Here is a 223,594-nt window from a genome sequence, read left to right on the forward strand (position 1 = left end):
AGGTGGGTGCTTCCTTCCTCTCAATCAGTATGGCTGTCATTACTATATTCTTAGGCTGTTCTAACAGTCTTTGGCACATGTGTGCACACAGGAAAGAATTTTTTTAAAAATTATTTAATAGGTAGTTCCAGAATAATCTTGAGATTTTATGTCATAGAATAATGGAAAAGTTCAGGTTTGGAATTCTGAGGTCATAGAGTTACATTACTACTAACTTTTCTACTCCAGGCAAATCATGCCCAGTTCTCTTAAATTCTCCTTGTATGCTAAGTGTACCATCTCCTTGGCCACATACATTAGTGGCCCTCTATTGGACTCTGACTAGACTGTTGCTATCTCTGGGCAGCCTGAAACTGCACATACTACTTGAGATTGTCCATGAGAGCAGAAGAGAAGGGAATAGCCGTTTCCCTGGGTACCACTATTGCTAACGCAGTCCACTAGGTGCTTAGCCTTTATCACTGCAAGAGTGCTTTTTTGGCTCATAATAGCCTATCTCTGAGATTTGGTATCATCAGGACTTGTGCACATTTCTTAGGACAAAACATATTCATGTGAGGATCCTGTATGGTGTGATTCCCGACGAGAGTAAATACATGTCCCTCATCCTACTTGCAGAATCCTTCAACTCAACCATGTCTGAAGCTGTAGTTACTACACTCTTCTTTATTATGCCAATGTAATTTTAAGAGAAAACAATTATTCAAGGTACAAGCATTTAATTAATTATTGTGAAGGCTTATCAAAAGATACTGCAGTTTTCCCACTGTATTAGGTATTAACATCAGAACTAGACTTCTTTAAAATAAATGCTTGTTCAGAAATTATGGCAGGGACATAGGAAGCAATGAGGGAAAATTTCTGGCCAATGTTACAGGTTTAGATTAAGCTACAACACTTCCATTTGGTTGCCAAAACCATATGCATTTGTTGTGAAAACTAAGTAAAAGTGATGGTATGCTGTATCCCATGGGCCTTACAAAGCTTAGCGAGTGCATACACATTATCTCATTTACTGTGGGTTATTTGCACCAGAGATATTAATTTTTTTTCTCCCATCTATTATTTTATTGAAACCAGATGGTTTAAAATATTGTGTACTGAGAATAGAATGGAACAGCAGCTTCCAGGAATTTGAAGGCCTTTGTGTAGCAAGAACCAAATATATAATTAAATGGCAACTTAGAGAAGTTTAAAGGCCAGACCTGCCTTACATAACTAACTAACTTATGTAAATTTAGATAACTGAGTAGACTGCAGACACTTTCACCATGAATACAGAATTGTGTTCTATCAATGTAACGTTCCTCAAACTGATCCAAACCAGGCATCTTCCATCTTTGGGTCTCAACATTTGTAAAATTTATCAATGTTCACTGTCGTATTCTCTCAGATGAAAAAAATCAGGCCATACAAATTGAACTGGAGTTTTCCATTTCCTTTATATTCTTTTTGAGATGGCACTCTAGAGCAGACTGTAGTATTAAGGCACCATATGGCTTCACAAATGGACACAAGGCCACAACAATGTTTGTTGCTTCAGTCCCCATTTTCTGACAATTCCTTTTATTTGGCTTTACTGGGCATTGAGTGGATATTTTCACAGAGCTGTCAATTTTAACCCCTGGCTCTCATTTGTAAATGTTTGTCATCATCCTCATATAAGTAAATGCACAATTTTTAAGAGTGACTTAGCAATATACTGAATGAGAAAAATACTGTTTGCTTAGACGAGGATTTTTTTAAAAATCCTTAAAATACTCAAATATCAAGTCTAGAAGCACGTCTCCTAACGTTAGTCCTCTCTGAGCCAAAACTTAAATATTCTAAACCTTCTATCATCTGCAATAGTCTCCAATATTGCCAGCTTTACTTAGTAATAGTCGCATCGTTTGCAGTACACACAATACTATGTTAACAGCATTAATAAGAATTGTTAGTATACCAGGTTACTACTGAGTTACAAGTTTTGGAAAACTATGCAGAAAGACTGATTTGAACCTGCCCCTGTAAAATGTGTGAAATAGTACAACTCTTCCAATGTTTTTTCTAGGCAAATGTGCACAGGGTTTTATTTATTTATGTATTTAAAGAAATAGTTAATATAAATAGCTGCAAAATACCCATTGCCAAAGGTGCATAAGGTTTCTTAGGGGAAAAAAAAATAAGTTAAAACATGTCTGAACTTTCTTCATCACAAATATTCAAGTAAGGTAAGAAAGTAAAGTAAGAAGTAAGGGAAGAAAGCAAGCGGTTTACCCACACTGGCATGCTCTTAAATTAAAAACATTCCATAAGCAGCAGTGTCATAGTGCTTGTCAAAAACCAACTCCACGTTGTCTGTGGGTTCCTTCTCTGCAGTTTCCTTCTTGTTACTCCTTGTTGCTCCAATTGCTTAATATCTTGTTTGCTTAAAGAGTGCGTTGTGCAATACCCTTCTGTTGCCAGAAACATATGGAACTGTTTCTTGATGTTCCAGTTGATATGTGAAATTTTATGATACAGCAGTTATCACAAACCCAGCCTTCAGTCCAGGGTTAATGGTCAAGTTAGTAAATATTTCTACTACCAGTAGAAATGAGTGTATCTAGGATGCATTTACTTCATGTGCTCTTTAATGGTTTCATTGGGAGACGGTAACTGTTCCATGAGGGATATGTTCCATGTGAGACTCTGGGATATCTGGACTACATCATGGAGTCCTGCTGTTCCAAGAAGCCAGGGTTCAGGGCTGTGCTCACTAGTGAGACCAGCACTGATGCACACAAATAGATACGGCGAGTCAAGGCCAAAGAGAGAGTCTAGCAACCCTAGATGCAAATTCAAAAGCCATGTCAAAGTGGATGATTTATACTATCATCATAAAGATTAGCCTAATCTGCTATTACTCTGGGGCATTAGGAACAAAACCCTCCAGCAGCTCTGCCTATTTCGCCTGTCACAGCAGTTGGCTCCAGACTTCCCCCAAGAAATCGGAAGATGACTCTTAACATCAGGGATCCTAACTGCTTTTTCACACATGAAATATTACAAAATGTTCCAGTAAGTTCACATACTGCACGGTTCTTGCACGAGGCAGTTGTATGCAGCACAGCTTCCTACACCCTTTTTAAAAACTCCCTTTCCCTTTTGCCTTTCCCAAACTACTATATATTAAGCAAGACTGCAAGCAGAGTGCCCCTGCTAGTAGGAGTGAAGCCAGCACTTGGAAACAGTTACAATATGGGACAGGGTGGTTATGTGGAAAGAGCTGCAAGACACCCTCAACTTCCACAGACCAACTGGAGCAGTTCATCATTGCTCATGTCATTTCTAAAATGCACAGAAAGGGGAAACACATAAAATGCTGAGAAACCTATTAGGAGCATCTGGGGGAAACAGGTTGTTCAACTGCTTCTGAACACTTTTTTTTTCAGAATCCCCCGCCCCGAACTGAAACCTGGGCAAGGGCTGAGCTGGCAAAAGCAGTACTAGAGTGCCCTCCTCTGGCACCACCCAAGACAACTTGTAGAGTTTGAAGGGGAAGATCAGGGGGCTGAAAGGAGGGGGAGGACAGGCAAAAGCTTAGTATTTGAACAGATGCAGAGAAAAATCGAGTGCCCAGATCAGGTGTATTTCTTGATCCTTCATTGTGCTTGTATGACAGGGCATGAAGAGGAGTGATTCTTGAGTATGTCCTCACTGGTCTTATTTTAGGTAAGCATGGGGAGCATGTCTTTGTCTCCTTTAGTGTCTCTTCTATGTGAAATTCCATTTGGATCTCAGTTTGTCACATAGTCCTTAAGAAAAAAATAATTACAACAAGTTTCCTTCTATTATCAAACAGAAAATAGTGAATGATAATGAATGTCTATAAATAATCTATTGAAAGCAGAGAAAGGCTGCCCAGGTAAATGGTTGAGTCACTTTTCCTACAGGTGTTTAAAAGACATGTAGATGTGTTGCTTAGAGACATGGTTTAGTGGTAGACTTAGCAGTGCTATGTTAATGGTTGGACTGGTGATCTTCAAGGTCTTTTTCAACATAAATGATTCTAGGACTCTGATTCCATTATTTGAACTTGTCCAAAACCAGATGTGTGCATCCTGTTGAGGGCACAGCTTCCAGAAGCATCTGAGATATCCCAGAACAATCATAACTGTGCAGGTAAACAGAATCACAGAATATCTTGAGTTGGAAAGGACCCAAAAGGATGATCAAGTCCAACTCCCTCCTCCTCACAGTGGGAAGAAGCTAATGGCTAAGCCTAAGCAGGGTTATGAGAGACCTTTTCTAGTGGTTGTTGAACATATAAAGAGCGAGGTCCAGGTTCCTGAATCTTCAAAGCACAGACAGAGTCATTGTGCTTGTCCTCTTAGGATAACAGGGACTGGCAACAGCATCTCAATTGTAATAATCAGACTGGAATCACTTCATTAGAGAGAAGGTGGAACAGATGTAGCACTGTATATGGACAACAATTAGCAAAAGGCTTGTGGATGACCATGATAATAATTGGAGGTGGAGCTATAAAAAATATTGCTGTATAGTAAAGATGGAGGCGCATCCTGAACAATCAAAGTGATGCACTTTCCCACATCCAAAAATAATTGGGACAATGCCTTTATTGAATAAAGAAAGAAAAAGTAGATTTTTGTATTTGAAAAGCTGCATATTTGCCAGCCAATCTTTTGATACTGAAAGTTCAAAATGCTATTTTTAGCAGTATGCAGGAAGCAGATTAGGCAGGTCAAGCAGCACACAGAAAGGCACGAAGAAAACGCCTCCCTGTGAAGTAAGAAACAGATTTACAACTGAACACGACGACAGGCAGATGGTAGGTGGGGGCAGGCAGAGGGCATTGTTCGTGCAGATGAACAACTTGCAGAAGGAAACCAGGAAAACCGCTGCAGGTGGCAGGGAGGGGGTGAAGCTGCTGCCACAGAGTGCTGCAGATGCTGGCTTCAGCTTTCCGATCAGTCCTGGGAGGTCAGAGGGGCCTAAAGCATCTGGCCTCGGATTGACCACTGCCCACCACCAGCAGGACAGCCCCTGCGTGGGCACTGCCAGCACGGTCAGAGCTGCCCTGGCCGCCCTCCTAAGCCCTAGAGCAAGGGGGCTGCTTCTCATCCTTCGCAGGGCCGCGCGGGAAGCGGTTGCTCGAAGGATGGGGAGGGGGGGCAGGAGGTTGGAGGGTGGCGGGGTGGCGCGTTTGGGTGGCTCGCGTGCGCCCGGCAGGTGAGCCGCACCGGGCACTACCCAGAGGTCTGGAGCCGGCCACTGCTGGGGAGCGGCCGCTGCCCGCGGCCCCCAGCACCCCATCTCCGCGCGGTCCCTGCCCGCGGCCTCGGGGGCAGCCGCCAGCGGCGCCGGGACGGGCCCATCACTGAGCAGGCGGCTCCTGTAGGCGGGGAGGGAGCCGCAGCGGCTGTCAGCTGGGCGATGACGCAGGAGCCCGGCGGCAGCGCCAGCCCTCGGGAGACAGAACTACAACGTGACAGCGCCTCACCGCCACCCATCGCCCTCACCCCTCCCAGCGGCCGGGTCAGGCCGCGGCCAATCAGAAAGGAGCTTTATACCGGAGTCGAAGTGACCTCACTCCCCGAGACGGAGCCAGGAAGCCAGCCAGCCTTGGTCTCGCGGCCAATCCCGCCACGCCTTGCAAGCAGCCAATCGGGGCGGCGGTGTCGCTTGTTGTTGCCCTGTGAGGCGGCTGCGCTGTGGGCGTTGGGTGCCGGCCGCAGCCGCAGGAGGGATCCGGGGAGGTTCCAGGCCCTGGTGCCCGCTCGCCTCTCGCTGCCCCCACCGGCCCTGCAGCCCCCGCGGAGGGCGGGGAGATGCAGCCCCCGGGCCCTCAGCAGCCGCCGCTCTATGTGCCCGGCAACGGGGACTTCACCTTCGTCTCCTCGGCAGACGCCGAAGGTGAGCGCGGGGCTGCGGTTGGGGCCGCTCTCGCTGTCCCGAGAGAAGGGCTCAGCCAGGCCCCGGGAGAGCGGGCGGCGCCGTGCCGCTGAGGCGAAAGGCGCCTTCCTCGCCCTCCTCCTCCCCCCCGCCCCCGAGGTTGGCGGCGTGGCTGGAGGCGGAGCGGGGGTGGCTGAGGCGGCCTCTGCCCTCGGGGCGCCGCTCCGGGGCTCCGCTGTGGCAGGGTGCCGGGAGGCGGCCGTAGCTGCCGCGTTACCCTTGCGGCGGGAGCTGCAGCGTGGCAGAGCCGTCCGCCGTGGTCCGCTGCTCGGGTTCTCCGGGAGCCGTGGCCGAGGTTGCGCTTGGCGGCCTCTGAGCCGATCTAGTCACAGCCTGTGACTAGAGCTGTCATAGGCCCCTTCCCCGGGTTACTGGAAGCGCGGTCCGGTGCCTGTTGAAGGTTGTGTTGCGTGTTCACATTCGCTGTAGCGCCGTGTCAAGGTCTCTGTGTCACGTCTCATGTCAGCGCAGTGATGGGGGCGGGGTGGGGAGAAGCCCTGTGTGTAGTTTAGGGTGGCCTACTGCCGAACTGCTGCACAAGTTGCTGTGATGTACCGGCATGCTGTGAAGATCTGCCTTCAGACTGCAAGAGGCAACATCATGCTAACCTGTGTTGATGAAGAATGACCTTTTGGGCTCTACCTGTTTAAACAAGCAGCACTTGATGTGTGTATTCAGCCACTGTTGGAATTGTGGAGGGGGTAGGGAATCGTGTCAATCCTGACTCATGTGCCCCACCCTGCAAAAGAATTATTGACGTGAAAAAACTGCTGTAGAACACCTGTTCTTTAGTGAACTTCCCAGTCCTTCTGACAAGGAATGCCAGTCAACAAATAGTCTCAGCATAGGTGTTCTGTTGTTCTTGTTCGTTTGTTCTGTTTTTCTTCAGCTTAGCCTGAAAAAAGATCCATGTATATTGGTGAATGGAAACTTTCTGGATTAAAGTATGTGTTGAGCAATGCCAAACCCAGTCCAATTCAGCTGCTCTTCCAGCAGGATGTGTTGAATGGACTCATATCTGTATTTCTTATAAACATGAGCAAGGTGTCATGTTTTGTCTGCAGTGCTGCATGGAACTACCCTAAGAAACAAAAACATAAGCAAAATTAAGCAGCTTCATATCTCTAAATTAAAATACTGCACATTTCATTGTAATTTCTATTTGTTAGTCAAATCTTGGGCCATGTGAAAAATAAAGTATGAGCTGTTTTTTATTTTCACATCTTATTTCCGTGAGAGGTAGGAACTGTTTGTGGGAAGGAGCACAGGAGAGGTGTTCCCTATTAAGTGGACAGATGCAGTATAAAGAATAGTCTGTTTGGAGGTTGGAGTTTTTGCCTCTTGTGCTGCTTTTTCAAAATTGAGAGCAAAGTCTGTCTTGAGAGCTGTTTTTCCACAGTGCCTGGTTACAATAACGAGTGTCACGTACCTCAGTTTGGCTTCTGCGGTGTTCTGCCTGAGCCAGGAGCAGGAGAGCACCCTGACTCAGTAGTGAGCATCAGAACCATCAGTTCCTGACAGATTCTTGTGTAGAAGTTTCCCTGCCTCAGGCTGCGTTGTCAGCTGTCACCATGAAAGGAGAAATAAAGGGCTGGTTGGACTGTTGTTGTATTTGTTTGTTGTGACAGCCCTGTCTGCACACAAAGGGTAGCAAGAACCTCTCCTTGCAAAGCAGGGTGTATTGTGGCATAAACAAATGTTTTCAATGACAAAAGGGTCCCAGTGACTATTAATAGAGAACTTGGAGGCTTTCTGTACCTCCATGCCAAGGAGGTATTAAGAATACCTTTTTCTCTTTTTCCTGCCTCTGTAAACAGCAGAAGGCAGCTTTGCCTCTGTTTGGGGAGAACAGTGTATGTGTGCAAAGAGAAATTCCTTCTTTAAGTTACAGGGATCTTAAGAAGGATCCTGTGCAGATGGTGTTCCAAGAGTCAAAGCAATGGATCACTAACTGTCATGATTATGAAACAGTTGAGAAGCATTTATGGAGAAAATTTAAGCTTGAATGGCCTAGCAAGCTAATGTGGGAAGGCGAGTTCTGTGAAATTAATTGTGATACTGAGCAGTCACTGAACACTTCAGATGCTGTGAGTGAAGACTATGTGAGATTCTGTCACTATGAATTTTGTTTCTATAAGCCAACATTGCATTTTGATAGAAGGTGTCACAAATGTAATCTACAAATATGGCCTTTCATGCTATAACACTGTTATCAACACAATTTTAGCTTCCATCTGGAAGCTAAAAGTCAGTAGCTTGAAACATAAACCACCATTGTTACTATTGCATTAAAAGCAGAAGTACCCTTTTAGATTATGTATCTGTTAAAGCATAGTTTTATTCAGTAACTTTGAATAGTTCATGGTGATGACCTGCACCTGTAGCTTTGTATGCCTGTTGTTTATCTTCCAGTACTTTGGAAATCAAATGGCTTTTGGCAAGACATAAAAAGGAGTATCTTTCTCTCTCTTTTTGTCTAAGATCTTAGCGGCTCCATAGCAACTCCAGATGTTAAGCTAAATCTTGGAGGAGAATTCATCAAAGAATCTACTGCCACTACATTCCTAAGACAGAGAGGGTATGGCTGGCTTCTGGAAGTGGAAGATGATGACCCAGAAGATAACAAGCCACTCCTGTATGTCATAATTATTTTTTGGGTATCTATCTTTATTAGCCGTGTAGGAAAATCAAACAACTTGTAGCCTCCTAAATTGTCCCACAGACTTTTGCTGTGACTAGAAATCTGTTTGATAAATTGCTTGACCAAAGAGAGTTTTCTGATGTGGGAATAAAAACATTATGTTTGTCATTAAGGGTTTTATTTTTAGTGTAAAAGGGAGACTTCTTATTGGCTGTGGGGGAGGAAGGAAGAAGTAAAATCCAGTTGTATCGGTCTTTATAAGCATAAGGCTTTTGCTCTTGTAATGGTTACAAAAATTAGACTGCATTTTTTCTGTCTTTTGTGCTGATGTTGCAAGTTCCTTAATGCTGTCAAGGAATGAGAGGCTAAGACAATCCTGTGGAAAGATTTGTGTTAAGTAAATCTAAATCAATCCTGTCAATTACTCTGAAGTAAATGCATAGTGAATTACAGTAGGGATGCTAGAAGCAAGGTAGCACCAACTACATAATCTTATATGGTATCTTATGTTACAAAGCTAGATTTAAAAGGTGTTAGCATTGAAAGAAACCTGAAAACCTCTGTATCCCTTGTTCCATTTGCAGAAATGTGGTTGGCTGCAGGAAGCCTGTATCTTTAAGGTTACTATGCTGTGAGTCAGGCAGCCTGGATTTTAGTCCTTGTTCTGCACCTAAGCAACTTCACTCTCACTGTTGCTATTCTCCTGTGTGAATTAAAGATAACGATGCTTTAAAGAAAAAAGTAGGGAGTGAGCAGAGGAGTACTCTGGAGAACTCAGTGGGTGCGCTGGGAGAGAACACATGCCTGGAGAGCTTAATCGTGGAACTGCTACTTGAAAAGTACTTTAATTTCAAGTGTGCCAAATTCCTTGAGTGAATAAGTTTGTTCTGTAAACCCCTAACTTTGGGTTAAGAAAACAGAATGGTGCTGAGGTGACAACATAGGAGTTCCCTCTTTTGTGTAACTTCTTACACAACAAAAACCAAGTGTGTGATTCAAAGACAGCTTGTTGGTGTCAGCTGTTGATTGCTAGAGGTGAGGGGAACGTGCCAGGGAAATGTTCAATTTATGGCAGACAGGATGAGTAGACTCATCCTAACAGAAATGACCTTAATCTGCATAAAAGCTGCCCTATGAAAGTCCATTCTGATTATTCACAGAACATGTGCCATAATGAAGCCTTGTAACCCAAATCCTACTATGGATTTAAAGACCAGCAGCGAGCTAAAGGGAGTTCACCAATGTGCTACTGTGCAAGCATTTTGTTCAATAGTGTGATCTTGTTCCCTCTCATTGGGCAGCCTTACTTCAGACACTTGTTTCCTGTTACAGCTGCTATCACTTCTTAGGTGAGGTAGCTGTCAGCTGCATGTGAAAGACACTTTATTCATGTGAGAAACTGCCAGAAGGCCTAGGCAATGACAAGGAATTATTTCCAGACAGGAAATCCTTGTGCTACACAGTCTTCAGGCGAAAATAGAAGAATGCTACATCCTGTTTAGATAAATGCAGGGAAACTGATGCTTCTAGTCTGCTCCTTAGTTTCAAACATGTGTTAACAGCTTTCGTTAGTCACAGGTTAGTAATACCAGTTCTGAAATAGCTGCGGTAATAGCAATCCTGGGATTGCCTTGAGAGACAAATTGAGGAGTATTGAATAATTTTTATTTTAAAGAGGAATTGTGGTGAATCATGTCTTTATGTTTATTTCTTCCTTCAGCTTCTCTGAGGAAAAAGCCATACATAAGTAAAGCCCTGTAAAACAATTTTCATAAGCAGACTTAGGATATGATTCTACCTCTTTCTCCTCTGTGCTCTTAAATACTGTCTTTTGGAAGCCTCTTGAAACGTTTCAGAGCTCCTCAATCATGACTGCCTAAGGAAAACAGTAGCTTACAGTTCTGTCTCAAGGCTCCACGTGTAAACGTAGAGGTAGAATTGCCCATTACCTGAAGAGTCTGCTTCCTTCCCTTCATGCTCAGACAACCAGGGCAAGATGTAGCAGTTAAGAACCTCCTATGCAGACATGGCTTCTGGTCAGTTTGTAGCTGCTTACAGATAGCTTGTAGCAGGGAGTGGAGAAGGCAATTTGAGAATTGCAAGATCTGTTGGTAGAACTTACTGCTAGTTTAATTGGCTTTTATTTATTTTTACCCATATTGGAACAAACCCAGTCATTAAACAATTGGCAAAAATTGGTCTGTGGAAAGCTGTGCTTGTTGAAGCAAGGGAAACACCATTTTGTTTTACAAAATTGCTTTTACCTGGTGAATTTTGATTGGTTTGGGATGAGTGAATATATTTTTGCTTGTAGAATTTGAACGACAATTTTTCCTTAAGTGTGCTCACGGCAACCTGCTCAGCGTAGGAATAGACATCCTACTTCTGTGTATGTTGCTGACTTTAAGTAGTTACAGTTGTGTGAATGTGTCACGTGTTCCTGCATGTCAGAAAACAGACCTACTGTGTTAACGTGGACCATTAGGGTACACTGTGTATGTTTGCTATTCTGGGTCATGTAAATAAATACATCTAATGGTGTGGCACCTGATGAAGGTACAGTGTCACTTTCTTATGGACAAACTGTTCCTTTGCTAGTCATGGCTTCAGGCGGCCTCATGGGACAGGAAACTTGCTCTATAAAGCTACCATTTGCCCCTGAACTTATTTTTTAATTCTCTGTTTGATTACTGTGGTGTGTAGTAACACTCCCTTGCTTTACAATTCCAGGGAGGAACTCGACATTGACCTGAAGGATATTTACTACAAAATTCGATGCGTGTTGATGCCTATGCCATCTCTTGGGTTTAACAGGCAGGTAGTGAGAGACAATCCAGACTTCTGGGGTCCTCTGGCAGTTGTCCTCTTCTTCTCAATGATTTCATTATATGGACAGTTTAAGGTAGGTATAAACCTTCTACGTAAAAAGAAATTGAAACTAAATCTGGGGACACCATTGCTGAGCAGTTTGCATTCTTACATAGGTAAAGGTCTTTTCTTCACATGCTAACACAGGGCATTTCAAATGCCATTTCTCAAGTTAATACATAGAAAGACAGTGGTAAAAAACGTGCTAACTAGCCCACAAATAAGTTAATCATGATGAAGTGTCAGGTTTGGTTTCATATGGTAAACCCAAGGAAAGATGTGGTTTCTAGAGGAAACAGATTGATACTAAAGGGTTTATAGTGATATTAGTGAATCTTCCCAGCATAATTGTGACCTCTTGTTAATTTGCTTTTTATTACTGAAAAAACATTACCGAAGAACATTTGTTTCAACACAATGAATTTTAATTTCCTGACAAATAAAGCTGCTTGTTTAATTCATACTATGTCACTGCTGTTATCTGGTGTATTTAATCTTCATTAGTGCCTTTTGCTATTTTGTCCCCTCTCTGCTCAGTTGCAATCAAATAACTTTCCTCTGGTCAATAGACTTTTTCCATAATTCCTTCTGAACTCCAGGGTGAATAACTATTCAAAAGCATTGTGCAGACTTAATTGGCTTCCATAAGCACCGTTGGGTTTTTTTCCTTTGCATTCAGGTTGAATTAGAGAAGTGATGTCATTTATAGTCACAATTTGAATGTGAGCCTAGGTGATCCTGCTTTGGAAATCTTTGTGTGTGCTTGTATGCATTTTAAATACAACGTAGTATGTGGTGTAACAGAATGTGCTTAGGCAAGGACTTCTGTGAGCGGTCAGATAAAATCGTTCCCTTTGCAACCTCTGGCTTCCATGTGGTGTCCTGATACCAGCTAAGAGTTCGCTCTCAGTATCTTGTTTCAAGCGGACTGCTTAGCTGTCTCCTGGGCAAAGCATGAGGGATAACTTCCTTCTGCAGTTTGTGTACCTGCTGTACACCGTCAGTCTAATGTTTCTCAGGAACAGTGGATTCCCCGTACAGGTATAAGGGTGTTGTGTATGTGTGAGGAGGGGAAGCTGGCATGACTGACAGCAGCTAGACCAGACGAACTGAGTGATGCACTGCAGGCTGGAGAGATGAGCATTCCTGCTCCCAGACTTCAATAATCTGTTTCTCTTCTAGACAGTGGAAGAAAGGAGAAGTAAAAGAAGGCCATGGGCTATTTTCACAAATAGCATAAAACCATTATATTTATTTTTTTGAAGTAGTTCTGTGATTTTTTTTTTTTTTCTAGTTTTTAAATTTGAAGAAAAACCATCCCCTATTTGATTCTTCCATGAATCTGATGTCCTCTTCAGTGTAAGAGGACACCAACGAGAGAAGCGTGAAAAGCCAGTTACAGACTTTGTCCCAGGAGTCTGGGGCTATTCCTTAAACTGTAACAGTCATCAGGTTCTACTAAGAGTTGAAGTCCTGTGTCATCTTGTGAGCATTCCTGGTTTGAATAAAGAATTAAGTGGTGCCTTTATGGGTCAAAGAAGTAGAATTCCAGCTCCTTGTAATGCTTGGGCTGACTTTTTAAAAATTCTCTGCACCCACCTTTTGTGGTATGCCAGATATGAAGACACTTAGCTAGGGTGGCCTTAGCTTCAGTTTTGACTAAACCTTTCCTACTCTGATACACCGTTGAGACACTTTCAGAACACGTTCCACGTGTGTTCCATGTTCACTGAACTTGCCATTAACGTGATGCTGTGTTCTCAGATTGCATTGTGGTACTATTCAGCATGCAGTTTTGTGTAATAAAATCCTTAACCACAACAAAAGTGATTAATAGAAATGACTTTTCCTTTCTCACAATGAAAGTCATTAATATAAATTAATTGTTCTTTATCTCTTAAGGTTGTTTCTTGGATTATAACTATTTGGATATTTGGATCCTTGACGATTTTTTTACTGGCCAGGGTTCTTGGAGGAGAAGTAAGTACCTGTATGCAAAAAGGACATAGAGGGAGGTAATAGAAAGTGTCTTGGCTATGCTTTCTATGGGTTTTCTTGTGGTTGGCTTTGGACCTTGTAGCCACCCAAGAATAGATGCAGTTGGTAATGGCTATATTTCAGGTTCTTGGCCTCTAAAAGAAAATCTAAAATAGAGAGATGGTCAGCTAATCTGGTGATGATGGCGTGCTGGATGTGATAAACAATTAGTTTTGTGATAAACAAAAACTACACGTGCATGTGATCCAGAACTGAAGACAAATGCTTTCAATTTTTCAGTCATGAAATGAGCTAAATGGGATCCTTGCACCTCCTTTGTGCTGCTCTTGCACTGCCCTTTAATTATTTTTTTAAGCAGTTCTATAATGTCCTTGTGTCCAAGGACACATTGTCCAAGAACCTATCAGTGTTTGTTTTCATCCTTGACCTGATGCAGTTCAAAGCCATTAAAGGATGAAAGTCAGTGTATGTTCTTCAACTGCAAAGCCAATTGAAATTCTGGCCTACATGCCTCCCTCCAGCTGCTTGTAGCAGCAAGGCTGGAAAAGCTGTTTGAGCTGTTTACAAATGGAGTCACTAAGTGATTCCGGTGTAAACAGCAGAAAAGGACTTACAGGGAGGCCCAGAGGCAGCTACAGCAGAACATTCAGGAGGGTAGAAACTTCTCAAAATGGCTCTGCAGCATAAAATGCATTAAACCGTGTCATGAAGAACTAAATGTTCAGTCATACTTGATTTTTATTCTTCACTGTGCATCTTGCATTAATGATGATCTAGCGTTGCAGACTTCCTACATTGTTTAAATTTTTTTTTTTAGATTTTCCTTTTTAACTGCTAGAGCCTTTTTTTTTCCTTTCAAAACAGTATTGACACAAGCTTTTATAAATCTGATTGCATCAGGTTTTTTCATGCTAGCATTATCCATGTTCCTCCTATCTGCCTGTTCTGTGGCTCAGAATGTATAAACTGGGGAGAAAATACAGGTCTGTACAGTTCACTGTGAAGGATCAACAGCCAGAAGATTAACATCCTTGCAAGATGGTCACTTCTTGCCATTGTTGTTCCTGTTAAATCCAAGAAGCCTGGCTGGATCCAGGAATACTTCAATCCATAGTAGGGAAAATTAGACATTTTAATCCCCACGGAGCTAAAAACAGTTGTGGAAGTAATTTGAAATAAGATAGCCTTAATAAATTTAAACTGGAAATGAGAAGATTTCTGTGCCTTGTTCTAGCTCTTCCACTGATGCTAAAATCTTGACTGTACTTTATGAAATTATTTATGTACAATGGGTATGAATAAGTTAATGCAGAAAACTGTCTCTTGCTGCTTGTGACAGCCGGGACTACAGCAGGTGACTGGCAGGTCTGTTGTAGTTCTGTGCTTCCATGTATCACTTGTACACTTGTGGAGAGTGGCAGTTGAGAACCATTTAACGTGAAAATATGATGGGTTGGTGGGATTTTGTATTTAAACCTGTGTAAATACTTCCTTTGGAAGTGGTAAAATTGTCGTTTACAGTGCTGGGGTTTTTAAAAAAAAAAAAATCACCAAAATACCCCCACAAATGTCAAACCCAACATATATCTTACAGAACTGGGCAATTAATGACAAAGTTTGAGGGGTAGCACACAAAACCAATTTTCATGCTAGCAAGCTTCCTTTATGAAATTTCACGAGTACCTAACACATTATTATTTCTATTGATACTGTAGTAACAAGATCAAACTGTGTTTGGTGACAGAAAGATTGACTATTATAAAGGTTCTTCTTATATGCTTGAAAATTTCAGGTTGCTTATGGCCAAGTTCTTGGTGTGATAGGATATTCCTTACTTCCCCTCATTGTCATAGCACCTGTACTTTTGGTGGTCGGATCATTTGAAGTTGTTTCTACCCTAATAAAAGTAAGTTCAGTATCATCTATAAAGAACTGTGTACGGTTATTTTTAAGTCATTTTACTAACACTTCAAGTATTAAGTTCAGGACAACATAATGATGTGCCAAAATACACATAACTTAAGACATGAGCTCTGTCATCCTTTGCACAGTAAACATGACTGCTAAGCAAATTCTGTTTTAAATGTTTGACTACTTGGAGACTGACATTGCTGTTGCTATAACACCACCTGTTGTTAACAGGTTAGCTCCTGCTTAAGTATTTTGCTGTGCTGTAATAGTTGCATTAAAATAAATAGGATTATCATTTGGAGAGGAGGGTGCATGATCAAACTTCAGAATGAAGAATCTGAAAATAAGCTGTTCTATCCCTTCCCCCGTCATCCAGTTTATTTTTAGTTACTGCAGCATGAATATGACATTAGTCATTGTTCTGAGACCTTCCAATAGTTGTAGCAGTAGAGAGCTCTCACTACCCTTTGCAGTGAAGGTAAGTATTGTTCTGATTTTGCAGATGGGGAATGTAAGGTACAAAGCAAGAGTACCTTGCCTGATGCCACCTATGGTTGGCAGTGTTCCCTGGTAGACCCCAGAACTACACAACGCTCTCAAACGCTTCCATTCCAGTTCTGAAAACCCTTTTAGGTAGTCTTTGAAGTTACTGCTGAACTTTTAGAAAGGTTGACTGAGAAGAATCTAGCTAAGCTGTATGCCTTTTGAGTTCTTGTTCAGTTGGTTTGATTCAGCTTGCTGCTGGTAGACAGTACAGTTGAAGTACTAAATAACAAAACTGTGGGGAGAACCTGTGGTTACTGCCAAGTGATACAGTCAGAAAGCAAATCGCTGACTTGCCAGATAACTGATACATAACTTGGATACATGTTAATGAAACCTCTGCTACTTGATTACTACTAACTGCCTTAGATTATTTTCAGGACAGGGTTCCTACCTTTGCATCGTTATAGTAAAAATGCAGGCAATTGTGGCCAATCCTGCTGCTTAGGGCATGAGAGCTCTGTGCTTGGGGAAGTATTTCCTGGTCCTGAAGTTGGGGAGCTTACAGTGAAGTAGTGAGATTCCAGTCAGTTCTTCTCAGTTGTAATCAGCAATTAAACTACTCAAGCAAGGCACCTTGATTTTTTTAATTGTTGCAATCATCCTAATATATCTTGGAGAATTCAGTCATGATTTGATTGTCCATCTGTGGGGCTTTGGTGTTTTGTTTGGTTTATGATGGCAGCTGAACAGGCCACATAATCCTTTGAGGGACCTGAGCTGCTCTGACAGGAGTGTGGAACAAGTTCTTTGCTGGGATCCTGTTATGTCTGCCCTCTTGGGTCTTGTGTTTCGCAGGTTACAGTGGTTGTGTGTGTCACTTGGTCATGCTGCTGGAGGATAATGATGTCTAATTACTTTTTGCTATAACTTTGTTAGGGGGTTGAGTCAAGTTTGCTGACCACAATGCGCTTTTAATTTGTTGGGTTTTTTAAAAAACCCAGTATGTATGCTAACTTTGTATATAACATAGCAGTTATGGTTAGAGGTAATGTTACTTTCTACCAGTCTTTAAAACTGGTTCTTTCTTAACTTAGTAAGCAATACAGTCTTTGGTAGAGATTGTATTTTGGCAGGCTCGTACTGCACTTGAAAGGAACAGGGGATGTGAGGTTTAGATACCTTGAGGTGAGGGCACCATAATTAAACAAAAGCTTATGGGTCAGATGAACCCTGAAATAAAAACATGGCAATTTAACCCTCTGTTTAAATAGTGTAGGAGGAAGAGCCGAGCATAGTGTCCTGGCTTCAGAGCCAAAGCTGGGACATACAGTAACTCTTGCAGTGGTTGGGGACAGCCGGGTAGAAAGTGAAGTTTCACATTACCAGTGTATGTAACCTTACAGCTTGCTTTATGGTGTCAGTGTGTCTTACATTAGAGAGAGCATACTGTAGATCCGTAGCTGCTCACTGTAGTCAGAATGTCTCAGCCAAAAATAGCGTGCCTATTTGTTAACGACGTCTCTAACCGTAACTGAAGACGCAGAGTGTATTCATTGTGCGTGCGCGGGCTTCTTTCCCCTCAAAACTCCTATTTTGGGGCATTCTTGATATTGAGAGAAGAACTGATTTTTATCTTGCTATTTGGAGAGGTTTTCTTGTCATGACAGCTAAGACTATTTATCTTCCTTTTCAGTTGTTTGGAGTCTTTTGGGCTGCATACAGTGCTGCATCCTTACTAGTTGGAGAAGAATTCAAGACCAAGAAACCCCTTCTAATTTATCCAATCTTTTTATTATACATTTATTTTCTGTCCTTGTACACTGGGGTGTGATCTAGTGCAAGATGTGGCCAGAAACCATATTTTATTCATTTGCAGACTGGTAACACGTAAGATTAAGGAAGCTGGAGATAATCCAAGTGACTGTTTTGTATCCAGTTGTCAAGATGTTTTAAGATTGAAGAGCATATTTGTGTATATTATTTAATGAAGCAATTGTAGCTATATAGATTTGTATCAAAGTTCTAGGTTTGTTTAAGACTCTTCAGATTTTAATGAACAAAATAAAAGAACCTTGTGTTTTACAAGAAGGCATAGCAAAACCACAACTCAGTACCTGTGCCAAAAGCACTAGGACCAGATTACTACATTTGAGGAGAAAAATGAGAAGTTAACTGTAACAATCTCAAAGTGCAATTTTTCTTTTGGGCTTAAACACAGCTGGCTTTTTTGGCACAGCAAATTCTGTAGATAATATATATTTATGAAACAGTCCTGATTGTTCACAGCATAGTCTGTATAATCAAGACATGAAGATACTACTTTTAATTTAGTGCCTCAATTACTTTGATTTGGCTCTTGAGTTTTTATAAATTCCAATTTGTTTTCCAAACATGTATATACTGTGTATTTTGTATCTATGGCTTGTGTGTAGCGTAAGTACTCCTTGGTTAAGGATTGTATATTGGGTTTTTAAAAATTGAAGATAGAATTATTTTAAGTCTTCATTTACTATCTCTGACCAAAGGAGCAAGATATTTACTGCGTGACATAATTAAAATGCATATTTAGAGATTCAAATTATTTTACTGAAAAGTATAAATTTACAGAGAAATGGGCTAACACCTTTCTCAACTGTAGTGCTGGCTTAATGTTGGAGAAGAAAAGATGATCTATCAAATTTGTGTGATCCTTAAACAATGTTATTTTATGATGACAAAATAAAAAATAATGCTTCCCTAACTATGTTTTACAACATCTTGCTCTGTCTTGCTTTTAATAGCATGGTATTTAAGAGGCATAAGAGGCATCCTTCCCATCCCCCCCCAGTACTATTAATCCCTTGTAAAGTGTAATAGAAAAGATTTGTAAGGCCAGAATCTCCCTCCATTAAATAAGGCAGAATTACAGCCTTAGTAACAATTACAGTCTTGCTAATTTTGACTATCCAAGGATTATGTAATAACGTGATGACATGTTAAATATTTCCTGTGTACTGTGTTGATTGCTTATGTAATGGTCCTTATGGTAATGTTTCTTCACAAGGGACGTCCACTGAAATTCACATTGCACGGTACTTAGGCATTTGCAGTCTTCAGTATTTTGTATTGCCAAATACATCTTCATTTTCTTTAATTTTTTTTTTTCTATTGGAGGAAAAAACCCCATTGCCCATGGTTTGTTTGGGATTTTTGTTTTGTTTTGATTTTAATGCAGCAATTAAAATTTCATCAGTGCTGACAAGGTAATAGCAAGGGCTGTCTTTCATACCTGATGGACATACTTCCTTATCAGAGTCGTAGTTTTTCAGCTTTTTAGACTTTGTAACTTGCTGCTTGGGTAACTTATTTTTAGCACTCACTAATGATGCAAAATACATATTTAAATTCCAATTCTCCCACAAAAGTTTAGCCTATTCAGTCAGCTTTTTTGGCTGATGCTACTGTTGGTTTTACACACAATTAAAATTGATGTTTGACATAAATTATACTACTCTAGCTTGTAATACATTAAAGGAGAAAAACTGGTAGAGTGATGACTTCTCACCTAATTTTTGACACAGAGTTCTTGTGGAATTACTGCAGAGTCACACTAAACCAATTCCACCAGCACCTTAGTGTGTATCTGCAAGTAATAAAATTAAAAGAAAGCAAGTTACAGTGTATTAAAAAAAGCAAGCACGGTAGCTTTGGAGTCTTTCATGACAATCTGGTCTGTCTTCTTTTTTCATTACTTGCATTTCTTCTTTTAACAGGAATATCCAACTAGTATTAGATGACTCAACTCAGGCCCCATGAATTCATGTTTAACTCACCACAGACATGAAGGCAAGGACAGTTAGCTTACTAGGCTGTCAGAGAGCTTTAAGCTTCGTTCTTCTTTGGATAGCTGTTCACTAGGTGTCCAAAATGGATCCTGTGCATCTGAAAGGACTATGAATATCCAAAGTATGCAAGAATGTTTTCTTTAATCTCTAACTATCTTAATTTCTTCTATACTAATGTTCTGTGAAACTTACAGTTGCAGTTTTAACTGTTGGCACATGTGTAATATGCAATGTAGATATGCACTTACCATGGTACATATTTTGTACACAGTTGCAGATTTGCACCTTTTAATCTTAGAATCTCTAGGGTCACCTTTTGCATATGATGTGCAAGAAATGTGTACAAACAGCTCTCAAATGGTTCTGATGGTTTGTAATAACTTTGCATTCAACAAACTCATATTTTTAGATGAGCTGTATGTGTAAATACAAGATGTATTTTATAAAAATTTTGAATTAAACTTGTTTACAGAATGTATGAAGCTCATTTATATTTACTGAAATAAGATACATCTATACTGCTATATACATCATCAATCTTAAGCTTTGCAGCTACTGTTTTTGTGGTAGTAAATATATATACTTCTTCAGTCAAAAATGGAAACTTGGAGCACATCCATCTAGGAAAACATTCCCTTTCCAAGATGCAACACCTCACTTCCAGGTAGAGGCACGCTCTTTGGATGGTTGTCTGTATGGAGCAGCTAGACATGTACACGTGAACATCTTTCTCCTTTTATCCATCAGACATGCTCTGTTGCATATCAGTAAAATTATACCTGCTGGAAAAGTGTGTGAAATCAATTGCTTCCATGTGAAGGCAACACACAGCTTGAGACTGGTGTTTCGTAATTACCCTTATTGCTGTTCAATGTTTTGCTGTTACTCGTGAAGCAAGCTTGAAAACTGCTTATCTTGCTCTCAGGGCAATTTTGATTACCCTGGCTGCCAATTTTTTATTTTTTTTTTTTAAACATCATTTTCCTGCTATACCAGCCTGTGCTAATTCAGGTCCCTTAATAAAAATAGTTTTCTGTAGGAAACAATACTGGATTTGAAACTTATTCAAGACCACTGACTGCTTAAAAAGGTTTCTCAACTGTCAGACGTGGCACTTGACGGCAGCGCCTGCGGGCGCGGCTGGCTGTACGGGCTGCGCGGCCATTCCGGTGCGTGAAAAGGGGAAACTCTCGGTAAAAGGTTTTGTTTTCCTTACGGCATTTTTTGCAGCAGGCTCAACAAAACGCTGCCATGGGCACAGTGACTCCATCCCTACTTCTTCAGGGCACAACGCCCCCCCCCCCCATCATTCTGGAGTTAACGTGTCCATCTACTCCCGGAGAGACCCGCGGCCCCGCGACAATCCCACCCCGAGGAGGCAGGAGCCCCCCACGGACGCGCTTCTCATGGGCCGAGATTGCCCCGAGAGGCAGCTGTAGCGCACCAGGGCTTCACCTCGTCGCTGGGCCCTGGAGCTGGGGGCGACTGGAACGTGGGCTCTCTAACGTCGCTCCTCCGGTACAGAGCGGAAACCGGCCCCGGAGCCAGGCTACGAAAAACACCCCCCCGCTCCGGTGTCCCCCGAGGCGGGATGCGGCACACGCGGCCCCCCGCTTAGGGCCCAGTGTTCGTCCGGATCGCAACGACACCGAAGCGGCGAGGGCCCGGGAAAGACGACGGCCAGCCGGGAGCGCGGGCGGAAGGGAGGTTACCCCGGCTCCTCACCAGAGAGCAGCAGTAACCTGCCCCCGCCGGCCGGGGCCCGGCACCGCCGCTCCCCCGACAGGGACAAGGCCGCGCAGGCCACCTCCATCGCACTGCCGGCCTCGCTCCTCGCCGCCAGCCGGGCACGGGGGCCCGCAGGGAGGGAGAGCGGGCGGGAAGAGGGGCGGCGGGCCGGGGCTGAGGAGAGCCTCGCAGCCACCCCGGCCCATCCTCAGCCCCGCGCAACCTCCCGGCACCCCCGCCACGCATGCGCACGACGGCCACCACACAGACGAGCACCCTTCGCGCGGCGGCGGCGGGCGGAAGAAGGAAGCGCTCGGCAAGGCCCCGCCCCTTTTCGCTCTCCTCCCCCGCCCCTTCCCGCCCGGCCGCTAGCTTCCCCTCCCCTCCCCCCCCCCCACCCCCCCCCGCCCCGCGGTGCCAGGCCGGCGGTCGGTTCCGCATCCGGCGTGGTTGTGTCACTTCCTGCTCACGCTGGCGCTCTCCCTTTCCCCCTCTCCCCGGACCCGGATGGTGACTGGCGGCGGCGGCGGCGGCTCTAGGGACTGTCAGTGAGCGGCTCCCCCCGGGCCTCTTGTCCTGAGGGCGGCGGCGGCAGCGGCCGGGAAGATGGCTGCGGCGGCCTCCTGCTCTTCGGCGGCGCCGCCGGCGCCGGCTGGGCCCGGGCCGGTGTCGACCGGGCCGGGCTCCTGCGAGTGGCTGCTGCTGCGGGACGGCTGTCTGCGCTGCGACGCCGACGGTCTCTGCAGCCTGTGCTACCACCCGGCGCTCAACGCCATCCTGGCCGTGACCGCTCGCGGCGCCATCAAAGTCATCGACGGCACCTCGGGGGCCACGCTGCAAGCGTCGGCACTCAACGGTGAGCGGCAGGGCTCCCGCGGCCTGTCGGGCCCCGCGGGCCGTGGCAGTCCCTGGGGCGGCTGCGGGGCACGATCGCGGCGCTGCGGAGCCGTGGGGGAGGCGGGCCGGAGGCTCGCCTGGAAACAGGTGTCGCGGCGGGCGAGGGGTTTGCGCCTGGGGAGGCTCGGGGGGGGGGGTGGGGCAGAGGCCCGCTCGGTTCAGGCCCTCGGTGCCGGGGGCTTCCCCGCCTCCTTTTCACCCCTTCTTGTTTTTTAAGGCGGAACGGTTCGTGCTCATGGGGGCAGAAGATACTCGTGTAGGCAGCAGCGAGGCGTTTTTCTTTTGGAGAATGTTATTGGCGTGGCCACTAAGGGATTAAATGGGCACGGGAGGCTGTGATGTAGAGAGGTGCATTTTTGTGACTTTTTTTTTCAGGTGTTCTCGTGGGTGACATAATGTTGAACCTTCCAAAGATGAGAAGCAGCACGTTGTGCAGGACAGGCATAGTTCTGGTTCTTGAATATGCGACACTGTAGTAATTTATTTATTGAGCCTCCGTCTGGGTTTGTTGAGAAGGCTTATTTCTTAAAAGTGTCTTTTGTCTTATAGCTCTGATTTATTTAAGGTCAGAATCTGTCGTAAAGTTATCTGATGGTACATTTTTACGTATATTTGTGTAGTTCTTCATGCTGCTGGGTATCTTGACTGTCTCTGGTGCTGGTAACACTACGCCTGCTATTATGTTAAGGAGGCGCGATCATTCGGGGAGGCTAAGGCTGCACCATCTCCATAACTATGAAGCAGCTCTCTTTGTTGCCCGTTAGTGTTTTTACACCGTTAACAAACCAGCTCTGTGGAAAAAGATCCTTCTGCCATTAACAGCTTTTGTTCCTCGCTAATTAACGGTTCTTAAACTGTGGTGCTTGTCAGAATATTGGCGGGGAACTTCAGGGTTATTTGGTATGTTGTGAGACCAGCCCTAATGCTTCTTGCTACTTCTGTGTTTCCCATGTTCGGGTTGTCCTCACAGTGGTGTGTTGCTAATAAGGTCTAGCTTTGCTGAGTGGTGGTAGTGAGAGGTTGGTGTTTGCCACCTGGACGTGGTACGGTAACGCCAGGAACTGTACAGACATGTCATAGTCTAGCGAATATGTACACTTTCACCTTGAAAACCAGCAGCAGTATTGCAATGTCAGACCCAACAGAACAGGATAAAAATCCATAAAAATCCGTGTTTTCCTGTCATATGTTGAAGTTGGTACATTGTAAAGCATAAAAGTTGAGTGTTTGGGGCCATGATAAAAAAAAAACCCAAACAACAACAAATGTGGACCTACTAAGCAGGTGTCAACTGCTTTTGTTTTGATCCCTTGTATTGAAAATGAAATGGTGTTTCCTGCTTTGTTCAGGATTCAGATCACAGCTGCTTCTGTAATTCCTTTTCTTCTATCATGCTATCTCCTAAAGGGCTTTTTTTTTTTTTTTCTTTAAATAGCTTAATTTTTTACTTTTAAAGCCAGAATTTGAGAATTGCTTTTAAGCTGTGGATGGAGGGGGCATGAATACAGGACTTAATTTGTAATTGACTGTTTTCATAGGAAATGATTAATTCTCATGAACAGAAAAAAAGTGAACTGTAAATCAAAGCCTAAGCTGTTGTTTTACACTTTTCTGTGATAGAATCCTTGCAAGGGCTTTAATTTAGTATTCAAAATGCTAATGACAATTTTCCCCTAAATAGTAGCTATTTAAAAGTAAGGTAATGCTTTGCTTCTGTTATGTATATTATCATGTATACTTACTTCCTTTAGTGCCAGTCTTCTCTGTGACAGTATGACTGTAAAAGATGGATTCTACTCCTCCTCACATGAAACAACAGAATTGCTTGTGACCTACACAGATTTTATCTGTGCAGTATAGCTGATGCTTGGGTTGCTGGGGGAAAAAACCCAACCAAACCCTTAGTTTAGTTTGAAGAAACAAAATGAATGTCCTTATAGATTCAGACCAGCATGCCTGTCCGAAATCTGGTTCCTCTCAGCAGTTGGTGTCTGTTGGGGCTGTCAGCAACTGTGTTCACTCTTGTTTTCTTCCTTTTCAACCCCTCTTTGGGAAAAGGAGGTTAAGGGAATTTGGCTGTTCTCTGACATCTGCCCACTCTCAGAAGTGTGAGCTCTTTCACTGTAGGACAGTAGTAGTTGGACACTCAGACTCTGCAGACCAACCCTGTCCCTGTTCCTTACCCCGCCATAAATGACAGGTCAAAGGATATTGTTGCTTCAGGGACTTCTGCCGCTATGACTAAAAATAGAGTCCCTAGGAATTAAAACTGCTTCTCATGCTTGGGAGACGGCTTGTCCTCCTTGGTAATTTGGGCTGCAGGTCCTTTGCCCTGCCAAAAGATTTATGTTGGACAGAAATGCTGTTGCTCATTACCCAAGGAAAAACAAAACATAGCAGGCCCTTTTTCTAGATAGAAACAGTGTAAGAAAAAGGATCCTCCATCAAGGGAGGGGAGGGAGAAAAGGAAACACCACCAAGCCTCAGTGTTGCTTTTGTTTGCAGTCGAAGCAGCAATACAATCAGCTTTGAGCTCATTCTCAGTGAAAAGAATGAACCTGTGGAATACTGAGCCTGGGAGAGCAGTGGAGGATGCCTTGATCAGAATATAAATACAGATTTTCCTCTTTGGTGTGTGAAAGAGCAAGACAAAGGATTCCCAGCCAAAAGACAGTTCAGTTATAGATCAGATCCAACCACTGGGATGTGATCTCTGGTCTGCATACTTCAGTTTCTTACGTGAACATCACTGGTCTGATGCATGTGATGATCCAGGGATTGTTCTGAGCACAAACTGTAGGAATCCAGTGAGGATTATGATGATGGTGATGATGTTTATAGCACATTGAATCTTCATCAGCTTTGTATCTTGAAAGTATATGGTAATGTTTAATCTGTTTCCTGTAGGAGCACCGTAGGCCTCTTCAAGAGGGCCACATAATCATTTGCAACAGCGCATAGGGTGGTAGTGAGTAAGAGTGCCGTTGGTAAGGGGAAAATCATGTGATTCTTTAACATTAATCTTTGCCTCACCTGGTTGTGGGGTTGTCCTTTCCGTTCTACCAAGGCTGTTGCATGTACACTGTGCATTTCAGAGAGCACAAGGTCAGTTGTGTGGCTGCTGGCTATTAGGCGTTTCTGTGTCGGCTAGCAGTGGTTAGGCAGGACTATCAAGTACTTTGTTTCCCCTTTTAGGCATTTAAATATTTGTGCGCTTTCGGTTTCGAGTTCAGCATTGGTAGCCAAAGTGCAGGAGTGATCAATCTCCAAATACAGCACCGAGGATGAGCCTTTTCCTCTGCCTCAAAAAACCCCAACAAAAACCCCCGAAGAATCAAAACAACCTTCCAGAATAATCTGAAGTGGCTCTCTCAGTGTTCATTGGAATGTTTGATTTATCAGTTCCTTCTATTTACAAATAAAGCAAGAGAACATCTTGAACTGGGATAGTGTTGTAATTCCCAGAGAAGCTTGGCCAGGGACACAATAAGAAGCTAAAGTGTACTGTCAGATGGACAATGACCATCTTGAATGTTTCTGTAGTTATTTTCTAGGTTAGTTTGACATAGCAATAGCCTCAGATCCTTGTTTGGTGAAATGCAGAGTGTTTCATAACTAAAGCATTCTAGCTGTTAAACACAATACAGGTTTTTGTTTGCAACATGGATAGTGGGATTGAGTGCACCCTCAGCAAGTTTGCTGACACCACCAAGCTGTGTGGTGCAGTTGACATGCTGGAGGGAAGGAATGTCATCCACAGGGACCTTGATAGGCTGGAGAGGTTGGCCCTCAAATTGTTAACCTTGAGAGGTGAAAAGTTCAAAAAAGCCAAGTGCAAGGTCCTGCATATAGGTTGGGGCAATTCCAAGCCAGCCTGGAGAAGGACTTAGGAGATGTTGGGGATAAGAAGCTCACCGTGAGCCAGTGGTGTTCACTCACAGCCCAGAAAGCCGGCTGTATTTTGGGCTGCATCTGACAAAGCATGATCAGCAGGATGAAGGAAGTGATTCTCCCCCTCAACTCCGTTCTTGTGATACCCCACCTGGAGTACTGCATCCAGATCTGGGGCCCCCAATGTAAGAAGGACATGGACCTGTTGGGGCGAGTCCAGAGGAGGACCACAAAGATAAGAGGGCTGCGGCACCTCTCCAGTGAAGACAGGCTGAGAGAGTTGGGCTTGTTCAGCCTGGGGAAGAGAAGGCTCCAGGGAGACCTTATAGCAGCCTTCCAGTATATAAAGAGGACCTAAAGGAAGGCTGGTGAGGGACTTACTACAAAGGCATTTATTGATAGGACAAGGGGTAATGGCCTTAAGCTGAAGGGGGTTAGATCTAGATGAGCTACTGGAAAGAAATTCCTCCCTGTGGGGGTGGTGAGACACTGGCACAGGGCGCCCAGAGAAGCTGCAGCTGCCGCCTACTTGGCAGTGTTCAAGGCCAGGTTGGATGGGGCTTTGGGCAGCCTGGGCTAGTGGAGGCTGTCCCTGCCTGTTACAGGGGGACTGGATCTTAATGATATTTAAGGTCCCTTCCAGCCCAAACCATTCTGTGATAAAGTACTGTAGAGGCCCGAACAGCAGCCAAAATACATATTCTGAATCCATGCAGGAAAGGATGTGTCCATTGTGCATACGTCTTGGTTCCTGTAGGGGAAACAGACTGCGTTATCACCAGAGGCCTGCAACCCTGTTCCTCCAACAGAAGAATTTAGAAGTAATTGGATCCCAGCCTGGGAGACTCACCTGTGCCAGCAAGTTCAACACCATTGTCTGTCTGTCATTTTCACTTTTGGGAAGTCCTGTTTGTCTGCAGCTGGGTCACTTTAAACTATGGAACTTTAGAAACCTATTTAGGGATATCCAGTTTGGTTTCTTTTTACTACTTTCCATGTGATGCAGGAGGCAAAACAAGAAAAAAAAAGATTATTTTTTGTGACTTGGAAGTCATAGGGGAGCGTAGACTTAGAGTCTGGTAGGAAACTGTTGGGATACGCGGCCATCAAGTTGTAGGCTTGAATTATTGAAGGCATCAGCAGCACTTTCAACAGTTTCAAGCTTGCTGTGGTAATACTCCTCAAGTTGTCTCCTTCATTCCTCAAAATTGGGGTAAGTTTCTTCATATTTAATTTGTTCAAATATGAGAAAAAATATTAATAACAAAGGCTGCCGCTAATAATAAATTTCTCCTTGTTTATTTTCCCATTGGATGGAGAGTATTGTCAGATATCTAGTGATCTGCTGTAGCCCACCTTGTGTTTGAGTATACTTGGATGACGTGTCAAAGAGATCATTCCATTTATTTGTGACCTTAGCATCATCCGTGAAGCAACTTAAGCACTTGAAAAAAATCTGAATGGGACAATTGTTAGATTAATATTCCGTGGTTTATAGCAGTAAAGATTCTAGACGCTCTGTGCTCTGTCTGCTAGCTTAATAGGGGTATGTCAGCTATCCCTTCTTACTTGTCAAGATGCCATTAATTGATATTTCCAGGCTCTGTGGAAGCACATCTGGATATCTTCTGCAAAAGCTAAAATAGAGTAAAAATATTGATCTCTTCTTCTCACATGCCTTTAAAGGGGTGTTTGCATTCCTATGTTTATTGCAGGGATCCAGAAGTAACAACAGACAGCAATGCAGGCATATGTTACGTTGCCAGGGAAGTTAGCACAATGTTTTTCATTTTATTGACAGAGCACTCATGTCTGGACTGATGGATTCATGGCTGTCATTGCAACAGTGCAACGTTAGCCCCATATTATTAAAGATTGCAGAGTGCTTTAATGTCAGATAATCAAAAATTTCCTAGCCCTCTGCAAGTGGACTTTGAAAAAGGCCTTCTGCAGGAAGATATATCTTGAAGTGCTTCTTACTGACCCAAAGAGGAAATACTGTGCTCTGCGTCAGGGATTTGAACTTTGACTTCCCGCCCTATTTCATCTCACAGGATGTTCAGGTATTTCTCAGTGGTAGGAAGAACGCTCGAGAAACTGCTCATTTCCAGCCTCAGTGCTGATTGTGCTCCAGCTTTCAGTATGCTTATGTGATGAACCCTTCGGCTCCGCTCCCAGTCATGTAGTATAGGCACTTTAATACATAAAAGGTAGAAGAAATTTAGCAGAAGTATGTTCTGGCAGAGAGAATTGATTAGTGGTTCTGAATGTTAGGAAAGAAAGCAGGTAAATCTCAAAGTAATGGAAGCATGGAGAAGGTTTTTGCTTTGGATTGCCCACCCTTGCGATCTGTAGAAGCCCTGACCTTTTTACTGCTCTGAACATCCTGGTGATCAGTGGTTTGGATCTAGTATACTCTCCTGTCCTGTAATTGGTCCTTTCTAGGAGCCCACCATGTTATGGCTCAGTAGAACCCCTTTCTGAGTCTTTAGTTACATTGCTTATAGCAGTGGTTTATGGTTGCTGTTGCATATTCATAACTTGAACTTAAGGGAAATACATCTAGGAATTGATAAGACAGAGCATTAGAAAAAAATCTGTCCAAAGACTAAAGATTCACCTTGTTGTTCTCAAGATTTTAATAATGATTAAGTCTGATTTTTTTTTTTTTTTGAATGGTGTTGATCTGTTATTTTAGGTTTTCTTTCCAAGTTACATTCAAATCAGGAAGCAAAGCAGTCCATCTTCACTGTTATGAGGATTCTCTAATTTTCTCTGAGCAGTATGATGTCTTTCAAAAAATGCTTCTTAGGCTGTTTTGGAGATGGAGAAGGTTACAACCATGTGGACTCTAGGGCAGATTTCCGGTCTCCAAGCCTGTCTGATCATGTTGTGAGAGAGCTTGTTGCATGCTGTCTGTTCCACTGGGATCAGTAGCCGCTCGACATTTTCTTAATTTTTAAATAAAAAATTCACACATGGATCGTTTCACTTTCCTGATGGTGCTTAAGTGATGCCACAGTATTGCTTTCTGCTGTTAGAAACTGTCCTTTAAATAGTTAATGCTCCCATAATTGCAATGACTGCTTGCAGTCACCAGATGGATGCTTATCACCAAGTGGATGATAGGCTTTTTCCCCTCACTTCTCCAGTTGTGCAGTGTGCATGGATACCAATACTTGCCCTTCTCCTGATTTGTGTGGAGTCAAATATTGGATTGTATATTGGCCCTTTGCTGCCTTGTCTTTGGGAAGACTGAAGATTTGTTAAGGACCCAGTGCCCACTGCTAGTAGGCAGGAAGTCTGGTATGTGCAAGACATTTATTTTGAAGCTTTGCATATATGTTAGGGGAAGGAGCATGCTACAGGTAAGGGTGATGCACAAGAAGTAGGGGAGAAAAACAGCTTTTGTTTCACAGACTAGATTAAAAGTGTGATATTATGGAAATAATTTCTGTCCTTTAAATGTAAGCACTGTTATGTTTACAGTTTTCTTAACGTATTTTCTAGGGCTATTCAGTCAGTATTTTATTGATGATTTTTTAGCGTGTAACTTAGGAGAAAATTTTTCTTACTGGTTGCAGTCTTGAAAATTAGTAGCATTAGTGAAAGCACGTATCCAGTCTCCAGTGCTGGTTAGTGAAGGCTTGCATAGCATACAGTTGTGGCAGTTCTTCTGTCCCCTGTACAGTTCGTGGAGGGAAAACAGTTCAACCCAGTGCACTTCCTTGACCTGGTTGAGTGTGAAGCAATCGGAATCTCATCTGAATGTTTGGCAGCTGGAGGAGAAGAGTTTGATGAACTCTGTTTACTGGGCAACAGACTCCACAAACTCTTATCAAAGGCTCCTTATGGGAGGGAAGAGCTGGGAGGGTGAGCGATGGGACTGTGAACTCTGAAGTGGCTGGATCACAATGGGGAAGGGGTTAGGAAAGTAGGAAATTGGGCAGTCAAGACTGGGAAGATAGGGAGTATTTTATTGGAGAGCAAGAAGACAATGTGATTGTTGTGGAGAAATACTGTGATAGACTTAGTTGACTTCTACAGGTTCTTAGATTCATGTCATGACATAAGTGATGGCACGCAGCACTGCTCAATATGGGTTTTTTTAATAGTGGATTTTTTCTGTTTGGTTTTCTATGGCTTTTGCAAGACAGAGTTAAGATGATCATCATTTTTCAACAAATAATCTTAGATTCCCTCTCCATTCAATTCATAGAAAGGGAAGTCCTTACTCTGAACTTTTTGAGTGATCTTTGCTTCCCATTGCCTATAGAAGGAGCCTGTCAAGACCAGACCCATACAGCTTAAGTTAGATTTTCTGAATGTCCTCTTTTATTGACAGAACTAAAGTTAAATTTATATAGTCATCATATTTGAATATTCCTGTGCCTGAGATGGGTGTCTTAAATGTACAAGGTCCTTCAATTTTATCAGCTTTTCCAAAGGATTTGGAAAGGCATCATAAAGAATAGTTTCACTCTTAGATCTAAGTTAAACATGAATGGATCTAGTCTGTTCTACTTCAGCTTTCTTATGTGCAAGCAGGTTACTAGGAAGATTTAGGAAGGCAGTTAGTTAATTTGAAATGCTCATAAGAATTTGGTGGAGCTAGAGCCTGATGATGACATCCTGGAGTTCTGCTAGGAATATGAAATACCAGCCAAACCCTGAGTTATCAGCAGTTACTAGAGAAGTTGTCAAGAACCCAACTGAGAATATGAGTCCATTTCTTCTATGTGTGCAATTTTGATACTTCCATCTCAAAATGTGTAACAGAACGAACTAGAAACTTAAGTTGTGGAATGGCTTATGTGAGACAGTATTCAGCCTGAAAAAGATGATGATGTTTGGGGTCATTGAGAATGGGGAGGTAAGAGAATGTGAGAGGTTTGCAGAATTCTATATGAATGAAAAAATCTAAGTTGGAAGTTAATTGTCTTCCCTAGTACAAGAGACTCAAAAGAAGTAACTGCAAGAAGTAGTAAAATAGGGAGCTTCTGGCTGCAGAACATTGTGGATGCTTGTGGAATTACAACAGCGTTGGACAAACTGATAGGATAACAACCTATCAAAGTTCGTAGGATTAGAAAAGAAATCACTTCTGGCTCAGAAGGTCCCTAAGCATGAATTAGCAGGGTCTGAACGTGATAGAGGAAAGTTCCATAGTATACATACCCTTCCTTAAATTCTTCACTAACCACTTGGTTTAGACAGCTGTCTTGGATAAAGTGTATTTCCTTAAAAGTGATGTCAAAAAGAGAAAAATAGAATCATAGAATGTGTTAGATTGGAAGGGACCTTTAAAGGTCATCTAGTCCAACCCTCCTGCAATAAGCAGGGACATCTTTACTGCACCAGGTCGCTCAGAGCCGTATCAAGCCTGATCTTTAATCAGGGATGGGGCCTCCATCACCTCTCTGGGAAACCTGTTTCAGTGATCTACCACACTCATAGGTAGTAACTGAGCAGTCTAACATGGCTGTTGAACTACTGTTGCAGTAATGGAAACTGTTGTTAGTTTTCCTTCTAAACCCTTTTTTTCCCCCCCCGTAGACTAAATGAACCCAGTTATCTTAGTTGTCTTTGTGTTGTGTGCTCCAGCCTGCTGTCTTAGTACCCCATCAGAGGACTGTCCCATATGTGCTAGTACCTCAGATAAAGGACTGAAGCCAGACATCGTATTCTGGATGTGAGCTCAAAATTGCAGTCTAGAGAAGACTAATCTTTACTGCCTGTGTGATCTTCTGTGCGGTAACAGTTTGTCTCTGAAAAGATGCATTGATGCCCATTGCTCACCCTGCCCATCAGGATCCCCAAGTTCTTGCTGCCAGTTTGCCACCTAGACAGTTGGTCCCCAGCTTCTGTTCATGTATGGGGTTATATTCCACACCATTTGTCTTTGTTAAACTTCAACTTGAGGTCTGTGTCAAGCCATTTCTGTGGCTTATTATGAGCCTTCCAAAAAGCAGCCCAGCCTTTTAGTGCATCAGTGGCTTCCGATTTGGTGTCATCCAGTCTTGCTAAAGGTGTGTTCTGTTCCATCATTCAAGCCCTTGCTGAAGAGAGTAAACCATACCAAGTTTTGCTGAATGCTGCTCATAACTGGCTGTGAGGTAGGTGTTGAATCATTACCTACCAACTTTGTGCATGAGTCTAGCCAGTTTTTCATCTTTATCTGCTTTTGTATCTTGTATCTGCTTTTGAGAGCTTGCTGCTTATCCCAGCTTGGTATTTTGGAAGCTTCTTAGAATATTTGGTCTTGGTGGATAAGCCAAACAGTCCTAGGAGTTTAAAAAGTGGCATAACTTGAGATGTTTTCTCCTGTTCCGGAGACTGCAGAGTACATAATGGGTGAACTCAGATGCTCTAGCCACTTCAGTGCCAAAAAGAGGAACTAGTGGTAAAATTTCAGCTGGCAAGGGTTCTTTGTTGTGAAATGCTGCAGTGGGAATTGCTCTTGAAGAACGGGAACTTCCTGTTACTGCCTGTTTCTTGTTCGGGGTGGCTGCTGTGTAATTGTCTGTCTGCAATTTGTAAAAGACAACCTTCCTGAAAATTTTGAATCACAGTTTCTCACTTTGAGAAAAAATTTGAAGAAGACACTCTTCTGTGTGAGGTGCACGCAGGGGAATTGCAGGGACGTATATTTTCCCCATTTACCCAGGTTTGCAGGAAGGACTGTAGAATACCTTGTGAAGTAGTTCATAGTTTTTCTAAGATAATGGTATAAAGCCTCGTTAGTAGTTGTGTTCAGTATGGCACACAAGGCAGCAGTAATGTTGGAGACTTGGAGATCTGAAACAACATGAAGAGCGTGGGCACAAAACGCTCGCCAGTGTCTTCCTGCTGATTCAGTCTCAGTTTAAGCCTGTAGAGTGGAAGAATACACCCTACTCCTGCAAAGCTAGTGAAATACCAACTGCCTTGATCTCAGTGGGGCTTTGTTTATGTTCTGAAACCTTTTAAGTGTTAATGTTCGCTTCTGTTAGTAGTTGCTTGATGTGACACATCTAGTTAATATTCATGTGGCAGTCTCCAGTATTTTCGCCCAGATAACATGTCCTCCTGCTCTAACACAGATTATTAAAATCAGCTGTCGTATAGTGAAAGTGATACTGAAATGATCCTGCCCTCTTTGTTGCTCAAAGGTAAACTGTAGATCACATGTCTTGTTCTTGATTAGCTAAATCTAATTTTGGCAAATAAGGGAGTTTGAAGGCACTTTGTGATGTTAAGCTGGGTATTTCTGCCACCTTTAGCATTCTTGCTGTTTGGAGAATGTTTTTTAGTTGTCTTTCCTGTTTCAGCTCTGAATGTGGTTTTACTTTATTCAGTCGCTTTGAACTGCTCTTCCAGGTGAAGTAGCAGGTGAAGGGGTCTGTGTATATAGTGAACTCTGAAAACGTTGCTTGTGTGTAGCTGGTTTAAGCCTGTCTGCATAATTCGTCTAAAATAGCAACGTGAACTTGTTTCCATCCAATAGATTCTTTTCTGTCTTTCCCCAAGTCTTAGGATGCTTGGTTTGGGAAAGGAGGGACCTATGGAGTGTCTTCATGGTGGCAGCAGGCTGCTTTGCTGAGATGATGTTCAGGGCAAGGAAGGGGCTGGGCCTGGAAGGTAAAACTGCACTGCTGAAATTTCCAGTGACGATGTAGGTGAGGAGGAGAAGAGGAGGAACAAGAAAGAACCTGTAACTGATAAATTCACTAGTGATGAGCAATCACCCTGGATTGTCTATGCCTTGACTGTCTTCTAGTTACTGTGTTCCCAGATGTTCATAACCACCATGCTTTTGTTTCATTTGGGAGCCACTGATGTAAAACAACTGGGAGTTGAATTTATCTCTCTCTCCTTTTTCTTACTTTTTTTAAACCAGATTTGCAGTGGTTTGCTTCTTTGTCCTGTGTGAAAATGTTATTTGCAACTGATCCATCGCTGTGATTTTATGTTGTATTAGTTCAAAATAGCTTCCCACAAATACAGCGAGTTAAGACAGCAAGTTAAACTTTAATGTAGTTTTGGGTGATTTTATTATTTGTAGTGTAAAACTTCCTCAATCTGGAAGTGTTCTGGTATGCTTGCCTTGGCAAACTTGTGTTACTTAGGTAGCATACAGTGAGATGTCATCCTTGCTAACTGAATTTTTCTGTTGGTTTTGAGATTGTGAGATGCAGCATTAGGAAAAGCACCTGCCTCACAGCAAATGAGGACAACTGACACTTTTTTTTTTTAATCCCAGGTACGCACAGAAAATGTGTGAGAAATGGCTAGGCAGTGTTTGGCAAGAATATTTTTTGTCTCTAGTGGAAAGGATAGTTTTGTTGTCTGCTAACCTGGCTTCTGGAAGGCAAATTTCACACCGCACATCAGCATGAGTGATAATATCTCCTGAATTTGAAGCTCTACACCCACACTTCATAATAGAAAGGGGAAAATTGTGATTTTATTTTTAATTCTCAGAGTAAACTGTAAGGACTTTTGCAGTTGTACCATTCCCTTCTCTTGAGTTTTTGGATTCTCTTGCCTTTAAATAGCATGGCGTTCAATCTAATGCTACAAAGTAAATAGGATAAATAGGGCTTTTGATCCTGAAACTTTATCCGTTTAGCTTTGCAGGGTTGCAGTGTTTTGAAACAAGTACCAAGATATTGTTTAGATATTTAGATTAAGTTGGAAATGCGAAGACTGGTATCAGTGCAGGTACTATGTGTGTTTTGCTGAGCTGATGGAATTTCTGTTTCTCACAAAATGTTGCTCTCTTTCTTACTCTAAAGACCTACTTGCATTTGTAGATCAGTTATGGGTGTTCCTTTAGATATTTGATTGGTCTTGGATCTTAGCATTGTGGAATTAGTGCAGTGATGCATGTTTCCCATACTCGTTTTATAGCTGCAGATAACAGTGTTAGTTCAGTGTAATTTAGAAACTGTTTGGGGTTTTTGCATGCTGTGGGGTTTTTTGCACGCTATGCATTGGGAGCTTCTTGTCAAGAAAATTACTGACTTTGTAATACGTTTTAGTGCCACTCCTGGCTTGCACTTTTCAAGGTGAATTAACTTTCTTCAGTGTTAGAAAATATCAGAGTTGTTACTATCAACATTAACGTACATCTCTTCATGAGGTGTCCATGCATATTCAGGTGACAGCCACTTTCTCTTAAGTTCGAAAGCATTGAGGCTAAAGCTGTGTATAGCAGAGAAATGGAGGCAAGCTTTTTCATTTTCCTACTTCTGGAAGGCTAATTCTCCTAATTAGTTTGGTTCACTTTATTGCCTGCAGGCAGAGGTGCACAATAGATTCTGCTCAGACTGTTAGGTATTCTCCAAACAAATTTGTTTTCTGTGATATTTTTTTTTTTTTGTAGGTCAGATTTTGATCACAGGAAATTGCTGGTCTCTGTTCTGTATAGTTTGAAACAAAGAAGGGGGAGGGAGAGTGTTCCTTTTCTCAAATCTTAATTTCTGCGATCTGATGTCTGTTTGCTTTTGAGTTTTCAGGTTGCTAGTTCTAAGGTTGTTACAGGTGACATACCATAATGTAGTGCTTCTAGCATGCTAGCAGCCTGCCAGGTTTCTTTATAGGAACTGACAAAAGACTTCACGAATTGTCTTGTTTTTAATCCCAAACTGATAAGCCAGAGATACTGGGAGAAACAATGATCTACTTGTGCCAAGACTGAAAAACAAAATTGATAAAAACTTCAACTGTTTCTCCTTCTACCACTCAAAATAAGGTGCAGGTGAAGGAAGTAGGGCTAAAATGAGAATAACTATAAGGTTTTGATGATTTGGCTTAAGTAGTTTATGTGAACTTTTGAACTGAGCTTTGTGAAGGTACAGCTCACTACTTAAATGCTGGTAAACTTAGCCAGGCAGGAGTTGTAGTGCCACTTGTAGGTTTTTCATTTGGCACATTGTAAAACATTGATCCTAAATTAGAAAGGACCTTTCTGCCAATGCATTGAGGATGATTAAACGATTTTAGATATTTCTTTTGGTGACTTCCTAGTTCTAAACCTCCTCTTTTAACGGTGTAGTATGACATATGTGAACTGTGCTGTAGTTTGTGACTAGTAGCAGAACTATGTTGAAATGTGTTTCCTGAGCTTAAAAAGTTAAACTCCTCTAAGCTTGCAAAATAGCTTGTCAGTGGTTCAGAGGTGATTCAGTGTATAAGCCAGTCAGTAGCAGAATGTGTTTCCCAAGGCGTTAGAATCACACTAAATATTGATTGAATCATTTCCTTCAAGTTCCATCAGCTCAGGCTAAGGGACCTTGTTTTGTTTTTACGTGCTTCGAGTAAAATACAACTTCTAGAGATAGTCTGGCCAAAGTCTTTTTGTCAGGGTTACCAATCAAAATTTTGTTAACCAGTGTTCTGAGAAGCACAGCAGTTAGGCAACATACTTGTGCTGTAGTTACCAACTTTTTGTTTTGTTTCTTAACAGAGCGGAAAGATTTTGTTGATTAGGTGTTTTATCTATCTCTTTAGTAGTCTTCATTTGCTTCTGAAAATTGTGACTGCTTTCTACAGAAGATATTAGCCATTTGGCTGAGACTCCTACAGGCTCCTGAACTCCTGGTGACAGGGTTTGAGCATCCTCCTGTGCTTGACAGGAAATAAGGGAAGTGCAAAAGAGTGTTCCTGGTGTTGGCACTGCCAGAAAAGGAGAGCTGCTCTTCCCATTTCCTCTGGGAAGGAGAAATACTGGGTTAAGGAAGGTGCCTGGTTGTGATCCATCACTGCAAACACCATGTGAATTTACTGAGGTTCCCAGTTTTGATACTTTTCAGTTTATTTACATAATAGATCCCAGTGCATTGCTGAAATACTTATAAAGATGTTAAAACTTGCATTTGTTATTTTAGTCGAAACTGTTATTTTTCTGTAGAATGACTTATTTCCTTGACTGCAGCTGTGTTGTCTGTACAAAGTCCAATGTATTGGCAAAAATACAGTTTGAAACTAGTTGATTTGCCATTCAGAGGACCCTTTTTGTTGAGTTAGGACAAACAACTTCACAACTTACAAGTGATACCAGGGCTCTTGAAGTGTTCGTACGTCCTATATTTTGAGAGTATATGAGTCATTGTTTCCAAAGTTTTGGTGAGAAGGGCAGCTGACAACTATTCTTAACCTGAGTTTTTGAGAGAGGATACCACAAATGCAATGTGGGCAGATTGATGTGCCCTATGTTTGGAAAAGTTTTAATTTCCATGTAACTGTATCAAAGCATGAACTTCTCTAACCTGTTACTGCTGTCGCGTGTGCAGCGCTGAGCAAAAATAAACTACCTTAGTGTCTCAATGAACATGTGTAGCCTTGGCACATGTTGTATGCTGTACTTAGGTTTCAGAAATTTGAGTATTGTTTTCCTTGATGAAATTGTGTTAATCAGCCGTCATGGTTGGTGAGCAATTTTGTCTCAATTTTCATGCTGATTTGCACAATTTAATTCTTATTACTGATTGTCAGCTAACAGCAAGTACATCAGGCATCTATGTTAGGCTTGAAAACATTAGTTTAGGTCTCCAGGGGGAGCAGGACTTGAATAATGGCTTCTATTGTAGGAATAAAGTGGCTGTAGTTGTTGATGGGTTGTATAGATTTTGGTTGTTTGGTTTTTAATGTAGGAAATATGAAAATTTGGTAAAAGTTCTAGCATTTTAGCTACTACTTTTTTGATCACCTCAAGAAGTAAAGATTGTGCTGAAGTCTTGCGTTACTTCCCCAAACAGATATTAAAAGTCTTCCTTTATAAAAGCTGTTTTCTAATCAGATCTTGGTTTTTTTGCGTTTCCCTTCATAGCTAAACCAGGTGGACGGGTGAAGTGTCAGTATATTTCTGCTGTGGATAAAGTGATCTTTGTGGATGATTATGCAGTAGGATGTAGAAAAGATCTCAATGGCATCTTGCTGTTAGACACAGCTCTGCAAACACCTGTTTCAAAACAAGATGACGTGGTTCAGCTTGAATTGCCAGTTACAGAGGTAAGATGTGGAGGGGAGTGTGTGTGTGGGGGGAAGTATTCAAAAATACTGAAACTAGACATTTGGCCATGAGTTTCTAGTGTGACATCTACAGCATGTAATGGAGAAGTTTTGTAGTTCTTAGCTGTTACAAAGAACTGCAAAGAGCTATTGCCTTATATCTCAAACAAGTAAGAGCTTGCCTCATCAGGAGCGTGGTGTTTCAGATGGCAGAGCTTTCTAGTGACCAGAAACAAGGACTCACTTCCAAAGCTTTGTCAGTGTTTAGGCATGGAATATATATGCATTTCTAGAAGTCAGTCTGGGCTGCTAGCAATCCTTGAATTTTTTGTTTTAGACTTTAAGAAGACAATTCAAATTGGCTAATATGGTGTGGCTATATGTGAAAAATCAATGCTGGAAGCTAAGTTTTCTAGCTAGGTCAGTGCTATGAAAGACTTTTTTTTTTTTTTTTTTTTTTTCTCTTTGCAAACATGGCTTCCCTGTTATGTTTGGACTGTTGCCTCTGTAATGTGATTCCTCCTGGTTCAAGACAATATAAATAAGCATTTAGTATCACTTCAAAGGAATCTGATGTATACATTTTTGCTTACTGTAGTGCATAGGATTCTGTTGCGTTGGTTTGCCTTGAGCTAGCATCGCATTCATTAGGTGAGGTAGCATGTCCATTCTTATTTTAAAATGTTGTCCAGTACCCGATGGCTAACAGTTGATTCTATTGTAAGGCACTTCCCAGCGGGCATGAAGTAATAGACTGGGAAGTAAATATGTACAATAGTTTTAATTAGAAGCAAGATTAATAGTTAATAGCATTGACCATTTGCCAGTTTTAATATTTAGAGTAGTGTTTACAGTCAAAAAACCAAAACTGGACTGCTAGATCCAGATTCTGAATCTTTAAAACACTCTGAAATAAAGATCACTTCCCACTCATCTGTGTGGGAAATAAATTAATATTGAATGGTGCTCCGCCAACAAAAACTTATCTGCAGCATTGAGTAAAAAAAATTATGTGCTCTTGGAGTATTGAATAATAGGGGCTTATTATGAATCAAGTGTGTGAGGTTTTTAACTGCTTGTCTTGAGTAGCAGTAACAGCAATAAAATGTGGCTTCATAAGGGTCTCTGAAGAGACCTTTTCAGGTTCCCCAGGTTTGCTGTAACTGGCATAATTTTTGTACTCTTTGTGGGTAACTGCACAATCATGGTATGTGTGGCTGAGAGTGAAGAGACTGACAGAAGTCAGCAGTTCTTAACTTTTGCTGTCACTGTTTTGCAGTCTCACATGGTTCAACACAACCTATAAGTTTATGTCAGTTTTAGCTAAAGATTCTTTGGTTTTAAAGAGTTTATGGACCCTTATTTTGAGGCTGAAAGAGAGCACTGCTCTGTAAAGGCTCTTCTTGTAGAAACAAAAAAAAAGGATAATCTAGTTCAGTAGGAACAGATTTGGGGACTTCACAACCAAATTAGTGAGGTGGGAGGAAAATACATGAGCTGTCTTCAGTTCTTACTTTTAATTTTAAAGAGGAGCTACCCAGACCTCAGAAAACAATAGTAAATACTAAGCAGCTATCATACAAATGCATCAGTCCACCCCTTCGCATCACAGGAAGGTCAAGAACCTTTATTTTTTGTTAATCGTTAGAACTTCTTAGAGAAGTTTTGCACTTAAATTCTGTAGTATTTTATTTGGTAGATCCAGTGGCGATGTGGTGCACCTTTATCTGTTCATGTCTGATCAGCGGCAGTGACAAGTTATGATTTAGCTCTGTAGCCCTATGCTGCTCTTGGTTCCCCATAGGACACTGCAAATGTATGAACTTCCACAGTCTTCTCTGTCGTTCTTCTGTCATCAGCAAGACTTGGGAAGTATGAGATACCACAAGAGTTGTATTTTTATTGAAATCTGAGAAAAGAGGTACAGCCTTAGCTAGGGAACTGATCTGCCTTATTTTTGACTGTCTTGCCTTGAACTTCCCAAGGACAGAACCATGTTTGGAGCTGTTTGTGGCTGTTTAAAGGACTGTCTGGCTGCTGGCCTTTGGAAATAATTCCCTATGTTTGTAACTTGAAAAATTTCATTTAATAATTTTCAGACATAAGCCTGTGTTGTGCTTAGCACATAGAGCATACCTTTAAATCTTATCTGTCAACATGAAGTTAGCAGATAGAATCATAGAATTGTTATGGTTGGAAAAGATCTTTAAGGTCATTGGGTGCAACCATTAAACTACCACTCACCTGGTCCACCACTAACCCACAGCTCTAAGCACCACATCTGCATGTTAAATACTTCCAGGGATGGTGACCCAACCACTTCCCTGCGCAGCCTGTTCTATTATTTGACAATCCTTTGGTGAGGAAATTTTCCCTAATGCCCATTATAAACCTCCACTGGCACAACTTGAGACCATTTCCTTTTGTCTTAGAGGGACAAGCTAGAAAACAGATGGGACTTGGAATAAAAAGAAAGTCTGTAAACGGATGTTTATATTGTTCTTTTCTAAAAATATTATTTCCGACTTTTAAGAATTTCTAGATTCTAAACTAGCCTGGTTTATTCTGCATCATATTTCAACTCCATTACATAATTCATTGTATATAATTTACCTCTAGTTTTGTTGCCACGTTGTTTTTCTTATTATCATCTACTTTTTTTTTCTTAAGATACAAAAGTACTCAGAAAAATGTCAAGACTTTGTTCTTGCTCTTACTTTCTCTCCCTAAAGCTGAGTGTATCCTTTTGAAGGGGAAGCATTGGGTAATAAATGTCTCCTTTATTCTTGGCTTTAATATATATTCTATTTTAATTATGTGACTGACTTATTCAACAGTTGTTAATAATGCCCTTGAGGGAACTTGGAATAATTACTGTCTCTGTTGCTGAAGTTTATCCATTAATTGGCCTACAAACTGAAATTTGGAACTGCTTACTCAACTCTTTTATGGGAATTATGCTGATACACAGTATGATAAAGGAAAATATGACATGTTGCATTTCCTGGAGAACTGAAACAGGTGTAGACTTTGTCTGTGGTTACTTCGGTGTGGATGCTAATTTTTCTTGCACATCTACATTTTAGGCTCAGCAGCTGTTATCTGCTTGCATAGAAAAAGTAGATGTTTCTAGCACAGAGGGATACGACTTATTCATCACACAACTGAAGGATGGTTTAAAAAATACCTCACATGAAACAGCAGCAAATCATAAAGTTGCAAAGGTAAGAATTTGTCCCTGCGCTCGCTAACATGGATTCCCAAGTCTGGGCTACTGTTATTGAAGCACCCAAAATGCTTGAGTTGGTGTGGTGGATTTTGTGTTCCTCAGTTTCTCTGAGTGAAGCTTCTCTCATTAAAAGACCTAACACAGTTAGTTTCTGGCTGATAAGCCCAACTAATAAACCTTACTGAGCTTAAAATCTGGTTAGTGACTTTCCTTCACTTATGTCTGTGTTTCTTTTTTATGTTTGTTCTTGTATTATTCCTTGAAATCAAGAGAGGGCACGAGTCATGCATTTGTTTTTGCTTTTGACACTTTTCTGATCTATTTGTTGTTAAAATTTTAAAATATAAACTGGACACTTTATTTTTTCTCAATTTAGTGGGCAACGGTTACGTTCCACCTTCCTCATCATGTTTTGAAGTCTGTCGCTAGTGCCATTGTAAATGAACTCAAGAAGATAAATCAAAATATTGCTGCCTTACCTGTAGCATCCTCTGTGATGGATAGGTTATCTTACCTCTTACCCAGCGCACGGCCAGAACTTGGTGTGGGACCTGGTCGATCTGTGGACAGGTATATTAAGACAAAATAGTGATGAATTTGACCTCGTACTTATATCAGAATATGCTTTTACGTGACTTCAGTTTATTTGCCAAAGGAATTAGTCCAGTCATGTACCTTCTTTCACTGACACATGCCACTGATGAATTGTTTAATGCATAATGTGCTGTTTTGTTTCGATTCTAAATTTAATTCACTTTGCTCTTTTCAGAATATTTTCAGAAAGGTAGCATTTGCAGCCTTAAATTATAGGTCTGTAGGTGGTATCGTAACACGTTAATGTGATATGTTCACCTAGGCTTTATTCTTCAGCATGTTTGATGATGGGTTTTATCTGAACAGTCAAGCGTGTATGACTAGTTACTTAAGTTACTGGCTTTACTCAATCTAGCTCGGAAACCTTACTGAAAGTGCAATGTTGAGATGTTCAGAAGCTGCATAGCTGTAAAAGCACGTGTGTGCTTCTCTTGAAAGCAAAGAGAGCACTCGTTTTTCTCCGAAGAGAGAGCGCACATACTATGCTGCATTATTAAATCTTCATACAAGAAGGAGCTTTGTGTTTTAAAAGTTTAGGAGGTTATCTTGGCAGAGTATATATCATGGAAGGGTTTGGGTTGGAAGGGACGTTAAAGATCACCTAGTTCCAATCCCCTGCCATGGGCAGGGACACCCTCCACTAGACCAATATGCTAATTCTGAACTCTCCAGTCACCTGCTGTGTGTTTGGAGTCAGAGAAAATTTTACCTTGGATTGTTGCTTCATCTCTTTCTGATCCAAGTAATAATGTGTGCACAAGTGAGTAACTCATTATTTTAACCTTCCTAAGCCAGGACTACACTATTCATAAATCTTTGATATCTAGAAATTAATTCCTCCTTGAAAGTTTCTACACAGATACTATTTTGCAATCATGTTATAATTTCGTACTGTTCAAGTAATTTAATAAAATTGATTTAATCTCTTACTTCCCCATCCCAAGTCTCCAGGTCTACCTGTACATTGCCATACTGAATTTTTGTTTTAAGCTGAGATCTGTCTCATGTCTGAACTTGATGTTATACCATATTATAAGCCCGTATGTGGGTGTTGCAAGAATAGTGTACCTCCTTGGTAGGAAATGTTTAATGTATTCATCCTTTTTTAAGATAGCAAAAAACTGAAACTGAGGGGCAGAAACAAGAAATGAGGCACTTATCCCTCTAGCAGCATTAGTTTTTGAGATAATACTTGAGAACAGATTTCTGTCAAGTGAATAGAAAAGCTGATTGTTGTTTCTTAAGTACTATTTTAGATGAGGGACATGCACTGAGTGAAGGTGGGAAAGCAGCTGCTTTTTTCTGGATGTTGAGTTGCAGACTAGTTCCTGTTTTGTGACTTAGATTATAGTTTTTCAGTATTATAGTATGCAGTGAGCGACAGATACTGGGGGGTTTGTACTGTGTATTCAGTCAAGCCTAAAACAGCACTTTGGAGTATTTCTAAGTATGCATATTTGTATCTGTTTAACTAGTACTGCCATTTTTGTAACAAAATGGCAACTCTACCAGTTGTATTGGACTAGATTCTGCATCTTCCCTAAATGCAGAGTAGCTCTGGATATCTGATACTTTTCTGCAGTTAGACCAAATGGGCTACCTGGAAGCTTACTATATTAATCTTGCTTTTAAGACCTGTAGGTGGTTGTATTGCTTTTGATCTTTTGTTGAGATTGTACTTTAGGGACTCAAACAAGAGAATTTTCTCCTTTTTCTGTTAAGTGTCAATGATAATTTTAAGTATGAGCTATAGAAAATGACCTGTGGTATTTCTAATGGTTACTAAAAATTGAAAATATTTCATAAATAGTTTGCTTTTTAATATTATTTTTTTTATGTGGCAGCTTTGGGTAATGTAGAATTTTTCACTGTTCTAGGTCTTTGATGTATAGTGAAGCTAACAGACGGGAGACATTTACTTCATGGCCTCACGTGGGTTATAGGTGGGCACAGCCGGATCCTATGGCTCAAGCTGGGTTCTATCACCAGGTAAAGGTTTAGCTGTTACAAGTGTTTGTTTCCTAGGTAAAGGTTTGGTGACCAGAGGAAAAAGATTGGGTTTTTTGTTTTGTTTTGAGTTTTGTTTGTGACGTTTGTAGTTTTTTCTTTCCTTTTTTTTTTTTTAATATGGCAGAAACGGTAAGGAAAAAGTTTGTTCTTTAGCTCTTTTTTTTTTTTTTTTTAAGTTTCAGGGTTTTTGCAGGCCTCCGTGCTGCTGCTTTTTTTTTTTTTTGAGCAGATCACAGAAAATAGTTCTGAACTTCAACATGTAAAAGACTTTAAGTATCAAATTGATCTGAATTAAACAACCATAAGAAAGATGACGTTTATTACATGCACTTTCTCCTTCTTAGATTGTTGAATAAATATCCTTACTTTTTATATTGTAAATAACCCCTCCCCAAGAAAAGCAGGTAGTTTAACATTGGAATTCTCTAAACATACTTTTCTAGTCAGACTTAAGTGGTATTGTAATGAGCTGCATTACAATTACCTAGATTACATTGCTAAATTATAAAGCTTAGTGAATAAATACAACCTTAACATTTTATTCCCCTCCTTTTGCTTATTTCCAGTTTTTGTTCTTTGAAATTATTTCTACTATAAAAAATGATTTATGGTATGGATGTAGGTAATGATGACTAGGCAGTGTATACCATTTGATATCACTATTGCCTGCCTCGCTTTGTCAGCTGCACAGCCTGCTAGGTGCAAGCAGATAAAGTTTTGGGAGGATTTCTTGAGCTTGTTAAGAAATGCAGGGGATTCACATATTAGAGTTGCACCTGTGTATTCCCAAGCCATATCTCAGGGACTTGAAATGTGGTCATGAAAATAATACATTTTAAGAGAATGGAAATTTCAGCTAGCAGCAATGGTTCTTTACAGAGGAGTGATATAGAATGGTTTATATTCTAGCATTTCTATAATAGGAAAGGTTTGCTTGACCTGTGTTTTTCCACCATGCAGATGTACAGCTACCCTGATCAGGTTCTAAATCTTTTAAACCTTGTAAACTTTTTTGAAAGAAAAAAGTCTTATCAGTGATGCTGAATTGTGTTCTATGTCTGTGTGGGTTTTTTGATCCAGTGGTTTGCACAGGTGGGAGTTCTGAATCATTTTTTATATATTAATATGGTGTATCCTTGTTTGTTGTGGTGGAGGGTTTTTTGGGTTTTTTATGTGAAATACTGCCACTTTATAGCATGTAACTTGTGGCCTTTTATGAGTTTGATGTTGTGCTTTGCTATACCACTAGAAGGAGAGGACTTGATCACTTAGTTTGTCATAGTACATGGCTATATGCATTTCAAGTGTTTCTTATTATTCTTATAGCCTGCTTCATCAGGAGATGACAGAGCCATGTGCTTTACCTGTAGTGTGTGTTTGGTGTGCTGGGAGCCCACAGATGAACCTTGGTAAGTTTAATGATGTTTGGAGTAGACTTAATTTTGTGCTGAAGAGGCTAGAAATCTTTGGAGGACAAAGATCAGCGTTACCCTGATGGGATTTCTGGAGAGTTTAGGTAGTGTCATGGACAGGAGTGGATTTCCAGAATTATTCTATGGGACAAATCACAAAATAATCCCCTATACTATGTCAGATTTATGAGGTTACTTTTAGTAATATCTCATAACTTTGGAATTCTAATGTATACTCTGTAAATTTGATCTCCACTTTTTTTCATGAGGACATGGTGGGCTACTGCCTAGAGAACAATTACCTTTTTAAGTGGGCTAATTATATTAAGAGCTCTCTGTGTAGATTCCTCCATTTGAATATGAATATCCGTTAAGTGATCAAAGGCTTTCATAGTGTCTGCTGTTGAGAAACAGCAGGGAAGGCTGTGTTAGTAACTCCACAACTCTCTTGTACGGTTGACTGCAACAGAGTTTGAACAGTTCAGTTTTCATCTTCACTTCAAGGGCTGAGTTTCTATATGATGTGTATGGCTTTTACAGTAAGAAATCAATGTTTACTGTCTTTTGTTTTTGATATGTAAAGGTCTGAACACGAGAGACATTCCCCAAACTGCCCATTTGTCAAGGGTGAGCACACTCAGAACGTACCTCTTTCTGTCACACTGGCAACAAGTCCAGCACAATTTCCCTGCACAGATGGCACTGACAGAATAGCCTGCTTTGGATCTGGAAGTTGCCCTCATTTTCTAGCTGCTGCAACAAAACGAGGAAAGATCTGTATATGGGATGTTTCCAAACTTATGAAGGTATGCAAGATAAGCAACTGGTTTTTATGAACTAGTTACTGATTAAGCATATCTCGATTTAAATCAAAGACCTCTTCTGCTTTTCTGTGTTCTTTCTCAGGTCCACTTAAAATTTGAGATCAATGCATATGATCCAGCTATTGTGCAGCAGCTTATGTTATCAGGAGAACAGAGCTCAGGGGTTGACTCAAGGAGACCAACACTAGCATGGCTAGAAGATTCATCTAGCTGCTCAGATATACCAAAATTAGAAGGAGACAGGTATGTCTATCTACAAAATTATAAGTAGGAAATGCTGCTAAATAGTAAATGCCATTTAGTTGAGTCATACTTTGTGGAACGCAACATTGTTGTGGTGTTTTTTAGTTGACGTAATTTTTTTTGATGTCTCTGCATCTGCACACAGGTCCACACTTAAAACAGTAATGTAAATTTCTTTATAGCCAGTTCCATTTAATTCCTGCTATTTCAGTTTCTGTACTCCACTAACAAAGAGATACCAAAGCTCAATGCTGCCTAATGCCGATATTCCAGAGGCAGAGAAAAAAAGATAAAGGAATATAAATTTTGGAACAGCTTTTAATTTCAGTTATGGATTGTGCTTTTCAGGTTGTGAAAGTAAAGGCTTTTTTCTGGTCACTTTTTTGTAATTTCTAGTTATGTCATCCTGAAAATAAATTATGTGGATGTGCTAGGAATTGCTTTCATTTTGTACCTTTAACGTGTGCACACAGTCTCTAAACAATTAGACAGGCCTGTTGCAACCTTTTAGATAAGCTAGAGGGTATGTCCATGGAAAGTCTCACATAAGAAACAACAGTAGTCTTTTCTTTATGATTCTTACAGTCTGTTACTGGAAATTCCCTTCTCATATTACCAAAACTCGAGCAAGAGAGTGAATAATTCTTGGAATACACAGCACAAAAGGTGTTTTGAGACTGTTGATAGTTTTTTGAATGTTTCTTCTGAAACTTAAGCATCATGGAAAGTAATAGTACTGCCACGTGCACAGGAAAATAAATCTTTGGGTTTAAGTTTGGTATGATTCCTGCGGTACTGCAGAGCAAATATGAAGCTTGCTCTTCTGAAGAGGATTTGTGGATACATGGGCAACATCAGTGTGGGCCCCAACAGCTGTCAGGTCTAGACTTTCATTGTAGCTTTAGCGTTTTAAACTCCTTGGATTTAAAGATTTAAGCCGATTTTGAGAGCTAGGTAAAGGATAGTACAATCATACTGCTCAGAGCTAAGCATCTTTCACTTCATTTAATCTATATGAAATTTACTATAGCTTTCCCACTCAAGGGGAAGTTGTATGTTAGTCAGAGTACTGAATTGTCACTGTCTCATTGTAAAGTGAAGGTTGATCAGGTTTGAGCCAAAAAAAAGACCTTTTCTTTCTGGGCATGAGGAGGAAGCACATGGTTTGTTGAAACTTGGTTATCCAACTTGATACTGTGAGTAGTTATACCTGAAGCTGTGAAATTGTTACTGTTGTTCTTGTGTGTACAGATCCTGTAATAGGAAATAGTTTTTTATACTGGAAAAGCCAGATGCATAAAATCTTTGTATATTCTTGGAACTACTGAGTGACCCATTTCTCTTAAAGAGGTATCTTGAGCAGAATCTGCTTTTATGAAAAAATGATTCATCTGGTAGTATTTTTAAGAGCAACACACTGTTCATACACCCTTTCTGTACTAGCCACAAAATTGCCTCTGTAGAATTAAAGACCAGTCTGGCAGCTCTACCTTTCAGAGACTTATTTTGAGGAACATTGAAGAAAGTTTCATCAGCTGTTAGAGGCTTTGTTCGGCTTTGTTTTTCTCTGAAAGATTCCCAAGAACTAGCTTTCATTTTAATTCCTTTGATGTCTGAATTTTTGGGAATACAGTTGTGGAATGAGGCAAGTGAAAAGCGGTTCTGCTGGTTCAATGACAGAGGAAAACCAAAATCTTTGTATTATTGATGTCTGTGACCGATTCATCAATAGAAGTACAACACTGGCTAAAAGGAATGCTAGGTTACAATGCATATTGTAGTTATACTACTTTTTTTAATTTAATTGAAAATAAGAATGCAGCTACAGTGTACGTGGTGTCATTCATGGGGTTTTTGTTTTGTTTTATTTGGGGTTTTTTTCAGTGATGACCTACTGGAGGATTCAGACAGTGAAGAGCATTCCAGATCAGAATCTGTGACAGGTGGGTTATAGGTGATATATATTGTGTGTAGTAGTTTAGAGGTCAGGTGGGAAATTGTTCTTCTCAGGGTTTTAAAAAAGCTCTGTCAAAACCAATGAAACCAAAGCCAATTCACTGTGTTATAAAACACAAAGGTTGCCCTTCAATCAATGCCAGTAATTAAGTCGCTATTTCTTGTGCTGGAGAGATTGTGTGTAGGAGAAAAGAAAACCCCTTCTTTTTAGGTTAATAAATGTCTCATTTGACAATGGGTATTGCCTGTCTTGCTGTCAGTAAAACACAAGCCAACTTACAAGAAGTTACTTAGAACAGGAACTAATTACAGCTGTACAAACCCCTTTTAATTTGGGGGATTGCCAGAGAGAGTTCCTGTATTTTGATTGTTTCCCTGTGGGTATGCACTTGGGTTGTGTTCTATGATGGCAAACCAAGTTGTTTCTGTTAGGTGCTCTGTTACATGGTGGGAAGTATTGAGTTTCAGAGTAAAACGATGCGTTTTTCAGCTAATATTGGAGAATGAATCTGCAGGATTGCTGAGTTTTTATAGTACTGGTTTGTCTAGGAAGGAAGGGGAGTAGTGTATGGCAGAACATGAGTTGATGAGTTGGATTTCAGTATGATGGTCTTGCCTAAGTAGACTAATTGCTAGAAGGATAAAGCTGTTTAATGAGAGACATGTTGCAAAGGCTAATGTCCTCTTCTCTTTGCTTTCACTGTTGTTAATAAAAGTAGGAGAACTGTTAATCTGCATGGAAGGATGTTTCTGGGCCTATTTTATTGTTTCTTGACTATCAGATCTTGAGCATAGGGTATGTTTTAGCATACTGAAACTGTAGAGAAGTGATTTTTTGCTTAATTATGAGGATAAGTTCATAATATATGCAATACAATTCCTTTTTCTTGAATGTTTATTCCATGTTTTTGTTTTAAAGGGCATACATCACAAAAAGAAACTATGGAAGTCAGCCTGGATATAACAGCGCTCAGCATTCTTCAGCAACCTGAAAAGCTTCAGTGGGAAATTGTTGCAAATGTTCTGGAAGACACGGTTAAAGATCTAGAAGAACTTGGGGCAAATCCGTGTTTGGCCAACTGTAAGAGTGAAAAGATGAAGGAAAAACATCTAGAACAACACAATATTCCCTTTCCTTGTTTATTAGCTGGAGGCCTGTTAACATACAAATCACCTGCTACCTCTCCTGTTAGCAGTAACTCTCAGAGGTCACTGGATGGCTTAAGTAGGACTCGAGGTGAGAGTGTCTCGGAACAGGGATCAACTGACAATGAATCCTGCACTAACTCAGAACTGAATTCCCCTCTGGTAAGGAGGACTTTACCTGTATTGCTGCTATACAGCATTAAGGAGTCTGATGAAAAAGCAGGAAAACTCTTTTCACAGATGAACAATATAATGAGTAAAAGTATACACGATGATGGTTTCACAGTTCCACAGATCATTGAAATGGAGCTGGACAGTCAGGAACAGCTGCTGTTACAGGACCCCCCTGTGACTTACATTCAGCAGTTTGCAGATGCTGCAGCCAACCTAACTTCTCCGGACTCGGACAAGTGGAGCTCTATGGTTCCCAAGCCTGGGACTCTGGTTCAGTGCCTGCGTCTGCCAAAGTTTGCGGAGGAGGAGAACCTGTGTGTAGATTCAATCACTCCTTGTGCAGATGGAGTACATTTGCTAGTAGGACTGCGGACTTGTCCCGTCGAATCTCTGAGTGCAATAAATCAAGTAGAGGCCTTGAATAATTTAAATAAATTAAACTCGGCACTATGTAACAGAAGGAAGGGGGAACTAGAATCAAGTCTTGCTGTAGTGAATGGCACGAGTATTGATGTAATCCAACATGAGTCACCAGCAGATGTACCAACTCCTTTAATAATTCAGCCTGAACAGAGAAGTGTTAGTGGTGGATACCTTGTGCTTTATAAGATGAATTATGCCACTAGAATAGTTACTCTAGAGGAGGAACCGGTAAAAATCCAGCATATCAAAGACCCCCAGGACACAATTACCTCAATGATTTTGCTCCCACCAGATATACTGGATAATCGAGAGGATGACTGTGAGGAGCCTGTAGAGGAAATACAATTAACTTCTAAAAATGGCAGTGGGAGAGAGAGAAGATCTGAGATCTCTACTCTTGGGCACCTGGTAATAACTACTCAGGGAGGATATGTAAAAATACTAGATCTTTCGAACTTTGAAATTCTGGCCAAAGTGGAGCCACCTAAAAAAGAGGGCACTGAGGAACCAGATATGTTTGTCTCTGTGATATACTGTTCGGGCACAGACAGATTATGTGCATGCACCAAAGGTAAGACTCTTTACAAAGTTGTTTTTTTTTTTAATGCTTCGTTTGACTATATTTGGATTATATTACAGGATGTTATGTTCTAAGTTTCAAAATAGCAATAGGCAAATTCTGTTGAATTTATGTACAGTTTAATTCTGTTCCAGAGAGCATGAACTCTAGTTAATTCCTCATCTTAAATGTAGATGTTTATCTCTAAAATGGAAGAAACTCTTGGGCATGTCCAATGAACTGGTAAATCTGTTCTTGTAGAGGTACAGATTTTCTTAAATCCAAAACAAATAAAATGAATTCTTATATGTAATTATTTCTGAGCTAGAGATCCACGTTTCAGGAACATGTCTACTGTCTGTAACAGGCAATATTCAAGAGGGTAGAGAAGCTTTTATAGCTTAGTCAAGTGATCAGTTGCATCCTCTTTCAGATAGGGCTGCCAGTTCTGCTTCAGTCCTTTGCAGTTGGGATTACATTTCCTTGAGCATGAGAGCCAGGCTATCCATCCAGGATTGTTAATTTTTTTCAAAATGAACACAAGATATTTTGGGGGAAGGGAGCATGTGGGAGAGGAGTGTGTCTAACTCAAGTTCAGACAACCAGTAGAAGTTCCTAAAGCACCACACACCTCCCCACTTCCTTGTGTCACATTGGGGCAGTGGAAACAGCTCTGGCTGTCATCTAGCTGAGTTCCTCCATGCACAAGTTCTGCACTTGAATGCAGCTCCGGTGGAAATGCATAGCCTCTCAGAAGTGAAGTTTCAAATAAACTCCAACCAATATCATGTTGAACTTTACTAGAAGAATTTAAATTGACACATTTCCTCCTTTTATAGTGATGTCATGATAATGACACAGTCCTGTGAGCAGATGTTAAGCTCAACTCAGATTTACCTGTTATTTCCAACAGATAAAGTCAATCTTACCGTAAAAATCTCCTGTCTGTTACAGGCCCTGTGTTTATCACTAGTTTCCCAAGAGTTTTAGCAGTGGAGATACTAGATTTGCTTTTTAAGTATGGATGAAAACATGTGTTACAACTAGTAATGTTTGCAGGTTCCTCATGAAAACATTCATATTTACTAAATTATTCTCTTTTGGTAACTGCTTTTGATAAATGTCTATTAAACTGTTTTAGCTTTATTTCATAATGCATGCTTTTTCCTGGTTAAAATGGAACTCTTAACTGAAAGGTTAGTTGCCTTTGGAAACTGTTAGTGTATCATATCAATGTCATAATGTTTTTACCTGTACATCACTGATCAAGCTGCAATCTCATTTAAAAACTCTGAACCTTGCTGTGATTGTTTGGGTTTGGTTTTTTTCCTGCTATAGAATTGTACTACTATTCCTTTTTATTCTTTTTCTTACATGAAACCTATTCTATCTTGTGTTTAAAGATAAATGATAAAAAAAATGATAATGATTAATGATAAATAAAGGGCTTGTTACTGTGCATGGTACTTTCCCATGCAGTGTTAGGGTGTATGGTAATGATATTCTTGTAGCATTTAGTATTATCTAAACCTGTTTTGAGACTCTTGAGTGTAAGACATGCAGGTCTGTTGACTTGAGAGCATGAATTCTGTGTGCGTAGGAGTGTTTGTCTCCTAACTAGCTAACCACCACCTCTCCTACTGACTGGGGTATACTTAGTTGTCTTCATAATAGGCAAACACAGCATTCTACTTTTTCAGTAAATATCTGTATTTTTTTCTCTCCAAGAGTGTTATCATATCCATCTAGTAATTTATAAATAGCTTTGATGAGACTTCTTTTGGTTTTGCTGCATCTAAAATGGCTATGATTTGGGCTTTTTTCTTCTGTGGTCCTATATGCCACAGGTATCCCTCTGCCCTCAAATTTCCCCCTTGGAATATAATACTTTGACAACTCTTCTTCCTCCCCTGCTCCCCCCCCTTTTTTTTTTCCCTTTTTTTTTTTTCTTTTAATCCATTGATTAATCTTACCTGTCATTTACGCTTGATTTTCTGCTCTGCAATCAAATTGGAATGGACTTCAGAATTCATTATTTTAATTGTTTAAATGCCTTTAGAAGCTTTCAATTTCTATTCCTTTTTTAACATTTTGGTCACTTCTGATATAACTTTTCTCACTTTTGTGAAATTAAGTCCAAAGCCACCATAAATATTTTGGGATCAGTGTCCACTGGAAGCCTGAATTTCAGGCTATCTATATCTGTGCCAAAATGTGAAGCGTTGTTAAGAATGACTTGATCTTAAATGTTCATAAATGTACAGCATAAAATTTAGGAATACTAAACAAAAAGCAAATTAAAAAGCTCCACTATTACTATAGCTTTTTTATCTTAGATTTCATTGTGCAATTTAATAACTTGATGTAGTGAACAGGTTTTGCTTAATTTGTCATATGATTCATAATTGTCCTTTAATCTTTCTGCTGTAATGGGTAAAATTGCTTGCTTATCTGCTAAGCAATTGAAGACAATTTCTTTTTTCTTAAATGCCTTTTTATCATTCTTCCAAAATGACTTTGACCATTTTTTTCCCCTCATATTTATATGCCATGTATAGGATGGTGCCTACAGCCTGACAGTGTAAAGATGTGTGTTGAAAGTAGAATAGCTATATTCACTGGTGTATTCAGTATTTGTTTCTTAAGCAAGTAATTTCTAGTGCAGTTTCTAGTAAGTGAAAATGTTAAATAGAAGACTTGGAACATCCATCCATGCACTGGAAAAGCTTGAATGTTGTTGGAAAGCTATTCAAGAGTATAAGCTGAGCAGTATATTCTTTCCTGTTTATCCCCTCGGTTAGTGGGAGTAGGCAAAGAGCTACTTTTAAGGTCTGAAAGTTTCAGGTCTGCAGAATAGACTTATTTTTTCCTGCTGCTCCTACATGTTGGCATCTTATTTTCATTGGTAGATCATGCAATTTTTCACATAGCTGCCTATGAGATATATCTGAAAACAAACCTTTGTGTGAATGGGCTTTTCAAGTTTTGAGTGTTTTTATGTAAAGATTTTTTCAGGCTTGGTTTGACGTTAGCTTCATGAGTTGGGAGTAATTATTCTTACCCAGTTCAAAATGTTATTTTCCTGTGTCAGCTTCAGGTGCTTCTCTGTTTCTTTAAGGAGTACCTGGAGTTACCAGCTTGAATTCAGCTTTTGTAGCATCCAAAATAAGTAAATTCTTTATTATAAATCTAGTCATTAGGCTGACAGGTACTGGTTTTGAACAGGGTGGCAGCTGTAGGGATGTCTTTTTATGGAATTTGAAGCCTATTCACTGGTGTTTAGGGGGGTCAGATTTAGCTTGGTTTGGACGCATAAGTTTCCAGAGTTACAGGTTTCACTGTTGTCTTTGTATCTCAGTTTTCATCTGAAGATATTTGATTTTTTAAATTGTAGTTCTACTGAAAATTACTCAAAAATACAGTCCACAGTAAACATTTTGCTTTTACTTTTGGGTTTGCTTTGGCTTATTTCCGTAGGTTAGCTGCTTAGCTGTGCTTGCCATTCAGGCAGTTTTGTGGAACTTTGCTTTAGAATATGGAATGAGGTGGAAAATGTGCATCTATGAGAAATGTTCCTTTTTTTATCTAACATGAAGGTGCAAATCTCTGCCTGTGTTTTGGTTTGGCAGTTTTGAAAATTGTATACTCTTGTGGTTCTGGGGAGTATTTTTTAAAAGATCATTAAGAGTTGTCAATTTCCACTCTTTCACTGCTACTGATGACTCCTGTCAAGTTACAAAAGTCAGTTGACTGAAACTCTTTGAAGAAGTATTACCAAGTAGGAAAGTGAAGTGGCATTTCAGACAAATGCTGCCAGAAGTGGAAATGATCGCGGTGGTGTGGTGAAGCAGGTACATCCCTGCCAGACTGATGGAGTAGGTGTTAAAATTGGCATGATCTGTTTGAGTGCTTGAGCTCTTTCTAATGAGTGCTCATCCGAAACTTGCAATCTAATACTTTTACAGATTTACCTTTTGAATGTCTGTGGTGAGTGAAGGTGTTAGAGTATATCATTTCCCTGTTGACTCCAGTTAAAAGTTGTAGTAATTGTCTTTGCATTACATCTAGCAGAAACTTTCTGAACATAAAGGCAATTTCATTTTTAAGAAGTGGTTCTTCAGTAGCTCCCTAAATATATTTACTTATATTTTCAGTTTTATTATTATTTGGAAGTAGTCCAGGGGAAAGTAGGGGAGAGAAAGAGGTTTTCCACTAGTTTTCATCATAAGAAAGAACTTGAATGGTTTTTTCATTCTAGCAGTTCTCTTTTCTGCCTAAATTGGTTCAGAGCCAACAGAGGAAAAGAACCAGCTCCACTTGAAGTTCACTAATCAGCCTCTTAGACATAGTGATTCCTAGATCACACTGCATCAGTTCTTTTGGATACTGTTTCTAAATGAGACTTAGAAAATGCAAGAGGGCCACAAACACTGAATGTAGCACAGCATGTACATTTGTCGCTCACTGATTGTTTTACACTTGCATTTATACGCACTTTTTTCTTTTGGTGTCTGTTTAGTGATTAATCTTTTCATGTTTTTTTCTATATACATAATTCTCCTAAACTGTTGCCTGCAGAGTTATATTATAACAAGTATTTTTTCTAGTCACTCTTCTGTGTTGGAGAATTTTTTTAAAACTGGAGTTTGGTATGTTGGAAGTGAGTTGTCCATACTGATCTTTCTTATTGTTGCAAGGCTGGAGAACTGGATGGCACTTGCATACATTTGAGAATTGATTCCCTGAATCTTCTACGTTTCAATGATGATAGAACTCAAGAGCAAAAAAATCTATGTTGTGTCCTGCTCTCTGTAGCTTTTTTCAGGTTTTGTTTGGATATCTTATTCGACTCTTCCGTTAGGCTTTGTCAGCCTTGCATACAGGTGTATTTGAAGCTCAGGAATCTAGTGTTTTCAGTTTTCTGCCTTCATAGGCAGTGGGGTCTAATGGGATTGGGGAGAGGTCAGGCTTTTTTCCACATCAGAATTAGTGTTGCTAAGAGATCATCTTCAAGTCAGGATTAGTTATACTTGCTCCTTCAGAAGTAAAGTACTCATCAGCCTGGTTTTCAAGATCTTCAACATGGACATTTAACAGCCTGCCCATGAAATTTCTTGTCCTACGTGCTGTCCTTGATTTTTTTTGTGTGTGTGTGTTTAGTCTGTATCATCTTTTACTGATGGGCAACATTGCAGTCCTTTATGAATATGGCAAAGACATTACTTCAAAAAAGGAGAGGAAGATAATTTATTTTGGTACTGTCCTCCTTCAACCATTTATTTTCTTAAGCTGAATATCTCCAATCCCATTAAACATTCCTCAGGGACTTTTAAAGGAGGAAAAAAAAAAACCTTTACTCCCAAAAGACCTGCTCATGGCAGCCCACATGTTTCTTGATGAGATACCCATCCTACAGATGTCTTTGAGTGGAACAGAAGAATTTCTTAGCTGCTCTGCAGTCTGTACATACCATGTGTGCATATACATAGTGGGATGTTTGCACTTCTGAGCAGGAAATTAAATCAGGTTTATCTTCAGACTCACAAGAGCCTCTTTTACAGAACTGCTGGCTAGCTGATTTTTCTTCATCCTGTTAATAGTGCATTTAATTATTTCTTGCTAGGCATAGTAACTTTCAGTTATCCCTATTCAACTGGATTCTATTTTTTTCAGAAGCTGGGATGGAATTTTACAGCTGAAATCTCCAGAAACAGTGTAAATACTGTTGGAGTGAGAATTTGGAGGAAGCTGTCTAGAGGACATTTTTCAAGCGCTCCAAACCTAGTATGTTTAGAGCTAACCCTTTCTCTGCAACCCAGTGGAGAGATGAGGAGGACTATAAATTGGTGGACAGTTTACTGTTGCATGGCTCTGCTTTCTTAATTCCTTTAATTACTCTGTATTTCACAGTTGTGTGACTATTCCAGACTTCTGCCAGAGAGCAGGATACATTCAGGATACTGAACACTTCACCAGATTGGCTTTGACCACAGTGGTCTAATCTCTGATATGTTCTCTACCTTGTGCCAATGCTACTTTCCTGGAACCAATAGCTCCTTTGCCAGAAGGAAGCGTGGGATTCATTTGGATGGATTTATTATTCTTACGTGCTGTTTGTATAACCCACTAGGTTCTTGAATCCAAACAAATTACAGATTTTTAAATACAATTCAGAATTAAGAGGTAGCACACTGAAAACATTACTAATTTATTTAGAGGAAGTATAGAGAGGCTGATTTCTGGTTATTCTCCTTTGTGATCACTGACTACGTCAGTGTCAACTTTCATATCTTCTTCATAGGGCAACAGAAGCATTTATCAGCTCTGTCAAAGTGGTGCAAGCAGAGAAGTCTTCAGATAAACTACAGTGTTTGCTACCTGGCTAGAATTAAAAAGCACCAGATCAGTCTCTGCTTCTGCCTAGTAGTAAATACCAACAGCCAGAAGGAACACTGTGCCAAAATGAAAACCCAACAGAACAACAACCCACAAACAAACAAAAAAAAAACCCAACACCCAGCATTGACGTTTGCACTTCTTTTTTTTTTTTCCCCTGGCACTTGACTGTAGGAACTACGATATATTTGAAACAAATAATGAAGCATGCATCATCAGAAGGTCATATTTGGATGTTCTAGGAGAACAAATGTCTCCTTTGTGATACAGAAGCAAAGCCACCAGCAGGGTTTTGGAAAGTGGGCATCAGCACTAAAAATTTTAGAGGCTAATACTGAGTAACTGAAATTCATTGTAAACCTAACAGGAGTTTTTTTTTTTTTTAAAACAAGTATGATCAAGTGAGATATCTCAAGTGTAGCACAGAATTTTTCTTGGAAAATGCTGAAGTCTTTCAGGAACACAGGGATTATGACTCTTTTCCTCTTGCAGTATGGATGGAATGGCAAGGGCATTTTTTGCTTCTGTTAATTAGCGAAAGAAACTCGGAAACTTGGATAGAGAGCCAAGGTTTTGTTTCTTTAAAACCAAACCCTATCCAACTCTGCAGAGTAAGTGAGGCCTTGTCATTAACTTTCCCTTAGAAAAACTCACCACTTTCTGAAGTTCTTCAGTGTTTCTTCTACAGTGAGCCAGAAAACTGTCAGATGGTGCAAATCAGTATGTTGAACTTCCCTTGTATAAGGGTGAACTTTATTCCCTGGACAGGAGATTATCTGGTTGTGATTGTTGAGATCATTCTGATCATTGATATTTGAGCAGTAAACAGAGCAGGAGACAAACTGAGGTTTGGCTTATTATCAAATGAAGCTGTCAAGGTCTGTGTTTTCTAATGTATCCCCTCATTCTCTTTGTTGGAGGAAAATTGCTCATTTGAGCTGTTTAATTTCAAGGAAACTCATTATTTCATTGAACACCTCTCCTGCAAAGACAGGCCGAGAGAGTTGGGTTTGTTCAGCCTGAAGAAGAGAAGCCTTTGTGGAAACATTATAGCAGCCTTCCAGTACCTAAAGGGGGCCTACCGGAAAGCCAGAGAGGGACTGTTTACAGAGGCATGGGATGATAGGGCAAGGGGTAATGGCCTTAAGCTGAAGGCATGTAGGTTTAGATTAGTTATTCGAAGAAATTCCTCCCTTTGAGGGTGGTAAGGCCTTGGCACAGGGTGCCCAGAGAAGCTGTGGCTGCCCCCTCCCTGGCAGTGTTCAAGTACTGGTTGAATGGGGCTTTGGGCAACATGAGATAATGGAAGGTGTCCCTGCCCATGGCAAGGGGCTTGGAACTAGGTTATGTTTAAGGTGCCTTCCAATCCAAACTGTTCTGTGATTCTATGATTAAAACCCCACTTTTTTTCCTGCTCTGCTCTTAGGATCTACTTGGATTGTGGTGTTCTGCACTGAGGGTGGTTTGGGGATAAGACAGGGATGGTTCTTACTGGATTTCAATGAGAGGCCCCACCAACAAATGGCTTAATGAAATAGTGGTTTTAATAAGGTAGAATAAAAAGAGAAATATAGGTAGTGAGAAAATTTCATGTTCCTTTAGATGCTGAGAGCCCTGCTCTCAAGCAGCATCACCCAGACCCCAGATGGATTTTTTCCCAGCAGACTCTGCAGAATGTTGTCCGTGGAGTGGTTCTTCCCTTTTGGTCAATTGAGTTATTATTTTCCTCTTTTTTTTCCCTTTCTTGTTAAATCAGCTATTTTATTAAGCCACTCATTGTTGGGTCTTACTGAGATGCAGAAAAAAACCTGTACCAGTGCTCCCTGTGCCTCTCACACTGTGCTGCCTGCCTCACTGTGCCTCTCTAACACTCTCCTTTTCGCTCCCCTCATCCCTGACAGTGCGGAACATGTACCTGCTGATTTTGCTTTTATCTTGGGGTTTTATTGCATATGTTATCTCAAGTTTGTTTCAGATTACATGGATAATTTGCATAATAGGATTTGTCATGATGTGAGATGCTTAAGGACAGTCTAGTCAATTTTCAGAAAAAAAAATATAGAAAGCCAACTGTAGGATTTTCCTTTCTATTTAAATCCTATTAAACCGTATTTTTGTAACTTCTGAAACTGTTAACAGTTGTTGCCCTTTCCTCTACCTTACATGAAATTGACTGTTCTTTCTTGGTGACTTCTCTGTGAAAGACAGAATTCATCTGTGTATATCTGTAGTGGTGAATAATGGGCAACTTCCTTGAACGATTTCAAGCTTCTATTGAAACACTGCATCCATTGAAAATTCTGATTTTTTTTTTTTGTTTTGACTGTTGGCCCGCTCAGTGTTTCAACTCCAGGTTTGATGAAGTAATGTGAAGAACCCCTTAGTTAAGAGAGTTCAGTGGGAGAGTGATTTTTTCAGTTCTCAAGTGCTGGGTTTTAAAAGGAAATTTTTGTGACCTGTTGAAATGAGGTAGTGTAGGCCTGCAGTTGACATGATGGAATACTTTCTGCTTAAAAGTATGATTGTGATTATGGAAAGTGTCGTATGATGATGACTGAGTTTCCATTGAGGTTTCCTAGTTAATTACTTTTTAAACCTCCTCCCCCCTAATATACTGTTTTCCCCCTTTGATGTTATTCACAACTGGAGTCATTATTTTTGTAGTTCTGTTTTTGATTTACCCTTAAGAAAATTATAGTAGTAAAGCAAAATGAGTATTCCTGTGTAGTCTTCACTGGTTTCAGGTTATTTATTATGCATAAAGACTGTCATCATTGCGTAGCCTGTCCTGTGAGTTGAGTTTAGCTATATGCCTGTCTAAACTTTCTTCTTGTGTTGTCTGTGATGGTCTCAGGTGGAGAACTTCATTTCCTTCAGATTGGAGGGACCTGCGATGACATAGATGAAGCCGATATACTTGTAGATGGATCCCTTTCCAAAAGTGTAGAACAGTCATCAGAAGGCACCAAGCCCTTATCTAACCCTTCTAGCCCAGGAATTACAGGTAAATCACTGGTGTTTAATGTTCTGTAAGTAAAAATGCTTTTGTAATTTGTGGAAGTTGCATATTAAGGAGATTGTGATTTAGTTAATAGCGTGCTGCTTTATAGCGTTCTGCTGCCTGGAGTTCTGTAGTTGCCATATGTCAGTCACTGTTTTTGTACAAGCAGAACACCTTAGCAGTTTCTGTTTTAAAAATAAACACAACACTTTTGTATAATGGATTGTTTTCCCAATGTCTACATGTTATTTTAAGTGTGGCAGACGGGGAAGACGAGGTAATTGTGCAGTCACTGAGCTTCTTTCATATTTAAGTAGGCCTGGGCTCTTTGGAATTAAAATCGTATGTTCATTATGTAAATTGCCGTAAAGTTTCATGCAGAAGCTGTACAGTTCTACTTTAATAAAGCTGTAGAAAACAGGTATTCAACAGGTATTGTTGCACACAGTGAAATCAGTGCTCGTTATAGTTCAAGCAGTGGAGTTGCAGTTGATAAATTAAGCTTAGGATGGGAACGTTTGGTTTTGTGTTTTTCATAGTTTGTCTGGGAGGAGCAGAGCTCAAATTCTGCTGTCATTTACATACTAGTTTTCTTCCTGGGAAGACTGTCAGCCCTTGGACAGCAAGAAATAATTGTTTCTAATTGTCCAAATACTGTTTTTACCTTAACCATCTTATTTAGGTCTTGTCTTTATTGTGGTGCTCACACACCAGTCTTGCCACCAGTGTGCTATCTTTTGTAGTATCCTGGCCCACTTAGGTAAAATAAGGAGTTGGGTGAGAGGGTTGTTCTTTTGCAGTCAGGTAGAAAGCAAAAAATGTGAGGGGCTCCTCCTGCTTGTAGGGGGGAACAGGTTATGATGCAGGTTATGGGAGCTCCTGCGTGGACCTCTCAATCTTTTCTCAGCCCTCAAAAAGATAATTTACAATAGATAACTTGCTAGTAAAATATAACAACAACTTTGATTTTGCTGGTTAAGCCTGTGGAAGATTTGAGTCACGCTGAGATTTTTTAGAGACAGTGTGTATGTGTGTGTGTGTGTATATATATATATATATACAAACGTATAGTTTGGCTTTGAGTTTTAAAGGGAATTGTGTATGAGGGCTGTAAATGTGCTATGGTTTTTTGTGTTGTTTTAACCTGCAGTTGTTGAGATTAGAGGCACAAAGCATGTAATTATTTTAGTTGGGTTGGTATTTGGAGGGTTTGGTCATGTGCGTTGGAACAGAAATAGGGATATACTGGGAGTAGATGAATATAAAATGCAAGAAAAAGTAACATAAAGCATGAAGATAAAGCAGTGATACATTGGAAATAAACCATTCAAGTAACCACAACTTTTTCAGAGAAATGATGTTAAATTTGTGGGGTGCTTTTTTGAGGTGGGTGCTTTTGCCTGTACCTACAGAGAACAAAAAAACCCCCCTAAAATCCGTGAGATGACTTAGTGGTAGCACACGGACCATTTTGGACCTTGATATCTTTGTTGTCAACAAGCTACTTGCTGTCTTTCTATCCAAACTCTTGCTTGCTGCCAGCTTTGTAACACTTCAAGTTGTGCCGTGTTTGTGTGACCCCTGATTTTACTCTTCAAGAAGTGTAAAATTATCTGTAAGCAGCAGTACAGCAGCTGCTGTAGTCTTCTCTGCTTTGAGAACTAAATTTCTCCTGCTCCTACTCTTTCTCACCAAAGGAGCCCTTCCTGAAGTTTGAAAGTCGCTGGGTAATAAACCATTGTACAGATGTGAGGGGAAGGAGTCTGTGGCCTTCTTCTGCACTTTCTTTCTTTTGCTAACAGCAAATAAAGCAAAAAAGAGACTATTGATATATTCCCTGTACAGTAGCTTAGCAGGAGATTGAAGTGATTTACAATCTGTTGGTAATTTTGACTATCGAATCAATGACTGTTCCTGTTTAAATTCTGCAAGTACTGTGATGGGCAGATTTGGTTGTATTTTTTTCTTGTTCTCCTTCCCCTCCAGCCTTCAGTGTAGGCTTGAATATGGATTCTTGAAAGAAGAAATGGAGTTACTTATGTGTACACATCAAAGTAGCTGTATCTTTAAATTGTCCACAAGCTGTAGGTCCTCCTTTAAATAGTCATGTAATTCAGAGTGTAGTGTCTGTGTGTGTGTCTATAGGGCTCTAATCCTTTCCAAAGAGTTGTTGAATAGACAGTAATGATCAGATAAATCGAGCATCAAACTGAGCCACTGAAAGCCGTGAGAGAAGCTTGTTAGTGACATGGAGCCAGTGCTGAAGTGAGGGGATTTGGGGGAGGAGCTAAAACCAAGTGGTAGTTGCAGACCTTAGTCTGAACTATCTCCATTAAGGATACTAAAGTCAGCAACACTGGACTGGGCCACAAAAATGAACAAAGGGATGGAGCATCTCTCCTATGAAGACAGGCTGAGAGAGTTGGGCTTGTTCAGCTTGGAGAAGAGAAGGCTCTGGGGTAGATCTTACAGTCCTTTCTACAGGCCTTCCAGTACCTGAAGGGTTCCTATAAGAAAGCTGGGGAAGAACTGTTCACAAGGACATGTAGCAATAGGACAAGGAATAATGGTTTTAAACTAGAAAAGAGTAGATTTAGGTTGGATATTGTGAAAAAAATTATTCAATATGAGGGTGGTGGATCACTGGAACAGGTTGCCCAGAGAGGTGGTGGAGGCCACATCCCTGGAGGTATTCAAGGTCAGGCTTGATGGGGCTCTGAGCAACCTGGTCTAGTGAAGATGTCCCTGCTTACTGCAGGGGGTTGGACTAGAAGACCTTTAAAGGTCCCTTCTAACCTAACACATTCTATGATTCTATGGATTCTTAGCATATAACATGTGAATGACTGCTATAACTGCAGACATTTTCTAAGTAATGAAACTGTTGCTGTGTGTGTGGATCATAGTCAGACGTTGCCCCCAACATTTCTAACACCTGTGTTGCTTCTCTTCTAGCTAAAGTACCAAGCAGCAGAAAAACCTTTTTTTTCTTCCACTTTTGTCTTAGCATGTTGTTCAGACAGTGTGGTGGTTTAGCCCTGGCTGGAGGTCGGACACCCACCAAAGTCAGTCTATTACTCCCCTTCTTAGTTGGACAGGGGAGAAAATATGTATCTCAGGAGTCAAAATAAGGACAGGGAGAGATAATCCTGTGATCGAATGACATGGGCAAAACAGACTCAACACAGAGTGAAGAAGAGAAAACTATATAGTTTATTACACTATACTACAAACGGGGGGTGGAAGGGACTGGGGAAATTGGGTTCTCGGTAGCACCTTCCCCCCACCCCTCCATTCTAAGCAGACTTCCCTTTAGCCATGATTTTGCTCCCTTCTTCCCCCCTCTCATAGCACAGGGGAGCAGGGACTGGGGGAAATGGGGTTCTCTGTTACTTCTTCATGAGCTGTTTTCCAGATCTTAAAACACTTCTAACCTCCCCCCTCCTCCCCCCCCGCTCCCTTCTTAGCAGACTTCACTCTAGTCATGATTTCACTCCCTTCTTCCCCCTGCTTGCAGCACAGGAGGGCAGGGACTGGGAGGTGGGGGCTTTGGTCAGTCCCTTACAAGTTGGTTTCCTTCTCGGCTGAGGCGGGGGGGGTGGGGCTGGGGGTGCATTTATTCCACACCCTCCCCCTGCTGCACCGTGGGGTCTCCCCCACAGGAGACAGTCCTCCACGAACTTCTCCAACATGAGTCCTTTCCCACAGGGCTTTTATCACAATGTCTCTCAGTCCCAGTCCTCCCCCAGCAAACCTGTTCTGATGCAAAACTCACTCTCGCTCATCTCTGTGTCTCTGATTCTCCTCATGGCTGCAAGTGCTGGCAGGGGCTTATCGCAATGTAGGGTCACAGCGTCTTCTCTATGTCTCCAGCTGCTCCATCCAGCGTGGAGCCCCTCCACAGGCTGCAGGTGGGGTCTCGGCCTTTCCCATGGATTTCTCCACGGGCTGCAGGGACATCTTTCCCTTCGGCACCTGGGCCGCCTCCTCCCCCGCCCTTTCCCGGCCTTGGTGTCTGCACAGCTCGTTACATCTTCTCACTCCCTTCTCCAGTGGCAAAATGCAGCTGCTGCCGGGTTGTTTTCTCCTTTATGTGATTCTCAGAGGCGCTTCACTATCTCACGGGCCGCGACTTTGGCCTTGAATTGCTCGTTGTTTATAGTTTAGGCTGGCAGAAAACTCTAACTGCTGCTTACGATAAACATCTCAGCACCCAGCTACACAAAACTCAACAGGCAGAGACATAACTCAGCAGAATCTGTTTGGGGAAATGAACTTCTTGGTGGATCTGAGTGAGCATGGAGTCTTCATCTATCTGGTTCACAGCTGATGGCCAGCAGCAGCAGTAGGGTGTTTATATGAAATGACTTTGGAGCTGTCTGAAACTGTAGCTAAAAGATGTTGTAGTCAGCATAGAAACCATCACAACAAGCATGTGCTTTTGTCCATATATCATTCACAGATACTGGGGGATTTGTTGCCTTGTTTGTTTGAATACATTTCTTAAATTTCATTTTCTAGCTTGCATTTATAACTAGGATGTATTTTAAACTGTATTGTTTTACAAGGATGTATGTTAACTGTACCAAGTTGTAAATCTTAGGTTAGGTTAAAATTATTGTTTCATTTTAAGAAATTCAGGGGTTTTTTTTGGTGCAGCAATCTAAAATAATGGTGGTGTTTTTTAGAAGCTAAGTGGAAAAGAATATTAAGTTTCCCTGACCAGTTTAAAACTTTTTATCAAGTTTGCTATTAGAACTTCACTTTCTCCTGAGTTGCTATTACAATATAACAAGAAAACATAACTGCAATTTTTTTTCAATTTTAGGGGTTGGTACTACATTACATGTGATTGCTCTGAATTTGTAATGGTTTCTGTTGGAGGGGGAAGGAGAACAAAGCAGAAACGATCCAGTTTATCTTTGAGTCGTACAGTTTGAGCTATGATCTCAGTTCTCATTGCAGTGTTATCTAGCTAATGAGGTTCACATGTATCAGTAAAAAAAAATGGCAGTGTTTGCTGTAGTATTGAAATTAAATTTGTAAAGCATTTCTAAGTTCCAATCACTTCAGCATTTTCCTTCCTCTTAGAGTGAAAAGTAGAAGTCACAGTTCTTGCAATGAGAGCGAATTTTTCTGCCTGACTCATGCTGATCTCATCTTGATCTCATCTTAAGCTTCTCTACTTTTGGGGAAGAACTGCGCATGCTTTTCTTCTCTCAGACTGGAGGATGTAATCTTGTTATTGCTCTGTTTTCAACCTGGCTTGTTCTGCAACATTGTCTCTAGGTTCAGACTTCATTGGGGGGATGATATTTATGTTCAAACAAGAAAGGGGCGTTACTTATGTGTAGATGTCAAAGAAAGAAAGAAAGAAAATTAAATTTCCCCCCCTGGGGTGGTGACAGTAGTAGGCAGGTAGCAAATACCTCCTTTTGAAAAATCGTCATTTCTTTACAAGTAAAAAGTTTTGCCCAAAATGCATTTTTAAGAGAAAATGCTCAAAACCTATGTAAATTGACATTGTGTGCATCTTTTTCCCTCATGTTTTCAAATTTTTATAATTCCTCCCCCCCCACCCTGAGGAAGCCTGATGAAGTTTAGAGTTCCTTTGTAATGTTTCTTTAGGTGGTTGTCTTCCTGGGATATGTAAATTTTCAGTACTACTTCAATTAATATCCTTGTTTCCTCAGGACAAGACTTGAACATGAAAACAAGACAAAATGCTTGTCTAGGCTCAATGTCTTTTAAGTCCATTACATAAAGTGTGTTTGTTTTCCCTTTACTTCACTTTTAAGATAAATTGGGAGCCTTCCAAACCATTCTAGTAATCCACCATAAAACAAGTCTGTATTGATAAGCAGGTGCCAGAGTAATGTTTTAAACAGTGATAAAGCTTACAATTGCATAGTGATTCCATATGCATATTTTCAGGAAATATACAACTTTTTTTTTTCTTTTTTTCAGTCAATAGAGGTATTAAAGTTTTAAACAGCTTTACATCATCAAAGCATACTTGGCTAATTACTTTTTCCTGATGCTTCTGGTTGAATTTCAGGCAGCATGCTCAGACCTCTCAGTGCTTAGAAAATGTATTCAAATGAGCTCTCTTCAAAGGATACTGGCTTCAAGGCTAGTGTTCTTTGGTTGCTTGTGTGTGTTTGGTTTGGGTTTTTTGTTGTCTTTTTTCTTGGGGGCTGTTGTTGATGGTATTTTGGTTTTATTGGTTTTGGGGGTTTTTTAGAAACTTGATATAACACATACTTAATTTAACCTGTAGCAGTTTTGGATATATTTCAAACTACTTGGAAAAAAATATCTATGTAGTATTGAACTGGCATTCTGTAATTATCCAGGAGTTGATCTTTTGGTGGACCAACCGTTTTCCCTTGAAACACTGACATCCCTGGTGGAACTGACTCGTTTCGAGACCTTGACGCCACGGTTTTCAGCCACTGTCCCTCCCTGTTGGGTAGAAGTCCAGCAAGAGCAGCAGCAGAGGCGGCATCCTCAGCATCTGCACCAGCAGCACCATGGGGATGCGGCTCAGCATACTCGAACTTGGAAGCTACAGACGGACAGGTAGGGTAACGGTGCACGAAGAATCGCGTGTGTGTGTTGCTGAGCTGGTTTGCAAAGCCAACAGAATCACAAATTTAATCCAATTTAATTATTTTTAAGTAGTGTGTGAATTTAAGAATGCTTAATTTCAAAGGCAACAACCCCTGTTTGATGGGTTCCATTATAGGTCTTTATGAGATTGTTGGAGTTGTATTAGTGGACTTTGAAATGAATTAAAACATCAGGCTTTGAATTGCTGTGTTTTTGTTTGCCAAATGTTGACATTTCATTATATAATTAGACAAGCACATTTGCCAGAATTACATATATTCTTGATTGTTTCTGTAAAAGTCTGATTCACCCTTCTTGTGCATACACACATACTGTGTTTTTAAATCTGAAAACACAAACTGCAAGTGCCAATATGGCTAAACCAAATTACATTGTAATTTATTTTAAAATCTGAAGGTAGAATCTGGTTGTGTCTCTGTTCATGTCATGTTAAATCTTTTATATACAAGACATTTACTTAAGCCAGTGTAGAGCCCTAGTAATGCTAAAATTTAGCCAATATTTTCACAGAAATGAATGACACCAAACATAGTTTTATTTTTTACATGTGGCATGAGGTCTTGAAATTCCTTTGGGATCTGAAAGACTATGACAGTGGTGTTACAATCCCCTTGAAGCTTTGCTTAAAACCTACCTGGAGTAGCTTTGCGATGCTCGTTCCAGAAAAATGGAAGAACAAAATACACATTTAAGTTGTGTGTTTTATTAAGGGATGGGAGTAACAAGGCACTAGGAGATCTTTTTGGGTCAGGCTGCCACACATCTGTAATGTGGAATCTGAATGTCTATACAGTGGAAACAGAGCCAAAGTATGCTAGGGGAGCTAGGGTTCATATGTGATGGGGGAAAAAGCTGTAAATAAGTGAAAGCTGGGGAGTGATAATGAACTATTCCAGGCGGGTCTGGAAGGTAATGATTGCAGCCGTTTCCAGGGCTGACCCCTAACATATGCCAAACTTCATTGAATTAAATGTTCATAAGCTGTGGTTAAAAACTTAAAACCAAACCAAACCAAACCAAAAAAAAAACCCAAACCCCAGAAAAAACAATGAAAGGCTTAAAAACCTTTATTTACATTGTGGGTGTATAACAAGTGGAAAATAACTTTCAAAATAACTTCCAGTTAAAAGTATTGATTATCCAGTGTGTTCAGCAGCAGTTGAAAAGTAAAAGGCTGTCAATATGAAGATATAAGGAAGCAAACAGTGAAAGTAATAGCTGTTAAATGATAGGTGGAACTTTGGTTTATGAATTTTGTTTCATTAGAGGACAAGAGTTATGCCTGCTGCAAAGTAGAACAGGAATGTAAAGAGGTAGAGTTAAATGTTTGGTTTAGTGCTGGGAATCTTTGACAGCTGCTAAATGACTCATGAAAATGATTAAATTACAGTCCCTTTGTTTTGTAGGGTAGAATGTATAATCTTAAAATTGAGAGCAAAGTTAGCTCTTAATTAAAAGTTATCTGGGAAGAAATCTTTTGATATCTGGATTATTTTGTTGGTCCTTAATATGAGATTGCTTTTTATTTCCTCTTTAAGTGTCTCATACTGATTCCTATCACGATGTGGAATTACAGGGTTAGATTGATGAGTAATGCAATTTGGTATGTTAATTCTTTTGTTTCTCAAATAGATAGAAGATAATCCTGTAAATATATTTTAGGGAATGGCATTATGTTACACTCACACTCTTTCAATCCTAATTTGTTATTTTAAAAAGACTGTGCAAAAAGAAAACAAAAAAGTGGAGTTTGATTTACCTTATGAATTATCTACATATCAGCATTTCCCTATTAATGGTAATTTAGCTGAAATGTTAAATTGGGTAAATAATTCTTTAAAAAATACAGGAATTCCTAAAGTGTGTTGCTACAACACCTGAGCTTCATGGATTTTCAAATTTATATAGGAAAATTTTAGATATTCATCTTAAGCAGACATATTTGGAAATATGTGAAAGAAGGAAGAGCTGGATACTGATGTACTTTCCAGTGTCTTAAACTCTGGAAATGGGACTGAAGCTCAATTTCAGTTGTAGTGAATGAAGTTCGTATGTGTGTTATGTAACATGCAGACTACAAAAGACTATTGCAGACAAACTGGTTTATTTTTCATTTCTGGTTTTATACCAGATCTTTAACTTAGACTGGATGAGCAGAATATTACTTAGCCTTTCAGAAGGCTTCCTCCTTTGACTGTCTCGTTCAGTCCATGCTTTGCATGACACCTGTAGGAACACTCAGACATAAACAAACCACCCACAAACCTCTCCCTGTTTTGCACTGTGTTCTCTGGGTCTCTTTGTATTCTCTGACCCAGAGGAAAGGGGGGTTTAAAAGCGATTTTAAATTTTTAGTGTTTTTCCCCTGGAGTTGTGGGGTAAATTTTCATTTTATTTACCTGAATTATTTGTAGATGTAGCTAAAAATTCTTCACTCTTGCTTCTTAAGTCATAACCACAAGGTCACCTCTCTTTCAGTTTTGTCCATCTTTCCTCACAGAATCTCAGCTTTTCTGTGTTGTTTGTTCTGGAAAGCTGGCATGCCATTTCATTATGAGTACTTAGAACCTACTAGAAGTGTATTATACTGTGGAGATAAAGCCTTCAGGAATATTACTGTAAAAAAAAATGCAGAATTAAATATATTAGTACAAATCCTTAATCTTGTTCAAACATTTTCTAAACCATAATCGATATGTAGCATATTACTTGATTTATAATTCCTTTTTAAACTTAGATGTTAGAAAAACACCTAAGCAGTATTTATAGAAGCAGTTATAAAATTAAATAATCACAGGCTATCAAAGTTACTAAATTTGTAAAAACTTTTTACTGATAAATTGATTTCTTAGAAGTTATTTTTAAAATGGGGCAATGTGTGATAAATTTATTTGAATTGCCCTTGGTTTGAACTATTTTTTTACTTGCTTGACCTTATTTTTGAACCTAGTGTATCAGACTATGGAACTGGTCGTTGAGTAGGGTACTTACTATCACTTTCAGTATAAACCAAAGTTGGCTTCAAAAGAAAAAAATATGACTCCTTAAAAGAAAGCTGCTCCCATTTTTCACAGTGCAGGCTTCTGAGTGTGCATCTGGTAAGAAGCACTTCTCATCCTGTATTAATCATCAAATGTAATTAAAACAATTATTTTGAGTCTCCTGGATATGGCTGTTGTACTGCTGGAAAGTGATGTTGTGTAGCACTTAGAGAAGGCCAACTGAAGAGATTACAAGGTAGTTACTGTTGGGCTTTCATACACCTCGCTGAATAAGTAGATCCTTTTGTAGTGGTTTCTTGGTGGTTTGGGGGGGGGAATTGGGGTTTGCTGGGGATTTTGGTGGGGTTTTCCCCCCTCATTCCTTTTTCTTTATAGAATTGAATAACTGGTACTTATATGGAAACATACTGTGATGCAGGCAATAAGGAATCTTTGCTGGTTTTATCTGAACATTGATTTATCCTCTGGTACTAGCTGGCTTTCAGTGTCAATTGGCTTTTCACGTCCTCATCATAAAGTGACTGTGGCTCACTGCAGCTTGAAAGACTTCTACTTCAGAAACTCTGGTGGATGTAAACTACTGCAAAATAAGTTTTTCTTCTTGTTACAGTGTGCACTGATTGATGAGACTGTACTGGGTAGTGCTGCCTACATGATCTGAATTTTCTCTTAACACCAGGCATTGTCGTCTTTATTTTTTCCTGACAGCAACAGCTGGGATGAGCATGTCTTTGAACTAGTTCTACCAAAAGCCTGCATGGTTGGACATGTGGACTTCAAATTTGTTTTGAATTCAAACATCACAAACATTCCCCAGATTCAAGTGACTTTGCTGAAAAATAAGGCTCCAGGCTTAGGGAAAGTCAATGGTAAGAGAGAACTTAAGCTTATCTTTCAGAATATTATTTCATTTCTCAAACTTGTTATTCTCTGTCATGTATATTAGAAGAATTGCCTGAAGTTGTGTAAATGCTCTGGTTTTACTTCATTCCATTTTATTTGATTTATCAGCATCAGGGTGTGTTTTCAGTTACTATGTTTGAATGTAAATTGGGGAAACAATCCAAAAGATTGACAGATGAAACAAATGGTGTTTGGTTCTTGATAAACTTTAAAAATACAGTAAATTATTCAAAGTCACAGAAGGAAATGATTTGCCAGTGCCTCTTGGATGGATAAGAGAAAATAGGTTTTTATTGATGACAGTAGATAAAACCTGGCTTCCTTGGCAATTCTGTCATCATCTGGCTCGTAAACTAAGCTACATGAAAGCTGCAGTATGATTTCACCTTTTGTTCCTTGCAGCTTTGACAGGGTAGACCAAAGTTATGAATGCTCTTGCCTTCCTGGGAAGACTCCTAGCTGGACTCTGCATCTAACTAGCTCTCAGGGAACCTGTGAGAGGGGTTAGCATAAGTTGAAAAGTCACTTCTTTGATGTGGAAGAGTTTGTGCCTCCATTGGGATATTCCTGTGGTGAGAGTGTTCATTGCATGTCCTGCTGCCCTGTCTGCTAGGGATGGAAGGTATTACGTGCAGTGCTTCCTTTTATTGAGGCATTAATAGGTTATCTTTATCTGGCCACTTCTTTTTAAAAGCTTCTAGGAACCTGGTATTTCAGAGAAGTCTTGCTGTTGGATATTATTAAATTGGCTGCTGGATTTGAAACCTGTTGGGGAGAACAGCAAGTCTGAATGAATATAAAAGCTTCTTTTTCTTTTGCTGTTTTCTTAAATGCAAAGTAAGAGCACCCCAATTAAACAAGGGTAACAGAGCTAGAATTTTTTAAAAGGAAACAGGCATACCAAGATCATTGACATGCTTTCAGGCAGCTGCTTGCTCTGTAGCATCCCCCAGTGTTTAACAAGAAAAAGAAAAGTGTGCTGGATATGTTCCTTAAGGTAATCCTATAAACTTGGAGTTATCCAAGAATAAAATAATCCAATGTGGTAATATTCTTAGAGAAAAGTATTTTTTTTTAGGATAAAAGATGGTGTAAGAGTTTTAGCAGAAGTGCTAGCTGTGACTATAGGACAGCATTCAACAGGTGTTCCTGCAGGCTTGTCCTTTCTTTAATTCTCAAAGTAAAACTATAATTGCAACATGGGCAGAATTTTGTTCTATCAGAGCAGAAAATGGCTGATAGTCCATGTTGCCCTTCTGAACAAAACCTGCTTTGTATTCAGCATGAATTTTGGAATTCAGTCCATTTGCTGATCTGAATGTCAGAATTAATCTGAAAATCTTCCACTGTGAAACAAAACAGTGGAAGAAAAGCTAAACTTCTTCTATTAATGTTTCAGATATAAATATTCCTAAGAAAACAGGTCCATGAGTTGGTGGGTTTTTTGAAGACTATGAAATAGATTGCCAGACCTTTCTGTTGATGCTTTGCAGTACAGCATACTGATCATAGGACATGACAAGAGCACTTCCAGAAAGTGACATTTCACTTCCTTACATGCAGCTTAGCAGAACTTGCTCTTCTCTCTTACGGATAGGCTGGAGGGCTTGGGTATGTGCAGGCAGTCTGGGGAGGACTAGGGTGGATGAAAGCACCTGTGGGGCAACCTTGACAGTCTTGTTTGGGTTGTTATTTTCTTTTGGATTCAGTAGGATTGATGATCTTCAACCAACCAACATCCTCTTAAGTGTTACTGTATTGCAGTTACTCACTACTCCATTTCAATTTCTTGGATTTTGGAAAATTACTTTCATGACATTTGCTTTTTCTGTGCACTGTTAAATGAAGTATGTAGGGCACTAATGAGTTAATTGTAAAGGAAGACAAATCTAAAAAAAACCCAATTTCTCTGTGTTGGTTATTAACCAAAGTGTTGCAGTCTCGGGGAGAAGTAATACTCAGGACTGTTTGGTGGCTCTTAAAAATGTATGCAATCTTCAGACTAAGACATCTTAACTTCCCCCACAACCCTGTTTCCCTCCTCTCCTATAAGTGGAGTAAGGAACTGAAATTTGAAGATAATGAGACCTTAGGAAGATATATACAGGGAAATTTGTTCATTTTTTTGTACAGCAGGAACCCTGTAACCAGTTAAAAATGTAGTAATAACAGGAAGGGCAAAGGCATCATTCTTCCAGTTTGGAACTAATGGTTTTGCTCTGGCAGTTAGTTCACTGTATATGCTTCTTGTTCATTTGCTTGCATGTTCTCTTCATCTATGATTCATGAGAACCATTTAATTGAAAAAAGAGCTGTACTTAAGTATTATCAAAATAATGTCTGATGTTCAGCAGGAGCAACCTAGTTATATTCAATTTAAATTACCAAACTTTCACTATTGGAATCTAATTACTTAGGACTAATCTGCAGTTGATTATTAGGAGAAAATAATTTGCACGTTGTTAAGGCAGGCCTGTTTGCAGGTCATTCAAAGAGAAATATTTTTTTAACTGCTTGCTGCAACCTCAATTGCAATCCTGCTATGAAAAACATGCCTCTTTGTATATTTGTGGTTCTTATATTAGAAATAGTGTTTTGGGCAGAAACCTGATAAATTTGTTATGAAAACGACTGCTTCTGTTCTCTGTGAGCCTCAAGCAATGCTTATGAATGCTAATATTTTTGTTTCCAGAAGCAGCAGTAGACAGACAGATCACATTTCCTTTATCTCCAGCTCATAATATTGAAGTGGAGAGAAATGGAAAACCAGGACTGGTTGAATTCAATGAAGAAATGCAGTATATGGATGTAGAGGAACCACAATGTGAGTTTTATTTTTCTTGTTGTATTTTAAAAAATGAGTTTGTGGGTTTTGTTTTTTTTAATGAATTTTCTCTAAAAAAAATTCTCAGCTGTTTAAAATAGACTTTAATTTCTCAGTCCTTTTCAATGTTGCTTCTCTCACTGGTCTGTTTCCTGGATGAGTTGAAAAAACACCCACCAAAAAACCCCCTACTGGCAGATTATGGTGCTTAAAAGCAGGTTAATGTTTATTTGAATTTAGAAATAAAGAAGTTTGATATGGCACCTTTCTAACATAAATTTTTACCCTGTTGCAACAGTATTTCACTTGGTCTCCTTAGCTAGATTTAGTACAGTGGGTTTTTTTTTTACATACCTGGCTTTTGTACAGAGTGTTGCTGTACACCAAGAAAAATTGTAAACATCTAGTAAAGATTTCATAAGTATTCTTGACTTTCAGCTGCATCAGACTTACTGTGCCTGTTTCTGTAACCTTTTTTGTTAACTGATACTCTTCCACAAAGCCTTAGAGACACTCTGAGAGGCAATCAGGCTGGATCTGAGTGAGGAGAGATACAGACTGACAATTGAGAGTTGGAGTGGATCACTTGCAGAACTGTGATTCTTTTTCTTGGTCCTTTCAACAGTCTTTACAGCTTTTCTTTCATGTGATCAGGCTTATCTAGAGCATGACTTTAAGGGTCCCTTCCAACCCAAACCATTCTGTGTTGCATAAGATGAGGTGAGGGATAAAAGAAAAAAAAGTCCTGCAAGGAAGTGCTTCATGCTGAGAAAAAAGTAGCAGATGAGTGAAAGATAATTTCAGTGTATCACAGAAGAAATAAATTTGTCTGAGGGTTTTGTTGCGTTGGTTTTTGTGGTGACTTTTTTGTTGGGGTTTGGGTTTGGGGTTTTTTTGTTTGGTTTGGGGGTTTTGGTTTTGGTTGTTTTTTTTTTTTTTGGTTGGTTGGTTTTGTTTTGTTTACAGCCAGTTCTGTCCTGTTTCAGAGAAGACCCAGTGAGATATGTGGGTCAGAATATATTGGTTCATCATTTTCAGTTGTGTATTTTGTGTGTCTGATGAGCTAGTCAATGTACATATTATTCATACAATATAACTGAAAATTCTTTTAAAACTTTCATTTACCTTTATTGATTTCACTGGAAAATGGCTACAAGTGAACCACAAGTAATTATTAGTTTTTTTGATGTAGAGTTTATGTGTATATATTTAGTGATCAGTTTGACATGCTGCATTTTTAACCCATGCCAATGACCAGATCTTGTGACAATTATGAGTAATTCAGTTCCATGCTACTCATGTTTTTTAAGGTCTTAGATTGTGTCCGTTTCTGGAGGAACATAAGGAAGATATACTTTGCGGTCCAGTATGGCTGGCTACTGGACTTGATTTATCAGGACATGCTGGAATGTTGACACTAACAAGTCCAAAGCTTGTTAAAGGTAAACCAATTTATTATATTACTCACATGAACTATGTGTGACTAAAGCACATCTCATACTTCTCTAGCCAGGCTTTGGTTTGTATTTATTGTCAGATTGACAAATTTGGCTGTATAACGCAATAGGGAGTTTACCCTTGCAAACTGAAGTGAAAGTACTGTAAATAATATAGATGAGCCCCACTTGGACGCAGTGCCTGTAAGGTTGAAATATGCTTACAACTCACCCTAGTAAACTATGCAGATTTCACACATCCCATTTTATCTTTTTTTTCCCTTTTAGGCATGGCTGGTGGCAAGTACCGATCCTTTTTAATTCATGTTAAAGCAGTGAATGACAGAGGAACAGAAGAAATCTGCAATGGTGGCATTAGACCAGTTGTTAGAATACCATCTCTAAAACCTCAGACTAACAAGGGCCATTCCCTTGCTTCACTGTTGGCAAAAGTTGCAGCAGGCAAGGTAATGAATAACCAAGACAGACATCTGTGTTAAAGTTGGAGTCAATGATTTATGCAATCTGAAAATTAAACAGGAGAATTAAGATTCATTAAACAATTTTTTTTTTTTAAGAGCTGACACTGTGTTAACACCTTCAAGAATCAAAGTTCAGCATGGCTAAGTTGTTTCTTCTGTGCAAATTTAGTGGAAAGGGTCTGTTCTGCCACTTTCCCCCTGAGCACTTGTTTCAGAAAATTCTGTTTCCAGGAGTGTTTCAGATACTCCTTGTCCTCTCACGAAGATACTTTTGTGTGTGTATTGTACTCTTGACCGTTGTAGTGTTAAGATTGGGTGATATGATGCACATCTTGTGGATGTCATTAGAATGGTTAGAACATCATTGTTAAATTTGATGTTCTGCACTTAAGCAATTAGTGACTAAAAATAGCCTAACACAGTGGTCAAACTGAGAGATTTTACTGAAATGCATGCATTTCACTGAAAATTTATACAAATGAAGAAGCCAAAGCCAATGTGATTTATGATTTTTTTTTTAAATCAGGAAAAGCCATCTAGCAAAATTGAAGCCACTAATTCTTCAAGAAAATCAGATAATCTGAGAGGCTGTGACTTACTTCAAGAAGTGTCTGTAACGATTCGAAGATTTAAAAAAACTTCCATTCCAAAGGAAAGGTTAGTGGGCATTTTTAATTCTAAAAAATATTAGCTTTAGTTACTCTTCTCATAAAACGTTTAGTTCTCAGAGAATAGCTCAGGTCAAACCACTGTTTCAAGTTGTCGTTTCATAAACATATTTTATGTGGAAAATCCTGGGAATTGTGAGTTCAAGTGCAGTGTGCTTTGCAGGTTGTGGTAGAATAACACCATGCATGAGATGGTCCATTGAGTCATTATTTGCCTGACTTGAAAAGGCAAATGTAAATAAGTTTTCTTGCTGAGTTAGATAAAGCACTCGGACAGATTTGTATTGTTTTTTGAAGGAAGCATCTTTCCATTTCCACGTGTTGTCTTGGTTCTTACAGCAGAGAGTATATTATTTTGTCAAAAAGTGGAGAATCAAATTTAACTAACTGTTAACCACAAAACTGTTTAAAGTCTGTTGTATGTACTGGTACTACAAACTTAAACACAAATAATAGAGTATTTAATATGTCTTACCAACTGTCACCCCACAATGGTGGCAGTGGATGTAATGGGCTTAAAGAGCCTCAAATAGATACATGTAAATGGTTGCCAAAGAATGTTGTAGATGATAAAAATTTGTTGAGGTTTAGAAGTTTTACACAAGTTAGTAGGGGAAAAAATACACTGAGGGTTACTAAATATACAGTTAGCTTTCTGTGAGCAGGAAATAGAAAGATGGGGAATCTGTGCATGGGTAGTGTCATATATTGTGTGCTAGTTTTACTTTTATCTAGACATCTTTTTTTCTTTTTCCTTTTTCTGCACCTAAGACAAGGTACAAATGTGGAAGGATATTTGAACACTTGTAGGGAGGATGGCCATATTGGATAATTCTCGTTTTTTATTTCCTTCTTAACCCCCCAGAGTGCAACGGTGTGCCATGTTACAGTTTTCAGAGTTCCATGAGAAGCTGCTCAGCACTCTTTGCAAGAAGACAGACGATGGTTTGACTACAGAACACGCTCAGAGTCTTGTACTAGACACACTTTGTTGGCTGGCTGGAGTGTATTCAAATGGACCTGGCAGGTAAGAGAGAAATTGTGCTTAAATTAGCATGCCTATTTCTCAGTATCTGCTCTCTTTAAAAAAAAGAAAAAAGAAAAAAGTTTTACATAAGTTTCTAAAATCTGCAACTTGTTTTTACAGCTCAAAGGAAGGAAATGACAGTTTGCTTTCTAAAACACGTAAATGTGTCCCTGATATAATCCGTGTCTGCTTCTTTGAGGCTGGGCGGAGCATAGCTCACAAATGTGCACGGTTTCTTGCACTATGCATCAGGTTAGTGCTAATTCATTACATATATTTATTTTTATATATTTCTATTTCATATATATATATATATATGGGGGGTTGCATGCAGTCTGAATTGTATATATGTGTGTATTGCTGTTTAAATGTTGAATTTGTAAAGCAGCAAATCTGTTGAGGAAAAATGTGTTAGGATATGACTGCAAAGAGCATCACTCCTTCAGTTTCACCTTCTGGAGATTATTACATTTTGTTCTTACTTCATGAACTGTTAAAGTGACTGTGTGTTTCTTTGTAGCAATGGCAGGTGTGACCCAAGTCAGCAGGGGTTTGGATCAGTTCTTCTAAAAGCTTTGCTTGACAATATGCCTCTTTTGCCTGCTGCTGCAACAGGTGGTATGTATACAACATTTGTTGTCATAAGCATACACAGTGCGTTTGTTGTTTGGCATGTTTTGTTAGACTCTCTTGTGAAATAAGAATTAGGTAAGTGTTCAGTTAGTACAAACTGCTGCTTGAAGCAGTCTGGTGAGATGGTATCCAAATATGAAGTACACATTTGTAGAGGATGGAATTTTAAGAAAATTACCTTGCTTAAAATGGAGTGCTAAGACATTCGCATGTTTGGGAGAGCTCAGATAAGTTTTTTGAGAATTTTCGAAGATGTTCAGCAGTCACAGATTCTGTTGGCATAAGCGAGAGTCAGAATTGTTTGTTACTTCTAGAAGTTAGGAGATTTATTCCAGGGAGCCTGGCTATCCAAATGGTGTCAGACTAGCAAGACACTTCTGTTACTGCTGCACAAAGGTGAAAATTTTAACTAAATTGAATTCCTTCCTCATCTATATTGCAGAGTAATGGCATCTTAGCACCTTGTTGAAGCCTTTTGGTGCCAGATAGAATGGGAAGATGACCTTAGCATTTATATTTGGTGTGACAAGACTTGCTTTGTGTTTTTCACAGTGTGACACTGAATTGTATTTAGCTTGGTATCACCAAGGGGTCCTGCAGGAAAATTAGTTTTCAGTCCAAAATGCTTGCTGTGCTACAACTCACATAGAAGCATTACTAAGCTGCTATTGAGGGAGTGGGATGTACAGGGGGAGTAGGAGGAAGATGAGATTTGTGTTTCTGTACAGAAACAGTGCACTGTGCTCCCAGAACAAACAGTGCCTCCAGCAAATACTGAATAAGGATACAGCAACCAGAAACAGGATAAGGGGAGAGGAAGAGTTGAATCTACAGTAAAGCTTAACTCTGAGGGGGTTGGAACCCCGAGTTTAGCACCTTAGCATATCAAAAGCATTTTGATTGTTGTGCTTAGTAGAAGAAGTTGGCAGAAGCAATGAAAGAAGTACATGCAGAACTGTCTCTTGGGACCCTTTTTTTTCTTCAATTGTTAATTAGTTGATAAGAGAATTTGAAGTACTAGTGGAAACTAATGATTACAGAATGATTGTAAATTGAAGTAGCTCAAAATGGCAGGGGAGAATGCTTCCTAGTCTGTATTCAGTAGCTGTTAGATACTTCATTTATCACTTCCATTGATAATGCTTCGAAGTAGCTTTCTGAGGGGAAAATGCACATCATGTTTCACCTGATTTTTTGTTTTGTTTTGTTTTGTTTTTAAATGCAGGATCTGTGTATTGGTATTTTGTATTGCTGAATTATGTAAAGGATGAAGATTTGGCAGGATGTAGTACAGCTTGTGCATCACTGCTAACTGCCGTGTCCCGACAGTTGCAGGATCGCCTGACACCTATGGAAGCATTACTTCAAACAAGGTACTAAGAAATGCAGTTGTTGTAAACTTATTAAAAACGAACTGTCTAATGCTGTCCACTGGTGTTCTGAAAAAAGTTGTCTGTTTAAAAAAAAAAAACAAGTATTTTGCCATATTTGCCTGAGCAAGGATTAATTTGATAATGTTCCAGCAAACAGTTTTGACTTGTGTGAAGTTGAAAGTGAATGTAGCTGATATCTTGCGATTTACAGTGCACTTTAAATCAGCAAATGTGTTTGTGCCTCTGCCATCCTTCAGTTAATATTTATGACTTTTAGTGTAAGGATTGACAAAGCATGTCCTCTTTTGAGTAGGGGTGGGAATCAAATACACTGAATACTTTCAGTTTGCATAATGCTGACAAAAAGTGGTATCTCTCTGTAAGCTGAACGTACGTTCAATGTGTTGCTACTAATGGTTAGATCCTAATTGTAGAGTCCTGGAGTAATATACTGGGAACGAGGCTCATACTATAAGCTATCTATTGATGTAATTTCAGACTATGTTGTTGCATCTTTTACATATTGAACTGATAGATCATTTAACTTTGGATTTACATGATATTGAAGGAAACTTCTGCTGGTTCAGTTTTGTAGCAGTTTCCAACACTGTATTAGGAAGATGGGAACATGCTGCTGTTAGACAGCTGTTTCAGTTGTCATTTGTGGCCAAGAGTTTTCTTCCAAGTCAAATAAGATCAAGCTAGAAGAGGTTTCATTCAGAATCTTTGAAAATTTAGTAAGCTAAGTTGAGGGGAGGTGTTTCTTTATTTTTTAAAGGACTGTAATCACAAAAACTTGTTTTCAGGTGTTACATTTAGATCCTTACATGAAAATTTCACTAGACATGAGACTGGCACCTTTCTGTAAGAAATGACTCATTTCTTCATAACGATTGTTTCCAAGTACTTCCTTTAAACAGCCTATCTGAAAATGGGAAGGTTTTTTCCCTTCCAGTGGCCCACTTTTGAGTTTTTGCATGTGAGAGATCACTTAGGGGTGAACAAATCTGTCTGCATCTCCAGAAAAGCTTTCTGAAGTGACACCTGTTCATGGCATCCTTCAAGCATTGGTTTTCTGAATGTTTCTAGATGGAGTTTTACCGATTTCTTCTTGGAACTAGGTTTGCCACAGTTAGGGTAAGAATAGCTACTGACTCATATTTCCAATCCCATAGTTTATTACTGTAGTGCTCTCCTTAGCAAGGACTATTTCTTGACTTAGTTCACTATTTAGATGGAATTTACTGGCCTTTATATATCTGCAGATCAAGAGAATATGGTTATTTCTCAGGGGCTTTTTAATGTAGAAGGTGGGTGTTAATGTGTGTGGGGGGATTAATGAAAAGAGAAATTAGTAGGCAGCCATTGCTTTACTCTTTTTCCCTTCCTTCTCAGAGTTGTATTTCGTTGTATGTGACTGTATTTGTGTTGCAGAGTTCCTGCTTTTGTGTGTTTGAGGTTTTTTTCATTCTTCTTTGTCATTGTTCCCAGGTACTATAGCCTAAGATTTGGTAATCAAATAAAAGCAAATGTCTACCTAAAGGATTTGCACATTCATGTTGTCTTCAGGCAGAGTAGTTCTCATTCTACTGTCATGTGCCACAGTAAAGCATGTAAAATTTGTAAGGGTAAGGCCAGGTGGGTGTGTTTACATGACTTGCAGTTTAGAGAACAAAAAAAAAAGGGATTTCAGGCCGTGTTCTAGGCTGTCCTACAACAAAGCAGATTGGTTTGACTCTATCAAATTTTACCAGCCTGTTCTTGAAAGCAACTGATTGAAGTAGTGGTATAATATTATTCTATATATTGTAAGCTATTGCATGGTTTAATTATTCTTATCATTAACACTTGAGCTGTCTCCCTCTGCCCACATCTAACCTGAAATCTCTCCTGCTGCAACTAAAGCCTTTAGTGTTTGTGTCTCCATCCACCCTGGTAATTAAAGAGCAGATTATTTAATTCTTAACAAATCTTAGATGTCTAGAGGATGTTTGCATCTTGATTGTGTTCTCCAGATCTACAGTGATTTTTACAGCATTTCCTTGTGCTGTTTCCTTTGGTCATCATCATCTTTGAATTGTGGAATAAAAAATTGTAAACATCTTTCCATTTGAGATCTCTGAGTGAGGCGTCCGATGAGGCTTTTCACGTGGCTTCTATTTGTTACTGCATAGATAAGAATAGGGTGTTGGGGTTTATTATGTGATGATACTGATTCATTCTTTGGTTTTCACTGATGCAACTTCTGTATCCTTTACTGAAAAGTGTTGCTAGTGCAACTGATCATTCCTGCTGCAGGATCAGAAAAAGGCACTATGCTTATTAAAACCTGGGTTGGACAGAGTATATTTAACTCTCTGCAGTACATTCAAATTATGATTCTATTGTACAAAGCTCTTGTAACCCCTTTTTAGTCTTTATTGCTTGCTTAATAAAACAAATTCTTAAATTAAGCAAGTAATCAGTGTTAATGTTGAACTGACCTAATTTGTTGAGTTCGTAAATGTAAGGTCTAAACCAGGTTCTGAAGGTACTGTACTGAATTTTGTGCATTTCTGTGTGTTTCAGTAATCACTTTACAGTGGCAAGTTGTCTTGCTTTGCTTATGAGAAAAGCCTGACTGCAGCAAACATGTCAGTCTAGCTGCACGTGCAGTAAGCACGGTGTCTGCGTAGCACACGCTGGTAGAGACCAACCTAGATTCATCTGTTTTGTGCTTAGTATAAAGTTGCTATCTTAAATTTGCTACCTTGTAGCTGTTTGTAAGTAACTTGGTTGGGGAATGTACATTAAGTTGCTTGATCTGTCATTCTCAGATTTTGTTCCCTCTTTTGTCCTTTTTTTTTTTCCCCTTCCCTTTTTGCCCTCCTCCTCCCCCCGATCAGTAGCAAGTGTTGCCTTTTTATATGATGCTATTTTCTGACTAGTCAGTGAGGTTAAAAGCATTGAACCCACCAATGCTGGAAGGATTTTAACATTCAGAGAAGTCTAGAAGCTCTTCTACCTTGTCACTATTCATGTAGACATTTATCCTTTTGTGACCCCTTGATCAAAAAAGACATTTAAACACTCCAGCCCTCTCAGCGTTACTGGCTGGGGGCTTTCCTTGCCTGCTAAAGAATGGAGAGTTGGCTCCAACAGATAGAAAAGGGAGAGGAGGAACTTACTCCTCCTGCCCCTGTGGTCATGGAAGTATTTCCTGTTTGTGCTGAGTCCTGCTGAAACACAGTGTTTACATTTTTCTTTATACCTACACAGATACATTCTTTCTACTTCTGCATAATGCTTGGCCTGATTTCCATTTTTTCTCATCAGTTGCTCCTAATAGCTATCAGCATGCACACACACACACACACACACACACAGAGACACAGACACAGACACACACACACACACACACACACAAAAGCAGCACTGACCTCCTTGTTACTCTGGATTTTCCTTTGGTTTATAGAACCTGAATTGATTTGGGACCACCTTGTTACCTGACTAAATACAAACAGTTGGGGTTCCCCCCCCCCCCCCCCGAAGTACTGCCAGAATACTAATAGTAATAAGTAGTAGTAATGAGATTTCCTTCTGCTGAGATATTTAAATTACTCATGAGTGCTGATCAGCATTTACATTTTTCTTCTTCCTTCAGCTGGAAGAACAAGCTAAGGTGGATTGTCTTTTCTTTTATGGACAGCAATACTGTGTCTTTTCTTGAGTTTGGATAAATGTCTGCTTTACAGTGTGAAGGCATGCATATTGCTGTGGCTAACTGTCGAAGACTTGTAGTTCTAGTTTCCATGTCTGAGTATGATTGTGTGTCATGTTTCCAAGAGAATACTACATCTTCAAGACTATTTATTAACAGAGTTACTTATTTAGCATTATAAAGTGTTTGAAAAGGTCACTTAAAAAACAACTTTAATGGAAAATAAGTAAATGGTAATTTCTAAAGTGTATCAATTGAATTAATAGTTTGGAATATAAAAAATCACTATGATAAAATACTTGGCCTTTTTCTGAAAGTAATTTTATATAAATTCTTCTTATTGAATAGTGTTGTTTTGTTCAACTTGCAGATATGGATTATATAGTTCACCTTTTGATCCAGTTCTGTTTGATTTGGAAATAAGTGGCTCTTCTTGTAAAAATGTGTACAACAGCAGCATTGGAGTACAGTCTGATGAAATTGATTTGTCTGATGTTCTGTCAGGTATGTATGGTTAACAGTAGTCTGTTGTGGAAGACTTGGGAATTCTCTTTCTTATACAGTTTACTTTAGTGAAGTTGTTGTTATATACTTTCCATCTGTTTTATAGCTTTACATAATGAAGTCGAAGATATTCTCTTGCTTTGTGAGATCTTACATTTCCTCTAGCACTTCGGGCAAGGAAAAAACCTCTTTCTGGAATCTATTCTTTTCTTATCCCATAGAAGATCTAAGGAAAGGTTAGAGATTAAACAGAAAGGCTGCTATCATTCCCTGGGTCAGAGTTATCTATGAAGGATCTGTCGCTTCTATTGAGCAGCTTCCTTGAGATATGTCATTATTCATTTAGACGCAAAGCCATCCTATAGGCAGAGAAACCTAAATGAAGCTTTCTGAAGTTGGGAAGCTACCATATGGCATTCTTCTACTTAAATATTACAGATTTAATCAGATTTTTTTTTTCTGTTTCAGAGGCATTAAAATACCTTAAAAGCATATTTGTATCTATCCTCTCAGGTTAGTTCATAAGGGAATCTTTAGGCCGTGGGATGTCCTAAGAATGAGACAGGATTTTACCTGTCAGGAAATTCTTTTCATAACAAGCATATTCATCAGCCATAGTGACTCCTTTCCTTTTCTTGTATGCTCTTGTCACCTCTTCCCCTCCCCCCCGCCATACAACACTGTCAGTTTGTTAGTATAGTGAATAGTAGTCTAGTTTTTATTATTGAGGTATGATATTAGTCAATCTGTTATTTTCTTTCTCTTCCTTTACAGTAACATCATTGTGCAAGCTAACTTTCTCACAGCTTAGAAAGTGTATTATATGCATACATAACATTTATTTCTGGAACTAAGAAGGGTACACCATGCTTCTGCTGTCATATTTGATAGTTTGACTTAAGTATGTTCAGATTTGGCAGCCTTATCCATTTTAAAAGTTCTTTCCATTTATATTATGGATGTGATAGTGTTACGTTTTGCTGTACAAATATTACTTGGGTTGTATTTTGTTGTCTCCATTGACTCTTTGTGACTTGGACTGTCGCTGTCAAGAAAATTTAGTGGAGAGACTTATTTCTCTTTCAGGAAATGGGAAAATAAGTAGTTGTGCAGCTGCTGAAGGTAGTTTTACTTCCCTTACTGGGCTCTTGGAAGTTGAACCTCTGCACTTTACCTGCGTTTCAACAAGTGATGGAACAAGAATAGAAAGGGACGATGCAAGTACGTTTACTGGTATATACAATTTTTCATCTTTTTCTACTTAGCATAGTTCCTCAATATGGTATTTTTTAATTGGACATAATGACCACTGTTTGACAAGCAGATTGCCTGTTGTTTTGGAAGTGTTTAGTGTATTAAAGAGTTAATAAAGAGTTAATAAATAATAAAGAGAAGTTAACTTCATAGAGCTTGGCAAACAAACTGGGATTCCAAATTTATTAATTTGAATCCATTTGTTTTATCAGAGAGTGTAGCATCTTTACCTTGCAGCCTTGTGTGGCAAAAGAATTAACAGAAAATACAGATGGATCTTCTGTAATGGACATGTTGCATGTATGATGAGTGTGGGTAGTCTATAAACCATAAACTTTGTAGTTCAGGATGATGTTACTCTGTTGCAGGAACTGGATGAAAGGAGATAGTTGTCCTGTTTCTACATTGCTCTTAACATGTTGTAAAGAATTATATTAAAGGTGTGTTTTATAATTTCTTTTCTTCATACATGTTTTTGTTTTGTTTTTGTTTGTTTGTTTCATGCCAGTGAGTACCTTTGGGGTTACCCCAGCAGTTGGTGGCCTCTCTTCTGGAACGGTTGGGGAAGCCTCGACAGCACTGAGTTCAGCAGCCCAGGTAGCTTTGCAGTCTCTCTCTCATGCAATGGCCTCAGCCGAGCAACAGCTCCAGGTGCTGCAAGAGAAACAGCAGCAGCTTTTGAAGCTTCAGCAACAGGTTGGAGGCTATTTGGCTATTTTTTAATGCTGTCTCTAAACTTCAAAAGCGGAGAAAGTAGTTGCAGAGCTAGTTGCCTCTTTTTGTTGGTTTGGTTTGGTTTTGTTTGTTTTTCTCCAGAGTTTGTTTGAGGAAGGAACAGCTGTGCACTGAGAATCACTCTTACTAGGCAAACTGCTGAGAGTGTCTCCCATGTTGCTTTGTTCTTTCAGATGTTTTGGTTTGTTGTTGGGTTTTTTTAATATATATTTTGAGGGTGGGTGCGAGTTTGTAATCTCAAAATTTTAAGTCTGAAATTGCAAAAGCCCACTGCAATGAAACGTGCAACTGCCAACACAGGAAAAGTACCAGTCATAAAGGCACTGTCAGTATGAAGCTTGACTGTGTTGACTCTACTTTGCTGTTCAGTTGTAGAGTTTTTATTATTTTTATTAGAAATTAATTCATTAATTGCTAGCAAGTGAGGTCAAATTGAATTAATTTCATTTTTCAGCTTACGGTTGGACATCTTACAAGCCTATGGTGAAAGTAGCTTGGAGTTATTAAATCTAGTTTTATAGTGAAAGCTGAACTTAAACTTCAGTGCTGCTAGTGTATTCACAAGCAGTATTGTCTGCTACATACACTGCTTTCATTTTGCTCACAGAAAGCAAAGCTGGAAGCAAAACTGCATCAAACAACAGCAGCAGCGGCGGCGGCAGCATCGGCAGTTGGGCCTGTCCACAACTCTGTGCCTTCTAATCCAGTAGCAGCCCCAGGGTTCTTCATCCATCCTTCAGATGTCATTCCACCCACACCAAAAACAACTCCTCTGTTCATGACTCCACCTTTGACTCCACCTAATGAAGCAGTTTCTGCTGTTATTAATGCAGAGCTTGCTCAGCTCTTCCCTGGTTCCGTCATTGATCCCCCAACGGTTAACCTGGCAGCACATAACAAAAATACAAGCAAGTCTAGAACGGTAATTATTTTTGTTTATTTTCTTATAGAAACAAGATGCTGAAACCCTTTATCAGGATCAAATTTGTACTCAAGTGCTAGTAAATATGTGTTTATGAGGTGTGAAAACTATGTCACTAAATGTAGACTTTATGAAAAAGAAGACTTCAGAAAGCAAGATAGAGTTGCTGTGGTACCTTAGATGGTTTCTTTTAATTGGAGCTAGCTTAACTGTGTAAGGAGTCATTCCTTTGAACTTAGTATTTAACACATTGTAATGGTGTGTGCTCAAATGTAAATGTAGTGAGGTGATGTCAAAATTGTACGTCTTTAAATCACTAGAGCTTTTCTTAGCTTTTTCTTAGAGTCTTTTTAAGGAACATCATCTTACAAATGCATAGGTTTTAATGATTTCATTTTATTGATGTTTTCCCACTCCTCAGAATCCACTTGGATCTGGTCTTGCTCTTGCAATATCTCACGCTTCACATTTTCTTCAACCTCCACCTCATCAGTCAATTATTATAGAGCGAATGCATTCAGGTAAAAGCAGAATTCCTACTTCTAATTTTGATAACATTTTCTAATAAGAAAATAAGTAGAATATTTTCTGGGGTGTTAAGTAAGTGGCTTAACTGAACTGTCACTTGCCTTTCCAAAGAAAAATGTTTCTTAGTTTGCATTTCTGCTTTTTTCTGGAAATTAATGTTTGGTGATGTTTATCAAATTGGAATATCCTGGGAGTTGGGGGAACAGAGCACCTGTTCTGAAATGAAGTATATAAAGCGTAACAACTTAAGTTGAAACCATAACTTTCAAAGCTCTAGTGGGAGTTTCTGAGATTGTGCAGCTGTTTTTAACCTCAAATATATACCTGTTGAACAATATATAAATCAGGTCTTTATTGTTTGAGAGCTAACATCTCTTCACTGGTTAGTACACACTGGTCTTTTAGGCAATCCTGTGTCTTTTCCCTAGGAGCAAGAAGATTTGTGACCTTAGATTTTGGAAGACCTATATTGCTGACAGATGTATTGATTCCCACTTGTGGGGATTTGGCTTCTTTGTCAATTGACATCTGGACTTTAGGAGAAGAAGTGGATGGAAGGCGACTGGTAGTGGCTACTGACATTAGCACACATTCACTTATCCTACATGACTTGTTGCCACCCCCAGTTTGCAGGTTTATGAAGGTAAAAGGAGATAGATTGCATACTATATGATTTAACTCTTGATATTTGTTGTTATGTGAACATTCTCTTAATTTCTCCTGAGACCATGCTTTAGTTGGCTATACATTTTTAAATTAATTTTGTGCTTTGATTCAGTTGTGTTACAGTATATGTTGCATTCTCTTTCAGATCACTGTTATCGGTCGATACGGTAGCACAAATGCCAGAGCAAAAATCCCACTGGGATTTTATTATGGCCATACCTATATCTTACCCTTTGAAAATGAGCTGAAACTAATGCATGATCCCCTCAGAGGAGAAGGTGAAGCTGCAAATCAGCCAGAAATTGACCAACATTTGGCAATGATGGTTGCATTGCAAGAAGACATACAGTGCAGGTTAGAAGACAAACAAATATGTATACTTAGTAATTAATTTTACTTAAAACATTGGGATACTTTGATGTTTAAGATTTGGTTATTTTCCTTCCTATGATATTCTTGATACTAAAGAAAACTCTGCCTTTATTGAAGAGTTATTATACCGAATATCTTTATAGCAATAACAGAGTACACCGTATTGTGGTGGGGTTTTTTCAGTACCAGTTTTAACAGTGCATTCAAAATAGACCAGAAGTTGTCTTCTGGCAGAGTGATTGTCACATGTACTGCTGTTTGTCTACTGACTTGTGTGTTGGAATGTTTCCCTTTAGGTACAATTTGGCCTGTCATCGGTTAGAAATCCTTCTGCAGAGTATTGACCTGCCACCCCTCAATAGTGCTAACAATGCCCAGTACTTTTTACGAAAGCCAGACAAGGCAGTAGAAGAAGATAGCAGAGTTTTTTCTGCTTACCAGGACTGCATTCAGCTACAGCTTCAACTCAACTTGGCTCACCATGCTGTTCAAAGGCTCAAAGTAGCTTTAGGTGCAAGCAGGAAAACATTGAAGGAGCAATCTGATCCAAAAGAGTTGATTCAGATGTCATCCACAGAACAATTACGCACCATCATTAGATATTTGCTGGATACATTGCTTAGTTTGCTTCATTCTTCCAATGGTTAGTATTTTTTAAGGTTTGAAATAATTTACAAGTGTTTCATGATCTGTACCTTCCCACTATAAAGCTTTTAAATTCTGCTCAGGTATGTTTTGTTATGCTTTTAGTAGCTGGTAACATGCAGTGTAAAGTTTCACCGGTGGCACCAAGCTGACATAACCACTTCTTGGTCCTGAAAAGGATAAGAGACGTTGTTGAGGTTCTTCTCCCTTTTCTGTAGACCTGGCTGCGTATTCCTTTGTTTCAGACAGTCATCTGATACTTCTGCAGGCTGATTCAGTTTGCTGAAGTAACAGAAGACTGCCCAGGCAGAATACTCATGTTATTTTCATAGGTGGAATCAGCTTGTGGAAGGATCTGTGAGCACTGAAGCCCATGTCACACTGGGGATGGATTAGGCATTTAGAAGTGGGGAAGGAAAGCAGAAATTGCTTCTCTGTGTGTGGGAAAATTTGTAAAACCAGTATCTCTACACAGTTTATGATTTTTAATAGCCAGTAAGGATTTTTAGTTCCTAAACTTGGCATTGAAATGAGTTTTGAGAGATTTGAATTTGGAAAGTCCGAGTGGGAGTGATTTGTGTGTTTGTTGGGTTTTGGTTTTTTGTTTTGTTTTTTTAAAAGGAAAACATTGTTCTGTTGACAGATGGGTGTGTTTGACTTGTACTGTGCCAGTTTGTTCTTAAGCATAATGATGGTTTGATTTTTTGCTTTGTATAGATTCGATGGGGTATTTGCACTGACATTCAGTTGATTTGGTTTTGGCTAAATGGCCTGGCCTACCTGCAGTTTACCATCTCTCAATGCTTTCTCTCCTTTCCCCCATGCTGTTTTTAGTCTAACAGTAATAGTTTTTAAAACTTCCTGAAAACTTTTCCCTCCTGTGTTTTCAATCCATTGTCTCCCTAAGCCTGTTCTCTTTTTTTATAAGGGCACTCAGTTCCTGTGGTTCTGCAAAGTACTTTTCATGCTCAAGCTTGTGAAGAATTATTTAAACACCTCTGTATCAGTGGAACCCCGAAGATACGTTTGCATACTGGCCTTCTGCTTGTTCAGCTCTGTGGAGGAGAAAGGTGGTGGGGTCAGTTTCTCTCAAATGTGCTACAGGAATTGTACAATTCAGAACAACTTCTCATATTCCCACAAGACAGGTAAGGTGTGAGTCTGTGTTGTTACATTACCTGTGCATCACTTCAGTAATTCCATCGCTCCTAACTTAACACTGGGATTGACAAAATGTTAGTGAAGGATACTTACCCATCTGTTCCCTTGATTTCAGAAGTGGGCCCCAAAAAGCACTGCACATGGTAACTGTCAGATTGCAGTTATTTGTTGCACCTATTTGGTGCTTGCATCACAATAAGTTGCCATTTTTCCTTACTTGGAGATCTTCACGTACCTGTCAGGATTGCTCCCCAGTGTCAAAAATTTCCTTCTCCTTCATCAGGCTTAAATGCACCCTCATCTTAGAGCAACTCTCCTCATGCATTTGGCAGTAGAATTGAGACTGGAAAGCATGCTATTAGCATTTCATACAGAAGATTTCTTTGAGATAAGAGCAACCAAGCATAAAGATGAGCACTGAATGTTAGATGTGTTAATTGTTTCAGATTACTGATTGAAGTCTCTGATTTTCTACACATTAGCATTTTAGTTTAATCAAACATATTTACTGTTCTGTGACTTTCTGGACTTCCTTGGACAGCAACATTTGTATTTTTTTTTCTTTCAAATAAATTAATTCAAGGACATAAGAATACATCAATATAATTCTTTATCCCTGCTATTCTGTGTATTATCTATAATAGGAAATAAAATGGATGAGGTTTGGTTTCAGATGTATGAAGCCAAATGCTCTGCTGACCTCTTGAGGGAGAAAAAGAAAATGGTCACCCTAAATACTGCATTGTCCTTACAACAATAGACAGTGAAGTCTAGTTCCCTTGCTGGGCCACAGTGCTGCTTTTCTGCTTGTGTCAGATTCAAGCCTAGGGGAATGTTGTTGTGTAAGGGGTGTTTCAGAATATTACTGGATCTGAAAAAGAAATAAAATCTTAAATATGTAAATTTTATTTTTAGGGTCTTCATGTTGCTTTCTTGCATTGGCCAAAGATCGCTTAGCAACAGTGGTGTTTTAGAGAGTTTACTTAATCTCCTGGATAACCTGCTGTCACCACTACAACCTCATTTACCTGTGCACAGAAGAACTGAAGGTAGCCCTCTAATTTGGAAAACTATATTTTGATGTTCGTTATAAGCTAGAAAATAGACTAGCTCACAATTTTGATGTTTTTAAAGAAGAAATTGTTGTTTACTATATTTCCAAAACACAGTTGTCTTTTAAAATGTGCTAAAACTTCTTGTTCTTTAGGTGCTAAAAGAGATTCATCCCCCCATCCCTCTGTTTAAACCTGAGTAAAATATATTTGGTTCCTTTTACTTCAGCTAGGAAACTTTAAAGGCTGGGGGAGGGGGGATCAGAACATCTAATGTGTACACAGCTCTAATTAGGGAAATGACTTTCGGAAGAAGTGGCCCTTTTTTCTCATGAGGTGCTTTGTAAGTGTCAAGCTTTTGAGGTGAAACACCGTTATGAAAGTTTGTTTGGGATACCTGTATGGTTTCTGCAGACTACATTGGGCGGTTGTACTCGTAAAGAAGTTACATTTTTTTATCTTAAAAAATGACTGAGATTACATTCTTCAAACCTAATTTTTTTTGAGTGTTTTCATAACTACCCTAGGTTTGAAGAAAATGCTTCCCTTTGAAACAACAGACTAGGCTATTTCCTTTGTTACGCACATGTAGCAGAGTGTTGCAGAAGTTAGGTGGTTAAAAATTCTTTAGCGCTGTGAAGTTGATAAATGCCAGCTGAGACTCTGTCCTTACTTTTTATCTTGTCTCCTGATGTAAACAAGCCCACAGCTGGTGTCAGAAGCTGTCCTATTGCTTTCCATGGGTCTACCGTGTACTTTCTCTATCATGGCCATATCCTGCTGTAGTCTCTAACTAGTTTGAGGCAAACCCAAGCTTACGTCTCCTCTACCTCTGTTTGCACTCTCCCCACAGCTGCCAATTCCTTTCATAGCTCTTGCCTTACTAGTTGTCCTCACGGAGGACTTTAGGAAGCAGAAGTAACTGATACTTCAGAACTTTATTTGCTGGTCTTCCAGCTTCCTTCCTCCTGGACAGTACAGGTGAGTACTAGGGCATTATTATGTGTGGTGGAAGCATCAGGTACGGCAGAAGAAATTCCTGTTTGAGAACTATCACACTTAACTAAGGGTCAAAGGGGTGAAAACTTACTGGGGAAAATTCAGAAAAGAAAGAACAATCGGAGCAAGAGGTGAGTGTTGTGCACAGAAGTTGGAAACTTTGAGGCAGAGAGGGGGAAAAAAAGGAATAAGCAAAAGACAATGGGGGGGGAGAGAGAAGGAGTTCTTTTAAGATGTAAAAGGAAAAGTGATGCACTTGTTGAAGCGGAAGTACGAAAAGGTATAAACTTCACTCTGCAGCAGACTCCTTTCTTATTCTGACAACCAAAATGGTGTATAGTGGTCACCAGTGTTATTTGTTTCTATTCTTGCAATTGACTCTGCAGTTCCTGTTCAGGTCCTGTTATGGGGAGGCCTCCTGCTCCTCCAGCTGCTTGGCGTGGGCTGCTTTCTGCTGGCGTGGACAGGAAACTGGAATTAACAGTCAGGGCTTGCATCCTATTTCTTGGGTTGCCAGCAGCTACACGTGACTTCGGCCAGGCTGTTTCCATGCTTTAGTTTTCTTGTTTGATCTGGAATTAATAATAGTATGAATTAATTAAAGCTTGTTTTGAGATCAGGGTATGAAAAGCATAGTGTAGCTAAATGTGGCTCAGGACAGCGTGCAGGTAGGAGAATGTGCTGTAACCTCAAGTACTAATGACTTTGCTGTATTGATACTACATAGAAGTATGCCATTTGCATTATGACTGATCATTAATTGTAAGTTTCTGGTCTTCATTGAGCATTCATGAGTTCACTTGATGCGAGTTCATTTAGATTTGCTCTTGCATGATGAATAAGATACAGATTGTTTTCTCTTCTGCCTGTACAAAAATGCTGCATTTAATGTGTGAGACTGTAATAGGCAATAGCCAGTTGTTACCACTGCCGGCATGGTTCATCTCGTCTGAACTCAGTCTTGGCTTTCCTGTATCTTATTCAGATGCCTGTGCGAAAGCACATTAGCAGAGCCATAAAAATGAAGGTATTTGGGTGCCAGGTTGTAACTGTCTTGGAGCCCTGGTTCAGTTTTTCATTCTGGAATTTGAGATGTCTAATTCACGGGCTTTTGCGCAAGCAGCTGTCATTCTGCGTTGGGTAGTTAGGAAATTTAGACATACAGGTTTTGACTTTTTTTCTTTCAGTGATGCGTATTTCTTAGCTTTAACAGCAGAGGTGAAGCTTTTGGCTTCTGACACCCTAAGAGAAGTGTTACATTTCCTCTTGCATCTGATTTCTATACTGAATGTGATTTCTTCCCTCATTTGTGAGCGCTCAGTCTCTTATCCTGGTTTTACAAAAACAGAGAGTGGAATCTTTGTGACCTAGTGAAATGTGTGCCATCTAATGCTTTTAATGACTTCTTTAAAACTGTTTTGTTATGGCTTCAAAACTTTATTAAGGCACTCAAATCTATTTATTTTGAAGGAGTTTTAGACATTCCCATGATCAGCTGGGTTGTAATGCTGGTGTCCAGACTACTGGATTACGTAGCTACTGCTGAAGATGAAGCAGCGACAGCCAAGAAACCTCTGAATGGAAAAGAGAGGGAACGGTTTTTGACAGGCATGTAACACTTATTATCAAAACTTCCTTCTATGGGTATTGGCTTGGGAGCGGTTCCAATACTTCAAATGTATTTTCAATTCACTCGAAAAATGGGGATTTTAAAAAGAGATGTTGTGAAGATTTTGTTTGCACCATTGTCTGCCTCTTGACATTCCCTTCTCCTTAGAAATACTTTTTTTTTTAAGTGCAAAGTACAGGATTGACTTTACTTTGTAAAATTGTCTATCTGTTATTCTGTCACAATGGGACCTGGTGATTGAGACTACCCCATGTTGCAACAGTTTGTATTATGGGAAAGGGTAATGGTGTGACCTCACAACTGATTTGGCATTTGTATCCAGTATTCTTAAATGCACTTTTTTGTCTGTATATTTTTTATTATTATTTAAGTGGATTAACCACAGTTTTCTTTGAACATCTTTTCTAAAAATGAAAACCATAAAGCTTCTGTGTCATGGAAGCTGTTTATGTGTTCTTAGTACAATCTCATTTACCTCCATATGCATTTTAAAAATGAAAGCAAGATGGTATCACTGCGTTTTAAAAGTTACATAGAAATTTTATCAGTGGTGATAACTGCATGATGCTAAGAGTTAGATTTTGCTTGTTTCTTTAGCATTTAGCAAATGGAGATGCTAACCATTGCTGCAACATAAGTGCTTTTCTCTAGAGTTAAGTCAGGTTTAGTACAATGAATTAATATCTGTTGTTTTGGTTTTTTCTACTTCCCTTAGGAAACCAGTGGAGTTTTATAAATAATAGTCTTCACACTCAGAGTCTGAGCAGATCTACTAAAGGCAACAGTAGTCTCGATAGACTGTATTCCCGAAAGATCAGAAAACAGCTTGTGCATCATAAGCAGGTGACTTCTAGCACGGTAGTGGCACTTTTCAAAGAAGTGTCTCTCATTTGTGGTGTATCTCATTTCTTGAAAGAACAGCTTTGGCCTTGGGACTCATTCAGCCTTGCTTTTGCATAGGTCTGGTTCTGTAGCTAAAGGCTGCCTAACTTCTTTGGCATTCATCTTAAACTGTGGGGCATGGGATCTGCTGGAAGAGTAGTTGTTGGACTCTGTACCCCATATTGGATGAAAAATATAATTTACTTTTTGGATAAATCCAAGTGCACCTGAGTCCAGGAACCTAAACCATGATTTAAAAGTTGGTAGTTCTTAAGACACAAAATTTTCATTTCTGAATGCAACCATGCAGGTTTTATGACCCTGGGCATGTATGTCTTGAGCTCCTTTAAAAATACTGTTTCTTCTTCAGCTTCATCTATTCTGGTTCTGCTAGGAGCCTGTTATGGTGTCTACGTTAAAATTGTGTTTAAACTGTATTTTAAAAGCTTGAGTTACCATTTGAACTGAAAATTGCTATCATATGAACCTACTGATCCTTTTAACATCTTATTGCTTAAATTTTCATTTTTTTCCTATTAACATTTTCTTTTAGCAACTTAACTTATTAAAAGCAAAACAGAAGGCTTTGGTGGAACAGATGGAAAAAGAGAAAATACAAAGCAACAAAGGATCATCATACAAACTTTTAGTAGAACAGGCAAAACTAAAGCAGGCTACTTCAAAGGTATGATGCTCTGAAACTGTAACTGACTTCTTGTCCTTTGTGTGAAAAGACCTGTTCCTGCAAAGTCATTTTTGTCCTCCATTGACTTCATTTTAAAAAGTGGTTTCATCGTGGCTGTGCTATCAAGTATATTCTGATACTGAAACCAGCAGCCATCTAGAAATTTCTTGCACTCTGAAAAATAGTTCTCCTACAGGTTTGGGTGGTGTTTCGTTAGTTTGTCAAGGCCAAAGTCACCAATAATCTTATAACTTTGGGAATGGTAGTCTTATCTCTAAATGTCGAGTAACATATACCAATAGAAATGGAAAATAATAATTTGTATGGTTAACTTTTATGCATGATACTCTTCTGGATGCTCTCCTGGTTGAGTAATCAGAACCTAATTGTGCCAATGATTGTCTCTCCAAAATAATAACTAGAACTTCTGAGAATGTTTCCTGAGCTTTCTCAGAAGCTTCTTAGTCACATAAGCTGTTGCATGTTGCAGTAAGCCTGAAGTACTAGGAATGGACATGGTAGTTCCAGAATTGTTTTGATTGTGAGATGAGGTGCTGCAGTTGAGGGATTTCTGGAGGTGGCGACGTGGACTTTGCAGGGAACACACAAAATGTGTAAATTTTTTAGCTACCAAACTTAGGTGTATCTTAAAATATCTACTCTTTAGTTCAAAAGGAATTTTAATGTCTGTTAGGATGACTGTGAAAGAGATTATAGAATGTTGGACCGTAAAGGCAATCTAAAGGGAAATCTTACAGTAATTTGCAGTACTTATGAAAAAAGGGGAGGCCCCCCCTCCAAAAAGCAACATAACCCCCAAAAATTTCAATACCAGCATAAAAATAAAGCCCTAAGTTTTCACTAACTCTGCTTGTCATGAGCTGCTTTTTCCTGCACTATCTTCTGATTTATTCCAGCGGGTTATATCAAGGGTCTACTCCACTGGCAGCCCCCTTGAGACATCTTCAAACAAGTCACTGGCTATTTAATTTTGGCTTTGTAGCAGCCATGTTGCATTAAAAAAGCATGTTGAACTAAAGAGTTTGGCCCTTGCAGTCTCTTAACGTCTAGTTTATGGTATCACTGTACACGTGATAGTTGCGTTTCATGCAGTTTTTACTTCTTTGCCTACTAATCACTTTTAGTTATGACAAACTGTGAGTAACTTCAAACATTTATAGCACTTAGGAGAAAGCCAAAACTTTTGTGTTAGTAAATAGTTCTTTCTCTGATCTGCTTCAGTAACTATGACTTAAGTGAGACCTTGTGAGGGGTTCTCTAATTGTAGACTGCTTGTGAGGCTGATAACAATGAACCAAGGTGCTAGATGTGTGTGTGCCCTTGGTGGATGGGAGGATTAATAAAAACACCTTCTTTCCTGCACCGAGTTTGTAGTCCCTCTGTTAAAAAGGTTGTAGCATAGAGCCCTGGTCAAGTGTCAACCTAGTTCAGTTTATGAAGGCTAATGGACTTCCCTGAAAGTACTGATAAAGTTGGAAATCAATGATTTATCTAACATGAAGAACTGACAAGTCAGCATTCTTGTAAGGGTGAATTTTCATATTAGCTATTTTTAAATTACAATTTGCTTCATGGTAGCCATAGCTTTATATACAGGTGTGCAAATACAAAATAAACTTCTAAAATACATATTTTCAGTATGGTTTATGGCACACGTAAAGGCTTAATTGGCACTTGTGGATAATTTGGTTACAAGTCTGTCACCTGAGGTAACATGCTGCCAAAGCAAGCATCTGCAAATAAATTTTAATTCCATTCCAGATTCTCATATGTTCTTAGACTTTTGTTTTAACTTTTACCACTACTGGTTTTGCTGCCTCAGATTTTCACTGTGGAAAGATGTAAAGGTTAGGTTTTAACTGTTGTTTCAAATTGAATTTCTACAGCATTTCAAAGATTTAATACGCTTACGTCGGACTGCAGAATGGCCTCGTTCTACTTTAGATACAGAAGTATCAACAACAAAGGAAACTCCAGAAATTGAACCACTTCCATTCACACTGGCACATGAACGTTGTATTTCTGTAGTGCAGAAGCTGGCACTTTTTCTCTTGTCCATGGACTTCACTTGTCATGCGGATTTGCTTCTATTTGTTTGTAAGGTAAACAGAATGTGGAACATCACTCTGTAGTCTCAGTGGAGAGAGCAGCACGTTAGCTTTCTATTACTACATTTTTAATGTCTCAGCGGTAAAAATGTCTTAATTTGTGGTGAGATAGTTCTTCTAAACTGTCACCTTTTGTGTGACTTAAGATACAGTGCCTTCAAAATTGCATAGAGAAAGTAACTTTAAAGTAAACAGTCACAGAATCATAGAATATCCTGAGTTGGAAGGGACCCATAAGGACCATCCAGCCTGGCTCTACACAGGACCAGCCAAGACAGAACATGTCACTGAGGGCACCATCCAGATACTTCTTGAACTCAGTCAAGCTCGGTGCTGTGACTGCTTCCCTGGGGAGGCTGTTCCAGTGCCTGACCACCCTCCCAGTAAAGAACCTCTTCCTAATATCCAACCTGAATTACACTTGTAAAATTCTAAAATTTAAACAAATAAAAATACCTGATGTACTTGTAAGTAAAATCTAATAATCATAGAAAATAATGCTGTTGTATATTTCAACAGTGTTAAATATGTATAGGCATATATTTCTCTTTTTTATAGGTTCTTGCTAGAATTGCAAATGCTACAAGACCAACAATTCATTTATGTGAGATTGTGAATGAGACTCAGTTGGAAAGATTATTGCTGCTTCTTGTTGGAACTGACTTTAACAGAGGAGACATCTCTTGGGGAGGAGCATGGGCTCAGTATTCTCTGACTTGTATGCTGCAGGATATTCTGGCAGGTCTGTTTTAAGTTCATGTCTTTCAGAGCATATGTTAACACTTGAAACTTTCTTCCTTTAATGTTTTAGCTTTCTTATTCTTGTGTGAGAATCTGCTGACACTATTAAGACAGTTTAAACAGAAAATTGTAAAATTGAGATTACTGCAATTTGAAATTGCAGTTATAGTTAATCCTGAAGCTGTGACTTGTGCATTGAAAAGTTAATGTTTGTAGGACCATGATTATTTGAAAATTATTCACAACTCCTCCCCTTGAAGTATCCTTTGGAGAATTTAGAGTTAGGTGAAGAAAAACAGGACATTGACAGGGATGTTGAATTGCAACTGGAATAAAACTTGAAATGGAGTTGTCTGCTTAATCTAATACATAGGAGAGTTGTTAGCACCTATAGCAGCTGAAGCTATGGAAGAAAGTGCTTTGGGAGAAGATGCTGGAGCTTCGGCTGGGGATTCTGATGACTCACTCCAGCAGGCAACAGTTCAATTAGTGGAAACAATAGATGAGCCTTTGACACATGATATCACAGGTAAATTATTTCATAATCTTGTATATGTGTATATTGGAAAAAAATAAAAAAAATTTGCTGATACTTAGCTATGAGAATATATCAGTAAAGTATTCTTGGTGATAGGATAAATAGTTTCTGAAAATAGAGGCAGATCTGAGTAATTCTTCAACTTAGTTTTAAATCAGTTAAAATAAATGGAAAATAACCATTTTTTAAAAAGGGGCAAGCTGATTGCGTTCATTAGCTTTTTCTGTTAAGAGCTGTAATATTAAAAGCCTTAAAATTATCTGCTAAGTGTATGATATATCTGTGGTTTTTTATAATTTGTACTTGGTGGTATTAATACTCTTGATCATTCAAAGGTGCTCCACCTCTGTCATCTTTGGAAAAAGATAAGGACATCGACCTTGAATTACTGCAAGACCTGATGGAAGTCGATATTGATCCTTTGGATATTGATTTGGAAAAAGATCCACTTGCAGCCAAAGTCTTCAAGGTATGACACACCTTACTTTTCAGGATAACCTTTACATGTGAAATTGTAAACTCTTTTCTGTCTTGCACTTTTTCATTAATTGTACTTGATGTATTAGACCTGCTTTTAGCATTTTTATAAAGGTTTGATGTAGAATGACAGGAAAGAATGTAAAGATTGTGTTCACATGTCAGAAGTATTCGTACCACAGTTGATGACAAAATACTTTCTCTTTTCCACGAAGACATCTGGATAAACAAGGTTCTGGGTTTATTCATATTTTAGCATGTTAAAGATAACAAAAGTTAATAAAAGAAAAATAAAATAGTCTTATCCTTTTCTGTCTAGAGTGCAATCTGCTTCTGTGATTTATCTTAAAGATATAGTGCTGCTAGAATTGTATTAAAAAAAAAAAAGTCAGCACTAGCTAGTGCTCAGACCAGCTTCAGACTACAAACAGAAACCACGAAGTTCAAAACTTCTTTTTCTCAACATCTTAAGTTACGACACTGCAGTAGAGATTATTCAACTCTTCCTTTTGCAGAGCCAAGTACAAATAGTCCCTGAGCCTCACTGAGGCTTCAAGGTACTTTAACAGTGCAGTTGATAATACAGTGTTCTGTCTTGATAAATAACTTCTCAAAATATTCCTGTGATATTCCACTTCCAAATTTACAGCATGGTACAAATATGTAGTAAAAATCATGATAACATTTTCAAATTGGCATCTTGAGTCTTTTGAGACAGCTAAATCTATAAGCTGGATTTTGACAATCACTTAAGAATTCAATAGCATGTACTGCAATAAAAATTGAAACATTTTCTAAAGCTGTTGGATGCAATTTTCTGGTTTTAATTTTTTGTAACTTCAGTATTTGTTTTTAGTCCTCAAAAATTTTAGTTTTGTACTTGGACAGTCTAGAGAATTGCTGTTTATTTTTTTTTCTGGTTTTGTTTATTTCTAAGCCTATAAGCAGCACCTGGTACGATTACTGGGGTGCTGATTATGGCACCTACAATTACAATCCTTACATTGGAGGTGTTGGAATTCCAGTTGCAAAACCACCTGTAACTACAGAGAAAAATGGATCACAAACTGTGAGCGTATCAGTCTCTCAAGGTAAGCAGTGAGCTGAAGTTCTGTTCGGGGTCTCTTTTCTGTGATACTCTATTTGACTCTTCTGCATACCAACTTACATTAACAATCTGTGCATTAAGTGGAAAAAACTAAATGTCTATGTGCTACAGTTTTTCTGTGTTTTTTCTGTAATAAACTGTCATTTGAGGTTTATAAGTAAGAAAGCACAACAGCAGAAAATCTTATTTTCTAACATATTTGAACATGTGGTTATAGGTAGTTTTAAGTAATTCCTGTTTTCTCAGGATATTTTGGAAGCTGTGTTCTAGTTGGCTGGTATTTTGGGTATTTGGCTCAACTCTAAGGAGTGAGGTGGCTCATTCATTAACTTAGGAGGAGTGCTGTTGAACTGGGGCAATACATCTTTTCCCTGCCACACGGGAAAAACAGCTTTTTGTTTCTTGTTTGAGAGCTATTACCTTAGGAAAAGCAGGCTTAAACCTATGCAGGTTTAGGGGGGTGGGATTTTAAAGTGATTGTGAAAAGAAATGTGTGTTACAAAGAAATCTGTTGTTTAATTATATATTTCACATCTAAGAATCTTATATTTTGTTCAGAGTATAAGTTTCTACATTCTTCCTCCTCATACATAAATTTGAATCTTCCTGTTAGTGATACTGGGATATTTTTTCAGTTTAATTTAGACTGTATCTCTGTGTTGCTTGCACAGGAAGTTAGGGTAACTAATCACATGTATGTCTGATATAATTCAGTTTTATCCCATTTGTTGCCTTGTGTAGCTTTAGATGCACGTCTAGAAGTTGGACTTGAGCAGCAGGCTGAGCTGATGCTGAAAATGATGTCCACCTTGGAGGCTGATTCCATTCTACAAGCATTAACAAACACATCTCCTACATGTAACTACATGTTGTCAAATCATTCTCTTCACAATAATGATCATGATGCTCTGAAATGTGTGCTAATTTTTTCTGTGGTGACTTAGCCACTTAAAAAAGTTGTTTCACTTGAATGTGCTTGTTAAGCTGAGCATTAGAGAGGCTTCATTACTCAGATTGTTTTAATTATATGTACACATGTTTAAGGCATTTTTGTGAAAATGGTCAAATATGCAGGATTCTTTTTATGGTGCATAAAAGTAGAGGAGTTGTTTTCATTTTCTGATCTAGGTTAAAGTGACAATTAACATTCCTATTTTTGTGAATTTTCATTTTTGCATTCAGTGTGAGATTTCAGTTGTTGGAAAGCTGCTTTCTCCTGACAGTTTCACCTATTCAGTGATGAAATTGAAAAATATTTGAATACAGTGTTGCACTCTCCTGATCAGTAAGATTTATGATATAAGAATACTCATGATGTCGATTTATTTTCTAACATACTTTCAATGAGTTGCACTGCCCATCTTGTGAAGGTGTGCTTCTCTGTAGCTCTCTAGGTACCTTAACATGCATCCAGATATTAGGTGACTATCTGATCATGGAATAGGGTCAGGACATCCTTGGGCTTTATTTTTTTGGACGGTTATTATTGACTACAGTAGTTTAACCATAATGCATGGAACAGATGTTTCAATTGTTTGTCTTGCCACACTGTTACCAAGACAGTCCTATAGTAAGAGTTTGGAAAGAACTGTAAAAATGTATTCCTGTGAGCTCACTTTCCAAACAGTTTTCTTGTGAAGAGGGAGCTGTCTGCCATTCAAGCATGCCTTGCCCAGTCAGGCAGTCCGTAGTCCAGTTCAGGTGAACACTGCATTGAAGATGTTCTTTCCCTTAAGTATAAAATACAAAGAAATTAAACTGAAAGCACTTTAGTGACTTTTACTTTATTTTAGCATATATTTAATGGGGCTGGTAATTTATGGCTTGTTTTTTTTAGTAACCCAGTCTCCTAGTGGAACAGATGATTCATTGCTAAGAGGATTACATGCTGCTAACCAAAACACCCAGCTGATTGTACAGTTGTCATCTATACCCATGCTGAGCGCATGCTTCAACAAACTCTTTTCCATGCTACAAGTCCATCATGTTCAGGTATGAACTTTGAAATGTTTACAACTCTAAATTTGTGAGTTTGCTAGGATTTCTTGCTACTTAAAATGCATGTAATGTTACTTCACGTACTTTATTGCTTATGAAGATGTCATGGGCAAGAATACCACTAATGCAAGAGAGAAGCTGCTGAAAGCTTTTATCAAATAAGATATTTCTTGTTACATTGAAAAAGTGGGTATACGTTTTCACAGTAAAAAACAAGTTATTAGGTTCACTGAAAGGTAATTGTTAGTTTGTTAGTGAAGTCTCCAGCGATGAGGGTTTTCAAAACCCAACTGGATAAACCCACAAGCAACCATTCAGACATCTGACCTTTGAGCAGAAGATTGGACTGGATAACCTTCAGAAGTCCCTTCCAACCTGAACTATCCAGTGATCCTAAACGTTACAATTTGAATTACGCCTTTTAAAAAATTGTTGGTTGAGCAACACTTTTCTTAATATATACAAAGGAGTGCCACGTGTGCTCTGTGTGACTGGTTAGATGCCTGCCTACCTGTTGATGTGTTAATTGCAGGGCTGACTCCATCCCTTAATTGTTCTTAAATATCTCATATAAAATAGTGTTTGTGGGATAAAGGACCTTGATACTCCCCCAAAATATCCAAATAGTCATATTTCTCAAGGAAGTTAGGAAGAGTGAGTATCAGTGGCTCTGATAGTAAAGGGTGTTTCCAGTAAATTGGTCTTTTGAATCATTTTGGTAAATACCACTTGATTATATTGAGACATTCTCAAAACTTACATGGAAACCAGTGTTACAGATGTAACGTTACGCTGCAGGCGTTTCTAAGCCGTGTGTAAAGCTGGGGGATTTTAACATAAGTTTGAAGAAACTTCTTAAGAGAAACAACTGTATTTAAAAATTGAACTGTGAAAAGAAGCATTTGCTAGTTATGCTGAATTTGCTTTGAATATTAAGTTTATCAGACTCTTCAAATCCGGTAAAGGAGAATGTGTGTGTGTGTGTTTTCAGTGAAGCAGTAGCACCTGAGAATGTAGATAAGGCTTTTAAAATCCAAACAGATAACGTTTTATGCTCTGGAGCTCTGGAAAACACATGACTTTGGTCTGATGTGGTGTTTTATTTTCTCTTTTTTTTCAGCTTGAATCCCTTTTGCAGTTATGGCTCACATTAAGCCTGAATTCCAGCTCCTCTGGAAGTAAAGATAGTGGCGCTGATATTTTCCTTTATAACGCTAACCGAATACCTGTCATTTCCTTGAACCAAGGTAAAACACATTAAATGCAGGAAATGCATTTTGAGAAAGTGTAAGACAAGGTCCTTTTTCAACAAAAAAAGTTATACTTTTTGCTAATAAACAAACAGTATTAAAATAAGTATTCTTGGTGAGATCAATGTTGGGATAATTTCTGTGTTCTTTTTAAAGAGCTCTTAGGCTCATTATCTTCTTCACTTGAAAAATGTAGAGCTAGTACGTAACTGAGAGATGATTCCTCAAATTTGCATCATCTCAAATTAAATTGTAAAAATGGTGGTTCTTAATTCAACATTAACCATAAGAGGACTTTTAAAAAGACAGTTCTTAATCTGTGGTGAACTCTGCACCTACCTGTATGTACTTACTTGACAGGTTTCCTCTGTCTTTATTATCAAAAGATCCAGTATGGGGTAAAGTCATATTACTTTGTGCCATCAGTCTACTCATCTAGTACAAAGATGTTGAATTATTTTCTTTTGTCTATAAAGTAATTTGTATAGTTTAAAAAAAAATCTGTGAATTTTGTGGTGATAGTCCAAAACACAAAAGCCTGCTATGCTGAACCTACTTACAATGACTTCCATGAGAACATTTTTGAAAACTGGAGGTTTCTTTGCATTGTTTCCTCTGAGATGTCGGGGACTGGGCACAGTAGAAAATTCCATGGGCCAGTTCTTGTGCAGCATTGGTGAGACTTCTCCTAATTTCATGGAACAATACTTGTTGAACAAAGTAAATACAACGACCAATGATGATAATAACAGTAATAAATACAGCACCTTACAGTAAAAATAAGACGTAATAATGCCCTGAAGATTACAGCTTGTAAAAACATGTTTTTCTTAACAGCTTCAGTATCTAGCTTCCTGTCAGTTCTGGCATGGTATCCTAACACCTTACTCCGGACATGGTGCCTTGTGCTTCATAGCCTAACTCTCATGACAAATATGCAGCTTAATGGTAAGTGGTGGGTCTGTTGGTTTGTTTGGGTTTGGTTTTTTTATGTTGGATGTTTTAGTGATATACAGTGTTGTTTTCCATCTCATTGGATGATTGCCATCTGAAAGATTACCAGAACTTTCCCTTTTGTTGGTTCTCAATGACCTCAGGGTTTTCAAAACTGTTCTCCTTGAATTGCTGGACAGGAAACCGAAGACCTAGTGGTAAAAGAAAAAAACACCATTTATATAACCTTGGAAATTAGCTTTGTGCTATGGGGAGAGGTAGCAGAGAGGAAGGGTTCAAACGCTGTGAGTCAGTCAAGTTTTTCTGATGCAGTAGGAATATTTTGTAAATATGTAGGCACTAGTCATTGCTTATGTTAAGCTATCTCAAAATAAGGCCCTAGAAGCTGAATCTATTTAAAACAAAGATATCCAGCCCTTTGATTTCGTTTCCCTTTGCACACCAGATTATTTCACGTGCTGTCTACTGTTCCATAACGCACTAGATATAGCCTCCCTTTGTGAATGAGATTTTTCCACAAGACTGGTAGAGATTAAAGGATGTAATTTTGAAATGTAATTTTGTTTCTAAATGGCTCACTATCATAGGGCAGCTGTTGTGAAGAATGCTTTTGTGGCCTTGTCCTCAAGGCTAAAGAAGGTATCAAATAATAAGAACTTGGAAAATGGAATCTTTTAAAACCTAAATGTTAGAGTAAATCAGAGCTCTTTTGAATAGTCTTTTCACTCCAAGCATATGACCGAAGACAGTAATTACAGAAGCAGCTCAGTGCCACCTAAAGATCACACTTTTATCATGCAATTTGCCATCCTCTGGTGGCACAGCTATTCTCTACAATTTTCCTCAAACATGCTTATGGATCTTTTTTTCATATGTGCTCTTTCAAATCATTGTTCTTGGAAGCAACTTTTTTCTTCAGGTCTTCACTATCTGTCCCTTTTCTGCGCTGACATTTAGCGACTGGTCTCATAAAAACTTGCTGAAATGTTTGCTATTAGCTGAACACATACATCTTATTTGTGGTATTTGAGATTAGTACATGGCCTGATTTTGTAGGATTACAGTGCCTGCAGTTAACACCCATGTGTATTCTCAGCACTCAGATTTGTAACTCTACAGACTAGCAATTTCCAAAAATTGTGCTGCATATACCACTCAGACTGTATATGAATCTCTTCCAAGTGATGTGAGGCTCTGACACTGACAGACAGGCAGCTGTGTGTTTGCAGGAGCTTCTTAAGCAACAGCTTGAGAGCAATAAGGGAGGATGTGGATGAAAAGCTGCTCAGAAACAACCGCTGTGACTCATTGCAGGCACACTTCAGTATATGAATGTGATTGTGGATTTTTGTGGATATAGGATTGTGAGCCCAGGGTTGGGGTTGAGTTTGAAAGGGTTGGGGGTGCAAGCTTGCTGGAGGGTAAGGAAAAGGGTTCTTTTGTGTGTGTGTGTGTGTGTGTATATTTATATATCCCTTATATGGCCCTTTTCCCATATTCACTGGTAGAACCAGGAGCTAAGTAATTTTAATTAGCCATCAGATAACTTCTGTGCAGGATTCCTCAGCAGAATTCAAAATAACATTCTGTCTCTGAGGCATTGAGTTGTCACATTTAAGAAGTGAAATAATATCTGTTCAGTTCTTGACAATTGAAGGTTAGATCCATCAGAACACTTCAACCAATTATCATCATTTCTGTGTGCTTTGGTTCAGAACTGGGATTAATAATAGTTTCTTAAGCCATTACAGACTGTGTCTCATAGGAGTTCTTATCTACTTGAAATTTTCAAGATCATGCATTCCAGAAGAGAGAGGGTTTTGTTTGTTGATTTTTTTTAAAAATACATAGAGCCAGTAGAGTGTGAACAGTTTACTGACAAGTTGTTCCTGAGACTGGTGCAATGTAAGTGACATGTTATCTTGCTTTGGAGTCAAGTTTCTCTTTTATCCTCTTTAATTCTATAATGTTTTTAAGTTATGAGGTACAAATTCTTCACATATCTTAACCTGTCAGTAAGGTGATGGTTAGGGTTTCAGGTGGTTTGGAGGGGGGAGTTTGGTTGTTTGGGTCTTTTAAAACCAGTAAGATGTCAATTAACGGTTCACTGGGAATAACCTAAGTCTTGCTAGATGTGTGAGGTTATAAAAGGAGGTTCTTTCCTCTTTTAATACCCACAATACAACCCCCCAAATGTGTTCATTTGTAGAATGAGTGATTAAAAAACACCAACAAAAATATTTTACTCAGATGCTTTCGGGTATAATAAACCTCTTCAGATGCAATAAACCTTTCAAATAAGCACAAAGGCACCTCTTCTTGACATAATCCTCATATTTGCTGTTTCTCAAGTAAGTACTAGATAAGTACTTAGAGGTGCAGCTGCTCATAGATGCAGCTACACTAAACTTTTTGCAGGTGGGCACATTACCACTGAGAAAGTCCTATTCTCACTATCTTTCTAAACCATTTGGTCTCAAAGCCTTCTCAGACAATATGCTTTTTAACTTGCTTGAGAAGTGAGGTGGTTCTAGAGATCTCATCTAGGTGTTATTTTCAAAGATGTTTCTCAGTTATTTTTCCAAAACCTCAGATCTCTCCAGTGTAACTGTCATAGGTTGGGATTTTGAACAACCACTGTCTAGGGCAGACCAGTCCATGGTCAGAAAAATCTTCTTTCATTATGCCATTACATGCTGATACATGTCTTCAGAATGAGAGCTTAGGCTGTGTAACTTCCATGCTTCAGGAACTCCGATCTGAGGAGTACAAGATATTCTTCAAGGATAAACCCATTTCTTTTCAGAACAATGACCTTAATTTGTTACAAGATCCAGGGACAAATTTTGCATGAATGGTGTTTAAAATTAGTATTTGATGGGTGCCATCTAGAACCATTTAATGCCATGTAAAGGAAGGTGGGTAGAAGCAAATCTACAGTGACACCTGGCTAAGAAAAATTTCTCAGAGCTACAGTTGTTCTCAAGTAAACAGCTGCCATCTGTCAAGTCCTGCTCATAATGCATTTACTCATCTGTTCCTTTAGCAAGAGTTATTCATGCTCTCCTCACATGCCCTTTTGCTTATCTGTTATTGTTGTCACCAGAAATACTGTTTGAGAGCAGTGTTTTGAGCATAAACACTCCCTGATAGAGCAGATAATGTAGCTGCATCATGAAATCTGAATTAGAATGTCAAACAAAGCATGTCAAATTACAAACACAATGTAGGAAAAAAAGGTCTGGTTTATCTAGTAGTTGTGTTTCCAGTTGTTCAATATAAAATATATAAATAACATGGTAAGTAATGAGGATGTGTCTACTGAGTTATGGCATCAACCCTATCATGAAATAGTAGAAAAACTATGGAGCCTTCTAATCCTGGAAGGAGATAAGTTGAGACTTAGTATGTGGACTTGGCTACTGCTTCTCAAGAAGAGATGGGCTGGGACTCTCCAGGGAAATTCTAATGTAACATCCCCTCGTATTAAGATGTAAAGTCTTTACAGATAGCCAGGTGTAATTAAGTACTTAGAGCACAGACCTAACAAGTGAAGGCAAACACAGTAGGAAAGACCTGAAGTTTTAAAAATGTTTCATTCAAAGAAGCACCAAGTGATCAAATCAAATGATTTGAAGCTACACCCCAAACCTTACCCATTCAGAAAAGTGCAAACATGCATATTCTACAAGCTGTAGTTTCAATGGAGAGTTTGTTTTGTTTTCTTTACAAAAAAGAATTTTGAATTGCAGTGTTGCTTGTCACACTATTATTCTAGACTTCATAGGCAATTTGAGGTCTCTGAAGGAAATGAAATACCTTCTGTCTGTGAAGGTAGCATTTAGGAATACAAGAAAGCATGAAAGTATGTTTGTCTCAAATACAAATATAAAAATTCCGAGTGCTTTGTACACTTATTTTTAAAATTAATTTGGATGCTTCGTGCTTTTGGACAAACTCAAGGCATGCTAGCTCAAAACAAGTTATACACAAAGGGTGAATGATGTGGTTACATTGAAACAATGAAAAGTTACGGAAAAGTATAAAAAACAGAATAACCAAATTCAGATTAACTTCTCATTTTGATTAGTTATGCCAGCTACAGTGGAATCTAATTTTACTGACAGTGATTTATCTTAATAAAGATAAAAATGGATTGCAAGTGGAACTTTTTTCAAAAAAACTCACAGGTCTAAAAAAAAAAAGTGTGTTTTTTTTCTTAAAAAAGAAACAACAAACATATAACAGGTCTTAGTACACATGCAAGAGCTATGAGCATAACAAGGTAGTACTCTTAGTGACCTGAGTGTCATTTTAATTTTTAACTTGTATCGTGGTATACTCAGAAACACTGTGAATTATCTTCTCCTTCGTATTTCCATAAGGATTTCTTCTCATAGCAGGTATCTCTGCAGTCCTATTTTTATTTCATTGCTCTGAAGGCTTTTCAACAGAGATGGAAGCAGTCAGGTCTTTAATTCTGTTTTTGACAGAGATGTTTCCCTCCTGGTTGGGATCTTTAGTTTAACAGTCCTTCATGTAAGGAAATTACTGTGAATTACGAAGACTCTGATTAACAGGATGATTAGTAAGTAGTTCAGGATTTGGTTCTTTTAACAGCCTCCCTAGTTAAGAATCTTACTGTGGGATGCAAAGAGATGCTAGCTAAGCTCTTATACCAGAACATCATGTCCTCTTGATTTAATCTTTTCCATATGATAGTCTGAAAGAGATCATATCTTCAGTATGTAATAACCTGTAATTTCATTTAGATATGCTTAATATTATAAGAATAGGTATTTTTAGTCAGTAGCTTTTTTCAAGGTGTTTTTAATTGATTTGGTATACCACTACTGACGGACTAAGACTTCATATTTAATAAAGCTGAGTTGTTTGGTCACTGAATGGTGTGTTTTCATTCTGATTCTCAGAGTTCTTATCTCTTAAACTCCCTACAGTTTTAGTCAATGATGAGAAGTCTCTGAATGTGTCAGGGACAAAAATATCGTGATTGTTTACAGGGTAACAGAACATGCAGTCTCTGTCTGACAAACTACCGAATGCACTTTAGCCTTATTAAAGTGTTTGGATTAACAAAGAGAAACAAGTCAAAATAACTATATATATTGCTTCTGCAAAATGAAGCTCTACTTCTAGGAATAATGTCTTAGCGAGCTGGGAACACTAATGAAACAGTTTTGGGGGTTATATCTGTACTTAAGGGAGAACTATATTCAGAATTGTACTACCGAGTGAGTAATTTCTGATAGCTGACTTTGATGAGAATATTTAGGCATCATGAAATAAGGGGTATGCGGTATAGATGTTTGATTTACACTGAATGCTTAAGATTACAGTTTTGCCTTTTATGTCTTTATTTTTAAGCTGGTCCAAGCAGTGCCATTGGAGCTCAGGAAAGTACTGCCCAATTGTTGGTGTCAGATCCAAACCTCATTCATGTGTTAGTGAAATTTCTTTCCGGCACAAATCCTCATGGAACAAATCAACACAGTCCACAGGTAACTAGCAAATAAAATAAGAGGAAAATTCTTAGAAATAGGCTTTCAGTACAATTTATATGAACATGTGTATTCATAATATATACTTGACTTGGTTTGTTGTATGGGGTGGTTTTTTTGTTGTTGGTTGGTTGTATTTTTGGTTTGGTTTGGTTTTTGTTGTCACCTTAGTTGGCCCTGGTGAGCTGCCATAGGGAAATTCCTGTTAGTGACACTTTCTTAGTAGTGAATGTACGCTTTTGCAGCTATCTGGAGACTTGCCACAGGGAAAGAATTCCCTGAGATATGTCAGTTAACGTGTTCCATGTTAGGATTCCTTAGTTGCATACATGAAAAAAGTAAGAGAGTTCAGTCTGGTTCTTGAAAACTTGTTAGTTTGGGATAAAAATGTCAATAACCATTCCAGAATTTAAAAATCTGCTTTTATTTTATGCCTGTTCTCTGCTGTTTGTCTTAATTTCAACTAATATTTCTTTTGCTTTTTGCAGTCTTCAAAACATCTTTGAATAGTGATTTAAAAAAAGCCCAAGTTAACGTAATTTAATGTAATATTTGACAGAAGTCTCATACGCTTAGTTTAGGAGACAGAAAACACCTGGTATTTCCAGTACTTTCCAGGAAATACGTATTCTTAAACATTGCACAGTGCCTTTAATTTAAAGCACTTATATGTAAATCTGTAGCTTGTGAAAAAACATTACAGTCAGCCCAGGAATGTATTCTGTGTGAAGCATAGTTTGCATTGCTGAAAAGATACTGTGCTCTAGTCTCGTGCTGTAAGTAGTCTTAGGCAAAGAACAGAATTATTTCAATTTTCCTCATGGCTAGTCGTAGAAAAATGCATAATATTAATTAATACAGGGTAGTTCTCCTGTGAAAACCCTGTAAAATTTTTCAGGAAGCAAGTTAAGTAAAGTAATATTTTTCTGTTCTTGGAAAATGTTCTTGTTAGATACTACTTAATATTCTTGAAGACATCTCAGTTTTATATAGTACTTATGAAAATGCCTTTGCCTCTAGGTTGGGCCAACAGCCACGCAAGCTATGCAAGAATTTCTTACTCGTTTACAAGTGCACCTTTCTTCAACTTGTCCTCAGATGTTCAGTGAATTCTTATTGAAATTAATACATATACTTTCAACAGAAAGGTAAATCTTCACTATTTTTAACTTTCGTGCCCTCTTTGTCTTTAAAATCTGGCCTAGTGTGAAGCACAACTGAGATTTATATGTCCCACCTTGTCATATTGTCAAGTTATATATAGATGGGGATCTTACATGCTGCTGGAGCACTAACATTAGGATCTGGGCTCCTTCTGGCACCTGGAGGAGTGCAACTGGAATCCACCCACAGCTGTCTGTGTATGAGGGGCAGTAAACAGAAGCACTAAATGGTTGGACTGATTTTTATTTAGACCTGACATATAGGTCTTGTTAAAGTAATCCCTAAAACAAGGGCACCTATTAAAAAGAAAAAAAATATTTTGAAAGCCCTGTATTAGTGAAAGATTCTAGAAATTATTTACAGATTGTGAAAATAATATGGATGGCATTTATAACATGGTAAGACTAAATACAGGATTGCATAATTTATTTAAGTAATATGCATATTTATTGTTTTGTCTTTCTTTACTCCTCACCTGATAATGGAGAACCTCCTCTGCCGTTGTCTCCTTCAGGACCCTATTGATGCCTTGTCTCCCCACGAGTTTAGAGAAGGAATGCCACGGGGCAGGGGAGAGAGACAGAAGAGTTTATGGCTTGTCTTTTACAGCTCTGCTTCTTCAAGGCTAGGTTGACTGGCATGAGACTGTTGTGTGTACAGCAGCACACCAGAAACATGCCAATTGTTTGGCCTGAAGTACATTAGGAATTACTTATTTCTGCTATTGATGTTCTGCTCATCCCCAGACAAAGGCTTTGTATAATTAGGGATGATCTTGCTCAGTCTTTGGCTTCCCAGTAGGTGGCACTTTGGTGTTACCTTTTTTTTAGCAGCAAATCTTTTCGGCCTTCTCTTCAGAGATGTTACCTCAGTAACTTAAATTGAATGGGTGGTATTTACCAGATTACATGTCTGCATGCTATAATTTATTGGAAATAAGGTGGAGAGACCACAAAAAGGATAGGTTTTGAAAAGTGTTCGGTTTTGGAGTATTTTTGAGACAAACCATAGGTGGGACTGAAATGTCATAAAACGGAAGCAAAGCATCAGGAAAAACAATGTAGATGGTTATTTCTAAAACCTCAGGTAATTATTGAAGTATACCATGTCTGATCAAAGCGTAAGATCGATTGTGCAGAAAAGCAGTGCCTTACTGTGAGAACTAATTAAACACCAATATTTTCTTCAGGGCTGTTTGTGTAAAATGTTTTGTTCCTTATTTAATTTTAAAAGTTATAGTAGGATGAATCAATCTCAAAAGATACAGAGAAATGCATAAAAATTATTAACTCCCATTTCAAGAATTAGCTCCAGTTTCATTTCAGAAACACTGATTCAAAATGTTTATTTGTAGTCCACCCGTATACACATAAAAAGCAACTGGGAAAAGAAACGTATCCCTAAAAAGAAATCAACCTACAGCTTCCACCTGTGATAGCTTTAACTTCCTATGGTCTTATGTGTAGCTATCACTTAGATAGCTAAAACCTGACCATTCTTCTTTCTACCTCAGGGAAAAAAAAGAAAACCAATGCTATGGGAAGAAAAAAGAATGCTAATGGTATTAAAGTATTAGGTGACTTCTTTCCATGAAGTTTGCATGCAAACATACAAAACTTTTCACCCACAGCTGAACAGGGCTGTATTCCAAGCCTATATGTACAATATTAATGGAATGATTGAAAAAAAATGATGTATCCCAGATTTTTTAAAGGAAACTTAAATCCTTGGTGTCATCAGGAAAGCAGTGGCATGAGCAGGTTCTGCAGGCTGTATAATGACCAATATATTAAAATGTTTTGAATGCTCATAGGTTGTTTTTTTTCTTCCAGGGGTGCTTTCCAGACGGGCCAGGGACCCTTGGATGCACAAGTGAAACTCTTGGAATTTACCCTGGAACAGAATTTTGAAGTTGTATCAGTTAGCACTATTTCTGCAGTAATTGAATCCATAACCTTCCTTGTGCATCATTACATTACGTGTTCAGACAAGGTGATGTCTCGCAGCGGCTCAGACAGCTCTGTGGGTGCCCGGGCGTGTTTCGGCGGGCTTTTTGCCAATATCATCCGTCCAGGGGATGCCAAAGCAGTTTGTGGAGAAATGACAAGGGATCAGCTTATGTTTGATCTCTTAAAGCTAGTCAACATTTTAGTTCAACTACCACTTTCCAGTAACCGAGAATACAGTGCCCGTGTTCCAGTGGCAAGCAGCACGACAGACAGTGTGTCTGATGAAGAAAAGGTTTCAGGAGGCAAAGATGGCAATGGAAGCAACCCTAATACTCAAGGATCAACTACATATGTGGCAGACTTGGTGTTAGCCAACCAACAAATTATGAGCCAGATTTTGTCTGCTCTTGGTCAGTGTAACAGCAGCGCTATGGCAATGATTATTGGTAAGTAATTTGGGAATAATGCAGAGGATCTTTTTGAGTGGTAAAACACTTAAAACTTCTACAGACTCATAAATAGGGTGTATATATATATGGAAGAATGTGTCACAGAACTGACAGGAAAGAAGAGAGTGGACAGGTATGTGGGGAAAAAAAACTACCATGAGGTGAGAGACAGTAATTAAAACCAAACAGGAATGCATTTGGCATTCGATTTTCCTGAATCTCAGAATCGCCAGTGTTGAAAGGGACCTCTGGAGATTGTCTAGTCCAACTAATCCTGCAGAAAGCAAGGTCAACTCAGAGCCTACCTCAGAGAGCAGTTCGTTCAGTAGCTTGTCCAGTTGGGTTTTTAATTCCCCAAGAGTGGAAACTCCATAGTGGCTCTGGACAACCTGTTACAATGCTCAGTCACTGTTAAAGTAGAAAAGCCCTTTTCTAATGTTTAAATGGAATTTCCTGTATTTCAGTCTGTGGCCTTCACATGCCTCTATGCATGGATTAGGATTAGTCATCAATTTGGACTATAGACTCATTATCTTGATTATTCTCTATATATTGCTGGATGATTATTATTATTACTACTGCTATTATTATTACTACTATTATTATTACTATTTCTGAAAAAGACAAATCATAGTTGTGACCCTTGCAGAGAATGCATCAACTTCTCTATTCCTCTGTTTTATGAGTAATCTCGTTAACATTGTCTGGGACTTCCAGTCATACATTTGTGAGTGGGATTTTGCTTCCAGGAACAAGTGAGGAAGCTGACGATACTTTAACAGCTGGATTGTTGTTTGTCAGACATGTGGCTGAAGTGCATTTTCTTAGCAAGATTGTCTTTGTGACTTGCTCGTGAGCCGTGATGATTGCATAGAATTTATTTGCACAAATTGAACCACTGACTGAAATACCATGAATGTTACTGCATGCACAAAACTGGAAATTCAATTTGCAGGAGGACAGACAAAAAGCTTGCACTCCATTTCAGGCATAGCAGTTGTAAAATTTTATTCTCTTTATAGTGATTCTCTTGTTTCGAAGTGAGTACCTCTGGCCTTTTCTGTGCTAGTCTCTTGTGAGCAGATGTGAAACTGGTAACCGATGCTATTATCAGAAGACAGTACAGTTCTTGGATGAGAACACGTGAATGTTAGATCTGTGTTTCTTTTTGGCATAAAAGCAGTTGAGGAAAATGTAGTAACCTCCAGTAGTCAAATTAAACAGCAGGCAGGATTTGACAAGCCTGTATTGCACTGTTGGAACCTTCCTGAAATTAATTCCAGAACAGCTCCTCCTTTACTCTGGATGGTTGGTGTCATATTGCCAACATGCTATGAACACTGAAAGCAGTTTTGTTTTGGGAATGAAGGGTTGTGCTCCACATGTATTTCTTTGGGGTGAAGTTAAAAAAATTCTTCCTAACTTTGATGTCTTTCTAAACCACTGATTTCTGTCCAGCAGTTGTTTTGCATTTTTTTTAAAAGGCAGTTAGGAAAGACCCTGTTGCTTCAAAATGTTTTTCATTGAATTCAGGATATTGGGCCAGCTGATCCCTTTAGTGGATTGTTCCTCCCAAGCCCTTTTAATATAGGTTATTGAAACTAATTTGCATGTGTATTTTGGGAAGATAGAACACAGCTATTTGTGGTTTTAGTTCTTTCATGAGGAACTGTATTAAGCTCTCTCCAGACAGTTTCTATGAACAAAATATTTCTCCAAGACTGCAGCCAAGTTATCACTGTGTGGTAGTAAACATTCAATAGCCAGTGCACCATGCTAGCTACCCAGGGAAAGATAAACAAGACAATGTCTGTAGATGTGTGCTGATAACTAGTGGGTCTGGTGTCAAACTTTATGCTTATAATGTTTATTTACTGCATCTGGCAAGCCAGTTGGTCAGGAACTGGGATGTCCTTGAGTAATTCACTTGTCACATGAAGTTAAAACATTTGTTGGGTTTTCTTTTATGACCATTTTCTCTATTCTTTTCATTAGGTTTCTATGCTTTGTCATTGCCAGACCGTGAAAATCAAACAAATAACAATATTCCCCTCCTCTCCTACTTTCTCCTTGCCTCAAAGTCTTCACAGCAAACACACCTTAGCTGGCGTCAGCTCTGCCATTCATTCTAATTAACCTTTCTAGACTATGCAGAGTCTGAGCCTTCAGACTTTCCTTTCCCTGTCTCCATGTATCCAGTACTTACCGATATTTTCTTTTTTCACCTAGCTTGAAGGTGATTGAAGTACTGTAGTTGTCAGTTCACTTGCCAGAATGTTTCTTTAAAACATGCTCCACATTAGTTTTTTTTTTAATTACGATTTGTTGTATAACTCCAGTTCCTCTAAGTGGAACAGTATTATTCCATCCATTCCCGTCACTCCAATCTAAAAACACTTTTAAGAGCTCCTCCAGATTGATGTGATGTGCTTTGTGAGGCAGTTGCATTTACAGAGGTAATCTCTCCCTTGGGTAGACTGTTCTTTTCAGTCTTCAATTTCAGCAACATGTAATCAATATTCCTGAATATTAATATTCAATAAATCCTCATGAATAAATCCTAAGATGTAGCACTGAGAAGGAGAATTTCAGCAGAGGTATTTCTGATAAATATATACGTTAAATGCTTTGGGAATTTTTTTGGTTGCACAAGTGAAAAAAATCTTAAATACTTGTTAGCTGCTTCTGGCTAGGAGTGATTTCAATCCTTGTGGTTCTTACTATATTTTCTTTACTAATTACAGTTACTTGTGTGGTCTTACCTAAACTGGGTTTAAATTCCTGACTTCCTGGGTCAAGTCTCCCTATTTATACTGTAAAGAAGGTAGCATCTCTCTGGTAACACTAGTAGTAATTTATATGGTCCTGAAAACTGGTCCATTTCTAGGTTGTAAAATCCAAGTGAACATTTAACCAGAAGAAATTGAAATATCCTGAAGTTTTCTTAAGTGCTGTAATGGTTCGTTAGGTCTCATCTCCTCACTTTGGAACTGTTTCTGTTTTCACTAAGGTGCAAGTGGCTTACATCTCACTAAACATGAAAACTTTCATGGTGGTTTAGATGCAATATCAGTTGGAGATGGGTTGTTCACTATCCTCACAACACTTAGTAAAAAAGCAACAACAGTGCAAGTGATGCTTCAGCCAATTCTTACTTACATGGCCTGTGGGTACATGGGAAGACAGGTAAGTCCGCTGAGATGTGGTGTGCTTGAAGGGAATTATACCTTAGTTGATACTCTAATCTGTAATCTCAGAAAACTGAACTAGTGCTATGTAAAAGAAATGTTAACATCTTTCATCTTCACCTCACTGAACTTTGGTGCCCAAGTTAGGAAGTCTTCCTCCATCACTCATGGTAGAGCGGGAGACAGAGGGAGAGTCTCCATAACGGCATTTTGGCATTCCTGCCAATGTTCCTGGCTAAAGGCTGGAAGATGGATTGAATGTTCTGTTATGTATAGGTGGGAAACACATGTACATGTTCATACCAGTGGGTATTCTTATCTCCCTTCAGCTACTTACCCCGGTAGGTTGATCTTATCGCTAAGACTTCTCCTACATAGAAGCCAACCATATGGAGCAGGGTACTGCTGTTTTGTGGTAGAGACCTCAACTATGGCGGCATTTCCTCTTTGGAATTTTCGCCTGCTAATAGGACAGACTAATGTTTACTACTGTCATATTAATTTTGCATGAAACTCTGTATTTTTTAACTTCTAGGGTTCACTTGCTACTTGTCAGTTATCTGAGCCACTGCTCTGGTTCATTTTACGAGTGTTGGATACAAGTGAGGCGCTGAAGGCTTTCCACGATATGGGTAAGAATGTCTTTTCTTTAGCAGTATCAAGTAAAAGGTTTATTGTAAATCTTTTATGGCACTTAAGGATACAAGCATGTGCCTGGAGGAGCAAATTTACTAAATAGGCCTTTTGCTTAGAATCTGTTGCATACTTCTGAAAGGTGTTTTTTCCACCCCCCTGCCCACACTATACACAGGTGGCGTTCAGCTTATTTGTAACAACATGGTAACCAGCACAAGAGCGATTGTTAACACAGCGAGAAGTATGGTTTCCACTATTATGAAATTTCTTGATTCTGGTCCTACTAAAGCAACAGACAGCAGTTTGAAAGCTAGAGTGCTAGCTTCTGAGCCTGATAATGCAGAAGGAATTCACAACTTTGCACCTCTGGGTGAGTAATACTTCTATCTCTTACATTAATAGTCTGTGATCATTTGAATCTTTATCAAGTTCCTAACAAAAAATATGGTGATAAGGTAAAATATGGGAATACTATTAAATGTTCTAGACAGAGGGGTTGCTGATGTTTCAAAAAGATGTTGAGGGGATGTTACTACCTCCTCAACAGGTAGTAAGACCTTGTGTGGATAGGGGAAAGAATGAAAGGGAGTGATCTGTAGCTGATGTAGTCATGCATCAAGATGTGCTGCTTCTTCCCCCTCAGGTCAGGGAATACTTAGTTCCAGCCCACTGTTTGCTGTGGGCACGCTAGGACTCACTGACTTCATTTCAGGCACATCAGATTTTTTGGAGCTGTTAGAAGTACAGTGAAGCTGGATGACACAGACTGAGCCTGAGTTAGGTCAAACAGAGCAGCAGAAGCTGGAGCTGGGCTGGTGCTGCTGATGCTGATTTCTCACATACACCTAATTGATCTGGCATTGCCTGCATGAACATTTGTTAGAATTGCAGTTTTGGTATTGATACAATGACTGACAGAAAGTGTGTATTTTAAGATGTTGATTTACCCTAATATCTTACAAAGGCTCCTTTTCAGTAGTAGTGTCTCAGTGTTTTCTGTCGCTGCCTGCTAGCCTAGCGTAGCCTATGAATGTATTCAGACTGCACATGTCACTGCTAAGAGAGCAAAACGAAAGGATTTTTTCTTAAATTTCTGGAAAATTGTTGAACAAGAGAGAAATCCATTCAGATCTGTCATTCAAGTATAAGAGAGTCAAATAATATAAAAAGAGGACAGGTTTATATGGTGGAAATTAGAAATCTTCTACCTTTCTCTTTTCAAATTCCTAGAAGGTAAATTTAAGAGTCCTGCAAATGTTGATACTTCACCACTTTAAGTAGTAAAAATCCTAAGCATCTATGATGGTGGGTTCTTGTATCTCACAACTTGCAAAGTGCTTGCTGTGAGCATCTTTTTTTGCTTCCAGTCAGAAGTGTGCTTTTGAAATTGACCTTCTGGGTGTCCTAACTTACTGCACTCTGATTCTAATCATGTAGCGTTCTCCGGGCAATGAACTCGATTCATTTGGGATGAAAGTCTATCCGAACGTGTACAGGAATTCAGCACCAGCTCCTATGCTCAGTATTCAGTCATGGGGCGAGGCTAGAGCTACTTTAAATAAAATGCCCCAAATACCTGTAGTATGAACATCAGCACAAACATGGTCTTATCATCCCACACTATTTGCTAAACAAAGCATAGTCTAGATTTTCCTACTTCATTCTTAACTCAAGATTGAGAAAAGTAAGCAGCAACAACTGGGATCAGGTTGATTTTTTTTATTCTGGTGCCTTTCTGTAGAAAAAAAATTTTCATGTGAAATAAGTCTTTTTAAAGAAGGAGGTTTGCAGAGTTTGGTTATAGAGTTGTTTGTGTTATTGTAATAGTTAAACCTTAATATCCTTCATTGTAAACTGAATTAACTGAGTTAAGTTCTGAGCATACTATTCCACCTGCACCTTTTTGGTTGGTTTGTTTTTGCAATAAACTCATATTAGAAAGTTTAGGATTTTGGGAGCTGGTGTCCACTTGTAAATTTTCAAGTGCCTGCATATGGCATATACATGTGGATGCATAAACTGTCTATTGTAAAACAGTCGGACAGTAAAAGAAAAATAGCCCAGCAGTTGTCATTATTACTCACAGATTGCAGATAAAGCAGCACGGGGAGGGCAGAGGGGGTGTTCCACAGTTCAGGTTGTAAATTAATCTGGGTTATATTGATAAACATTAGTAACCAATGTTAACGGTGCTGTTTTTGAAGGTTCCATCACCTCAAGCAGTCCCACTGCCCAGCCTGCTGAAGTGCTATTACAGGCTACTCCTCCTCACAGAAGAGCTCGCTCTGCTGCGTGGTCATACATATTTTTACCAGAGGAAGCTTGGTGCGACCTCACTATCCACCTTCCTGCAGCCGTGCTGCTCAAGGAGATCCACATCCAACCTCACCTGGCCTCTCTGGCGAGTAAGTATATTCATTGATGCTGATGCTGGTTGGGAAATTTGAAGAGTAGTGTCATGGTTTTACCCCGGCTGAGAGCCAAGATCCACGCAGCTGCCTGCTCCTTAAAGGAAAAGAGCAGGGGAAGAGGGAAGGCGGCGGTGAGAGGCAAGGGAAGGGAAAAGGAAGGGGCAAATAACCCCAAAACCAAGAAACTAAGAGGCCCGTGGGTTGGGATAAGGATAGTTTACTAGAATAGCAGAAAGATAAAATATAACAATGCTAACAGGACTTTAGAGCAAAAATATATGAAGCTGTTGATACACAATGCAGTTTCTCACCGAACCCACAACTCAGGCCGTGCCACCCAGAGCCGTCCCAGAACCCGACCGTCCAAGAACCGCGCATCCCGGAGCCGCCCCTGCTCTTCCTCCCATCAGCCCCCTGATATCCTGGGCAGGACGTAATTGGCATGGAATACTCTCTTTGGCCAGTTTGGGTCACCTGTCCTGGCTTCGCCCCTCCTTTCTCATTAATAGAGAAATGCAAAGAGCTGAGAAAGTCCTTGACTGTCTGACAGCAACTAAAAACATCAGGGTGTTACCAGCACTGCTTTCATTTTGACTCTCAAACACAGCATTCCGTCCGCTGTTACAAATGAAGTTAACTCCATCCTGACCAAAACCAGGACAGTACTGTTTAGAAATTATGCGAAGCGTATAATCAGAGGAACTAAAGCTGACAGGTTGTTTAAAGAACACCTGCAAAATAACTTCAGAAACTTGCTAATTCTGTTTTCCTTCAGAAGGGAAGGCCTCACCTCTGCTTGATTTCTTCTAGCTCAGTACATGCTTTCGGAATTGACTTTAAATATGCCAAAAAACTTGTCAAATGTCTCAAAACTTTCTCTAGTGAGACTATGATATTGGTCAGAGTCTTCAGGCAGAACAGTTTTGTGTGGTAGTTGGAACAAAGTGTGAGATTTTAAGGTTTTATTGCCATAGACTTGGAATTTACACTGATAGGACTTTTCTTCCTAAGCCTTTGAAATAAACCCTATACACCATATCAAAATGCTGATGCATTTTAACATATACCCTCACACAGGTTAAACACTCCAGCAGCAGTTGTGTAGTAGTAGTGTTTGCCTAGGATCATTTCAGTCATCTTGTTCCGTATCTTTAACAGGAATACATGTTTAACACTTCAAAATCAAACCAGTACGGGTTTTTAAATAGCATTAAACCTTTTTATCTTACTCTGTAGCTTGCCCTTCATCAGTGTCTGTTGAAATAAGCGCAGATGGTGTCAATATGTTACCTTTGTCAACTCCTGTTATCACAAGCGGTCTCACGTATATAAAAATCCAGCTGGTAAAAGCTGAAGTTGCCTCGGCTGTCTGCCTCCGTCTCCATCGTCCCCGGGATGCCAGCACGCTAGGCCTCTCTCAGATCAAGCTGTTAGGCCTCACAGCCTTTGGAAACACCTCATCTGCCACGGTCAATAATCCATTCCTTCCCTCTGAGGATCAGGTCTCTAAAACAAGGTAAGCTTCCAGTATCGCTGGACGGAGGCACGTTCCTGCTGGTTCGTGCTTTTGTCTTTTTTTAATGATGTTTTCTGCTCTTGAGTCAGATCTTGCAGTAGCAAACTGTATTTGTGAGTACCTGTTCCTGTAGTTGAATTTGAACGTTTGAAGAATCTGTTTCAAATAGAAAACTTGCTTTTTTTATTTACTTACAGAAGGCAAATACAAGCAATGCTCACTTTTTTGGTAGCATGCTTGATGTTCATGCACAAAAGGGGATGTTTCATCTCTGCAATGGTGAAACAATGGAAAGTCTAGGAAAGAGTTGCATTCTATGTTTTTAATGGGTAGGCAGTTGTCAAAAAAACTGAAGTAGCAAGATATTTCTTATCCCTACTGAAGTCAACGGAGTTACATAAGTATTGGTGCAGGAATAGAAATAGGACAATGGGGTGTTTTGTGGAAGTCTTATCTAATATTGCCCTTTGCACACATTTGCAAAATAGGAACTGAATGTTGTGATTCTGGCATATCAGCAAGATTTATTTTCAAAAGCTTTTATTTGGTTAGGTGGCATCTTGAGTTTTTCACTCTCTTTTAAAATAAAAAAAGAATAAACCTTTAAAGATTAAAAAAAAAAGCCTTCAAGTTTTCCAACTTATGGGCAAATTTTTGAGATTTCCTGGTTCTGAAATTTTGTTTACTAACCAAATTCATTACTTTGAAATATTTCATCTTTTAACCTTAAGTGTTTATAAATTTTGAAAGAGAAAATGGGAAAGCTTTATAAACCTTTCTTCTTTTGCTGATAAATTTGAGAGCGTGGTTAGATTTAGGGAACATGAATACTGTCCGGTGAATATTTGATAAAAGCTGTGTAACTGAAATCAGTCTTTGATCTTGAATAGCAGTGAAGCACATTTTCATAGCCAAATTACACTCTTACAGTATTTGTACTTCAGAAAGGTTATCCTAAAGTCATTACCTAAGGAAAAAAGGTGAACATACATTCATCATGTCTTGGAATGTTTTACTGTGACTTTCAGCTTAGTTTTATGTCGTTAAAGTAATGTCAGTAATCTGATAGATGTATTCAATAAACTTTGATATAATTTTGTTTTAGACATAACAGAAAACTTGCTCTTTTCTCAAATGATAAATATTTAGGAGTAAATTATTCCTAAAAGTGTAAACTTCATTTAAAATCTATATACATGTTTGCCTTTTTTGAACTAAGATGACCTGTGAAAATACATTAACTTGGTCATTTAGAACATTTGAGTGAAATGATACCATTTATTTCATGTACAATTTTGAATGTCTTCTTGTTCATAAGTGAAGTCAAGTTAATGTGCTTCCCTATTGATTTAATTACTGAGGCTTACTTCTCAAGCTTTTTTATCAAAAGGAATAGCAAGCAATATTGATAAAGAATGAGAGAGGCAAGGGGGAAATGCAGTGGCTAAAAATATTTTAATTGCTGCACTTTTTAGGCGTGCTTTTTAAATCAGGTTCACTAATCTATTGTAGATGTGTATGACCCTTAAAAGTTTGAAATGTCAGGGAAACTGTGTAGGTGTATAATTTCATCACCAGCCACTACTGGGGAATCTTGACCTTTAATGTTAATAAATCCAATGAGGTAGTGTGCTGTTTCATGTTTCACATGTATGTTTTGGCCAGCTCCTTTTAATGTAACACCCACCCCCAAAAGTAAACCCTCCCACATACCTTCCCCCTATATAAACACCTTTCCCTTCACCTTCCCAATAGGTTGCCCCTATTGGAAGACATAAGTATGTCAGTCAAGAAACCTTGACACACTATTGTGTAATAAAAATTTCAGGCTCTTAACTCTTCCTACCCACAGATGCTGCCTTTCTTAAAACATTAAACCAGTGATTACAACAGCATTACGAGTGTGTATTATGTTGTGGTCTTAAATTCAGTCATTATAATTTGCTTTTCTCGGATGATGTCTGATCATGTCACAAGAGTTTTCTGCAATACTTGTCCTAGAATCTAATACAGGTAGTTATGTTATAAATGAAGAATAAAATTATACATTAGCTCATGTTCATGTTTTCCTTTTCAGTATTGGATGGTTAAGATTATTACACCACTGCCTCACTCACATAAGTGATTTAGAAGGAATGATGGCGAGTGCTGCAGCACCCACTGCTAATCTGTTGCAGACGTGTGCAGCTTTACTCATGTCCCCTTACTGTGGTATGCATTCTCCAAACATTGAGGCTGTACTTGTAAAAATTGGGCTTCAGTCCACCAGAATAGGCCTAAAATTGATTGATATTCTTCTAAGAAACTGCTCAGCATCAGGGAGTGATCCTGCAGGTGAGTGCAATGTTTTTCTTCTCAGCTGTTGCTTACAAACTTTGTTTGTGTAAATGCACAAATATAGTGTAATTGCAGGTTACTTTCTCATTGTGAATTTGGGTTGCTAGAACTTGCCACTGTGCTTTGTTATGCTTCTAAGTATCACAGTCTTTCCATGTTAGTAGTTCAGCAACAGTAAAGCAGTGCCACAAGGGTTGTTTTGTTTTTTGTGAAGAAGAGATGATTAGGTGAATGTTTTGGAGATGAGAGTGTATGACATGCTGTAAATTGTAAGCACATCTTATTAAAGATTCTCTGTCTAGATGTTTCAAAACAAAGAGCATCCATGAGTCATAGAATCAGTCATGTTAAGGAAAACAAATGTAGCAGTATTTGGGCAGTAATTCTGACTGGCACTAAGTACTGAAAATATTTACAGGTGGAGGTATATAACCAAGACACTTGAACAACTAATCTGTGTCCCACAATGAAATTTTGCAGTAGCTCTTCTGTTAATGCATTGGTGGTCTTGTATTTATGATTCCATACCACTTTGCTTTGCTGGTTTGTGGCTTTAAAATGAAATAGAACTGAATTCATATTTTTCCCATTTTGAAGTTGCCAATACTACCAGAAAAGACTTCTCAAAGTGGCATCCATGACTGACTTTACCACGAGATAACATTTTAATGTAGCCTGCTGTGTTTTGCTGGAATGCTGTTAGATAAGAGTAGTTTCCTGCAGGGCAGAAGATGAACACAGGGAGGAAAAGATGAGTAGAAAATAAACTGAGAAAATCCCTGGCCTTAGTCCTGTTGATGGAAATTGGAGCTAAATTTTTAAATAAATGTTGGCTTCTGTAAAGCATGAAGTTTTACAATCCTATTGGAATTAGTTGTGTCTTTCTGGAATACTAGTTAAAGATGTCCTGCTAGTTAAACAAAGTCTTGTGTCTGGTTGTTGCAATGACTTTTCCTTTCAAAGGCTGAATGTTGCATTGAACATAGAAAATGCTCCATTTCGAGATCATGGTGCATCTTTATTTTAGTGGCAAAACTCAATTCAATGTTAATTTTCTATAATAATTTTATTAGTACTTTAAAAAAATACATATGTAAGTACTTGTATTATTTCCCCTCCCCTTCTTTTTTTGAATGCGGCAAGATCTGAATAGCCCTTTACTGTTTGGAAGATTAAATGGTCTCTCTTCTGACTCCACAATAGACATTCTTTATCAGCTTGGAACAACTCAAGACCCTGGAACAAAAGATAGGTAATATGGAAGCATATACAAAAATAATCTTCTAGTACTTGATTTTATTACACAAACCCAGACTTTTAAAAAGCTATTCATTGTGAGGTAGAAAGTGCTTTTCCAGCTTTCCCTCCTAGATCATGCATACTTTGCAGAGAATGCTGTCCTTCTAAACTTCAAGTATTCGTCTGATTTTTTTTTTCTTCAGTACTGTTTCTCTGTAGAAAGACAGGCTACATTTGTCTGTCCAAAGTGATAAGTGTTTTTCAATTAATTTTTCTCCTGCTAGTGATCCAAGTCTTGAGAAAACAGTTTGAGATCACTCTTGAACTTTGCTTCAAACAAAGAGATAAATGTATAAATCAGATTGCCAAAAGACAACTAATTCGGTTTTGAATGCTTCTTTGACCTTTTCTAATGTACTACATCATCTTGCCTTCCAGAATTCAAGCACTTCTGAAATGGGTCAGTGATTCTGCAAGAGTTGCAGCTATGAAAAAAAGTGGCCGGGTCAGCTACATTTGTCCAAATAGCTCAACAAGAGAATATGGTCTTTTGATGCCATCTCCTTCCCATTTGCATTGTGTAGCAGCAATTTTGTGGCATAGTTATGAGTTGCTTGTTGAATATGATTTACCAGCGTTGCTGGACAGAGAACTCTTTGAGTAAGTAAAGCAAAGGTTTGCACCTCATTCTTTCTACTACTGAATTGTTCTGTTCACAGAAACACTAAGACTTTTAAGTGCACTCGCTGTGAAATCGTAGTGGAAATTGTCATTCCTGAAGCTAATTGATGGAATGAATACTTACAGGTATCTAAGCAGGTGGTTTTGTATTTAAAGCAAAGCTTCACTTATTCCAGGTATAATTATGTACAAAACCAGAAATTCAAACCAAGCCAGCAGATCCACATATATACTTGCTTATATGTGAAAGGTAAACCATTGGATGGTTTTGTTTGTGGGTTTTTTTAGCAGGTTCAACTTCTTGTTGAAATTGAGTGTAGTGATATTCACAGTACTTGTATATCATGATCTTCATTATTATCCCGTTATAAATGTTATTTATCACTCAGGGTAATATCTATATCTATAACTGATCCAATATCTATAACTGATAGCCAAGAGCTAGGGCAGGGAGGGATTATTGTTTTGGAGTTGCCACTTTTGTTCCAGCAGTAGTGTGATTTGAAAGAAACAAAGCAGAAAATCTTGAGTAAATCTTGAATTATGAATTTGCTGTGGATGTTGCTTGATTCTAAAGAAAAGTTCACCCTAAATACCAAATGTATACTTGTAGTGACTCCAGTTTGAAAATATAGATTAGGAATGATAGCTCATATGTTGCTTAGCTATCTCTTCTGTTTAAACAAAAGAAAAAAGAGAAGCCACATAGCGTGGTTTCATGGCTATTATAGAAATACAGCTATTAAATTCCTGGATCTAGTAAAGCAGTCTTCCATTTGTAACACTGAATGAAATTCCAGTTACAGAATCATAAAATCATTAAGGTTGGACACAACCTCTAGGATCATCAAGTCCAACTGTCAACCCAACACCACCATGCCCACTAAAACATGTGCCAAAGTGCCACATCCACCTATTTTTTTTAACATCTCCAGGCATGGTGAATCCACCACTTCCCTGGGCAGCCTTTTCCAATGCTTCACCATACTTTCAGTGAAGAAATCTTTCCTAATATCCAATCCAAATGAAAAGAACTTTTATAGCACATTGGGTTTTTTGTTGCCCTTAGGAAACATTTGTATTTTTCTACTACCTCACTGTCTTTAGGCACAAGCATTCAAACACTGGGAAATGTACAAGTTACGGTTGTTCATACAGGCATGTGGAGCTCTTCCACATGTGCAACATGATGGTTTTTAGATGCATGACTACAAGCTGGACCTTCCCAAAGACACTTCAGTGATACTGTCATATAATCATGGAATCACAGAACAGTTTGCGTTCAAAAGGACCTCAACGACCATCTAGTTCTATGCCCCCTGCCATTGGCAGGGACACCCCCCCACCAGGCCAGGCTGTCCAAAGCTCCTTGCAACCTGGCCATGAACACTGCCAGGGAGGGGACAGCCACAACTTCTCTGTGGGGTTGCGCCAGCGCCTCCCCTCATCTTTGTTAATTCCAAATTATTTCATTCATTTCAGGAATCAATTTAAGGATTACAAATTGCAGGTTAATTAGTCCTTTCAGGAATACATGTTAGTGGAAATACATTTTCGGGATGGATTTTAACAATTCTAACGTTTGAAAAAGAAGAATGCTAAAGAAAATAGACCTCCTGAAATGGATAGCCCATTTAGATTTATACTAATATAAAAGTGGGTTTCATAACCAAATTCCTGTCTTTTGGAGGAGCCTATGTTGTTTTCATCACAGGATAAAATGGAGGAATACTAATAAAACTATCATTGTACCTAGTTTAAGCATTTATGTTGCAATATAGCCCTGTTCCTCTATGTCCTGCCAAGTAAAACTGGAATTCATATCATCCAGCATCTGGAGCAAATTATAAAATACATTTTTAATAAATATAGGAGGAGTGTTTTCAGACTTGTAAGGGTAAATAATTCTTCTGAAGAAAATAACTCTCGTGTATTCTTCATCCTCTTTTAATATATTTTTATTGATTCTTCCTATAATTCCTAATTTCTCCTTCATGTGATATTTCACTTTTTTCTCAGATTTTTTTTTTCCCACCATCCCCATTTTCCACTTCAGTATTTCTGCTTTGGCCAATGGAAATCGATTTATTCCTTAGTTAGTTTTTAATATCTAGTTGGAAAAAAATGCTATTTTAATAGACCATGAACTTACCCAGAAAAATTTGGCGGAAGGACGATGTGAATATATGGTTGGAGTGGAGTTTAAGTGTACCTTTATTATATGTGGACTTTGGGTAATTGTGACTTTCCAAAGTTATGGGTCATTTTGTCACAGAGACGACTGTTAAATGTTTTCTTTCGGAGAGGGTTTCTTATTAGCTGTTCACTAGACCAGTGATAAGACTAACTTGTGGTTAGACCCAGGCTCTATTGTAGACTCCTAGAGTCCCTTAGGCTAACCATAGACTGACACTTCTATCCAGAAGAGGTAAAAACAATCCTTGCCTTTAAGTGGGAATGTGATATATGAAGATGCATCCGAACTTATGTGAAAACCTAAGATTGAAGTGGCGCAAAGTGTGTGTTCACCTCTGCATGTAAAGGTTATGATAATGTGACTTAGGATGGTGTCATGCTACTCTGAATGCATTTCAGAAAGCTGAGGGGGTTTTAACTACTTCACCTAGTCTGAACAAATCTGTATGAAGAAATTATTATTTCACTATTTTACAAATACTGCTTCTCAAATTCAAGCATAATAGTAGAAGCTAATTTATAGTTTGCATTCTTGTGGAAGCAGGTGGTATTTGGGTGGAAGTAAATTCAAAGATAGGTGGGAATTTAGTGTCTCCAATGCATAATTCTGTTGGTAGCCCATGTCCCAAGTCCAGGTTGAGGAAGGATAGTGAGGGCAATATTCAACCAACAATATGGTTGCTTTCATTTTTTTTGCAATATCTTAAGGTAGAACTCTACTAAAACAATTTTTTAAAAAAGTTTCGAAACACATTAAAATATTTCCAGTTCTTACAAAGGACTAAGAGAGTTTTATGTAAATGAGAGTGTTGGTGTGTGATCATAGTGGCTGCAGCTTGGAGGGTTGAAAGAATGAAGAGGTTGCAGTTGGCTCAAAAAATTCATAAATTATGTGACAACTGTCAAAAGACTGAAATGTTGTCTTTCATGTGCAGTGTGCCAGAAAAGTCAGCTTGTTACTGTTTTGAATAGAGTATGATGAAAGAAATTTAAACATAGGGATGAGGAATTACTTCTGAATAATCAATGTCTTGTCAATTCAGTGATCCAAATAAGGCCGTCAGGTTCAGCTCATTGTTTTTTAAAACAGCTTCTACAATGCTTAATCAGAAATGTAGAAAGATATCTGTGAACCAATGAATGAAAGGGAATATGAGTGCCAGGCTATGACTTGACATGATTTTCTGTCTCCCGCAGGTCACTGTTTAACTGGTCCATGTCTCTTCCCTGCAACATGGTTTTGAAGAAAGCTGTTGATAGTTTGCTTTGCTCAATGTGCCACATCCACCCAAATTATTTTTCCTTGCTCATGGGATGGATGGGTATCACTCCTCCTCCAATGCAGTGTCAACACAGACTGTCCATGACGGATGACAGCAAAAAGCAGGACCTTAGTTCATCTCTAACAGATGATTCTAAAAACGCACAAGCTCCTCTTGCACTGACAGAGTCTCACCTGGCTACTCTTGCTGCCTCATCTCAGTCTCCTGAAGCTATCAAGCAATTATTGGACTCAGGTTTGCCTTCACTGCTTGTAAGAAGTCTTGCTAGTTTTTGCTTTAACCATACTTCTAGCTCTGACTGCACTGCACAATCAATGGATATCACCCAGGACAGGCTCAGGAGGCATCATGTTCCACAGCACTTTAATAAAATGCCTATCACGGCAGACCTGGTTGCTCCTGTTCTCAGGTTTTTGACAGAAGTTGGCAACAGCCACATGATGAAGGATTGGTTGGGTGGCTCTGAAGTCAATCCATTGTGGACAGCACTTTTATTTTTGTTGTGCCATTCTGGTGCTACTTCTGGAGGACACAATGTGACAGCACAACAGACCAGTGCAAGATCTAGCTTGCTTTCTTCAACTGTCACAACAGGGTTGACCACTCAGCAGCGGACGGCAATTGAAAATGCAACGGTTGCTTTCTTCTTACAATGTATTTCTTGCCATCCTAACAATCAGAGACTTATGGCACAGGTGAGAGGAAAATAATAAAGTTTTATTTTATTGTTATTAATTATAGCCAACTTTAAAAAGCTTTTAGCCTTTTTTTTTTGCTATCATTGACTGAAAAATGGAAATTGTTCCCTTGCTGGTCTAACTTTGAAAAGTATACAAATGTTTTGGCATGGTCCTCCAGTTCTGTGTATAGATTTGTATTCCTCTTGGTTTGCTGGAATAAAATTAGACCAAAATAATTGAATGGATCTAAATTCTTCTGAAATGGAGTTTGGAAATCAAGCTTCATAGACATCTTTGATATCAGTAACTTAAGGAGTTTTCCTTGTAAATTTGCTTGCACAACCATATACCCTGCACAGTCTTTGACCAGGGAATTATGGGCAATTGCTCATTCGACTTGGAATTTGGCATTCTAGTGCAAATTCAGCAATTCTCCTTATGTTTGTTAACCCTGCAGACCTAGTTGAATAAAAATATAATTACAATTTTTTTTCAACATTAAGAATAGCAGTGCCCTGGGAACAGATAGATGAATAAAAATGAGTACAGTTCTGTGTTAATATTCAGCTGTGTTAATATTCAGCCACAGCACTGTATTATGCAGTGGGAAATTTTAACTTTAGGAATTTGAAAACTATTTTTCTAAATCATTTATCTTCGGTTTTTTGAGTAGTCTGCATGTTTACAGTGAGTTTGATGCTGTAGTCAATGTTTCAAACTTTTTTTCTTAAAAAAACCTTATTTGCTGCTGGCATTTTCTTCAGTGGTGCTCATTTCTGATCTGGTTTAAATGATTACTAGAAGGTAGATCATAGGCATTGACTATTATGGCTGTGTAGAGATATATTTTAGAGACCTAAATATAGAAATATTTTAAATCTGATGTCATCTTGCATTCCCAGGTTCTCTGTGAATTGTTCCAGGCCTCTCCTCAGCGTGGGAACCTTCCAACCTCTGGAAATATTTCAGGATTTATTAGGAGGCTTTTTTTGCAGCTGATGCTAGAAGATGAAAAAGTGACTTTGTTTCTTCAGTCCCCGTGTCCAGTAAGAATTTTTTGTATCCATATGGTGAACATGGAATAACTTTAGCCATTAAAATAACAAAACAATCGGGGTTTATTCAACTTTGAAATGTTAGATGGCAGCTTTTCCTACTGTACATGTTGCAGAATTTTGGAAAGCAATGTCTTGGTGACTTGTAACTCAGCACTTGAAAAGAAAATTTAAGGCACTATTCTAAGACAAAGACATCTTTTTGAAAATATACTGCTTCTGAAAGAATTGACAACTGAAATTTATCTTATGGCAGACTTTTTAATAGTATCCTTATGCATTAGCAAATATAGATACAAGTTCTAGTCTTTCCAGCAGTTCTTCATTATCAGTTTCATTGAAGAACAGTTGTAGTTGTAGCTGCTTCAAAATTGAGAGATCCTTCAGTGTTAGCCACAACACCATGGATAAGTTCTTGAATGACAAATACTTGAATTAATTTAGAAAGCAGATGTATGCTTTTCTGCATCACCAGAAAACAGATATATGATGAATGACTGAAGTGCTGTGCTCTCAATTGAAGGCTGTGAATAAAGAAATAAAGGAAAAACAGGAACTATTGAAATATTTGATACTCCCATACAAGGAAAAAATTATTTTCTGCTTTGGCTTCTGTTGTTCTTTCTACATCTCAGAAGTGAAGTGCTACATGCAATATATGACAGGGAAACTGGATCAGATAATATGAAAAGGAAAAAGAGGGACAAATACAGTTTTAGCAAAAATATTTAAATGGTTTGGTTTAACCTGTCTGAAGCAAATTGTTAACATGGCCATTGGTAATGTGAAACTAGCATTGATTTTCTAATCATTTTTTTTACATAAAACAGTTTTTTACAGAATTTTACTAGATATGTAAAAGCAGAAAGAATATCTTGAATAGGAGCTGTCAGGTAATTCACATCTTCTATTAAAAACACCAGGAAACAGTCTGGCTGTTCTTACTAAGGAGAAGATGATTCCTTCTCTAACATCTGAAAATAAACCTTAAGAACAATGTGGACATGCAATATATACTTCTAGTATATCCAACAACATAAACATTCAAAGATCAGATCCCTATTTTTATGTTTGAAGTTCTTTAGCTTAGGGAATAGAGCACACTTAATTCTGATTGTCATCAAGTATTAAATTTGTTTGATTGCACACCAGTAAAGGGATTATGCATGTGAATATTAGTAAACTGTTCTCCACGTGATAGTAGAAAGGGCGTCAGTGGCAGTCTCATTGCAGAAGAGTCTGTAAAGTTATTGCAAGCAAAGAGTGTTAGAATATGTGAACACAGCTCAGGCTTAAATATGCTATCTTAAAATATTTAAAATGTTTTAACTAGTAGTGACTTATTCATCATAATAGCAAAATGTAGATATTAAATCCAGAATAAACTTCATCCTAAAGTCAGAGCAATAGAGAAGTAGGTTTTTTCTTCAATTTAATTTCAGAATTGTTTTAATTTCATAAATAGTTGCAAGTCTCAGACATTCACTTTTTTATCTTATATACAAAAGATGTAGCTTAATTTTGCTGAGATAACTGTGTAAGAATTTAGTGGTTTAACTTATTTCTGAATGTTAGTCATGTTAAATGTTGACTTTCTTTTTTTTTCCTTTCAGCTGTACAAGGGTAGAATTAATGCTACGAGTCACGTAATTCAACATCCAATGTATGGAGCTGGACACAAATTCCGTACTCTTCACTTGCCTGTCTCAACAACTCTAGCAGAGGTTCTTGATCGTGTGTCAGGCAAGTTTGCAATTATTTTTATTTTTTAAGATACAGTTTCAAATCCCCACCCTCAAAAAAACTCCCAACAAACCCTACAAACCAAACAAACCCCCCTGCATAAAACAAGTATGTCTAACATACATATTTGCAGTGTTCATTGGTAATTACCGACTATGAAACAGTGGTTTAAGTTGTAAACTTCTGTGTTTCCCTTACGTGTTTCATGGAAAATGCACTTTCACTGGTCAAATATGTTTTTTTTTCAGTCTATAACACTCAGGTGGGAAAGGTGGGGGATTTGTTTCTTCCCCTTTTTTTGTTTGGTGAGGGTTTGTTATTAGGCTTGCTTTTTCATATAAATGTGGTCTCAGATCTCTTGTGGGGTATCAGCAAGACCATACAAATGATGCTGCAAATGTCTTTAAAACACCCTGTCTTTCATCCAGTCACTTAAATATTCACAAATTATGTCAGTTAATTATTCTGGAACAGCATTAACGAACGCTCTGTTTAATTTCTGTGGTTATGCATTTGCCTGTTAGTAAGCAAACTCAAGTGTTCATGTAAGTGGAGATTGAAAACCATAATTTACTTATAGAGATTAATTTTTAAATTATATACCATGAGAGAATAATATTAAGGTGGGAATTTATTTGTTAGGGTTCTTTTAAGTTCAGTATTTGCATTTATAGTACTTGAAAACAGAGAGAGATGAACCCATCTGTAGGGGACTGTTGACCAGGCCTTCACAGACCATAATACGAAATTTGACAACTGGATGGTATTAATCTCAAACTGAATCCCACCTTGAACTTTAATGTTTATTTGATGCTTTAGAAAATAGAACTGCATGTTAAAGATTTTGGTTAGGGATTATTATTTTTTTAATGAAGTTAAAAAGCAGAAGGTGTTGTGTCCATGCCAGAGCTCTCTAGGTAAAACCAGGCAAGATTTAAGTTTATTCAAGGTTAGAAATAGAACAAATTTTGTTAGGTCATACTACATCAAAAACCAGTTTAATCAGTGTTTTTTAATTCAAGAACAAACCCCCACCCAACCCCAGCATTTCCTCTTTTTACTGTGGTTCTCGTAATAGCAAAGAAAAGTCAAAGGTCATCGTAGCAATTATGATTTTGCCATTTTGCAGCTGTGCACTGTAGTGTGTGCACTGAACTGCACATGTCCGACTCAGTATATATGTTCCTACATGTAGATATACTTCTGTGTAATGTTTTGGAAGTCAGTGTAGATCAGCTTTAATTTCTGAAGCAGATATTTGTGGAGTTCAGAGGAACAGTTTTATATGTACTGAAAATCTGGACATTGAAATTATTATCAGATTCATTAGGGTAATAAACATGTTACCCAACAAGGTGATAGAAGTGCTATAATAGTATCTGGCAGAATACTGCACAGCACAAGACGTGTTTGGGGATTTTAATCAAAAAACAGTGAAGCCTCAAAAATCTCTTGAGGCTTATTTACCAGGGAGTAATTTGCTATTTCTGATAGAATTATTCTTTAATCACTTACCATCCATGTCCAGACACAGTCATGTGTGGAATGTGATGTTAGGTCTTTAGATCTTTGTGCAGTTTCTGGTCAGAGTCACTGTAATGGGTGGGATAGTCACTGTAAGTGAGGTACTGATCAGCTGTTGAGCAGTGACATAAACTGTAATGAATAGCTGCCTTCGTGGTGTGTTGTGATTGACTTGATGGCCAGTGCTAATAGGGACTGGGGAAGGGAATGCGATGATGTGGTGTACTGGAATGCCTATAATTGAAATTGATCAAATGCTGACTTTGTAGGGCATCATAACTGACCAAAGCAAAGCAACTCTGAAGTTTAATAATTAGAATCTTTTAAAAATCCACCACCCAGTCTAAACAAATAAATAAGTAAGTGTTGGTTCCTCAGAAGCAGCAGTTTCACACACTATCTGCTTTTGGTCTGCTCTACTAACCAGTGTTTTCAGGCACAAGTCGTACCAAGCAGGTCAAACCATATCTCTTTCAGCATCTCACCCCCTGATGATACACAACTAACGGTATCTGGATAGTACTTTCAATCTTCAGTCTGTGGTTATAGCTTAAGGCTGCTGTGCCTGTGTGGAAACCATTAGAGAACTGTTTGACCAGTTTGGTGCCGGTGTTGTATGTTAAAAGGTTCAAATTATCCATTATCACTAGTAATCAATAATTGAGTAGTTGATTCCTGATAGTTTTGATCTACACTAATGATTGAAGCAAAACAGTTAAACTGCAGTGATCTAATATTCACTTAAGCACAAGTTGTGGATGTGTAATGTACTTCAGGCATTTTCCAGTTCCAAAGGAACAATCATACTTGCCAGTTCTGAAATTGAGTTATTATATAGTACTAGATACTCAGACCTAGATGCAACAGTTCATTTAAGTAAGTCTGTAGGTGTCCTTAAAGTTTGGGATTTTTATGTTGGTTTTGGGCATGGGGTTTTTTTTATTAGTATTTTTTAGTGGGGCTTTTTGTTTGCTTGTTTCGGTGGGGTTTTAGGGTTATAGGTTTTTTGTTCTTATTCTCATTTTTAACATACACTTGAGTTATCAGGTAGTGGTTTAAAGTGTTAGTTTTACTCAGAGGACAGGTTTTGGGGGGGCAAGGGGAACAGAATTATGATAATAATTCATTGATATTTATGAGACCATTACCGCCTGGGATGGAATAAATTCTGTGCCACTAAACAAGTTGACATTAGTCGTTAACAGCTTAGAAACAGTTACAAAATAAACTTGGTATCTTAAAAACCCCTTTCTCTCCTCTTTTCTTTTTTTTTCTCCTTGTATAGATACACCCAGTATCACAGCTAAACTGATTAATGAACAGAAGGAAGATAAAGAAAAAAAGAACTATGAAGAAAAAGAAAAAGTTAAAGCAGAAAATGGATTTCAGGACAATTACAGCGTTGTTGTTGCTTCTGGTATGTTTGGGGTTTTTTCTTCCAACTTTTGAAAAAATGAATCTTCCTGACATTAGTGGCATTGGGGACAGAATCATATCTACCAATAATTCTTTTTATTTCTAGTGATGGTTAAAAAATTATAGTACCCAGTTAATCTAACTGGCTTTTAATGTAGCACAGATTGGTTCCTGGTCGAACTGCTGCCTCCAGCAGATTATATACTTTGACAAATTTGTGCTGGAATGTGTGTGTGTCAGTGATATCTTGTGGATGCTGTTGCATTTTACGGGATTTTGTAGAGATATACTGGAGCTTGGATTATATAACAATATATTAGTATTTGTGTATTATTACTGGTATGGATATTCCTACCTCTAGCTTTTGATCACCTACTCCCATAACGAGCTTTAGAAATCAAAGAACCCATATACTTTGCCTAACAACACCATACAAAACATAGTAAAAATATAGTATAAGCGTAGTAATTTTGCAGTGAAGATTACAGTTCAGATGGTGATCTTCCAGTTCAGCTGTAGAGATCATTAGTCTTTCAGGTTTAAGTTCTGGGGTGTGTGAGAGAGACTAATGAACTTCAAACTGCCCTTTTCCTATGTGGCTTTCTGCCTTCATTGAGCTACCTCAATTTCATTTACACTTCATGAAGCATGAAGAAGAGATGCTGATTTCCTTTGACTCCTGGCACCAATATTTCTTAAGCTTTTTATTTCAGGTTTTTAGAATTAGATGTAACTTCAAACTCAAGTGTTGAAAAGGGCAGCAGTTTCACAGATATAGTTAAAACAATTCAGCATCCTTATCTGGAAAGATAATTGCAGTAGGTGCCACTTAAACAGGGTAAGCCTATTTTGATAAAATCTAAAATATTAATAGGTCTAAGTGAAGGGTTAAAGCATGAATGAAGAATCTAGGAAGAAAAAATTAGATACCGAGCATGAAGATACAGCATAGTATAGTCATCCATATCTAATCCAAATTGCATCTCTGAACATACTGCCTAATGTAATCCATTCCCTTTTAAGAAAGAAGCAGACTTAATTTTTTCCTTCCTTTTCTTTGTATTTTTTCCAGTTAAGTAAACCAGTTAAAATGTTAATTCATTTGCGTTTAGTTTTGCTATCTGTAAAATCCTTTCTTCTTCTGTCTTTTTATATATTGGGGGTGGGAGAGGGTGTCCTCAGAGCCTCATGTAGTCAGTGTTTCAATTGTTCCCTATTGCTGAAATAAATAGAAAGGGGAGATGCTATTTGGAGCCTGATTTCCTGAGACAAGCTGGTTTACTATACCGAGATTCTTGGAGAATGTCTTATGTATTATAGCTGCTCCTCCTGATCAGCTGAAACCAGAGTGTATTACAGCATTTCAGGTGTGGATGTTGTTATTTTTTCCACTGCTCTTGGCCGATTTTAAGGCAGTAATTGTATGAGGTTCTGTGCCTGCTGACTTTTTTACTTGGTCTGTCACCTGCATAGAGGGTCGTATTATTTCACCATACCTTGAGTCAACTTAAGCTGTCCCAAAATATGGCAGTCTTGCTATATAAGCTCAGTAAACTTTTATGTACCTATTCTGCCTTTTAGTTTTCATGTAGTGTTTGCTTCAAAAGATTTGTCCTAGGCAACTTTAGAAGCATGTTTGAAGGCACCTTTAATCACATGTGCTATTGTCAATGCTATAGCTTTGTAGGCCAGACAAGTGGTTGTTATCTATTGTTTGCCTGCTGAAATGTCTGTTGGCTTAGAAATTCTTACCTTTCTTGCTTTCAATTGAAAAAAAAAAAAAACCAACTAAATACTTTTACCATGGGGCCTTTAGGTAGACAAGCTTTCTTGCCAAGTTTAAAAGCAGACTCAGAATAGATTTTGAACTTTATTGTTATTATTTTTATTGATCATACAATGTAATATAGTTATGGCTTGGTTTGGTGTTGGGCTCAGGAGGATAAGCAGCCTTACAAATGTAAAAATACCAGGATTACTTCCAGGTACATTTTATACATGAATACTGTTCTGATACTTAATTTGCTGGTGCTCAAAGTTTGGATTTTTTATTGCTATTATTGAAGGTATTGAGTACATTGTATCTTGGCTGGCTGAAGTTACTGAAGACCAGATTGATTTTGAATTTTTTACTTCTGTGCTAGGTTTGAAATCTCAGTCAAAAAGAGCTGTTTCATCCACCCCTCCACGTCCACCATCAAGGCGAGGAAGAGTGATGGCAGATAAAGTAGGTACCTCTTCTTCAGGAGGAGAATCTTCCAGCAAGACCATTAGTGTTCCAGTCTTTCATCTATACCATAAACTTCTGCCAGGTATTTTTAATAACTGTTTTAAAACTTGACAATTACGTTTTTTCTGTGGCTGAATAGTGATTGTAGGCAGACTCAGGTTTTTTTGACCTGCAAGGCAGAACTACACTGGTATTTGTGCCCTGATATTTCATGTTCTGAGTAGACAGCTGACTTGCTTAGCTGCCTGGAAGGTTGATTTGTTAGTTCAGGAATGTTCTTGAATTCCATAAGACTTCTGATTTCAAAACCAGTATGTCTTAAGTCATGTTTTACATATCGCAGATACATTTTATGAGCAGAGCTGGACAGAGCTGGTAGCAATGTTGTAGTTAAGGCATAGAGAATGATCTCTGTCCTGTAGAGAGAAACGGATGTGACTGGATTTCTTAATCTTTCATCAAGGATAAAGGACAGGAACATGGGTGGAACACTTCAATGTTATTCAGAAGAGGTTCTTATCTGTCTTATAGTATGAACCAGCAAATGGAATTGTGTAAAAATTTCTGATGAAAACCATTTTCACCAAATAACAAAATAGATTTGTAACTTACTACAGAATTACGGGCTTTGAAGCTACCCTCTGGCTATTATTAGAGGGATCATATAGCTGGATTAAAACACATAAAATTGATACAGTTATTGCTACAGTTTTAGAAAGGGGATCAAAACTCAGTGCCGGTTTCATTATCTAGCTGGTAAAAGTTGACTGTCTATTAATGGCAGTATAGACCATTCTGTATTTGTGATCTGGTCAATCACGTCTTGTGTAACAGCCAGTTGTTACGAAAAAAGAAGCCATGGAAAGCAGATTAAGTAATGAAGAAAAAGGCAGAAAACATCATAACTTGCACAATGGCAAGACCTTTTTAATTTTAATTTAAGGCACCATTTTCTGATGAAGAAACAAGTTGCTACTAATGACCTTCCTGGAACTTGTGCTACTTAATGAAGTACAGTCAAGATGAAATGGGCATGTTAAGTGTATTATATGATCCAACTCTAAAATATTTCACTTTAGATGCAAGTCTGCTTGTTATCAGGGAAAAATTGTTCTGCCTTGAAAGTAACTTGTAATTTCAGGGAAGAACATGCTCTTCATAAGCAAGAGTGGCCAAAATCTTGTCTTGATTTGAGAAATCAGTTTGGGCTGTATTGCACGTGCATTTCAACTCTGAGCTGCTGCTGAGAAAAGTATTCCTGGCAGTGCCATTGATTTTCTTGCTGAGTTGTGTCCCAACACGTAGTGAGCTATGCTTGGGATCAGAAATTGTTTTTCAGTGCTCTTAGTTTCTCTGGTTTCCACTTTTTTCCACTTCAGCTCTTTTACATTAATTGTCTCACACTCTTATGCCTCCACAATTCATTGGTAATGCAGGATTAGGGTTTAATAGTAGGGGACAGGCAGTACCTGCTTAAAATGCACGTCAAATTACAGCTGTAGCCATTTGTTCAGTATGCCAAGTGCTTGGGCTCTCAGCACAGAGCTGCCTTAGGGAATGTTGGCTTAGTTCTTTGATAGTTGGTTCTAAACTGATGGGGCCCCTTTTCCCAAGAGAACAAATGGTCAATTTAAGCTCTTGGTTTGGAGCCAGATAATATTTAGTCTACTTGGCATCTGTGGTACAAGTAATGAACAGCACCTGGACATGTATGTTAAAATAACCCAATCATAATTTTGCTTTCTGACTTGATGCCATTGTTGCTTAGGCCAACCATTACCAGCTGAAATGACACTTGCTCAGCTTCTGACCCTGCTATATGACCGTAAGCTCCCTCAAGGATACCGATCAATAGACTTGACAGTTAAGCTTGGTTCCAAAGTCATCTCAGATCCAAGCTTGTCGAAAACAGACTCATTTAAACGTCTTCACACTGAAAAAGGTGAGTGTTTGTACTTTTTTGGTATTTTCCCTTTTAAAATGCTTTTATTTTAGATAAAAATGCTTTTATTTTCTTGGTAAGTAACAGCAGTTTTCTGTATTTTCTTGGATGATGTTTCTGAGCTATTCTCTACAAGACCAGTGGTTGTGATAAAGAAAATTCTTTGCCTGTCTTTATAAGATGCACCACTGTGATTGTTCTGGCTTCATTTCTTTCTTCATAGTAGTGTTGTGTATGATATGTTTGTGTGATTGTAGATGTAATGTGTATTTTATTTCTTGGCATGTATGACAGTGCTCTGTAATAAGTGTTAGCATTGATAACCAGGGTGGATTAGGTAATGCGAGAGCTTTTTAAAACCACATGAATTTGGGAAGCCTGCGAATTTTTTTTGTTGAGGTAACTTGCTTACTTAAATACTTCACTGAAAATGTGATTTATTCTCAAGCCCATCTGAGTAGGTCTTGTAACTCTGGTTTTTAAAAACTCTATTTTTAACATTTTTCAATACAGTCCCTTTCTTGCTAAGGTTTTTTTTCTAATTACTCATAGTGCTGGTGAAAGGGGAGGGAGGAGATGTATCCCAGGAATCTGTTTTGAAATATTTTGATATCATTCCTTAGAGGAATGGGACCTTGGAATTAAACTATGGTGAACTGCTAACACAGCATAGAATTGTGAATTCAGCTATTTTAAGATAAGGGCTTCTTAGAAAATCCATTTGCTTGATAGATCAGTCTAGAAGAGATAAGAAACAGAAAGAGAAGTTGGGGAAAAAAAGTCTTGTTATCTGGTCTAAGCCAATGTTTTGTGACTCCAGGTGATGGCTGGATATAGAGAGATCTCTCTTTCAAATATTTTTTTTTTTGCTTATTTGCTGTTTATTTAAATTCTAAACCTGTAATATTTTCCTGTTTGAACAGAGGTCTAGTTTAGTAGTAGAGTTGCATGTGAAAACATGAAGGTCCTCTTTTAACTTTAAGTTACTAGACAGTTGGGGTTTTCTAAACTTGAGATTAATACTTTTGAAATTTTGACTTTGTCATTACAAATCTATTGATCTGTGGTGCTATGCAGCAAAATATCAGTTACGTTCAGATGTCTCAATCATCACTCACCAGGTACAAAGGTTTGTGCTACTGCATTTCTATTGCTAGCTTTTGATATCTCTAGAAATCATTCTTGCATCTCCGTAATTTCCATATTTACTACTTAAAGTAGCCTTTTTTATATGTGGTGGATAGATTTGATAGCTTCATGTAGTGTCTCCAGAGCTGCATTTATAGTTACTAGAGGAAAAGTGTCTTTTTGGATTTGTTTTTTTTTTTCTGTGTGCTTCAATGCCTTTGAGAAGAGCAGTTTTCATAGCTGAAGTGCATGACTACACTGAAAACTCACAGAGCTTTCATGGGGGTGAAATGGTTTCAACTGGGTTATAAGAAGATTAACTAAATCAAGTGCTGGAGAAGCGTGCTTAACCGTAACTCCTTACAACAATATTTAAGATGTGAAAGGAGTAGCATTATATTTGCACTCATCATAAAAGATGTTTATTTTAAAATTTGCCTTATCAAAGAAATTAGCCTTGCACTGAGGTGGTTTCTGTCTGTATCTGTACGAAGAGTAGACATCCAAGCTGGATGTACTTAGTGTTGTGCATGGGCTCTATGTGGCCTTTTATATTTCTCACAGTCCATCCAGTTGATTAAGAAGAATTGATGTACATACCCCTATGCATCCCTGATTTGACCTTATTAAATATGATACTTTGATCACATTGCTTCACAGCAATGCGCTCCTCCCACGACATATCCATAATGTCCTTACAGCCTGGTGCTTCTTGCACATTGAAAAGTTGAGAATTAGGATGGGGAAAGGCCTGCTGTTTCCTATTCCCTTTCAAACTGCGAAAAATAGGTTTTGAAAAATAAAGTACCAGTGGGTAAAAATTGAAAAAAAAAAAAATTGGTTTTGGTAGCTGCATTAGTGCTTTAATGTGCTTCTGTGTTTTATAACGAATGGTAGCATGTGTGCATCCAAGTATGGTCATGGATTTTCAGCCAGGTGTTGATCAGCTCATAGCGAAGAGAAACTGAGACCTCTTGATCAATGCTGCCTTTTGATGTGGGTATACAGTGAATTCTCTGAGGGCCATTGCATTATAGTATTTAACAACATAATCTGCAATACAGATTCTTTAGATGAAGTAAACTGAATATTCACTGTGAAGTTCGCTTGAGCAGAACCTTAATTCTTGGCAGATTGAATTGTGGCAAGGTTTTGTATATACAATCTGTATGCATCATTGTATAACATGTTGTACAAGATATTATGGTGCTTAGTCATAAACTGGGATGATGGAGGCTAGAGGAAAGTTAAGAGATCTTGATCTTTTTTATGGGAAAGAATAGAATTAAATTTCATAGCTTTGGCAGAGGTTCATCTTGATACTTCCCAGAGAGGAGATGTGAGAACCATAAGTGGAGTGAGCGATAGGTGACAGGACTTTATGGATGGTGAATTAAATGATGGGAAAGGGGAAACTGAAAATAAAAATCCTGTTCAACATGTTTGAGAACAAAGCAAAGCTAATTTAAGTAAGGTTACCTTTCTTTTCTTCAGCTATAAACTCTTTTATTGGAGAGTAACAAACCTACTCTTACCTCCTAATGCAGCAGCATTAAAAATGTCGTGCTTCCAAAGTTAACAAAATTTTGAAGAGAGAGATCAAATTCTAATAACACATAAAAGAATTAACATTTAACCCTGTATACATATCCCAAGTTACAGCGTGGATCTGCCATTACTGGAAGAAGGTACCACAGATACTTTTTATTTTGTTTTGGTACTCTTGTACTCATTCATTTCAGGTTCTTGTCTACGTTTTTTCGTAAGAAGAAATTGCTACTTTGGAAGTACACTTTCAAGCGAGGATGAAGAAATAAGCACAGTATCAATGATGATGTATTAATTCGTTTTCCCTCTGTGTTTTTGTAGAACATACAGATTTGCTGGGACCATGCCCTGAAGATGAAGCAATCAGTCCTGGGGATGAGTGTATGGATACAGTTCTAGATGAATCGCTTCTTGAAACCTGTCCCATTCAGTCTCCACTGCAAGTTTTTGCAGGAATGGGTGGATTAGCCCTTATTGCAGAGAGACTGCCTATGCTTTATCCTGACGTAATTCAGCAAGTGAGTGAAAAAATCAGCATAGAAAAACATGCTAAGGATGTTGTGTGTTTTTCTCATACCATGGTTCATTTTGACATTTCAGTTAGGTGTGGAAGCTGCTTTAAAATAGGCAAGTGCATGACTCCAGAGCCCAGTCCAGCTATATGTGCTGCTTCCTTATGCATGCTATAGGCTAGTTGAGTAGCCATGTCCTTGTGGCACAAATGTATGAATTCGGTGTTGCTGCTTGCCTCACTTCTGTTCATTCATAAAATATCTTGGAGGGAGAAGTAACGTGAAGTTGTTGATGAACTGTAAAGCCACAGCTGCTTGCCATTTAATCGCTCGTGTACCCTCAGAGGATTTTGTATAGGTAGGGTTTACCTTTTAAAGGTATTGGTTGTTCTTTTTGCAATGTGTAGTTAAATAATTTCTTACTTAACAGTCTGATATATAAACTAATATTTGTGTTCATTTATGTGTAGCTTACATCTCCTATGTCTCAGGGTTTTAAGTAATACATTTTTAACAGGATTTTAGTCTGGCAAAATACAGTTCCTTGCTTGTGCAGGCAGGACTTCCTTAAACTGTTCTGAAAATCCAAGAAATATGCCCTTGGTGTAGCCATTTATCTGGTCTCCATATCTGTAAATGGTTCTGTATTTCCTGTGATTTTTTTTTTTTAATGGTGTCCTATATTAAGAATGTATGTCTTTTAGATCCCAACTTTTATTCAGGTTTTGCCTGGGTGATTAACTGAATGACTACCACTTCTTCTTTTGTTTTTGTTGTTCAAGGTGAGCACTCCGGTGGTGACATCAACCACGCAGGAAAAGCAGAAGGACAGCGATCAGTTTGAATGGGTTACCATTGAGCAGTCAGGGGAGCTGGTGTATGAAGCACCAGAGACAATTGCTGCGGAACCGCCGCCGATCAAGTCTACTGTTCAGACTATGTCTCCCATACCCGCCCATTCTTTGGCTGCCTTTGGTTTATTTCTTCGTCTCCCGGGCTATGCTGAGGTGCTGCTAAAAGAACGGAAACATGCTCAGTGTCTGTTGAGATTGGTGTTGGGAGTTACAGATGATGGTGAAGGAAGTATGTGCTGCAATTACTATGTTTCTTTGTAGACCACGGCTAGATCATTTTACTTTAAGTTGATTTGCACTCTAATGCTTTTACCAGGAAGTTGGAATTAATTTGTGCAGAACTGTATTGCTAGCAGATAGTGGATTACCTGTTGTCTCTAAATATTACATTCTGTCTGGCAAAGTTTCATCACAATCACCAGTATTAAATGTTTTCATTTAGATGTCAATAACTGTAAAATTAACTGCTGGTAAAACAATCCCACTGTCAAGATGACACTGTGCTCGAACAGAACAATCTGAGTAGCTAGGCATGCTCAAGTAATGGAGCAAACTTTCATAATTCTGCAACCAAATGCAAAATAATAGGGATAGGAGCATAGCTACAGCAGGTGTAGAATAAAATGTGGAACAGTACTGTTCTACAAAAGGAGAGAAAGAGCCTAAAGGTCACAGTGATCAGATTAGGTGAGCAGGAGCTCTGCCTTCATAGTGTGAGTTCAGAGGGAGAATTGGGTTGTTCTTCGATGAACAAACAGATGAGCTGAGAGACAATTTGTAGTCAGTCTTTGCAACCAGACCTAGAATTCTGCATATAGTTCTAATATTTGTATTTTTTAATGTTTCGAAAAACTGGAAGAGTGTGTGTGAAAGGTGCTTCGGTACTTTTAAGACATTTCTTCTCCTTATGACTTGGAAAAAAACGCTGTTTTCTATAGAACAATCAACAGAAGTTAATCTCTATTCAGTATCTTATAGTGTGGTGAACAACATGCAGCTCAGAAGACCAGCTTGTCTGTTCTCCCTTCTGTTTATATTTTTATTTCTCTTGTATTTCTTTAGGTATAGGAAAGTAGACAAGAAAAAACTGGCTAAAAAAAAAACCCCAAACAAAAAAACCCCAGTCTGGCTGTTTACTCCCTTCTAATTTGAGTAGTAATTAACAGAAGAACTATGTTCACTCCCTCAGATTTTTATGTCCTTGAGTGCTTTTTTTTTTTCCCCCTTTTTTAATAGAGACCAACTCAAACCCTTAAAATTCGGGTTGCTTTTCTGGGGGTGGGATGGGATCGGGGGAGAGGGGTGTGCATGCATCCACTATTGCTATTGGAACACAGTTCCAGAATATAATTTTCCTGACAAGTAGGAGCTGCTTTAATTTTTAGCCTAAATTTATTCATATCCAGTTTGTGCCCATTTATCATTGTGCCAGCATTGTTCTTCAGCATAAATAGCCTGTCTTTCCCCAATGCATTTGTTGAATTTTATTCCCTCTTAGCCTTTGTTTTAGCTAGTCTGAACAGTCAGTTTCTGCAGTCCCTAAGCCAAATGTCTGAATCCAGCTCTTTACAAAACACGGCAACAATTGTACACTGTATTCCACATTAACTCTCAGTATGAAGTATTAATTTTCTGTTGGAAATACATCTTTTCATACACCTATAATCTCTTCTACATTCTTGCATAAAGAGCTGCACTTACAAATCCATGGCTCATAGATTAAACATGGATTCAGTTGTCTGTAAAAAATAAATCATGGGCACATGTTTAGATTTAATTTCTTTTTTTTTGTCTCATCATCATTTGGCTACACCTGCTGTTCTGGAAGGCTATCAGATGGGCTTATTTCCAGAGGTGTTCAGGTTTATTTATGAAGATTCCATTTTTCCTTATTGTCTTGACAAAGAGTATCAGATAGATATGAATTAACTTGTGCGTATGCATGTGTGTGTTGTAGATACATATACATACAAATATGGCCATACGTACTTGTAAAGCATTTCAGTTTAGACCTCTGGATAATGATGTAGCTGATAAACTACATAGGGAGAAAATAATATATTTAAAGTAAGAAGCAAACTTCTGGACAGACTTGGCTATTTTGGAGCATTTTCAGTTGTCAAATATCTCTCTTTACTTATGCACTGGGGAAGGAATGTGAAATGCATTGTTAAATACAGAAAAAATTGAGACACTCTCCCAAATCTGAGTGTGTTACATTAATAGGTCACTCTGTTTGAAATGTAGCTTTTAAAAGAAGTCATTTTTGTTCCTAAGGCAAAAGGGTTAAAAATTGAAATAACTACTATAAAATTCAAACATGCAGCTCATCTAATTAAAATTATGTTTGTATTTCACCGTGTATTCAGCATGAATAGCATCACAGCTTGCGTTATGTCAGTGTCTTAATTCCCACTTCAGGCGCATGAATATGGAAACAAAAATTGTCCATGATAAGGTCTTTGTCAGCTGAGCTGGTGTTAGCTGACCATGTGCACTGTTTATCTTGCTGTAGGTAGAATGTTTAAAAAAAAAACCCCAAAAAATTAGTTTGAATGGCCTTTCTTTTCTTCATTCAGAAATACAGCCCAAAGTGTAGTCAAGTACAGAAGGTATACTCACTGTTATTCACAAACTAAGGGTTTTTTCCCTGGAATTAACGAATCAGATTGTATAGCCTTAGTTCTTAACCAAATCCATAAAGGAAAGAAAGAAACATTATTTCTGCTACACTCTTCTGCTGAAATTTTTTTTGTGAAGATAACCCTCATCTTAGCTTACTATATGCAGATGCTGCTGTCCTTAGTGCTGTTTATAAACCACTACAGAAATGAACAGGCTGTATTGAACAGGCTGTTGTTTTAGTAATTTCTTTCTTCTTTCATCTAGGTCATATCTTGCAGTCTCCTTCAGCAAATGTGCTTCCAACTCTGCCCTTCCATGTGTTGCGTAGTTTGTTCAGCACTACACCACTGACAACTGATGATGGAGTGCTGCTTAGGCGGATGGCGCTGGAGATCGGGGCTATACATCTAATCCTTGCTTGTCTATCTGCTCTAAGCCACCATGCACCCAGAGTGCCCAACTCTAGTCCTAACCAGGCAGAGGTAAGTTTAGCAGCAGAGTAATTGCCACTGAGAAGCAGTAAGAGTTTTAACTATAAAAAAGAAAATAATCTCCATGCTTTCATTAGCCTTAATTTCTGCAGAGCTGCTATTTAAATGAAGAACTAAAATAATTAGAAAGTACTTGATTAAGTAATTGTCCTTTCATGTTGCAAATAAACATAGTAATCATGAAGTCTAACCAACGAAGAAGGCTTGTCAGGAGGCATTAAGGTGTAATCAGTTTCTTTTACAGCACCTTTTTTTAGTGCATGGGAGGCATAATGCTCAATAGATGATGGTTCTTTAATCCTCATTAGATAGCATGACCTCACTACCTTATTTAGCATTCATCATCTAAACTCTACAGGCTGCAAATTATTTCCCTTTAAATGCTTCACAAACGCAAATGAGTTCTGATAATTAATGAATTAATGCAGTGATTTTTATATCCCCTTTTTACTGATGGGGAAGTGAGAGCCAAAGACAAAAATTTTCCATTGAATTCAAGATCTCGAGTGAATCTCCAAAATGAAAGTTTTTTCAGAGTACTTACTGTGCTATTCTATTCAGAACATGTCTTCCCTTATTTTTTTAGGATTATGAGTTGTCATTGCTGTATAACATACTGATTGTTTATAAGTGTTTACAAAAAAATTTCCTGGCTTGCCCTCCTTAGCATCTTTGTGGCAGAGGATTGCCTGAAAAAGTACCTTGTGACTAAATGTTTGGCTAAGTTAGATGCAAAATATAGGGCTGTCTGTATTGTAGCAGCTCTGATACTGGTGAGGATTTGAGCAAGGAAGAGATGAAGCTGTGCATGAGAATAATTCACTTTAATGGCTAGTCAAATTTAAGGGGAAGCTGAGATATTCTGCTCCTAATGGGGTTATCAAGCTGCTGAAACATTAACGCCTTCGCATTACTGCGCTTTTGGAGGGAAAGGGCAACCATTAATTCTTATCTCTGCTTCAGTTCTCCCATGACCCCTTAAACACCTTGCTTTCTCATAATTCATATCTATCAGGTGATAGATGGTAACTTGAAACTAGAGCTTCATCAGGCCTACACTGAGTCTCATATTTTTGGAGCCAGGCTTTCCCTTAGGTGCTTTAAGTCAGTGTTCGTGACAGTCCTCTTGAGTGGTAAAGGCACAGCATGCTCATGAGTGATGTAATGAGTAACGTCTGCGTGAGGATAACCACGCGGCTGTTTCATCACTGAGTTGCATTGCAGTCCCAGTGTAAAAGTTAAATGGTGACTCCAGACTGCTGTCAGTAGGGTACTTCAGAGGCGATAACTTTTTCTAGCCTTGCAGTCTGTTCACACGGAGTTTCTTTTGCTTCAGGTATAATCGTGAACAAAGTCACTGAAGACAATCTGAAGAGAAAATTAAACTTTTCAGAGCTGTAAATCAAATATTACATATTATAGTTCGGCACCTACTTCCCTGACCTGGTTTCCAGTAAGGCTACTTGTAACTGTAATGAAAGTAGCAGGTGTTCATCACTTTGGAAAATGAGGTCACTTGTTTAGGTGCTAAATATATAACTAGGAAAACATTAGTTAAAAAAGGCTTCTCAGAGGTATTCCTACATCCTTTTCACCAGAGAACAGATAAACTTTCAAAATTAGCTGAAGTATTGAAATAGATTCCTAAGGGCTAGGTAGTATAACATTGGAGTTATGTTAGTAAAATGCAACCTGGACACACACCTTTGGAAAAATTTAATCTCTCAGAAGGTTTTATGGATGTTGTATTTTCTCTCTTGTATTCTTCAGAGAAAATAGTGTATGTTTCAGTGACACAGAGATCATGTGTCAGAGCTTTATGTGAAACTTAGGCATCTTGCAATTTTGGAGTATTTCTTCAAAACCAGTGCATGCTTGATCATCTTAACATTTTGATTGTGTGCGTTTGATGACATTTCTACCTCTGTTCACTTCATCTAACTATGCTATTAGACTTGACTAGATATTAAACAAAAATAATTGCAGAGCTGTGATGTTTAGCATGAGCAGTGTCAGTATCTTGAAAGAGAACAAAAATGGCCTTACAGAAGAATTCACTGGCGAGAGTTTAGCACTGACCTGTGCTGTGAATCCATGTATGAGGCAGTCTTTCCTGTCTAAAGCTTTGAATTCCCCTGTGCTGAATTCACAGTGCTATCTTTATTAAGTTACTATGTTGGGGTTACCATCTTTTTCAGAACAAAGGTTTTTCCTAAAGATTTAGCTCATAAGATGAGAAAAATAAAATTATTGTGGTTGGTTGTTTTATGTTGTTTTTTTTTTTTTAACTTAGCCACAGGTGTCAAGTACACACAACAGTGCATCAACAGAAGAACAGCAGTTGTACTGGGCTAAGGGTACAGGCTTTGGAACAGGCTCCACAGCTTCAGGATGGGATGTTGAACAAGCTTTGACTAAACAAAGGTTAGAAGAAGAGCATGTGACCTGCCTTCTACAGGTATGTAGTAATGATAAGAACTTGAACCATTAGAACCTGGATAATAAAAATTGAGCTTGTATTTTTTTTTCAGTCAGGAAGCACAATAATTACAGTATTTGTGGAAAAAAAAAAAGAATTAATTTACAACTGTGTCTCTACATGAAAATTCATGTAGATTGTACCTTGCATGAGGCTGTTTTCCAACATTGGTAGGCTGCTGCATAAAAAAGACCCAAGTGGATAAGCTTAAGTGACTGTTCTGATTAGACAATGAACAAAGAAGCATTCCAGTGTATTTCCCTGAAGCTGTCATATATCTCTGGACACAACTTCATTTGGTCAAAAGTAAAGACTCTCCATTAAAGGAGGAGGAGGATGCAGGAATGGGAATTTTGTTTGGTGTGGCAAATAATCTTACCCATTGATTTCTTGGATATTTTTGCTCTGCTTTAGGGAAACGCCTACAATGATTAGTAGTGTCCATGAATGTCTTACGCCAGTGTAACAAAATCTCACTCAGACATACTATAAAATCAGGAATATGTTAATTAAAGGACAGTAGTAAATCACCAGTAACCATCCACATTTTAGTAAAAGTCTGCTGCTTTCCAAATGCCTCATGCTAAAAAGAGCAGCATCCTGCTTAATTAGGCTTTTCAGTCCGTTTTGAAGCGCAACCAACCCCTGTTATCTTTGGGCAGTGTAGGGAAAATGGGATTCTATCTAGTCATCAAAAATTTCATTCACAGAACTGTCAGCTCAAATGCCTTAGCTAACCTCACTGCTGGGGTAGAGCACAAAGTAGATGAAATTCAGAAAACGCCCATGCCCTGACGCAGATACCATTTTGATGTGATCGATTCTTCCAGTCACTGTAGATCACAAGGCACAAGTATCGTGTCCTTTGCAAAAGCAAAACAAATAAAATCCAAAACAATTTTCCTAAGCAAGAAAAAGGAAAATCATCTGAATTACTCATGGTTGAATCTTCTAGGCACTTCTCTGTATTATTCCATGCAGAGGTTTAGCTATAACTGCTGTTAAGTCACGAGGTAGGGAGGCATTTGCATTGGCCTGACAGCTGTTGTAGGAAGAAGTAAATAGCGCTTCAGCGTTTTGCTGAAGGTGTCAGTCAGTTGTTTAGCAGACTTTGCCCAGTCCCTTCTTTAGAAAGGTTGTTTAGAAAAATTCTGTTGTACGGAGTGCTGATAAGATGCTGCAGCAGCCTACCAAGGGTGATGGGGTTAGAGTGAAGAGAGAGAATGAAGGAATGGAGGAAAGGTTAAAAAGGTGAACACAGTGCCTGAGACTTCAAATAATACAGCCTTTCAAACCTTGAAGTTACTTAATTTGAGAGTACAACTGCACAAATCAGACCTGTGGAAGTACATGGGGTTGAATGACTCCAGCACGTGGTAAGGGCCTGCGAACTCAGCAAGGGCTGCCCTTGGGACCAGACAGTGTGCAGTCCTGAGGCGAGTCCCTCACCTCCACTGAGAAGGCCACTCTTTGTTTACTGAAGCAAGAGCCATAGGTACACGTGGTTGTTCTGAGTGACTGTCGTGCTCACCATGAGTTGCACTTTCATCTGTAAATCCTGAAGCCTCATCCAAAAGGAACTCAAGTGGTTTTGAAACATTTACAGTTGAAAAAAGAAAAAAAAGAGGAAAAACTCTTTTTGTTGCTAGTGGGTCCCCTGAAGTGATTGAGGCTGATCAGCAGCATCTCAGTGGTGTGAGCTCACAAACTCCAGTTTCAGGTAACTCCATTTATACTAATGGATTTCTTAAAGTCATTCAGAATTATAATAGCTGTTTAATTTGAGTATTAGCCAAAGTTGGGATCATAATCCAGTAATTGTTTAGAATTTTTTCTGAGAGGTGTTTTAGACTGCTGAAATAAATATCAGTACTGAATTGGTGAAATAGCAACATGTTTTGGTATCTTCCTTGAGGAGGAAAGTCAGAGTTCTTTTGCCTAAAATAAATCAGGTTTGATTAAGTGTTTTTGTGTATTTCAGGTTCTTGCCAGTTACATAAATCCTGCAGGGAGTACATCTAATGGAGACACCCAAACTAGCCATGAGGGAAGAGGACAAAACAGCAGTGCTCTTCCATCTGTTCTCCTAGAACTACTCAGTCAATCTTGCCTCATCCCAGCAATGTCGTCATACCTCCGCAATGATTCAGGTAATGTGACCTTGTCTCCTCCTACATCAGAGTTGGCTTACTTCATTCAAATGAATTTTTATATCAACAATAGATAGTTCTGGCTAGTTTCAGCATATTGCCCAAATTAGAATTGTACTAATGGAGCAGTCTCTTGAACCTTGGTAAACAAAATTATAGTGGTAGTTTGAAATACCCTTTTATTGTAAGGGTTTAAACTTTGTTGTTGTAAAGTTGTTGGCTTTTTTTTTTAATTTGAAAATTCAACAGTTTAAGAATGAAATTAATAGGAAAAATATTATTTCCATCTGCAAAGTTGTATTTTAGCTGTTTGGTAGAAGATAGAGAGTATATACATTTTGTACAAGACCACGAATCTTACTGTGAGGGAAAACGTTAATTCTGTGAGCAGGTATATGCATGAAGTTGATAAAGGGTAAGTCTCTCTTACTTTGATCAGAGCTTGTTCAGCTTTATTTAAGGAATATACAAACGAGTCAATTATCAAAACTGCAAAATATTTCAAATATATAGGAACAATTAAATTGTTGTAGCGGAGGGGGGTTAAAGGAAAAACAGATTAGTCATATGTTGCCATTACATTTCTACTCATGAATTTAAAACAAAAGCATTTTGATAGTTTCATCCAGTATGGTGTACCTTGCTTACTGTTTCAGTTGTACAAGGTAGTGTCAAGCAGTATGAGTTAGACAAATGCCTGTGTGGAACTAACAGCAAGATCAGCAGACTGGGTTTGTGATTTATGTTCAGCCTCAGTAGATGACAGGTTTTAGTATGAAGATATTGATAAGCATTTCTTCTTCAGATAACCATCAGCCTGATGTTTTGAAACACTGCCTTAGCCTTACATTGGATTTTTGTTTAGTAGTTTTGTAAGGATGGATAAGTAGTAAAAGGAGTTATTTAAATGCAAATTATTTGGGTTTGGACCCTTATTTTGCTTATTTGTTTTTGGAGTAACTGCTAAACCTTTTCTGACATGACTGCAGTTTGAATGCCAGTTGGAGAGTGAGGCAATGTGAATTTCTTGAAACAATGTCATAGCTTCATGTGGAGTTACACAGTATATTTTTTTACCCAGGGTGAAAGAAAAATCAGCTGTGTTTTAAGTATTTTCAAAGCTACGTAGGACTAAAACAAGAATGTGGCTCTTGTAGTAACTAGGGCACTGCATCATCTTGTATGATGGAATGGAAATAGTTCAAATGTCTGCTGGGACCTCACAGTAAAAATAAAAACATGATGATGTTTTACTTCCCAGACACAGTTTGACATCTTCCTAACCTTGTAATGAATTTGTTAATTCTATTTTGCAAGTATTACAGTGAGGAAAGTGACCTCTGTAGCTTATACACCAGGCTCATTATTGCAAATAAAAATCTAATGTAAAACATGAAGTAACCTTTCTAACAGGTACTCATAATTTTTTCCTTGTTGAGGTAGAAAGGAAAAGTCACTGAAAGACCTAGCAAAAATACTATGTTATCTAAAGTGTGAAGCTGTTGGTTCTGAGTTAGGGATGAATTACAGCTGTTGAAATAGCTTTTTGCTGTTTTCAACAGAAAAACGTATCTGTGTGTATAAGTCACCTTTAACAGGGGAAGAACAGTGAGATACCAATAGAAGCGGTGAGGTATGTGCTTATGGAGAGAAGTTCAGACTAGTTTGGCTTTCAGGGGTCATTTGTTTTCTCAAGGTACAAAGAAAAGGCAAAGTTTCAGTAGGAAATGTTGATTTTAGGTGTTCTCCACTGATAGACTACTGTTATTTGTGGTTGTCAGGGGATGATCTTGTGTTGTGCTTGTGAAATAAAAATTAGTAAAGAGTGAAGCAAGCAGTTACTTTCTGCTTTTTCATAAATGGATGTGTGGCTCTTAATGTAGCAGCACTGTTACGCTTAATACATTGATCCAAATGATAGTCTTGAATGCTTCCTGCTGTATTTATTTGAAATTCTATACATAAAACTATAATTAAAAATTCTCTGGGTTAAAAAAAAATGGCTTTGCAAGCTTAGATCAGTCAATCTTGGCTTTGAAAATGGAATAGGTTACTAGCATGAGAGGGAAGTGTGCAAAAAGGCATAGCTTCTGGAAAGAAGGTCTTCATCATTTGAATAAGATGCATTGAGTATGAAAGGAGTCCCTGAAAATAGTTTTTGTCTTCGTGATAGCCAGGCATAATTCCAACACAGTAATTACCCTTTAGTTCAGAAGCAGACAGATAATTCCCACATTAATGAATCTAAGTTGCAGGTGATGCTGGGGCTCCTGGTGTCACTAACAGAGTGTCAGGAGACATAGCTGACAGAGAGCCTGTCTGTCACAAGAGGGACAGAGGTTGGGAAGCTCTGAAGCTGTATTAAGCTCTGGTACAGCACTCATAATACTGAAAAATTACCTTATCCAGTAGGGCTGACTGCCTGCTCAGGAGGAGGGGAAAGGGAGCAGCATTATTAGTAACACTCATGAACATGGTCGTCTGGTTTTCAGACCAGTGTACCTTCTGCTATCAAAACTACTTTCACGTGGAAGGAGCAGGTAATTGTATTCTTCCTGTAACATGCTGGACTGAGAAATTAGGACAGTGTATACAGAGTGCTAATGGAGTGTTCCTGGGTTCTGGCACCCCAGCAGGTACAAGCTGTACCCATCACAATGCTGACAGAAAACAGCAATTTTCAGCAGCTCCAAACTTTCTCAGACTTGAATAGTGAGTGGTACTAGTGGAAGGTTACTCTTATGCTTGAGGTATTCCTCTACTAGATTTTTGTTTTTCCTGTAAATGGTTGCAGTAGCAGTGAGCTTCACACGTTACATATTTGCCTTACACATAAAATTCTGTGGGAAATTTTTTCTATAAAGGAATATAACATGCTCTTAAGGTGCTGGGTGTGTTGCTCCCCTTTATTGCATAGTAGGCTGCTACCACTGTGGTGATACATGATAGTAAGTATTTTGGTATCAGTGAGGATTTTCTGTTTGTCTTAAACATGTTCATTTCATCTGGAGAAGAGGAGGCTCAGGGCAGACCTTATTGTTCTCTACACTACCTGAGAGGAGGTGGTGGTGAGCTGGGGGTCAGCCTCTTCTTGCAGATAACTAGTAATAGCACGAGAGGGAATGGCTGCAAATTGCACCAGGGGAGGTTCAGGTTGGAAATTTCTTCTCAGAAAGGGAGGTTGGGCATTGGAATGGGTTGCCCAGGGAGGGAGGTGGTGGAGTCACCGTCCCTCGGCATGTTTAAGGAAAGGTTGGATGAGATACTTAGGGCCATGGTTTAGTAAGTAATATAGGTGGTAAGGGGATGGTTGGACTAGATGACCTTGGGGGTCTTTTCCAACTTTAATGATTCTGTGGTTCTGTTATTTAGCTACAGGTATGATACATCCTGCTTGTAAAGTTATTTCGACAAAATTCTTGAACAGTTCCTGTGTCAGAATATAAAATCAGCCTTTGTCACAGTCAGAAATTTATCTGAGGTTTTGTTGCTTAAATCTGTCCTGCCATCCCTGCTCAATTTGCCCAAAACACACATGGACTAGATTGTTATCTAGCTTGTTCTAGACAAAAGGAATATTGAACTGATAAGGAGTGCCCACATATCAGTTAGTCTTTTAGAAACCTCACCCTGACGCAGATCTTTACAAGCCAGATTTCTCTGACGTGTTCTGCAGCTTCATCTGCATCAGAGCAAGTTGGTTGTGAAGTCCTTGAAAATTATGAACTGATTCATTTCCATAATTGCTTGTTTCTTATAGAGAAAGAAGGTTTATCTGTCTGTGAAGGACTCTTAGCAATCACGCAAGGTAGATTACAGCTCTGGTGACAAGGAGCAATATCTGCTGTAATCATCTCCATGTCTCTTGATAGATTTTTGCCTGTGTTGGCTTTGTATCTTGGTATGGCATTATTGTGCCTTCTACTATCTTCCACTTCATCAGTGAACAAAGTTTGTATTTGTAACATGGTGAGTGTGAGTGGTGGGTTTTTTTGAACCATTTGTATTTATTCCTAAGTACTTCATTCACATTTAACTTGGTAAAATTCATGTGATCCTTAACTTCTGCATCATGGAACCTCAAGCGAGTATTATTTACTGAGCATTTATGCACATTCCACACCAACATCTCTCTATTTAAAACGTTTCATTTGAAAGAATGACTTCTTTGGGAACTCTTTCAAATATGTGAAATTTTCTCTCCTTGAACAAAATGCACAGAAATAAAATTGGTACAATGCAACAAGAGTTTCCCAGCAAACATGTGATTGTCAGGCTCTAACTGGAGTATGTGGCTATCTTGAAGGTCTGTTTCTTTCTGGTAAGAGTTGTTTCTCTAATGGACCTAGGTTTATGAATGCTATTACAAGGTAGTATTTACAAGTGGGAGAGAAGAAAGCAGTAGTAATAGCAGTCTTTGTAGCTAACAAGGTTGGTAGAGAGAATACAGTGGAATGGAATCACGAAATAGAAGGAAAATCAAGTGACTTTTAGGGTAGGGACTGTCTATTTCATTACAGGCTTGGACAGTAAAAAGCCTGGGGAAGCTGGGATTTATCAGTGATACCACAATATTAGGCTGACACTCCTTGCTTAAAAATGTATTTGTACTGATTTGTCCATAAACCAGTATCTAGCAAACCATGAGATGACTTAATCTTACTTAAATCTGAAAAGTGACAGAAGTTCGGCGTCACCTCTTCTTTGGGAGACAGACCTCATAGTAATGTTGCAGAATTCTGCCTAAACTCTTCTTTGCTTCAATTCCCAGTCTTAGAGGAAGCAGGTGATGTTTTTTTAGCTTGGGATTTCTTGCAGCCCTTTCTTCACATGCTCCCCTCTTAGCCACCCACAGACACCCTTCCTTCCCTGGTGGACAAAGACTCCACATGATGTAGCTTGTGGTGGTACATTAGCTCAGTCTTCCTTGGAGTTGACTGCTGAGAAGAGATGATGCATTTCTACGTGAGGGCTTTACTAAAACGGTTGTGTTTACTGACCAGCAAGTTCTGCTTCATAGGAGTCCAATATTCGCTTTTAATGCACTTTTAGTAATCAAGTACTGTCGCACCTTGGACTTGTGGATTCATTAGTACTTGTGCTGTTTCATCCCGCTGCTGAATATCTCATTGTGACCTTTATTTGGTAAGGACTGTAGACAAATCTTTTGAAGGTGAATGTACAGGGTGCTCTTCTCTGCCTCTTTTGCTATACCTTTGTTTGTTGAGTCGGTTAGTCCTACTTTTCAGGCCTCACCTCCTTACCTCAGAGCTTGGTAAGATTGCCTACTAAAGTTAATTTCTCTTCTATTAATCATGCTTACTCTCAAGGCGTTATACTTCTGTAAAATAGTTCGGTTCCACTGGACTGACTTGGCTGAGTACTTTAGGATGACTGTGTTCCTTTAGGGGTCTCTGAAGTTGTTACACTGACCTTACTCTGCTGCGAGTACTACATCTTTATTTACCCTTTCCTGAAGTTGTGAAGGTACTACTGCAGTGCAAATGTTGAATCATGCTAAAATTCTGCTTTGGGGCTGTTGACTTAATGTCTTGTAAGAGGTAGTTAAGATAATTTTTGGTTGTTGAGATTCTTGCACACATATTGGATTAAACGTATAAGCACCAGAGCCCTATATTGGAGCTCATTTAACTAAAGTTAGTCTTAGGTCCGCATGTAGCACAAGTATTACCTGTTAAGAGAAGATATCAGACTTCTGTTTTAAAATTACAGAATGTAACTCATGTGCCAGGGCAGTCTCTCAAGATAATATTACCCTGTGGCTTCCATTAAAATGTCAAAGCCTTTTACTATGAGCAAAATTACTACAATGGCAGTTTAGATAGACAGCATATAATTACCAAAATTAAAAATTGCTAATGAACTCATTCATTGGGAAAAGAATGATGCTGAACCTCTGCCACATTTGTTTGTAACTTCAGAATTGCATTTTATCTTTTTTTGCTATTGAAGTGTTTACAGAAAAGGTGCAGTGTCTCACTCCAGTGCTGGAGTACTAGTTGATTCACAATTTCGAGAACAGAGCTGTGCACTGAAATGACAGGAAATAAAAATGTTTATTTATTTCACAGAATTGACAGGTTTTTAATAACTTCAGGAGCAAAATAAACAGCAGTAACTTCTACCTGAATGTCATGTTTCTGTTCATTTTTCAGGTTCTTGTAACCTGTTCTTTTAAGACCCACCTCAAATATCCTTGTATAATGAGATTAATGCAGTTACTATCCATAAGTATATCCATATCCATAGATATAAGAAGTACATTGAAAAAATTAAATAATGCATCAACTCTATAATATAAAATAAACATGAATAACCTGCATCATTTCTCTAGAATATACCTTAGTTTTACAGAATACTTTGGTGCTTCATATACTGAAAATGAATATACAGTAATAGAGATTTGCTGTAGAAGATGGGTAATGAATAAATTTCATTCTGCACATTTCCTTCCAGTGCACCCTCAGTTCTGTTTATCATGTCTTCTGGATGAGCGAATATTGACTCAGAGTGGCAAAACCAGAGTAGACCATCTTCCACCTTATTTGTCCATAAATCAGTTTGTTACGGTGTAGTTTCTAAAACTGACTGAAATATCATTGCCAAATTCTTTGCCTTCTCAATCCCTGACCTTATTTTATGCATGTGCTTGTTTCAAAGTGACTTCTGAAGGCTCAGTTGGTTTAGTGGTTATGAAGTTCCATACGGTAATAAGCTATCTCCTCCACAGGAGATGTATTTCTTTACTTGGCAGTTTATGGAAGGACTGGATGTAGCTTTGCAGCCTAAGAGAAAGAACTAAGCTGATGTTTCAGAAATGCAGCTCCTCCATTGTTCTTCTGTGGCACCTGTAATACGGGGAATGGTATTTATTAAAATCTCAAAATCCTTTTCGTAGTGGTAGTGATATTCTACTGTTTTTAATCCCGAGCTCTCAAAAGTAGCTTTGCTGTTAGAAGTAGTATGTTGGAGAGATTCATGTCTATAAAAGCTTCTATGATCTCAGACTGTCTGCAGCTTTGAATCTAACTCGGATACATACATATATTTAATTTAAAACATGGAAAGACTTTAATCCATTTCAGTAGCCTAATTGCATGTTCCATGAAGTATGCATAAGAGTTGCAATTCTGGGCCTCAATCATAAATGGTACAAAAAAGGGAAAATGTCTTCAGGACCTGGTCCAGAAAGAGAGAGTGCATGCTTCTGGGCAAAGATATTGAACCTGTTTTCCATGCAACACCATGAAACCTTGTGTGATATGTTTATTTCACTTGGAAATAAGCATCAGGATGAAAACATGGAAGTTGTAATTGACCTATGTTAGTTGCTTTCTAAAAATTATTATCTAGAAAATGTAACAAGACTCTTTCCATTTGCAGAATATGTATTAGTGTGCCATTTTAAATATTAGTATTTCTTAAAAGAAGTACTGAAACTCTTGTTTATTTTTTCACACCACTTCAAAGGAGTTTTAGTTCGAAACACACATCATCAGTATAGCATGATGAATTCAAATACAGGTTCAGTAAAGGCAAGAAAAATCTAACCTTTTTCAGCTTTTCACAAGACTAACAAAAATGCTGGAGAATATAGTCAATAATTAAAATTTTATTAATAATATTACAATTTTTGGTATAACAGTGTTCCTGTTTCCACATTTATACATTAGTGTAAGTTATAAGCTTAAATTATGGTGATGTAAAAATAAAATCCTTTTCTCTGTTTTCTGGTCTCAACTATGAAGAGACATATTGCACAAAACCATAGAAAGCATTGTGGGGTTTGCTTATATGTAATGATAAATTTAATCTCTTTCTATGTTCTGATTGTTTTCAGTGTTTGCTTACGTTTCTTGTGCCTGGCATGGTTGCTGATGGGAAAAGAGTGCCATCTCTGTTTCTGCTGTTCACATTTCATCGGTTATCAATGAGAAGTTGAATATTGTCTGCCTTAATTTGCATAATTTAGCACCCTAGCTGGGCTGGCAAATACATTTAGCAGTCATCGATGCAGCACCCTTAGCCAGACACTTTGCTCTGGAATGTTTTTGATAATCTTTTCAGACAGTGGGGGGTTTTTGCTTTAAATTTAGAAATCATTCTTACCATCTTTGCACTGTGTGCTGTGCAATTGATGTTCAAAAACGTCATCAAAGTGTAGTGTAGATATACACAAAAACAATAACAAATAAATTGAGCACAGTTCCAATAATTCCAAGCAGTGCTAAAATAGATTCTTCTTTTTCCTCTTTCTCCTCTTGCCTTTTTACATCTTCCAGTGTTGTGATGGCAGAGGTCCCCATTTTTCCTGCAAATACCTTCACCAGTATTCTGGCAGCTAGCTAGAAGAAAGAAAACAAATGGTAAATCTGGTCTGACAAACGTGCAGGCTTTGATCTTTTTAAAACCAGTGCTGTACTACTTTACACAGTATTTCTTGCTGCTGAGATTACTGAGTTGTATTCATCTTTTGTTTTCTTTTTCTATGAACATGTCCATGTTAGAAGTAATTACTCTGTACATACAAATTTGGTAGCTGGAGTGAAAAATAGCCTGATGCTTCGAGTCAATTAATGTGCTTTATTATAAAGGAAATTTAAAATTTGTCTTTAGCCAGTTATTTTTTTTCCCTTATGAAACATCAGATTGATGAAAGCAGGTATGTGGGCAGTGTCAAATACTCCAGTGCCTGGGGAGATTATGTGAATTTTCAGCTGTTGTTAAATATTTAACTGTTACAGTACAAAACCAGTTGAAAATATTCATGTCTGCTGTCTTCAAACATGCAAAATATACCTCCTTAATACTGTATCACTGTTGGGTTTTTTTTTTTTGACCAGTAAGCCCTAAGGAGGCAATTGCAGGTGAAATTTTATCCTTTTGCTTGTTAAATAGATCAGCTTTTGGACATCCATGCAACAGTAAACATTTAACAGAAAATGTCTGTCTCTTCAAATATAAAGGCTGCTGCTATATTTATATATACTTCTTACTGCAGTCTGCCAAAGGACAGCAGTACTTTCACAGTAACAAAATTCTGTGCAACATAAGGATTTGAGATAGATATTTACAGATGCATATGTGATTTATTACCTTTTCTGTTACAAAAGTGAGGTTGACAGGTTGTCTCTATTACTTAGCTGCTCTTGTACTCTTAATTTACAGTCAGATATCCTTTAGAAACGTATTTCCCTGTAAAATTATGTTCACTGGTGGCTGAGATGTTTGTACTGTATGTCATTTGCTATGCTGGTTTAGCCTTTATTGATCAGAAATTTCTAACCTTAAACCAGAAATTTCCTTAGGATTTCTACCAGTTCAGATAACCCAAATTTACTGAAGATTTGCAATCACGTTTTATAGTGCATCATGTTTTATAGTGCAGCAGCATTTTTTCTCCTGGCTAACGTCTTTAATCATTGGAGATAAACATATCTCTGCTGTGTGTCTAATTAGAGCCATCAGCTGAGAGCATATCTCATAGAAAGGTTAAAAAAAATAAAGATATATATGTTTCTTACCCTACATTGCATCAGGAATAAAATGTCATCAGACATGCTTCTTACTTGTCGATTCAGTGGCAAACCAGGCTTTTATCTTCATGAAGGGGCTGCTCTCCTCTCTCAGACAGACCAGACAGGAGCATGAAGAAGTTTATCGGTGAGGATAATAATGTTACAGAATCTTCCAAATGGCTGGCCTTCTCTCTCTGTAATCCAGTAAAGCAACCGTAGTCGAAAACCAGTAGAAGCCTTTCTGGTAATGATCCTCACTGTTGACTAATTCTCATTAAAATTGAGGATTTTTTCCCCTTAGCTGATGCAGAGCAGTGAAATGCATGCGGTTCGGTTTTGCTTTAAAAAAAAAAAATATAAATAAACAACAAAAAAAGACGAACAGCTCCAGGTTTATTCAGTTATACTTAGCTATTTATTAAGACTTCAGGAAAACCCAGCCTTTGATTTACTCTTTGTGGCAGGCGTCTGAAGAGGCTTTCTCACGTTGACATGCTGTAATTCCGAATGCAGCGAACTACGTGCAGTCACACTATGTAATTTTAGTCCAGCCCGAAAAAGGATGGGAAGAAGCCTGCTTTCCTGGCAGTGGTGTGAACGCTGTCACACACCTGCATTCACAGCCTCTGGAAAGAATTCCAAGGTATTCTTCGGAGCATTGCATAACTTAGCCAGGCAAATCTGAAGAGAGGAATGACAGTGGCTTTAGTTGCGCCCTGTGGTGAGCTGTGACATTGATTAAACATGCACTTGGCACTTGCTGAATAAAGAAGGAGCTACGAGCCACCCTTGCAGACAGTGAGTTGCATAACAATGTGCCATGGCTCTGCTGTTTCATTGTCAGGCCCGGCACATTTTAATCCTGTACCAACGGAGAAAGTGTGCGGTGTAAAGAGGAGTCGAGTTAACACTACTTCGGGGGGTTTGGGGGGAAGTGCTGCGTGACAAATGGTGACATTAAGGCGCTCATGCTGAAACAGTGTTTCTGCCTTTTGTCTTTTTATGCTTTGTTTGACAGGCAATTGTTTCTATGGGAAATACCACTTCTAAAGCTTTTCCTCATTTTATTCACCACCCAACCAATGCAAGTTACTGGGTAATTAATGGAAACACAGGCTTAAAGGAAAACATTCCTGTTCTTTCCTGTTTCTTTCATAGGAGGCGGTAGCTCGATTTTCTCCTAGGTAAATCAGAGAGGTATTTTTTGCCTGCACTATTGCAAAGCGGGGAGCCTCTGCAAAGTCTTCTTCCTAATCTCTTCAGATAAAAAGCCACAATTTTAATAGCCTCTGTGAGTAGCTGTCTCTCAGATAATGTTATTTAGTCACTTTGATCTGTGAAGGCTACCAGTACAATGTGTTTTTGTTGATACAGCATTGCTTCTTGATATGAAGGCAGCACATATTAGAAAACTTTGTTTTTTTAAAAAAACGCTTGCAATATCAAGCAATTCAAAATTCAAATGTACAAAAAGCTTATGCATATTTTAAAAAACCCAAAAAATATACTTGATTACATTGAATTCAAACAGTAGGAATGTAACTGGAAACCTCGATCACTTTCCAGAACAGTGTATTTCAGAAATTACAAGGCATTGTTTGAAAACCAGTTTTTTGGTATCTTTTTGTGAGAAAGCAAAAGAGAATAAAATCATTGCTTCAAATGATTTTCAAAATCATTTACTTGCACATTCAGTTTTTTTCTCACTATCTTTCTGAAGTGTCTAAATATATTTGTTGGTTTCTTAGTAATGGACAAAACTGCGTATTTTACACTTGCAACATTTTAGTGGTAAATACCATGTTTGCAGTACCGTGGGTTCTGTGGTACTTGTACACGACTTGCCTCAGTAAAATGGTTTGACTCTAGAGAATGAAGTAATTAGGTTAAATCTCTCCAGCATAGCTTCCTTAAAATATATTCTAACATGTGTATATGGTCTTTCCTTTTAAGCTCTTCCCCCGTTCTGAAAAGGCTGCTACAGCTTCATTTGTTCCTGGCATTGTTTTCTGCCGATGTGTCTAGAATCTATTCCTGTGTTCCATTAGATCTGTTTAGAGATACAAAGATGGGGAAATTTTCATCCACGTATTCTGACCTTTCGCGTTGCTGAGAGCACCTAGCCATAACTGAATTTTCAAGCCATTGTACTGTATTAACCCTCACATGTTAAAAATCAAACCCTCTTCTTTGGGAAAGAGGGGAAATTGTGCAATGTGTATCTTTTACTTAAAGATTATTTGATGGTTTTGCAAACTTGTCAACGTGACTGGGTGTAAAGATTCAAGGTCAGCAGAAGAATTTCTTCCAATATTATATAGTATAAATAGCAACAATATGGTAAATTCAGCAGCTGCACTGCAAGAAACCAGCTAATTAAAATGTATCTGCAGAAAGCAGCAAAAGTTTCACAGTATATTGCTTAATGTGGTTATTGACATGGTTGAGGTCTCACAGTGATCTGTTGTTTCCAGAGCTGTGATGCAACTGGCACTTCAGGGGCTAAAGTGACTCCAGGGAAACAGATCTCTCTGGGCTCCCTCTGCACGCAGTTGGGGAGCGACACCTCCTGCACACTGTGACTCAGATCCAACATTTGCCCATGGACCTTGCTGTGATGGCATTTCCTGTCCTTCCATTGTATTTAAGTGTATGTCTGTGCAGACATACCATGAACTGGTTTGGAAAACAGACCCAGCCAAAAATCAATCTCTAGCGCAGTACAGTAAGAGGGATAAGGCAGTAGATGCTTAAGCTGCCAGCGCTGGCAAAGAGTTGCTGTTTGGGAAGGGAAAAAAGAAAGGCTGTCAGGCTTTACACTCCTCAGTGATAGGAAACTTGGGGAATTTATCCAGATTGGGTGGAAGCTGGGTATTTACAAATAACTGCCTTATAGCTACAGTGCATCTTCGCTATGAAGAGATAATGTCAGGTGAGATTTCTCACATGAGTGAAGTGAGTAATACAGGTTGGTTTGAAAAGGCCTTGATTTATCTGTAATATTCTATGGTATTTGGAAAGATGGGGATATGTTTTACATCTTGTGTAACATTGGAGTCTGGGAGTGCATTCATACAAGTCAGTAAAAAAACCACCTGTTTTGGGGTGAGCGCTACATGGTTACATAGTATTTGGCTTTGGAAACTGGTATCCAGAAATGTCCTAACATTAAATCTGTTACTTCCATCTAGGCAGAGCTTTTAAGCCCTTAGCAGGACTTTGGCAACTCCTTGGTAACTGATTTATGTAGCATCCCAAGAGCATAACAAATTCTGTTGATTAGAGGTCATTCTGTTCATTACTGCTGGTGTTTGAGCATTTGTATTGCATGGGAATAGACCTTAGGCAATACAAATGTATGTCATATTTTAAAGTTATTCATACTTCAAGTGGAAGTTGCCAGGCTATCTTGTAAAAACTCAGTGGTGTAAATTCAACGATTTAAAGTCCTGATCCTTAGATGATCATTATCCTGCTGTACGCTACTGCTGTGAGTAATGTGGTACACCCATAACATCTCATTTAAAAAAGGAACAAGTACTCATAACCAAAGTATAAGTTTTCTTTTCCCTCATGTATTTTTATGGATTCATATAATTTTCATGGTCTCTGAGATTATTCTATATGCTATATTTTTCATTAAAAAGCATGGGTTTGAGCTGGATATTGTTTGCCCGTATAGAGAGCAGATGTAAAGGAAGATTTGAAGGAGAGAGTGGAAAGAAAAATGTAAAGAGCCATCTAGGCTTAAAACTCTGTTTAGGTTGAAATGCTGTAAAGAAATCAAATCCAAAACGTTGCTCATACATCCACTGTCCATAAAGACTCTTTTCCCTCATAGTTGTTCTGTATTTTCCCTAAGATGTAGGAAACCCCTTGAAATGTAGTAGCACCTGGCTCCTGTAGGTGATGGATTCTAGTTTTCTTGTCTGACAACCTCCTCAAATGTCTCTTGATGAGATCTGACACACTTTCAGTTAAATTGCAGAGGAATAGAGCAAAGCTGTGTCCATTGGGAGATGCAGTAGTATGCACAAATTAAGGTGAGCTGGTTCACTTAGCGCAAGCAAGAAGTGGATATGAGTGCTCCTTCCTTCTTCCTCTTTTTTCTTTTTTTTTTTAAACTAGTTACTGATGCCAAATATACTTGGAAAAATTCAGAATTCTTTCATAACTAACTACAGAAGTTCTTCTGGTTTGCTCCCACCTATCAGTCTTCAGTTAGCAGATATTTGCTTGTTCCAGCCTCTCACCTTTGCCTTAAACTAGCTCTGTATTGAGGTTGATTCAATGGACATGGAGTAGTATGGGTCCTTCTACCACTCCCCTTTCAACACCAGCTGCTCTTAGTCAACTATTTCCTTGTAGTGCTTTTGAAGTAGAACTTTAGTAATGGATTTTTTTTAATGTCAAAACCAGTTATGCATTTGGTTAAGACTCTAAAAGATTTATAAAAGAACAAATCGTTAATTTGTACTTCCAGCTCTGCTGTGTTACAGAAATTTGTTATAGTTTATAGGAAGCAATTGTGAAGTATGTATGGAAACATGGCATTGAGATCCTTGAGAATCAAAGAATTTGTTAGGAGGAACAAAGCAGCTTGGATTGGGGTTGTAATTGCATTCTGGACTGCATGGCAGATGAAGCACTTAATCCAGTAAAGACTGAAGTTTATGCACTTCAGAGAGCTAATGGAAATATTTTCTTCAACAAATCATTATTTAGCAAAGATCACTGAGAGACTGTAACTTCTGCTTCAATTTTTATCTGTTTCTGTACTGCACATTGTTTTATATGGCTTTTAAACATAAATCCGTTAACTGGAGAGCTCTTCATTGATTTACACAGCTGGTGGTGGATTTGCAGCTGCATGTACAGAGCATACTTCAGACTAGCTCGCAACCTTTGGCCCCACTCACTTGATCACAGTGAATTAAAGTGTGTGTTAGGTTTTGCAGAAGGAAGGGGAGTTTTGTAGGAAAAATAGCCAAGAAATCAGGTGAGAAATAGGAGGGGTAAAGGCCAGATTTCAGTGGGGCTTCTTGCGTCTCACCTTGTTCTTCCCTCTCCTCACCCGTTGATTCTTTGTCCCAATGTCTGAGTAATGCAGACTACTTTTCAGAAAAGCAGCTCTCTGCAATCAAGAGTGGGGTGAGGTTTTTTGCCTGTTTATTTGAGCATTAAATCACAGAATTTTTTTCCAAAGTATTACTAAACCACTGAAGATGTTTTACGGGACAGTCTGGAGACCTCTGTGAAATTCTGGACCTCTGTGGTTACAGGATAGTATATCTGTCTTGAAAGAGTGAGCAACAGGCTGCTCATGTATCTGTACCTGCCTGCCAAGGACCTGTGATGTGATTTTATTTTTTTCACTGTTCCCTTTTGGATCTGCTTAGACATCAGTATTCTGGTACTAACATTAGATATATATTTTTTGACAGACCTTACCTTGATGCTTCTGCAGTCCCCTGTGTATTATGTTTTACATCAAAGACTAAACTGCCTCCCACAGATGAATTTAAGCTTTCAGGAGAAATGCAGTTAGATGTTGATCCTTGATACAAGGATGTGTAGAAGCTAACAAATCATACATGAGATGCAGCTGGTGCTCACTTCATTCCTGAAGTTAGTTTCTGTATGTTTATTTTGAATTATTCACTTCAGAACTAAAAGGTAGGGGTGCTTGTCTTCGACAGCATTTGTTTTTTGGCTGGAAGAGTTCCATGAAATTCTCTCTGCCAGTAGAATGTCACCATCTTGTGACAGCTGTTTAATTTACAGGGAACAGTACAGGTGACTGACACAAAGCTTCTGCCTTCTTTAAAGTGGTGGGAGCCTATACGTAAGCTTGCCTGGTCTGCTCATGTTGTTGCTGAGGCCCGTGAGTGTTTCATCCGTGAGTTCCTCTTTAACCTTTATTGGTTGGAAGCCAACTCTGATAGCTATAGTGCTGCTTGTTGGACAAGATTGGGATTCTGTGATTACTAGTGTGGTTTTTTTCCCCTCTGGGTAATTGTTAAAGACATTCAGCAGTCCCATTAACATTTGAGGTACCACATTGCATCTTTTAACATTTCCACAGTAAATATTACTGGGCCTTCCATTTTTTTTTTACTATAGTCAGACAGTGCATCTCAAGTGGTTTCATTTAGATTTGGTACTCGTGGCTGGGAATATGAGTGCTGGGTGTCTGGGATATTGCTGTGCAGCACCACGTGCTATAAGCATTGACAGATTTTACTGGAGGCATTAAGAATTAATTTTTTTAATGATACCTCTCATTATCAATTGACTCAGTCCTTTTTGCAAAGAGAATATGACATCAGAAGAGAATGTGACAACATGCTAGATACACTGTGGATTCCATATCATATCATATGTCACAGAAATGCACGATCTGCTTCTTCCTCTTTTTTCTTTCTTTTTTTTTTTTGAACTCTCATGCTTTCCTGGTCCCTGTTGCTAAAGATACAGGAACCACTTATGAGGCACAGAGGTTTTTACTGGTACACACAAGAGACACCTGAAAGGACTGTAAGTGATGTATTTTCAATTCCTTTTCTCTCTGTCCATATTAGTGGTGTTGTCAGTTAGTGGCAGCACAGTTGGATATCCAAGCTGCTGAAGTTTCATGACCAAACCAGCTAGCAGTCCCTTCCTTTCTGTCCATGTACAGAGCCGGTTGCCAGGGTTAGTTCTGGAGGTTTTTTTTTGCTGCTCCTAAGAGCGAGCTCGCTGTACTGAGTTTTGTCAGCAGAGGCTTGTAGCTCAGCATGCATTTGAAGAGAAACTTACTGGAACATAGAGGTGAGGGCCAGCTTTCATTTTGAGCAGTTTAAAGTCTCATTTGTGTGGTCAAGTGATAGGTCTTCATTATTCCGGGGAGTAACAGCCTCACTTGTCTTTTATTGCTTTTATGGTCTTATTTTCTCTCCTGTTTTCGAAAATAAAATGTTGTAAATGTATCTGACATTTCCCATTCTCTCATGCAGACACTTCCCATTCATATTTCCTTTCTTACTGTTCTCTGAGGGGGTTCATTGTACTGAGTACAAGTTGAAAGCAACACGTCTCTGTGGCTTGAAGTTAATCAATTGTTCCAACACACAAACTCTAGATTTTTTTTTTAATAGTATTTCTATCTTCTTGTCCTCCGGTAGACAGCTTCACAATAGTACTGCTCATTAACAAAAGAATGTTTTCTTTTGAGTTAGTCTTTATTTTTATACTGTAACATAGTGGAGGATGATGCACTTTAATGATGCAGGGACTTCCATGAGGTTGCACAGCAGGTGCAAATTCTCCTGTTCCACAGGTCTGGGGCTCTGGGATGATTCTCTCCATCGTATTGTGCTCAGTTAAACCAGTTCATAAATTTACCATGTAGCTATTTGCATTCTTAAGGCATTTTCAATATGCAGTGAGTGCAAGGGGTTACCTTTTGTTTAACTTAGACTCGGGGAGGCTATTAGACTTGATTTTTTTCTTCTCAGCCTTCACTTTGCATGTGTAGCAAAAGCCCAACTTTGGTATTTGAACAGCCAGCTATTATCTAGAAACTAAAGCTGAAGTGACAAAGGATCTGGTTTGGATATGCACAGGGGCTCTGCCATCATGGCCAAGTAAAATAATTAGTTACTTAAGGCAGATTGAGATTCCTGAATAGCCTCCTTTCTGTTCCCTGGGGACATAATCTTGTAGGTGTGCTTAGACACACGGAAAGTTTGCCATAAAGCACAGGATCTGCACATCCTTTCATTCCAGCAACAACACTGATATCCTCTGCTGACAGTTAGAACAGAAGATCCAAGTCTTGGCCTTTTTCCATCTGCTGAAGTAATGGTTTCAAAACACCCCACAATTTCATTATCCAACTTTGAATTTCCATGGCGATTTCTGCAGCGTGTGCAATGTGATGGCAGGTTTCCATCTTATTTTCAATTCCCATCTTACTCTAAAATACTAGTGACTGTTTTATGGGCTGGAAAGGGTAACGTTCAGACTAAGGACCACTTCAAGGTGGCTGCTTGCCCACTCCTCTGCCAAAAATAGTGAAATCACTGTTCCCCCCTCCAGCACAGGGATGATGAAAGCCAGATTAACTTCCTGAAAAATCCTGCTTCGTGTTCTTAGACTAGTGATACCTTTCCTTTCCTCTCTGTGGAGTGCCTACACTTGAGACATCTGATTTGTTTGGGGTTTCTTTTTACTTATTCAAGACAGGTTTTGTCTGCAGAATGTTTGAATCTTGTGGGTTTGTTTTCTCCACAGAATATATTTTTCTTTAAGTGGAAGATTAATTCGATACTTCTAGTTTATATCATTATGTATTTATTGGATGCTACAGAGCCCTCCTATAGCTTTACATTGATGTTTCCTTACGCTTGTTTGGATACAAACCTGATTTGGTGATAGCTTTATGCTTTAATTGTGTTTCTTCATAATCTGTTGGTTTAAAAGAACCTGATGTTTGGTAAAACCAGTGATCTTTCAGGGCAGAGATTCTTGAGGTTGTAGTGGGGGTGGATCCCATGGTGGTGTGGACTTCCCCAGTACTCTGCTCATGTCCTTTTTACACTGATGCCTACTAGGGCATTTTTTCAAACTCACAAACAAAACCCCTGAATACAGGATTCTGCAGTTTTAGTTTGAATTAATTGTTCTTACTTGATGATGTATTCCCCACCCCCATGCTAGATGGCTCTGTAGCCTCCAAGAAGCATCCCTGCATTACGTGACCACCTTTTCAAGATTATTTAGAGCGCTGTTTAATAGCAGTGACTTCTCTGGTGGATTCCGTTATTGGAGACTAGAGTGTGGCATGGAAATCTCCAAAGCTGGGGACTACACATGGTTTTAGTAGTCATTTATGCTTTAAAAGCTCAGTTTGGTTTTTATGTCTTCTATATTATTTGGTTTCTTTTTCCTGTCCTTTCAAAATACAGGAAGTTGTGTCTGGCTGCTCAGCTGTACACACCAGCCTAACAAAATAATGCCTTCTGCTTTTTCTGGCAAAGATTTTTATATTTGTGGATCCATGGATCCATTTCTGATGAGTTTTTAAGTGTTGTTTGACTTTACTTGTAAACAGTTTCTTTCTAAAGGTACTAAACTTCACCAAAACCAAATATCCTTTAAAAATAAGCAAACCAGAAATAGTTAAGAGCAATGGTCTGGTCCCTTGTGCCACATTAGTACACTAACTCCAGATACATTGAGCAATGTGTTTTGCTTCTACAGTTGAACACAGTTTTCCTTTTATGTTGCAGTCAAACTGTTGCCTTTTCCAAGTTTCCTAGAAGATGCTTGGAAGGACAGCAGTGCCGAGACAGGCATGGTTGTTAGACCATTACTTCAGCACCAACAGTGGGCAGTTACAGATGCCTGTGGGAGAATGTAGGGAGGGGACTGATACAGAGGTGTGCTCTGCAGGTATTGACAGTATGGCCATGGGGTAGGGTCTCCTCAGCGATTACCCTTGGTGGCCTGTTCTTAGATGAGTTTACCTAACTGCTTTTTAACCGGTAACAACATTTACTGCCCCAGTATGTAGTGCTAAGCTTTGCCAAAGCTTAACAGGGATGTGTTGCATAGTGGATGTTCCTTTACAAGTGGCACTATTTCTTCTAATGGTGTGCTTATTCCTTTGAATGTTTTGATCCGTCCAGTTCCGTTCAGGTTTCTTACTATTCATAGTAGAAAAAAACCACGCTTTTTGATAGACTCCATTAGTCACTGAGGCTGCAAAGTCTTAGTTTATTTAATTTTAGATAGAACAGCAGCTCATTCCATACATTTGAGTCATTTAGTTGACTTTCTCTTGTCCCTTTTCCAGTTCTGTCCTGTCTCTTTGAGGAGGAGAAATGTACATAATGCTGAAGTGGTACTAATGATTGAGTGCAGTCTCATTAATTGCCTTCTAGTTTCTCTTCACCTTTTCTAACTTTTTTTCTGACTACTCATGGGAACATTAGTAGACACCAGACTGACTTCTGGCTGACACCAGAAGAGCAAAATGTTAAAGCTCTATCTCAACAGTAATAAAAATAATAAGAACTTGGAGCCTGACACCGCAGACATTGAATTCCAAGGCCCACCCTTCTTGAGTTGCGTTACAGCTCTGACATGGGGTTTGTCACTGATGATCTGTAAGGGCGCTTTAACCCCTGTTTCATTATGCAAGTGGACTAGTCTTAGCTGATGCCGCTTCTTCTGGTACTCAAAATGGTCCTGTAAAAATGCTCGTGTTATTCCTAAAAAGAAAAGTGAAGGAAAAGTCAACCTAATTAAATCATTACAAGATGACAACATTTAGAAAGCTTTTGTTTTATTATTACCCGAGGGCTAATGTTTTCTTAAAGAGATCTGATTTTGAAATGCTCTGTAGGCAATCTTTTTTTTTTTTTTCCTCTGAAAGCCGAGCAGAACACAGGGTGTTAATTAGGCCTATTATAAAAGAGGCTTGCCCTGGGTTGATTCTGAAACAGAAAATCAAGAGGCAGCGAAGCATGACGTATTTGGAACTGACACTATTGCCTGCAGCGTGGACTGCATTCATAGATCATATGTTTGCAAAGATGCAGTAAAGGGGGGGCTGAGGAACCACTCTGGCTTTAAATTATTGAGCAAAAGGCCGTGTGGCCCTGTTGGAAAGACGGCGTGTCTGGCTTGGCAGCAGCAGTGGCCACAAGATGCTCTCTGAAGGTTTTAATTAAAAATACAAAATGAGTGTTTCCTTTGTGTGGCTTTTTTGAGCAGTGGTGTTTGTAGCTACTGAGAGTCTTTAATATGATAATGAGGTCCTGAAGTCTTTAATTTAATCAGGGCTGTGGGTTTTAGGTTTGTGAATGACATACTGAGGCATCAGAAATACGTCCTCAGTAATAACTAAGCTGGTTTTGGCAATGGTGCAAAATTGATGGAACTCTAGGATCTATTTTTAAATTATTTGGAAGTAAAAAAGAAAAAAAAAGGTGAAAAGAAAAAATGTAGTTGAGGGTGTGTGTGCTGCTGCAGTCGTGAGCTTAACAATGGATTTAAACTTTTTAGCTAAGTAGCATGATAATGAGAATGTCTTGTTTTACTTTTAGCTGCTTAAATTGATGAGCCCAATGTCCTTTAAACTTTACTATAAAACTAAAAAAGAAAGTGTCTTGGAATCCAAAAGTATTTTCTTGGGTTTTTTGCAGAGGAGGTTTGGATAATACACTAGTAACTTCTGAGTATTTTTGTATGAGGTGAACAGAACAGTTTTGTAATACAGCTGCTCTGCGTGCTGTCAGCAGCTTTCTTTTACTTAAAACAGAGCCTGGATTGGAGGGCTACTTCTGGACAAATATTGAACAAAATACAATGGTTCATCTTTCCAGGAAGATACAAAGTCTGTTTGAAATAGGAGAAAAATAGATGCCAAACAAAATAAAAAAATAAGACTTGAAGGCGTCTTCTGGGTCACTGGAAACTCTACCCCAGGCCTCTTGGAATGGAAGATGAGAGCACAATTATAAAATCAGGATTCAACCAAATCGTTAATTGTAGACATCAGTTTGTTAATTCCCACTTTTACCTGTGTTTTTCCCCTCTTCTCATCTGTTAAATGTAAGGCACGCTTGTAAATTTAAACACCACAAAAAAAGCTTGCTAGTGACTACAGTTCCTGGGTTTAGGTGTGCCTTTTATTTCCTTTGATTGTCCACTGATGACCATCCTTCTCTGGTTTGCAGTTACAGATCACTTTGAGAAAACAAATAAAAGAGCTGTAATTTGGAAAAAGTTTCCAGTGGTGCCTTCTGCTGCTGGGGCTGCCAGCACACCCTGCTTTCCTTCAACAGAAGCAGAAAGTCAGTCGAGTATCTTGGTCAGAAATAAAGAAAAAGAATTAGAAAAAATAGTCATACTTTTGCGGGCCTCTTATCTGAAATTCAAGGGGATGATGCAAGTCTGGTGTTTGAGCAGTCCTGTACAGGAGGTAGTTTGAGAGCAGATATATATATATATATATATATATATGCATATATATATATGCACACACAGCTTTTCTCATAGCACAGAAGCAAAGAGGGCATGCATCTGGCAGTAGTGACATATTTGAAACTAGTAAAGGTGTTTGTTGGGGTTTTTTTCCTCAAGTGTCTGTTTTGGTTTACTTTCTGTCAGTTTTGTAGGCTCCTTTGGGGTAGGACTTCCTAGTTTGGTCATAGTGAGAATCAGAGTGGGAAGGCCTTCTACATTAGATACAAGCAGTGCAGAACTTTTCGTCATTTTCTTACAAGTTATTCTTCTCTGTTTCTTTAATCTGCTGTAAAGTGTGAATATTTTTTTAAGATAACAGATATATTAATCGTTTAGTTTATTTCAAAATAAATGTGTGCATTTTTGTGATATGTTTGAATATCCTTTGTAATGGACATAAGTTCTATAATCTTATTCGTGGCCAGTTAAGCTGTGCTGAGGATGTTAAATGAATTGCAAAAAAAATTTATTGCTGTTCAGTACTATCTATTTAATGGGCCATTAGGCCTGGCTATTCTTTGTCTGACTATTGTGTAATATTAAAAGAAAGCAAAGGAGTATTAGACTCAGTTGAGCCATTACCTTGTTAGAGATACCTCTGCAATTTAAGGTGATACCTTGATCCTTTGAAGCTACCTGCCCTTATACGGCTTCTCGTTATATTAAGGTTGTAATTGCATGTGGGCAGTCTTAGGTCTATGTAAGAAATAGATTTGTATTGCTGATGAGTGTAGAGGTGTATGGAAAGCAATGGAAATGTTTTGAAATTACACACAGTCTTTGAATGCTAATCAGTTGTTTCATAGGAATAGTTAGGCTATGTCTAGAAGTTCTCAAACATGGGATCAGTGCCTGGATCTCTCATGACCTTTAGGCATATGTGAAAGACTGCAGTTTTCAAAAGAGAGGATGCTCAGCAGTTTCTGGAAGTCAAGACTTCTTAAAATAACTTCAGTCAGACTCCTCTTCCCCCCATCACCATCCCAAATCAGACTGCTGGCTGTTAGTATAGAAGGGAGGTATGATTTTATGAAATGTCTATGTTTTTAGCTATGTAGCCTTTGGGGTCTTTCGAAATTGCAGCTACTGTGACAAGAGGATAACTGAATTTTAGTGACTCCAGTAAAACTTGACCTTCGTTACCCAAAGGAATGGGAGGGATAAGACCTTATCCCACCAAACCATGAGGTGTTTTCCAGGTGTTTGCCATCCCTACCTATCTTGGTAAATGGCAGCAACATTGCTGCTGATTTTCACAAATGCAACACAATAAACTTATACCTGAAGCACTTTTTTGATGCGAATTGTGAGTACATGTGCATGCTGCCTATTGTCCAGAAAGGCTACAGTGAACTTCCTTACTAATTATTGGGCCCAGTGCTCTTTAATATCTTCATAACTGATCTGGATGATGGGATCAAATGCACTCTGATGAAGTTTGCAGGTGATGCCAAACTGAGTGGGGAAGGGAGAACTACCCTGCAAGAAGACCTGGATAGTCTTGAAGAGTAGGCTAACAGGAGCCTTAAGTTCTACAAGGACGTGTAGGGTCTTGCACTTGGACAAATATAATTCAAGAGCACAGCACAGGCTGGGATCCACCTGGCTGGAGAGCAGCTCTGTGGAAAGGGACCTAGGTGGGGGATCCTGGTGGACAAGCAGCTCAGTGTGAGTGAACAGGATGCTGCAGTGGCCAAGAAAGCCAACAGGATGCTGGGCTGCAACAAGGGCATCGCCAGCAAAGATTAAGTAGTTGTTATCCTATTCTACTCAGTGCATGTCAGGCCACAATTGGAATAGTATGTTATGTTCAGTTTTGGTTCCTGCTACCGAAAGGTGTGGACAGGCTGGAGAGGGCCCAGAGAAGGGCCAGCAGGATGATCAAAGGATTGGGAAGGCTGAGAGAGTTGGGTTTGGTCAGCCTTACCAAAAGAATCACCATGTTCTAGTACTTGGTGGCTACAGAGAAAACAGAGACTCCTTTTTAATGAGTCACGTGGTAAAGTAACGGGTGCTAGTTACTCTTGGTGAGCTTCTGATCAGATTGTAGTGGACAAAATTCCTCAGTGACCACAATCAGCCATCAGAATAATCTCCTCAGGGAAGTGGATTCCCCACCTTAGGACACTTTTAAGGTTTGGCTGGATGGGGTGCTGGGCCATCTTGTGTTTATGGAGTTTTTGTCTAGACGGAGCTTTTGCCAAAAAAGGTTGGACCAGACGATCCTTGAGGTCCTGTCCAACCTGGAATTCTGTGATTCTGTGAATTACCAAGGACATTGGTCTGTGTTTTGGACATGCCTGCTCATCCTTCTGAAACTCATAATTCCTGCAATTAATGAAACAAAAGGGGTAAGAAAGGTGCTGCTGTTACTTTAAATCAGCTCTCTGTGGTAGTGCTGGGATTCCAACCTTCAAGAGCACTGCTGTCATCGTCTTGCCACCAACCCCAAGGTGGTGTTTCCCTGCTGCTCTCTGTCACCTCCCAGCCACTCCAGGTTCAGGAGCAGTTTTTAGCTTGTGCTCTGCTTCATGCTCAACTGTTTGAACTGGTTAACTACTGGTATAGCCAAAGGGTGAGACCTCGATGTGTATCAACCAGTTGCAAGTTGAGGAGCACATCGGAAGCTCGCAGGGGAAGCAGGCTGGGTCAGGCAGTGCAAAAGCCACTTTCCGGGCACTGGGTTTGCAGCCTTTTCTGAGATAACACAGCTGTCACCAGGCAACCCTGTTAAAGGCAGGCAAGGAAGCAGGATAAAATCTTGAGTGTAAATCCCTGCTCTGAATCTAGCAAGAAAATGATTTAACCTTTAGCTCTCTTGTGCTGGAAGTATGTGGCCTTTAGTGGTCATGTGAAGAAACGTCCAGGAAACCTAGCAACAGTTCGGATAGGCTCACAGGGGCAGCAGTTCTGTTTGAGAGTCAGCAAGGGGCAGCTTCTGAACTGGTCTCTGGGATGAGGGGTTGTTCCTTTCCTCAGCAGTTCACCTTCTGCAGAAGGCATATGCTGTAGTCGGGGTGGCATTCTCTGTCACTTGAAAGCAAAGTAGGCAGGAGGAGTGGATGAAGTGCTAAATAAAGGTAATAAACAGTAATTTGCCAGTTTTGAGTTCTTTACAACAAGTTTTTCTGATACTTACCCAGATATCCCATTTTAATCAGTGTTTTTAGGATGTAGATTTGGGGTGGGGAATTCTGGCATTTTTGAGAGACAAACACGCTTGCATGGGTCATAATCTTTAGTTAGTCTAATAAAGGCTTTGTGCAAGGCACATAATGGTACCGAGGAATTGAGTTTAGGGGAGTCTAGCATTAAGGTGAAGTAAATTGGCAGTTGTTCCTTAAAAGATTATTTAAATTGGAACGAAGTGAATGCATTTCATTTGTTTTGCATGGGAACAATTGCAAAGCAGTGCAAGTCACTTGAATCCCCTAAACCCAGAAATTCTCTCCTGTCTTTCTGGAAAACATTCCCATTTTTTTTAAAGTTATGTCAGTTCGGTTTCCCTCACAGCACTAATTTTGAATTTAACTATCCATTTAGTGACGGAGAGAGCAAGCAAGCATTGAAAAATTTGAAATTATATATTCTGGCCTCATGAAAGTTTCATGGTTTAAATAAATAAATGAAAGCTCTCCCGAAGTGAAATGCTGTGGTTATCTAAGAGGTCATAGCTCTCCTTCCCTTCTTACCTGCGTAATAAGAGCTATTGATTAAATCAAGGAGCTGCTTGATCTGTAGCACTACAGGTGGGAGCTGTTTAATGGTCTCACTTTCCTCCTTCCTTTTGCTCCACATTCCTCCATTACACCTTTTTTTTTCTATTTATTTCCGGGGGGGGGGGGGCGGGAGGCAGCTTTTTTTTTTTTTTTTTTATTCACTATCATCCTCAGATCTGCCCACATTTATTTTAAGGCCACTTTAAACATTATGGAGTTTTCTTCTGTTGGCAATTATTGTTTGCTACAGACTGAGCATAAGGAATGTCTATTTTTTTTTTTAATGTTTGAAATTTAAGAATTGACATGAAATGAAAAGTGCTTTTTTTATTGCCAGTGTTTAAGTTCAACAGAGTTTGTTTTAAATTTATGAAATGTTTTGCCACAGGATCTTTTTCAAGCCCCAGTAGCAGGCCTGGCAGATAAGTGCTTTGCTTCAGTCAGTTTTCGTCCAATTCAACACAACAGAACTTCACCCAGTGAAGAGTCTGGGCCATTGTAATAGTCTCAAAATGCGAATAGCAAGCTTGTTGATCAAATAACTCTTAGTAGTTCTCAATTCAGCTTTAGACCTGGATAAGCTGGCCTGTTGAATTTTGCTTGGCTCTTTATACTGTCCCATTGGGTGTGTTCAGAGCTAAGGGTATGGTGACAGGAGATGAAAGTTTGTGATGTGCTTTAGCTTGGAGGGTGAGATGTGCTAAGTGAAACGTTAGAGTTCTATGCTTTGTTCTGTCCTAATGCAAGTTGTCAGGGGCTTTTTGTTTGTCAGGGGAGGGGGAGGTGTGCTGGAAAAAGCATACATTTATTTTATCATAAACGCAGTCATTTGTAAATACTTTGAACTAGAGCAGTTCTTTTCTGCAGTTAGGTTAAAAATAGCATGTCCTGGGGACAGAGGAAGCAGCTGTGTGAAAGTATCTGCGTGTTGCTACGTTTTCAGGATTTCTATTAATGATACAAAGTCAGTTGAAATGACATCCATTGCATATTTGTCCAAGCAAGTGGAAAAGAAAAATAAACAATGTGGTGCTAGAGAATCCATTAGAGTTGTGTGTGTCTGCCTGTCTTCCCTAGTCAGAGGAGCTGATATCTGTATTCTGCCCACAGTTACTTCCGTAATACACAGACATCACACTGAGCAGCACCAAGACTCTGAGCTTTGCCTACCTCACATATATACACACTTAGTCATCTTTACTGGTTTGTGGCTCATACGTATGCAGATAGAATTTGCATCTCCTCAGAGCCATTGCATGCTCTGAAGAATGCATAATGGTTTTAAAGGGATACTTTCTTCACGAAAAGAAGCAAAGTTAGACTTCCTAGTAGGTAACTTCATTTAGTTCATGACCATAAATATTCCTGAAGTACTGCAGGCAGATTTTTCCAAAGAAGAAGATAACTATAAATGAAGTGGGTGATATGAAAGTCTTTATTAAGCCTTATGTTATTAGTATCAGCAAATGTTACCCATCATAGGTTCCTATTTTTCCTGCAGAGGTAATTTGTTTGGGATTGCTGTCGGCATACACCCTGGTTTACCAGGACTGTATATTAAGCGGATAGAAATGAATGTAGCATGTGGTAATCCTGTTCCATACCTTCTTAAGGCTTTTGTCCTCTTGTATCTTTTGCTAACCTTTGTTTTCCAGGTATCTTACACAGATTTTTTTCTGGATGAGTCCATTAAAGCACAAAGTCTGAATGCCTGTTACGACGTACTGCATCATTAAATGCCATCAATATTTTAATATTTTAAAAATTAATATTTTAATAATTGTTAAAATCCAGGTTTCCTATTTAAAAAGTCTGGATTAGGATTGGAAGGACCTTCAGATTCAGTAATCTTTGTAAACTGTTTTTCTCTCTTAGTTTTGGATATGGCCCGACACGTTCCCCTGTACCGAGCTCTGCTAGAATTACTCCGTGCCATTGCATCCTGCACATCGATGGTACCATTACTGCTTCCTCTGTCAGGAGAAAGTAGTGAAGAGGAGGAAGAACAGTTGGAGTCACAAGCTTCTGTTGGGACTTTGCTGGCTAAAATGAAGACTTGCGTAGATACCTATACCAACCGGCTGAGGTAATCACTTCTATCATCCTTAACCTTCATTAGAACTGCATTTTGTACTTAGGTATGATGAATGTAGAAGCGAAGGAAGATTCAGATCTGTACATGTACTGAATGAGTGATGCAGTCCAGAGTGAGAACGTACCATCTGTTTGATCTAGAGTCATGTTTATATGTATACATTCTGTTTTACTGTTTACAAGGAAATTTTTGTACGTGACACACAGAAGCCGGTAGGTTTGCGTACTATTGTCACTTCATCAGTGACTGCTAATCACTAACCAGAAAGAGGATTGCTGCTTAAGAATCTAGGAGCTTCAAATCTCTCTTCAATTTCTTTCCCTCTTCAGTGAGGTGGATGTTTTGCAGTACTCCGCATTTCCTGCTCTCAGTTTGGAGTCAGGAGCCTTGCTCAGGAGCTGTTGAAGAAGCCCATTCTGTAAAGAGTGGGGTTAGGGAGGCCTGAACCCACCGGTAGCTTTTACAAGAAATGTCTCAATTATCTTCTGTGTGCCTCTGTGCTGCTGTACCCACCAAGGACCAGGTTCCCCAGTGGATTCTCCATCAGAGACTAATCAGTTAGGAGAGAAGCCTTTAGCTTCTGTCAGAAGAGTAAGTTTCAGGAGGCAAAAGATTTGAGATTTGCTTTTTGTGTTGAGAGCCCCAACTATGCAGAGATGGTTGGAAATTTGTGATTAGGGGTGTGCATTGGTGCTGCGTAGGAAAAGCCTGTTTGTGCGTCTGGGTGATGTTATGATGGCTAGTTTGTCCATTAGCACAGGTGTCAGAGGTAAGGCAGCAGGCTGAGATGGTGTGAAACTGCAAGCACAGGCACTGGAGCCATCAGTGCCAGACTTGCAGCCTCCTCTGAGAAACTCTGTATCCGACAGTTCTTGTCAAACACTTCCAGTCTGGCAGAGCAAATACCAAGCAAATGGAAAAATATCTGAATATCCCATCTCAGCTGGGACGCCATCGGGCTGTGTGAGCGTTGTAGTGTAGTGCAGTATGAGCTTGTTGTGCACGCCTTCCCAAGTGCAGCTGACTCGTGAAGGAAACTCATACAGGCAAACCACAAGTGACATTTTCTTTCAGTAACCTCAGACCAACCTCTAGGTAACTCCCTTTGTAAAACAGTTATAAAGGCAACAATAAACACAGAGTCTCTTCAATGTCCTGTCTCACATTTAGCTGGTTTTCTGTCTCGATGATTTTGGTGTAGTCATAGAATCACAGAATGTGTAAGGTTGTGAGGGACCTTTAGAGGTCATCTAGTCCAAGCCCCCTGCAATAAGCAGGGACATCTTCACTAGATCAGGTCACTGAGAGCCCCATCAAGCCTGACCTTGAATAGCTCCAGGACTGCACCTTGCTGGGCAAACTGTTCCAATGATCTACCACTCTCATGTTGAAGAATTTTTTCCTAATATCCAACCTAAATCTCCCCTTTTCTCGTTTAAAACCATTAACCCTCGTCTTCCTCCTGTATGCTACATGTCCTTGTGAACAGGGTCCACAGTGAAAAGACACAGTGACAAGAGAGTTTTGCTTTGTCAAACCAGGTATTATTGTCTGTTATCCTCTCCCCAGCTGGATGGGCCATAGATGGAGAAGAATAAAATGTAGACTAGCCGTCTTTTTCCTGTTCTAATCAGTGACAACCAGTACCTGTTCTGCTAAATCAATTTTTTCTCTAAATAGTCTCTTTTGACAAAGGAACTGCATGTTCTGGGTAAATAGAATGCAGTTTTATATTCGTTGAACAGCCAAAACTATGTACTTCTACCTTCCTGATGTTTCTTTTGCCTCTGGGAAGTGCTATAACTGGTAGAGATTTTACAGCCAACTTTCCATCTCTGTTTCTGCATGTCTTCAGCCATTCTAGTTTCCAGAACCAGGGATTTGAGGGCATTTTAATGGCATCTTTCTCTGCCCTCAACTCAGGGAGTTAGAAACACAAAAGCTGCAATAGAATTTTTCTTTTTTCCTTCTAATAATTTTCTGATTCCAGCAATTAGTTGTTTTCTTGATTCTGTTTACTTGTTTCTCATTCAAAGATGGTTTGTTAGGAAATAATGCCCACCCTCCCCTGCAAAATTCAGCGCTGTCCCTAAGCATGTCAAGCATGTAATGTACCTGTGGTGGGATTTTTTGCTGACTTAATACAGAAGAAACAGAATTAAGAAGGACAAATAAGAGTTCTTCATGTTGGATATCCATCTGAAAATGTCAGCTTGTGCTTGCTGGCAATATTACATAGACCATAGTGTATGTAATCTTCTTTAAAAGAGAAGTGTAGAAAACATATTTGGCTTCTTTGTAATCCATTTCCAGTAGAGATGGTTATTAAATACACACGTAGATAGAAAATTCTCCACCACAACTACGGCGCTTTGCTGGTCTCATCATCTGTTACGCTCAGACTCAACGGGCGTGGAAACCCCTGTCTGCTCGAGTCACTTACCCGAGCTGAAGTCCAGGAAGTTTCTTTGTGAGAATGGCAGGTGACTGTTGGTCACAAGTTCTTTTTCATTTGGGAAAGTGAGAGATGGTGTGACTTAGTTCTTCAGTGTCAGCTGAGGATCTGAAAACTAAGAACAATTCTAGGGGCACAGTCGGTATTACTTTAATAATTGATGAATTCAATAAAAATTCCCTGGCTGGTTCAGTTACATTATCTGCACAATCTTCTTGTGCAGATACTTCGTTATTTCAGCACAAAAAAAAAGCTTTATCTTTTGCTGGTTGGTTGAAGCATAATATTGTTTCTTTAAAGCAACATACAGACAAGGATGAAAATACCAACAGCCTGAACCGCCTGGAGCCATTGGGGTGGAAGGTTTTAATTCTCAGCGTTTTAGTTGAAGGTTTGCCAGCAATATAAGCAAGTTTTGGCATGAACTGCTTAAATGGGACAATCTGCTGCCCCTTTTAGGTCAAATGCCAGAACAACAACATAATTTTGGGATTTGCTTTCAAAGACAAAACTCTCCTTTATCTGAACAGCAGTTCTGCTTGTACGTCTACCAAATGTCAGCTCCATGTTGGAGTAAGAGTGTCCACTTGGATCCAGAATTGTGAGGGGAATGTTTTTGGGTTTGGATTCCAGTTAACATTTGATTTCATTTAGTTTCAAAGGCCAAAATTCTGAGTAATGGAGAAGATATTTGGGTATGAAAGGAGTTCTCGTGCCTATTCATTGGATTGCTAGGAAGTCAAAAGTCATCACTAATTTGAGTGGTCAGGCTTGTGTAATGGCTTGCCACCAGGGCTGAGTTTGAGACCTCTGATTTTGCAAAGAACTGCAAAAACAGGCTCATCTGAACCACCAGCTGCTGGGTGAGCTTCACAGCAAACTCTTGCATTTGGCAGAGTGAGCTGATGGCTTATTTGTGCATTGTGGAGTATAGCAAGCCCATGTCTAAAATTCCTGACTGTGCCTCCCCCTTCCACATCACTCTGGCCACTCCCATGATGACTGCTGAAGGAACCCCTGAATTCTGCTACCTTCGCACTTAAGTCGCTTGTCACTGCTACTAAGGGTTAATCCCCCAGTTTGAGGTTGTCTGAACCGTGCTTATCACATGGTTGTTCTGACCTGGCTGTTCTTCTATTGGGTGGTCATGCTGGAATACAACCGGATAGGCCAGAGGAGTTTCCCCTCTATGGCTTTTCATTCTCATCAGTGTTATTTTGCAGAATTTCTTTGTGAAATGGTGCATTTTATATACAGGATTTTTTTTTCTTTATAATTTGGTCCCAAGAACTGAGCCCTAATTCATTATTTTTAAGAGTCAAAACCTATGTCACTTTCTTTTGCTGTGCTCTTGAGCTCATGTTAGGAGCTGATGGTTGGCTGCAGGGAGCAGTCCTGCAGCCTTCGCCGGTTTGGGGTGCTTCAGTGTAGTGGCTGTAAACGCAGTGCCCAAAGCCCCAAGGAGTGTACGGAGCCATCTCAGAGGGGGTTACCAGCTTCCACCAGTGTTTGTTTGCAAAGGCACATTCCCTTGCTCATTTTGCGTCATTTCGGGTTTAAGACTGAGAGTTACTGGGAGGAGCAAGCTTCTGCCTGGTACCTGTGGAAACCTACAGAAGGTGGGGGACCTGGGGGGCTGAGTGATAGCATGATTGCAGACCCATGGCAGTAGCAGTTTTATCCCAGAAACATGAGTGTCAATATAAAACTGAGCTGACTTCTGCCATAAGCACCATCTCCATAGTACGTAGGGGCTGAATGGTTCATTGGTGTTATTTTGGAAATACTTTGATAAAGGTATCGTTCCGTGTCATCACCTCCAAGTAGCAGGCATGGGTGAGTAAGTATTAGTATTGGCTTTAAAAATTAAAGTTGCCTTGGGAGTGTATCATTCATTATTCATTTAGTGCAGCGTGAAGAGAAGGCTGTCATCTTACAGCACAAGTTAAATTAATGGCTTAAATTATTAGCATGTACACTGCTGTCTCTTCTAGCAAATATAGTAGTGACTGTCAGCCCTTTAAATATGAGTTGACATGATTCTGTCTGCTTTTTCTTCATTGGTTGAAATAAGGGAAGTTTCTAAGTCTAAATTAAATATTTGGCTCCTCCTTCGCTCTGAAAATTGTGATGTTCAAATAAACGCTTGGCCGGTGTTAAATAACTGCATTCAGTTTTGCTTCACAAGCAGGAATGAATGTAGAGTATAATGCAGGCTTCTAAATGTTTTCTAAAAATAGTGAAAAGGTACAGCAAAATCTTCGATGTTATATATTTGACCATTGTTTATTATTTATGAGTATTACTGGTTTTCCTGTTTCTTTGGAATACCATTGAAAAACATTGAAGTGGAGCTCAGGAGTTCCGTAGCACTGATAGTTTATCTGCAGGCTGCTGGAGTGCAGGGAAGGAGATAAAAGATCTTACTGGTTTTATTGCATTAATTTGGGTATTTCATCTCCTCATCCATATAGTTTTGGGAGAGCCCTTGTAATTAATTCCCAGCTAGTTTCTTCTCTCAAGCAGGGACTCGGCTTGTCCCTGTGCATTACACACAGCTTGGGGAGAGCTCACTGTGGCTCCCAGTCCAGGCAGGAGCGCAGCAGCAGTATGAAAATGGAGATGACACAGAGAAGGGAGGGTGATGTTCTCCCAAGTAATAATTTGGTTTGCCTGTGCTGTTACACATGCCCACAGCTGGTGGAATGGTCACCGGGTTGCTTTTTCATGTGCACACAAAGTAATACCATGTGTTCCAGATCACAGCAAGAAATGGGTTTGGAGACTATAATAAATCATCTTTGTAGCTGTAATTTTGTCCTTAGAGTAACATTTGCACTGCCCTGGAAGTCCTGGCTCCCCGCTCCAGGACCAAACGAACAAAGCTTGTTGGAGTCTGTATTGCTGAGGATCCACAGGGCCAGCTGATGGGCCACAGCAGGCCTACAGAAGCCACAAGGAGCCTTTGACCTTTGCATGTTGTAAGATTCATCTGTGCAGCAGTTGTATGTAAAACCCACTCAACCTTGTCCCAGGGATTTGAATTGCATTTGTGTCTTTCCCCTTCCATAGCCATGTGCTCTGGGAAACTACACCAGCAGGATGGGCATAGGGACCTAATCTGTTTTTCTTTACATTCCATTTATTTAATGCCACGATAAACTGTGGTGTAAGGATATGATTTTTAATAAAGGCTGCTATGGTTTTCTAATGTAAAAGAAATATAAAATCAAGGGTAGTAGCTCATGTCTGCAGTGAAATTCAGTTCTGTCTCAGATAGCTGAAGGTGGTGTGAACTTTACAAATTATGATCAGCATGAAAATATAAACCACTAGGGAACTTTTGACAGCTTTCCCTCTGGAGTCTAGAGAATTACTTGATTTCACCATATGTTGATTGTAAATAAACTGACAAGCTGTAAAGCATTGTTAAAAACATCCAAATAATTGCGTGTAACACTAAATTTGTAAAGAAGGTCGTGTAGTGATATCTTACGAACTCTGCAGGATTAATCACGCTCAGTTGGGATTCTTACTTAGACAACAAAAGATTTGAATCAAACAGGGTAGAAAGGCTGGGTAAGGGAAGAGGAAATGGAGGCCTTCATGAATAGGAGTCTAAAAGTTATGGCAGCATCAGTTGGGTTTTTCCCCAAAAGAGATAAAAAAATTTTCCAGAATCATTAGAATCTACAAGCATGACTTGTGTGAGGAAACTAAGTGTTGATAAGGCAGTATGCCTGAGTCAGGGGTTTGTAACTCCAGCCAGTTTATACTCCCGGAAAAAATGACTGAAATCCCTGATTAGGCAAAGTCATGGTCAAGTATGAGACCTGGTTTCTTCTTGGAATCCAAGGCAGCATCAGTCCTGTATGTTGCTTCCTAAACTGCTTTTGCACAGTCTGAGTTCTGGCCTGACCATCACATGAGCTCCAGACGGCTCCAGGTGAGAAGGTAGAGCTGTTCTGCCAACCTTTGATGTAAAAGGCATATTGGGGGGGGGGGGGGGGGGTGTATGTGTCAATTTTTCTCAGGAAAACCGTGGACAGAGTACTTCTATTTCTGGTAAAAGGGACATCAAGAAAATACATTCTCTTGTGATAGTTCAGAAGTGCCACAGTGCTAACTGTTCCAGACAGCAGAGAGAATGAGAGGCAATACTGTTACTAGTACTGAGAATCAGCATTTGAGTAGATGTCTCTTTTTCCTACGGCTTCAACCAGATCAGTATTCCTGGACTGCTTGGATAGTTGGATGTCAGTGACTCCATCCATCTTTAGGAGGCTTTAAGCGTGCAGTTAAGCTTTTTGTCTGATGAGGCCAACACTTCAGGTTTTGTTTTACTCCAAGACCAAGTAGGAGGAAAAGGCTGGCAGCATAAACTGTAAAGGCACGTGGGAGGTAAAAGCCCTACAATGTAACTGTCTTGAAAATAAATTTGTAGGAATTAATTTCACTATCTTCACCAATCTCATTTTCATTGTTTTTCATGTATCTCCCTCTTGGATAAGCCCACTGACATTTCATTTAGATAGAATTTCTGCAACTGTGTTTTAGTAAATAGCTTAAGCATTCTACATCAACAGCAAGCAGTTCTAAAGCGGGTATTGCTGAGGTTTAGTGGGCTTACATACACGTTTTTGAATTATTTTTAAATTACTGGCTTAAATTTCTACAGGGAAGAAGGAGGTGATGAGGATTTGGTGAAGTGAATGGGAAAGGGAGCTGCTGCTTCTTTGTTTTAAACTGTTCCTCAAATGCCGAACGACACCGTTTGGCTCTGGTGCTTTCCTCCTAACTCTGAGCACCCGAAAGCTCCGTACTGCATGAAGTGAACAATGGGCTAACGTCCTTCTGGATTAAATCTGGAACAGGGAGAATAATACCCTGCTGCAGTAATGAATGTGGTTATTAATGCACTGTAGGGATACTCTTGTTTGATTAGGTTACAGTACAAAGACTTTCAGTATTGTTGTAATGATCTCTGAACAGTTTAGAGACTCATTGTTTATGTGTGATTTCAGTCTAGATTAAAATACAAAAAGTATTTGGTAGTTGCCAAAATATGTTTGGGATGTCAGAGCATTAAATTGCTGTTTTTTCTTGTGTAGCTAGGCTCCTGTGCTGCTGCTTGGTGTGCAAGCAGCAAAGAGCTACAAGTTGTTGAACTTGTTTGGAGCTTAAAATGAACAAGTGCAATTAAACAAAAAAACTTTACAGAAATTTCAGTAAAACTATTTTGGGGGCTGATAGTATTAAAGTCTAGTAAGTCTTGCAGGATAATGGTGTTAAATTTATGCTGGCTCTTAAATTATTAGGCAACGAGCTTCCATCAAACAACAGTGTTAGTATATACTGTATTTTCAAATTATTTCATTATAAAAATTCATGTGTTTGAGATGTTACTTTGCGATACGTTGATTATAAACATCAAATACAATACGGGTGCCTCTGATATTTGTGAGACTTGAGAAATTGTTACGCTAAACTTTATTGAAATAAAAGGTAAAATCTTCTACAGCCCTGAAGGAACTGCAGAGAGAAACAAACTTCACTTTTGACCCCCTCTCTCGTGCTGCCTAGATGGTAGTTCATGGGCAAGCTGTGAATTTTGGTTAGAGGTTTTCTTGTGTTTTACCATTGGAGCCTTTTAAGGAATTGCTTGTGTATGGTGAGTTAGGAAAGAGTTCTGTATTACCTATTTAGGACTTGATTGCGTACCAGGATCCACATGGGTGGATGAAGTGCACATTCGTGCCCTGATCTGTATTACACTGATTTTATAAGCTTTTCTAATACTGGTTGAAAAACATTTCCTCATGCTATATCCTGTTCTTTGCCAAAAAACCCCAAACAGGTCTAAAAAAGACAAAGCCAAAGCAGGAGTAAAACCAGATAGTTCTGATCAAGAACCAGAGGGACTGACGCTTCTGGTACCGGACATCCAGAAGACTGCGGAGATCGTTTATGCCGCTACCACCAGTTTGCGCCAAGCAAACCAGGGTAAAATAGAAATACTTTTCTAAATACTGTATAGTGTTTCTTTGCAGTACGTTAAATAACAGGTAACTTTATAAATTAGCTTAAAAGCAAGAAAAAAATACTTCCCTCCTGCCCCCCAACCACGGACCACGTTTTCAAAGGCACCTTGTGGTCGTCTGAACTGTTTCAATCAGGAAACAACAGTCCCAGTAAGTTAGAGTATCTCTCATGGCTGTCAGCATGATTATGTAGTAGCCTGTTCTTATTTTCTTGGCAGTAACAACACACGTGACCTTAGGTAAAGCCTTTGCTGTTAAAACTATATCTTATGACTTAGATTAACTCTTAACCAGATGAATGCAGAACAAAAACCTAAATCATGGATTGAACTTGCAGGCATTCAAAGGACTGTCTGGTTGACTACTGAACCAATCTAAAGAGTAAGCATTAGCTTAACCAGGGGAATGGATTTTAAAAAGGCACATATAATCAGCTCCTGGTTTTTGGAATTGTGTCAAGAACACAGGTGTGGATGTCCACCCACATGTGCCTATGTTGTACGTCCTGTTTAAAATTTTAAAAAATGTAGAAGCAACAACAGAAGAATATATGTAGCAGGAGTAGCCATGAAGTAGTTCAGAGCTAACAGCTGTTGTTTACTGTGAGCTGTTCAGATAATGAAATGCATAGCATAGCAGGTGTGTATGTTTGTGAGTGATGCCTGGTTTTCAGACTTTCTGCAAGGAATGTCACCATTAAATGTTGTTTCAAGATAAATCATCTCCAAGTTCTTGCTGGATTTGTCTCCAAATGACATGGTTAACTACAAGTAATCATTACGCTCTATGTAACAGAGAAGAAGATGGCTGAATACTCCAGAAAGGCCGCTGTGAAGCCCAAGCCTTTGTCTGTGTTACGGTCCCTTGAAGAGAAGTATGTGGCTGTCATGAAGAAACTCCAGTTCGGTAGGTTGAGAAGTGTGACTGTGTCTTCAGAAGCATACGCAGAAGAAACGGGCAGTCTGCTGAGCTGAACCCCTAATTATCCTAGAAAGTTGCCAGCATCTTTGCATATGTGACTGCTGATACTTTGCACATATGGAAAATCATCTGCATTTTCAGGTTCCCAACTAATGCACTCCTTGTGCTAGTAAGAAATTATTTAAACATATACTAGATTATTCAAGGGACCAGAGGAATTCAAGGATGGTGTTCATGTTTTCATTCCAGTAATGATTTGTGAGTCCTTCAGTCCTCAAGTTATCTACTAACATTTCAATGTTGTTGGTTTTTTTAAGGCTCGTGTATGAGTCTGTTTATATGTTTGGTAATGTAGCTTTTATTTTTAAATGGAATAGAAATCAGATAAAAATGGGGGGGGGGGGAGGGCGGTTCTTTAATGAAACTGTAGTAAACTTCATTGTGTCTTCCTATGGAGTGCAGCATGTTGCACATGGAAGGTGTGATTGGAATCGGAGCTTATTTTGGTTTCATCCAAAAAGAGCTGTAAAATGGCTGCAAAAGCATGTTCCATGAGTAGCTTTTGAGTTGCAGCATTTCTTTGCTGTTCTGTTTGTAAGGGGTTTTCCTCACAAATGTTTGTGGGGCGTGTGCCAGGAGTAGGAGGTAGGGAAGTTTGTAGTGGTAGCTTTTCACCCTGGCAGCCGGGCTGCGGACTTTGTGTGGTAAGTTATTAAAGAAAACCAGCTTCACTGTAATTTGTTATGATTCTTTAATAACATTGCAGCCATCACATGAATAAATACTGTTAGCATTCTGCTTCACACCGATTCCTTTATTAGCATTATTACGTAGTCATAAATATCATTGTGTTCCTGGTCTGGAGTGGCTGGTAGCTTTCCAGATGGGAAATGGTGTGCAGCTGAGAAGTGGCCTATGAAAGCTTGTAAATTTGCAGCAGAAATTGATTCAAACCAGGACTTGTTAATGCTTTATATCTGTGAGCGCTGTTAACTGATAAAATATAGGGAGTTTTATGCGACTTACTCTCCTGGTTTTGGCACTCAGAATCTTTATCCAAGACTAATCCATTATTAACTGTGTTCCTGATGCATTAACATTTTCTTCTCTTCTAGATACATTTGAAATGGTTTCTGAAGATGATGACGGGAAATTGGTTTTTAAAGTGAATTACCACTACATGTCTCAGGTAAAAAATGCAAGTGACGCCAACAGTGCTGCCAGAGCCCGACGTCTTGCTCAAGAAGCTGTGACACTTTCAACCTCACTGCCTCTCTCCTCCTCGTCCAGCGTCTTCGTGCGTTGTGATGAGGAGCGGCTTGACATTATGAAGGTAATGAAGCAACGTTATTTTTATTTCCCTCTTTTGCCTTGGCCTATAAATGTTGGAGAAAGGTGCCTTAAGTCTTCAGAAAACCCAGAAGGATTTCATGTGTGCTTTAATTGCTGGCCAAACTTGAATGTCAGCGGTAGTATTTTTGAGGCTTATCCTGGCTTCTCGGTAACTTGGCTGGGGACAGAGAGTCCATCTACCCCAGGAGTGCTGTTAGCCAAGCAGACTTTGCAGCACGGGGTTCACTGTTCTTCAGCTGTTGGGAAGGGAGAAGTTTCACTGTTACTCCACGAGGGGCAAAGCGTGGCTTTGCATACGGCCGGGTAAGGCAGTTAAAACCAGTAGGAGAAGTTCACTGCCGAGCTCTGGACCTGACTTTTGAAGAAAAATTCCATTAGCAGCATCCCATGGGGGTCGAGGTTTAGCTCCTCCTGGTTTGCTTTCCAATTGTGGTCTGGAGAAACAGCCATTGGCAGAGGCTTTTGGTTACCCAGAGTATCGGAACAGACAGACTGACAGCCTGCACGTGATTCTGATGTCCAGCAGTATCGTCTGCTAAGGAGGGTGTGGAGATAAAATGCTTCATACACCTTACCAAAAATCTCAGCTGTGTGACCAATGGAAGGGGTTTTTGAAAACTGTTGTCTCTTTTTTTTCCACAATGTGGCAGGTTCTCATCACTGGCCCTGCAGACACCCCCTACGCAAATGGTTGCTTTGAATTTGATGTCTATTTCCCACAAGACTATCCCAATTCCCCTCCACTTGTGAATCTGGAAACAACTGGAGGCCACAGCGTGAGATTTAATCCAAACCTCTACAACGATGGCAAGGTAGGTCAGATGTTCTCTGGTGTACAGGTGAACAGGGAATGGAACAGGTGACAGTTTTCCTTTTGCAATCCAATGATTGCCCACCCTTAACATCCTGCAGGAACCTGTTTGGTTAAAACTGGTCTTCCAACTGAAATCAGGAGTGATTTAACACTTTCAAATGGGAATGGTCACCTTTCTGAGTAGTCTTGGAGATCTTTATTTTAAAGCCTCTTATGAGCTGGATCAGACCAAAAAGCAAGTAATTTTGACCTAGAAAAATGTTCTTTTCCATCTTCTTTGCTAAATTAACCAGGCAGAAATGTATTTTGGCCAGCTGAAATACCCAGGATCCTTTCCACGGACAAAGTACGCTTCATATCAGCTGCAGCTGATTGTGTTTGCCAAGTGCCTTGTCTCTTTTTCCATGCAAAAGTGTTTTTTTCTTGAGTGGAGATAAAGACTTTCCTTAACCTTGGTATTCTTTATAAAAGAAAAATTAACACTAAAATGTGGACTGTAAAGCTTTTGGAAAAAATATGGAAAGTTAAACAAGCTCCCTCCTTCCCCTTCTGCTCCATCCACACCCCTCCACCCACACCCCTCACCCCTTCTCCTTGGTATGTTGTGGTTCATTCTAAATGCTCCAACTGGCTAACAAAAGGTCAGGTCCATATCAGGGAGACACAAGTTCTATTAAAAATCATCACACATGAAATCCTCTACAGAGCTATAGAGGTGGCTGGGTGGAGGGCTCCACCGAAGCACAGACCCAGGACACAGCTTTGGCTGTAGCACTAGGGCAATCCTTCAGCTTTTCAATATTAATTTATTTATTTTGGGTGCAGACATTTGACCCACAGGCTATTTTATTGTTTTTCCCTTATTCCACTGTCACTCATGGGTTCCCCACGCTCCCTGTTTTCACAAGCTGTAATGGTCATTTCCAGTACCAGACATGGGGTTTTCTCTTAATATGGACAGAGAATGTAATTCATGCTGGAAACTTCATCTGCCTTTTAATTTGTCTGGCATTAGATCTCAGCCAGTGCTCCCCTCTAAATGTCTTCTGTGTGCTTTATCACTTTGTGTTCTCTTTGTTCCATTTTGTGGTAAGGTTCAATAGACTCCCCTAAAGTCCAGATCAGTCATAAAAGTTAAGGAATGTTTTTAATTCCTTGATAGTCTGTGTGACAGAAACAATCTTTCATATCCTTCAGCTGAATGATTATCTTAAAACACTGCAAAAATAAGTGTTACAACAGCATTTAAAGAGGAGAGTAAAAAATCGGATAGTAATTGTGATTCATTTATTTTTGGAGCCACTGGAATACATAGGTTTTCCATGAAGAAAAGTGATTTGCTTTGTCTTATTAATTCATTAATGTGCTCTTCTTGCTTATGTGCACTATTTTTATCTGCTTTTATTTCAAATTAGTTTCACAGGAAGCAATTTTGCCTTTTAGAAAGCAGTTATACAAAAGTTTGTAAAGAAAAAAATAAAGTAAATTCTGTTACCGTGCTGTTCTGTGCAAGCAGAGCAATTTCATCATGGTATTTGTCAGTGGTACTAACATCATCACCTTTTCAGGTGTGCTTAAGCATCCTTAACACATGGCATGGGAGGCCAGAAGAGAAATGGAATCCACAAACATCCAGTTTTTTGCAGGTGAGCATTCCTTCTTTCTCTTCAGCCAGGGTCCTAAGGGTTCTTTCTCTAGTGCTTTTAAACCACAATTTTCTCAAGCATAAGTAAGTCTTAATCCTTGGAACGCTCGAAAACACACACTATAAAGTAGACAAGTTCTTCAAGGTGTTCTTTCCAACCAATATTTCTGCTGGTCTTGTCTTGAAGAGTGGCTGTTCATGTATGTAGCTACTGCTTGGGCTTTGCTTGGATGTTTCTAAATATTTGAAAAAACCCCAAACATAACCAAAAAACCCAAAAAAGACAGCACCACCTCCTGGAACTCATGTAATATCTCTCTCACAAGTCATTTATGGAGAAGACAAAACAGGCTCCATGTTGCGAGAGGTAAGGAAGGGCAGTATACCACTGCGAACTGTACGGGTACTCCCCCAAAGTTTACAGGTAAGCTGAACAGAGGAATAAAGCTGGAGGGAGTTAGAGCAGAGGTATACCATGTTCAGAAGCAAGGAGTGGTAAATTAGACCAGACGTTACTAGGACATAACAGTCCCTACCATTTTGGGCTTTATGTCAGAGACATGCACTAATAAGCACGTACATTAAATAAAGATAAAGCTTGCAGTGGCTCATTTCCTATGGTGCTCTCTGAATTTATTCCTTCCTTGGAGTGATTATTAGGTAGCACAAGGTACATTTTCTATTCCAAATCCTAAAGGTTTCTGTACAGTTTCTGTTTCAATGTAGTAGAATTACAGCCCTGGCCTTTGTCAGAGTAGATGTCAGCTTGTTGAGGAGTTGGCCTTGGAGAGCTGGTTGACCACTCTCATGAAAGTTCAAGAGCAGACCCAGCCACTGTGTGTGTCTGTATAAGCCCAGCAAGAGTGGCAGAAGGCCAGTGTGGGTAAACAAGGCACCCCCTCCGAAGCGAAGTGTACACAAGGTGGAAGCTGGGGATGGGCGACTTATTTGAAATAAAGACGTTGGCCAAGCATTCAGAGGAGGGGAATGAGGAAAACCAAAGCTCAGCTGGTGTTGAAAATGGCAAGAGATAGAAAAAGGCACAAGAAGGGCTTCTGTGGGCAGCATAAGGCCACATTTTCCTTGGGCTTTCCTGGTGTTCTCTGGGGCAGGGAACGTACTGACAAGGGCATAGCAAAGGCAAAGATCATCTCTGCCTCGCTCCTTAGGGGAGTGCCCCGTGCCCCTGAGCTGTCCTGTGCCCCCGAGCCCTCGCTAGGAAGATCTGTGAGAATAAGGAATTACCCACAGGAGAGGAAAGAGTATTCAAGCTGATTTAACCCATGGGGTCATGGAACCAACTCTCACGCATCCAGGGCTGCTGAGGGAGCCAGACAATGTCACTGCAAAGCTCCTAGCTCTTATCTTCAAAGGGTCAGAATAATCAAGGGAGTTTCCTGGCTGCTGTCACATCCAGCTTCAAGACAGGCAAGAAGAAGGATCTGGGGAGCTGCAGGCTGGTCAGCAACACATAAGTCCTTGGGAAGATTGTGGAGTGAATCCTCCTGGAAGCTGTTTTTCAAATACATGAAAGACAAGTGATTGAGAACAGCTGGTGTGGATCTACTGGGAGCGAATACCACCTGCCTACCCTGCTTGCCTTCTCTGGTGAGGTGACCAGCTCTGCACAAAGGGGCAGTAGCACATGTGGCTTACTGGGACTGCAGCAAGACCTTGTAGCCAAATCAATGAGATGGGGTGACAAAGAGGTTGAACCAATGGCAAAGAGACCTTGCTGCTGTCATAGATACCTACATGGGCTACATGAGAAGGTGGAGCCAGACACCTCTTAAAGGTGCAGAGCACTGGGACAAGTACCAACTGACACAGGACAGGATGTGGGAAATTTTAATTAAAAATCAGGAAACGTTTTTCCCCCACTATGAGGGTGATCAAATACTTGGACAAGTGTCCAAGAGAGATTGTGGAATTTCCATCCTTGGAGTAGTTAATACTCCCTTTCCCTTCACGGGTCAATTACGATTTGGAGTTGTGGCTCCTCTCACAGTGTCACTTTCCCAAGATCCAGCCTCTGAAGCGATGAACTGAAACTTTGGACTGTATAAAGTCAGCACAGAAAGGTGCAAGTATTATGAAGTCTTATATTCACTGAAGTTCTTTTTCTTAGATGAAAATGTTAGATTTGATGGATAGAAATATCATGCAGCATTGAAGTTTCAATTATTTATTTTTTTTTAGGGTTTAATTTTGAAAACTCTAAGAAGGCTGTTAGGAAAAGTTCCTCCCTTGTACTGGAAGAAAAACACTTTGTACCTTTTAAATGGAAAACAGCTGTAGGACTAAATAAATTGCTTGGAAAGAATTAAGCACTACATGGTTTTTTCTGGCTTAAAGATTAAACTATTGTTCAGACCACCCCTAATACTTCAGAAATTAACTTTTATAACCCATATGAAACTGGAAGATCGGTTTAGAGTTTCTCATTCATTGCAATTATAATTCACAGTAACAACTGGTTATTAAAGTCAAGAAAATACAATGCTGCATAGAAATTTCTCAACCATAGCCCATATGTCCCTTTCTCTCTCTCTCCCTCTCTCTCTCTACAATACAGAACTCAAAAAAGCAAGACCTGGCTACTTCCAGATACTTAAAGGCCACATACCACCAAAACACTCTGGGTGCCTGAGGGGTTAACCTGAAGTACCTGACCTTGGCTTAGCACACTTGCATTAATATTCTGCATTTTTAGTATCTGAGTGGTCTTGCTGGGACCTGATTTGCAACACATTCTGTATAGTTTAATGCATTTATCCATATTTCATGTGTAATACAAAATAGCCATGGCTACGTCTAGTTGGATGCATGGTGGGGATGGGGGAAATGTATTCCAGCACCCAGCTGGAGCAGCTGCCTGGGACAGGAGAACTTGTTCAGTTTTCCATCTCAGCCTGGCAAGGGATGCCAGTTCATGTCTCTCACCGTACAGCTGTGTGCCCTGCTAAAGACTTAACTGCCCTAGATGGCCCTTCAGTGCTCTGGGTAAAGCACAGAGCAGCTGCACAACCACAAAGTGTCACAGCAGCAAAAGGAATATGGGCGTGTTTCTGTGAGGGGATGGTGGGACTGAGGTGAACCTGGACCATTTGACTGATTCTTGGGCTGTAGCTTTGCCAAACCGGTAACTCGCAGCAGTGGGACTATGGAGTGAGGATGCAGCGCAGAGCACGGCAGGCTGGGATCCCTTTGTGCTGCCACTGCTAGAGGGGGACCTCCAGGAGAGTGCCACGCTTCACTGAGCACAACTACCTGGCTGTGAAAGAACCCAAGTGTCGCTGACACAGTATTTATCTGATGAAAGCTGTGCGTTCAGCATAGTCCAAGAGAAAGAAGAGCTGCTGTCTTCCATATCCAAGTTCACAAACTGGGCTGCTAAATTAGGCGATGGGCTCCAAGCTTTACATTGTATCTAGGCTGGGAGGAGAGTCGCTTTCCAGAAACGGCTGCCTTGGCATCATTAATCTACTGAAGTGGGTGCCTTGCACCTAAGTCTGCTGGGTGCTGCAAGTGCCACTCTTTGGCATGTAACTTACCGCCAGGTTTACAATATTTGGGGAAATGTAAGTGTTCAACTGACCTTTTTGGAATTCTTGACAGTTCTGGAACTGTGTTTCTGTTACAGGCTTGTAATCCTCATATTCTTGCTGATCTTGGTCCTGAATGTGTAAAACAAACCAAAACTTACCCTTCATCTGAAATTTAAAAAAAAAAAAGTCAATTACGTCTTTCTACCTACATAACAATGTGTTGCATGTAGCCTGATTGTGATCAAATACAGCAACAAGTTGACAGGGACAAGCATTCTAATACTGGAAAAAATAGCAAGCTGTCAAACCATGAATATGCAGCACACCTGCATGTCGAGTCCCAAGTGCCCATTTGTATCTATTTAATGCATTGGCTCACATTAGAAATACTTGGGTCCGTCCTTTGATGCCGTAAGCATGTATGTATGTACGTAAGCATCTGGTCCCACAGGTACTTGATACTAAAACTGAAAGAGGGAAGACTGTCTTTTCCTTACCACTGAGTCGGTGCTCTGTTGATACAGTACTTTGCCATAGAAGCATTTTGCATACATATGAAGCAGAACTACATATATTTGTAAAAAACAAGTGGGTGGCACAATTTTAATATTTAGTTTCTTCTCTCAACAGGTGTTGGTGTCTGTCCAGTCCTTAATACTGGTAGCAGAACCATACTTTAATGAACCGGGTTATGAACGATCAAGAGGTACCCCGAGTGGTACCCAGAGCTCCCGAGAATACGATGGAAACATACGACAGGCAACAGTCAAGTGGGCAATGCTTGAACAAATCCGAAACCCATCGCCATGTTTTAAGGAGGTAAGTTTTGTGAAACACAGTAAATAACTTGTTTCCTTAAGTACTTATCTTGCTTGTGCATGAAGAATAATGCGAATGTTTGGAAACCTCACGCAGGAGATGTCCATTTTAGCCTCTCCTTTATTCCCTGGGGTAGCTGACTCAAGAGGCTGAAGTCAGTGAAGATACACCTGACTTCATGGGTTCCCTTCTGGGAAAGGGGAACGTGCACAAATTGGGACTGACCTGTGGGGAGGCTTGGTGCATGGTTCAGTAAAACATGGTTGACACAGCTCAGTTCATTCTTTGTGCCAGGTGGTACCTTTTCCATTCCACAGGCAAACCACTGATGCGCCCTGCGAGCGGGCACTGGCTGTGTGTTAGCATGGCTAACAGGAAGCGGCTTTCCAAGAAACAGGAGTTTGAAGCAAGTATTAGGCAGCACTCTGGATACACCAAAGCGATGCAAATTGGGAAAATGCATTAAAATAAATAGCAGAAGGATCCACAGAGCATCCGTGCTGGACTAGAAATCTGTGCCTTTGAAATCAGCTGCCTTGCTGAACCACCTGGTAGCACCCCGTGTGCCTTCAGCTGCCTGCTGAAGCGTCGTGACTTTAGCGCTATGCCCGTCACTAAGTGTGGCATCCGAGTGAGAGGGGTAGTCTCCCATCCCCTTCTTGCTGCCCGTAAGAGCCACCTTTGGAATGCAGAAACCTGTTTCCATTAAAATTACTGCATCTTGTGGAATAAGAAATCACAGACACTTCACCTGCATGACAGGAGTTAAATATTTCATCCGTGTGCAGGTGGAGAAGGCTGTGCAGTGTACTCTGGTGTCTTAAATTAATGAAGAAAAGCACAGCGGTGCTTCTAAATTACCTCTTAAATAGTTTACTCATAAGTTGAAGGCCAGGGTAAAGCTAATACCATGGCACATCATCAGATAACCTCTGCTAATAGCTGCTTTTTTCCTAGCTCAATGCAACCATTTCACTTCTGCCAAAAAAGTTCTTAAGTTACAGTAAGTTTAAATTAATTGAAGGTACCAGAAGGTGGTGGGTGGGCTCCCTGACAGCAGTGCTCCTGTCTTTCTCTTCACTTATCCAGAAATAAAGGACATGCAGTATCACAGTGTTTGGTAGATGAATGTCTGTTGTCACAGCACCTTGCAAAAGGATCTCAGCAATACTGTGCTTGCTCCACAGCTCAGCTTTTTTACTACTTGTACGAAAAAGGCCTGTTGCAAGGTGACAGCCTGCCCCTCATCGGGAAGGTCAGCTGATACCATGTGTCCAAGTGGTGGTGTTCCAGGGAAAACCAGTCATTCCCTGCCAACAGATGACTTAGGTGTTGCAAATTGTTACTAAAAAGCAGATGTTGAAAACAATACAACTACTACCTTTCTAAATACCATGTGTAGCTAGGGCTGAGTTAAGCTAAGACACACATGCACACAGAAATGAGAAGCAGCATGAAACGGTAGGTAGCAGTTTGCAGAGATGCCCGAACATTTAAAACTCCCTTCTGTTACCTGTGAACAGATGGGTTTTGCTACATGAAAGAGAACTGGCCAAGCTTTGCATCCACATTGGTTGGTTCTGGTTTAGGTAACTGCAGTTTTCCTCAATTCCCAAGATGCATTTTTCCGGTGTTCCCCTTGTCTTTAGGACAGAACGATGAAGTCTCTTTGAAATTCTGGCAAGTTTGAAGCCTGCCTCTGTGAGGAGGTGTTTGAGGCTGGCAGTGCTTGCTTTTGTCTTAAAAACAACCGTACCAGTTTAAGCTCAGGCTCCTACCCTGTGCCTTACCAACTCATGCAACAGGAGGAGGCCCTTCCTGCTTCTCTGAATGCACACTCCCCGTCATTACACACAGTGGTGTGTCTTTCTTTACCTATCAAACAGTGGAAGTTCTGCATTGGAAAGCATGACGCTTTTCTCTGGTGCAGTAGCTGAATTTTGAAAGAATGCTAGATTCTGTCTCCAGCCCCATCCAAATGAAAAAGCATGTCTCGCATAGGTCACCTGAGCACTTCTCTGAGACACAAGCTGCTGCTTAGGATCTCTGAGATTTTGTAGGGCTGTGTAAGGAACCTTAACAACGATGATCATTCAGTAACAAACACAAAGGGACCTGAAAACTTAGGTCTAAGAAAGAACATACATCCTTCAGCTGTAACGTCTTCTGTCTTCGTAAGTCCAAGCTGTCTTCCCTCCGGTGTCTTAAGAAATGACATGTAGGCTCTGGAGACCTAAGCTGCCAGTCATGGGGAGTTCTTCCAAGCTCCATTGTGGATATAAGGAAGGCATCCAGAATTGAAGTCAATTATGCTTTCAATATGCATTTTTTCTTTAGACAGATAGCTATATTCTCTAACCTCTAGAGGGAAGGATGATTTTGTCAATTATGTTGCAATATTGCCAAGAACTCTCTGTGCTCAATAAAATTTCTTTGATTTTATTGTTTCTTTCACCAGGCAGAGTTTTAGAAAACCGTTTAAGACAAAGCCAGCACTAAGTAGAGTTACACAACTTTGTCTGAGGGCTGGTTGGTTGAGCCTTTTTAAACTCAAATCTGTACAGACATACTAAATTGTGATGCCATCAAATACTGGTTCCTGCCCAAACTGAGGGCACCTAACTGTGGTCGTACCTCTTCAGAGCAGCTGGTACGACCCTCCTTGTCTAAGCAGAAGCCCATTACATTCCTATGCACATACTGTTGGCTTTTGCTTATCTGCTTTCTGCTCAGGCAGCAAGGGGTTAGTGACAGGAGAACATGGTCCATATACTAAAACACTCGTACCCAGGCTTCTTTAGTAAAATAGGACTGCAACGCCAACAGGAGAAGCCTTAGTATTGTATCTGTGTAACCCTGCCCCTCTGCAAGCACAAACATCCATATGTAGTGCCTGCACAGTAAGATCATCTTGGCAGTGTTCTGCTATCGCTGTTTCTTTTCCCTGGTGTGACGCTGTTTCTGGCAGTCACTTAACCCTTCACACAGGTAACACGTGCTGAAAAGGCAGCTGCACAGCAATTCTAGACTCGTACGGACTGGGAGAGACACCCAGGCCAACCTCCTCCTCCAAACAGGACCAGCTGAATCCGCCCAGTTCCTCAGGGCTTTTTCCAGTTTCATCTTGGAAACCTCCAAGGACAGAAATTCCACAATTTATCTGTAACCTGGTGCAAAGCTGCATTGTCCTCACACCAATTTTTCTTTCCACTCCCCACCCCCCCCCTTACATCCAGACTCAGAGGAGTCTTGCAGATTTCGTATTGTTAAAGTATGAGGTTCTTAGAAAACAATGAGTGCTCTGTACTTTCATTTGGAATGTTTTCCTGCAGGTCATCCACAAACATTTTTACTTGAAAAGAGTGGAGATCATGGCTCAGTGTGAGGAGTGGATAGCAGACATACAGCAGTACAGCAGTGACAAACGGGTAGGCAGGACTATGTCCCATCACGCCGCAGCTCTGAAGGTGAGACTTGCTTCTGGTTTATGTTCTTTAATCCCAAGAGGACAAACGGCAATGAAATTGCTTGGCAGACGAGTTTTTCAGTAACAATAATAGAAGACCCCAGTAACTTTTCAAACCTGTGAACCACACCTGAGTTTCCCAAGTGCCAGGAGATGAAGTGTATGTGTGCTTCATCTCCTCGGTCATTTTTCCACAAGTTGGATTTTCCTGTTGTGCTTGTCCTGCCTATTTTTCTGCAGATACTTATGTAAGATGCAGAAGGTTTATTTTGTTCTCTCTAAGGGTGGGTGGAGTTCAGTGATTAAGTTGTGTTGCAGTTGATTCCTTGCTGGAAAATGAGCTATTTGAATAAACACGCAGAGCTACTAAACTGCAGCGCGTGACTGTTAGTTTTACCCCATGTTAAACTTTTATCAACAGCTGCAACTTCAAAATGTTTTCTCCTTTCCCAGCCAATTACTGTCATTTGTGTAGTTTGTGTCTGCACAGACAACAGACCCCTTTTTTCCTCCTTTTTTTTTCCCTCTGAGGAGAAAGAAAGAAAAAAAACAATTAAAGGCTGCTTTTTTCTATTGGTAGACTTGTGTTCTTCCAGTGGGACTGGGCATCAGACTGAAGCTCCAGTTAGTTCCTACACTCAGTATAACAGATCTCTGTCTGTCTTTGTGACAGATCTCATCAAGACCATGAGCTCTTTAGAAATCTACACTCTGGCTGTATGACCAGCCTAGTCCAGGCCAGTTTCTGCTGTGATCACAGAACACAGATAATCACTCAACTGCAAGACAAAGTGTGTGGCGTTTATGTCGATGCACTCATTGGCTGCAGTTGTTTGCTGCCTTTAATTTGTCCGTGGCAGCACCTGTTCATGGCTTTGTCACTACAAGGAAGGTGCCAGCCCTTACCTGGAGGGGAAGGTTCACCCTGTCACTGAAATAGTGCATTTAAACCTGGTGTAATTAACCCTTTTCTTGCCTTATGCTCCCTAATGCTACGAGAAGTAATGTTTTGCCTCTGGTCTCTTCATGCTGACTTCTTTTTGCACATTCAGCGTCACACAGCCCAGCTGCGGGAAGAACTTCTGAAACTCCCCTGCCCCGAAGGATTGGATCCCGACACCGAGGACTCCGCGGAGAAATGCGGTGCCGCGGGCTCCGAGGAGACTCTGCTGCACGAACAGGTTAAACCCAGCAGCAGTAAAGATATGCCCACCGATTTCAAGTTATGAGCTGCATTGACATGGACTTTCTAGACACAAAGGCTTTGAAGCACAAGCCAAATATGTCAATATTTGTATGTAAGAAACTAATTATGTAATAGGTAATGAAATTGAAACTATACTATGCCCTTAAGGATATACAGTTTAATTCAAGATGATCTTTTATTTACCTGTACAAGAGTGTAAACTTTTTTTGTGCTTTTATTTTTCAATTGTGAGAACCACTGATTGGTATGTTTAAAAAGTTATGTATACAAGAAATGGATAAATCACTGCTATATAAGGGAAACTACCTTAGGAAAGAATGTTTACTGAATGTTTATTATTTTTTTTTACTTGTAGAGTGAGGGCAGTTGTAACAAAGAATATATATTGGTCATTCTTACAGCTACTATTTAAAGTCAGAAAATTTTCACTGAATTTGATAGATTTTACGTTTGGCCATATATTCATGCTCATATTTGATTCTAAAGAAAACCTCCTGTATACTTCAATAAACGTTAAATGGACATGATCCCTCTTTTATGATTTACTGGTACATTTTTTAAATAAACTGCCATAAAATACATTCTAGCTGAAGACTTGCACTTGTATGACTGAATTCATTACAGTCAACATATTTAATTTGATGCTTACTGATTCTAAAATGCAGATGAAATAAATGCACATGGTTTTACCTCATGCCAAAATTTGGACTTCGGAATTCCTCTCTTATTTGGCTATTTTATGCAAACAGTATTCTAAATTTCTTAAGGGCTATTCTGGAGCAAAGCCTTTTTTCTCTGTTGCAATGTCTGGTTTTCACAGCATGGGCTGTACCCCCGGTACTGCCAGGGGCTGATGGGGTGCCACGCAGGACTCCCTAGTTCCTACTGTGTAGACTTCTTTCCGATTTTTATACTCACAGCCCCTGACCCCCACCTGCAGAGGGCAAGGGATGTGCTTAACAGTCACGTCTGGCTTTTCACATAACGTGCGTGCTGTCACTGTTCTTCATTTTTGAGCAGTCCTTGAAGGACTAGAAAGTTATTACTGGTATTACCTCAGATTAATGATCTGTTGTATTATAAATACTATAGATCAGGCAAAACTGAAGCTTTTTTGCATTCTATTTGTTCTTTGTTTATAAGTGTCACGCTGGAATTTTTTCACTTTTTGTTTTACAATGTATTATTTCTAATCATTAAAAATGGCACCAACTGAGGTTGTGTTCTCATGCTGATGGTTGACAGACTTTGATAGTTCTGACCAAAGTAGAGTATTTCCACTGTATTTGTATGTGGTGTGAATCCAAGGCAACCCTGCTTGTACAAACCTCTCAAAACACCAACGTAGGCACCTCTGTGTTACTTCAGGGGACCCTTGATCAAAACATGAGACATGGGGGTAAATACGTGAAACAGAGTTTATGCCACACGGTTGAAGTGTGAGAACTCTGTCAGTGTTAAAACAGCACTAGATGGGTGTTTGCTCACCACCTGTCGCTGTAGGTAATGGCTGTGATGCTCTAGTAAAGACTCCAAAAGCAAAATTAACTGCTGACTTCCAGCTGTATTTAAGATGTGGTTTCCATTGAGCTCTTTGCTCACTGCTTCAGCTGCCTGCCTGCAGAAGCAGAGGGTTTTTTTATCAAGTCCTGGCACTTGGACCAGAACCAAATGTATCAGACCTGCAGATGCTCCTTATACATGACGACTTTTTTCTTTCATTAAAAAAACAAGGGAGATGTAAGAAGTACCTAACTTGCATTGGTTTGACATTAAGAGGGGGGATAATATGATTGTACCTTATTTCTCTGGTGTGTATTTATGGTATCATAGCAATGCTAATGTGAAGTCACTGCTGCTTAATTAAGCAGATGTAAACGGCTGCATGGGATATTAAACTCTCATTTGTATCCACGTAGCAATTATCATTTTTTTGCCCTTGCAACTATGTTACAGTCTAGCAAGTAAACAGTGAACTTGGCAACAGATACAAAATACATATTTTCAGTTCAGACAGAAGGTAGCTATGTTACTATGTTACTTGGCATCCTATGAGGTATGTAGAGAGCTGAGTATTTTTGATAACCGTCTCCTCTCATCTTTTACTGTTTCATCAAACTGAGTAGTACAGATAGATCTTGGTCTCTAGCCCCTGCATTCAAGCAGACTGTTTTAACTGTTAATGCTCATTTTGCAGAAAATGTTCCAAAAATGATCAGAAGTTGTTTTCACAAGCATAAAGGGCAGCAAACTGCTCAGTAATTCATTATAAAATTTTATCTCATGGTTTTCCATCCTGCCTTTTGACCCAAGATTCACCACTGTCACGCTGCCTCTCAGCGTGGTGTGGGCTGTTACTGACTGTGGGAATCGCCATGGCCACCCTGCCCGAAGACAGAACGCACCGCCGCATGCGCCAGTTGTCGTTCCTGATGCTCCACAGGCACAAGTGATTCATCCCACGCTACCTACCGCAGAGGGAAGGGCTCCGCGGCCCCGTGCTCCATGAGAGCAGCCCCCTCGTGACACGGATTGCTAAGCACACACAACTCCACTGGTTTGCAGTTGCAGATGCAGCACTCACATGTAGGGACGTGAATGACTGCTCTGCAGGATGTCGTGGTTTCCTCTGGAATTTCCTTTGGGTGGAAGATGTGTGTGGATGGATGGATTCATGCTCCTCTAATCCTGCCAGTGCCAGGCAGAAAAAAAAAAAAAGATGACAATCTAGAAAAACCCATGAAAACTTGAAACACAAGAACCCTGTAAGCAACATCAAGTTTCACTCCACTAACTTCACATTAGATGTGTAGGTACTAGCAGAATAACATGTGTGTGACTATAGATTGGCTGAGTCTACAGCAGGCTGTTGGCCATTGTTGGATCGGTTTTGCTACTGTTTTTCATCTCTAAATCTTTGGCATAAGCTGGAGGTAGAGGTTGTGCACATTTGCTGACCTGTGGAGGAGACTCCCTTGCAGCAGGTAAAAACATGCCAACACAGGTAAGGCACTGGATTACTGTTTGCTTCTTGGGAGCTTCAGTGGGGGTCTGTGGCTGGATGCAGTAGAGCTCGAAGTCTTTACTTAAACAAAATGTCAAAAAGGGAAGAAAAATTAAAAAATAAAAAGAAAGGTCTCATACAATACAGGAAATAAATCCATCACACTACTCGTGATGACTTGTAAGTTAAGCCACTTTAACCTCTGCTTGCTGTATCAAACAGGACATTCAGTTTCTGCCAAGAGTCATGCTACAAAAGCACTACCACAAACCAACCTTTTTTGCCCCGTGCAACTCTTGCAAACCTATTGGTAGGATGTTTCCTGGGGGAGCTTTTCTTCCTAAAAATGTTTCTGGTCTTACATAAACAATTGTTCTATTTTATATCCTAAGGCAAACAACTTGGTACACAAATGACCATATTATTTATTTACCTTGTTTACCCATAAATATCTGAACACAAATCCAGCTGGCCTACATTTAAGCCAGGACTACACCATATTACTCTGATCCCTGTGAAGGACAATCATTTAGGCTTAGGTTTTTTACCTGGAGTTTCTCAGGCACATCATCTTCATTCTCCACCTCCATGCTGCCTTTGCATGAGCGCAGTTTAGAAGTGTTCTGTTTGTGTTTTCTTATTTGTTTCCCCAGAAGCCATTCCCCATCACATGGACTCGCCTCCCTGGATTGGATGGTCAACTCTAAAAAAGCAAAAACCAGAAGCACTCTTCAATGGAAAGAAGACACAGGTTCACATGTGTTTACACTATTCACCATAAGGAACAATGTGAGGTACAGAAGCTATTTCAGGTACATGTTCTCAATTATTTTCTTTTACCACACGTGTACATATGTGTATTTGCCAGATCTGATGCATTTATACACATCTAGTTAAATCTGTCTGTGAAAAAGAGTTCTCTAAGCTTTATTCTCTCTCTCTCCTTTTCCCTAGATAGTGACCCCATTAGGTGGAAGGCGCGGGCGTTTGTGTCAGAACACGAGCTTTCTGACACACAGTAAGCTGAGCGTGGGCAGATGATAAGCTCCACAATTGAAGGTAAAATGAATCGCAGGTAAAAACATTTCATTCTCCAGAGCTTTTGCTGTTGCCATTGTTTAATTCTCCTAGAACACGAGTATGCAGAAAATGCAGCATCTACCTAGTGAATTACTACAGTACAGTTCTAAAACAATCTCACCGCTGCCTCCATTTCTAATAAAGGCTCAGAGGAGACAAATCCCAAAACACAACACTCCATCTTGGCTGAGAGAGCTCTGCATATTGTGACCCGTCATCTCTGCAGGCTTCAGCCTCTACTTTGCTTCTTGCCTCAGAAGCAACTTTTTGGCTCTTGGAAAAAAGCAATAACCTGGTCCACTTAGTTCTCCACTTGTATTAATGCTACTTACCCTCGAGATTAAGAGTGCCTATAATTTATACATCATTTAATAATGCCATATTATTGTTAAATGTCTAGATAATATTAATGCTAGAGTTGGTAGCAGTTCTGTAATTCAGATAGCAATGCTTTATATTTAAGGTTGTTCAGTTAAAAGCGAGACAAGAAAGCAGCAGGTTCTGTCAGCTACAGATCATACAGGGCACCTATCAGCCCTGCTTCTGGTGGGGAGATGCCTGAGTTAATCTTAGGAACCAGTGCAACCAGAGCCATGAGAAAATCTCCTGGGAGTAAGAAAAGGCATGTTATTGTCGCCCTCAAAGACATTTAGAAATGAGGTAACTATGGTGAGACTTGCACACATCAGGAGCTGTTAAACCTTGAGACTAATGCCCTAAATTGTGCTTCAATCAAATGCAAACGTGTATTTGAAAAAATAGCAAGCAAATTGATCCACTAAGGTTGCCAAAGCAACGAGTCAGAGTTTCCCATAAGGAACATGTTTCTCAAATGCTGTCTCACTGCACTTACAACCTGCAGACACTTACCTGTTGCCACTCCCTACTTCCAGCTTAACCACTTCCTGCATTTTTTTAAATTTATTTCCTGCACCTCCACTGTTTTCATCCTCACCTACAGACCCATCCACATCACAGACAGGCACGAAGCTTTCAGTAGTTCATAAACTCTGCGTAACGTTGTGAAAACAAGCACACCCCAGTTCCCCAACAGGAAACTTATGAACACATCTTAAAAGGTAAAAAAAACCACAGACCCCCAAAAAATCAAAACTCAAATTCAATCTGCCATCATTAAAGACTGCCTCTGTCCTCAGCTCCACTGAGGCAGCAGAGCAGCACTCTGTGCTCCAGCATCCATCACGGCCTGTGATTAACCATCCTACCGGTCAGAAGCTGGAGTCCCACAGCAAAGTGTGCTCGTGCTGTCCTACAGAAATTGTTCTCTGTTCATTCCCAGATATTGCATGATTTCTTCATTTACCTGGTGAGCAAATGAGAAAAGCAAAATGTGGGTTTTTTTCTGTCTATTTCAGATATTTAAACAGGCATGCGATTTAGAAAAAGAATACCAGCAGAAAATGGCTTGCAACCTTCTCTCAAACAATGTCCAAAGTCCTGTTCTCTCAACTTGAAACTTTAAGTCTTCAGCCCCAGGGCACCTTTTGCCCAAACCAAATTTAGCAATAATCACATCAGTGCAAGCTTCCAGGACTTTATCAGTCAAAATTTCTTCGTTTAAAGCTTCTGGTGGTGGCTATGAATATTATTCTACAGTTATTTTAAGCAGCTTGAAAGGAGGTGGCAATGTGTGGGATGTCACACAGCTGTACAGCAGCCTGCGCTCAAGCACAGGGCAGCACAGTTCTAAGCCCCGAGTACGAGAGCAACTCCATAACACTGCACGAGGGGTACCAGTGTGGTTAATTTAGGATTGCAGTGAGACCAGCCTGGCCAAGCACCAGCATTCTCTCTCTGGGGAAGCCAGATCCCTGTGCACACTGTCTGGGAATGATCCTGCGGGATGTGAGTCCCAGCTTCATCCTGGCTACAGCTCCAGTTCAGCCTGTCCTGAAAAGCCCTGCAAATGTTTTCTGGCAATGTGCTGTGGCAACGATTCAAGAGGAAGCGGAGGTGGCACAGCGAATCAAAAGCTGCTAGCCAACAGCAGGACCGATGGAAGGGAAAGGAAATGACACGCCTGCCAACAGGAGCCATCTTCTCAACTACCAAGCTGTCACTGTGAAAATCTCAACTGGATTTTAATGCAGTTTCGACCAGTGAAACCTGGTGTGATAGATGGAATTCACAAGGTCTGGCCTCCAGCTCAGCAACAGTCACAGGAGAAATCGTGCGACCATCTGGCTGGCTGAATTTTGCCACTGCACATGGGATGCTGGGTAAGGCCCAGAGCATTACAGAAGCCCCAAACTTGGGAACAAAATTCTTCCAGATACAATCCAACACATCTCCCATGTGCCTCATGGTCACAAAAGGCAGCAGTGTGAGGGCAGGTCGCACAGACACTGAAACACCCACTACCATATAGCTCCCTGGGATGCTTTAAAGATTAATAATTTAAAGATTGGTATAGTGGGGACCACCTGATCTAGATGACAGAATGGTGACGATAAGGAAGGAAATTACATCCAAGTGATGATTTAGCTCAGTACATATTTTACTCTGGTTGAAAATAATAAAAAAGAAAAAACCCCTAAACCACCACTACAGATACACACTCAGTCACAAACAATTGCTGTTAATGACAGCAAATGCAGACTGAAGGAGAGGTACTCCAGAGAACAAAATATCCTTTTGTATCTGGTCTGCCCACTGATGTGTTAAACTTCCTTCCACTCTTTTCTAGCTGTTCCTCCAAGGAAAGTGTTTGTGCTAGAAAACAAATAGCCAGATGAACAAGTGATACACAGCAGGGAACTGAACATCAATAACCTATATCAGAGGATAAGCCAAGGCATTTAAACAAAGTCGAGGAGAACAACAATGCATGGCTTCTGATAAACAACTACGTAATTTAGGGAAGATGGTTCTATCGTCCAGAGCTCTTGAGAGCCTGTACTTCTGCTAGCAGGAATCAAGGAAGGATAGTGCTGAAATTTCAAGATTGCATATAGAGCACTGCAGTAGAATGCTAAATTCAACATATGCCTAGTGCAAGACATGGATTAATCATCTGAATAAAAATAACACAGTTAAAATGCTTGTTGTGATATTGCTGTCTTCCTGAAAACATTAGTATGACTTCCCCAAGTGTATTTTTAATTACTACTTTAAATATACTTTTGCTTTTACTTGCAAATGTGTTTTCAGGCACAGAACCAACAGCAAGTGATTTTCCATTGCCAAGTGTGCCCTCACAGACAGTTAGTTGTCCAGTCAGTGTCGCAAAGGGCAAACCATGACTGTAAATTCATCCCGTTTTCATTTTCCCCTGACAGTTCATTTTGTACATTTCAACACACTGACCTTCTATGCATCAAAGCTCCACTGAGGCAGCAGAGCAGCACTCTGTGCTCCAGCATCCACCACAGCCTGCGACTAACCGTCCTACCGGTCAGAAGCTGGAGTCCCACAGCAAAGTGTGCTCGTGCTGTCCTACAGCAATTGTTCTCTGTTCATTCCCAGATATTTCATCCTATGACTGATGCAACGTTTCCATGCAGTGTTCACCTCATCCTTTGCTGTCTTTTAATCAGACTAAATTTGTTCCATAAGCCCCCTGGAAAAAAAAGGTCACTATTTAAATTTTTTCCACAGTTGAACAGCTTTTGTCCTAACGGCCTTTGGGTTTCAGTTCAGTTAGCATATGACACGTAGAGAGAATGTTTCAGTGTTCTTAGTCAGCAGTATCACCTCTTTGTATGACTTGCTATTTATGTGCCATCTAAGGAAAAAGACAGCTCTTGGGAAACTAAAGGAATGTTATAGGTGGTGTTTTAAGGTGTGCATCAGAAAAGGTAGTTTGCTTTTTTGCTTTCTTGTTAAAATACTATTTTGCCGTTTGTTGTACCATTCTCTACTCCGAGTCCTCTGCCCAAACTCAGTGTTGGCACAGAATGCTAGAAATGCTGACCAGGAGGGACAGTTGGAGTTGATCACCCTTTAGCCTGCTGTTCCCCAAATGAAACACCTCGCTCCCTGAACGATTATGACTACTCATGGAATGTGTGATTTAGGTCCCCAACCACCACGGTAGTTCAGGCTCTGGTTCAAGGCGGCTGCTTGCTCCTTTCTGCCTGCAGTTAGGTAGTGATGTTACCGTGGCTACCCTGAAGTTACAGCAATTACAGTGCCTAATTTGTGCATTTTCATTGACTCCAAAACCAGTTTGTAATCAGTAAAGAAAATAAGGAGGGGAACTGAGCATAGGTCATGTTTCACTTGAAAAAGGCTGGCCATTTCCAGTTTCTCTCATACTTGCAGCAAAACTATTAATCATCATAAACTCATTTTGTCTAAAAGCAGAGGTAATATATTTTTCCATGTAAATCACTTCATTGCCATGACAGAATGATGTCAGAGAACCTAAATAGGTGATGTAATAAATCCTTCTTTTGGAACATTGTTTAGCTTTAGAGGTTGCAGGGGAGGCAAGGCATGATTGATGTCAGCTGCTCGTAAGAAATTTTGGGTTTCATTTTCACAAAATAGACCTAAATACCACATAGATACAGACACACTTTCACAGACCAAGAAAATACACACAAACTTAACACTGGAGCAGTAAGAACCCAAGACCTTTCTAGAATAAAAATCCAACTCTAGCTAACAGTAAGATTTTCTGAAATTTGTAATAAATTATTAAAATAAAAATTAACTTTGCCATTTCTATAATATCATTCCTCTTTTTAAGAACAGATTTGAGCAATAATTCAGCGCTTCATGTTCAACATTTGTACATGTAGGTGAACACACACATTGTTCTACCAGAAATAAGCTTTGCCTCTAATTTGGCTGTGTAAGTTCTGTAAGAATTCTCAAACAATGGAAGGTACAGGAGAGAAATACAATTGTATTTCTCCCCCAAAAAGCAACTAACCTTGCCTGAACTGTAGTCTGTGCCTTAACCAAAAATGCAACTTTTTACTGAAAAGCTACAGCCATGTAGTAGAATAAATATAGATATATATACATATACATATATATATATGGCATCATGGAAAATGGAAGGACTGTGACAAAACCTAGAAGTAAGAGATGTTACTCCCTGTTTCTTTGCATACGATCTCTCCAAGTCAAGCTCTGAAATGTATTTTTGGGGTAAGACATACCATTATTGTGCCCTTGCACCAAGGAAAGACTTAGTACATAGCACAGGTTAAAAAACACCCCAAAAAACCCCAACCAATACCTCACCAGCAAAGCATCCTCCTGAACACACACAGAAAACAAACACAAATCTTTCTGTTTCCATACATCTGCATACTCTCTGGGAATCCTTCCGACTCTCACATGACACATCAACATAAAAAACAACCACCTCAGGGACAATAAATAATTTTTGCCCCCTCCTTCTGTTGTTATCCTTCATAAAGAGATAGATGGTATTTCTGTTGTTATATCTGATAGTGACAGAGAAGCAAAATCAAATACAATAATTCTGGTCTCTTTCCTTCTGCTGCTTTGGTAAGCTTCATCAGGTTGCTGATACTGATAAAGGAGCTGGGAAAGGAAATAATAGATTAGCGTGTGGTATCAAGTGCTTTGGATTATCTGTAGCTGCATATTGAGTGAGTGGCATCTTGGTGGATGTGACCTGAAATGAGAACAACCCTTGGTAGCAGCTGGGATCTGGGATGGTGTAACAACTCCCCAGAACAGAATCTTTACTGCTGACTCTCAAGAGACGCCACACAGAATTGGATCCAAAAACCACTGCCTGAAACAAGTATGAATTCCTCTCACTAAAACATCTGAAACTCCAACACTCTGTTCGTGCAGAAACTATTAAAACTTTCTGATGTTTGAATTGTTCTTTCCCTTCTATATTGTCCCTGCTCATGCAGAGAGCTTGACTTCATTTTTTTTTAAAAAAAAAAAGTCTTTTCTGGTAATGTGAGGTCTTCGCTCCAGACTGTTCAAGTAGTGTTTAGTGCTTACTTTATATTTGGATGCCCAATTCCTTTAACTGCTACAGTATTTTCTAGGCTAGCAGTAAAAATTTCACCTTTTTTTTTCCTAAAATGACATCATAAATAATCCTGTTCCATCTGTTTTTTAAACTCTTCACCTTTCTGCCCCTTTTAAGGAGAAAATATAAAATGGAATTCAGTAATTGAAACAATGAGTCATTTGAGCAATATGTTAATGTAATGTTTAAATGATAATGACAATAGTAGTAAAAATGGAAAGGAAAATGTAGACACTTTATCCGTATTTCATTCAATCATCTGCAGCTGACAGCCCTGTATTTACTTGGAGAAAACTGAGTATTCATATTTTTGTAGTCTTTGATGTTGATAAAGGTAGCATTTTTAAAACTCATACTGAGGCCCATTATCATCTAAAGCCATGCTGAAAGCTGGTAAAGTAAACCTGCCAGCTATGGATATATTAAATTCCCTCTAATTCCCTCAACCTACTACATGCAGAAGCCAACTACTTTTTTTTTTTTCATTAAAACTTTAAACTTGGTGTGCATGTGTGTCTCACACTAATGATTTTCAGCCAGCCAAAGAATAGCATTAACCTATTCATTAAACTGTTGTAGGCAGCATTTCCTAAAGTAAAAAGTCTCTTTCATCTGCTTTTGACATCCCAGTGACTGCACTGCAGAACTGCTCTAACCACTGCACCTGCAGGTGACAACATGCTGATACTTAAATTCTGCAATGGCACCATCTGCCCTGTATTTGAGGTATGAGGCTGAAATGCTGTGTACTGCAAGAGGTCTTTTAGAGAACAGATTGTACGTTGTGTGTGGGAGGAAATAACAAGGACTAGGTTTCATTTGCTTGGAAGACTCTATTGCACTCCAAAGAAACAAAGCAGACTTCAAAATAGTCTCAGTCAACCACCAAGCCTCTTGCCCAGATGCTTAACCTCTACCAGCAATGCTGCCACAACTTACCAGGTGGTTCTTCCAGGACATGACTCTCAGCATAAAATGCTACTGTTAATAATTATTTTCCTTGTCAGTAACAATAATGTATCCGACTTCTTAAATGTCCACCCACTCCCCTTATTCATCACCCCCTGAAATACAGCTCTTAATGTACACATAGGTACATTTGTACAGCCTGATCCCTCTCTCAGACAGCAACACCTATTTCCACTGCCTATTTACCCTTTCCTCCACATGACATTCATGCTTTCACACTGTGTTACAGACAAAATAAAACAAAACCCTTCCAGGCTTGTCTGCAGTGCCACTTCTTGATACTTTTTTCCTCATCTTTTTTCACTATCTACCATGACAGCTCCTGTAAGGTACTGAATGTATCTACATGGAGGGTTTGCAGCAATTTCTGTTATTTACGTAACATTCAGATCTTTTTATTAAAAAGATGAAATCAGACAGGACACAGCTATTCACACAGCTGACTTACGAAAACATTTTCTCTGCCTTTACTACATTAGCTCTCCACACCATCTTCACATACATCCTCTAACCACTCTTATCTCCCATTGTAAGCACTGAAAGAATTCTTGTCAGGGCCTGTAATGTACTAACAGGCTTTAGTGACCCTGACCAGCCTCACCTGGGAGCTCCACACACACCCATGGGCCCAGGAACTCTATTTAAGCCCAGCCCAAGGGCTGTGGTTTCTGTCTATGGTAGGCTGTTGTGGTGTTGGTCTTCAGCAATGTAACAGCCATGGATCCAGTTGATTCCAACCCCTAGGCTGGTGTGATGTTGGATCTGCCTCTTCATGGTGAGTTTACATGATGGTTTGAACTTGAATGCAGCCCGTGGGTCTGTCTTGTTCAGGTCCTGTAGGCCTTGGCTGGTGGGGGCCCTGCCCTCCCCACTGTGTGAACCCCCAGCTTGCTGGCTGTAAGGAGCAGCCAGCACACACAGTGCCCTGACAGTCCTGCAGGAAGAGCTGTTACCCAATTCCTCTGCTGTGATTAAGATTTCCAGGTCCCATTTTAATATAGTTGGTTAAGGAAATGAGCCTGGGCAACAAGTAAGCAAAGCAGGTCTGATGCAGGAGTTAATTTAGACCACTACTTCTCTGAAAATGAACATGCTTATTATATTGAGGTTTTGTAGTGACCAGCACAGTGAGGTCTATGAGAGGTGCTACCTTAATATGAAAAAAGGACCCCATCTTTCATTTATGTGAGCTAGAAAACCATTACTGAAATGTTCTCAATAACTAGGAAAAACTACAGGTACACAAATAGAGTGTGAGCACTCCATTTGCAAGCAAGGCTTTAGCTGGTGGCACTGATCTGCACTGTCAGTTTCAGAGAAAACTGTCACTGTTTCCTTGCATCTGGTGAATGCAGACTAATTGCTTCTCCCAGTTGTTCTTAGTTTTCTTTCATCCTGTGGCTTCATCCAAGCTACCTGCAGCTTGAAGATTATCCTGTGCTGAACTGGCCAAGTTTCTCACGCCCGGAATCTATCAGATTTCAAATCTGCCTAAAACCAGTGTCTCATTCCACTCAGTAGTATTTATCAGCAAGACATCTCTTTCACTTTTCAACTAGTCATGTGAATAATAGGCCTTGGAATAGGTATTTGAATAAGAGGTGTGAGGTTCATTTACAAAAGCAGTAAGAAAACTTAAAGCTAGGTACTCCACCTGAGGAATCTGTAAGATTTTCCAAGGGCAGATACCTGACTACAGGAGCACTGATGTGTGTATGCTTGGAAAAAAAAAGGCAGGCTGCTGCTGCACTAGCACACAAAGCAGTGAGCTTTAGCATTGGCTTTATTTAAATTCAGGTATGTTTTACTTCATCTTCTTCACAAAGTCACATGTTACAGGAGCTGTGAATTCACTCATGCCTAGGGAAACCATGGAGACTGCAGAATTACTAGAAGATCATTACATCTGGGAACTGATCCTTTTTCTGTGTCTCAGAGTACCCTTCCATCTAGAGTTGTGTTTAGGCAGATGTGAGCAAGGAACCTATCTCACTTTTAGTTCTGGTATATAGATAAACATCATAAGGATGAAAAAAGATCAGAACAGGGATAGCTGTTTTCTCTTTTACAAGAACCAAGAAGACAGACAGCTAACTCATCTTCTAGTCACATTCAGCAAACAATTTTCCTATGAATCCTCAAGACCTTAGAGATTTCTACAGTATATTCTTTTCAGCCATGGCTGCTGCTTTTTTGCTGTATAAAGGACAAAGAGGAAAAAAGCCCAACTTGGTTGGCCCTGAGCTCATGGTGGAATTCTTTCAGAGAGAAGTTCTAAATGTCACCTACAATCATTCTTACCATGAAAGCTGAATTTCATGTTCCCTTCTTGTTAATTTTTGAAGCCAGATATAAACTGATTTAGGAATCCTGTCAGTTATACAAATAAACTACAAGTAACATACACATTTACTAATTAGATTTAGGTTTCTTATCAAAAAAAAAAACAGTAAAACATAATGTTTACAGTGTTCAGTTTTGGGCCCCTCACTACAAGAAAGACCTCAAGTCCCTGGAGCATGTCCAGAGAACGGCAACCAGGCTGGTGAAGGGTCAGGAACACAAGTCTTACAAGGAGCAGCTGAGAGAACTGGGAGAAGAGGAGGCTCTGGGAAGACCTTTTTGCTCTCTACAACTACCTGAAAGGAGGCTGTGGTGAGCTGGGGGTCAGCCTCTTCTCACAGATAATTAGTGATAGGATGAGAGGGAATGGCTGCAGGTTGTGTATGGGGAGGTTCAGGTTAGAAATTAGGAGAAATTTCTTCTCAGAAAGGGTGGTTGGGCACTGGAATGGCTTGCCCAGGGAGGTGGTGGTGTCGCTATCATTCAGCATGTTTAAGGAAAGGTTGGATGAGGTACTTAGGGACATGGGCTAGTAAGTAATATAGCTGGTAAGGGGATGGTTGGACTAGATGGTCTTGGGTCTTTTCCAACCTCAATGATTCCATGATTCTATGATTCACATGATTTATACTTGACTTCTACTATCAGCAAGACTGCCAGCCTTTAAACTGCCAGAAAGTCACAGCTGGTTTCCTGGGTCCAGACAGACCATTAAATAAGAAAAGGAAGCACCCAGCACTGCAACATCATGAAGGTGCCCCATGTGGCAGCAGCAGATTTCAATTTCATTGAACTAAACAGACCCCTCACCTCCTCTTTGCAAAGTGTGGTGAGGGTATTCAATGGAACTATTCAGATTTTTCTCCAACTTTTTTTTAAGTGATGGACTCTGCAGGTCCATGGACAATACTATGTATCTTACACCTCCCAAGGTTGAGTTCTCTGTGACATAATGATACAAAAGTTTTCATGTGGAAGACCAAATTGAGGCTGTTGGATTTCTTTCCTTATCTATCCAGCTTTTTCATAAACCTAGAAAACTTAGACCAGTTACGCCTCTGTTTCATGTTTAGCCAAACATGGCCAGTGAGTTTTGAATGTATGACATGAGGAGAGGCAGCAAGACAAGGTTATGTAGCTCTGATTTCCCTGAGAAATCAGGCTAGCAACAACAGTAATACAGGGGCTGAATAGTTTCTTTCTGCTCCTGTGTGTTAAGCGCTCTGTTTATTTTCAATCAGATGTAGAACTAAGATGTTGGTTTTATCCCATTATTGGGATTTGTTAATATATTTTTATGTATCATCATCCAATAGACTGCAAAGTCTTTATTTAGGTAGTGAGTCTGAATGTTTTTGTTAGTCCAAGCTTCTGGCAGGATCTTTTCCTGGAGGTTAAATGGCATCTTTCCAAATTGCACCATGGCAGAGATTTTGGCTGTGCTTAGACACATGGGACTTCCTTCTTTTTGCCTAAGTCATTAAATATCTTTATGATATTTAATTTCTTCAAATTTAAAATTATTCTGGTACTATGATGATAATGGAGTTCATAACTTGTTTCAATTTTGCTCCCACATGCTGCATTACCTTCCAACTTGTGTGTCAATCTCAAGGCTTTACATTGTGACCACAGGTATGGGACCTTTCTACAGTAGGACAGTGTATTTATTCTGATGGCAGTCTTCACCATAAATAATATCAGAGTATAAAGTAACTGCTATAGCTTTTCCACTAGTTTGCAAAGTTGGAATAATGCAATAATATCTAACTGGAATATCTGTATACATACTAAGGTGAGACAATTTTGAATTACAGCAAATTCAAAAAAATAATTACTGGGAGCACAGGTGACAAAGAATTACATTTCCATTTCTAGGGTTCAAAGGCCAGCTACAGAAATTAGCTCCTCCTCTTCCTAACCCAAGTGCCCCCTGTGCAAGAGTGAAGCAGTTAAGAAGTTCTGTGTTAGGAGTTTAATTCTGAAGATACCTACAAATGCTTTAAATTAACTATATTTCTGGCAGCACTAAACCAGAAATGTTCTGTAAACTAATAAATATGAAGCTTCCCTGCTGTTACGCCTATGGACTTCAAGGCAAAGACGAACGTGGGGTTTGGAATACCTGAGCACTCAGACATTAAAGTAAACAGGGGACACATTTGAAGTTGGTTAATTTGTCAACCTGACAGCAGCTGGAAGATTTCTGCATACAAAATATAGGAGCATCTGGCTATCAAGAATATTTAAGACCTTACCTATTGATGCCTTTCATCTGCTTAAATTAATTCAAGATGTTAAGATGCCAAAAAACAGTGATTAAAGATCCCATCTGTATAAAACTCAAATTCCAATAAGCAGTAAGATGATGATACAAATAATATGAAACAAAGCCAGCAGCAGACTTCCCAAATAACTGATTGAAAACTTGGAAAGACCAGAAACCTGACTGCCAGAAATAGAGGACAATATGGCTTATTGTGAGAGAGACAGAGAGAGAGAATAAATTTTGTTACTTTGTCAAGTAGGACTTTAAAAAGAAAATTGTTGAAAGGAGAGGTAAGGAACTAGACAATGGGAAAATGTGTTTGTGATTCTGCTTGTTTAAAAACAAAAAGATCAAGTCACAAACAGGTATAAGCTAAGTGTAATTTCTCTAACAAGGACCTATGGTCTTTGTAAAAGTCAGGTTTCACATACTAAATCACTGCAACAGATTAATTTAAGTAAAACTGACGGGCTTCACAACATAAGCCAATATTTATTGCTACAATACTAGATGACTTTAAGATGCAAGCCTTATCTTACCTTTATTTACTCATTTTTGAGAACAGGATGAAAATCAAGTCCCCAACACCTACTTCCAGAAACAACTGAACTATAGCAACGAGACTGTCTTTATTCTGTGCCTTTCTTTCGTTTTTAATATAGAAATGTTATAGCTTGAAAATTATATATATATAGAAATAGCTATTATTCTATTTTAAAGCAAAGAAATAACATCAGAGGAGAATCTGTTCATGCTAGAAGCCAGACTAAATTAAGTCTTGACCTATGCCAGACTGTGATGCTATCAGAGTCTGGCTCTATGCCAGTTAGTCTCAATGTCGCCTCTGCAATCCAGATTCAGCAATTAAAAATATATTTAGCCATAGGAAAAAAAGAAAGCAACACAATTGATAATATTAAGTTTACAGAAAAGTAATAAAGCATTATTTTTGTAGATGAAACAGCTAATGCCACTGAGGCTGAATAATACATAACCCTAAAAACACAAATAGAAGAGAGGTGGCAATTCCAAATCACACCAATCGACGCTGTAACTCTACCTTGTCTTTCTAAGGTCGTGCAAGTGTCATTCCCACAATGATATTACTTATTCTCCATTCTGGGCCCTGCCTGGGTGATGAGTGGGAACTGAGGTAGCAAGTTAGAAGAGAGTAGAGGAAGTAGAGAAGGAAATGTTCTTTTGTTGGGGTTTTTTTTTGAGAAGTATTGACTGAATTCTTTGTATCATTTGTCTAAAATGATTAGACTAAAAACTGTAATTGAAGAGCACTGCAAATGGAATGCATAGTTCTAAACAATGCACATGCCTAGTTATCAGCCATCTACAGAAAGATCTCATCTCCCTTTTCCTGACTTCAGCAGAGCAGACCAGTAAAGCTCTATAACAATGAAAGTTGTTTCTATGCAAAGTGTATTTCATGTGAATGCAGCCTTCTCACATCAAGGTGATTCAAGGTTGAGTAAAATATACAGAGACAAAATCACAAGGAAAAAACTTCATCAGGGTGGTTGAGAGATCATTTACACCAGATTGCTACCCTCAGAAGACCATAAAAGTCCCAATGTGTGTGCTGAACATCCTGTATGTCCTTCTTATAGCAACTTTTACAAACAGCCCCTAAAGCATCTCTTTTTTTGACTAAATGCCACCCTAACTCTTTTCTTATAGTCTAATTCATGGAGGAAAGAGTAAAATTTGGGAAAAAAGTTTAGAATTTCTGATCAATGGAGAAATAAAGCTAAGAAATTTAAGTGAAACTGGTTCCCTAACCATTGTTAGAAGAAAAAAATAAAACAAAAAACCAACCCAAACAAAAAACTTGTCCCCAAGGGCCAAGAAATCTGTTTTTGAGCATTCAGAGACCCTGTGATGATGCATATATTTAATTTAAAATTTCCTCAATGAAATTATCATACTTGATTTCTATAATTCACCACTCCAGAAAGCTCTTGATGAAAGAAAAACTATAAATGGGTTCTAAGAAAGATTATTTAACAATAAGGGAAACTTATCTAAACAGTTTTACAAAGTTTAATCACATTAAAGGTTGAAAAGGCATGTGAACATACAGCATGGGAATGATGAACTGGCACTTAGCCTTAGAATTATTGCCAATTCCAAAGGAAAGCTTGAATCAAATCAACTAAGACTCAATTTCCTGGATAAGAAAAGGCAAGGCATGGGTTCATAAAGTTTAAAAAAAAAATGTAGACAAGATCTACAAGACTATTATCAAGATAAAGGTAGCAGTAGAGATCAAAAACCTATTCCTTAGAAATTTTAAGAGAGGATGCTGTTTTAAGGAGAGCATGATCACTTTGCCTCCTTGGCCTGATCTCTTCTCATGTTGTGCAGGCTTTTCAGAAGCAAAGACTGTAGGACTTTTACCAGACATCATCGTAATGCTGGTAGTCCAAGTGTCCTGAGAAGAATATGGTGGTGATACTAACATACACCTGAAAAGTCCTTGTGAGAAATGTTTTGAGTTACTGTGACTTTTTGGAAGGACAAATCACCCACTGTGTCATCAAGGTTATAGAAGACAATAAGCATAAGAGGAAATAATCACATAATTTGAGAAAAGGCTGTTTTGGATTCCTTCCCCTCCCACACCCATTATAAATTTGGAAAGGCACCCTGAAAACACAAAGTTTAGTCTACATCCAGAGAGATTAGAAGAATCTAACATTGGTGAACTATCTATCCCTTGCACTCTGATCTTGGCTCTCTCATTCTAGGACTGATCTATGGTGGAGAAAAAACACAGGATACATACTGTTTCATCTCAGCCAAGATAGCTCTGAGCAGAGTCAAACTGACTGGCACTGGTTGATCAACTTATTTTTAGAAAAGCTTTTCTTTCAGTGGCTGTTCACATGCTTGTTTTACAATGATTAGCATCTCTAAAGGGTTTAGATGTTATGTGCATTAAGACAAGATGTATGCAAACAGTACAAATCTGCAACTGGTGTCTGTGTTGCTGTCCTCTTGTGCACTGGCATGGGAGGGACTTCAGTTCCAGCAAAGCTCCTAGAGACTAGATAGGGTTTTACATTTCTTTCCCATTTGGAAGAGGGAATACTTGCATCTAACACAGAAATAAATGATGTACTGCACCTGCAAAGCAGTGCCTGTCTCCTTGAAGGAGGCAATCTCAACTGTATTTAGATGTCTGTAAGAACAAAAACTTAAGTGGGAGGAGAAAGCAAGAATGTGCAAACGGAAATAGCTCCAAGGGAGAGACAGCAGTTCCTTCCCAGCAGGGATGTCAGTATGCAATGAGAATGAGTCATTATGATGCAGCTCTGTGATTCAGACAGTTCAAAGCCTCTCTGGGATGTCACACCACCATCATCTGTGCTCTGTATAAATCCCTACAAAGACAAAAAGTATTCTCCAGCTCTTAATAGACTCCCACATCTCTAACAACGTTCTGATAAGCTTTATTTTTTCCTTTTTTCCAAATTTGTTACCATAAATCTGTTTCTTAGTCAACTTCTGATCCTTAGTGAAGTGACTAGATTTGTTTCAGAGCACTTTTTTATCAGTAAAGCTGGAGGTACCACAAAGCCAAATACAACCAAGATACAAAAAGTGATTTCTCCTCATATGCATTTCTACTCTCTAGTAATAACCTTACTAGAATGTTCCTTAAACTACAGAAGCAGAAAGAATTTTCCAGGTCAACAAAAGGAAAGTGTAATTCTGCTACTGAAAGGAACAGTTGGAAAACCTCTGGGAACCTCTTTTCATCTTGCTAGCCACAGAAAACATGAAAGGGGATTAGACACCATGTACTTTACCATAGGGTCTCAAAGATTATATGTAAGTTATACATGTCAATAAAAGTCAAATCCTGATGTTATTGATATCAAGAGTTTTCCCTTTGGAAAGTAAGAGATTGAATGACACCAGCATATTTCCTCATGTCTGTGGAGTCTAATGATGAACAACTGTGGAAAATGAATGAAAAAAACCTCTAGTGCATCACGGGTACTGGCAGTGCATTAAAAACTTGTGAGATTTGAAGAATCCTTTGGTCACCTTCTGGGACTGTAAAAGAATGGGTCTGTTTCCTCCAACTCCCTGGAAGCCTGCTCAGGACATGTCAAAGTTTCTCCTTTGGGCAGATGGGAGAAATAAAAAGTTAGCAGAAGCTGTCATGAAGGACAGAAAATGAGTCATCCTAGTCCACTGACAATGACCTCATTAATCCTTCATTGCGTCAAATTATAAGTTATAGTAAATATTGACAGTGATTTTGAGACAGATTTTGAAAGAGAACATTTACCTTATTTCTGTTCCTTCAAGGACAGATAATCCTTAATGAAGCTAGTAGTTTCAAAGATTTGGGGAGAAATTCATTACTGAGAAAAAGAAAATCCATTTTAGTGCATATTTTCAGGTTGTTAAAGGCCAGTCAGACCTACTAGTGTTTTAATTCTGAATATTCTCTCTGTTCACTTTTCTCCACTATGATCTCGTTATTTATTTTGCTACAACTGCTTTTTCCAACTTCTAAGATTCACAGTCAGTTTTCCCTACCTCAAGTTCTGGAGGACCAACAGCATCCTCAGTGATGCTCTGTTATCCAAAATCACATCTGAAAATACTGCAACATGTTAATTTCTCAAATACCGCTCAAGTGATTCTATCACACAACAAAACTATGCTGAACTTAAGCAAATTCAAACTCAGATGGCTAAAATGGAGATGGCAAAAAGTACTTCTCTGACATACAAGGCACCACAGTCCTATTCACTAAACACCTCCTCATCCAGAACATACATTTCAATGCAAAGACTAGAAAACACATGGGGGAAAAAAACCCAACATGGTTTTGTGCCCTTGTTTAAAGAAAAGAAAAAAAATTGCATCTACTTTGCTTAGTAGTCCAAGCTAAGGGATGTTCTACAAATAGAAAACACCAAACTATGTATTTGTACTATTTGGGAAAGCTGTAACCAGCTGAAAGTTTCTCAGGATAGTACACTTCTCATCAGGCAGGATGTCCCTGTCTCTCACGATAACAGAGAGCACTTACGTTAATACCTCTACTGAAGTTAAATCCTTCACGTTAATTAGTTGGAAGAATCATATTGGAAAGCACATTGGAACATCTAAGAGTTTGGTGACTGTTCTGTAGATCTAAACCAATTCTGCAATGCTATTTGCATAAAATGCATTAATGCTTAATGATAACAATTTAACTTGCGTTTTTTCAGGATCTAAGAATTTTGAAAAGAATGGCTTGTTATATTGTAAAAATCACAAAAAATATCTAGTAGCTTTCTGCTTATTCACAGGGAATAGTCTGTGACTAACACACTCATATCCATACAAACCCTCTTTCCATCCACAGTACTCACCAAATCTTACATTATAAACCAGGGATGCAACACAAGCCTTGCAGCTCCTGCTGTAATGATTGGGTTTCCTCCCAACAATCTTTCCTGTTTCCCCACTCCTCAAATAGCAAATTGACTACTGTTCAAAAATGGCATACAACACAATTGCTTCTTTCTTCCCCTAGCACACAGAATTGAGTATGAATTTAAAATTCATCTACCAGCAGCTCATTGTTAAAAAATTCATAATAGATGCCCATCCTAATAATAATTACTTTAAACTTACCAAATCTTTTTTTACAGGTAGCAGTTTTTTGGTATTCCAAAATGAGATCATCTGTTTCAAAAGGCTTTGGGAAAAAAAAACAAACCTGCAACAAAAAATAGATACTGCATCAAAACAGCAGCACTGATATCTTGCAAGGTGACATTAAATGTGCTAGTTAAAATATCACAGTAGCACAAGACTTCATACAGATAATCCTCTTACATTCCTGGAAAAAAATTGAAGATGAGAGTTATTCTCTGAAAACTCTTGTATCAGAAGATATCTTGTGTCAGAAGATTACCTACTTCCTGCTTAGAAATACTAAACAGTGCTATGCTAAAATCCTGCATCTGCAGTACACAGTGTTGCAAAAGGCTTGCTTCCCTCTGAGCCAACTGGAAGAAGCAATCCTTAAATGCAAAGAAAACCTGCTGACAGGTTTTTTTGGGAAATATTGTGTATTCTTCCAAAAATTTAGGAAAACAAGCTTAAACAGCAGACCGGTAAATCTGTGGCAAATAGCAATGGATAAACAATCAAAGCAATCTTTGCACCCATCCACTGTCACTGAGGAGTTCACTAGTTCTTGCTGGTGGTACTCCAGCCCACATACATGCTATAGCTCCTAGATACCTCCAGAACTGAAGTGTAGGGGGAAAAATACCCACACACTGGAGGGACTGGCAGAGGGGAGAAAGACAGCAAAATTCTTGTTTTTTCTAAGTAACTATATTTACCAACTATTTATTCTCAAAACATTTCATGTACTAGCTTTCCCTGAAAATAAGAAGCGTAAAGTAAGAATTTTAATAAACTTCTCTAATTTTTCTTGTTAAAACTGATAGAAATAGCATGGATTGTTTCAGGTCAAAAACTAAGATGAAAAGCATCATTCTTATTTAACTGCATTTTGGTCTTACAATCTGATTAAAAGTAAATTGCAAAGTAACAGCCTGTATATTAAACTCAAATGAGCAATAGCCCATTAGAGTCATCAAAACAAAAAGCTGCATTGTGTTCTTTTTAAAGCAATTATGTTAGGTAAGGAAGCATGATGAAAAGACATTTTAATTTTTGAAGAATAACAAAGGCTGACAAACACTTTTATTTCATTATATTACACACTGCACCTCATGGCAAAATTAATTTCAACCTTTACACTATGGCCACCTTTCCATGCTGTGATGGCCTTCTGGCTTCTTGACTTAATTACCTTCTTGCTTTGTTAGCAACTCTGAGAGAACATTTTTATTGTTTCAACCCTTTTGTTCCATTTTGAAGGCGTAGGAAGGCATATGGCTTTTTTTCCTTCCTCCTCTTCAGAGGTACATGCACATGATGAAAGTGAAGAGCTCAGAAATGACCAGACAGAGTTATGTTCTTATAGGTGTCTGGTCAGGTGGAAGAGGCCAATGCACAGTCCTGTCCTCAACCTCCTCCTCAACCTTATTACGCCAATTCAGCCCCGCATCTGTCTCTAACCCCCTTTTAGGTGTGTAAACACCTAGACCACGCCTACTCAGAAGAAATCCTGCCTGGTTGCTAATCACTCTTCACGTTTTCTCTCTTACCCAGTGAAACACTATCACTTTTCTCACCTATGTAGTTGAAAAAGTGTTTTTACGCGTCCTAACGTCCCGCTCCTGCGCAAACGCCGCCTGA

The 223,594-nt window shown here is 39.3% G+C and overlaps 2 protein-coding genes across 2 annotated transcripts; both read left to right on the plus strand.

Annotated features, from left to right (window-relative positions):
• Positions 1–5,791: 5,791 nt before the first annotated feature.
• Positions 5,792–18,681, plus strand: YIPF4 (Yip1 domain family member 4). The gene is made up of 6 exons (XM_084261679.1): positions 5,792–5,901; positions 8,422–8,575; positions 11,312–11,483; positions 13,352–13,429; positions 15,240–15,353; positions 17,538–18,681. Exons 1-6 carry the CDS (start codon positions 5,817–5,819, stop codon positions 17,673–17,675), a joined length of 741 nt encoding a protein of 246 aa, XP_084117805.1. The 5' UTR covers positions 5,792–5,816; the 3' UTR covers positions 17,676–18,681.
• Positions 18,682–22,002: 3,321 nt separating this feature from the next.
• Positions 22,003–201,165, plus strand: BIRC6 (baculoviral IAP repeat containing 6; the record flags this gene model as incomplete). The annotated part of the gene is made up of 74 exons (XM_084262246.1): positions 22,003–22,252; positions 37,997–38,178; positions 41,265–41,402; positions 41,784–41,977; positions 43,879–43,990; positions 45,338–45,420; positions 46,007–46,229; positions 46,330–46,490; positions 48,375–48,433; positions 49,366–50,760; positions 59,999–60,148; positions 66,502–66,727; positions 70,489–70,649; positions 73,376–73,507; positions 74,818–74,949; positions 75,232–75,410; positions 75,952–76,082; positions 76,959–77,120; positions 77,241–77,372; positions 77,641–77,738; positions 78,979–79,126; positions 83,197–83,330; positions 84,417–84,563; positions 85,093–85,280; positions 85,927–86,241; positions 86,663–86,762; positions 87,198–87,412; positions 87,581–87,789; positions 88,104–88,450; positions 89,381–89,600; positions 90,529–90,662; positions 93,135–93,272; positions 94,010–94,137; positions 94,730–94,861; positions 96,769–96,984; positions 97,549–97,732; positions 98,105–98,260; positions 98,605–98,738; positions 99,684–99,837; positions 100,596–100,712; positions 101,692–101,846; positions 102,973–103,099; positions 103,940–104,050; positions 109,442–109,575; positions 110,596–110,723; positions 112,572–113,134; positions 116,148–116,323; positions 116,861–116,957; positions 117,137–117,331; positions 119,166–119,366; positions 120,609–120,888; positions 122,966–123,222; positions 124,369–124,477; positions 124,903–125,124; positions 128,539–129,319; positions 130,207–130,350; positions 131,973–132,102; positions 134,912–135,043; positions 137,187–137,354; positions 139,041–139,214; positions 142,212–142,408; positions 143,185–143,485; positions 146,146–146,363; positions 148,666–148,830; positions 150,833–151,001; positions 178,150–178,360; positions 186,682–186,827; positions 187,661–187,771; positions 188,902–189,119; positions 189,790–189,951; positions 191,522–191,599; positions 195,777–195,965; positions 199,298–199,432; positions 200,484–201,165. The coding sequence occupies 74 exons, from the start codon at positions 22,003–22,005 to the stop codon at positions 200,658–200,660; spliced, it is 14,577 nt and encodes a 4,858-aa protein (XP_084118372.1). The 3' UTR covers positions 200,661–201,165.
• Positions 201,166–223,594: the final 22,429 nt, after the last annotated feature.

Source organism: Gallinula chloropus (genome assembly GCF_964237585.1).
Source record: "Gallinula chloropus genome assembly, chromosome: 3".
Taxonomy (NCBI): Eukaryota; Metazoa; Chordata; class Aves; order Gruiformes; family Rallidae; genus Gallinula; species Gallinula chloropus.

Coding starts and splice junctions, on each gene's coding strand:
- YIPF4 (XM_084261679.1), top strand. CDS start 5,817: ATGCAGCCCCCGGGCCCTCAGCAGCCGCCGCTCTATGTGCCCGGCAAC. Junction 8,576..11,311: donor GAAGATAACAAGCCACTCCT/GTATGTCATAAT, acceptor TTACAATTCCAG/GGAGGAACTCGACATTGACC. Junction 13,430..15,239: donor CCAGGGTTCTTGGAGGAGAA/GTAAGTACCTGT, acceptor TGAAAATTTCAG/GTTGCTTATGGCCAAGTTCT.